We start from the raw sequence: 288,358 nt of genomic DNA, 5'->3' as shown, positions 1-288,358 counted from the left end.
ATTGGTTAATAAAACATATAATTTTTAGCAGCAATACATATATATAAAATTTTCTTAAACATTTAAAATATTTAAAAACAGTTGCGCAATAAAATTTTAAGTAACATAATCAATAAAAAAACAATTTTAGCAGCACATTTATTTTTCACGGTTTATTTTCTAACTATCTTATCTCCCTATCTTACTAGTCCTAACCATTCCTCTGCTAACCAGAAATTACTGATAGAGCGCGCGGGTCACCCGGCTCACTTAGATTACCAAATCTTCCACGCACTGGGCCCTGGCGTGCATACGATGACAGAGTTTTGCAAGGAACCGGGTGAAACCTCGAGTACGCTCTATGAGTAATCGAGTTGGGTGACTCTTACACCCAACTTTACTATTCTTATACCTGACTTACCACAGGCACATTACTCCTGACAGATCAGGAGCTAGCAGTGGATAGGTGATAAGGGTTTTCCTAAAAGGGAGAAAATGCTTTACACATTTAGTACCTTTACTTCCACTTTAATGTATAATGACCACAGACACCTTGATGGTTTTAAGGGTTTTATATAGTATAAGTTTAGGACGAAAATGCCATTACAAGTAGGCAAATGCAAAGTAATACATCAATGATAAGCATCAAAACCAAAATGTAGCTCTGAATTAATGTGAGAATCATAGAGTAAAAGGGAATACTATAGGGCATGAATCATAATAAACCTATTAACTAATATGGTTTAAACTAGGGCAAGGACGTGAGACAAACCTAATGTATGTTCTAATACCCTTATACTAATTCCTAATCCTTATGCTATCTTTGCTAACTTCACTGCAACCATACTAAGGGAAAGGGAATAAGTGGAACAATCTAGTTAAAACAGTCGGGTTTAACAATGTCCTAAAGGAAGGGTAAGAAGTGGAACATATACTAATGATCAATTGCATGAAATTACATTCAAAAGAGACATGGAGAATGTCGCAGGCAAGATTGCTTTAATCAGAGGAGGAAAGTTGAGGGTTGTAGTAGACAGACACCTATCTCAATATTTACCTAAGTGAGAATGAGGACTAACCCTGGCCACGGGTCAGTTGGGAAAACACGGGACAAGGACCCTCAAGGATTCAGGAAATACCAGAAGGTGAGCAGGTACAGCTCATGGACAGTCAGGACAGGATACCCCTCAGGTCTGGGTCAGGACTGGGTTCACCAAGGCACGACCAACCCCTCACAGGTTCGGATGCAACGCCAGCGTTACCCCCTCGTCTGCATGGAATCCGCCAATAACCCCGATTGGGTTCTCGAATCTCCCAGCAAAGTGCTTCGCTTAGCACTTAGGACTAATTTCCACCCCTTGGAGTTTGTGGAAAGTTTCAGGCAGAATGCTCCGCAGCACTCTGTATCAGGCACCTATAGAGTTCGTAGGGTCAGTGACAGGTCTGCTAGTCGGACAAGTCGGACAATTTCTCTAAGCTAAGCTAGGCTATTTATACAAGTTTAGATCCCCAAGACCACCCATAAATGTTGCAAAATGACAAAGTCCCATCTTCTGATTGGTCAAGGGAGGTGGTTAGATCATAGGTACCACCTATACTGCACGTGACATTTCCCTCCCCCCAACACCTGGGTTCCCAGGCCTACGTGTGGGAAAGTACAATAGTGAAGAAAAGGTTTGCAACATTGTTGCGCATTACAATACATAAATAGCACATCTTCAAGGGCAAAGGTGCGCCGGGAAAGGACAGTCCCCTTTTCAATGGCCAATCGGGTCAGGTTCCATTGCTGCACGTCCCAGATCTTTAGGTCACATGATGAGGGATACGTCAGCTTCAAAATGGAGTCCATCCCCTACTTCAAGGCCCTCATTTACGCGGTACATGAAAAGTAAGCGAAAACAAATTAATAACACAGAATAAAATGAATACACTGTACACCATGACCAACTACTCTTAATCCCTTATTTTATAATACTTATAGCATTAAGAGTTAGTGCAGAAAAGATGCATAGATAAAAGCGGCTTAAGATAGCATAAGCACGATTAGTGACAAGCGGCCATTTTAACACCACTGCGCATGAGCGAACTTTTCCCTCCAGATTGCGAGTGCGTCACATCACATGGGCGTTCTACCTCCTGTGCAGTTCCTTCACAACTTGTGCTGTCTCTGCTTCTCAGACCCTGGGAGCAGATATCGCATCATTTCCTCCCTGATGTAGGTGGAGGTGAATTGTGATAGAAGAAAGACTACCTTTAAACACTACACTTTCCCGTAAAGAAGGCTGCAATTAGCAAAATCCGACTTTTTGCCCCAAAATTCTGATGTTACTAGGGTTTCGTTTTAACAGATATTGAGAACTTTGTTTGGCTTTGTTATTTATAAAAGTCAAGGGCATTAAAAAATGTTGGAGAATAGCGATCCCGGTTCTGGCACGATTATGTGGGTTATCAATTTATCACTATGCTGGATTAGAAGCTGAATATTTCAGTTTACATCAGCTGATGTACATTCCTCATGATTCTCTGTAAGGGGGAACCTTGTCTGGTGGGTAAGGGGGACAGTGTTTGTTGTAATTAGGTAACCACTACATGGTTTCTCTTTTAGTTAGCTGTCTAAGCTTAGCCACGGAATATTGTCATTGAGTCCATTAACATTCGTCTGCAAACGATTGACCCATTTTTGCTCCTTTTCAAATAGGATTTTTTCAGCACTTTGGTTCCTTGTAGGTAAGCTTTCTAGAATTACCCATCTCAGATCTTTCACTGTATGCTTGTTCTCAATGAAGTGGTTGCTCATTTTGGTGGTGTTGCGCTGGCACTTCACGTTGCTTCTGTGTTCCACCATTCTTTGTTTCACTTCGCGGCAAGTCATGCCGATGTAGCGCAGATTGCAGGGACAGGTGATCAAGTAAATTGTGTGGGTGGTGTTGCAATTAGTATGGTACCTGATGGTCCATTTGAGATTTGGAAGGAGTTGTAGTGTCTTTGTTGCTGTTGTTAGTTCGCACACGGAACACGAGCTGCATGGGTAGTGGCTCTTTACGGGGGGATTGTTCCATAGCTGGGGGGTGAGTTCTTTTCTTTTTGTTGGGGCTGGTCTAGTGTGAACCAATATGTCTTTTAGATTACGCGTTCTCCTATTAGCGAATCTTGGTTTAGGCCAGCTAATAGTTCCTGAGGTGATGATTCTCCAGTTTTTGTTGACGATCTTCTTAATTTTGCTTAATGCTGCATTATAGGTGGTTACACAAGTTACCACGTCACTTTCCGTTGTTCTTGGGGTTGTGTCCAGGAGACATTCTCTTGGTTGATTCTTTGCTCTCTTTTTGCATTTCTTGATTATCCTCTCCGGGTACTCTCTGGCTCTCAATTTTGTGCATAAGTCCTCTGCTTGGCTTCTGTCGTCTTGTGTGCTACTGCAGTTGCGTCTCAGGTGCAAACATTGGCTCTAGGGCAGATTCTCCCTCAGCGGGCTGGGGTGGAAGCTTTGGTAAGAAAGCAGACTGTTCTTGGCTGTGGGTTTAAAGTAAGTTCTTGTTTGCAGAGTGCTGTTCTGTGCATAGACTGTTAAATCTAGAAAATCAAGACTTTTGTTATCGGCTGTATAGGTGAACTTGAGCCATTCATCTTTCGTGTTAAGCCATCGGTGAAAATCTTACAAGCTTTCCTTGTTGCCTTACCATATGACGATTATATCGTCTATATAGTGTTTCCAAAAGAGGATCCTGTGCAGGTAGGGATTGGTATCATTCTGTATGTGAGTCTCTTCAAAGTCACTCACATAGAGCCCCGCCATGCTTGGGGCAAATGTGCTGCCCATTGAAGTTCCGTGGCACTGCCTGTACAGGCTGTTGTCATACTCAAAATAGTTCTCTGTGAGCGCTAATCTGCTGCATTCTAGGACGAAATGCCTTGGTGTTTTATGGTCCCATTGTCTGTTGAAGAACAGTTTCTCCAGGGTTTCGAGAGTCTTTCCTTGAGGGAGACTAGTATAAAGACTCTCTACGTCGAGTCCTACTAGTAGCATTGACTCCTCTGAATATGTTTTTTCTGATAAGAGGTTCAATAAATCCCTTGTGTCCTTAAGGTATGTAGGGGTCTTCTGGACCAATGGTTTGAGGTATTAGTCTGCAAACGGGGATAGTGGTTCCAAAACCGACCCGATCCCCGAGACAATTGGTCTCCCTGTTGGTGGGTTGTGTTTTTTATGAGTCTTAGGAAGAGAGTAAAAGTATGGTTTCCTGGGTGTCGGGGTTTGGAGAAAATCTGCCTCATTCTTTGTGATCCAGTTGTTTGCTTCAGCCTCATTTACCATGAGCATGATGGTCCTTTGGAGACGTTCTGTTGGGTCAGTTATTATTTTTTTGTAGAATTTGTGATCCGAAAGTAATTATCTGCACTGTAGATCATATCCCTCTTTGGTGCGTAGGACGATCCCTCCGCCTTTGTCCGCGAGTAAGATGATGAGATTGGCATCCTGTCGTAGTTCATCCAAAGCCTTCCGTTCAGCACTAGTGATGTTCTGGAATGGTTGTGTAGTCTGTGTTTTTAGGTCATCTATTTCCTTCATCACTGCCTGTTCGAAGGTCAGTATCTCAATCGGAATCTGACTATTCAGTGGGCAGAATTCGGATTTGCGCCGGAGGTTGGTGTCTCCGTCCGTAGTGTATCCTTCCTGGTTATTAAAGATGGCTTTTAATTTCAGTTTCCGGCAGAATTTGTCAATTTCACATTGTAGTCTGAAAGTATCAAGGGGTGGTGTAGGCACAAAGCCTAGTCCTTTATTAAGGACCCTTATCTGTTCTTCCGTCAATTCTTGGTCTGTTAAGTTGACGACGAGGCTGTCGCGCTGGTGCTGGGGTTGTTCCCTGTTGTGCTCCTCATGTGGACCTGTTGTTCCTGGTCTGTCCAGGTCACTCCTTTCCGTCTGGTCCTCTGGTTCGGCCAGCCTCTCCCTAAAAAGGAGGTCCTTGGTGCGTACTCTTGTCCCATTTGTGGTGTCATAGGTGGTCCCATTGGTGGTGGGCCATGGAAGTTCGGGTTCATCCATCCTGGGAAATTTGGGTTGAACGGTTGGAATGCTACCCCTTGATTATGGGTCCCTTGGTACGGGGTATGCCACGTACATGGTCTGCGGCGATTCATGCAATGGTTCTGGCCTCTGTTCCTTCTTGGTGTGAATGAATTATCTCCACTCCAGTCTGAGCCGTCTGTGGAGGATCCAGTGCTAGAATTGTTGTCAGAGCTGTTCTCTGGGGCTCGGTAATCTTCTTTCCTTACCACAGTACAAGATTCCCAATCTTCCATTGAATTTAAGAAAAAAGTGTCAACCTAAAAAATCGCTAGAATTAACACTCAACTCTGACATCGATCTAAAGAAAATTTGGTAATTTACTCTATGAATAGTAAGGCCCTAGTCAGATTTCAAATTCAAATTCCACAATAGATCCAAAAGATGCTTCAATTTTTTTTACTTTCTGCGAACAATTTGCTATTCCTTCTAGACACTGAGTTGTGGAGGTTGCATTTTCTGTAACCTCTGCTCTTAAACATGAATAATTGCGATTATCTGATGATACAATGGGTGACTAAGTTCCATTCTCATAGCTCAGTTCAACAGAGAGAATGGCATGCACCGAAATATAAATCAGCAAACAAATGCTTCAACAATTTTGTGTCATATAAAAAAGGTGGGGAGAAAGTGTAGCTCATGCAGTCTATATTTCACACAATGTAGTGTAATGGGTAATTTCAGGAATATAACATAACAAGCATGGTGTAAAATGGCAAAATAAAAACAAATCCAAAGCCTACTTTTATTGCATTATACAGCTGATCATATCTAACATATATGTGAATTAAGTCTAATACGCTAATAAAATTATAGGAAAACTTGAGAGCTAAACTATGTAGAAATTATTGCAGTTGACTCTAAATACTTTTGTTTCAAAAGGCTTTCTGAAACAGCCCCAGTTGATGTGTAATGATTGTAAACTGAAAATGTATGATGAGGCTTTTATGATGGGGCTACTTATTTATTCTAAAATACAGAAATATTGTTAATAAGAGTAATGTTTTATAGCCCCTAATACTAGACATCTGCTATTCCCCATTCCAATTAATCCTGTACAGAATCTTTTCGTGACTAAAGATTTATACTAGGGCCCAGGATTTTATATATCGCTGATATTGGTAACACCAGGTGCCATATTCACACAATATATAACTCTGGTCACCTTTAATGGTGGCTCCAGCGGTCACTGAAGAATGGAAGGTTGAATTAACCATGCCTGAAATTGAGATCTGTGACCTGCCGATCACTCAGTGGCAATCTTGTATCCCAGAGAGTCATCCTGTGTAATACTTTTGCATAATTTGAGAGCTGTGATGAGTCATTCCTTTTAATGTGGGTTCTAAACTCCTTGAGGCAAATTTAGCAGCAGGAACCATGCTACAGTCTGGCAGAAAATGGACTCTCTGAATCTCATTGTCCATAGATACAAAAAGAAAAAGGCAAACTAGCTAGAGAGGGCACACAATGAAATGAGTGACTTATGCAGCAGGTAGCATTGTTGGCTTGTTAACCTTCATCAAGTTCTACATCCCATGGCAGAGGCAAGGGTCACTAATGAGGGATTCGTTAATTAACCCTATTTTAATGCCCAAGAAATGTGTCAATAAAGCTTGTATTGACTAATATCATTGTGTATAAATCCTGTGCAAAGAATACATCTGCTGCTTTAATTTACAGACAGCACAGCCAGACGCTGCTAAGGTCACATTGACTTACTAAATTCATTGCTTCTTTTAACCCCTTCGATGCTGATGACGAGCTAAGCTCATCATCAGCCACGGGGGGCATGTGCGGATGACGAGCTGAGCTCGTCATCTAACGCAGCTTTTGAAAAAAAGCCGCGTAGGGGAAAAATCACTGCAGCAGCGATGCGGTTAAAGGCAGCAGCGACATTTAGAACCAATCTCTCATGCAAAGAAGAGGAGGCAGCACATTGTGTGTCGTAGTTGCCCCCCCCCCCCTACACGAGCTCGAGAAAGGAAATGTCTGCTCTTCTGAGTAGCAGTTAATGTGAATTAATGCCTGCATTCACTGAAAACTGATTAGCTGCCTGACCTTGAATACAGCAGGGAGCTATGATGAATATACAAAGCTCTCAATGGGGTTTCTGGAGTCCACAGGACATGTCACCCTTTAAGGCTGAATTATTGTTCTTAGGTAAAAGCATGAAACTTGGTAGAAACATTGTTTATACCCAAATTGAAATTTCAAGCATTGTATGCATTGGTCCAAAGCCCACAAGCAGCCATATTGGAAAAGGTTTGCCAAAATATATTTTTCACTCATAGCTCCAGAACAGATTTCACTTCTTTTTTAAATTTGTTCAGCAGTCAAAAAGCAAAAAAAGAATTTGCAGGACTGGTATTTGTCTCTTGCTTTCTTAATAATGTTGAAAAATATGGATATTTCAAGCAAAAACCACACTATTTTACTGTGTTACATAACGAAATAACAGTGGAAGGGTTTTAATGAAAACTTAAGTTCAAATATCAAAGAACCTACTTATTGTTTGTTAAGTATTTAGGTTTGTATTCATTTTACAAAATGAAAACCTGTTAACTCGGTAAAAATGAGAGTTTATTAACTTCTTTTATGTTTTACTTTCTATCTCAGGTAATACTTTTCTTTAAGTATTGAAACTGACTAAGTTTAAAAGCTCCGTTCGAACTGAAAGGTTTTTACTCTAAAACGGTTAAAAATGATCGGGGCATATTACAAAGCAATAGCGATAATTATCGCTATTGCTTGGTTAGCGGGAAAAAATATCGCCGAGCACCGAGGATTTTTACCGCTGAGATACCTTGATATTATCAAGGTTTATCTCAAAAGCGGTAAAAATCCTGCGAAATGCATGAATATCGCTGAAAAATCAGCGATATTCGTGCATTATCGTGACAATGCTCTTAGCCATGTTATCCACCTTCCATTGGATAACATGGCTAAGAACTGCTTTTAGCAGGCGTTAGCTTTTGGAGATATTCGCACTTAGCGCGAATATTTCCAAAAGTTGTTAATAGGAGTTAGAGATGTTGTCGCTAACATCTTGGCACGCCCACTTTGCATGTCATTAGCGATAATTATCGCTGACATGCAAAGTGGGCCCCTAAATGCCCGCTATCGCCTACAAGCTGTCGCTAACTGGTGTTAGCGACAGCTTGGTCATAGGGTGATAAAATTATCGCTGCATTAGCGGGAAAAAGTCCCGCTAATGCGGTGATAATGCCCTTGGTAATATGCCCCGATGTTCTTGAAATTTAGAATTATTGTGCTCATAAGCACCACATAAACAAAGAGCAGCAATGGCCGGTAAATCAACTTTTGCACAGTGAAGCACATGTAGGTTTTTTATATGCTACTGATCAATTCCCATGACTCAACACCTGCAGGCAGTTTCACCATGTTTGCCTTGGCAAAAGTTGTCTATCTCAGGTCCAATCAAATGTATTTTTTTGTCCTGAAGCTTAAGGTAATTTCTGAAGGGCCTATATTTAACTCCCTAAATGTAGACTAAATATATGAATCTTCAAGGTGCTCATATATAGAGTTAAGACAAGTAAATCTATGCTCACCGATGTATAATAACCATGATGATACTATAGTATTCAGTGCATTGGCAAGTTTCTCTGGTAAGACAGTTTTACAGATATTCTGACCTACCCATCAAAAAACTATGGACATAATACAGAATTTGGCGGACAGGAGACTACTGCACAAGAGTGAAGGAGTAGCCTGTCCACCACATTGACAGTCCACCCACTCTATTTAATCAGAAAGACCATCATCCTCCAGCAGGGCCCCTGCTTGCTCTGCTGACAGAGCCCTTACACAAAGCGCCTAACAAACTTGGGGCTCTTGGAATAAGTACATCCGGTTGTCCGCCCTATTTACAGCTGAGGTTCTGATGCACTTTTTTTGTCTTTGGGATAAAAAATGAGACTTCTTCGGGGGTGTCAGTGTCAATAGTTTTTGGATTCAAGGAAAAAGACTCCCACCCAGGGAAACAACAAATTTGCTGAGCAGCCACATGAAACATGGCAGCCACTCAGTACATATTCAATGACTTCAGAAACGTAGTAATGGGCAGCTCCTTTGAAGGCATAGAGACCTCGGACTGCCGAAGATCTCTAAATAAAGGAGGCGAACGTCCACAAGGGAAGTGGAGAGTATTACCTAATGAGGGCCTATGTCTTGAACTAGAGAGGTCAAAATGTTTTCAATGGTTAGTGCCAATTTGTTTTGCTCTAGACATCATGGCCAGTGTCTTTTGTTCCTCAATGCATGATTTCAAAGAACGCATCTCTCCCAGAAGATTTTTGCATAACGTAGGTAGCACTTAGGGCCATACTAATGGAAATTGGCGCAGCCCAGTTCAGCAAGTCACGTTGTTGCACTGCATCACTGGAAAAGGGCAGGAAAGTGCCATATTGAAAGCAATTCAGTGCGTTGTCCTTTCCCCTCCTCTGGTGCAACAGTGGGCTGCCTAGCGTCAATGCAGTCACCCTTGCATCATGGTCCAAGGATGCCTGTGTTTCATGAAGGATTTTTCTGGTATAGGAAAGGGCACCTTCCTGCACAATAATATTCCTGAGAGTTGCTTTCCTTTTTCTATGTGTGATGCAGCAAGCAAGGGACGTGGGTACCTTGCTCAATGAGCAACGGGATTCAAGCTAGCCTAGCTGATGAAGGGTGAAACCCTGAAACTAGTCCCAGGATGGTTGTTTCTGGTCTGGGGAGGACCTGGCCTGGCAGTTCAGGCTGAACCTTCTCCATGGAGAGCAGGATCAAGTCTGATTTGCATATGGCTGGGTCTAAACTAGGGTGACATGACAAGCAAAATAATGATGGATTAAACCCAGATCTGTGACTGGGGTGAGTGTTTGAAACGTTTCAACACTCCGTCCATCATTTTATTTTATGATGTTGCCACTTCCTGTGATCTCATGGTAAATGTCACACACTGTGATGTCATGCACTGTGAACTCATGTGCCATGATTTTACTTGTATACTACCTAACTTGGGGGGTCATTAGGATGGCGGACGGACCTGCGTCTGTCCGCCACCCCCGAGGTGGAGGGACCGTCCGCAGTGGCAGCGGCGGTCCCTCTGGTGCAATTAGGATGTGATTGCCACCCTGGCGGTCACATCCTGTATCTTTAACCTTGCGGCGGGTGCTGCTTGAAGCAGCACCCGCCGCAAGGTTAAAAATGCATGTTTTACATTTACATGCACAAAACGGCAGGCACCACGCATTGCCTGCCGCTTTGTGCATGTAAATGCTGGGGGGTACCATAGGTACCCCCCCATGTGCACCCCCCACCCCCGACACCCTGGGGGCCCGCAATGGGCCCCCAAACACTAAAGGCCACATGCTTTTCCACGGCGACTTTTCCGTCGTGAAAAATCATGTGGTCTTTGGCGTTTGGGGGCCCGTTGCGGCCCCCAGGGAAAAGCTGCCGTGGAAAAGCATGTTTAAATGCACATCGTAATTTGGCTGACGGTGTCTTGCAGACTCCGCCACCAAATAGCCCTCCATACCCCGCGGATCAGCAGCGGACAAACCTGCCGTCCGCCACTGGTCACACCGCAATCCCACCGCCATCCTAATCTGGTGGTGGGAGTTTTCTGTGGCCGCGGCAGTGAATCTGCATCCTCCAGGCCAGCGGTGCCTTCCGCCGGCCCGGAGGATGCAGATTCACCGCCATCCTAATCGGCCCCTTGGTTTGTACCACCACTTCTTTCTTTAAGACTTGTGCCTTGACCAGTACTATGCACTCTCTCATGTGTATTCTCCTTTCTTTTGGTATAAAGGCTCTTTCACAAATTGCCTGCATAATCCAGATTTTCTGCTTGGGGTGGTTCCTGTGCAGTGGTTATTACAAATACTACCTGATGTAGCCATATTAATATCTTCTCTGCATTGTCCCCGCCCCAGTTACTTCTTTACCTTGGTATACTCAGAGTCTGAGAGGCAGCATCATATGCTCATATTTGTATGTTAGTATATCACAACATGAGGTGCTTTCCATGTTGAATCCAGCCTCTATTATGAAAGACCATGCTCTATACTGATATGCCATACAGTTGTATTTTCTTCAGCAGGCACACTTAATAAAAAATATTTGAACCTAAGTTTCAAATGTGGCCAAACGTCTCTTGCAAGGATGAGCATCCTAAACTTTTGCATGTCAAGCATCTTGCTGACATGCACCTCTCTCTTGATCCACCTCTTCATAGGTCACTGCTTGTGTCACTGGTGCTTTTTGTTTTGATGGCTTAGTGTGTTGCTGTCAGCAGTTAAATTAAAATAAATGTATGGGGAGACAATTTTCTCTTTGTAGGCTGCATGCAGCCTACATAGAGAAAATTGACTGGTTTCGTCAGCCCCAAGGCCAACCAAACAGTCAGCGCCCACAACAGTGGGCAGATCACTCCTCCTCTGCCTGGAGCAGGACCGCCCACCCGCCCGCCCCCAACCAAGCCCTTCTGCTTTCTCGAAGTGCGAGAAGCAGAAACATAAAATGGTATTCATAATACCATTTTACGTTTCTGCTTCTCGCACTGCGAGAAAGCAGTAGGGTGACGCTCCTCCGCCCACGTGGAGGAGCCGTCCCTGTGCTCATGTACATCTTCTGACTGTATTTTGATTTTAGGTCTTCTTTGTTCACAGCTCCAAGGCACTGGTGCATGTGGAAGGACATGAAACATGATGTCAGAAAGTAGCACAGCTGTCCAGTATTGCTTCATGCTGCTTGGTTTAATATTCGAGGCGAAATGTTTAAAATGCTGGTCACAAAATACTGGCCACAAATGGCAAGTAGTAATTTTGCAATGAGTGTAGAATTTTGCTATCCAAGCTACATGATAATAGGCCGATTCACAACATTTTCAATCAAAGTGGATTGCAATGCAACCTACTTCATCAATATTCATAAGGTAGGTGGGAAATTGGAACTCACTAGGATGCATAGCACTCTCAGGGCTAGTGGCCTACTTGGGTTGACAGGCTACCATGTCTCTGACTACTTTTTAGACAATGTTTTTAATGCATCCTGTTTCTTTAAAAAAGTTTGAAACATTTTATGTGATAGTAAACAATGATCTCCAAATCACTGCCCTCTCCACAACAAAACTTTTTTACAATCAGAAAAAGGAAGAGGTCCACAGATTATAGTTGCAAAACATTGAGACATACAGAACACATCTGTATGTGGAAAGGGCATCCTACATTTTAAAATAGTATTTAATTATGCCCTTGTAAATATATTTTGTGATTTGTTAACCTGTTATTGTACCACAAAATGGGGTTTAGTGCATTCCATGAAGCTGTTTAGCAGCTGCAGACCCTGTGATTTAATGAACTGCATAGTTTTCTCCCACTTAATGTCTTTGTATATCTGACCTATGGTTTCTAGGCTTTGCATGTCCTCAGTGTAGATTGATGCCCTCTGTAATGAGAGAGAGGTGCTGTTGAAAGTGTGTAGGTGTCAATATCAACTAGATGGATTTCCCTAAATTTACAATACATGCATGCATAGTGAAGCATATAGTGTATTGAACTTACCAAAATATTGGAGTCACATTTGGCTGCTGTTAGAAATGGGGTCTCTAGTTGGCAGTGGTTTGCACCCTGTCCAAGTAGGGACCCTCTCTCCAGTCAGGAAGACACACAGTAAAGATAACCCTTGCTCACTCTCTTGGTAGCTTGGCATGAGGAGTCAGGCTTATCTCTGAGGCAGTGTGTAAAGCATTTGTACATACATACACAGTAATGCAGTCAAAACACTACCAAAGGAGTCCACACCAGTTTAGAAAAATAGCCAATATTTATCAGAATAAAACTAGACCAAAACAACAAAAATCCAACAAACACAAGTCAAGATATGACTTTTCAAAGGTTACATAAGTTTAGTCCATGGAAATCAACATTCATTTTAGCACAATGTACCTTAGTTGTGTCAAACATCAAAGATGAGAACAGGTGCAGGGGAGGCGAGGCACCAGAAAACAAAGTCATGTGTTGGTTCCTTACTCCACAGGGAGGTCATGTGTCAGTTCCTTACTGTGATAGATAGGGGTAGTGATAAAACAGTTCCTTTCTGGAAGGGGAAGTGATGTGTCAAATTCCAGACACGTGGCCTTTGTTCCCTACTGTGGGCTCACGTCGATGAAGAGTAGGCATCAAGGGACGATGCGTTGAAAATCCAGATGTGCTGCGGCAATTGCAAAGCAGGTGCAGCGTCGATTTCACAGCTGTGAAATAGACACTGTGTTGAACCTTTGGCCACGATGTGGTTGCCCCATTGGAGTCAGATGCCACAGATATCGCTGACACAGTGCTCAGGACTTGCACTGAAGTGTTTTTTTTCAGCCACAAAGCAGGTACAGCATCGATTCTTCAGCCACAAAGCTGGTGCTGTGTTAAGAAAATGGGTGCTGAGATTCGATGCATGGATTTTATCACCAGGTTACGCTTCCAAGGGCCCAGGTTATGCTTCCAAGGGCCCAATAACTAGATTTGTCACCACTTGGCAAGTCAGGGCTCGCAGCAGAAGAACACAGGCACTGGTAGGTAAAGTCTTTGATGGCCCTGAAACTTCTTAACAGGAGGCACGCATGCACAAGCCCTTGGAGAACCTTGGAAGCAGGATGTAGAAAGCAAAGTCTAGTCCTTTCACTCCCAGGACAGAAGCAGGAAACAGCAGGCCAGCACAGCTTAGCAAAGCAACAGGCAGAGTGTCAATCCCTCCTACATCATCCAGATGTTTTTTCTGGTAGAAGTTCTTAATCGGCAGTGTTCTTATTTTGGGGTGTCAAAGGTCCACTATTTATACCCCTTTCTGCCTTTGAAGTAGGCAAACTTCAAAGAAAAGTCTTTGTAGTGCACAAAACTCTGCTTCTCCCCGGCCTGGCTCTAGACACACTACAGGGTGGGTGGAGACAGTTTGTGTGAGGACAGGCTCAGCCCTATTCAGGTGTCAATGACAACTCCCACCACTCTAGCTCAGGAAGACCCATCAGCTTGGTGATGGGCCATCAGGATATGCAAGGCACACATCTTCTTCCTTTGTGTGACTGTTTAGAGTGAATGTGCAAGAGCTCAACTGTCAGTCAACCCAGACATGTATTCTACAGACAGGCAGAGGCACAAAATAGTTGAGCAAGAAAATGCTCTTGTTCTAGAAGTAATAGGAGCAAATGATGGATGGAATGCTAAACAATGCAAACATTCACCACCACACCACCCCGGTTTGGACCCAGCCATATGCAAATCAGTCTTGACCCTGTTTCTCATGGAACAGTCCAGCTCAAACTGCCAAGCCAGGTTCGCTTTGCCCCATTCTAACAAGTAGCATTTTCAAGCATGCAATTTAAAAACCAACTTCACTAAACAATGCATTATTAGATTGTGAATTCAGGGACCCCCAAACCCCAAATCCTTTTGTTTTTGTCACCCTAAGTGGGAATGGTATGCCCAGATGTGGGTCCCCTGCTCAATGCACCACCGGATTCAAGTTAGCCTGGCTGTCAAGTAAGAATACTGAGACAGTTCTTCCCTGCACCACACCATTATTCAGAGTGTTTCCATCACCTTCCCACTCTGGAAAGGATATTACTCCTTGCATTGATAGGAGTAAATGCCAGAGCATTTCCAATGTGGAAATACCCAGAAAACGGCCAGTGAGTCCCAAAAACTCATGAGATTAGTCGCTGTGCACTAAAGACCACACATCACAAATAGAAGTAAATGCACTCATATGGAAACAGCTATAATAGTAAGCCCATTCAAAGAGCAAAAGTCAATTTTCTGAATTCTTAAAAAGGTTTTGCACTTGTAAATGACCCAATTTGGCTTGTACATCTGAAATACGTGTGAAAATAGCTTGAAGAATATGGAACATTTGGATAAGGGCACAGGAGATTTTTTATAATTACTTTAATAAAATATAAAAGACAACTTTTAGACCAATTGGGAACAAAGAATGGCTGCTAGGCACACATTACTGCACCTCCCAGTATAGTTACATACAAGTCACAAGAATTTATATTGCCCACCTCAAGTGACCAGCTGTCATCCGGCCATAAATCAGATACAACTACAACAACAGAATGAGAGTCAATATAATCACAAAAATTAAAGAGTTTGAGTTCTAACAATTTCAATCCACTGCTCCCAGTGTACGCAGGAAAATTCTTTATTCAAATTCTTCTTTATTAGGCATACAGATGCAGGCAACACATTTCGCCCAACAACAAGGGCTTCTTTAGGGCACTCTAAATAGTATTTTATGAGATTTATTCATAATGAAACACACCATACTCCTGGTACAGATTCAAAGGTCCTCTTTATGCTTTCAATTCAGTCATCCTTCAAAGACTGTAGATGTTTTCATGAAGTAGTCAAATCCTAATCCTTTTGATATTATCAAGTGTTCAGAAGTCACTGATCAGCGTAGATGAGGGAAAAGACGTAATTCAGGTGTCCATTAACAAGTTTCTTTAAACAAATTTGTGAGTTCCTCAAACCGCCAGAGACATCCTGCACTTCCTGCATCTCTACCTTACTGTAAATGCTGATTGGTGACTTCTGAACACTTGATAAACAGAATTAGGATTTGACTACTTTATGAAAGCACTAGCAGCCCGTCCCGATGTTGTCCGGGTATGAATTGCTGCCGGCCAGTAGTATATTGTTTTGTAGATTTCGTTTTTATAGCATTTCTTATCTGTGACAGGCCTGTGAAACGCTCCGATTCACAGTGCACTGCTGATGCACTTAAGAGTGTGCGTTCAGTAGTGTGTGAACTCGAGTTTCCCTACTTTATTTTTCCTCGCAATATTATATGTGCGAACTCGACAATACGGCATGAGCATAATTTACATTACAGAAGAACACATTAATTTGTGGTAGGCACGTGGAGACAAAGCGATTTCCCTGGAATCACAGGATGTTGAGCTGATGCCGAGATTCGAACGTAGCTCCCCAGCTCTAAAGTTTGCAATTCTAGAACTTGTGGCGGGAGGTGTGTCTAAAAGTGTATGTCGGTGCTGGCCATCAATGAGACAGACCTGTGCATTTTTCAAATCGGTGGTGAAAAAATATGAGCATGTTGCTGGAGATGAGGGCCGCCGTGCCACCAATGTACTTACCAGAGGAGGGTAAACACCCATTATTCCTCAACTTTCTTTCCGCATACCATCACTCCGCATACTTTCATTACGAAAGTACCATGACTCCGCAATGCCATTATAACGGAAGGCATTACATTTTATATGATTTTACCATGCATACATTCACAACGAGATTCGTTGTAAATGCATGAATGGTAAAAGCATGTTTTTAAAAAAATGTTTGGATAAGGTAAGTATGGAAATTGGGGTATATGTTTTGGGGTACTGAGGTATATGTTTTGGGGTGTTTGGGTATTTTAAGGGTTCAGATATAGTTTTGGGTTATGGGGTACAGAGGTAGTTTTATGGTTTAGGGATAGGTATGGGTTTTGGGGTACAGGGGTATTTTTAGGGTTCAGGGCTAGGTTTGGGTTTTCGGGTACAGGGATATTTTAAGGGTTCAGGGCTAGGTTTGGGTTTTGGGGTACAGGGGTATTTTAGGGTTCAGGGGTAGGTTTAGGTTTTGGGGTACAGGGGTATTTTTAGGGTTCAGGGCTAGGTTTGGGTTTTGGGGTACAGGGGTATTTTTAGGGTTTAGTGATAGGTTTGGATAGGTTTGGGTTTTGGGGTACAGGGTATATTTATAGGGTTAAGATGGGTTAGTGTTTAAGGGTGTTGGGGTATTTTAAGGAGTACGGGTTGGTTATGATTATGGGGTGCAGGGGTATTTAAAGGGAGCAGGGTGGGCACCCGGAGCTGGAATGTACAGAACCTGGGAAGAAAAACCATGAAATAATGGGCACACGCCCACGCCCCAGCACACGCCCACAGCACACGATATGAGACATGGCATGAAGGGCGGAACGTACCACACGCCCCCAGCGTTTGTCACGCCCCCAGCATAACGCAGACACGCCCACAAGGGACTACTTTGCTGGCACTGTTCTTTTACCTTTTAAATGTATATGGTGTGCGTCTGCATAGCCTATGTCCTTCTGCTGCAACTGCCCTTTCCAACGCTGTATTGGGTGTTGTGATTGGTGCTGTGGTTCCTGCGATTACCCACCTCAAAGGTTTGGGCTCTCTCTTTATTATATTAGTATAGATCTACAGTCTTTGAAGGATGAATTCAACAGAGTTTGCAAACAAATAAAAATCTGGGGCAATCAAGAAATTAGCATATTTGCAAAAGTTAGCATATGAATATTACTATGGCCTCACAGCTGCTGCAGAGGGCTATATGAGTTGTTAAAGACCTTGAACCAGAGTTATAGACCAGAGCCTTTGCTTCAGGCCCATACTGAGGGAGAGGGTCTTTAATAACTGGTATTGACCACAGCAGAAGGGCTATTAGGCCCGAGGGTAGAAGGTTCTAAATTAAAAAAGGAGAAATAGAAAGACAATCATTGCAATATTGTAACAAAAGGTTTTTAACAGCCATTATAATTGTGTTCCCACTTCATTGTCTTTAACACAGCTACCAACATTCAATGTTCTAATACTTCTAATTATGTTATGACCATATAACTTTATCAAGACTGGCTGTTTGGAAATAGATGATTATACACCTACAGTCTCATACATGTGTACGTCGTGGATGTATGGTTGCCCTATCTCTCTCTAAACTAGCAAAATGTGTTGTACACAAGGGAAAGGCATCCCTTAAGGATAAGACCCCTCACTCACCCGAGGGTGACATGCTTCATCATATGGGGCCTCCTTACCAGTGTGGAAAACCTAGTCACCACTGGGAGCTACTACTTCGGGATTAAGGAAGGAGCTCAGAGATGTTTTGGTAGGGAGTAGGATAGTAATCCCATATGTGTGATGATGGGATATAGTGAGGTTTGCAGCGCTGTATGGGATGAAAATGTGAATTAAAACGTCCTAGATAGGATCACTAAATAGTTTTATTGATGTGTTCTACCTGACAGGATTAAAATGTAACAGCACAGTGGTATGGATTTAAAACCACTGTATCTTTGAGGTCAACATGTTTCAGCCTGTTGATCAACCTGTGTATCAGCGGCTTTCTTCAGGACCAGATGTTAACATTGCAGCAGCCATAAAATATATAAACAATGGAAATTAAAACATACAGTAATCACTGTAGACTATAAATAAAATATGAAATATAACATTTGAAATCCTAAAAACACATTCACAAAAAAATAATATAAACATTAAAATACATTTGAAATAAAACACATAATAAAAAATATAAGAAATAAATCAATGAATGCCATAAAATCGATTTAACCAATATAATGAAAACTATAGGAGTATAAACATATTAAATATACTATTGTCACTCTAGTTTATGCAACAGTAGGGAAAGTGTTGGACTTTGGAGGGGTTAGATTCACTGTTCCACTATAGTAGTGAAATTATATTATCAACATCGATATTATTTACAACGATATTACTTAACAAGAAAAACAATATTCTTGTCCGCAAAATTTCTGAATCATGATATTTGTGTGTCACAATATTTAATTTCCAATATTTCCAGCTCCTGATACTTTTAAATAGATATTTTGTACAATCCCATTTCCATCACTTGCACTGCTTAGGAGAAACCTTCCCATAGAGATCCTCCTATAGGAGTTTAACCTGTTGTCTGTGATAGCCGCTTTCAGACTGGTTAACTGCAACAACACATCATTATAATGCTAGAATACAACTTCACTGTTTCTACCACATCACAATAGAATTTTTTTAACCCCTTCAGCGCGGCGCGAATTTTCGCGCTGTGCTGAAGGTTCTAATGAGCCTATCGGCTCATGACGGAACGGTTCCGTCATGAGCACAGCTCAACCGACGCTCATGACGGAACTGTCCCGTCATGAGCATGGAAGAGGTTAAGTGATGTTGTCAGTAATGCACAGTTATAACACACTCTCTGATCACCCTTTGCTGGATGTATATTGAGCTCATTTAATAAAAATTATTAACGAGGTAAAAGAAGAAACACTGAGACCAGATGCACCTACAGGATATATGGGGTGACCAATCTATGAAATGATACCAAAAACTATTTGCAATCATGGGCCTCATTGTAGCAAAATGAGGCATAACACAGCTTAGGAGGTGCCCAACACCATCAACCCTTGCAGAATTGACTCTTAACAGATATTGGTGCATGGCTGCCAAAAGAGAGAATGGGATGTTCAACAAACGTTTAGGACAATATGGGCGGATTAATGAAATCACAGACTCGAATAGAGAACAATATGAAATGGAAGAGACACGCAGGCCATGCAGGACGTGGCTACAGGGGAAAATGGAACACTTCTACACAAATGAGTTACTAGCTATTGATACTTTTTAAGGACACCTGAGGATGAACAATTATAGCACTCTATTGGTTCACGGAAATTGGTCTTTGAGTGAATAATCCATGCTTTGGTGGTGATCTCACTTGATAATCTACACCACAGCTACTATATGTGTATCTCTTACTATGTACCATTAAAAAGATAACATTTCATAAAAATGTGTTCAGAAAAAGACATTCAACAATAGTCTGGCAGCAAAAAAGCTCTGCTAAATTACAAAGACCAATAACTATGCTCCAACACTGATCCTCACCCTGCTTGGAACTCGGGAAACATCCTTTACAGCGCAACTTTTACCACGCAGTGCCTTTACGACGCAACTTTTACAACGCAAACCATTACAACGCATTGCTCTGGGGGGCGCTCTAGGATAGGGAATAGGTTTAATTTACTATCCAACACCTTCCCTACTATCCACGGGGACTGGAGTTGGAATAGTAAATTAAACTATTCACTATTTAGCGCCCCAAAGCACTATGCGTTGTAAAGGCATGCATTGTAAAAACCGTGTTGTAAAGGCATGCGTGGTAAAAGCATGCGTTGTAACGTCATACATCCTTGGAACTCACCCCTTTACCACAGTGTTAAAGCACTTATGACGATTATGGGTAAGAAAACAAACTCTATTGAAAACATTGTCTATTGCCCACAATGTACTGCATGGGAAAGCTGCTACTTAACAAGTTCCCCTGCACCCCCTGCAGTGAGGGGGGGCCCGAGCTCCATAGGGTCCCCTCAGCAAAGAACACTGGCCTGAGAGCTCATGAGTGAGTCCAGAGAAGGGCCCCACCATGTACTTTGCAGGGGGGCCCCCTCAAGTTTCAATACGCCACTGACTTAACTCAACCGCCACGCTTAAAAGTAGTAACTGTCCAACTGCCTATCTTTACCCTTCCTAACTTTAGTGCTTTGAAATGGCCATCAAAGAGAAAAAATGTAATTACAGAAAAAAAAGCCCTAAAACACATTCCCATGTCTCACTAACATGTCCCCCTTTTGTGTTCTGGTCTGTGAACTTCTTCCGGTACACTGTACTTGATACGGTGTGAAGCATTTGTAAATTGCTCAGCTTTAAGTTGTGTAATGCTAGTAAGATGCAATATAATTTATAAATTGTAAACTGATCAAGTGCAGCTGTTCACTGTCAAAAGAGGGCATTTTGGTGCTCAATTACCCCCCCACCCCCGCCCCCACCACCACCCAAACAGATAATTTTCACATAAGATCATCTGTGTATAATGGATTGTTCGGCATTAATTAACAAATAATAACAAGCATTTAAAAGAAGCCTACAAGCCTATTTAGGACCTGATTGCGAGAATTGGTGATATTTATTGCACCTGATAAATGCCGATATCACGGGGCATGTTATTTATCGATCAATAGCATCTATTGCCAATTATTGGGGAACAATGTATGGAATTTGCAGGTTAGTGCACCAAAATATGCCAAGACTTTAAATACTGCATGCTTTGCCCCTGTTAAATTTTGGCAGGTTTGACTGGCTGAAATGTAAAGGTTGACTTATCAAACGCATCCGATCATTATCAGATGTGTTACATATCTTCAAACTCATAATTCCGACCCATGCGCAAATAGGGGTTTATACATGGATTGGAATATGCTGAGTAACTTGTAATCAGGGTCATAGTAGGGAGTATAGATGTGTGGGATTCATTGAGTAACTGAGCGTGAGTTTGCCCAAGTTGCATGCATAAGTGAGGTAAAAGGGGGGCATATAAAGAAAGAGAATCAGAGAAAGGTAAGTACAGTAACTGTGGCCAGTGGGCTATCACATTGCTAAAGAGCTTTCAGTACCATGCTCTCTGCTGGACACTGATGATCATCAGGCAAGGAGCAAAGAGCAGATGTTACTCAAGTTTATTTCTTGGACCAGGCAGAGCCTTGAATGTAACTCTCTTGACCTCTGGCAGTCAGTGAGGTTGCTTCAGGACAAAGAAGATGAAACTAGACCCAATGACCTGGAAGATTGAGTGAGCAGTCAGCATGATGAGAGACTGTAATTGGTTTCTTTCAATGAATACTGACTTTGATCCTTCCTGCCTGGAGAGGAAGAGGTCTTACAGAACAGGGAGGATGCTCTTTCCTATTGTCCATGGTGACATTTCAAAGAAATAGAGGAACAGTGGAAGTGAGATATATGGGACCACACAGTAATTGGCACTTACTATCATGCCAGTCTGAGAGTGCTAAATGCACAGCTGCCATGGTTACAAACTGTTGCAACCCACAAAGAGTCACAGATATACACTCTAGGCCTAATGATGGAAAAACAAGATCACTGATTTGAACCAAACATAAATATTAATGAGTTCAGAACATGCAGATCCCCCGTCCGAGGTTCCTGTTATCTCCCCTGGTAACTCTGCCTCCAGTTTTTCCAACACCAGGGGCTTCACTAACTCCATGGTGATGGATATACCGGAATTAGAAATGGCCCTGAGGATCTCCCTAGATATGAGGAATTTCCAAGAGTGGGTAATTCCCTGTCTCAATTCCCACTTTAATGTCTCATTTCCCTCTAATGGATTTCACCTAGAGATGCCACCTGCAGGGGGAGCTTCTGTGAGACAATCCAAAGATCCATGAAGTTGCAGCAGACCTTGTAATTAGGGGGGTGGGCGTAACTGGCCTAATTCCCTATAGCATAAATACTTATAATTATGTGTAATTGTGTGAGAAGTGTACTCTAATATTTAGCACTATTGTCTTAGTGCAAAAAGCACCCTTGTGTCCAAAATGGGCCAGAGGATGCATTTTGCTGGAAGAAAATAGCACTAAATGCTACAGGACAAGAACACCAGTATCCAGCAGCCACTCGCTCTGGTATGGTATGGTATGGTAAACATTATTTATACAGCGCACGTACACCAGCGGTTTCTTGTCTCTCTCTTAGTTCTCTTTTTTTTTTAACTTTATTTAGCATTTTGTAAGAACAATGCAAAGCACTGAGTACAGTTGAGTGATATATAGGGTACAGTCATAATACGGTACTGGCGCCCGTTTCTCCAACGTTCTCTTTGTTCCTGTTCTCCTACAGTCGGATTTGTGCCCCAAATTACCCTTAATTACTTAAGCTGGAGTAACAGTGTAATTTAATCACAAGAGTAAAGTGGAATTACTGAAATAGCTCCAATTACTCAAGCGTAATACCAATTTTGGCCAGGCCTATTTGTAATTCCTGATCCATCAGGTAACTCCTGTTACCGACTGAATCAGGATTACTGGGGACTTCGGAATGAGATCCTGGGTGAGTAAACACTTACTGCTGATATCTTCTTGCCTTTTTTACGCCAAATATCAGTAAATAGAGGGTCCGATTTACGAGCCACCTGCGCCACTTTTGCGTCACTTTTTCCATGTTAAAAATTATGCAAAAGTGGCGCAAGGGCCTTGTAAATAAGCCCCTAAATGTCTTCAAACATGTAAAAAAACTATTAATAATAGAACTGAACGCAATACACAAAATATACGGTATTTAAAATATCAGAAATTAATGCAACACTATTGTGAAAGCAACAAGGCATTGAGCCTAGCCGCAATGTTATATAAGCAAGTGATAGCAATAGCGCACTCTAAAATGAAAGCAGATGCTGCAGAGGGTGTCACAATCTATAGAGGTGCTAATGAGCTGCTGTGTTTTATTCACACTACCTCTTCCAAAGCTCACACCAAGTTGTTCCCTGTTGAGAGTCTGAAACTGAGGCAATTGGTGCAAAGCTACACAGTGTATATAGTAGTCTAACATTTGAGAATTAGGTCCTAATATACAAAATATTGTTCTAACAGTGGGGTGCGCCCGTAAAAAAGAAAAGAAGAAAAAGGATATCTCATGGAAACATGAGCTGCTGGAGAAGATGCAGCCATCTGATATTTTACTAGTGGTGGGGGGAAAAAAGCTTGTAAATTTCAAAAAAGGCCTCACAATGAAAAAATAAACTAAGTATAGTTTTTAAAACCTTTGACCAAGGACTAAAAGGCTGATTACAAGTCTGGCAGTACACAGACCGCTAGACTTGTGGGGGCACAGCGGCGGCGGTCTCCATGCTGCTCTATTGCGAGATGGGATGTGGGACTGCCACAACCCCACTGCAGCTGCTAGGGAACGTGTTCTGGAGGCATCCATACCCTTGGCATTCCCACAATGCATATTAAGAATTTCTTCTCTGCTAGGGTTTTCATGGTGGTTCCTCCTCCTCCATGTAATCCCTGACAGAGAGGAAACAAAGGGAGCCCTGCAGCACACCTTGGTGCCTCTGCGCCCTGTGAATGCACACAGGGGGGGCACAACATGTGCCCCCCCTGTGTGCATGCACACCAATCACTGATCGCATGGACTTTTCAGTCCATGCAGTGCAAGAACTGTTTTTGACATTCCCATTGCAGTGCCCGTTTTTAGAGTCACAGCTGTTGGAACTCCCCAAAAAGCCTGCCAGACTGCAGGAAACTCCTAATCTGGCGGGTGGCCTCACTACAGGTTCAGCGGTGCGGCGGCAGGGCGGACCCTGCGCTGCACTACCAAACTCATAATCTGGCCCTAACTTTGAGATGATAATCATTTCTTCTACTAATCCTAAAATCACATTACATCTTCAGAGGGAGGATTTCTGTTCACATCCCCTAATAAATATCTTGTGAGAGAGGTATATGGGGCACACAGACTCTGAGGTGGGTGTAGCAGTGTCCGTGTCAGATTTCCTCAAGGATGAAGGCACTCCAGGTCCAAGGCAATGTTCTCTTGCATCTTTAAAGTGTTTGTTTAGTTCACTCATTCACCCTACTCCCACCCATCCCAGGGCAGGGGAATAGAAAGGAACCGATTAACAACCAGTGTTCCCTGGTAGCTCGAAAGAGCTGATGGACAGAAACAATTCACACTTAAAGCTTTGCTTCTCACATTTTCACAACTGATGAAAGAAGTTTACACTTGTTTGTTTTTTTATGGGACACTAGGAGGCTCAGTTACCCAGTGGCTAAATATGGTAGCTGGTAATTTAAAGATGGGAGCGGGCCGGGGAATAGTACTGGTCCCTCTGTTCAGCAGCTCTTCTTTTTCTTGAGAAAGGCCCAGCGATGTACTGAGAGTACATGACAAAGATTCACGAAATATCTCTCGTTACAGGTTTACATTTTGATAGAAGTGGTGGGAAATGTGCTTAAAGCCATCTGTGTATCTCTTCTTACTTCCCACCTTTCACTCTTCAGCAACAGAAACATGTATTTGAGATCTGTATTTAGCAAATACGTATATTTTTACCTCTTACATTTTCTCCTTGGAAACTAATTGAACTAATGATGCAAGAAGTACTTTTGAACGATAGTTGCGCACAGGCCCTTGCACCCTGCATCACAATTTTAGAAGCATATTTTATTATAACATTTTCAAAAGCACACTTTTGACTTTTTTTTGTGTTCATATTTGTGTAGAGCAAACTCGACCCAAAAATATCAGAGCCCTTTACATGAGCACAAGTTGGACACATTAATTTTTGTTAGACATTGGGAGAGTAAGTGAGTTGCCCAGAATCACAGGATGTTGAGCGTCACTGCCGAGACTCGAACGCGGTTCCCCATCTTCGAGGTCCTATGCTCTAGCCGTTAGTCCACATCCTATCTCCTTGTCCAGGGAACTGAATTTGACTCTAGGTTAAAGAAAGGGTTTTTCATTGTGTCAATTAGTGCATCACCCTGTACCTCAATGTATCTACTGTAACAAAAATATGTGTACCTTAAAAGTCATATTAAACATTGATGGCCGGTAATCTATTGACACCATAGTGGTATCCTCCACCTACACATCACATTTGGGATTTTGTAATCTAGTTTCAGCTTGATCCCAAGAACACAACACTGTGATTGGTGGAGCATTAAACGTGAAATGCTCTTCCTCAGGTATGCGCTTTGTGCCACACAACTTTCTTTCTTTTTTTACGAGAGGGGCAGCTGTTGTGGCCTTTTGTCGTATAAGAGCTACTCCCTCCTTGTCTAGTCCCCTGTTTACCATATTCTCTCTGCACAGGATCCCCAAGACATCAACCCCACCCCAATCCCAGTCCCCTCCCATTCCTATATGCTGTATTACAGTCACAGGATGTCCCACCAATTAGGGGCGGGACATCCTGTGACTGGAAAACAGCGCAGCCCCAGAAATGTATAACTACCAACTAGTAAAAGTGCAAAGAGTTGACAGTCCTTTCAATTAGTTCGATTTATATGTGAATATTCCCATTTTATTACTGTTTGTTCACGTTTTTGTGATGTTTTGAGGATGGTCTACAAAGACGTGTAAGAGTACGTAAAAGAGTACTACGGGTGTACTCTTCTACGGGGAAACAGCCTTTACAACAAGGTTTTTACCTCGTGCCTTTACCACGCATGTTTTAGCACGTATATTTTTACCCCAAATATACATTTACCAACGCATGCCAATACCACGCATTTAAAGTAAGTTGGTGTGGTCTCCCCCCACAAATACATTGTTTTTAAATCTAAAAACAATGCATGGGACTGGCAGCATTGTAAATGCATATTTGCTGGTAAAACATGCATGCTAAAAAATGCGTCGCAAAGGCATACGATGTATTTATCTGCGTTGTACTGTCATACAACCTCTTCTATGTACTCATAGATGCCTTTATAAATTAGCTATATGGACTTACTAACAAGGGGGCTCATTAGGATTGCGGATAATCCGCATCCTCCGGGCCGGCGGCAGCCACCGCCGGCACGGAGGATGCGGATTATCCGCTGCGGACTGGAAAAAGACCCCCGCCAGATAAGATTGACTGGGGATTTATTTTCCGTCCGCCGCTTTTTCGCCGCGGTTGCCTTCCGACCACGGCGGAAAAGCTCTAACATGGCTGGCGGTGTCTATCAGACACCGCCAGCCATATTACGATAGCTGCGGTCATATGCCATGGAAAGGCATAGGGTGCTGTCTTCGGGGGCCCGTTGGGGGCCCCCAGGAGTGAAGGGGGTGGGGGGTGCACATGCGTGCACGAAGCGTCAGGCACCACGCGGTGCCTGCAGCTTCGTGCACGCAAAGGAAAACATGTTTTTTTTAACATTGCGGCATGTGCTGCTTCAAGCAGCACCCGCCGCAATGTTAAAAATACAGGATGTGACCGCCAGGGTGGCGGTCACATCCTAATTAGCACGGAGGGACCGCCGCTGCCCCTGCGGACAGTCCCTCCTCCTCTGGGGTGGCGGACGGACGCAGGTCTGTCCGCCATCCTAATAGACCCCATTATTCTGCTTTGCCTCTCTATCCTTTTACCCCATACTTGCATCCATGGTGATTTTGAACTTGCCTCAAGGGCTCTTGTGCGAGCTGCTGCAGACGCTAACATTAAATGGCAATTCAATAAGGTCTGCATATGCCCGAAAGCATCGTACACACCAATGCGCATATCTTTGTAGAATTGGTAATAAAACTATAAAGGGGATCACTGAGAGATTACTTATTCATTTGTCCTCAAAAAAGTGATCAGAGCTGTTGACAAAATATGCATAGGGATTGCACATTGAAACAGCCATTCATGACTGGCATATTAAGATGCATAATGAATTCAGTCCCTGTAATTAAAACATGCATTAGACACAGTCTTTCTCTAATCCCTGATGAGAAATTGCAATGCCTCAGATTACAATATAATTATGTACACTTAAAAGTCTTACATTATTATGTTTAGGGGAGACTTGGTTAGATTTTTTGTGATTAGAATAATTCCCTAAAACTTCATTTTATAATTAACGCAAGCCTTTGTCTTATTTACCTTCTCCAAACCTTGAAGTAGGTGCCACCCACACAGAGAGTTTACAGAACACCTCAAGGATTTCTCTGTCAGATAAATTTGTTGTATATTTTTTACCAGGTTTATAATTTTCAGAACTCAATTGAGACCGATAGGGTGTTTTACGATGGTATTACAATGTCATTATACATGGAGACTATTGAATAATAGATTTACTGTATGCCAGTATTTCAACATCAACATTGTATCATATCATGCCCCTTGCATGGCCCTGTTGCGGGTGGTCCGACTAAAAGGCGTCTTCCTTTGTCGTGTGTCTTTGTAGTGTGGCCTTTGGGGGATGTGCTGCTTGCAAGCATTTCTTCTGGAGAAAAGTTCCAATCAATTTTCAGCAAATTTGTTGCTGCACTTAAGTACGAAGAGAAAAAGAGAGAAGTTAAGAGTCATGAATGCAGACAATTCTATACCATGATCCCCTGAAGTGACTTGTCCATAGGGTGCTCTTATGTTTGGGAAGGTCTTTAGGTCAGCTGGATTTCTAAGTGTTCTTGGATAATCTTTTCTCTTGCCATTAGAGAGTTCCAAAGCTCAACCGTCTGGACCTAGAAGGAACTGTTTCAAGAAAGATATGGTTAGAGTTGTACCAACATCATCCTACTTTGGGCTATCCAGTGTGTTTGCATTTCCATACATGTTTTGATGCACAGTTTAAGAAACACTGAGAGCACTTTATCACAGAGTGGCCACAAGCCTTTGTAAAGCCTGGTTCAATTTCCACTCTTGTCTTGAATTTGGTCTTGTTTTGTGAGGTTTGTGTATTATTACCCTTTCCGGTGAACGGCAAGCCAACTTAGTGGAAAGAGGATTTACATCAACTTACACCAAAACTTGTAATACTCTCCATGCAAACCCCAGAATGAAATTGGTCCTGGTGTTGTCATTTTGTTTTGGGCCTGCATCAGGATAATTGTACAAGTAGGCTCATGAAATAGCCTAGCTAATTCTTCGACAGTACCCTGAGTTACGTCTTTCAGAACTGAGAGAGGATGGGACCGTAGATATGAAGTTGACTGTTAATGACTTTGGAAAGCAATCTGTGGGGCTGCATAGAGAGAGTGTAGGGTGACTGTGTGGATTAAGCTGAAGGTTCTCAAATGTAGTGCTGGTGAGAAACCTGGCACAATGAGCGAAAGAAGTATTGGAGCGGTATAATCTACAGGTTCACTAGTGCACAGGAGTGCATTTGTTTCTACAATAGCGAACTGTCTATAGCATATATATTTTTAACCGGGAAATTCTAGTGGATGAACTAGAGCAGGGGTCTCCAAACCGGTCCTGGAGGGCCGGATCCATGCCAGATTTTTAAAATAACTACATGTATCTAAATGGGGATATCCCAAAAATCTGGCATGGATCCGGCCCTCCAGGACCGGTTTGGAGACCCCTGAACTAGAGGCAAAACATCTTGGAAACAGCAAGAGGCAACTACTGCTCCCTGATTGCGAGCTGTGCTGTCTGCAGCTCATGCACTAACTTGTACAATTCTAAGGGAGGCGCGTATGCACTTTAGACCGTGCAATAACTTGAAAACATATGAACAGGTCGGCAGCAGCGCATCTGGTCATGATACGGCCCTCGTGAGGACAGTTTATCCCCTGATTTACCATAGTTCAACATATTAACTACTGCAGCGCATATATCGTGGGAGTAGGATCATGCAACAGATCCATCAGGGATTGTCAAAGAAAATATCTGAATGCCACCATAAACCTGAAAGGGATGTAATGTAAAATGTAATGTAAATGTAATGTAATGTAAAAAAGATTTATAAAGCGCAACATACACCGGACGGTTTCTTGGCGCTGTTCACTAAATCATAAAGAGACAGAGGAGGGAGGGAGAGGGAACTTATGTGTAAGCACAGCGGAAAAGGTGAGTTTTTAGGAGCGACCTGAAGTGAGGGTAAGAGGAGGAAACTGCCTAGACACATGGGCTGAGATTCTGAACATTGTCACGCAACTCAGTGCAGCCTCCTAAGAGGCTGCGCTGCATTGGGTAACAAGGAGACAACAGGAGAGTGCCATATTCACAGAGAAATGGCACTCCTCTCTCCTCTCCCATGCCCCCGTGCTGATTTCAGCAGCTGTGGACCAGGCACATACCATAGGACTGGGGTGCATGTCTAGCATAGGTTTTGTACAGGAAGGGTACCATTCCTGTACAGAATACAATGCATAGTGATGTTCAAAAGCATTTCCTACTTTTCATATGTGCTGCACAGTGCAGCACGCAAGCAAAGTCGCAAAAGCACAGCAAAATGTAAACATTCTTCTGCTTAGCGCCTGCTTTTCAGGTCTTTCATTTTGGGTGCTAAACCCTTTCCACTCATGAATATTTTTAGTGTCAAAAAGCATGAGTGGTTGCATGGGGATGCCCTGTACCACCAATGTAACGCAAAAAGCAGCATTTCTTGCTGATTTTCGTTACTTTACCACACAAACCAACGCAATTATTTATTTGCGTTGGTTTGTGAATCCCAAAACAGTTTTTAGCGTTGGGTTAGTGCTAAGAAAGTAACGCTAACCCAACACTAAACCTTCGGGAATCTGGGCACTATTACTGAAAAAAATCCCTGTGTAACGACTTTTGTAGCCTAATATGCATATCCCAGCCCTTCCCGCCTGGAATTTTGAAATAATGTGAAGTATCAATTTCAGGGCTTGTACAGGATTTCTAATTATATAAACTTGTCCTCACAAACTACTCAGCGAAATTTCATCGAAAAACTATGCTAATTTTTAGCTTGCAAAATAAATTATGGGGCATATTACCAAGCAATAGCGATAATTATCGCTATTGCTTGGTTTGAGACAAAAATTTACCGCTGAGCTGCGGCGATTTTTATCGCAGATAAACCTTGGTATTACCAAGGTTTATCACAAATGCGATAAAAATCGTCCGAAATGCATGAATAACGCTGAAAAGTCAGTGATATTCATGCATTACCGAGCTAATGCTCTTAGCCATGTTATCCACCTCCCATTGGATAACATGGCTAAGAACTGCTCAGGGCAAGTGTTAGCTTTTGGAGATATTCGCGCTTAGCTTGAATATCTCCATAAGTTGGCAATAGGAGATAGCGATGTTAGCGACTGTTTCCAGTCGCTAACATCTTGGCACGCCCACTTTGCATGTCATTAGTGATAAATATCACTGACATGCAAAGTGGGGCCCAAGATGGTCGCTTTCTCCTACTAGCTGTCGCTAACTGGTGTTAGCGACAGCTAGGTAATAGGGAGATAATTTTATCTCCGCTTTCTTGGCTTTTAAAGCCAGAAAAGCGGAGCTAAACCCCCTTGATAATATGCCCCTATATTTTTAAGAGTAATTAGGCGGATTGAATACGATCTGGAATGATTTGTGTTCAAATTGTGGGCCGACGGTTTGAATCATGTTGAGACAGATGAATTTTCGATGGACTTTTTTAATAAGGCGATTTAATGTTACACAAAAAAGGCCCTAAATCTATATTTCATGGGACTCGCCTTTCTGTATTATTGCACCAGATTTCCCAGAATCAAGGCTGCACAATGACGCAATCATGACGAGAAAACCCTACAGAATGGGGAATTACAGCTGAAATTGACGTGACAAAGTGGATTTTGAAATGTAATTTCCACATTCTAGAATATATTACACATTCCATCAAGTTCTACCAAAGAAAATGTTTCCTCCAGGTGTGGTAAAAACACATGATTTAATACTGACGATCTTTGAGTAATGGTTTTGACTAAAACTCCTATTTCTGTCCAAATTGGTAATGCCAAGATACTTAGGGGGTCATTAGGATGGTGGGCGGATTGCCCCCGCCACGCTGGCAGTATCCACCGCCGGCCTGGCGGGGGCAATCCGCCCGCCATCCGCAGCTAAATGCCCCCGCCATATTAGTATGGCGGGGGTGACCGCAGCGGACGGAAAGACCGTCCGCTGCTTTTCTGCCCCGGTCGCCTTGCGACTGGGCCGAAAAGGTCTAGCATGGTGGCGGTGTCTATTTGACACCGCCAGCCATATTAGGATGGCCCAGGATAGATGCCTTTCCATGGCGGCGATGCTGCCACGGAAAGGCATGCGGAGAGGGTGGGGGGTGCACAGGGGGGGTACCTGTAGTACCCCCTTGCATTTGCATTAACAAAGCGGCAGCAACCGCACGGTGCCTGCCGCTTTGTTAATGCAAATGCATTCGTGCATATTTAGCTTTGTGGCGGACAGTGCTGAGAGCCCCGCCCGCCACAATACTAAACATTCAGGATGTGCCCGCCACAGTGGCGGGTGCATCCTAATGCCCCCCACGGGACCACCACCCTTATGGCGGGTGGTCCCAAAGACCGATAGGATGGCGGGCGGACTAAGTCCGCCCGCCATCCTAATGACCCCATTAGAATGAGGGTCTAGAAGGAGGTCCGTTATCAACCTAATGAAGATGAAATACTGAGCCATGCACACCCAAATTTGAACTGGCAGTCAGCAGCTCACAAACCGGAATCAATAGAAAGGAATCAACATTTAACTATCTTGTCAAAAGAATTTCGTAAGCGGAAGTGGGAGTGATTGTATGAACCATTTATAATGAACATGCAATATGCGGAGTTGTTTATTGGTGCTTTTAATAAAAGTTACATTTTACTCACCTTATTGTTACTCTTTTGATTGTGCCATGCCTTCCAAAGGCAACCCAGTAAGTAAGTTGAGCACAGGTCACAATTTTCCACCAGCTCCATTCCCAGCAACTAGGGCATAAATGGAAGAAATCAGGTTTGTGTAATACTTTCTGATAGGTCAGTGCTTGTAAAAAAATACTGTGTGTATGGAGTATTATCCTTCCTACCTTTGGAGTTACAAACAACTGTAATTTCTTCCTTAGTCCTATCGAAAATGGACTATTGCAATGCACTCCTGGTTGGTGCCCAGCAGTGTATTCTAAGCAGGCTACAGAGGATACAAAAAGCTACTGTCAGGGTTTTGACAAATGTTAAATAGTCGGAGTCAGTGACCAATGCCAAAGATGAGCTTCATTGGTTGCCAATAAAAAGAGTGTTTTTTGAAGCTTTGTGAAACTCTCATGGTATACCCAGAACAGGACTTTGAGGTCAAGGAATTCCATGTCTTTGTCAGTTGCTTGCATTCGTAAGGTCTCACCTGAGGAGAGAGAAGTTTTTCTCATTTTCCATCTCGCGTCTGGAATCAAATGCCAATCTCTCTCAGGAGCTCTACCAACTTCCTGGCTTTTAGAAAGCTTCTTAAAACTTGGCTTTTTTACATTCCTGCTCTAGTTTCTTTTCTGATTCTTCTTTCTTTCACAAGCAGTGCTAAGATGCCTTTGGGCCTGCGCCGTGCTTTAATAATAAAACATAAAAAAATAAAAAATCGAATCCGCGGTTACACTACAGAGAATAAGGTAAGGATGTCAGCTGTCACACCAGCCAAACAGGAAGACAAAAATACACAAGTCAAGTCATACTTTATTCGATTAATTAAAATCATAAAAGCAATTCCATCACATATGTAAAAAAAAACAATTCATATGTTAAAAGCAGTTATTACATTTAAAAGGATCAGTTTCATATATTTACATAGGATGGAGCATTTCATCTTAAAAGGTAATTGATTACAGTTAAAATCACATATTAAAAAACATTTAGCGTCAATGTTTTTTCAATGACAAAAATACACAATTTTCACTAAGAGTACCCTTAACTCATCATTAATAGCCTGTTGTAAATGCTTGAGGAGTTGTATGCAACAAACCGACCAAAGAGCAATACAGTTAAATAAATAAATATCCTAGAATTCCAAACCCCAATTAAGTAAAAAGAAGAAAAAGTACACAAAATAAGACAAGTGAGAGAACTGTCAAAGGGAAACATTAAGCAATAAAATAATATGATGCTTTTTAATCAAATGTTGCACAGAAAAATCAACAGAAATGTGAGTGAAATAATATTGTGTCCCACAGAGTCTCAAATGCTACAGGTGCACATCAATTGGTCAATCAACAAGTGCACAGGACAGGGCTGTACCCAAGGAAGTGGTTAGCGCTGCCGAAGATTACTACCTTTGTACTCAGAGAAAATATTACAGCATGAAAAGTTGTGTAATGGTGGGACAAACATGAAGGACCAATCTGCACAGGGTTCCTTGTAGTCATGAGTGCACTGCAATAGTCTAAGAAATTGGAATATTAGTTGAGAGGGGTGAAACCCCACCACAAATAATAATCACAGTTTGTGTCAGGGTAAACCATAAAGTCACAAAATAAACCTGTGCTTAATCTTCTAGCAGCTGGGCACAAAGAAGTCAGTCGTAACTTAGAGTGAATGTGTAAAGTATTTATGCAGCTCTCAATCAGTAATAATGTGAAACCATAAAACAAGGAATTCCCAAACACATATAGAAAGATAGAGTAAATTTGAATAAATAAAATGACATACAAATAACAAAATTCCAATAAGTACAACTGGAGACAAGAATTTTTAAATTTGAATACAAAACCACAAAGCCGCCAACTGCGCTTATCTGGTCGTGCCTGACCAGGTCAAACTCTAAAGTTAAGACCAACCACGATTTAACGCCAGTGGGATATAGGAAACAAGTTTGTCCCAGTGAAAAGTTCACCTGCTGACTTAAAAAATTTTATGGGGAAAAAGTAGTCACCAAAGAGCCATAGTCAGGGCAAGCTGGATCTGAATCGGGGCTCGACGATGGCATGTTGATTTAAAAAAAATATTTTGTCTAAATTCAGATCAGAGTAAAATTAATTTTAGTTACATCGTAAAAATAATACTCGGATTTGTATTACTCGGATTTGTATTGCGTGGCTAATTACCCGTGAGTGTCTCTAGATGTTGTTCCTAGCAAAAGGGAAATTGAGGACTTAACTAATGTCATTTTAAATGAATGGGGCAGCACAGCAAGGCGGCACTTCACCAAAGTGAAAGGGCAGGAATGCACTGTATTCAAGCAATACGGTGCATTCCTGTTCTTTCTGCCTGCACTGGTGTCATTGTGGCAGCCTAGCACCAACACAGACTCTCTTGTACCATGGTGCAGGGGTGCCTCCGTTGCATGCAGTATTGTTTTTGTGCAGGTGGGGACACCTTCCTGCACAAAAACAATCCTGTGAGGCTGCAGAATGCAGCACACATGCAGAGAGGAATTCACTTGGAGAAAGAAACATATTTTTCTTCATTACGCCTCACCTCGGGAGGATTTACAGATCTGACTCCTTCCCAGGTTTTTACATCACTTTGTAAATCTGAGGCAGCTTTAAATTCCATAGGTGTTGCGTGGGAAAAACCCACTGCTGTTCCCATGGAATACCTACTGGTGCAGAGTGAGGTGATGCAGTATCACCGTACTCATGATCTATAAGGCCACTGAAAGCCATGAAGGGTGGATTTGCGAGGCTTCATAAATCTTTCTGAGAGTCCTGTGTCACACATGCAACATTTTACAAGATACAGGATTTTGAGCTGATGCCAAGACTCGAACCTGGATCCCCAGCTCAAAGGTCAGCCGTTGTGGCCATTACACCATGCCATGTCCCTCAGGATGAACTCATTTTACACGTACACTATTCGGTCATCATTCCCCTTCCACATGCACTTGCCCATCCTTATCAAAGATTAATAAATATTTAGTTTCTGCCTGTCCTAACTCACAAGCCATGGTGTGGTATTCTTGTGTCCATCTATTAAGTATTCCCTTCATTCTGTATTAGCTTGCCCTTCTATTACCTCTGTGTTGTTACTATGGAGCTGTGTTCCTAGATAGAATCTAGAAATTTTACTGTTTGGATAAATGAGCAGTTTACATTTGCCTGTTGATGGATGAGGTCTAGATGTATTAAACTTAAATAAAACCCTTTTTTACAGGCCTGCATCTTCCTGTTTCATCTTTCTGTGGTGGTCATCACCTCACATGGCTTATGCATTATCAAGTGAACCACATAAGTCAATGCATTATGTGACAGTTGGTAATCTAACCCGTAATGAGATAATAAGTCGAGACAAGACATACAGGGCAAAACAAAAATGTTCAGACCCTCACGTATTCATGTTACTGGTCAGAAGATCTTAGGGGGTCATTAGGATGGCGGGCGGACTTAGTCCGCCCTCCATCCTATCGGTGATTGGGACCGCCCGCCATAAGGGCAGGGGTCCAGTGGGGAGTATTAGGATGCGCCCGCCACTGTGGCGGCCGCATCCTGCATTTTTAGCATTGTGGCGGGCGGTGCTCTCAGCACCGCCCACCACAATGCTAAAAATGCACATATGCATTTGCATTAACAAAGCGGCAGGCACCGCATGGTGCCTGCCGCTTTGTTTATGCAAATGCAGGGGGTTCCACAGGTACCCCCCGTGTGCACCCCACCTCTCCTTCACTCTGAGGGCCCACAGGGGGCCCCAAAGTGAAGACGGCATGCCTTCCCATGGCGGCATCGCCGCCACGGAAATGCATCTCTGAAAGCCCATGCTAATATGGCTGCGGTGTCTATTAGACACCGCCACCATATTGGACCTTTTCCGCACCGGTCGCCTTGCGACCGAGGCGGAAAAACGGCGGTCGGTCTTCCCGTCCGACGTGGTCTCCCCCACCATCCTAACATGGCGGGGGTCATTTAGGTGAGGATGGAGGGCGGATTGCCCCCGCCAGGCCGGCGGTGGCTACCGCCAGCCTGGCGGGGGCAATCCGCCCGCCATCCTAATGGGCTCCTTAGTGAGGAATATATCATTTTCAGTGAATAAGCTGTAGTTAATTATACAATGTAATACTATGATCTAACGTATGGCTTAATTTATTTAGTGCATGTTTCAGATGAAAATTTGAACTGTATGTATCAAAATGAGCAACTTCATTATAATGAAGTCCAATGCTGATGAGGGCTGAACATTTTGCTCTGTGAAAAAAGATCTCTGGTGGTATCCACTGTCCTTTTAAACAAATTGAATATTATGGTTTCTCTTTTCCTTTCTCTGTACAGGTTCTTCATTGCTATGCATTTGAATCTGTGTTTTCATTAACCTCAATAAATCCCAATATGTCAACAGAAAGCGATTTACAGGAAATACATGAATTATTTAAAACACTGTATGCAAATTGACGGCGACTAGATTTCTGCTTTCTATGAATGCGGGACTAAGAAACCGCAATATAATTTGTCATATAAATGAAAGGGCAGGAACATTATTCAACCAAGTCCAGCATCCAATATCCAAAGCATTGCCTCACATTTATCTAGTTTCTGGTTACCATGTGACAGTAAAGAATGCACCGAAATGAACCTTGCATGCAGGTATGAATGTTGTACCTTGAGACAAAATTTCGTGCAGGGTGTGATAACCGCATGACCTCTGTCCTTACTCTTGTTTGACTTTTTGTGTTGAGCATTGCACACAGCAGCAGCACCCCTGCTAAGGCGGAGCAGCGCCGCCCTACTGCTTTTCAGCAGTACATAAAAGGAATAATAAACTGTTAATAACACAATGCCACTATCAAAAAAAAATTCTGTACGGAAGACAGTTTTGGGGCAGGGCAGGGCTTGGCTCTCTTCGGAGCCAGTAGGGGGAGGAATGGTTGGTGCACTTAAGTGCGCATGACAGTTTGACCAGCTGTCTTGGGCCAGCCAAATAGTCTTGCACACTTAGCCTGTTCTGCGGCAGGCTGCATTGCAATGCCTGGGTGGAGAACATGCACAGGCTCCCACTTCCTGTCTGAGCGCCAAACCTGGTCACCCAGACGCATCATGATGCTGCTGTCATGCTGGTGACAGCAGAGTCGTGGTTGGCTTAGGGGAGCATGTGTGCTTCCTGCTTCCGGGAAGAGAAGCGGAGGAGAGACAATAGAGGAGAGACGGTAGGCGTGCAATGGTAAGTGACATTTTCTTCCCCTCCCCCGTTCCGTCACCCCGTTGCATACCAGTCACTACTGATTGCACAGCCTGTGACCACTGAAAGGTTGGAGTGTTATGAGAAAGCAAACAGTGACAGCAAATGCCCCTTGGATTAAAATTAACCTTAAGAGACATTATATTCCTGTGAAGGCGATGAGCATTTCCACTTCCGGGTGGAGCATCGAAAATAATCCTAAAATTGCTTGGTGCACCTTTCTGAAAATTGTTGTATTCATCACTAAAATACACAGAAGCAACTTGGTGGTTGGGTTCATTGCTTGGTTTTTAACCCCTTCGCTGCAGGGGTTTTTCACCTCCTGTGCGGGGGGAGGGGGGCCGCGCGCAGAGCTCCCATGCTGGTGACGAGCTCAGCTCGTCACGGCCGCACCCGTTTTTGGAACGTTCATCACCGCGGGGAAATTAGCCCCGCATGCGAACGTTCCAACGCTCGTGACGAGCTCAGCTCGTCATGAGTGCAGCTCCACTGTACTCCATGATGAGCTGAGGTATCAAGTGGATATACTAAACAAACTATAAGAGTAATTTTGGTTTGTTTTCCTCAATTGTGAGGAGATAAGAAATGTGAAGTTGGCAATCTCCTTTTTGTATAAGTACCGATGGTCCAGCCAACTCCACGCCCCAGGACCTAACTCCTTATTGTAAGAAAGAGCTGAGCTCATCAGCAGCATGGATGTGGATAAACTAGGATCCGGAAAACAACAGTCCACAGCCATCATTCTGCGGCAATGTTCCCCCGAGGCCATATTTCATTTCAGTAATTTCTGGCAGGTAAAACATTCTTTTGTGAGAGAAGCTGGGTTGAAAAATGTAAGGCCCAAGTAATACAATTTCGTGTAACATCCTGTGGCCGTTATTACTTCAATGGCTTGAAAGAGTGTCAACATTTAATAAACTTTGCCTGGTATCGAGGGAGGTTACTTTTATGACCAATCACAAGGTGCAGGCAGGGGGACTCTTTTCACTGAATATGGGGTGCACAAAGGATGTCGCAATGAAAGAAAATGTGGTGCTCACACTATGGTGCAGTATATCGTGCATGTAGAGTGCACTCAAAACGGTACAGGACCAGTAGTGGTCGGTGGTAGGAGTGCTGCCAGGTTGTGACGTGGGGTAGGGGAGGGGAAGGGTGGAGGGAGTAAACTACGGAATATGGCCAAATGCAGGTAAGTAAGCATATAAATAAATAAAACAAATTTTGTTGTGCACCCTGCATCGAATTTGGCGATGCAGTGCACGCAACAAAATTCGTTTTATTTATCTATATCAGGGGTCTCCAAACCGGTCCTGGAGGGTTCGGATCCATGCCAGATTTTTGAAATTACTACATGTATCTCAATGGGGATATCCCAACAATCTGGGATGGATCCGGCCCTCCAGGACCGGTTTGGAGACCCCTGATCTATATGTTTACTTACCTATATTTGGCCATATTCCGTAGTTTGCTCCCCCATCCTGCCCCTCCCCCAACCCACGTCACCGCCCTGGCAGCACTCCCACCACCGACCTCTACTGTACAGGACCAAGCAATTATAGAACACGCTGTGTGACAGTGTGCGTAGCAAATGCTGAAAACAAAATATAGCGCTGTGGAAAAACAAAAGTGGCAACCACAATGTGAAGCAAAGCATCACACATATGGTGCACAATGGATGGCAAACTGGGCTGCAAATGTGATGCACTCAGGATGGTGCTGAGTACAACAGTTGTGGTGCATTCAGTATAATGCAGTGCATGGCAAATGGGGCGCACACCTTATGGCTTCAGGCATTGCGAATGTGGTGCCTGTATAACTGTACAACGCATAGCAAAAATTGATGTCAACTGCAGGACACAGTGCATTGCAAATCTGGTGCACAAAATACGTCAAAATGCCTAAAAGACATAGGGCCATATTTATGGTAAAGTAACGCAGCGCAGCACAGCAAGTCACCTTGCTGCACTGCGCTGCCGTAAAGTGAAAAGGCAGGAATGCACTGTATTTAAAAGAATATGACACATTCAGGTGCCTGTGTCCCGGCCCTGGCGCCATTTTGGCTGCCTGGCGCCAATGCAGGTACCCATGCACCATGGTGTTAATAGAATGGTACATATCTCCCATCAAAATAAAGGAGAGTGCCATTGTAAGGTATCAGGGGAAGTTAGAGTATTCTGGTGCACTACACTCAAGCAATTTTTTTCAGGATTGATGATTTTGTCCTTTATTAAACACGCCTGCTGAAAGATTTTCCACATGAACTACAGGGGCTCCCAGGCAATTCAAACGTTGTTCAATAAACCAATTACTCCATTACTTCCAAGCAGAGCGGTATCTTTTGCTAGTTCCTGGTACCCAAGCTTCCCTGACCAACTCTGAAGTTTGACTAGAAATCCCCCTGACTCCATAGGGACCCTGAAAAGCATTCACACTACCAACTGTGACTGACCTGCATAAAACATCTTGCGAAACTCTCCTTGTGCCTACCTCAGCAGTGATGGGAGCATCAAAAGAAATATTGGAAACTTTCACTCTCCATGTCAACATCATTGGACACTATCCCCTAGCTTACCACCAAGGAATAACCAACACCAGATGTTCTTGGTCTCTATATTAACTAAAACCCTGGAAATGATCAAAAAAGGAATTAAAGTGTTCCTTCCTCTTACCTGCCACCAGGGCCGGCTTTAGCACTGGTGGCGCCCTGTGCAATAATGTCTGTTGGCGACCCCCCAACGACCACCTCTGCCACGGATTCCCTCACTAGCACCCTTTAACAGTGCCACTCAAGTCTCCAGAACCACTGTCTCTTGGATTCATTTAGTTTTACAGCACCACTTTTACCAGTGTAAGGTGTCAGAGCGCTTTAATCACACACATATTGCACATAGACAATCATAGGTGTGTAAATCAGTGTATAGGAAATGTTACATCAGACAAGACTACAAGGTGTAGTGTAGGAGTGACATGTCATCGATACTGGTAGGTAATATAGTTTAAGAGACCTTATTCTGTAAAAGCACAAATTCATAATTTAAAATGGAACACTATTGTTAGGGGTTCTCTTTAATAACAAGAATTATTTTCCACCCAAATGAACCCTTTAGGCAAGATTAGTATAGTAAAAGACTGGGCAAAAAAACATATAGCTCTAACATATACCTTAAAGTTTACACACAACTCTTTGAGGACAGTTAATAGCTCAATGTTCTATATTAGGATTTTGACTTACAAAAGATAAGGAACAAAAGGAGCTCTCTTACAGAAACAGTAACCCACTGACCTATTTACATTACATGCACTTTGTTATCTTCATGGTACACATTCTTAGCAGCAGGCATTTTAACCCTCTGCCCTACCTTAAGATAAGTTAAAACGTCCACTAGACAAATCTTCGGTCTCTTTCAAAGAAGACGATAAATCACTGGAGTTATCTTGACATTTTAATTGATGCCTACAAAAATTGGTGAAGGCCATGAACGCTCCTGCGGTTTGGTACTTTTAAAATGATAATATTACTTGTGAAAATGGCGCCCCCACGCCAATTCAGCGCCCAGTGTGGTGGCACCACTCGCACCGACCTAGAGTCGGCCCTGCCTGCCACTCTTGCAACAAAGCATCAAAAGCCTCTGTCTCTGGATCAGATCTCCATCTGTAAAATCTCTGAAGCTATCTTGTGACTCTCAATGCAAATAGATCTATTATCAAGAGCCCCTATCTGACCGCCAGTCTCAGAAATACTTGCCTGACCAACATTCCCTCAAATCCATCAGGTGCAGTGTTTCCTGTGACTACTGTATTCAATTTGTCTGGTACATGCTCGGCCTTTGCAAATATCTGATGATCTAGACAATAGTGTCGAATATTCTTCACTAGGCCTGACAATTTCATTGACTTCAATTGACATATGGATCTGCTGATACATTATTAATTCTCAAGAAAATAGACTGGGCGGTCCTATTCACCAATCTCCTCAATGAGGACCTTGTTAGGAGCTCCAATAATTGATGTGTGAACTCTTTTTCTACACTGTCCATTTTCAAGCAGCTGTTGTACGACCATTTCTAGCACCCCAGCCTAACAGACTTGTATTTGACTCTGTTGTCCAAAAATCGTCTTGCTTTGCCATGTTTCTATATTCTTTATAGCCCAAAATATCTCTTCTCTTGCATCTTTTATATATATATCCAAATCAAGAACAGGTAGCCCAAGTGAAGCAAAACCACACGAAGTTTCAAATAAGCACATTTATTGCATCCATTTCACTGCTCGCTCCAGGCAGCTAACAGAACTGTCTTCAAACATGAAAGCCTGACGCGTTTCAGGAAATAATCCTTTCTTCAGAGCCCCTTCTTCCTGGGCTTTAAACAGCAACAATGATATCCGCATTTTCACTTAAGGGCATTTATTGACCAAGCCTCCCACATGGGCGTGTCGGTTTCACACATACCTGCGTGCATTGTGGGGCATGGAGTCCTATATGCAGATTACAGTCATCATCTTTGAGTAAGTTCATGTTTGCGTTTAAAAGTTATTTCCTTATTCTTCTATTTCTCTCTAAGTGAGTCACGTTCTTGCAAAGCAGGCTTGATTTAGCATATTGAGAGTCGTGCCGTTTTCGTGCTGAACAGTTCAGAACGCCGGCCTCAGTCCGCTTGAAAGATGCATTTGCAATCCAGCTGGTGATGGTGCTGCCTCCCACGGCCAGACACCGTGTGTTAATGTTTATGCAAACGCCCTGGAGCTTGGAGGCGCACTCGACGAGTCTCTCCTTTCCAGGCTGAAAATGCTTCCTGCCTTTGTAAGTGCGTGTTCTGTTTTCCATGTGCCTACGCGTTTCAGGGCCATAAGCCCCTTCTTCCTGGGCTTTAAACAGCAACAATGATATCCGCATTTTCACTTAAGGGCATTTATTGACCAAGCCTCCCACATGGGCGTGTCGGTTTCACACATACCTGCGTGCATTGTGGGGCATGGAGTCCTATATGCAGATTACAGTCATCATCTTTGAGTAAGTTCATGTTTGCGTTTAAAAGTTATTTCCTTATTCTTCTATTTCTCTCTAAGTGAGTCACGTTCTTGCAAAGCAGGCTTGATTTAGCATATTGAGAGTCGTGCCGTTTTCGTGCTGAACAGTTCAGAACGCCGGCCTCAGTCCGCTTGAAAGATGCATTTGCAATCCAGCTGGTGATGGTGCTGCCTCCCACGGCCAGACACCGCGTGTTAATGTTTATGCAAACGCCCTGGAGCTTGGAGGCGCACTCGACGAGTCTCTCCTTTCCAGGCTGAAAATGCTTCCTGCCTTTGTAAGTGCGTGTTCTGTTTTCCATGTGCCTACGCGTTTCAGGGCCATAAGCCCCTTCTTCCTGGGCTTTAAACAGCAACAATGATATCCGCATTTTCACTTAAGGGCATTTATTGACCAAGCCTCCCACATGGGCGTGTCGGTTTCACACATACCTGCGTGCATTGTGGGGCATGGAGTCCTATATGCAGATTACAGTCATCATCTTTGAGTAAGTTCATGTTTGCGTTTAAAAGTTATTTCCTTATTCTTCTATTTCTCTCTAAGTGAGTCACGTTCTTGCAAAGCAGGCTTGATTTAGCATATTGAGAGTCGTGCCGTTTTCGTGCTGAACAGTTCAGAACGCCGGCCTCAGTCCGCTTGAAAGATGCATTTGCAATCCAGCTGGTGATGGTGCTGCCTCCCACGGCCAGACACCGTGTGTTAATGTTTATGCAAACGCCCTGGAGCTTGGAGGCGCACTCGACGAGTCTCTCCTTTCCAGGCTGAAAATGCTTCCTGCCTTTGTAAGTGCGTGTTCTGTTTTCCATGTGCCTACGCGTTTCAGGGCCATAAGCCCCTTCTTCCTGGGCTTTAAACAGCAACAATGATATCCGCATTTTCACTTAAGGGCATTTATTGACCAAGCCTCCCACATGGGCGTGTCGGTTTCACACATACCTGCGTGCATTGTGGGGCATGGAGTCCTATATGCAGATTACAGTCATCATCTTTGAGTAAGTTCATGTTTGCGTTTAAAAGTTATTTCCTGTTCAGTACGAAAACGGCACGACTCTCAATATGCTAAATCAAGCCTGCTTTGCAAGAACGTGACTCACTTAGAGAGAAATAGAAGAATAAGGAAATAACTTTTAAACGCAAACATGAACTTACTCAAAGATGATGACTGTAATCTGCATATAGGACTCCATGCCCCACAATGCACGCAGGTATGTGTGAAACCGACACGGTTGAAATAAACACTACCACTGGTGTTTGAAGTTGCCTCTGAGTGATCGCATTATTTGCTTGTGAAAAATTGGACGTTTTTGTTGGCAGGCTCCGCCAACTTCATGCGATCCCCTGCGAAGGGCGGGGGAAGGCAGAAGGAGCAAGAGACCAAAAGGACGTATATATATATATATATAAATATATATTCACCAAATTGGCTCCGTGATCAAGCAACAGCTGTTGCGAAACGCGTTGGTTTTGTGTTTTGGTGGAGACGAAATGTAAAAGAGAAATAAAGCACTTTTGGGAAAAGTCAAATTCGTGAGTGCTTACTCATTCCCTTGAGGAGAGGGAGTTGTTTGGAATATATATATATATATATATATATATATATATATATATATATATATATATATATATATATATATATATATATATATATATATATGGGGTGGGCGGACATCTCCGTTCCGCCCACGGAATGTGCGGAGATTTGCCCTTCCCCCTTGTGCAAAGAAGGCAGATGTTTGAGGCAAATCTCCGCACATTCGGGGGCGGAACGGAAGTTGCCAGCCCACCCATCTCCTGCCCGCCTCCCGCCCGCTGTATTAAATTATACTTAAAAGCCTAAAATTAAATTTAAATAAAACTGACCTTATTGCGGGCGCATTCTTGCCCATCACGGCTTCATCTGGAAACTGATCAATCTAACCAAAATGGATTTAACACAGAAAGAGGAAAAAATCCTACAGCTTGGACTGTCGTTCGCCCCCAGATCCAATCTTGATTATGCCAAAACACGGACAGACATATATAAAGCGGTAAGGAAATTAAAACTCAAAAAATACCATAAGCAAAAGCAAAAGAAGGGAGATAACACCCAGGACGATGAACAAGGCACTCTAACACAGGAGATGGAGGACTTATGGAATAATGAGGGCGAAGAAACGCAACCGCCTATGCCAGATATTTTTGGTGGAACAAGAAGGAAGCAGAAAGAGGGCGAAACGGGGTTAACTAAGCTGAAACCCCCATCAACGTTTTGCCCGATACTACCACGAGATGGAATAGATCTCTTCCATGAAAATGTGACTAATGATCTCAAGGAATTGCAAAAGCGCATAAACAAGGAACGCTACAAAAATAATGAACAGACCAAGGATTATGAAAAGCTAATAACAAAACTAAGCAAGGACAAAAACATAGTAGTTCGGCCAAGTGATAAGGGAGGCAACGTAGTCCTGCTCACCAAGGAAATGTATGAAAAAGAAGCACTTAAGCAACTCAATAATCGAGAACATTATGAGAGAGTGCACATGACAACAGTCAAAGGATGGCAGATTGAATATCATGGCTGGTTGTCAAAGTGGAGAAGGAGGAATCTCATATCGGAAGCAGAATACAGGTACTTAAAGGTGGACCATCCAGTGATGCCATGTATTTACTTCATTCCAAAAGTGCATAAAGACCGTGAAGAACCCCCGGGGAGACCCATTATCAACGCAATGGGGGGACTGCTTGAAAATACATCGGTATATATAGATCAATTTCTACAAACCTTTGTGAAAAACTTGGATTCATATATCCGGGACTCAAGTGATTTCCTTGGTAAAATGTGCAATATTGATTGGCAACCGGGAGATTGGCTGTTGGCACTAGACGTAAGTTCCTTGTATACAAGTATAAAACATCTAGATTGTATAAATGCGGTCAAATACTATCTATCTAGAAGATCTGCTGACTGTAAAGAACACACTGATATGTTGCTAATTATGTTGACTTACTGCCTTGAACACAATGTCTTCATATTTAACAATCTCCTTTACCGACAATGTCAGGGGGTGGCAATGGGGGCCAGTTTTTCACCGAGCGTGGCATGTTTACACATGGGGGCTTGGGAAGAACTGGTCCTCAAAATCAACTTTGAAAAAGAAATGAAAGAAAACATTGTATCATGGTATCGTTTTATAGACGATCTGTTTGTTGTGTGGAGAGGGCCGCAGGGAGAGGCGGAAAGATTCATTGAAAATCTTAATGACAATGAGTTAAACATTAACTTTACCTATACAATGAGCCAGATTAAGATCCCTTTCTTGGATATAGAAATTTACACCTGTGAGAACAAACTAGCAAGCAGGTTATTCCGCAAAACAACAGCAGGGAATACGATCCTACACGCCAGCAGCACTCACCCAGCCCATCTAATACGGAGCATTCCGTATGGTGAGATGCTAAGGATACGCAGGCTGTGTAGTGAACCCAATGAACTGCTAAAAGCACAAGATGAATGTGCTAAGCGGTTCATGGAGCGAGGTTACAGCAAAGGGATCATCCAACAGGCTATCAGAAAATCCATGGTCAAGGACCGTAAGGATTTATTAGGTATCAGAGAGACCTCGGCTGAGGAATCAAACAATGAACCTGTACTCAACCCTGACTACAACAAACAGACAGAACCTTTCCGCATAATAGTGGGGTACTGTAATCAACACCAGGCAGTACGTAAAATTATCAACAGAAACTGGCCAATAGTCAGCAGTGACCCCTTAATAGGGCAAGATCTCCCTAAGAAAGCCTCCATAACCTTCAGTAAAGCTCCCAACATGAGACAAAGATTGGTGGTAACTTGCCCAGAAATTATCGACAGTAGTTCTTGGTACCAGAACAATCAAGGCTTTTTCAGGTGCAAAACCTGCAAAGCATGTGTTCATGGAGTGAACAAAAAAGTGTACAAGGACGGATTTAGTGACCAAGAGCATCGCATCACTAAAGTCCTGACTTGTAAAACGGACTATGCCGTTTACGTCCTTGAATGCCCCTGCAAACGGCAATATGTGGGAAGCACGAAGCTTCCCGTGCATAAAAGAATATTGCAGCATTTGAGGGCGATAACCACGCAGGATAACACCTATCCCGTGGCGAGGCATTTCAAAAGTCAACACCAGAGCAATAACAAGGACCTTAAATACTGGGTGGTGGATGCTGTAAGTGTGAGCAGGAGGGGAGGCAATAGGGAAAACAAACTACGTAAAATGGAAACCAACTACATACTCAAGCTTAACAGCAAACAGCCTGTAGGTTTGAACCTGACAGAGGATCTGTATACATGTTTGCATAATTAGGGACAATACATGATAAAAATGCCCAAGGGAGAGAAATAAAAGAGTGTCAACATAATGAATGTGTAAATAGGATGTACATATATGAATTAGAAATGAGCAATATATAGAGGTATATTTTTGAAATTGGTTATATGTATTTGTAATTAGATGTAGTTGTATATAGATGATCAAAATATCAATTGTAAATAATGAATTTTATACAGAGTTTGGTGGGCAACTATCATAGTCACCTATGCAATTGAATACATGTGATAATTGAGTAAGAAGTGGGAGGACCATATTTACTGATAGATAGTATTGAAGTTAATCACCTGAGGAAAATGATCATGAGGAGTCATGTAACTGGGAACATTAATGATAAAATGAAAAATAAAAAATTTAAATATACTTGTTGTATGATGTAGAATGTAGGAGTAAACACGGTTGGCTCAACAACTTATAACATGGAAATTAATTGCCAAAATTTACAAGGTATAGCCCTAGTTTACATAGTTTTTAAACACTGTTATGCACAGGAGCACTTTATAAGGGGTACGGGTAAGAACACATATAATGCAAAAAAGCAAATAAGGTAATTAAATTGGAGTGTTTATAATTATTCCTAATCACAGTAATGGAAAAAAGACTGATATTGGGATTTAACCCAGAATTGCATTGAGTATGGCAACATCGTGGAAATGTGAAAAAATATATATATTTTTGTATACACACAATGGGATTTAACCCGGAATTATTCAAAAATATTTAGGGATTTATCCCATTATTAAAGAAAAATGGACCGCAAATAACAGTAAACAATCATTGTAAATACGTGTATATATCGGTTCAAAGTGATGTGTAAGTCCATCATCGGTGTTTACCCAATGTATGTAAAATTTGAAAAGAACCAATCACTAATGAGCACTGTGCACTTTAAATATGTCAAAAAAACAAGGTTACGCTGTCATGTGATCAAGGCTTTTCAGCCGAAACGTTATGGCGACAGCTGAATAAACGCAACTAACCAGCATCCAAGTGTGGTCCGTGTCTGTTTCCAGCGCGATCAGGTCAGAGGTGATTGTGGCAGGAGAACGGAGGTTTTCCATATATATATATATATATATATATATATATATATATATATATATATATATATATATATATATATATATATATATATATATATATATATATATAAATATATAAGGGGTGGGCGGACATCTCCGTTCCGCCCACGGAATGTGCGGAGATTTGCCCTTCCCCCTTGTGCAAAGAAGGCAGATGTTTGAGGCAAATCTCCGCACATTCGGGGGCGGAACGGAAGTTGCCAGCCCACCCATCTCCTGCCCGCCTCCCGCCCGCTGTATTAAATTATACTTAAAAGCCTAAAATTAAATTTAAATAAAACTGACCTTATTGCGGGCGCATTCTTGCCCATCACGGCTTCATCTGGAAACTGCGCATGCGCGGGAGCCTGCGCTTTCGCATTCCTGACGAGGACCAAACACCGCTCCCACACCCACTCACACAGGTTCTCACATACCCACTCACACACTCCCTTGCACACCCATACAACCACTCCCACATGCACTCACACACCCATACAGCCACTCACACACCCAGTCAGTGACCAAGAAACCACTTAAACAGACATTCGCACTCATACAGCCACTCACATGCCCACTTACATACCCAGATAACCATTCATACATCCACTCACAGATCCACTTAGGAACTCACACACCCACTCAGGCACACACACCCACATGCAGCTATTGACACACTCATTCACAGACTCACACAGCCACTTATACACACAGGGGCCCATGGGTTGGCTGCCTTTGGGGTGTTGGCCTCAGATGAATTTACTAAGTACTTACCCACACTGGATAATGTCATCAGTGATGTCATTTGAGATGTCATGAGTGATGTCACTGATGTCATGAGTGATGTAATATGTTATGTCATAGGCAGTGCTTTGCAGGGGAGTAAATTATAGTTATCTCAGGTAACTATAACTGCTGAATTTCTATAGTATTGTGCATGTACAATCTGAGCCTAACTGTAAAGTCCCTGTAACCTTGTATTTTTTGAGAATTTCTAGTGTTTTTAATGCTATTTCCTAACTATAACCTCCCTGTAACCTTTGGCTTTTTTTTAGTGAATTTCAATGTTTTTTCAAATTTTATTTCGTACTGTAACCTGTAACCATTGAGAGTGGGTGTGTGAGTGGCTATATAGGTCAGTGAGTGGGTGTGTGAGTGACTCTGTGGGTCTGTGAGTGGGTGTGAGAGTGGTTTTGTTGGTGTGCGTGAGTGTGTGAGTAGCTGTATGGGTGTGTGAGTGACTGTGTGGGCCTGTGAGTAGGTGTGTATAGTTGTTTGTTGGGTGTGTGAGTAGTTTTGAGGGTGTGTTAGTGATTGTGGGAGTGGCTGTATGGGTGCATGAGTGGGTGTGCTCATGCCATCCCCAATAAACCATGAAATATAAAATAACATCATAAGCAATACAGATATTATGGTCAAGTAAAACCATCTTCATATTATTGTGATATTGGCATTTTGGTTTGTTATGTCACAAAAAAAAACAATGCTATTATTGGACGATAAGGAATGAGGGAGTTACCCAGTATCACTTCCCACTAGGGGGAGAGAGGGGACAAAAAGAGAGGGAGAAGGGAGAGACAGAAAGTGAGCGGCAAGACGGTGCCACAGACAACTGGATGGAATGAGTCAGAAGAGACAGTGAGAGGGGACAGAAAGGAAAATAAAGAGATGAAGAGAGAATGAATTAGAAAGACGGAAATGAGAAAAGCAAAATGAGAGTGAGTGACAAACAACTTGAGACTATATTTAACATCTGCACACAAAATAAAGTGCCTCTTGGCACTCTATCAGCAGGCATTACAAAGTGAATGCCTCTTGGGTCATCAATGTTGAATAAAAGGAACACTCAATCTGTTACCCTGGAATATAAACATGTAACCTGCAGGTGATCCTCAGACCTCTGCAGTAGGCACAAAACCCTTGAACTGTCCTGCTTTCTTGAGTCAGCAGCTCTGGAAATGTTTGTGAGATCTCTGGTTGGTGCCCTAACCTCTGCTGGCACTGTCCAGTCTACCCACTATGCCTCATCCATCCTCCCCACCTTGCCTGGTCCTTCAACACACGGATTCCCTTCAGGCCCTTGCAACCTCAATCTGGTAAAGCCTTGAGGCCCAATATGTGCCGTGCATTAGCAGCATCTTTCATCTTCAGTTCTGTTTTTTGTGGTTAATCCCTCGTTGTAAGAAATCCTGTGCCTTCATGTAAATCTGGCAGAAAGATGAGATAACGGCGTGAGCCAGGGGTGGCGTGCCTGGGAAAGTTCTGTGCATGGCAGGCATTGCACAGCTCTGATTGTGTTCAGTGATCGCTAAAATTCCTACTAGGAAAACATCACAGGAGGTTCATGTGCCCGCTGCAGAGGTGCATGCTACTGGTTGGTCACTGGTTCAGAGTGAGGGGGCAGCTCTATGGGCTAATGTGTTTGTTGCAGCCATCAGTATGCATATTCCAGGGCCAAGAGCCCTGCTAGTTCCATGTGCAATGCGCTGTTTCGGAACCACTCTGTGTTGCAGGGGAGTGCGCTGATGCTTAGTGCCACGGTCAGTGTGCATACGCCTCGGTGTTCGTACAAGGGTGCATGTGCATAAGCCCACATGGGGTTTGAAATACAAACAAGCTTGGGAGATACCTTTTGCTTTTGTTTTTTTTAAATTTTGCATGAATTCCCTAATCCATTGTGATTTTCAGCACAAAAATTTTAAAAAATGCTTTTTGGCCTAGGCAGCATCCCTGAAAGACCACAACACCAAGCCTAGGGGTTCAGGGTATTCCTACTCTGCCCCCTTTTCTTTATTTGTTACTTTTTTCTTGGGACTCAGTTGAGTCCACATTCCATAATGGCTGCCAACACATCCTGGTTGTAGTGTTGGCAGCCAATTAGATCTCAGCACACGATAAATTAGTTTCGTGGAGGGTCTGCATCCCTAGATATACAAATGTGTTTTTTTTTTAATATCTCAAAAACTACTGAATGGATTTACACCAAATCATGAATTGCGCATTTCTGGACCAATAACTAGCTTTCTGCTAAATTCGGTGTAACTCCGTTCAGAGGTTTGGGGTGTAGTCGAGTCTAAAATCTCTATGGGAATTAACATGGGAAATGCACTTTTTTTGACCCCCCGTTTTCTTGGCCCCTGCTTGATGGATCACCCTGAATCTTCCTATAAACTACTAGACGAAGTGGGGAACTTTTTTGGGAAAATATTGTGAAGATTCAGCAAATTTGCTGAAGTTATTAGCAAGTCAAGAAACACTTTTCCAATGGGAATTAGGTCCTAGATATAACTACCTACTGCCAACCCTTCTTTGATTATTGCTCTGAAAGCAGAGCTGTTATTGTGAAATTATTTTTTCTGAGCCAGCACTGAAAGAGCGAAGAAACACTGTGTTAAACATCAATTTAACTTGTTTACTTGCTTAGGAACGCTGAAATTCCTGCAAAGGAAGGCAGTGTGTGCACATACATACTTTTTTAATTGATTAGTAGCAAAGAAATGCTGTGTTAACCATACATTTTTCTTTTTTAATTGATTAGGAATACTGAAATTTCTGCAAAGAAAGTCAGTGTGTGTATATATGTGTATATATATTCATGAATATATATACACATATATTCACACACTGACTTTCTTTGCAGGAATTTCAGCATTCCTATTCAATTAAAAAAGAAAAATGTATGGTTAACACAACATTTCTTTGCTCTTTCAGTGCTGGTTCAGAAAAAATAATTTCACAATAACAGCTCTGCTTTCAGTGCAATAATCAAAGAAGGGAGAACAATGGTCCTTAATAACAACAAAATTTCAAGGAAATCATATAGTAATTATTTTTTAGCATTAAATAATATTAAAACATTGGAATGTGGAGTTCTACATTGAAGACAATGAAGTGCTCTGTGTTTCTACGGGCCAGTAAAGGCCCACAGAGCAACACTCCAATGTTGTTTTCACAAAGGTCTCTCGGAGCCCGAGGTGATTTATACCCCCTCGGGCTCCGAGAGGCTTTTGTTTTATTTGTTAGAACCATCTGCCCTCTAGTGGCAGAATGTTCTATTTACCTTATAACCCTTTGTAGCTGGGCTATACGGGCTATTAAAGTACCGCTCCCTTGTTAAAGGCCCTTGCCTTCGGCTTGGGTCTTTAACACTGGATTGGGCCTTCAATAGCCGGTATAGTATATATTTGCAAACTGTCATCCAACAATAAATCACAGTCCACAGTGAGGTGCAAAAGTGTCTGTGCTCGGTGCTCAGAACAGTGGCACAGTCAAATGATTTAGAGAAATAGCTGTGTGTGAAAAAGCTTTCTTAATAGAGATCTAGAGACCTTATAAATTATCAGCACATATGACAAGCTCTCCTTTGCAGGACGATCCTCAATGCCAGTGTGTATCAATGAACCCTTTCCCAGTGTGTGAAAATAACATTTGAAATGCAGAAGAACCCTGTCAACAAAAAGTTAAAACACTGCACTTTATTTTCCCATTTTCAGTTTTATTAAACTAGCTCTATAATGTTGTGATACTACATAAAAGGCATATTTTAGAATGTTCATTTTGTTTCCTTCCAATGTAAACTTTCACTTATGATAAATAATATACATTGTTGCATGAATTCACACTTTGTCTGATAATACTATAAATGAATCTGAGGCTGAAACTCATATACTCCAAATATTTCTAAAAAGTCTGAAAATAATTAATAAATCATTTAGTTAAAAAAAAACGTAATGAGTATTCAAACTCGTAGTTTATAAATGCCACCATAACCCCTTAAATGCATGTCAGGCATGCCCATGCCCATCTATAACATCCTTCTTTGAAATAAATTATTGCAAGGCAGCACATTGGGCTGCACTGCATTATATTGGGTTACAAACCAAACCAAATTTTGGTTTGCGTGGGCTTTTGAACCCCACCAGAAGATTTTGCTTCGGTCAGTATCTCATTTGAAAATGTCATGTGAAATACCAGTAGGAAAATGGTTCAAGCAGAAAGTGTCTCTCAGAGACTGGTGGGCGCATATCCCTACTCACATCAGTCTCCTGCAGCAAACATTTATGGAAATTCACATCACACAAACTGGAAAACTATTTGCACATTGTTTCCAAATTATAGGCCTAGTGAAGATATGTTCAAACAAAAATGTGCCTCGCCTCGGTTTACCATAATGCTCCATTAGACCAGGGCTCAAGCTCTCCACTACTAATAGAAAGAGACACCAAATCTTACATTACCTGGAAAAAAGTCATTTCATGTATTTTTAAAAGAGTCATTTTACTGTACTTACAGAAAATATTATATTCTGGTGATTGCATCATATTGATAATTTAAAATTGTATTTAATGTCACAATGCCTTTTACCTTGAACTAATGTCAAAATACATTGTACTTGGCAAGTGCAACCTTGAAACCATGCTTTAACGTCCATATATTTGTGTTTCTTTTTTGGGGAATGTCTCCATCAAAATATTATGTAAACGGTACTTGAGTATGAAATACCTTTCCACTGCATTATTTTGCTAAATTTAATTACATGTATTCTGCTAAAAAAGGAAATCGATTGTAATAGTTTTATGTTTATATTTTTTCACAGCTAACATCTTAACAGTAATTATACTGTCACAGCTGGTGGCTCGTAGACAGAAGTCTTCATACAACTATCTACTCGCCCTGGCGGCTGCAGACATCATGGTCCTTTTCTTCATTGTGTTTGTTGACTTTCTATTGGAGGATTTCATTATCAACAAGCAGATGCCTCAGATATTGGACAAAATAATTGAAGTCTTAGAATTTTCTTCCATTCACACATCTATCTGGATTACTGTGCCACTGACTATCGACAGGTACATTGCAGTATGCCATCCATTGAAGTATCATACTGTGTCCTACCCGGCCCGCACTCGGAAAGTCATAGTGAGCGTTTACGTGACCTGTTTATTGACAAGTATTCCTTATTATTGGTGGCCAAACATTTGGACAGAAGACTACACAAGTACATCAGTGCACCATGTGCTCATCTGGATTCATTGCTTCACTGTTTACCTAGTGCCCTGTTCAATTTTCTTTATTTTGAATTCAATCATAGTGTACAAGCTTAGGCGAAAAAGCAATTTCCGACTTAGAGGCTACTCAACTGGGAAAACAACCGCCATTTTGTTCACTATCACAACTATTTTTGCCATTCTTTGGGCACCAAGAATAATTATGATACTCTATCATCTCTATGTGTCTCCAATAAACAACAGCTGGATGGTGCACATTGTTGCGGATGTTGCCAATATGCTAGCACTTTTGAACACTGCAATTAATTTCTTCCTATACTGTTTCATCAGCAAGAGATTCCGCACCATGGCAGCTGGGACGCTAAAGGCTTTTTTTAAGTGCCAAAAACAACCTGTTCAGTTCTACACCAACCATAACTTTTCAATAACTAGTAGCCCTTGGATTTCACCTGCCAATTCTCACTGCATCAAAATGTTTGTCTACCAGTATGATAAAAATGGAAAGCCTTTAAAGATATCCCCCTGAATGGCTGGTTTTCGCCTTGGTTTGCAGTGTGAAACGTATGGGTAAGGTTGAACAGCCCACCTTAAAGTAGCTAAGCACTTTGATTAAAGTTGGTAGTTTGGCTAGAAGTCTCAGTAAACTGGAGCATCTCTGAGTTGGTAAGAATGATTGTGAGGCTTGATGAGCAGTTTATATGATGTCATGGTGTCCACAGAATGTTCAGCCATTACTGGTTCGAGGAATTTGTGCATACGTCATGGATACATGAGCCATATCAAGCCTTTGCTATTGCATTTCTGTTGAGTATCAACTTTATATGTATCAGTTGAGGACAGAATTTAGGTGGAAAAGCTGTTAATAAGGAGCTACAGAGGTGTTCATTTGAGGTACTGCTTGATAGTTTTACCTTTTGTTAAAAAATGTTGGCGCTACATTTTTATTGTGACAGGATGAAGTCATGTACCTTTAAAGGATTCAGCAGCATAGTGTGCACTTGTCTAACAAGATGACCCTTGCTGTATTGAGAAAGTGTGCTGTCTCAGTCAGCAGTCTTTAGGAAAGGTTTTTTAAGCTGTCCATTAAATTAGGCAGAGGTATTGAATATTTTGCATTTTGCAGAATGGCTGTATTGAGGCCAGATGAACAGCATAGTTGTCCTATTACTGCAAAATACATGCAGGTACTACTCTGCTCTTCGGGTATTTGGAAATGTGCTTTAAATTTGCACAGCTGCACAAAACTTACTGTATAGTATTTAAGAGTTAAATTATTTAGAGTTAAGCAAAATGTATATAAGTAGTGTAAGGCTATTCACACATTATGCTTTATTTCTTTTTTACGTAATGAGGTGAATCATTTCCAACATGATGTAGTATCCGTCCAAGGAAAATACTGTTTTTCCTTTTTTCCCATTACTTCTTGTATTATGTTCCTCATAGCATATATAAGCAGACTACAGAGCACTGAATTTATGCCTTATTAACTAGGTGTGGACCCATTTCCCTTCCTGGTGAGAATAACAAGCACAACCTAATGACCACACAATGGGACTTCCATATTTGCAGTGGTATTAAAATGCTTTACACGGTTCTGTTACCACATCATGTGTTGTGTGTTCCAGGTGACACACTCACAATACTACTGGAGCATTTTGAATAATGTTCTACGCAGTGGCTGTCATTCAGTGTCTTGTCTCCAACTTGTTTTGCCACACAAAAGCATTGAACTTTCCAAACAACACAAGCAAATGCACTTGCCTGACAATGTTTTGAAATTATTATTAGTCTTTTTGGCTTCTCAAGAGCAGCAGAGATGCTTGAAACACTCATTGTCCTCGAGTGATCAGACTTTCATGGTAAGCCTGATGAGATATTCCATTAAGTATTCTGCTGATGCTTCGAATACCATGTACAGAGTATTTTTATTAATGTATAGTAAGACATGCGCAAAACACCCATTGGCACTTTTGCTATTATTGACAGTTCATTTAGGGATAAGAAATTCATTTATGTTGATTAATACAATGGTGTACTTGAAAACTGCTGTATTTCTAAGACTATTTCTTAATTTAAATGGAGACTAACCAAAAAGGAATACTTTAGGAATTCTTACATTTTGAAGTACTGTATTTCTATATTTTACTTGCTATAACAGTAAGTATAATATGATTTGGGTAACCTGTATGACTTCAGTGTAAAGCTGTTAAAGTGCAATATACCTCTATATGGTAAATGGTGTGTTTTATATTTTGAGAATGTGTCTGGTATATGATAAATGACTGTGAATAATGAAAGAATCTGCTTTGTTGGCATGCATACAAACAATTGAACTTGTATGGTTTAACAAAATTGCTCATTTATTGTCTAAGGTATCCTTCATATAGAAACCTCTTTTGGTCATTTTGGAACAAGAACACATTGTGTTAAAATATGACTGGTGTTTCTTTCTGCGATTATATTTTTTTGTTGTAAAAAACAATCCTAATTAGGAACTTCTACCATTGGCAGCAATGTTAATATTTAAGGTGATATGCATTGTCACATTCAACCAGATTCTTGATCCAGGTAATTTCTTTAAGTGTTTGAAATAACATGTCAATGTTGTCACTTAGACAAGTTCAGACATCTAATTCACACTAACTTGCCATGGTCTACTTTAGGATACAAAAGATGGAGGTTTTGTGGAAATGTTTTGAACTAATGGTGTTTATTTTGCAGATATCTGCCACAGTTTATCATTTGAAAAAAAGAGTGATAAATGTAACATGCTGTCATTTGATCGATTTGAGGAAAAAACAGAAACAGTTATGATGCATGCTTTTCCTAATGAAATGCAATTATGAGAATATGAAAAGTATATGAAAATATGAAAAGAATGTAGAAACAAACTTTTACAGCTATGTGTCTTACAAATTACATTACAGTATGAACAAAGTTCTTTATAAAATGTAGTGGGATGTACAGGACTATTAAAAACAACCTGCTGTGTGTTAAATATGTTAATGTCAATATTTTCATACTAAACAATATAATGTGTTTGGCAATGTTTACTTTGTGTTATATTAAGTCTCTTTCTTAATAAATTGTGCTGCTTTAGAGAAACATTTGAATATGTATTTGTGATAATCTTGCTCAATGAATGTATTCCCTGACATTTAAAGTAAAATCTAATGTCTTCCATATTAGAAATGTCTGCATGGTGTCGAATAAATAGACACTATAGTCACACAACGTAAGTGCTGTCACAGGTGAGCCAATTTGTTTTGTATCAATAAGTAAAAATGTTTTAGCAACTTCGCAAAAAAGGATTATGGGCCCTTCAGGTATGTTTCAATATTGGCCCTTCAATTTAAGTAACATTACACTGAGATTATTAATTTCTATTGGTGCTTAGTAGAAATAGTGTGCAACAATTAAGGGTTCTTTTTAACAGGACACACAATGGTAAGCACATTCTACACACACTGATTGCAAAGCCTCATAGCAGGGAAATGACAAAGCAAGAGTTATCCCTCTGATCTAGTGCAAAAATAGGGTAGGTCTTTTAATGCAATTTTTAATATTTGTGCAAGAAGAAGAATCAAATGGTATTTGTGCATAATAAGGGGGGAAAATATTTTTTTTCTGTCTGAGGTAGGTTAGATGCAATCAAAATGAAAACCCTTCCCATTAACAATTTCTACAACATAATGTTACATATTAAGATTAAAAATTATTTTTTTCTAAAATTGACAGTTTGTTGCCAATTTTTTATGGAAAAAATAGAAGACAATAATTTCCCTTATTAAACCTAATGAAAATACAAATATAATGGAGGATTTAATTTCACCAACATTATTTTTTTATCATGCAGCCTTTAGTCTACAAAACAAGTCCCACACCTTAGCACTGATCCCAGGAAGAAAAACATATTAAGTTGTGTTCTTATCCACCAGCACCCTTCCTTTTCTTTTGAGCATACTGTTTTAATGTCACAACCCACCCAATTGTTAGTTACTTCCTATAGCCAAACATGTCTGCACTTTACTCGAACCCCATTTTCTTGATAATAATCCTCCTTTTTACTGGCAGCCCTATTGCAATATTGAGTGCAATAAAATGGACATCTAAAGCACTTTTCTTTAGTCATGCAACTCCTGCAGGGGAAAGAAGTAATTCATTTAATAGATTTTGCTCATAAACAGAACCTTCCTAAGAACTTAACTGTGCTTTAAAACAACTTTGACTTTAATTGACACTCCTAATGAGGATACCAAAGCCTCTCCAGACAAATCTATAAAACCTGTTTCTACTAATGCCTCAGTCATATCATATTTTTATTATATGTGGAACAAATAGAACTAAATTTGGAACTCGAGTTTTGTGGGAGTACATTTGCACTTTTAACTTCTCAGGATCAACATGAGATCGAATATGGTCCAGGAGTCATTCTATTTGACGTGTGCGTAGTATGACATAAGACCTTTAACTTTTTTCTATAACAGAATATATTACAATCCAGCTCAATTGCATAAACTGAAAGCACTGAAACAAGACCTGTTAGTGTTGTGATACTCAAAGGGGTACTTATCTTCCTATTTTGTTTACTTGCCCAAAAGTATACTTATTTTGGAAGTACGTTTGGAAAAGAAATATTTTCATATGTGTTACCAAATTCCTTTTTTCAGTTCTTGATATCCTTCTTTGGGTGTTCATAATTACTTAAACACCAAATTGTATTAGGCAAACTAATTGTTAGTCTAATTACTGTATCTTTGCAAGTTATAAATTGAAGGCTGGTGATTAAATTACACTAAAATCTTGGTGGAATAAAGTATGGTAAAATCATAGATTGGATAATTATAATCTCACTTATTTACAAATGTTCATTAAATGTTACACATTGTAGAATACTCTAACGAACTACATAACCAGAAATGCTACTGTTTCCTCCAGTTATGCAGGTATTCATAATTGTTCTTGGTTCAGAACTTTTCTTTTGTTTGTTCATCTGACTGATTATAGTGCTTTTTCATATTTTTGTCTCAACAAAATTATCTTTCTTTTCTCCTGTTCTATTATTCTTACTTCTATTTTCTCTTTCTCTTTCTCTTTTTCTCTTTTCTCTCTTTTTTCCCTTTCTTTCCCTTTTATCATATTGCATTAGTTCTTAGAATTAGTGCCTGTTACTTTGCTACCTGCATTTTATAGTTTATTTCTAATTGTGCAATTTCCACCAAGAATATTGCACATTATATTAATGTCATTTTTATCATGCATTGTATATTCTTTTGCTTCATGCCATAAAAGTGTTACAGGTGCTGTAAATCTGTTCTTTAGTGTAATAATGTATCAGATAAACTGCAGAAATTGTGTTTCACATGTAAACTTTAGGTCTATGTTTGACCTCTCATATTTCATCACTAATGACATGTTCAATTACATAATTTATGACATCACTGATGAAATCTTAATAGACATCTCAAATGACATAATTGATCTCGACATGACCGCCCAAATCAACACTGTCACCGCCTCTTGCTTCTATATTCAAAATATGAGGAGGAAGATATTCCAATGGCTCCCAATAATCACCTGGAAAACTGGCACACACTCACTCCCATCAGAACCAAGCTGGACTACGGGAACACCCTCTATGTCTGGATCAACAAAAAACTCACCATTCAGAACTCTGCAGCAAGAATCACTCTCAACCTCCCACATACATATTCACATCACTCCACACCTGAAGCAGCTCCTGTGGCTCCTCATACACAAACAAACAAAATTCAAATTTCTCACCCATGCTTTCAAGACAGTACACAACACTGATCCAGCATAGCTCAACAATCCCACCTGCTATGACAAACCTTCCAGACACGTCCACGGTTCCGCACTCCTACGTGCACCATACATATGAAAACCTTGATCTGATGGTTGAGCGTTTTCCTACATTGCTCCTAAAGAGTGGAATGACATAAGAGCCTTCTCCTCACTTCTTGAACTGTGCAAGAAGTTGAAAACCTGGCTTTGCTGTGATAGGGTGCTTGACAAATCCGCATAACATAATATTAGGTCACTGGGGTGCATTTTGCTTCCTAAAACACTCTGCAGACTCATGATAGAAGAGCACTGACGGTGACTTTTCTATTGCACCTTTTGTTAACTAGCTCCATCCTCCCTCAGCCTAAGGTGCTGATCTGTTTTTGTCTTGCCTTTATTGAATATGCATATCATTTCTTTCCTCACTGCAATGTGAGCCTGATTGAGATCTGGCCAGTCAAGCAATACTGCAGGTTATTAGGTTAAGCCTCTCCTGTCTGTATTAGTGCATGGTCTATGTTTGCAAGCCAGGATTGGTTGAGCCATTCGGGTCTCTGCATCAGCCACGGCCTGTGTACGGCGTGCCACCGGGCGGTGACTTGGAGCAGTGGAGGGGCAGGGTGGGGCATTGTAATATGCGGGAAACGGACAATTTCAGGTAAATAACCAAAAAAACGAATTTCGTTGCGCGCGCTGGATTGCCAAATGCGGTGCAAATTATTTTGCCTAAAATCATCCATTTCCCGCATATTACAACCTCTTAGATCTGGGGGTCTCTAGTTGGCAGAGGTAAGTACCTTAGACCAAGTAGGGACCCTTGCTTCTAGTCAGGGTGAAGGAATACACACAGTAGATAACCTCCGCTCTCCCTCTAGGTAGCTTGGCGCGAGCAGGCAGGCTTAGCCCCAAGGCAATGTGTATAATAATTGCACTCAACACAACAATAATCCCCAATCCACCACAAACTGCGACCACACAGGTAAGTATATTTTATAAAAATATATACCTTTATCTAGTTTCAGCAATGTAAATAAGGCAGTTGCATGATATTCACTTTGTCAATAATATGTTGCTTTTAATCTTATGGTTACAGTTATCATCAGGAAGCTTCTTTATCAAAAAAAATAATAGTCTCAAGTCTCTGGCTTTCTCAATACCCAAAAACGAGGGATATTGACGGCTTTGATCTAGGCTCTAAAACGAGCAAGGAAAAAACAATGCTAGTGCAAAAATATGTAAGCAGAGACAATTCCCAACAGGTATCATGTAAATACAGTTTCAACAATGTATGCAATGTGCATTACTAAAAAGGAAGAAACAAGGAGTCACTTGAATTTTTAGAAAAGGCAGTATTATTCACCAAGAAGCAAAAGGGAATGGTCTTTCACATGACAATACAGTTAAAACAGCACAGTACAGAGCGGATCATGTGACAACCCAGTGGCACTCGGTGCAAGGTGCTATATACAATTGGTGATAGTGAAAGTGCAAGTGCTAAGGGGAACAGCGTGATCGACGCATGAACTAAAGTATTTGCATCAAATAATGGCTCCACAGAAACAAGTTGTAATCACTTTAAACAAAATTATTTGAACAGGAGCACAGAACGTGATATGCGTCATATGATTCAAGCTGTAAAGTCGATGGCTTTTCGATCCCCTTTAGTCGGGATCGTCATCAGGACAGGGTTGTCGATGGATTCAGTGAGTGATACCCAGGCAGGGGAGCGTGGGTAGCTGAAGTCCATGCGGTCGCTCAAAAGTCGAAAAAACAATGCTAGTGCAAAAATATGGTCACAGGAATCAGCCCCTACCGCCAGGAATCCTAAGAGCTGCAAGCGCGTCTCACCCGAAGGCTGGGGGGACTCCTTTTCCCTCCCACGGCACTTCTTCCTGCCTCAGGCGGACCTCGCTTGACAGCGCTCACTCGCGCTCGGGCCCGGCCGGTCTCAGCAGGCTCTCCGCCCGCTCACAGTCCTTTGGGGACCGGCGGGGGGCAGAGATGGCAGGCCGGGGGCTCGAGCATTCTTCTGAATCCCTCGGCGAGGTCGGGTCAGTCTTCCCCGGTCCCGGCGGTGATTACTCAGCCAGTCGAGGATCTTGATGACGGGAACCAATCCTGTCGCGGCACTTCTGCCGAGCCTCCCGTGACGTCACCGCTGCTTTGGGGGAATCGGCCAATCCGGTCGCGGCACTTCTGCCAAGCCTCCCGTGACGTCACCGCTGCTTTGGGGGAATCGGCCAATCCGGTCGCGGCACTTCTCGCCCAGCCTCCGGCAGCAGCCAACCACAGCGTGGCCCCTTCATGGCTGCGAGCAGACCCTCGAGGTCGATTTTATGTGGGTCAAGCTATCCGGGCCAAATCAGCAGGGCTTAGTCGAGCAGTCCCCGATGTTCACTGCACACAGCAGTTTCACGGTCTCCTTGACCCACAGCAGCTTTAGGGGACACAGCAGTCTTGTAGTCTGGGGCAACCTTTATGTTCCTGGGTTGCAGACAGGGAGCCAGCTCTTCTCAGGACCTTGGAGATTCAAGTTTGCAGACACAGCATACAGCAAAGTCTTGGCAGTTTCAATCAGGCAGGGTCACAGCACACAGCAAAGTCCCTTTCTTCTCCTCTCCTTCAGTTGGATAGCAGGATAGGTCAGCCCTTAAAGCACACAGCAAGGCAATCTTCCATCAGCTCCTTCAGCAGTCCTTGTTCTGGCAGAGGTTCCTCTTGATTGTAGAATCTAAAAATCTGTTGTCAGGGGTCCTTCTCTTATACCCCAAAAAGTCTTTGAAGTCCTTTGAAGTCTTTTGAAGTCTTTGTGTAAAGGGGGCCCTGAGCCCGGTCCAAACCAGTTCTGGGTGTTGCTGGGGCTCTGGGGGTTTCCTGGTTTCCTTCTTCCTCTCAGTATCAGGGACAAAGGTGACAGTCGCCCAGCAGGAGGTGGAGCCAGCTTTGTGGTTAGGCAGGCACAGCCCTTCACTATCAGATGCTATCTCCTCCCACTTCCCTGGCAGCAGATGCTGCCTTTCATCCACGGGCTGGCTCAGATAACCCCCTGGGGGCTCTGCAGACCTTGTCATCCTCAACCCAGACAGTCAATCCACGAACAGTCCCAGGCACACAGAAAGGTTAGACAAGAGAACAGCCACTTTCTAAAAAGTACTATTCTCAAACACAGAATTTAAAAACCACCTTTCCTAAAAGATGTGTTATTAAATTCTGAGTTCAGGGATATCATACACTTATGTCCCATCTTGCTCCTATGGGAAGATAGGCTGGGATCCAATGGGACCAGCCTCTCCCATGTTACTCTATGGAGCAAGATAGCCTTACAGCAGTGAGCACACAAAATGGCTGCTGCTCACTACCAGAGCATGTTACCTGCACTAGTACATGCTCTACCTTACCCATGCACTGCACCCTTCCCAGGGGGGTACCCTGAGCCTTCCATAGGGGTGACTGATGTGCACAGACAGGGAAGGGTTAGGCCCAGCCAGTGGGGACACTGGCCAGGCGGACATGGCAGTCCACTGACTGCACACAGGCACTGCGGTGGCAGGCCTGAGTCACCATTTTAGGGCTACCTATGTGGGTGGCGCAATCTGCGCTGCAGGCCCACTAGTAGCATCTGTCATCACCAGCCTTGGCACACACAGTGCACTTTACTAGGGACTTCATGGTGATACAAATGTGCCAATCAGGTATACCCAATCAATATGACAATTTACAGAGGGAGCACTTACACTCTGACACTGATCAGCAGGGGCAGAGTGTCCAAAGCATCTAAATCAGCAAAAACGAAATCCAGTACAGCATAAAAAATACATGAGTCAGAGGCAAAAAGATGGGGGGAAAACCACGCCAAGGATGTCAGGTCTAACACAACCCCTGCCCCTCCCCCACCCCAGGTCACCGCCCGGTGGCATGCCCTACACGGGCTGTGGCTGCTCTGCATGCTTCAGTGATGTGAGATGTGTGAGCCCATACTCTGCTTCCAGATCCTGCAAATAGGGTGTTCACCTTGTCCTGCAGTTGGTGGAGTATAATGTCTGATTCTGTAGCCAAGCTGCTCTGGGAGGGTGTCTATGGCTGGCCTGTGTGATTATGGGAGTGGGTTAACCAGAGCAGTCATGACTCTGACTTTAAAATTTCCAGTCATAGCCAGAGACCTTGCCAGATGTAGACCTTGGTGCTTTGAAGAAGGACTGCTGAAGGGAAATACACATTCCAGTGATGCTTGCAGAAGGGTTACTGCTCAGGGGAAACCCACATTTATCCTTATGGTGGCATTTTGTTAAGCGAATTTCATACACAAGCTATGAGCTGAAAAAATGTCTCATCTTGACACCTTTCCAAACTCACATCTATTATCTGGACGCTAAAGCCTTCTTTACTTAACAACACGCTTCGCCACTTTCCTTGTAAATATGCCCTACTATGTTTTGACTAGTGTCTGATTACAGGATTCTATAGGCCCACTCATGCTGTGTAATTCCCAGATTTATACAAATAGGAATTATCCATTTTGCCCTACGCATGCTGTACTCTGGGCAAAAAAACAATGCATGGACCACAGTTTCTACAGCCATACAACAAGACGGGTAAAACGGCTCTGCTGATCTATCAGGGCAGGTCCATTTATTGGTGAATGTACGCAGTGGTAGGGACATATATCTAAATTGTACATAAAGCTTTCTGTCCAATTTCGGTTCAATTTTATCATGCAAAACAGTTTGTCTGTGTGCCCTGTGTTGAGCTTGTTAAGAGGATACTTAATTAAGGGTTCTTAAAACTCATTTTAGGGTCCATTTTGGCAATATGTGGACTTAACCCCCTCCCAGGGCCTTCCCAGAGTCTTTCTACCCCATACTTCTCAGAGTGTCCCTAACGTATTTGATCCTTGGGAGATCACCTGCCCCCTGCATGCCAAGGATCTCTTCTAGCCCTTGTCAATTGAAGAGCAACTCAGGGGTTTACCAGACTATCCTCCAGTACAATAAATGCCTAATGGCCATCCCTTCAGAAATTGGCCCTAGCCCCATGTCCAGCGTTAGTGGGATCAACAGGGTGCTGACTGGGAGGCTCAGCAGTTGCCTTAAAAATCGATTCCCTGCAAATTCCAGGGTAATGGCAGACGTGTGTCCTTAGAGCTCCACGCCATAAAGTGTGGAGCCCAAGGCTTGGTGTGTGTAAATCTCTGTTACCAGGGAGACTGGCTTAAAAAAAGACCCCCGGTGAACCCTTTGTAACCCACCAATGTGTTGCTCCAGCTTAATTGTTTTTTGGAAATATAGGCTGCCCAATCCAACCGCTAACTAAGAGTGGTCCCAAGGTACTCAAAAGCATGCACCTGCTCTAACAAGATCCCATTTAAAGTGGGGTTAGATTGTGTTGAGTGGCAAATTTTGAGTACCATACATTTTGATGTATCTACATTTATTTCCAGGCGCCTCTATGCACATAACTGCTAAAGTCATCCAAGATCTTCTGTATGCCCTTGGGCCACTTAGAAAGAATAAGTGTGTCATCCGCAAACATTAGGGCAGGCACCTTCATATTAGCGTATGTAGGGGCACTATTATCACACACACTCAGGTGGGCAACAAAGATCATTGCGAAAAGAAGCTCTCCCGCCTAGGGAGAGGGCAACCCAGAGCACTACTTTAAGGCGACCGGTGTTCTAATTCAATGTTCCATTTAAATCATAGATTATAATCCAAAGAGGAAAGTGTTCAAACATCTATTTTTTATTCAAATCCATGATAAGATATTCATGTAGATAATACGCATCAACAGATTGTAATCCACGAATACGTTGAATCAGGTGTGTTATCACATCACACAACCCAATGCATTTCGGGCATGGCCCGTCGTCAGGGGAATTACTCTACAAACAGAAACAAAAAGAACTAATTGTAGTTTCCATGTAGCATTAAGACAAAATCCAGTATTGAAATTACGGTGTGTATAAACCGAAAAACGGAAGGTGCTCTAGATGATAAACAGGTCTAAGGTAAGAAAAACCAGTGTGTGGAAAGCTGTAGCGTAGGATGAAAGAAACGTGGCCAAAGGTAAGAGGCGTAGTCCAAACAAGGAAATTAGCCCATGAATAAACGTGATAACGAGTGGCTGACTCCAACTGAAAACGGGAGGGTGAAACAAGACAGGTAATACAGGAGTGAGCTAGTAACCACCACCGATACAAGCGGAATATAACAGGGTCCCCGTGCGTGGGTACTTACAGATGTGAAGAAAGTGGTCGGACTCCGTGGAGTTCCGTGGAGTGAGCATTCGATTACAGACCCGGAAGGTAGCATATGCCAAAAGTAAACATAGTGATAGGACTAGAAGAGCGGGTGGAAAATGTAGAGTAAGCGCCATCTTGGAAGGTGCAAAAAAGTAAATACATTGCATAAATAAATAGCAGGATATGTGAGAATTCAACACATGGTCATACAGTAAACAGTAAAATCATAAGTAACACAAAAATTCAATACGGTCATTGAGACCCGAGGGGGCCATCGTGGATAAATAACGGATCCAGAAATTCTCTCTCTTGAGCAGATGGTTCTTATTGTTCACAGTGATAGGAACTTGCTCCAATACTTGAAATTTAAGTTGTACAACTGAATGTCGGTTTTCCAAGAAGTGGATGGCCACACTTGATTTTTGGTTTTCTGTACGAATATTACTTTTGTGTTCCAAGATTCTCGTGCGAATCTTCCTCTCTGTGTGGCCCACATAGCATTTGCCACAGGGGCATTTCAAGGCATAGATCATGTTCTTGTTCTCCACCCGGTAGCACACGAAAACTCATTACAGTCCTTAGCTTGTTGGATTATCCTAGCTGTGCGAGATCCACTTCTCCGTATATTTCTCTATTCCACTTCTTGGAAAACCGACATTCAGTTGTACAACTTAAATTTCAAGTATTGGAGCAAGTTCCTATCACTGTGAACAATAAGAACCATCTGCTCAAGAGAGAGAATTTCTGGATCCGTTATTTATCCACGATGGCCCCCTCGGGTCTCAATGACCGTATTGAATTTTTGTGTTACTTATGATTTTACTGTTTACTGTATGACCATGTGTTGAATTCTCACATATCCTGCTATTTATTTATGCAATGTATTTACTTTTTTGCACCTTCCAAGATGGCGCTTACTCTACATTTTCCATCCGCTCTTCTAGTCCTATCACTATGTTTACTTTTGGCATATGCTACCTTCCGGGTCTGTAATCGAATGCTCACTCCACGGAACTCCACGGAGTCCGACCACTTTCTTCACATCTGTAAGTACCCACGCACGGGGACCCTGTTATATTCCGCTTGTATCGGTGGTGGTTACTAGCTCACTCCTGTATTACCTGTCTTGTTTCACCCTCCCGTTTTCAGTTGGAGTCAGCCACTCGTTATCACGTTTATTCATGGGCTAATTTCCTTGTTTGGACTACGCCTCTTACCTTTGGCCACGTTTCTTTCATCCTACGCTACAGCTTTCCACACGCTGGTTTTTCTTACCTTAGACCTGTTTATCATCTAGAGCACCTTCCGTTTTTCGGTTTATACACACCGTAATTTCAATACTGGATTTTGTCTTAATGCTACATGGAAACTACAATTAGTTCTTTTTGTTTCTGTTTGTAGAGTAATTCCCCTGACGACGGGCCATGCCCGAAATGCATTGGGTTGTGTGATGTGATAACACACCTGATTCAACGTATTCGTGGATTACAATCTGTTGATGCGTATTATCTACATGAATATCTTATCATGGATTTGAATAAAAAATAGATGTTTGAACACTTTCCTCTTTGGATTATAATCTATGATTTAAATGGAACATTGAATTAGACCACCGGTCGCCTTAAAGTAGTGCTCTGGGTTGCCCTCTCCCTAGGCGGGAGAGCTTCTTTTCGCTATTTCTACTCCATACACTGCCAGGCCAGACAGTGTTCTCCACCCGGTAGCACACGAAAACTCATTACAGTCCTTAGCTTGTTGGATTATCCTAGCTGTGCGAGATCCACTTCTCCGTATATTTCTCTATTGTTCTGCCAACGGAACTCGGCACGCTCAAATCATGAATTTCGAATCGGTCTCTAGCATGACCGATCAGAAAGCCAGTACTTTTGCGTACACTACGGATGGCGCAGATAAAATCTACGGGATGATATAGGAAGATATCACCGTCACTGGCAACACCCGAAGTGTAGAAAGTAATCTTCGCCAATTACTCTACTTACTGAAGAAACAATCAAACCAAAAACTTCACGCCAGTACCCTGATCCGGTACCATCGTGTTCAACGGATCCCCCGTGGCCTACGGGTCCCTCTCAAACCACTTCTTTGTAAAAACAACACCAAATTTGTGGAACGCTGGTACTCCATTTTAAATAAATGTTCCCTTGATCTTATTTTATTGATCGTGGAGGAGCTAGCCAAGACTTTGGATGAACTCACACATGAAATCTCTAACGTTAGGAAGGAACTAGACGACACCCTGACCGAAGAAGAACTGAAAAAAATGTTGGAGGATATCAATATTCAACTAGACAAACATGTACGTGAAACACAGGAGAGAAAATTAAGAAAATTTAAAAGGGACACCATAGACTATAAACTTGGCGAGGTTTATTCCTGGGCCGAAGCATACGCCCGCCGGCGTCCCAACAAACCGTATAACCCGTTTTCGGCTAATGAAACCTCATCATCTGAGGATGACCAAAGAACAAGACCCACACAGACCAGAACAGATACAGATGCTCAAACTCCAAGCACATCAACTAATACTGCGGTCCCTTTTTTAGAGCCAGGCTCCAACCAACAAAAAGATCCCGAGGGGGAAAAACCCGCCGAGGAACCGGAAAAAACACCTCCGGCGAAAAGCAAAAAACCCAAAGGAAGACGTTGATCCCAGAGGAGAATCTAGTCATTAACATTTCTTCCACAATCTTGTCAGACGAGGAAACACATATCCTCCATAAAGGAAAATCTTTTGTACCCACTACGGGCACTAACACACTGGAACTCGAAGTCAGTACATTTAAATTGATACGCAACATGCGTCTGAAACATTATTTTCAGAACATCTGTCCCATCAATACTCAGGAGGAAGATATGCTCAGAGGTCTACGACCACATAGTACATTTGTGGCACCACAAAGCCATAAAATTATTGATGCATTCGAAAACCTAGTCAGACAAGAAATCCTCAAACTTCCTTTCATACAACCAGCCAAACGGGGGAACCTCACTCGCAAAGAAAAAAACATACTCCAGAAAATCGCAGACAATCCCAACATCGTCTGTCAGAATGCTGATAAAGGAGGGGCACTGGTAGTCATGGACACCAACTTCTATCAAGATAAAGTTATCACTCACATTGGAGACACTGATACATACGACACTCTCACTGGAGACCCCACCAGGGAATACACTAAAGATCTCATCATCATAATTAACAAGGCTTTTGACAACGGTACAATCAATGAAAAAACAAAAAGATATCTTACACCTAACAACCCAAGACCTCCTGTCTTGTACATGTTGCCGAAATTACATAAACATCCAACCAATCCTCCCTTTAGACCCATTGTGTCGACAAGAAACAGCATCCACGAAAATGTGGGTAAATTTCTGGACAAGTACTTACAACCATTTGTCATCTCAGCAGATTCATTTGTCAAAGACACCACGGATTTCATATTGAAACTCGATCCTGTCATGAATTCACTCAAAGATTCCAATCTGATCATGTGCACCGTGGACGTCAGTTCCCTTTATACTTCAATCCCCCATGATGGGGGCATAGATGCAATTGAAAGAACTCTGGCAGAATCTAACATTGATCACGACTTGAAAGTATTTCTCATGGAACTCACCATGTTCACGCTATATCATAGCTATTTTACCGTCTTCGACAAATGGTTTTTACAGCTCAATGGCACGGCCATGGGAAATTCGGCTGCTCCTTGCTACGCTAACATCTTTATGCGAAACTTCGAAGAAAATCACATCCTCTCCCAAGACAACTGGAAAAAACATGGCCGATTATACCTACGGTACATTGACGATATTTTCTTACTCTGGGCAGGTACCAACGATACCCTTACATCCTTTCTCAACACCTGGAATAAGGTCACGCAACGAATCCAATTCACTTGGGATTATAGCACTTCTTGCGTCCATTTCTTGGACGTCAAGATACTAAGAGAATTGGGAGATTGGTCCACCACGGTTTTTCGAAAGCCTACCGACAGGAACTCTACCCTACACTATCAAAGCTTCCATCGTATGGGACTCAAAAACAATCTACCGTACGCACAGATACTGAGGGTGAAAAGAATTGTGTCCAAACCTGATGAGAGCAAATCACAGATCAAAATGGTTCTTGACCGTCTACGAGCAAGAGGATATCCTACTCCTATTCTGGATTTGGCTATCCAGAGAAGTGAGAAACGTAGCAGAGCTTCCCTGCTACAACCTAGACTGAAGACTCCCACCGACCGTCTAGTGGTAGTATCTAAGTTTTCGAGAGCTTCTGCACAGTACCAAAAGATTATACGAAAACATTGGTCCATCTTGACACAGGAACCTGATTTCAATGGTCTATTTACAGAACCCCCCATCTTCGCCTTCACTAGGGGCAAAAATTTGAAGGAGATCCTGAGTAATACAAGTGGCACAAAAACCAAAGTGACCTACAGTGGCTTCAAACCCTGCTATAATTGCAGCAATTGCAACAACAGCATACAAGGCAACGTGATGAACCATCCTATGAAAGGTTTTCCCATCAAATTAAATGTGAACGCTACATGCAATAGCAAGAACGTGATCTATGCCTTGAAATGCCCCTGTGGCAAATGCTATGTGGGCCACACAGAGAGGAAGATTCGCTCGAGAATCTTGGAACACAAAAGTAATATTCGTACAGAAAACCAAAAATCAAGTGTGGCCATCCACTTCTTGGAAAACCGACATTCAGTTGTACAACTTAAATTTCAAGTATTGGAGCAAGTTCCTATCACTGTGAACAATAAGAACCATCTGCTCAAGAGAGAGAATTTCTGGATCCGTTATTTATCCACGATGGCCCCCTCGGGTCTCAATGACCGTATTGAATTTTTGTGTTACTTATGATTTTACTGTTTACTGTATGACCATGTGTTGAATTCTCACATATCCTGCTATTTATTTATGCAATGTATTTACTTTTTTGCACCTTCCAAGATGGCGCTTACTCTACATTTTCCATCCGCTCTTCTAGTCCTATCACTATGTTTACTTTTGGCATATGCTACCTTCCGGGTCTGTAATCGAATGCTCACTCCACGGAACTCCACGGAGTCCGACCACTTTCTTCACATCTGTAAGTACCCACGCACGGGGACCCTGTTATATTCCGCTTGTATCGGTGGTGGTTACTAGCTCACTCCTGTATTACCTGTCTTGTTTCACCCTCCCATTTTCAGTTGGAGTCAGCCACTCGTTATCACGTTTATTCATGGGCTAATTTCCTTGTTTGGACTACGCCTCTTACCTTTGGCCACGTTTCTTTCATCCTACGCTACAGCTTTCCACACGCTGGTTTTTCTTACCTTAGACCTGTTTATCATCTAGAGCACCTTCCGTTTTTCGGTTTATACACACCGTAATTTCAATACTGGATTTTGTCTTAATGCTACATGGAAACTACAATTAGTTCTTTTTGTTTCTGTTTGTAGAGTAATTCCCCTGACGACGGGCCATGCCCGAAATGCATTGGGTTGTGTGATGTGATAACACACCTGATTCAACGTATTCGTGGATTACAATCTGTTGATGCGTATTATCTACATGAATATCTTATCATGGATTTGAATAAAAAATAGATGTTTGAACACTTTCCTCTTTGGATTATAATCTATGATTTAAATGGAACATTGAATTAGACCACCGGTCGCCTTAAAGTAGTGCTCTGGGTTGCCCTCTCCCTAGGCGGGAGAGCTTCTTTTCGCTATTTCTACTCCATACACTGCCAGGCCAGACAGTGTTCTCCACCCGGTAGCACACGAAAACTCATTACAGTCCTTAGCTTGTTGGATTATCCTAGCTGTGCGAGATCCACTTCTCCGTATATTTCAACAAAGATCATTAACAAACTGTGTAAATAGTGTTGGAGCATGGAAACAGCCCTGCCGTACACCTCTGTTAACTGGGAATGGTGTGGTTACTTCCCCAAACCAGCCCCAACGAATCTGGACATAATTCTGCTTGTGAAGTCTTTAAATACCTGCTCGAATATAAAGGCCTATTAGGATGGCGGACGGACCTGCGTCCGTCCGCCACCCCGAGGTGGAAGGACCGTCGGCAGGGGCAGCGGCGTTCCCTCCCTCGGAATTAGGATGTGACCACCACGCTGGCGGCACATCCCGTATAGTTAACATTGCGGCGGGTACTGTTTGAAGCAGAACCCTCCGCTATTTTAAATATGCATGTTTTCCCTTTGCATGCACAAAGCGGCAGGCACCGCGCGGTGTCTGCCGCTTTGTGCATGCAAAGGCAGGGGGGTACCATAGGTACCCCCCATGTGCACCCCCCACCCCCCAACACCCCTGCGGGCCCGCAACAGGCCCCCAAACACAAAAGACCACATGCTTTTCAACGGCCGAAAAGCCGGCGCGGAAAAGCATGTTTTCTGCCCCATCCTAATATGGCTGGCGGTGTCTGATAGACACCGCCACCATATCAGAGCTTTTCCGCCACGGTCAGGAGGCGACCGCGGCGGAAAAGTGGCGGACGGTCTTCCCGTCCGCCGATGACCCCCCAGCCATCCTAATTTGGCGGGGGGTCTTCGAAGGCACCGCAGCGGTGAATCCGTATTCTCCGGGCTGGCGGTGGCTTCCGCCGGCCCGGGGGATGCGGATTCACCGCAATCCTAATCGGCCCCTTAGAGTGGGAAATCTATCTCAGTCAATGCTCACCACAGAACTGTTCTAGGGCCAAAATCGAAAGCAGATTTCAAGGCTGCAAACACCATGTAAAGTCTACCACCTTCAAGCGTAACGATTTTTCAATAAAATAAGTAAAATCTAAACACTTGATCAACGGTGGAAGTTCATTTACGGAAGCCTACTTGCAAATCATGCCAAGCAAACAAATGGGGACGCAGTTATGATACATGCATCGCCGGCCCTCTGCCCGTAAACCAAAGCAAGGCCGTTGCCGGGACGCTCTCCCGCCCCAGAGGAAGTGGTAGACAAAGGCAGAAGCTACTCCTGGCACAGCCTGGTGCCCGTTAGGCACAGCAGGGGGACAAAAGAGGCCAAAAACCCAGCGCCCCCCCACCCTAGCCACCCCCCTGTTGCCATTTGGCTCACTGAGGCAGAGCCTAACCGGCCCTGAGAAAACCGGGGGAAGGAAGGGGGGAAGAGGTCCAAGATCCAAGAGTCCGCTAAAGCAGGACCACCAATAAGAGACCCACGAACCTGCTACAGCAGGAACCACTTACCTGACGCCGCATCTGGAGAGAAATCATGCGCAGAACCAAATAAAAAGGCTGAAGGGTTGGGCCTATCTACCTTCTATATAGGTCATAGGTGATATAGGTCAGACATATTGGGAAGGGATTGGAAGCATGGGAGGCTAACATTGTGCTTTGGAGCGTTCTGGTGCAGAGCTGAAACTCACTTTGTTGGTCATGTGGCGAGGACGACTTATGAGGAGGTAATGGGCATTAGGAATTGTAGTCTGCCAGTGGTGTAACTTTGGTTCGTAGTCCTCCAGCAGTGTTCCTTTGGTTCCACAGCCCTCCCCTCAGCAATATTACTCAGGCAGCCCACAAATAGTGTCACACTAGACTGCATTGCCCTTTTAAGCGCGATTACGGGCTCAAACCAGCAGCAAGGAGTATTAGGAACTGCAGTCCCCCAGCAGTTTTACTTTGGTTCCATGGCTCTCCCCTCGGCATAATCACTCTGGCAGCAAACAAACAGTGCTGCCAGATCATTTTTTCAGAAAAATCTAAAGTATTGATCTACTGTGTACTATAATTAATGAGTTAGACCCAATATTTCACTGAATGTATCTTATTTGACAGGCGGGGCAGGGAGTAATTTGTTTTGAATATCACAGCCTTAATGCAACCTTCAGCCTGACTGCCACTTTCAGCTTACCTGCACTGTTGTGCGAAGGGAAAACTCACTGACTGCATCACTAGGAGTTTGCTGGTGGGCTGCATTTAAGTCATGAAGCTGACTATGTTGGAGTTTAAGGACGTGCATCATGTCATTGCACGCACACTATATTTACCTTGATTGATTCGTATACCCTGGCTTTAGGCTGGAAGGTGGTTGTGTTAGACCTGGCTTTTCCAACATGTTTATCTCCAGACATTTTGCTTTTTGGCCTCCTGATTTGGGCCCTGTTGTTGTTCGTTTTATGACTCTGAGCACTTTACTACTACTGATCAGTGCTAACGTGCATATGCTCTCCCTGTAAATTGTGACTATGGATTGGTATTTCCATGATTGGCTTGTTTGACTTGCTACTAAGTCTCTATTACAGTGCACTGTGTGTACCCGGGCCTGTAAGTCAAATGCTGCTAGTGGACCTGCACCACTGTTTGTGCCACCCACATGAGCAGCCCGTAAATGTAACTCAGACCTGCCACTGCAGAGTCTGAGTGCAGTTTGGTACTGCCATGTCTACCTGGCAAGTCACACATTTGCCAGAACCTAACCTTCCCTTTTCTTACATGTAATTCACCCCTAAGGTAGGCCCAAGCCACAGTATATGTGAAAGGTAGGACATGTACTGAGGCGTGTGACATGTCCTGATAGGGAAATACAGTGTATTTTGTTTTTCATTATTGAAAGGCTCTATACCCCATAGGATAGAATGGGAGTTTATTTATAACATCTTATAAATATAACTATACCTGAACTCAGAATATAAAAATGCGTCTTTTAGGAAAGATGATTTTTATATTGTGTGTTTGAAAATGCCACTTTTAGAGAGAGGGTATTTTTTTGCTTTGCCACCCTGTGTGCCTCTGCTGGTTTGTGGATTGATGTCTGGCTTTGGAGTGACAGGGGCTGTGAATGGGGATGTGCATTCTCTGACAGCTACCGGAGGAAGGGAGGGGGGGTTGATGTGTGTCTGGCCTTTCCTGAATGAGTCGGGACTGGGCTGACTAGACCAGGGCTGCATTCAGAGTCACCTGAATGGCTATGGTCTGCTTTGGACAATGTGGTCTCCACCTCCTGCCAAGGAAGCTGGGCCAAAGAGGACAGAACTGGTTTTGGCTGGGCAAAGATCTTCTCTGCCACCAGAGAACAAAAGAAATGTGTGTTATAAAAGTGGGGCCAGAGCCCTGAACTTTAGATTACTTCTGGAATTCAAGAGGGACCTTTGCCAAGAAGAAGAGCTGGAGAAACTAAAGGGGAAGTACTGTCCCTTTGCTGTGTGCTGTCTGGGGTTGGCCTACAGTGGCTGTTTCTGCCAAGGAAAAGACAAGGATATTGCTGTGTGCTGTGTCACCTGCTTGAGGAAGATCTCCAAGGCCTAGAAGTGGAGCTTGTCTTCTGTTTTGAAGTCTCAGGGATACAAAGACTTCACCCCCAACTCCCCTGAACTTCGTTTCTGGGAGTTCTAACCTTCCAAGAGGTGCCTGTTATTTTTCTGGGTCACTGGAGATTGTTCCTGCAGTTGGGAGCTGGAAAAGTAACACAATGACGAGAAGTGCTAAGCAGCTGCACCTGTTTCCGATGCATCGTCAAAGAAACCCACACAGCGCCTGCCCGCGATGAGAGAAATCGCTGCACGCTGCATCGAGTGCACAATCTACGAAGTTCAAGATCACCACACCATTTCTGACGCAGGTAATGCTGTGCGACTGCAAGTACCAACACATCGCTGTACCGCTGCTGGACAAACCAACACAGCGCAGTTACAGCCCCCGCATAGAGAACCGATGCATCTCCGATCCTCACGCATCGCACCAGGGTGGCAAGTCTACATCAACGCTGGGACTGCAGTTAGAAACCGTCACATCACTCCTCACACAGTTGGAAACCAATGCATCACCTCCCGTTTAGTAAGGAACCGACACATCACCTCCCCTGCGTGGCAGTCAGGAACCAAACCATCACCACCCCTGGAGTATGAAACTGACGCATCACCTTTTCGCGTAAGGAACCAACAGTTCACCTTCCCTGCGGCTGTTTTGTTTTATGATTTTGACTCATCCAAGGTACTTTGTATCAAAAGTGTTGCATTCAGCCGCGGTCGGCAGAGGAGTTCCTGCAGGGCGGTGACGTGGGGAGGGGGAGGGGCAGGTTTAAGTTCAAGTTCGGATATTTGTATAGCGCACTGCTCACCCAGAGGGTCTCAAGGCGCTTGGGTAAGGGGTTCATTATTTGTCGAATAGCCAGGTTTTAAGTTCTTTTCTGAAGGAGATGTGGTTTTGAGTAAGGCGGAGGTGAGTGGGGAGTGAGTTCCAGGTCTTGGCAGCAAGGAAGGAGAAGGATCTGCCACCCATGGTGGATTTTCGGATGCGCGGGACAGCGGCGAGGGCTTGATTGGACGATCTTAGTTGGCGGGTGGGTTTGTAGAAGGACAGTCGAGTGTTGAGGCATTCGGGTCCTAGATTGTAGAGGGCCTGGTGTGCGTGGGTGAGAAGACGGAATGTAATTCTTTTGTTGAAGGGAAGCCAGTGGATGTCTTTTAGGTGTCCGGTGATGTGATCTTGGCGAGATATGTCTAATATTAGTCTTGCTGATGCGTTTTGGATGCGTTGGAGTTTTTTCTGTAATTTTGCTGTGATTCCGGCGTATAGTGTGTTACCATAATCCAGTCAACTCATAACCAGTGCGTGGGTGACAGTCTTTCTTGTCTCGAGGGGGATCCAACGGAAGATCTTTTTGAGAATGCGAAGTACTTTGAAGCAGGAGGATGAGACTGCGTTGACTTGTCTGGACATCGAGAGAGAGGAGTCTAGGATGAAGCCAAGGTTACTTGCATGGTCTGTGGGTGTGGGTGCTGTGCCCAGAGCAGAAGGCCACCAAGAGTCGTCCCAGGTAGAGGGGGAAGATCCTAGGGTGAGCACCTCCGTTTTGTCTGAGTTGAGTTTTAGGCGGCTATGTTTCATCCATTACGTTACTTCTTTCATGCCTTCGCGAAGGTTGGTTTTGGCGGTGTTAGGGTCTTTGGTGAGGGAAAGGATTAGCCGGGTGTCGTCGGCGAAAGAGATGATGTTAAGGTTGTGTTGACGCGCGATGGAGGCGAGTGGACTCATGTAAACGTTGAAGAGGGTGGGACTGAATGAAGATCCTTGTGGTACTCCGCAGATTACTTCGGTGGCCTCTGATTTGAAGGGGGGAAGGTGGACTCTCTGGGTTCTCCCAGCGAGGAATGAGGTGATCCAGTCCAAGGCTTTTCCTTGTATTCCGATGTTGCTGAGGCTTTGTATAAGGGTGCTGTGACAGACTGTGTCGAAAGCGGCGGAGAGGTCGAGTAGAATGAGGGCCACTGTTTCACCGTTGTCCAGAAGTGTTCGGATGTCGTCAGTCGCTGCAATGAGGGCGGTTTCGGTGCTGTGTTTGGCTCGAAACCCGGATTGAGATGGATTGAGGGAGTTGTTGGATTCAAGGAAGGCGGCGAGCTGGTTGTTGACGGCTTTCTCGATGACTTTGGCCGGGAATGGGAGGAGGGATATGGGTCGGTAGTTTTTAAGTTCAGAGGGGTCTGCTGTGGGTTTCTTCAGAAGGGCGCTGAGTTTGGTGTGTTTCCAGATTTCTGGAAAGGTGGCAGAGTTGAACGAGCAGTTGATGACATCACGGAGATGGGGTGCGATGATGGAGTCCGCTTTGTTGGAGATGTGGTGGGGGCAGGGGTCAGTTGGCGAGCAAGAGTGGATGGAGTTCATTAGGCGGATGGTGTCTTCAGTGGTGATTGGGTTCCAGGCGGTAAGGTTGTTAGTTGGCGGAGTAGGATCTGAGGGGGGTGGGGAGGGTTGAACGCTGGGAGTATTCTCGAAGCTGTTGTGGATGTCGGCAATTTTGTTGTAGAAGAAGGAGGATAATGCATCGCAGAGGTCTTGGGAGGGAGTGATGTCGTTAGATGCTGCAGTGGGGTTGGTGAATTCTTTGACGATGTTGAAAAGTTCATTGCTGTTGTGAGTGTTGTTGTCGAGACGATCCTTGAATGCTGATTTCTTGGCGGATCGAATCAGTTGGTGGTATTTGCGGGTGGCTGCCTTGAGGGTGGACATGTTGTCGGTGGTTGGGTTTTTTCTCCATGTTTTCTCCAGGGTGCGGCATAGCTTCTTGGATTTTTTAAGGTCATCATTGAACCAAGGAGCGTTTTTGCTGGCTGATTTGATCTGGTGTTTTTTCAGGGGTGCTAATTCGTCAGCACTGTGGGTGATCCATTGCTTGAGATTGGTGGCCGCTTGGTTTGGGTCCAATGAGAGGGTTGGAGGGTTTTGTTTGAGTGGTGTGAGGAGTTGGTCGGAGGTGATTTTGTTCCAGTTTCTCCGAGGAATAGGTTGTGGGCGGTTGTGGGTCAGGGTGGTTTTGTAGCTGAAGTGAACACAGCTGTGGTCCATCCAGTGGAGAGCTGTGGTGCGATCGAAGGAGATGTGCTTGCAGGAGGTGAAGATAGGGTCGAGCGTGTGTCCGGCTACATGGGTGGGGATGTCAACAAGTTGTTTAAGTCCGAGATTGGCCAGGTTGTCCAGAAGGGTGGTGGTGTTGCTGTCGTGTTTGTTTTCAAGGTGGTAGTTGAAGTCTCCTAAAAGAATGTAGTTCTCGGAGGCGAGGGCATGTGGGCTAACGAAGTCGGTGATGTCGTCGCTGAATTGACTGCGGGTACCTCGAGGCCTGTAGATGAGGGTGCCTCTAAGTGTGGTCCTAGGGTCGGTGTGGATCTGAAAGTGGAGATGTTCGGCGGTTGCAAGATTATCATCGGAGCTGGTCGTGATTTTGATGGTGTTCTTATGGATGATGGCGATGCCTCCTCCTGTTTGAATGGTTGAATTTTTAATATTCTAGTGTGTAATATAACTGTGTGACCGACTTTATGATTTTTATTAATCGAAATAAAGTGCTATTGACTTGACTTGAATGGTGCGGTCTTTACGGGTAATCTTGTAAGCGTCCGGTATGGCTATGGCGATGTCGGGTGCTGATGATGTGTTCATCCATGTTTCTGTAAGGAAGGCGATGTCCGGTGACGCAGTGTCGAGTAGGTCCCAGAGTTCCGTTGCGTGTCTTTGGACTGAGCGGGTGTTGAGCAGGATACACTTCAGGCGGTTAGAGTCGGAGCTGTGTGTGGAGGAAGTGGATTTGGTGAGGGTCCTGAAGCAGTTGAACTTGCAGGAGAGGCAGGCGAATGGACCGTGGGTACGTCCTGGGGTGGCTTCGCAGCATTGTGGTGCGCGTCCGGGGTTGAGGGCGAGGAGAGTTGCGGCATCATATGTGACTCTAGTGGGCTGGGTACGGCGGGGACCGGGGGGTCTGGCGCTGGGCGCGGTCCAGGCGCGAACGGGCGTAGACAGGCTTACCTTTGGCGCACCTTCGGCGCGGCCGCAGCGCGTGGACGCTGCACGTTGGGACATCTGTCTCAAATGGATAGTGGAGGGGGCGGAGCGTGGAGGGGCAGCTGGGAGGCGGGAGCGAGGTGGAGGGAGGGCTCGGGTCAACAAACAAAATGGCAGCAACAACAACAAACGCTGCAAGGCAGGGCGAGAATGGGGCACAGGCAGTGGGAGCAATGGGGCGCTAGGAGGGCCAGATATAGATAAAGATACTGCCGCAGTGGAAGCGGATTCAAGCGCTATGCTAAAAGTCAATACAGTACAAAGGTAATGCACAGCCAAATACACACAGTCAAAGCGCTATGAAAATTAATACACAATAATGCACAGCCAGAGATAATGCCCAGAGGTGCGCGCTATGAAAATTAATACACAATTATGCACAGCCAGAGATAATGCCCAGAGGTACGCGCTAGCGGTTCGAATTGCAAAAGCAGAGATAAGCGCTACGATACCAGAAGTATCAGGTGAGGAGGATGCGAGGGGAGCGACCACTCGTGTGGCAGGCAAGATGGGGGGTAGTAATGCATGGATTACGGAGTTTAACAGGTAAGTAAACATATAAATAAATAAAATGAATTTCGTTGCGCGCACTGCATTACCAAATGCGATGCAGTGCTTGCAACAAAATTCGTTTAGTTTATTTATTTGTTTACTTACCTGTTAAACTCCGTAATCCATACATTACTACCCCCCAACCTGCCCCTCTCCCTCCCCACGTCACCGCCCTGCAGGAACTCCTACTACCGACCGTGGCTGGTTGCATTTATAGTTTGCTATGGACAGAGCTGTTTCCACCTTTTAAAGTCATATTTTTTAGTACTGTATTGTGGGTTTTTTGTCGTTTTGGTCTTGTTTGGTTTAGATAAAGATTACTTATTTTTTTAAACTGTTGTGGTGCCTATTTGTAGTTATTTCACTGGTTTACTGTATGTGTGCACAAATGCTTTACACACTGCCTTTGAGATAAGCATCTCTGCTCATGCCAAGCTACCAGGGGGATGAGCAGGGGTTAGTTTAGAAGTGTATCCCCTTTACCCTGACTAGGAAAAAGGGTCCCTACTTGGACAACAGTGCAAATCATTGCCAACTAGAGACGCCCATTTTTTAAATCTCCCTCAGCAAAATCCCTCTGTCTGCAAAAAAACAGCTTTCACAAAGTGCACGGGCTGCGTCGTGCTTTTAAGCGCGGTTACGGGTTCCAACCAGCAGCAAGGGGTATTGGGAATTGTAGTCCCCCACTGATGCAAGTTGGGATTTACGTGAACCGTTCCCCTTTTGTAATTTCGGGATGTAGCCCTAAAGTTATTCTTGGGTGTTAAGCATGAATTCTCTGAGAACGCTTCCTATCTTTGAAAGTTATAAACAAGTGCAAGAAAAATTATATAAATGTTTAGCCATTAATCAAGCTAGAAATATATTTCTTTTAGAAGGATTGCTGCAAATGATCCCCTGTAATTCTGTAATCTTATTTTATGTAGGGTTGTGCTCTGTTTGGCTATGTAGTGTTGTGCTACACTTTGTTATTTTATGTTATGTTTTTTGTATTATGGTATGGTACTTTATTTTCTGAACCAAGAAGCAAAACCTATAATCTGCAATCTAGTTCACATGGGATACTACTAAACATGTTGGAGGCACATTAGTGAACATCTGCCTAATGCATAATGAGGTGAGATATAGTCAGATCTGAAACAACCCTTTGACTAATTGAAACCTTTAGAAATTGCTTTTACTAGCTGAATTCGATTGTTTTTCTCTTTTTTCTCATCATAATCCATGATGTACGATTTGTTATCATTCGCACTTTTATGGTTTACGAAACACTTCTAAAGCTACACGCCTTTCTCACGTGTTCATCCCTAATTATATTCCGTTTAATTTTATACTGTGTGCCCCAACGTGCATAACTTTAAATGTAAACTTTTAAACGTGATTTCACAATGTGAAACAAATATTTTATATCAAACCACGTTCTCATGAAACAACTACAAAATCAATATTTCCAGAAAAAAACATCAGCCAAAGCTGTAGCTTGCTTAATCTCCACAACGGCCCCTCGCGGCGGGATGCCTGGCTTTCACCTTGTGGATACCCTGCCGGGGTATCTCACAGGGGAATACCAGGACGGGTTCCCTAAGCAAGCGCATAGATGCCTGCGATGTGGGCGATTTGCGCTATATAAATACATGTACATTTACATTTACATTTACATGACATTTGACTGCACAATAACCACACCAATAGTCAAAGGCACAACTACTCTACGTGTTGTGCAGCTTTTTTCACCTGCAATTTATTTTCAAATTCCATGTATCTCCCGTTTCCTCAGTTGTAAAGTTTCACATCTTCCTTCAGATTCAGTCAGACTGAGTTTTTTCCTCTTAGTGAGTCAGTTTTCACAATAATGGAGGCCGACGCCGCCATGACCCGTGGAGTGCGATTCAGGATTCTTGCATAATTACATTATTAATCATTTTATGCTGAAAACCGAATGCAAAATGTAGCTTCTTGCATTTTGCAGGGGAGGTTGTATGCATAATGGCTTGAGAAGGAGAAACCATTAAGGGCCCTGTTTATGGATGGGTGGTAACGAAACGGTCAGGCAACTTGTCTGGTCCGCCTCATTTAGGGAGCGGGGGAGGCAGTGCTTCTAATGGTGAAGTCACCTATGCTTCGGCAACTGCGAACACGTCACCGGTAAACTAGACGCCAGAGAAAAGGCATTTTGAGAGACACCCCATTAAAGGCAGACCTTCCAATTCCATTCTGACCGCGGTCCAGCACAGACAGAAAAATGGGCCATATGTATGAAGCTCAAATGGGTTTGCAAATGCCGAAATTCGCAGAATTTCGGCGTTTGCGAACTCATTTTCGCTAACTGGTATGTATGTAGCAAAATTGAGTGGAAAATAAGGAATCGCAAAATTAGCGATTCCTTATTTTGCGATTGCATTTAAGGAATCGCAAACTCCGAGGTACTTCATAGAATTTGCAGAGGAACATGAAGTGTAGCAGGTCCTGTGGAGACAAGTTGTCACAGCCACAGGATGCTAACACCTGTCCTCTGCTACACCCTATCGGAACGGCAATTAAAAGATGGAAAAAATCGAGACGAAACCTGGACAATAAAAACCGCTCATAGGTGGTCAGTGTTCCCAGAAGGTATGGCTCGGTCAGTGGATGGGTTTTTAGGGTCAGAAATTTACGGACGCTTGGTTTGCATAATTCCTGTTCATCTCTTTCTAGCTTCCGGGTGCAAATAAATGCTTTTTTGACCAGTTCCACATCCTTTTTTATTATAGTTGTAGGTTTTAAAAAGAGTTCTGGGCGACCCAACTTTGTAAAGCGACCTCTTACATATTTCAACCATGGAATTCTGGACATATGTTCCAGAGTCTTACAGTCCATTAGGATCCGCTGGGTAAGCTTTAGCTCCTTGTTTGGTCAGCACTTAAGCCAAAACACTAGGGGACGCAAGGCAAGAGTATCACATAAAAATAGGCCCCCAGTTCTTCATGAGCTATCAGGTTCGAAAAACCGATTGGCATTCCCAGCAGGCGCTTTAGAAAGCTATTCTCTGCCACCTGGAGTGCATCTGCTGTGGTATACCCCCAGACTTCACTACCATAACATGCAGTTGACACACCCTTAGCCTGATACATTTTCAGCATGGCTGCAACTGGGCGCTTGCCCATCTTAGCAGAAAAGCTGCAAATAGCAGCAGTTATTCGGATGAGCTCCCCTTTTTCCTTAGGCCCCCACTTCAGGCGATCATCCAATAGGACCCCAGAGTATGAAAAAACTGACGTTGTGTGGACCTTCGCAGAGCCTACGGAAAAAGAATATTTTTTTGTGGGACGAGCCCCTACCTGCAAGACATATGATTTTGCATTATTGATCGCTAAGTCACAGGACCCCATAAAATTCAGGAATGCCTCTAATAGAGATTGGAGTCCTCTAGTGGTTCTCGCTATCAGGACAGCGTCATCCGCATATAGGAGGACGAGGAGACCACAGCGACCCACATGCAGAAAATTGCCCCCCATAGCTACCAGGGATACTTCAAGATCATTGATGTATAGGTTAAACAGGAAGGGGACCAAATACAGCCCTGCCTCACCCCTCTTTCATTATTAAATTTCCTGGAAACTCGAAGATCATGTGCATAGCTAATGTTCGCCTTAGTATCCCCATGCAGATCCATTAGAAAGTCCACAATAGGGGCCTTCACCCCCATGGCCCTCATGGACTGCCACAATTTGACCCGGTTTACACAGTCAAACGTGGAGGATAGGTCCATGAAGGACATATAGATTGTACCTGGGCGGGCCATCGTGTATTTGCCAGGATCAGGTAAAGGTTTAAACATTGGGCCACCGTAGACCACCCCGCACGAAACCCATATTGAGTGTTGGCGATGATATTGTGCTCCTCTGCCCATGAAGATAATCTTTGCAGTAGTACCCCTCCCACCACCTTAGCTACAGAGTCAATGAGAGAAATAGGTCGGTAGCAGTGCATACTGTTTCGGTCCCCCTTTTTGAACACTGGCACGATGGTAGAGATGGCCCAGGATTCAGGGCTACCGACACTGGCCGCTGCATTCAATACAGCCACCAGGATCGGGGCCTAGAAGGATGCATCCGATTTGTAAAGGTCTTGCGGAATTCTGTCCGGTCCGGGAGCCTTGTTTCTGGTTAGGCCTGCAATTCCCGCCTGTACCTCTGTTAACTCAAAGACCAGATAGTCAGTGTTTGTTGCCTGGGGTAAATGGTCGTGGTGACCCATAGAACCCTTCAACATGGATTAAAAGTGGGCCACCCATTCCTCTTTCGTGATGTGGAAGCCTAGGATGTTACCTGTATCTTCGGAGAACAGGGGTCTGTTGACATGCCCCAAAACTGTGTGCCGTTCCTTAATGTTCTAGGCTCTAGCAGCTCCTTTCATGCCTCCACCTTCAGAGCTCTCTTACGGGTAGCTAGGGCCTGCTTGCATCCTGTACGATAAGTAGGGGTGAGCGAACATCTCCTTTCCGCACACAGAATGAGTGGAGATTTGCCCCTTCCGCAAAGAAGGCGGAGAAACAAGGCAAATCTCTGCACATTATTAAATGATACTTAAAAGCCTAAAATTAAATTTAAATAAAACTTACCTTATTGCGGGTGCATCCTTGCCCATCGCGGCTTCTTCTGGGAACTGCGCATGCGCGGAAGCTTGCGCATGCGCATTCCTCCCCAGGAAAAGTGCATGTGCAGGCTCCAGCGCATGCGCAGTTCCAAGAAGAAGGCACGATGGGCAAGGATGCGCCCGCAATAAGTTTTATTTAAATTTAATTTTAGGCTTTTAAATATCATTTAATACTGCGGGCGGGAAGCGGGCGACGCGTAACGGACTTACGCGGAGAGGCACGGAGATTGGTTCAATCTCTGTGCCTCTCTGCGTAAGTCCCTTACGCAACTTCTGCCCACCCTCAACGACAAGCCTGCATGTATGGGGGTTTGTCTGAACAACGTAAAAGGCCTCCTTTTACTTATGTGCTGCCTGGGAGCAAGATGAATCAAACCATTTTGGGTTTGAGTTAAATACCTTACAGGCAGGAGCCCTCAAAAGATCCCCTGCTTTGCATGAGATGCAGCTGAAAGCACTAAAAACATCCCTTGGTAGACTCTCTGGTTGGACACAGAGGGCAAGTTCAGCTACACATGAGTCTCTCACCTCCCTGTAGAAAGCATCTGGGTCGATCTGGGACCATTTAAGGCAGGGCTCACCGTCTATTGGTCTTGTGAATCCCAGTACCCTTCTCCTAGATTTGCTGGATAGAAATACACCACAGAGGTATACACAAAGGGGATTGTGATCACTATAACCACTGTCCTTGATGGTAAACCTCTGATAAAGGGACTGAGAGGAGGAAGAAATTAAAATATGGTCTATAAAAGACCTGGTATCTCTCCCTTTGAAGGTAGGAGTCAGGGTTTTACAGTTTGGGGCAGAGAGGGATATTAGTGTCAGTAAGTCAACTTCATTGACTAGATTGTTTAATTCATCCCCCTGTCTTGAGTGCTCAAAGTGAAACCCCCTAAATCTGTGGCATCCCATGTCGTACATATTTGTGGTCTTTGGGTCACCACAGGGGTGGTTATTGAAATCTCCCAGCACCATCAAGGGGTGTGAGCTGAGATCACATGACTTCCTTAGATAGTGACTCAGCTGTATGATGTTACCTTCTCCCTTATTACTATTTGGTGGGTTACAAAAATTGATCAGGGTCATTGTGTTATTCCCATTCTTAAGTGTGATGGCCTGTAGGCCCTGGCCAAAAAGAGGGTGGGTTAGTACCTGGCAGTCAACGGCCAGGGATATATAAATAACCAAACCTCCTTTGGCTCTACCACTGGTTGACGGGGAGGCAGGAACAAAACAAGCTTTAAAACCCTCCAGAAACAAGTTTCAGTCCACTAGCCAGGTCCCTTGAAGGCAAATTACTAAGAATTGCCTAACACACTGCTGCCATAAGGGATCCTGGAACTTATCTGCCAGGCCAGCTATATTACAGGATAGAGTATTACTGTCCATATCGAGGGGTCTCACCTCTATTTGTGGTGATGGAAGTGGACCCATGTGCAATGTCTCTATCTCGGTTACCGGGGTTAAGTGGGCCCTCTGTTGGTGCATTGGCTCTACTACTATCTCGTCAGAAGTATCCAGTTAATCGCATTCCTCCAACCCCAATAGCATAGAGAATCTGTTGGCTAATGCTAGGGTAGGAGGTGCGACAGGAGCATAGTGAGGCCCCCATGGATAACTTGTACTGTACGATGGTTGTGGGAACCTATGGTTGTTACCTACATAGTTTTTATAAGGCCGACTGGCTTGTGAGAGTTCCTTGTCCTTATTCCCCGTAATGTACCCATGAGATTCAGCTCTATAGAAGAAGCCCAGTGGAAGTGCCTGTATTATGGACCGATGAAATGACTGACCAACACGAATATCACCTGACAGGATTCTTTCGGCTACAGAGGCCCTGTTGAAGTTAACTCTAACACAGTCACCCCCTCCCAACTTTTTAGAGCTACCTATCCATTCCACTCGACGTATATTGATGATACTGCATTCCACACTGGGACCCAGGGGTGTATTAGTTGTTAACCAGTGGAGTACCGTGTTCTTTAACTTATTATAATCCTCGTTTATACCTTGGCGAAGAGGCGGGACATTCCCCAAGACCACTACATAAGGTGTGGATTCTGGGGGAAGATGAATTGTAGTAGGGCACTGGCAAACCTCCCTGGCAGCGCCACGGGGCCGTCCGGTTGGCCTGCGATAGTTCAAGGGTCCCGCCTATACGGAGGAACTGCCAGTGGCCTGCTAAGAGTCTGGCCACCCCGCTGTGCAAGCTTCTGGTATTCATGTGATTTGGTAGGGTTTTTAGGTACGCCTGGGCCGAGTTTGTCTGCTGATTTTGGTTCAAAGATCTCACTTGTGACCGCGCGATTTATACGAATATCAGTTTGGGCCCCTCCTGCAAGACTTTTCTCAATTGCTGTGAGCCTCTCCAAAATAGGACTCAGTTTGGTATCCAACAAGGTAATTATTATGTCTTGAAAGGCCTTGGTAACCGTTGTGTCTAAGTTTGTGGCTACCGTTTTGGGGACCAAAGATTTGTTGGAAGGCTTAGTGGTCGGGGTCAGTTTTGATCTTTTTGCTTTACCCCCAGTGGTTTTAAGCTTCCGTTTTGTGCTTCCCTGGATATTAAACCTCCTCTGGGCAGTAGGTTAACTAGGATGTACGACGGTACGACGCATGGTTTTACCAGGCGTACCGTTACAACGCGTTTTTTACAACGCAAGTCGTTACCACGACTTGCGTTGTAGGGGTGCGGACTTAGGAATTTTTTAATTTACTATTCCAACACCAGCCTACGTACAATAGGAAAGGTGTTGGATAGTAAATTCAATTATTCCTTGTCCTGTAGCGCCCTCCAGCGCAAGTCGTGGTTACGACTTGCGTTGTAAAAGACGTGTTGAAAGGGTACTGAGCAAACGGATGGAGATTCAACCAGGGGCACACTGGATCTAAGTGTAGGTGGATGTAGACAGTTAGAGGGTGACCTGGAAAGACGCCTATTCAGACGTTCAATCTCCGTCAATAACAGCAGATGCTCTCTGCAGGAAGGAGTCCATTGTTGTAACAGTGGAAGATGAACTAACCGCTGATTTAACCCCAGCTGTACCCGTCTGAACCTTTCGCCTCCCAATATCTCTAAGTGGCTTTGATGATACCATGACTAAGTTAAAACAGATACAAGCATAAATGGATGGATAAAATCAACTTAAACTGCGTGTATACAGGTACAATGAAAGCAGAGAGATGCCTCTTACTCGTATTATGTCGTGGTATAAGTCCAGCGCTTAGTCCAGGGAAACGTCCTCAATATCAAGGGTTTTAAATACCAGTGCCTGTATTAGTGTCCGAGCAGTGTTTATATGGTAGGTGTTGGTGCAAGCATACCTCCTTTCGCAGGTACAGGGACGTGATGGCCAGCTGACCAGATATTTGTCCTGCACCGCGGGGGTAGGGCAGCACTATAAGCGCGATGCGTGATGCCTCCCCCTCACCCGCTAGCACCTGTGGAAGCGCTAAGAATGCTGGAACTGGTGGTCCCTGTGAGGCTCGCTACCAGGAGCCCTCAGAGTGGCAGAAATCAGGTGATAGATTAACCCTGGAATCCGTCTCACCAGGGTTCATGGAGGCAAGGTCCGTGGAAGCGTCGGTCTTCTGTTGGCAGGGCACAGCTAACCAGCAAGCCCAGAAAGAAACACACCGCCCCTGAGCTGAGTCACTCCTGACAAGTCCTCAAATGTGAACCTGTCTAATGTGTAGTAGGTATCGGCCCTTGCCAGTGAGTTGGGGCAGGTTGCATGTCCTGCGCCCATTGGCAACGAGGACGGAGACTCCCGCAGTTGCCTGAACCCACACACTATGCACCAGTGCCTCACTTGGGGGCAAGCTCTCTTAAAAAAAGGGTGAAGAACCCAATTGAAGGTTTACAGCAAAAACATACTTGACTGCATGTTTGTGCTGATCGACAGGGAGCATGTATATCAGGGGCGTAACAAACGCCCCTGCAGACCCCGCAGTGCGGGGGGCCTCACTCTCTACAGTTAATGAAGGGGGCCCCCAGGGGGCCCGGCCCCTCAGCTCTTCTTGAGGGCTGTGAGAGAAGCCTGCCCTGAAGCAAGCCTCTCTCCCTCTGTGTCTGAAGCAGGTGCAGCTTGCTCCGTTCCCCTCACCCCCTCCCTCTGACTAAAGAGAAACAAAGTATCAACATTGTTTCTCTTCAGTCAGAGCCGGAGGCAGGCCCGGGACAAGGACGGGCCCCAGAGACAGCAGTCCACTGCTCCTCTGAGGCAGCACAGAGCCCGGCCCCCCACTCTCTCCTCTCGATAAGCAAAGCCCACCCCACAAGAGAAGAGACAGGGACACGGAGGGGGTGGGGGTGGGGGCCCCACCCCACAAGAGAAGAGTGGGGGCCCCACCCCACAAGAGAAGAGAAGAGACAAGGACAAGATGGGGTGGGTGCCCCATCCCACAAGAGAAGAGACAGGGACAGGCCCCCACCGAGAAGAGACAGGGACAATGATTGGGTGGGGGCCCCACCCCACAAGAGAAGAGAAGAGACAGGGACAAGGATGGGGTGGGGGCCCCATCCCACAAGAGAAGAGACAGGGACAGGCCCCCACCGAGAAGAGACAGGGACAAGGATTGGGTGGGGGCCCCATCCCACAAGAGAAGAGAAGAGACAGGGACAAGGATGGGGTGGGTGCCCCATCCCACAAGAGAAGAGACAGGGACAGGCCCCACCCGAGAAGAGACAGGGACAAGGATTGGGTGGGGGCCCCATCCCACAAGAGAAGAGAAGAGACAGGGACAAGGATGGGGTGGGTGCCCCATCCCACAAGAGAAGAGACAGGGACAGGCCCCACCGAGAAGAGACAGGGACAAGGATGGGCTGGGGGCCCCATCCCACAAGAGAAGAGAAGAGACAGGGACAAGGATGGGGTGGGGTGGGGGCCCCAGAGACAGCACTCTCCACTTCCCCTCTGAGGCAGCTCAGAACCCGGCCCCAACGCTCTCCTCTCCATAAGCAAAGCCCACCCCACAAGAGAAGAGAAGAGACAGGGACAAGGATGGGGTGGGGTGGGGGCCTCAGAGAGCAAGAGCAGGAGACAGCACAGAGTAGTGCTCGGGACCCTGACAAGTGTGGGAGTGGGGGCCTCCAGAGAGAGCATTCTCCAGGGCAAAGCTCTAATGAGAAGGGACGAGGCAGCAAAATGGTGCCCTCAGGTAAGCCCTCTTGTTAGAACACACCATGGGCATCCGCAGGAGGGGAGGAGGGGGGCCGAGAAGGGTGCAAGGCAGAGGGGGAAAAGGGTGCAAGGCAGAGGGGTAGAGGGATGCAAGGTAGAGAAGGGTGCAAGGCGGAGGGGAGAAGAGTGTAAGGCAGAGGGGAGAAGGGTGCAAGGCAGAGAAGAGAAGGGTGCAAGGCGGAGGGGAGAAGGGTGCAAGGCGGAGGGGAGAAGGGTGCAAGGCAGAGGGGAGAAGAGTGCAAGGCAGAGAGGAGAAGGGTGCAAGGAAGAGAGGAGAAGGGTGCAAGATAGAGAAGGGTGCAAGGCGGAGGGGGAGAAGGGTGCAAGGTGGAGGGGGAGAAGGGTGCAAGGCAGAGGGGAGAAGGGTGCAAGGCAGAGAGGAGAAGGGTGCAAGGAAGAGAGGAGAAGGGCGCAAGGTAGAGAAGGGTGCAAGGCGGAGGGGGAGAAGAGTGCATGGCAGAGGGGAGAAGGGTGCAAGGCAAAGGGGAGAAGGGTGCAAGGAAGAGAGGAGAAGGGTGCAAGGTAGAGAAGGGTGCAAGGCGGAGGGGGAGACGGGTGCAAGGCAGAGGGGAGACGGGTGCAAGGCAGAGGGGAGAAGGGTGCAAGGCAAAGGGGAGAAGGGTGCAAGGCAAAGGGGAGAAGGGTGCAAGGCAAAGGGGAGAAGGGTGCAAGGCAAATGGGAGAAGGGTGCAAGACAGAGGGAAGAAGGGTGCAAGGCAGAGAGGAGAAGGGTGCAAGGCGGAGGGGGAGAAGGGTGCAAGGCAGAGAGGAAAAGGATGCAAGGTAGAGAAGGGTGCAAGGCGGAGGGGGAGAAGGGTGCAAGGTGGAGGGGGAGAAGGGTGCAAGGCAGAGGGGAGAAGGGTGCAAGGCAGAGGGAGAATGGTGCAAGGTAGAAAAGGGTTCAAGGTGGAGGTGGACTAGAGTACAAGGGGAGGGGGAGAAGGATACAAGGGGGAGGGGGAAAAGGTGCAAGAGGGAGGGCAAGAAGGGTGCAAGGCAGAGGAGAGAAGGGTGCAAGGGGGATGGTGATGAAGTTAAAAATGTGCCCCCCCTGGAAACATTTCTGCGGACACCCATGGAACGCACACTACTTTGTGAGGGAGAGTGGGAGAGAGTGGAGAGAGAGAGAGTGGAGAGAAACAGTGGAGAGAGAGTGGAGATAGACAGTGGAGAGAAAGAGAGTGGAGAGAGAATGGAGAGAGCATGGAGAGACACTAGAGAGAGTGGAGAAAGAGAGAGTGGAGAGAGAGAGTGGAGAGAGAGAGAGAGTGGAGAGAGAGAGAGAGTGGAGAGAGAGAGAGAGAGTGGAGAGAGAGAGAGTGGAGAGAAAGATAGAGTGGAGAGAAAGATAGAGTGGAGAGAGAGAGAGTGGGGAGAGAGTGGAGAGAGAGAGACAGTGGAGAGAGACAGTGGAGAGAGCGAGTGGAGAGAGCGAGTGGAGGGAGCGAGTGGAGAGAGAGACAGAGAGTGGAGAGAGAGTGGAGAGAGAGTGGAGAGTAGAGAGAGACAGTGGAGAGAGAGAGACAGTGGAGAGAGAGACAGTGGAGAGAGAGACAGTGGAGGGAGACAGCAGAGAGAGAGTGGGTGGAGAGAGAGTGAGTGGAGAGAGAGTGAGTGGAGAGAGAGTGAGTGGAGAGAGTGAGTGGAGAGAGTGAGTGGAGAGAGAGTGGAGAGAGAGTGGAGAGAAAGTAGAGAGAGAAGGGGGAGAGGGTGGAGAGAGAGGGAGTAGAGGGAGACAGTGGAAGGAGACAATGGAGGGAGACAGTGGAGGGAGACAGTGGAGAGAGAGATTGTGAGAGAGTGGAGAGAGAAAGTGGAGAGAGAGACAGAGGAGAGACCGTGGAGAGAGAGACAGTAGAGATAGAGTGGACAGAGTTGAGAGAGAGAATGGAGAGAGAGTAGAGACTGACTGACTGAGAAACTGACTGAGAGAGAGAGTGACTGACTGACAGAGAGAGAGAGACTGATTGAGAGTGAGACTGACTGACTGACAGAGACTGACTAAGGTAGAGAGAAACTGACTGAGAAAGAGAGACTGAGAGAGAGAGGCAGAAACTGACTGACAGAGAGATAGACTGATTGACTGTCAGAGAGACTGACAGAGAGAGACTGACTTGGAGAGAGACTGACTGAGAAAGAGACTGACTGAGTGAGAGAGTCTGACTGACAGAGACTGACTGACAGAGCGAGAGAGAGACTGACTGACTGGGGTAAAGAGAGAATGACTGACTGAGAGAGACTGACTGACTGGGAGAGAGAGAGACTGACTGAGAGAGAGAGACTGGCTGACTGAGAGAGAGATTGACTGACAGAGAGGGAGACTGACTGACAAAGACTGACAGAGAGAGAAAGAGACTGAGAGACTGACAGAGAAAGAGAGACTGACTAACAGAGAGAGAGAGAGACTGACTAAGAGAGAGAAACTGACAGACTGAGAGAGACTGATTGAGAGAGACTGACTGAGAGAGAGAGACTGACTGACAGAGAGAGAGACTGAGACTGACAGAGAGAGAGAGACTGACTGACAGAGAGAGAGACTGACTAAGAGAGACTGACTGAGAGAGACTGACTGAGAGAGACTGACAGAGAGAGACTGACAGAGAGAGACTGACTGACAGACAGATAGAGAGCGAGAGACTGGCTGACTGACTGAGAGAGACTGACTGAGAGAGACTGAATGACAGAGAGTGATAGACTGACTGACAGAGAGAGAGACTGACTGACAGAGAGGGACTGACTGACAGACTGACAGAGAGAGAGAGAGAGAGAGAGACTGACTGACTGAGAGTGACTGACTAAGAGAGACTGAATGACAGAGAGAGATAGACTGACTGACTGAAAGAGAGATACTGACTGACAGAGAGAGAGAGACTGTGATGGAAGTGTGTATGAAGCTATGCAATGCCTCTTAAGATTGCTATTGTCTAATAAAAATAAAAATGTATTATCAAAATGTGCTCTTTGTAGTTATATCTGCTTTTGAAATACTGCATTGTCGCTTTGTCCAATGTTTTAAAACGGAAACGGGAAGGAGCAGTGAATGCACTTTTTTCAAAACTAAACAATGAGTGGGCCCGATGTTGTATATCATGACAGGAGTCTGCATCAGGAAACCCACCTAAAATTGGGCAAACTTCCCCGGCCTACTGATGGCAGGGACCCTGTAATGAATGGACCACCACCTATGACAGCCTGCTGGCAGACTAAGCCCAACCTTTAACTCCACCATCCAGTGTTACTATTAACGGCTGCATTGGTGACAGTGGCGTAACAATCGCTCGCATCCCCTGCAGTATGGCGGGTCGCTGGCCTGAGAGCTCTAGACAGGCATGGAGGATGGGAGGGGGGCCCCCTCCATGTAGTTTGCAGGGGGGGCCCCTCATGTTTCGTTATGCCACTGATGTATATCGTCTAGAAGGTGGAGTATCGTATTTCAGTAGAGCGTGCCCCACTTACTGCTTCAAATGACTTGCCATCACACACAGTGGTCACAGTGGCCCACATAGTGACGGGAGCGGAGGCGGCATGACAGCGGGTCACTCTCTTCCCCTTTCGGCAAGGCCCAACAGTGGCCACAATGAGAGAGTGGTGAAATCGATCATCATTGTGTGGCACGCTCCCACATTACACCTAGGCCCGTTTTATGTATGGGACGCATTTTCATTGTTTGCACCCTAGCACCTTTTAACCCCTTCCACGCTCATGACGAGCTGGGCTCGTCATGGTGTAGCCTCCTCGTACACTGATGACGAGCCCAGCTCGTCATAAAACAAGGAAAATAGCAATTCCCAGCACAGGAGGGAAATTGCCTTAGCAGCCATGGAGTTAAAAGGTGTGTAAAGTGAAAACAATGAAAATGCGCTGCATTATGGTAAATGCGCTGCCCCTAGGGCAGCCGCAACCTCATGCTGCTCCCAGGGCAGCGCATTTCTGTGAAAATGGAGTGGCTGCTTTGAAGCCCTCCGTGTTTTTTCAGCACTGGCAGCAACCGGCTTAAACTTTAAAGGGGGAGTAGGGATCCCCTTGCAGGCAGGTGCAGTGAGTGACTGAACCCACCCCCAAGGGGATGTCTGGGGGTCCCTGGGACATCCCCCAGACATCCTGGCAGAGGGCTGCCATAGGGTACATACTGACAGTGTGCCACTATTTAGGTGGTGCACTGTCAGTGCACCTACTTGTAGCTTCATTGCCTCTGCATCTGTCATACGGCGCATAGGCAAAGGGATTACTTGATGTGCATGGGGCCATGCCCCGATGCAAGTGAGCATTACAAACTAATGGGGTAGCACACAACATGCAAAGGACCTGGGTATAATGTGATAAAGACAAAGGATGGTCCTGATGACCATCTTTGGCTAGGCCAAATAGTCTGCCACCCCCAAATTTGTGAAGGCGCAACACCAGAACAGCAGGCTGGTGCACTGGGAAAGCTGCATCCATGCACAGCAGTAGAACAACTAGTGGGCTAGTGTCACAAGAGACAAACAGATGCATGCACTGATGGTGCACACATGTCCCCAGGCAAAAGGTGTATCTACTAATGTCATGACAGACAGACAGAAACATGCATGGATGGCCCAAAGGACAAAAGAGGAATGCAATAATATCACAAGAGTCAGACAGTTGTGCAAATTTGTGATCACTGAGGGACCAAAGTACTATGTACCAGTGACACAAGAGACATAATGATGAGTGCACTGATGTCCTGAAGGGGAAACGGCCACTACAACAAGGCCGTTTCCACGAAAACCTTAACCACACATGCACTACACCGCATGCGTGGTTACAACGAAAGCCTTTACCACGCATACGTTTACTACGAGGTACGTAGTAAAGGTATGTGTGGTAAAGGGTACAATTAAAAAAGGGGGGGTTAGGGGGGGAATCCCCCCCCAAAAAAAATAAAACTAACCTCAAGTCGAGATGGCCTGGCAATCGGCGTCGTATAAGAGGAAACGGAAAAAGAAACCGCTTCCTCTTTACGACTTATGACGTCACCAAGGGAAAATACGTGAAGAAGGATTAGCGTGGAACTACCATTCCGTTGTAACGCATGCGTGGTAAAGGCATGCGTTACAACGGAGATCGTTGTAAGAACATACAACCGTCCTGAAGGACACAGGGTGTCTGTAAAAGTGTCACAAGAAACAGACAGGTGGATGCACCTTTGCATAGGACAGAAGGTACATGCATTAGTGTCACAGACAAATGCATGTATGGATGCCTTGGGGGACAAAAAGTGCACCCACTAGTGTCACAAGAGACAGGCAGGCTTGTGCAAGGATGTTTCATAAAGGAACCTGCTGGGATGAGGGAGAGACGCAGAGTGAACGGTAGGCAGGATTTCCAGGGATGTGCAGGTGTTTCTTCGGAATGAATGACCATGAGAAACAGATGGTTAAAGAAAACATTGTTTCACTATCAGAAATATATATGAAAAAATAAAATGTGAGTCTTGATCAAGAAACGTTTAGCGTGCACTAATCTCGGTCACTATGCAACAGTTGCCTAGAGAACATCTTTGAGCTTAACCTTTGACAGACAACTAGATGGTAAAAAAATTAATGTGAAAGCTGGCTGGGCAGGAGATTAAAAATAGAATTTAAAAGCATCACAAATATCTTTGCCAGTGGAGAGCAGACTCGGCCCCCTCATCCCCTGTTACACGCCATACACAACTCCAAAAAGCGAGAGCGTTTCGCGAAAGAAATAGTATATTACAGTCCTTCAAAGACATATCCAAAAAAAGCCATCAATGCGGCACTTGAAATGGAATGAACTATTTTCCTTCAATCAGATATTTTTAATTAGATATGCACGTCCTTCCATATATTCTGTAATGCTAAGAGATTCACCCTGATCGTTATATAACCAACCGGGTCTTGAGCGAATGGTTTAAAAGTGGAAGTTTGCAGAATTAATATGTTTTAACTATTTTTGTCTGAAACAGGAACTATAAGGCTTAATACTGTAAACAGAAAAGTAATTTTTTGTTTGATATACAGTAGGAAGGATCAAACAGACTGAGTAAACTGTTTTTCAGAAGATTAATAATTTCAGGGAAGCTGATAACTGTTATCCACATAATGATCGAATGTCTCAGGGATACTGGGAAATGGACAAGGTAACAGCAGCGGCGGCTCATCCACTAAGGCGGAGGAGCATCGCCCCACAGGAAAACAAAATGATATATAACACCATGTTATTATCAATTAATTTTTCCGTACTGGCTCTAAGTAGGTGCGGGCCTACCCACAAAGCAGCGGGAGGAGTGGTTGGCACTTTCTAAGTGTGCATGGTGGTTTTTCCGGCCGTCTTGGGCTGGCCAAACAGTCCTGTGCACTTATCATGTTCTCCCATTGGCTGTATTGCACAGCCAGGTAGAGAAAGTGCACTGCCTCCCACTCCCTGTCTGAGCCCCAAACCTGGCCGCTCAGACCAATCACCACGCTACTGTCATGCTGGTGACAGCAGCGTCGTGATTGGCTTAAGGGAGACTGGGAGCCTGTGTGCTTCTTGTTTCCTGCCTTGACCGTAGAGGACAGAGGAGAGTCGGCAACTGGCAGGTAAGTGAATTTTACTTTTCTTTTTTTTTTTAACCCCCTCCTCCCCATCCCACCACTACTGCTCCGTAGCAGCCTTTACTGGGTTCCACATAAGGGAATGCAGATTTATTTTCACTATTAAAGTTTTGCAAACTTCTTTCGCGAACGTTGCAAAGTTTCAGGAATTATCTTTGCCTCAGAGTTTTTTTTGCTTTATTTCGTGACCATTCCACTGCACAGTAAGATAATCTTAACCATAACCAGGGCCACTGTAATTATGTGACAGCGGAGGACCAAAGTATGTTGTCTAAATTATGTAGCGAGGAAAGGCAAATTATGCAGTGTAATGTAACACATGTTGTGATAGTAATACTTCAATATTGTAGCATTTTGACATAGATTAACACTGTCTGAGAAATGGTTTCACCTCATTAATACAGGTTTAACACCCAAATAGAGAAATAAGCAACTGGTGTTAGGCATTTGGGGCCAGATGTACGACTGTTATTGCATGCACAAACGGGTTTGCAAACCCGATTGAGCTTGCAAAAACAGCGAGGGCCATGTACAAAGACTATTTTGCAACTCGCAAAAATTGTGACTCGCAAAATAGTGTTTTGCGACACGCTATTAGGAAGGGGGGTTCCCTTCCTAATAGCGAATGAAAGCTCATGTATGAATGTTTTAGCGTCCTCAATTGCAGGAGCAAAATACTCGCAAATTACCGCCCTCTTCAAGAGGGTGATAATGCACTCGCAAAAGTAAAGAGGTCCCCAGGGGACCCCTTCCTCATTACAAATTCAGGGTGAAATATTTTTTTATGGCAGGCAGTGGTACCAGGGACCACTACCTGGCCTTAAAAAATGAAACGAAAACGGTTCATTTAAAAAAAAAAAACATGCATCCCATTAAAAAAACTGATTTATTTAAAAGCAGTCCCAGACATGGTGGTCTGCTGAGCCCAGCAGGCCACCATACCTGGGAGGGCCTGCCATTCCCAATGGGGTTGCAAATTGCGAGAGGCTCAATAATATTCATGAGCCTCTCAATTTGCGAACCCATTGGGAATAGCAAACAGTGTGAAATGCCCTATTGTAAATAAGAAATAGAGCCTCACAAATTGCGAGACGCAAAAAACTCGCAATTTGGGATGCGCTATTTTCTTGGTCATACATCTGCCTCTAGGCATTTTGGGCATGATTTAGATCTTAGCGGACGAGTTCCTCCGTCAAAACAGTGACGGATATCCCTTCCGCCAAAATATAAATCCCATAGGATATAATGTGATTTATATTTTGGCAGATAGTATATCCTGTCTGCCGAGATATAAATCGTACAAGAGTGGTGCTAGACGTTAATACTAAATATTGAATATTACAATTAATGACACAAGTATTTCTCTTCATGCGATTAAATCCTGCAATGGAAAACAAAAATAACAATAGCCCAATACATTTAGAAAAAACAAACAAAAAAACACACAGACAGATATGGTTAGAGCTGAACAAACAGTTTAATATTTGTTTCGGCAAATATTCTCATTGATTTCTGAACACAAATGGACATATATTGAGGGGGTTACTACCAAGTAGCGTGAAAGAAAAGTGATGAAATAAGTGCTAGGTTGAAAAGGACCAAGAGGGTCTGAGAAAGTACTGGAAACATAACAATTCCTTTTATATAGTAACAATCTAAGGATAGAAATCCCTAGCATATAAAATGGGCCTGCTCCATGTCTGTCTTCCTTGTTCTGCCGTGTCACAGCGAGAGTTCCTCTGTGACCCTGGTTGGGGGAGGGGGTACAAAGGGTCCAAGCCCGAAGGGGGATTATTGTCGACGTTTCAACCCAAATTAGTGTTGGTAGGTAAATTCCTCAGATAAGGGTCTTCATCAGGACAATCAGGGGACCTGAGAAGTAACCAAACTATCAGTATCTGATACATAAGTATTTATCCACATAATTTAACCATACGGGTAGAGTGTACTGACCTACTTCATTCAGAAATAAACACCCCCAGCAATAAGGTGGGCAACCTGTAAATGAAGGATATATAGGGCTAAGCATCTCGATCAATCAGGAAATGGGTTTTTTATTAGAAAAACCCTTCAAAAAATGGCACTCACCCGTTAATAGTGTGCCACTGTTTCAATTCAAAAAAGCTCCAACAGGCCGTACTGAATACGTCCGTGTATATGCATGAATACTTTTCAAATCTAAAAGAAAAGCACACTTCGATCAAAGATCCGGTCACAATAACTACATAAAACCAAAAACACAGACCATAATGACCGTGAACCAAGGAGTACCACTCACCCACTACATATGTGGCGGCGAGAGACTCCGACAGACTTCAATTACTCCATACGGTGTCCATGTAGCTATTCTGTGAAAACATAGCGAGATGTTCGCAACATCAGAATCGAAGAGCGCAACTCATGTGAAAAAGACACACATACTGCCATACGCGACCCTGTGCCAACATACCTTTGTCTCTAATCAGCGTGAGCCGCCATCGGGGCTCCGTCGGCACAGACCGCAAGGCAATGCCGTGCTTCAGCTGATATATACAGTACGCGGCACGAACGTGCACGCTGCCGCCGGTCACGCTACATTGAACTAACGTGGCAAACCAACGTATAATAACATCCACTATCAACAGACTCAGAAGAAGGGGATAACTATCCCCCTAATGCGGAAAAAATGGGAATAGATTTTAAGGTTGAAATAGTGCTGGAATAGTAAAAATAGTCAAAGCTAGAGACAGCACTAGAATAGTGATGGTACAATTTAAAATTCTTCAAATCTTTTAAGTGGAGTCACAGTGCATAACCACATTGATTATAAAACAAATGGTGCATACATTGTGGGTTTAAAAACACTTAACACAAGGTGTATATTTACATATGTACAATGTGACACATCAGTTTAAACACCAAAGCGGTGAAGCAACTATTGGATAATTCAATGTAGTGTTACATGTAAAGAATGCCTGATGTAACTCCCAACATACGTGAGTTTATGAACATGCACAATTTAGCAAGTGCGCATTACATTGAGAAATCAGCTTGTGATGACACATTTAACCATTGTAAAGTGTGGCCATTTGCTTGGTTATTTCTTCATATTTGTTCAGCCTCCTATTCACAGTGTCAAAAATATGCATCCATTTGCATTCCCTGGTGTTAAGGATGCTAGAGAAGTTGCCTCCATGTGCATTCATGGATACCTTTTCTATAATTCACCATCTCAAGCTCTCTGGGGGGTGACCAAACCTCTCAAAATGCTCCACCAATGGTGCCCCCTGTACTACAACGGATCCTACGACAATGTTGCAGGATCCGTGCTTTTACCTTCTGTACAGTTTTACCCACGTACATAAATCTGCGGGGGCATGAAATGGCATAGATGACATCGACCGAGTTGCAGTTGGGTGCTGCTGCATAGTGTGTGTATAGTTATTGTATGTACACTGTTTCTGCTCTATGGTCATGGGGCACACTTTACAAGTGCCGCACTCGTAGTGACCAAGTACTGGTGGAGTGTTCCAGAGAGTGCTTTGGTTGTCTTTCGATTTTTTAGGGAGTAGGGTTTGCACCACATAGTCCCGCACACTCCTGCCTTTCCTGAACGCATGCATAGGCGGTTCAGGAATGCCAATCTCATCCGCCACTAAGTGACAATGGTGATTGATCACCTTCTTGATGTCACTACTTCTGGTGTTAAAGGTAGTGACACAAGTCATTCTTTTTTTTCAGTAATTCTTTCCATTTTAGTTTCCAAAAGGAGCTCCCTGTGACAGAACCAAGATTTCTTTCGAGCTTTTTTCAGCAGGCTGCGCGGGTACCCCCTGTCAATGAGGCGTTCCATCAACACAGCCGATTCCTCAAAGAAATACACCTTGAGGCTGCAGTTCCTCCGCAGCCTCAGGAACTGCCCTTATGGTAGGTTATCCCTGAGGTTGCGTAGATGATGGCTGAAATAACTTAGCAAGTGGTTCCTTTCGCTGGGTTTTCTGTAAAGTGTGGTGTGTAAACTGCCTTCTTCTTCTTTTATTGTGATATCCAGGAAATTAATTTTATTGTTACTAATTTCTAGGGAGAACTGAATGTCCTCTAACCTGTTGTTCAGCCATCTGTGGAAGTTTTTTAGATGGTCTTTGTCTCCGTCCCATATCATTAAAACATCGTCAATATATTGACGCCATACTTTAATGCAATCTCTGTATGCGTTGTTCTGGGTCAAGACAAAATCATGTTTGAATGCGTTCATAAAGATTATGGCCTGGTCCGGGGCAAACCTCGCCCCCATGGCCAAGCCCTTTGTCTGCACATAATAGTCCCCCTCAAAATGGAAAAAGTTATTTTTCATAGCAATTTCCAGGAGGTCCACTATGAAACTGGTTGGGACCTGACAAGGCCTGGGTCGTTCCTCTAATACTTTTCTGATGGTTTCCAGGGCAGCAGCCTGGGGAATATTGGTATAGAGGGATGTTTTATCCATTGTAACCAGAAGATTTGCTGCATGGTTCAAAAGGTACCCATCCACCAACTGTATTTTCCTGCAAAGTGTCCCTCAAGTAAGCCGTGGTACCTTCTGCAATAGGTTTGCTGAATATATCAATGTATTTGCATAAGGGCTCAAGGACAAATCCACGTCCTGAAATTATGGGCCTTCCAGGGGAATTATTGAGTCGCTTGTGCACCTTAGGGAGCGTGTAAATCATTGGCAATCTAGGTTGACTGTGGTTTAAATAATCATGCTCATGTTTTGATAGATAGCCATCCACTAGTGCATCATTGGTAATGGATCTGATGTCAGCTGCTATCTCCTTTGTGGGGTCTGCCTGTATTTCTTGTAATTCCCTTCCACCCCTAATTGTGAAACAATCTTTGATTCGTAATCATCCCTGTTCTGAATCATAATGTCTCCGCCCTTGTCCGCTGGTTTTATCACTATCTCAGTGTTTTGTTTAAGGGATTCAAGGGCCTGTCGCTCCTGCCTAGAGACATTATATTTAGTGTAGTGTCTTTCTGATAGTAGTTTGTTAACATCTCTCATGACTACTTGCTTGAATGCCAGGACCCTGTGAGACATCATTTGAGCTGGCGGTGTAAATGTAGATGGAGGCCGTAATCCCGTGTTACTAAACACCGGTTTAAATGGGATTGGGTTAAAGTGTTGTTTCAGTCGAACCTTCCGAAAAAACTTATGTAATTCAATTTTCAGGTTGAACGTATTGGGTAAATTGGTAGGCACAAATTAAAGACCTTTTTCAAGTATCCCAATTTCCTCAGGTTTAAGGACGTAAGTAGACAAATTGATCAAAGGGCTGTCCTGTCTTATGGCTAGTTGTGGTGCCACCATCTGTATTGTTGACGCCGGGTTTGAATGTCCCAGTGCGTTTCCTGGCGGAACTGGACCTGTTTCTTGGATCCGCCCTTGCCCTGATTCAAACTGGGTTGTGCAAGTCCCCTGTGTCGTTCCCAAGGGCGGCCTCTGCCTCGGTACCCCCATTGTCTTCTTCTCAAAAACTGGTCAGGTACTTGGGATAGGTGCTGCTGCTAGTACTGGGTCTATCCTGTTCGTTATCAGAATTACAAGTGGCAGAAGAGTCAGAGAAAGTAGTGTACTTTTTATAGCCTCTTTGTCCCCTGGTAGAGAACCTCCCTTGGGTTTCTTGCTTGTAGTACCCTTCTGTCAGGTATGGATAGACAGCCTTTTTGTCGTTGAATTTTAAATCCTTGGCGAGTTTGTCTAACTTAGTTGATTGGGTATCAGCGTCAAACTCTCTAATTGTCCTCTCTAAATGCTCCAAAGCTTCTTTTGAGTTATTCAGTGCTTTGTCATCCACAATATATTTTCTAGGGTCAGGGATTTCCTTCACAAGGTGTTCCACCTCCTCGAGAGCCGTTTCAACCCCAAGCACCATCCAGTGCTTGAAGCAGTTGATACTAATAAAGCTAAAGTTTCCCTTGAATTTGAGGTTATCTACAAATATGGCCGGCTCATTCCATACTTGTAGACCTACTGGGATCAAATTTGCCTGAAGATATTGGATGAGCACATGGCCATGTAGCCTGGTTCGGATCAATTTCAATTAAACTCTCCCTAATCTATTGATTTTGTCGTTCAAGGTGAGGTCAATGGGTGTCGTAGTGCGGCCCAGGAAATTGCCACCCCCTTGGGCTTGAATAAGTTTGTTAATGTACTCCTCACTGTAAACTAAAGTTTCTTTTTCTGACATATCCCACGTTTTTGTGTAACCAAAAAATTGTGAGGAAAAGATAACACTTTGAAAACAAACATAAATAACATACAATACAATCAACAAATAAAACAACCCTCACAGGAATCCCTGCTCATGGAAACCATTATTATGAATGGGGTGACCCAGAAAAATGTCCAAGGACCTGGGTATCAATTGTTACAGACAAAAGTCGTCCCAGACGTTAATACTAACGTAGTAACCCCCTCAATATATGTCCATTTGTGTTCAGAAATCAATGAGAATATTTGCAGAAACAAATATTAAACTGTTTGTTCAGCTCTAACCATATCTATGGGTACTGTGGTATTTGTTTTGTTTTTTCTAAATGTATTGGGCTATTGTTCTTTTTGTTTTCCATTGCAGGATTTAATCGCATGAAGAGAAATACTGTGTCATTAATTGTAATATTCAATATTTAGCATTAACGTCTAGCACCACTTTTGTCTGTACCAATTGATACCCAGTATGCTGGCACTGACAATTGCATCACTGCATAGAGGGATGGCAAAATGAGAACTAAAAACTTGTGAGGGTCAAGATTGTGCAAACTAAGACAACAGGTGCAGAGAAAATGGAGGCCATCTGGTTTTGGCTTACAGTGGCTCACCACAATACCAATGGTAGATGGCCAGCCGAACAACCAATGTATATTTATCCCTAACAACAGTGTTTTTAAAGGCATTGTAACTCACAAATGCAAAAAAGCAAATCATATAAAAATCTTCTCGGACAATGTGGCTGGGTGGAAAGCACTACAGAGGGACATAGATATCACAACTAGCATCTTATTTCCACCTTTGACATCATATGTTTATAGATGGCCTGTAGTTTAGATTCTCTTGGCTTACACCAGGACAGGTTACAAACATGTTTTTGATTCCAGCAACAGAGACTTTGAATATGGGGAAGTCGGCTGTGAGTCTGTGCACCTTTGTACCGACTAACCTTTAAATAAAAACACCAAAAGAGGGCATCAGCAAGTCTTAGATTTAGCATTATAAACTTAAATGAAAGTCAAGTTGTTCCACTTCTCACAGCTGCTAATCCTGATGATATATCAGCACCTGGTAGTGTAGGAAATGTGTTTTATCATTAACAAGATGACCAATTTCCTTACATTATTGCATACTCTGTCATTAATTGTAATATTCAATATTTAGCATTAAGGTCTAGGACCACTTTTGTCTGTACCAATTGATACCCAGGTCCTTGGACTTTTTCTGGGTCACCCCATTTATAATAATGGTGAGATATAAATCAGGTCCTTTGTCCTAATGGGATAGTAGCAGCTGTGTGTCATTGGCATAGGATAGGATGTTAAAACTGTGGGCACAGATGATAATACCTAGGGGGATCCTGTTGGTGTAAAAACATTTGCTTGGATCCTTGCGCTCCATTCTCAGACCCACTCATTCACAACATCACAACTGAGCAAGTGTTAGAAATGGGTAGTAAATCAACAAAACATGATGGAAGAAAGAGCTCCTCTAATGAAATTCCATCTTGCAAGGAACTCCTGGATTGCCAGGGACCCAAAACTGACACATTAAAAAAAACATTGTAACGCAAATATGTGCGCTGGTATGAATAATACATCAAGCCTTAGCAATTAATAACCACCTTTCAGTTCAATGGGCCACTGATAAGATCAGTGGAGAAACAAGTAGCACTATACATTACCTCACAATACAAGTCCAAAGGCCCATAGAAAATCATAAATCAAGAAAACATTTTAAGTGTTAAAGGCCCTCCTGCAACTAAATTCAATAGAAAGTGCTACAATTATTAGTGTTGACTTTCCTTCCCTCTATCAGTACTAATAGAGTATATAGAGGCATCCCTTTTAAGCAAGGAAACAGCCAACCTTGTTTTTGCCTATAAAAGCTTGTTTATTTAATACAATCAGAACACAACACCACACTATTGGCACCCAAAGGTAATCCCTACCTATGCAATGATGCTAAAAAAGTGCCCTTTCTGAGAATGGCTGCTGGCACTGACAATTGCATCATTGCATAGAAGGATGGCAAAATGATAACTAAACACTTGTGAGGGTCAAGATTTTGCAAACTAAGACAACAGGTGCAGAGAAAATGGAGGCCGTCTGGTTTTGGCTTACAGTGGCTCGCCACAATACCAATGTCAGATGGCCAGACGAACAACCAATGTATCTTTATCCCTAACAACAGTATTTTTAAAGGCATTGAAACTCACAAATACAAAAAAGCAAATCATATAAAAATCTTCTCGGGCAATGTGGCTGGGTCGCAAGCACTACAGAGGGACACAGATACTACAACTAGCATCCTATTTCCACCTTTGACATCATATGTTTATGGATGGCCTGTAGTTACTAATTCACTTGGCTTACACCAGGACAGGTTACAAACATGTTTTTGATTCCAGCAACAGAGACTTTGAATATGGGAAGTCGGCTGTGAGTCTGTGCACCTTTGTACCGACTAACCTTTAAATAAAAACACCAAAAGAGGGCATCAGCAAGTCTTAGATTTAGCATTACAAACTTAAATGAAAGTCAAGTTCTTCCACTTCTCACAGCTGCTAATTTTGATGATATATCAGCATCTGGTACTGTAGGAAATGTGTTTTATCATTAACAAGATGGCCAATTTCCTTACATTATTGCATACTAAGCGCTGATTTAAATGTTGTCATGGTAACAGGGTACCCTTTCCACCAACCTGAAGGCCTGCTCACCTAACTTAGAGTTGAATTGACCTTCAGTGTGTAGACGGCAGAGCCTACTCCGTCTCCGCCGCCTACACACACCTCTAACACCTTACTGAGTCAGAGACATGGTCATGTGTCTACCCACCCTATTTAGAGTGGATGGACACATGGCCAGTTTTCACTGCCCGTCACCGCCATGAAAAACATGGTAGTAGGCTGTCAAATCTCTTAAATGACCCCATGCCATGGGATAGCTCCCATGGCAAGGGGATCATTGTTCTTTTTTTTCAAAATCCCGCTTCAGGGTTTTCTTGAAAAAAAATAAGAAGTAGTCAATGATTTTGCTAATAGGAGATGGCGTTGACTTTCTTGGTCATTGAGAGCATTCAGTCGAGGATGATTCCCAGGTTGCTTGCATGGTCGGTGGGGGTCGGGGCTGCCCCCAGTGCCGCTGGCCACCAGGAGTCGTTCCAGGCTGACGGGTTGGAGCCGAGGATGAGGACCTCCGTCTTGCCAGAGTTCAGCTTCAGACGGCTGATCTTCATCCAGTCGGCGACGGCCTTCATTCCTTCATGGAGGTTGGCTTTGGTGGTGATGGGGTCCTTGGTGAGGGAGAGGATCAGTTGAGTGTCGTCAGCGTAGGAGATTATGTTGAGGTCGTGCTGTTGGGCCATGTGTGCAAGCGGGGCCATGTAAATGTTGAACAGTGTCGGGCTGAGGGAGGATCCTTGGGGTACGCTGCAGATGATCTCGGAGGCTTCGGAACGGGGGAGGCGGACACTCTGGGTTCTGCCGGAGAGGAAGGAGGTGGTCCTGTTGCAAGGATCCTGCTCCTACACAGAACTGTGCATAGAGACTTGGAACCTCAGTGAATTAGGGTATGCCAAAACTCACCTTAGTATCCAAAATCCCCTACCAGACTAGCAATCAGTTTCTCATTGGTTCTTACACACCCCCAATGATTAGACAATCCAGAACATGGACTTAGAACACCTCAGGTATTGTTAGAACACATGAACACTCTTTCATTATACTAACATATCAGTCCAGAAAGAGGAGTAAATGATGACACGTGCATGTTTGAAATATTTATTTCTAATGCAGTGTTCTCAAGCGCAGTATCTTAGCTAATACAAGCAAATATATTATAAGGAACAAGGTTAGCAGCATAGTTATTATTCCATAAAATACAAAGGGTGAAAGCATGTTAAAATGCTAAAGGGAAAAGGTCTAAATAGAACCTCAGTTTACCCTCCCTTGGTAGTATATTATATTATATCTACAGAAGGTCTCTTTGGGTTTAGAAGGGTAGGCTCATACCTCTGGTCTTAGCAGAAAGGGATCACATCATCTCCTGCACCAACTCTCCGCATGTGAATATTCATCAAGGGTGTGTGTTCATGTTCTGTGCAGTGCATTATTAATCGCGCCTAAAAACCAGAGTTGGTCACAGCTGCATATGTATTATGTCTAGACCGTGCGCTGATCAAACCGAACAACAAGCGCTTTGTTGAAATAACTTTGAAGGCCTCGGCACTCACTGTTCAGACATAGCTTACCAAGCAAGGCTGATATTATAAGCAAAGATATTATTCTCGTGTGAAGAAAAATATTCTACTTGGTGAAAAGATTTAATACCAAAATGTGTTGTGTGCAGAGGCTACAGAAAAGAAAAATGGCGTTTAAACTTCTAATAAGCTCATGCTAACATAACACAGTGTGAAGGCAAAACCGATATACATGACCATTCCAGAGCCTTGTCTCGGATCCCTGCGGCGTGGAGGTGTGCACGTAGTGTGCGGTGGCAGACGGTGTCGAAGGCGGCGGAGAGGTCTAGGAGGATGAGTGCTGCAGTCTCCCCGTTGTCTAGCAGGGTCCTGATGTCGTCGGTGCCTGCAATGAGGACAGTCTCGGTGCTGTGGTTGCTGCGGAACCCTGACTGGGAAGGGTCCAGGATTGTGTTCTCATCGAGGTATCGGGTTAGCTGTCTGTTAACGATTTTCTCGATGACCTTGGCCGAGAAGGGGAGCAGAAAGATGGGTCGGAAGTTCTTGCGGTCTCTTAGGTCACAGAAAAATGGGGAGAAACGAGTGGCACAGAAGGCAAAAGGTCACAAGAAAGGGCAGAAAGGTCACAAAAAACGGGGGGAAATAAGTGGCACAGAAGGCAGAAAGGTCACAGAAATGCAGGGGCAGCTAAGCAACAGAAGGCAAAAAAGGGCAGAGAGCCACGGGGTCCGCGAGGGGAACAGAAGGAAAAACTGGGCAAAGAGACAATGGGGCAGCGAGGGGAGCAGAAGGGAAACCGGGCAAGGAGACACAGGGGCAGCGAGGGGAACAGAGGGAGAGAACGGGCACAGACCACGTACAGGCAGCGGGGGAGACAGACAAAACAATGAAAATGCAGTCACTACAACGGAGGCAATGAAAGAAAATACAGGCTATACAATGGAGGAAGAGAAAACCTACGGCTAACCACTGGCCACCAGAGATGAGGCGCAGGTGGTAGCCTGCGGGTGGAGGAGGGCCTCGGACCTCCTCAGCAGCGGCAGCTGGGCAGGGAGGCACAGGAGGTGCTGTGCGGGGGGGAGCGACCTACTTGGAAGGGTCAAGGGTCGCTCTCCTCCCTGCGCAGCGGCCGGCCTATATGGGGAGCTGGGAGGGAGGAGTAGCTGGGAGGCGGGAGGTGGGGGCAGCGAATGGGCAGTCAGGGGGGCGCACCGCAGGGGACGCAGAGGCGGGGGGCGATGAAGAAAACAGAAGGCAAAAGGGCACAACAATTGAGGGGAAAACGAGTGGCACAGAAGGCAGGGAAAACGAGTGGCACAGAAGGCAGAAAGGTCACAAAAAGGGCAAAAAGGTCACAAATATACAGGGGGAAACGAGTTGCACAGAGGGACAAAGATCCCAAGAAGGGGCAGAAAGGTCACAAAAAACGGGGAAAACGAGTGGCACAGAGGCACAAAGGTCCCAAGAAAGGGCAGAAAGGTCACAAAAAACGGGGGGAAACGAGTGTCATAGAGGCACAAAGGTCACAAGAAAGGGCAGAAAAGTCACAAAAAATGGGGGGAATCGAGTGGCACAGAGGCACAAAGGTTCCAAGAAAGGGCACAAAGGTCACAAAAAACGGGGGAAATGAGTGGCACAGAGGGCAGAAAGGTCCCAAGAAAGGGCAGAAAGGTCACATAAAATGGGGGGGAGGCAACGAGTGGCACAGAAGCACAAAAGTCACAAGAAAGGGCAGAAAGGTCACAGAAATACAGGGGCAGCTAAGCAACAGAAGACAAAAACGGGCAGAGAGACACAGGGGCCGCGAGGGGAGCAGAAGGAAAAAATGGGCAGAGAGACACGGGGCAGCGAGGTGAACAGAGGGAGAGAGCGGGCACAGACCATGTACAGGCAGTGGGGGAGACAGACAACAGCAGTCACAGACACAACAATGAAAATTCAGTCACTACCACGGGAGCAATGAAAGAAAATACAGGCAATACAATGGAGGATGGGCAAACCTACGGCCTACCACTGGCCACCAGAGATGAGGCGCAGGTGGTAGCCTGCGGGTGGAGGAGGGCCTCAAACTTCCTCAGCAGCGGCAGCTGGACAGGGAGGCACAGTTTGTGCTGTGCAGAGGGGGACGACCTACCTGGAAGGGTCAAGGGTCGCTCTTTCAATTACAATGTACCCTGCCTTATAGGCTACCTTGGGCCTACTTTAGGGATGACATATGCAATAAAAGGGGAGTTTGATGTTTGGCAAGGGAGTTATATTGACAAGTCTAATTGTCAGTTTAAAACTGCTGTCAGGCTGCAATGGAAGGTCTGGGATATGTTTTAAGGAGCTACTTAAGTGAGTGGCAATAATAAGTGCTACAGGCCCACTAGTAGCATTTAATTTACAGGCCATGGGTACATGGTATACCACTTTACGATGGACTTATAATTAAATTAAATTATAAATAGGTGTAAGTCAATTTTACAATGTTTTAGGGAGCGAGTGCGAGCACTTTAACAGTGGTCAACAGTGGTAAAGTGCCTAGAGTCCTAAAGCCAACAAAAAAGCAAATTCAGCAAAATAGGAGGGTGAAGGCAAAAGGTTTTGGGGAAAACCACCCTAGAGCGGACAGGTCTAGCACTTTCCAAGAAAGGCAGGCTTGATCTATTATTCTCAGTCACAGAATGGTCTTGATTGACCTCAACTCTGCGTCTGGTGAATTCTATGTCATATGTTCTTTAAACTCCTAGTCATATATATAAAAACACTTCTCATCTAGTTGCATTCATATAGCCTATTTACCTCCTTCTCATACCTCTTTTTTGCCAGAAACCATATGGCATATTATGGTCCATAATGTGTCACTATAGCTAGGGCCAGCCTTTCCATCGACAGTGCCATGGGCGAAATTGAATTTGGTGCCTGTCCTAATCGTCCTTCTCCACTCCTTTCCCATCCACGCCCTCCCATTGGTGATCCTAGTAGGGGCCCTTTTGTGCTCACAGGTCACATCTTGGCTGACTGACTCAGAGCAGTGACCAGCCTGTGAACACAATTTTGCACCATGTCCACTCACCTCAATAACCAATGCAGTTGCTAAACTGAAGATGAGAGTCCCTGGAAGGAGGCTATGGAAGAAGGATGGGAGAGAGTGAGAAAGGTAATTAAAGGAGGAGAACATTAAAGAAAACATGATTTACACACAGCTTGATGGCAATGAACTGAACTAGCAGCTGAGATTATAAGATTTATTCAAGGCAGCTAAGGAGTTCAGCTACCTATGTGCCCCTCCAACTGCAGGCTTCCCAGGCCTGAGAACAGGTCACCCATGCTAAAATCTGGCCCTGACTATAGCTAAACCTGACCTCCTGTCCACGAATGTTCTTCTATTTCTTTTAGAGGGTAATGGGGGCAGTAGGTCCAATAGGTGCCACTGATTGTACTAATGAATATCAACTCTAACAATATTGAGATAGAGAAAATATTGAGGACAAAATATCAAAGGACAAAATATGTAAAAGTAAGTGTTTATAGTGAAGTATAGATTTATTATTTTAACTCCACATATACACACCTTGAACATATAAGTTCCACATACTTATATATTTGTGGAGTTAGGTATAAAAAATCTAGACCTACTTACCTGTTGATATTTTATTTTTGATATTCTGTCCTTGATAGTATGTCCCATCGGTATTGTGGTTTTGGTTTTCAGGGTGCATACTAATGCCTTTAAATGTTAATGACCATTTAACGATGAGAACATGGGAAAAAATTACATTATGGGCACCTTCTCACTTATGTGACACATCCTCTTCAAAGCATGACTATTTTCATCTTTTCCCAGTCGTATTGCTTGCTTGGAGGGCTACTTAGAATCCCACAATGAATTGTTTGTCCCAAGGTCACTAAGAATCACTTAGGCCACCATCCTCAAGCATCTTGTGCGGAGTTACTAACCTGCCAGGATGAGTTCATGGATGTCTTAGAGCAAAGGAAGTGATCCCATTGAATTGTCTTGTAAATCTAGTACCAGAAACTGTACTACCATACTACCACCGGGAAATGTCTACGATGCATTAAAAACAGGCAAGAAAATGCTACTGGGTAGGTATCACAGAGCATTTTCTTTATTTCGCTACAATTTTAAGAATAAGCATCTTGGTTTAAAAATGAAATATATAAATGTATTATGTTTTGTGTTTTCAGCTTTACTTCTGTAGACCCTATGTAGTGGCAGGCATTTTATTTTTATATATCTGCTTTTCAAGGGTAGATGAAATGTAAGTTTTCCTTCTGTACACCTGCCAGAAATTCACAAAGGGAGTCCTGGCAGGGGTGAGCCCATTTACGCGCGAGAGATGACCACCACAATTGTTTAGTTCTCCCCACATGTAAATCACAGTCAAAGGGTGGGAAATTTGGTGCTCCAATGCTAGAAGGGGAAGTGATCCAAGTTTTGGTGGGGTGTAAGGGAAATTGTTTCTTAAAGGTGAAAAATATTTTCTCCATGGAGGAAAACAGGGTACTTCCACAGGGGATCCCATGCAGAGTTCTACGCTATGGAGTACTTGCACCCCACAACTGGGACAGGGTCCCGCTGGACATGTTACATGACCTTCGCATAGAAGCCTTCAGAAGGCTCAGCTTTCAAAGCATACTTCAGGAAATGTTTGTGAATTCCAGAAAGTATACATGCACGTATATGTAATTCTGTGAACGCAAATGTACTACTTTCTTTTTGACTCAGGCCCACAGTTAGGCATGGTACATTGGGAGAACGCTTATGGCCATAGCACATTGAAGAAAATGTTATTTCAAATAAAAACCATGTAACGCTACAGACCTTGACTTTATTGCAGAGCAGGAGATGCTGCCTGGTTATTTAATGACTGCATGTATCATTAATCTAAGATTCCATGAGGGAGATTGCACTTCTGCTCAGAATCACTATTTAAAAATAAGCACCTCAAGCGGAGGAAAGCCCCATTTACTTAAGCATTTTACCATGTATAAACACGAGGAAAACATTCTTCTTAATATGGTCCTCTAAAGTGACTAATGGTGCTTTACATTGGATTAGAACGAGGGCAGGACTGGGAACTCAAAGCAGCCCTGTCAAATCTTGTCAGACCAGCCCTCATATGGTGCATAACGATCGAGCGCATCAAGCAAGCCTTGCCACTACAAGAGGGAGGCGGGGGGTTTCTTCCAAGAAATCTGGGAAAAATGGCAAAGCTAGTGCATTCTACAACAAATTTTTCATAATTTAATAATTTATATTCATTTTTTACCCCTTGCGTGCATGGGACTGCCGGGAGCCAAGCCATGTCACGGTGGGCATGTGCGTCGGACGGCTCCCGGCCGTCCTAGCACCCACTCACAGGGGAAGCGGCCTTCAGGTTCTCCCCACCAGGGGCGCGCCGACGTCATTAGATGCAACGGGACACACAGGAAGCCATTTGCTTCCAGCACGTCCAGGAGAGAAGAGGCAAGTTTCGCCTCGGGGGAGTGGGGAATTTAAACAAAGAGGCATCGGAGGAAAGGAAAGGATTTTCCTTACTACCGATGTCTCTGTGGAGCATTCCTGCTTCAAGATCACTCATGGGGTGGGATCGAGCAGCAAGAATGCCCAAAAGACACCAGGGTGTAAAAAAAATTATTTTTATGTTTGCGGGGAGCGGCTCCTTGGGCAAGGGTCGCTCCTCTTTGGGGAGCAATTATTTTGGCCATTTCCGCCCCCTTGGGGAGCAGATAGGCTCATTATTTTGAATATTGTGCGCCCCACTAGGCCACCAGGGATTTTTTTTTCAACATTCAGTTTCATGTTTGCAGGGAACGGCCCCCTGGGCAAGGGTTGCTCCCCTTTGAGGCACAATTATTTTGGCCATTTCTGCCCCCCGAGGGGGGGGGGGCAGATCAGCTCATTGTTTTAGTTTTGTGCGTCCCACTAGGCCCCCAGGGATTTCTTTTTTTTAATATTCAGTTATATGTTTGCAGGGAGCGGACCCTTGGGGGCAGATCAGCCTTTATGTTATTGGGAAGCGGCCCCTTGGGCAAGGGTCATTGTAGCCATTTTTACCCACTTTGGGGGCAGATCGGCAATAAGTTTTTAGGCCCATCTGTCCCCAAAGGGGGCAGAAGCCACTAGACACCCGTTTTTTTTTTAAATGTTGGTGTTGGGGAGTGGCCTATTGGGCAAGGGTCACTCCCCTTTTACTGGGGTGAATATTTTGGCTGCTTTTGCCTCCCTTAGGGGCCAGTCAGTCTTGTGTGTTTAGGCCCATCTGCCCCCCAGTGTGGCTGGGGGAATTGTGAGTGGACTGGTGCATTATTTGCATATGTGATTGTAATGTTTTGTTTCTGCTTTTATTCTAGTGCAAAGCTTTTGATTCTTGTTTGCGGTTTAGTCAGTGGTTGACCAGCAGTTTGCATAGTTGCATGTATTTGGTAAGAACATTTTTTGTTGTTGTGTTTACTCCAAATGAATATTATTGTCATGCATGAATACATATTAGCAGCATATTTAGTTTGTGTTTGAGCGTGAAATTCTTTATGGATTCGTGCATGATGTGTATTGTGTTGTCTTATGTGTAATTTTCTTTTCTTTTTCTTTTTTAGTGGGATATTGTTGGTCTTTGCTGTGTCTGTGCTGAGTAGGTGGTGGTTAGTCTAGCTGTTTCTGGCAAGTGAGTGGTATCGTTTTGGAGTATATAGGTCTTTGTGATGATGCCACATTTTGTTTATTACTTATTTTAAAAAAGAGTTTGTTGTTGTTGACTTGTTTGACAAATGACCTCTATTAGTAGCGGTTATGTCTAGCTGCCGAATTACTGCTCAGCAGGTGGTTCTTATGCTTTTTGAATCTTCCTCTACCATGATAATGAAACTAACAGTGCATCTGCGGCAGAGGAGGAAGTAGAGGATTCTGGCAGTGAGTTTCCTGTCTACGAGGAATCATCTGATGATGAAGCTACTCTCAGTGCGGATGAAGCTACTCTCAGTGGGGATGAAGTGCCTTTTTTTGAGGAGGACACTGATGTGGCGATGGTGCAGCAAGAGGCATCTAGATTGCAGCCTAGGGGTGCAAGGCTTCCCATTGGGAGCGCTGGACTCTGGATTGATCCAAACATGGTGCAGCCAGTGTTGCCTGCCTTTAGTGGTGATGTAGTGTGAGGAGTAAATTGTGAAAATGTTTTGCCTATACAATTTTTTCATTTGTTTATGGACGATGTATTTTTGGCTGAGATTGTTGAGCAGACTAATTTGTATGCTGAACAGTATTTGAGGGACAACAGTGCCAGACTTAGGCCCCCTTCTAAAGCTACTCGGTGGACTCTCTCAAATCTGGACGAGATGAAGTAGTTTTGGGGTTTAACATTTTTGATGGGCTTGATAAGGAAGTTGTCCCTGGCTTCATACTGGTCTACCAGTCCCTTGATGTTATGACCGTATTTCCTCCAATTATGAGTTGTGATCGGTATTTACTTTTGCTTCCGATGCTGCATTTTGTTGATAATGCTTCGGTGTTGCCACAAGATCACCCTGAATGTGACCATCTTATTAAGATTTGGCCTGTCCTTGATCACTTTGTAGTTCGATTAAGAGAGATCTATAGTCCAGGGAAAGAAATGGCTGTTGATGAGTCTTTGGTCCTGTTCAAGGGCCTTTTGGTTTTTAGGCAGTACATTCCTAGCAAGAGGACACGTTATGGAATTAAGATGTATATGTTGTCTGAGAGTAGGACAGGATATGTCTCTAATTTCCATGTGTATACTGGTAGGGATTCTACTATTGACAACCCCCGGTTGTCCATCTACTTTAAGAGTTTCCGAGAAAATTGTGTAGGAACTTGGTAGAGTAATTATTAACAAAGGTCACCATGTGTACCTAGATAACTTCTACACTGCTGTGCAATTGTTTAAGGAATTGTTCAAAGTCGACACTCTTGCTCGTGGCACAATCTGCTCTAACCTTAAAGGTTACCCAAAAGAGCTTGTTTGCAACATTTTTCAGAGGGGCCAGGGCAGTGCCTTGCGTAGTGATGAACTGCTAGCTATGAAATTTGTGGACCGGAGGGATGTCTACATTCTGACTACTATCCATGATGAAAGTTTTTTAACCTGTAACTGTTTGTGGTCCGAAATCAACAGCTAGGCACAGTGCAAAAAAAGGGTCGGTTTTCACTAGAAAAATTTGATGTGTCTACGTTGCGTGTTGGTCCGGTTCCTTGTCAAGGGAACTAGGCCTACTCACACAAGTGAGGTAGTATTTTCATTGGGAGACTTAGGGGAATACAGAATAGTAGAACAGGTGCTATTAGCAGTTGACTTTCTTTGCATTTTTGATTTCCAAAAGTAAGACAATTTGCAACAAAAAAAGTCAGTTTGAAAATTGACCTCTAATTCACATGCTTGTATGGGTACCCACAATTTTGGAGATGTGCAAATAACCACTGCTTATAAACTCTATATTTTGTTCCCATTTCAGAAATATATAGGTGTCTTTAGTACCTATTTTTCACTCTTTTATAGTTTACCAAATGAATTGCTAAATACCCGGTAAACAATGAAAAACAAGATGCAGCTCAGTTATTGGCGCTGGGTTCCTCAGGTTCTTAGTGAACCTACAATTCCTAAATTTCCCCACAATCAGAAGGGTCCAGCGGATCCAATGGTATATTGCTGTCAAAAATCTGTCATATTTAGAAGACGTTACAGGTGAAAACATTGGCACAAATGGCTGTTTCTTCCAACTCAATTTCAATATGTTATTATTTTAAATTTTTAGTTTCTAAGAAAAACCGTGGAGGATTCACACAAATTACCCCTTGCCGAATTCAGAATTTTGTCTGCTTTTTGGAAATGTATAGCTTTCTGGGATCCCTCAACTGGTATAACATCCGTTTCTACCACTAAATGGAAAGAGGTTGAAAGCACGAAAAATGCCAAAACTGTGTGGCAAATTTAGATTTTCTGACAAATTTCTTGTCGGAAGATGGTAATTTCAGCACTTCAAACTCATTGTTGATACCATTTGCAGGGAAAAAACAAGACGCTTTCTTCTGCAGCACTTTTTCCCAAGTTTTCTCCAAAAAAACAAAATTTAGCTGTATTTTGGCTAATTTCTGGGTCCCCTCCAGGAGAATCCACAAATCCTGGGTACCTTTAAAATCCTCATGATGTTGGAAGAAAAGGATGAATATTTGGGATGGATACCTTGTGTGGACAAAATGTTACAGGGGCCTAAGCGCAAACTACCTCAAATAGCCAAAAAAAAGGCTCAGCACAGGGGGGAAAAGGCCTAGCAGCAAAAGGGTCAAAGCACAGTAAATGATGACCATACAGTGCACCAGAAAAAATCTACTTGGTGTGGGGAAGCACAAACTCAGGATTCATAATGTAACATGGTGGTTAATGTGCACTTTACTGTTAACCTTTTCCATGCATCGAACGGCCCTTGGCTGTCCGACATCATAGAGGGCGTGTGCGGAGGACGGCTGGGGGCCGTCCTTTAAGCGCACGCGTGGAATTCGACCGCACGGCGGGGTAATTCCAGCCGCGTCAAAGCAGTTAAGAATTTCTTTTCACCAAAACAAACCCTTTTTTAGCAAAATTAAGATAATGAAAGACTGAGTGAAAAAAACATAACTTTCTAACCTAAATTAAAATATTTACTTATGAACTGCACTGTAACAAAAGAATCTCTGTAACAAAAGCAGTAACCCAATGAGTTATATGCATAAAATTCTGTTCTGTTATCTGCATAGTACATGTTCTTTGCAGCAGGCTTGATAACCCTCTGTGCTAAAGTGGATGAGTCAAAACTGCTCTAGACAAAACTCCAATCTCTCTCCAGCAGGTACATTAATCATCATAGTTATCTTGCCACTTTTATTATTGCCTGAAAACTGTTGGATATGCAAGGATCTCTGCAGTGCTTTTAAAACTGCTGCACCACTACAAAAGAGACCCCCACCCTTTCAGCCTCCAGGAAAAATGCCTAATGCTCTGCATGGTCAGTCTGGCCTTGATTAGAAATGGACTGTGCTTGGAAAGGGAGTAAAGATGGCCTCTGGGGGAGTTTATCCTGTGCTCAAAGCAGCCTTTTGCCAAAGAAAGTTCCCTTAATCATCAGCGCCTAATGTGCTACGGGACATTATTTTAAAACAGATAAGAGACTGAAAAAAACAATATATTTTTTATTGTTGAGAATGACCGGCTGGGACCTTAAAACAGCCTTGGTTATAAAGGGTGTGTAGCAAGTGAGCAGAATTGGCAGTGGCTAGCATAATTTGGGGAGTAAAATTACATACATGTAAACAAAAAAATGTATGTGTTACCGCAGGGATTGTTTACATGGTAGATAGCCGAGGGTTTCCAAGTCCACCTAGCTCTAATCAGCCCCCTGGTCCTCAACCAACTGGGGGTTTCCCTGTGTCCCATGTGACCAGTCTAGCTCTATTTAGTAATGAATAGTTCATCATCAGCAATTTGTTTAAGAAATTATTTTATAAAGTAACCCAACATCCAAACCATTGACACATGGAAGGTAGCACTTCCACAGTTTCTGACAGCTTTCTGAAGAAATCTCAGGGTTTGAAAGGGTAATATCTCTTGTCCATGATATTACCATCTTATCAGAGATAAACATAACAGATGTCTTTGTAAAACACACATTCACTTCCAAGGCAATTTCCTGGCACTACCTACAGATAGTCATTGTTTAGTGTTACCCAATCATTTTGAAAAATCTTTACTTATGTGTTCATTAAAATTCGAAAATGTGTATTTTTTGTTTATGAGGGAAATACAATATTTCAGATTTTTGGTATTTGTTTGAGGTATACTTATTTCTTATTTTTGTATTGATGTTCAAATCATAGTAATGCTTAGGTTGGGGAGCCCATGCTTTCAATGGTGAGTCAATGAGGATCCACAGAACCACTGCCCTTCTCCATCGAGCTCTCAGACTCATCTGCATAATACACAGTTGTTAGACCTGTCATCCTTAGGGTGGTGTACCACCAACTATTTACCTGCTTACCTCCACTTTTTGCTGTATCTTTTTGCTGGCCTTAGGACTTGGAGCACTTTACCTCTGCTGACCAAGGCTAAAGTGCATGCGTTTTGCTCCTAAACATGGTGACATTGGTATATACCTGATTGGCTTATTTTGTTTGCTTATAAGTACCTTGTAAAGTTGTATACCATAAACCCAGGGCCTGTAATCTGAATACTACTCGTGGGCCTTCAGCACTGATTGCGTCACTCACATAGGTAGCCTTTCAAACCTGTCTCAGGCCTGCCAGTATGTGCAGCTTACTGACACTTTGAATTCACATTTAATCCTACTTGCCAAGCCTTAAACCCCTCTTTTTTTATATATAAGTCCCCCCTAAGGTAGCCCTAAGTGACCCTAAGGGCAGAGTGCCATGTAAGTAAATGGTAGGGAATGTGTGTTTATGCTCTACATCTCCTGGTAGTGACAAACACTCAAATTAATTTTTCACTGTGAGGCCTACCTCTCTCATAGGCTAGCATTGAAAATTACTTAATACACTTTTAAGATGTAATTCCTGATCGGAGAGGAGTAGCGTTTTCATGTTTCATATCTTTGGAATGGTAATGATAAATCCTCCTTGCCGGTGATGTTTGATTTAACATTACTGTTTTAGAAATGCCACTTTTAGAAAGTGGACATTTCTCTGCACTTACTGCTCTGTGTGCCTGACAGCCTGTCTCCAATACATGTCTGGGTTGTGTGACAGCTACCCTTTGTGCATTCCCTCTAGACAGAATAACACAGGCGTGTCTGAGTACCCATCTACATACATCAGAATTTTGATAGCCAGGATGGAACGGAGAGGCTAACACTTCACTTGAATAGGTATTGTCCTGTCCCCACATAAGGGGCTGATTGCCACCCACAGATAGCCTGGCAGACACGACTGGGTTGAAAGGGATACTTGTGCACTTCAGAAAGATGCTTTGAGGTCACCGCCACATCAAAGGCACTTTTGGGTATAAGTAGTGCATCTCTGACCCCCTAAAATCAGGCATCACTGGACTTGTAACTGAATCTGTGCCAGAAGAACTGCTGTGCTGCTTAAAGGGCTCAAATGGACTTCTGATCTGGAAGGCCTGGTTTTCTGTTTGTTGCCCTGCTGCCTGCTGCTCTCTGACTGCTGAAGGAGAGCTGGACTCTGCTTTCTTTCCAAGTAATCTCCAAGGGATTGTTAGCTTTCCGCCTGTTGCTTGAGACTCAGAGATATCAAAGTCTCTACCCCTACTCCTTTGTCTGGCTCACTGGAAGTGGCCCAGGTACTTGCAACAGGTATTTCGACACATCTCCTGTCTGCGTTTAGCAGAACTGGCGCATGTCCCTGTTTGCGGTAGAAAAATCAGTGCATCTCATCGGAACAGGTGTTTTGTCTACAGAGATCGAAGTACCGGATGGCTTATCGCCACTGCTTCAGCTTGATGAGATCGACGCATCCCCTCAACTGCATGGCAGGATACGAAGCATCACTCAACGCCTCTTGATTCCGACACCTGTTGTCAGAACTGGCACATCGCCTTCAGTGCTTGGAGAAGATCACTGCATCCTGCACCTGCAGGCCTCGATATCGACACATCTCGCTGTTTGCTGCCGGTACTTTATTCACCGGGGAATGTGGGGCTCCACTAGCCGGCCAACACTTCATCACGGTTGGACCAAACGTTGACTTTAGTCCAAAATGTTACTTTAGGCCACGCTGAACCAGGTCAGCGTGCCCTAAAGTAACATTTTTAGAGCTACTTGCTTCTAAGTGCTTTACTGCATTTATTCCTTTAAAATTCAAAATCTCAATTTCCATACATTGGATTTTTGTAATTATGGTCTTATTTCAGAATATAATAATCAATATTTTTAAACCTGTGTGGAATCTTTTTGTGGTGTATTCATTGTGTTACTGTGTGTGCTTCCCAAATACTTTACACATTACCTCTTTAGATAAGCCTGACTGCTCCTTGCCAAGCTACCAGAGGGTGAGCACAGGTTATCTTTTAGTGTGTAGCTGGAGATTAGAGTAGTTGTTTCCTCCTGGCCTGGGGGCATACCTCAGCCAACAAGGAATCCCATTTCTAACAATAATAAAAGAGTGATGCACATTATTCTGACCCAAGGGCTCCAGGCAATTTGGATTTGTGGTTCATTTAGTAGTGATGACATTTTGGAGGAGATTGGTAGACAGAAGGAGCAAAGGAGAGACAATCCAAAACTGTGAAAGTAGTGATAAAATGTCCACAATTTCCAATGATGCTTTAGTGCTAGTTGTAATTTAAAACGCCTGATGACAGCTTGGGCCAAATGAGGTACTGCTAATTGGAATTGCAAATCATGATTCTTAGCTTTAATCACTTTTTATGTGTTTCAAAGCCCAATTTAATTGTGGTGTTATATCATGTGAGTGTTGGTTTCTACTATGTATGTTTTGCTCTTTTTGTTTGCAGCTTCTCCAGTGCTGTTTGTTATTTCTCTCATTCTCCAGGCTCTTCCTAGCCCCCTCCTGCTAGCATCTAGTAGTGACTGATCATCATGGAGATTTATTTTGAAGCTTACCTCTAACCAGTGCCAGTAAAAGGGGATAAAGGATGGGTACAGATTCATTGGCCTTGTCATCTGGTTGTAGATGACTGAATGTCAATATCCTTGTGTTCTTTAAACCTTTGTGAATTTAAATAAAAAAGTAATCATAAATCTGCACCTATAGGGAGTGGTACATTTGCTAGTAAAGATTCACACATTGTTTCGATAAAAGGCACTTTGTGTCCCCAGTTATCCATCGGCCAATTTAAATTGAATACTTGTATTCAAAGGTTGATGTCTGTTTGTTACACGTATGCCATGTTATTTTTGGAGAAAAGCTTTATTGGACATTCTATTGCTATTTTTTCACTCTCTATACCATAAATATGCCAATGTATGTTGGCAGAAACGGCAGAGCATGTCAAGTTTGCTGAATGGATTTTCCATCAACTTCCAGAACTTTAAATCGACCTAAATAAGTTCCTTGTGAAAAAAAAAAATTTCCACAAAGGTCATGAGAGATTTTATGTTAACCAATACAGCTGTACCTGCAGTAATACACCTGCAGTATCTAAAGATACCTGCAATACAGGAGGAGATTGTTCATAAAAAAAATGCTAAATCAACATGGCAGAGCATTTTTGTTGGCATTTCTCACTTCTGAATTCTCAATGCTAAACTGCCCACAATGATATAATGTTTTTTTTTAGCCGGCCAGCAATTCCTTTGTGTTTCAAAATCAAATCCCCACTGCAGACATTTGTGGGCATATTTACAAGTCACTTTCACCACCGGAGCATCACTTTTTCCGATGCTTCGGTGGCGTAGCACCATTTTATATATTTACAAGGTGAAGCTAGGCCACTTATAAATATGTCTGATGCAGCACAGGGGCAGGCAATGGGTATTGCAGTGGGTGTTCCACTGCAACACCGATTGCTTTTTGATACTCCCCCAGATTTACAATGCTTGGGTGGAGCCAAAAATTAAGGGAGGGTAGTACTTAGTCTTAGAATGGGGATATGAGGAGAAATAATTAATTTCTCCTCGTATTTTGCTCTTTACATAAGAAGAACAAATTGCAATTATTGATTGTTCATGTGCAGGAAGGTGTCCCTACCTGCACATAAACAATTGTCCTGCAGCATACATCCTTGCAATATGGTGCAAGGGTGCCTGCTGATGCAAGGGTGCCAGTTGGCACTAGGCAGCTTTTTTAGCTCCGTCACCAGGGAAAATGCTGGTTGGATGTGGAGGTCCAGGATGTAGGAGCTTCCTTTGGCAAATAAAAAAATGATCATCCGCAATTTTGTGAAAGGAGGTTTTGGTGCTGTGCACAAAACAGACCACTACGTGGAGGTCTCTTAGGAGATTACTGTAACTAGTGTAGTTACTTGTCTAGGTGGTTAGCAGCATTAATCCCAAAACCATTCAGAGGAAGAACTCTGAAGGACATTTAGGGACCCATAAGGATGGCGGGCGGATCGCCCCGCCAGGCCAGCAATAGCTACCGCTGGCCCGGCTGGGGCAATCTGCCCGCCATCCATACCTGAAATACCCCCGCCATATTAGTATTGCTGGGGGGTCCGCGGCGGACGGAAAGAACAACAGCCACTTTTCTTCCAGTCAACTAGTCAACCGCGTGGAAAAGGGGCATGATATGGGGGCGGTGTCTGCAAGACACCGCCATCCATATTACAATGCAGGCGTACAGCAGCCTTTCCATGGTGGCGTTGCCTCCATGGAAAGGCATGCGGTTGCTGCTGTTGGGGGCCCGTTGCACTCACTGGAGTGGGAATAGTAAATTTACTCCTCCTCTATCCAGCACTTTCCCTAATGTTGTACTCACTGAAGTGGGAATAGAAATTGTTACTCTTCCGCTATCTAGCACTTTCCCTACTGTTGCACTCACTGGAGTGCTAATAGTAATTTTTACTCCTCCACTTACCAGCTCTTTCCCTACAGTTGCACTCAATGGAGTGGGGATAGTTATTTTTACCCCTTCGCAATCCAGCATTTCCCTACTGTTGTACTTACTGAAGTGGGAATAGTAATTTTTACTCCCCCCTGCCTTCCAACAATTTCCCTACTGTTGTATTTATTGTAATGCATTTTTTTTAAATACTTAAATATTGATATATGTATATATTTAATTTTTATGTTTGTGTGTTTACATTTTTTTATCATGTTTATTTCTTATGTTTAGTTAAAATATATATTAAATGTAATTAATTTTGTTAAAAATATTACTAATATTTAATGTATTTTATTTAATTTATATATATAAATCAATATTTTTTACATCTCTATTTTTTTAGTTCGATATTTTTGATTTGCTATTCTTGTACTTACCTGTTTAAGTATGGGGAGTCGATATTTTTGTATTCTCTATTTTCGAGTCGATATTTGCGTATGTCTATATTTATTACATCGATATTTCGTCAGGGAACCATGTTGCGTGCATGCTTTTCTTGAAACTTTGAGTTTAATGACGTGGGTATGTGTGGAGAACTTTTTAGAGAATGGAAAATGAGTCTGTTCAATACAATATAGAGAGATGTATGTTGGTGGTTTCATGTAGATCAGCTCCAATGTAAAGCCAACTTTGTGATTATGGAAGGTATGTGTTGTGGGTGACTTTTTTCCAACAGGAAGAAGTTTGTCTTCATCTTTTACTAAGTGGAGGTTGCAAAATCTCTGAAAACCTAGCTCACAAGAGGGAGTGAGTTTACCAGGGAGTGAGTGAGTTTACCTCGCCCCTCCCCCTTTCCACTATCTATATATGACCGATGAGCCTCCACGCAGCGTCCACGCGCAGCGTCCGCGCCCCATCCCCGCCGAAGGTGCGCCAAAGGTAAGCCCGTCTATGCCCATCCGCGCCTGGACCGCGCCCAGCGCCAGACCCCCTGACCCTCGTAATGCCCACCCCTCCCGCATTACTTACGATGCCACCACCCTCCTAGCCCTTAACCCTGGCCGTTCCCCCAACTGCGCCCAAGTCGCTCCTGGACACACCCATGGACCCTTCTCCTGCAACTCCTGCAAGCTCGACGGCACCAAGAACAACTCCTCATCTACGAACACACAACAGATATCCGACCTCAACCACCTACAATGCTTCCTGCTCAACACCCGCTCAGTCCACAGGCACGCCATCGACCTCTGGAATCTACTAGACACCATCTCTCCGGACGTCGCCTTCCTAACAGAAACATGGATGAACGTCACATCAGCCCCAGACATCACCATTGCCATCCCGGAAGGCTATAAGATCATTCGTAAGGACCGTACCGGCCACACAGGAGGAGGCATCGCTATCGTCCATAAGAAATCCATCCGCATCTCAACCAGCTCAGACGTCAATCTCGCCAATACTGAACACCTTCACTTCCAGATCCACATCGACCCCAAGACCACACTCAGAGGCACCCTCCTTTACAGGCCACCAGGACCCCGCGCACAATTTAGTGAAGACATCACGGACTTCATCACTCCACACGCGCTCCCCTCCGAGGATTACATCCTTTTGGGAGACCTCAACTTTCACCTTGAAAAGAACAACGACCGCAACACCACCACCCTTCTGGACAACCTCGCCAACCTCGGACTCAAACAACTTGTCACTACCCCCACCCACATCGCAGGTCACACACTCGACCCTATCTTCACCTCCAGCAAACATGTCTCCTTCAGCCACGCCACAGCTCTCCTTTGGACTGACCACAGCTGCGTTCACTTTACCTACAACAAGCCCACATCCAACATCCACCCCCAACCCACTCTGCAAAGAAACTGGAACAAAATCACCATCGACCAGATCTCCTCATCGCTTCTGCAAAACCCCCCAGCCCACTCCTCAAACCCAGACCAAGCAGCCACCAACCTCACCCAATGGTTATCCAACAGCGCCGACATCCTAGCACCACTGAAAAAACGACAAATCAAACTAGGCAGCAAGAAGGCCTCCTGGTTCAATGATGATCTCAAGAAATCCAAGAAACTTTGTCGCTCCCTTGAGAAAGCCTGGAAAAAAGACCCAACCACCAGCACCAAGGACGCCTTCAAAAACGCCACCCGCATACACCACCAACTGATCCGGAATGCCAAGAAAGCCGCTTTCAAGGACCGACTAGATAACAACGCCCACAACAGCAAGGAATTATTCAACATTGTCAAGGAATTTACCAACCCCTCAGCCAACTCCAACGACATCACCCCCTCTCAAGCCCTCTGCGACTCCCTAGCATCATTCTTTCACAACAAAATTGCAGACATCCACAACAGCTTCGAGAACCGACCCGAAGACCAACCCACCCAACCCCCTGCAGGACCCCCACCCCCCTTGAACATCCTCAATGACTGGAAGCCAATCTCCACCGAGGACACCATCCGTCTGATGAACTCTATCCACTCAGGATCCCCCACAGACCCATGCCCTCACCACATCTTTAACAAAGCAGACTCCACTATAGCACCGCACCTCCGAGACGTCATCAACTGCTCCCTCAACTCCGCAACCTTTCCGGAAAGCTGGAAACATGCTGAACTCAGCGCCCTCCTGAAGAAACCCACAGCTGACCCCACCGAACTCAAAAACTACCGCCCTATCTCACTCCTTCCATTCCCGGCCAAAGTCATCGAGAAAGCGGTCAACAACCAGCTCGCCGCATTCCTCGAAACCAACAAATCCCTCGACTCCTCACAATCCGGCTTCCGAGCCAAGCACAGCACTGAAACCGCCCTCATTGCAGCAACAGACGACATTCGAACTCTACTGGACAATGGAGACACAGTCGCCCTCATCCTCCTCGACCTCTCCGCAGCCTTCCACACGGTCTGTCATAGCACCCTTCTACAACGCCTCAGAAACGTCGGAATCCAAGGAAAAGCACTGGAATGGATCACCTCGTTCCTCACCGGAAGAACCCAGAGAGTCCGCCTTCCACCATTCAAGTCAGAGGCCACTGAAGTCATCTGCGGCGTACCACAAGGATCTTCACTCGGCCCCACCCTCTTCAACGTATACATGAGCCCCCTCGCGGTCATCGCACGCCAACACAACCTCAACATCATCTCTTACGCCGATGACACTCAACTGATCCTATCTCTCACCAGAGACCCTAACACTGCCAAAACCAACCTGCATGAAGGAATGAAAGAAGTAGCCGACTGGATGAAGCACAGCCGTCTGAAACTAAACTCAGACAAAACAGAAGTCCTCATCCTAGGCACCTCCCCCTCCGCCTGGGATGACTCTTGGTGGCCAGAGGCCCTTGGAAAAGCACCCATCCCGACGGACCACGCACGGAACCTGGGCGTCATCCTGGACTCCTCCCTCTCGATGAACAGACAAGTCAACGCCGTTTCTTCATCTTGCTTCAACATTCTTCGCATGCTCAAAAAAACATTTCGTTGGATCCCCACCGAAACTAGAAAAACGGTCACCCACGCTCTGGTCACGAGCCGACTGGACTACGGAAACACCCTCTACGCCGGTACCACCGCAAAACTCCAGAAAAAACTCCAACGAATCCAGAACGCCTCAGCCAGGCTCATATTAGACATCCCGCGTAAAGTACACATCTCTGGTCACCTGAAAAACCTCCACTGGCTCCCCATCAATAAGAGGATTACTTTCCGGCTCCTGACCCACGCACACAAAGCACTCTACGAAATCGGACCCGAATGCCTCAACACACGACTGTCCTTCTACACCCCCTCCCGCCAGCTACGATCCTCCAACCAAGCCCTTGCCACTGTACCCCGCATCAACAAAACCACCATGGGAGGTAGATCCTTCTCCTACCTGGCAGCTAAAACCTGGAACTCACTTCCCACTCACCTTTGCCTTACTCAGAACCACCTAGCATTCAGAAAGCAACTTAAAACGTGGATATTTGACCAGTAATTCCCCACTCTTCTTCAAGCGCCTTGAGACCCTCTGGGTATGTAGCGCGCTATATAAATTTATTGACTTGACTTGACTTGACCAGTGCTCTAATCAAGGAAACCATCAAGATAATTATTTGGGGTAAATGAGCAGTATAAAAAGTTCAGCTTCAGTTGTTTTGTTGTTATAGATATAGTGCGGCAATGGAACTAAGAGGAGTTTAATGACATAGTTTAATGCATTTAAAGAACTTTTTACGGATAAAGGTACCCACCTCAACAGATTTTTACCTGGCTTTGTCTTGGTGGAGAATATACTCTAGCTGTGAGATAATATCAAATAGGGTTTTGAAAGATGAGCAAAGCCATGTTTGTTTGAGTGTAATAACGTAAAATAAAAACTTTAGATGGGAGCAGATACAGAAGTTGCATGAGATGAGGAGGAGATTGATCAGTGGATTAAAAGGAGGCAATTTGCCTGAGATTGCCTAAACAGATTGAGCTTTGATTGTGTTTAGGAAGTCTAGCTGAGAAGATTATGGAACCAGGATGTAATTGTCAGTTACTGAGGAGGAGCTGCATTGGGGAGCTCCTGGTTTTGGGATTACCTTCGGGTGTAAATCCTTGTTAAACCAGCCAGCCTTCCCTACCTTCCGTCCACCTTCCTCAACAGGAACATTGACACTCACGACACATGACTCCAAATCGGAACAACAGGAACGTTTTCTTACCGCGATCTACTGTCCGGTCACTGGGCAGCTCAGCATGCGGCGAGTCTGCAGGAGAATGGAGTGCTGAGGAGTGGAGCGGAGACTAGACGTCGGACCACGGACACATTTTCGAAGCCGGTTGTGGTGTGCCGGAGAAGCAGGTCCGGAGGAAATTGATCTGTTATCCAGTGGGGATGAAGTACGGCTTGAGAGTGCTGCGACGGGGGTCCAGAAGCAGTGCCCGTTACGGGAGCTGCTTTGCGGGAACAGGATTAGGAGCAGGGGAGCGGAGCGAGGAATAGCGATTGCGACACCGGAGCGGCGTGAGGAATATTGGCTGCGTTACCGGAGAAGCTTGCACCGGTGAGGAGCATGGTCACAAAGGACGGACTAGCGACGATAGGTGAGAGAAGAGAGAGCCACTAAAAAGGATCTCGATCTCCCAGTCGGTGTTCCAGCATAATAGGGGCAGGACAGGGAAGGTCCACCGCTGATTTCAAACGGCAGCCAAGGAATACACTTTTTAAAACCAAAGCGGTGAGAGTGCTTCAGCCTGCCTGACCCTAAGATGGCGGCCAGATCAGACAAAAAGTGACGAACTGGCAACTGGAGACTATGAGAGATAACACAGAGAGAAAGGAATGTCTAAATCCCTTACAGGAGGAGGAAAAGAAAGCTGATAACTGGGGGAAATAGAGAAAGGACTATCGAAGCTTATAAGTATAATTAAGGGAAATAGAGAAAGGACAATTGAAACGGTGGTTCATTTTGGATAACAAAAGTTATACCAAAATATCTAAAGACACAGCTTATCAAGAGAGAAATAAATGGAAATAATTTATCGACCGTTAGTAGGAAACCCCATTATCATTGTAAGATCTACTGAAGGAAATAATTACTACAAGGAGGATAAATAGGAAGAAGGGACCTTCTGGGAATTCACCTGAGGAGAGCCACTTTAAGACCACTTAACGTGAAATTAAGATGGATGATAGGCACCTAGCTGATGCTGGCTCCAATGCCTTGAATACCCCTCTAAACTATCCAAAGCTGCTGCAAAAAAATTCAAACACAACACCCTAAGAAAAAATCCGGACAAACTGTTTTACGACCCTTATTTTAATATAGCTAAAGGCATAATATTGAACGACCTGATATTCTACACAAAGAAATCGCTCAATGGCGTATCGCCATAACAAAAACCCTCTTCATAAAATCTACGAAAAACATCCCATACGGCACAAAAATAATGACCGCCCCTTCATTAAGATGCAGAGCAGACTTATGCATAACCATTTACAAAACAGGAATAGTGCTAATACAAGCTGGGAACAACAAACTAAAGAAGTTTGAAAAGATATTTCAAATATTAAAAGACTCTCTGGAGGGGACAGGATACCCACAACACCAGTCACCAGCAGGAGACACCCCTGACAATAACGCCTCAAATACGACCAAGGACGCCAATAGTTATGAAGGCCTCCTCGAACAAACAAACAGCCCGAGAGATATTATCGAACAGGCCTCTAGCACAATACTAGAGAATTGTAGATCCTCTCCAACAAAAACTTCACCGCTGGCTTCACCACCAAATGATGAGACGTCAAGTCCAGATTGTCCACGGACCCAGAGGGAGGCATTATATGTGAACCGGAAACTGAAGATAACAGAAGAAACCAACACTCTGCCACATACCTCAAGCACAATACTGGAAGGTGGTAGACTCCCCCCTACAAAAACACCACCACTGGCTGCACTGAAACCTGATACCACTCTTGTCAACACAAATAATCTAGAAACCAACAATATATCAAGGGAGAGAATGAAAAGGACTATGGCTCGGAATACTGATATAAAACAGATAAGAACTGAGTGCAAACCCCGGATAGTCAGGCCAAACATACTTAAGAAATCGACCCGAAATCAAAAAGATACTAAAGAACTCCAGAATCTGGTTAGCAACCTCGCACTAGAAGCTAATAACACTTCCCAAGCAATTAGAAGAATCCTGGAGATAACGGCAAGCACCCACTCTAAGATCGCGAATATCCAGAATGTCTCACACGCCTCAAATATAATGTTTAATGGGAGGGCCTTGGCACTAGCTAACAGATTGAATCAACCACAGAGGATGAAATCCTTGACACAAGAGGAAATACTAGGTTTACTCCAAACATACGAATCGTCTGACCCCGGGAGTGAGGAGAAAATCAAAACAGTAGCTATCGATTCCAACAGAACATCCAGAAAGAACAACAGAAAACCCAACCACCTCAATCTACAACAGGTCCAGTTAACAACAACGGAATCCACTGATAGGGACGTCAGTAACTCAGAGAAATCCCTGCCGTGCCTTTTACTCAATTGTCGATCAGCAACAAATCATGCATCAGATATAGCAGCCCTCATTATCAATAAGGGAATTGATCTGGCAATCCTGACTGAAACTTGGTTAACGGAATCATCTGGTCCAATCATGGATCTTTTAGTACCACCTCAATATAACATTGTGAGACAAGACAGACCAATAAAAACCGGAGGAGGTATAGCCTGCATTCACAGATCGGAGATTGAGGTCAAAGAGATTCAAGCTGACCCTTTAGAATCATGCGAATACTTAGGGCTTAATATAAAATCGGCAAGCAATCAAACATGCAACTTGCATGCGTTTTAACATCCACCAGGTGACAACGCAAAGTTCACAGAGCAATTAATGGAGATCATAACTGCTTACCCCAGTACGGATGTGAATAACATATTCCTAGGCTATTTCAATCTACATTGGGACGACAACAATGATAAGCTGGTCAATAAGCTTAAAGATTTCCTCGACGAGCTAAATCTAACTCAAGCATGCTCGTTACCTACACACCTGACGACTCTTGGTGGCCGGAAGCCCTTGGAAAAGCACCCATCCCGACAGACCACGCACGGAACCTAGGCGTTATCCTGAATTCTTCACTTTCAATGAACAGACAAGTCAGCGCCGTATCCTCATCCTGCTTCAACATTCTTCGCATGCTCAAAAAAACATTTCACTGGATCCCCACCGAAACCAGAAAAACAGTCACCCATGCTCTGGTCACTAGCCGACTGGACTACGGAAACACCCTCTACGCCGGTACTACCGCTAAACTCCAGAAGAAACTCCAACAAATCCAAAACGCCTCAGCCAGGATCATATTAGACATCCCGCGTAACGAACACATCTCTGGTCACCTGAAAGACCTCCACTGGCTACCCGTCAATAAGAGGATCACTTTCCGACTGCTAACCCACGCACACAAATCACTCTACGACATCGGACCAGAATGCCTCAACTCACGACTGTCCTTCTACACCCCCTCCCGCCAACTACGTTCTTCCAGCCAAGCCCTCGCCACTGTACCTCGCATCAACAAGACAACCATGGGAGGCAGATCCTTCTCATACCTGGCTGCTAAAACATGGAACTCACTCCCCACTTACCTTCGCCTTACCCAGAACCACCTAGCATTCAGAAAGCAACTTAAAACGTGGATATTTGACGAGTAATCCTCTTCCCCTCCCTAAGCGCCTTGAGACCCTCTGGGTATGTAGTGCGCTATATAAATTCTTTGACTTGACTTGACTTGAAAGGATCGACATTAGACTGGATTATTGCAAGAGACAAAAATGCTTCGATCCGTTCTATAGACCCGTGTGATTGGTCCGATCATCATGCAATATCATTTGCGATACCCACAGTGAGAAAGGGCACGACGGTGCAACCACTCAAGATCAAAAAATGGACCAGTGACACGAAAGAGGCTAATATGGAGCTACTGGTTGAAAGATGTGAGAGAGACTTAAAGCCACCTAACCATTTACAGAATATAAATGAGCTTACAGATCACTACATGACGTCAATCTAAAATATTGTCAATACCATGCCATTAAAACTGAAAAGTGTCACAGAGAAGACAAAAAATCCTTGGTTTAGTGGAGCACTCAATGAAGACAGAAGGAAACTGAGAATGGCTGAAAGGAAATGGAGACAACACCCCTCATCCCCGGAGCTGAAAGCTCTAAGAAAAATCAGAAACCAGTATAATAAAAAGATCATCAATTCCAAAAAGGAATTCATCCGATCAGAACTGGACAATGCCAAAAACAGACCCCGAAAACTCTTTGAAATCCTTAAACAACAATCAAACAAGCTAATTAAATCCTCTCATGAGAATACAATTACTCCGTTAGGCTGTGAAGAATTCTCCACATTTTTTACAGAGAAGGCAAAAGCGCTGGAAGAAGAACTCACAAATGCGGCAACCACTATACATCCTCTGCCCCCGAACGATGACATCCAGTCATTAGAAGGTACAAAGACCAAAAACGAGGCAAACTGGGACACATTCAAACTATACGACCAGTATAAGATCGCCAAAACGCTGTCAGAAATTAAACCTAATAACCACTACCAAGACCCTCTTCCCGGAAAATGTGTAAGAGATATCAGCCACATTTTGGTTCCAATATGGACCAAAATAATAAATGCATCTCTATCTCAAGGGATTCTCCCTGACTGCTTAAAAACAGGACAAGTGGTTCCTATAATCAAAAAGCCTACAGCGGACGCAACAGATGCGAATAACTTCCGCCCAGTGACTAACATCCCTCTTCTGGCCAAACTAATCGAGAAATGTGTGCAAGGGCAACTAAGCCAACACATCACCAAATTCTCCCTACTAGACGACTGCCAATCAGGATTCAGAGCAGGACATAGCACGGAAACGGCTATACTACATATTGTGGACGACGCGCTACAAGCCCTAGACCAAAATCGAGCATGCCTACTGATTCTCCTGGACCTGTCATCTGCATTTGACACGGTAAACCACGAAGCCTTACTGACCAGACTTCGAGATAGGATGGAACTAACTGGAAATGTGCTGAATTGGTTCGACTCCTTCTTACGGAACAGGACACAAAGATTCCTGGTCAATCATTCTACCTCAACTCCATGTCCTAACACAATAGGAGTCCCACAAGGTTGGACACTTTCTCCAGACCTGTTTAACCTATATGTTGAACCACTGACAGAAATTCTCTGCGAATCACAGATATTCTACCACATGTACGCGGATGATACGCAAATTTACATAAAGGTAGCCTCCATTGAAGACATTGATCGGATGAACAAGTCCTTAGGAAGAGCGCTGCAATGGTTATCCACCAACCACCTGAAGCTAAATGCTCACAAAACAGAGTTCCTACTAATTTCGCCACCAAGGTGCCAGTCGGAAATAAGGGAATGGACCAAACTAGTGACTGCACTAAACTGCACCCCAACATTAGTAGAATCAGCTAAATCGCTTGGTATCACCCTAGACGAGAACCTTGACATGAAAGTTCACATTAATGCAATGGCTAAAAGTGCCCGCTTCCACCTTAACTACTTAAGGAAAATGAAACCCTACATCTCTGAAATTGATCTAAAGTTAGCTATCCAATCTCTTGTTATCTCTAGGATTGAATACGGCTGCTCCACCTTAGCAGGTCTACCAAAAATATCAACAGCTCCGCTAAAAGCCTGCCTCAATGCAGCGGCAAGACTGATCACAGGATCAAGGAAATTTGATCATATATCCCCTCACTTGAAAGCATTAAACTGGCTACCTTATGAAGCCAGAATCTAAATGAAGTTAGCATGTATAACCCACAAAGCGCTTCACTTCAACACTCCTAGATATCTAGCCAAGAAAATTAAGATATCTGGAGGTGACAGACCTGCTCGGAGTGCCGTTGGTCTACTATTGGGCCAGCCAGATTCCGAAAGAAAAAGACGTACGACAGAGCATTCTCTGGAGCTGCCCCTAGAATCTGGAACTCTCTTCCTCCATGCATCAGGAAAATTCGCAATATTGCATCATTTAAGCGGGAAGTGAAGAGCTTCGTGATGAGCAAATACCTTGCTTAGATAAGCTGCCCCGACTTTGAGCTGCTCTCAGAAGGAGAAGCTCAAACTGGAATATTATCAAAGCTATTTGGTGACTCAAGACTTGAGATTTATATAAGATGCAGAGATACTCGTACCTTATGACCTGAAGGGCAATGGGATAACATATCTTGACTGGGTATATGGCATATGATATAAGCTTAGCCTTACCCCACATCTTAATACGAATTGCATGGTACCTGTGCTTCGCATATATACTATCTCTCATATTCATATCCACACTATCTACCTCATAACGGCTCTGTTTTTAGAAAAGGTTAACACTTGTTAAGCCAAAACTTTACCATCGCCTACCTCACCTCGGCTAGGAATATGGGCATATGATATAAGCTTAGCCTTATCACACCTATTAATGCGATTTGCGCATGTGTTTGTTTGCATATATACTGTTCACATAATTGTATTTATTCTATTATATACCTCATATCTGTTTGTTTCCTATAATGTCAACACTTGTGTTGGTTATCTATTCTGATGTTAAGCGCTCTGATACCCACGGGTCTTGTTCGCGCTATATAAAACTCTACAATAAATAAATAAATAAGTGTACAGAGGAATATTTGAAAATTATCGTATTTGTGTTCATCTTGATCTCATCAGGCACAGGTGTGGTGAATGACTTATTACAGGGGCAGGGGGGAACTTTCTAGGAGGAGAGTGATTTTTGGACCATAAAATGAAGAATAGGATTATTAAATTGTGTTGTATCTCAAGCATGTAATCCAGCTAAAGTCTGATGTCAATTAATTCATTCTGGAGTATGAATGCACAATTGTTGCGCTGGTCATCAGTGAGTGATAATAATGAACTACATTTATTTAATACAATTATCGTCATATCGGCCCAGAGCAATATTAGGAGTGGGCTTCAAAATACTGGTGAAAATCCTGGTGAACTAGCATCTTAGTGTTCGCACGGAGCTCACCACATAGACCAAAATGAATTTTCCCCGGGTTGAGCAGCTCCCAAAATATTAATCGTCTCTCCCAGATATAGGATCACGCTCAGAGAACACTCCCACTGGCAGTCTATCTAATACTGGACCTAGAGAAGGCATTCAACATGCTGATGTGGTACTATCTTTTTTGGTCCTAAATCTTATGGAAGTAGGAGCATGACTCCTAGCCCATACCTGATTACTTTTTTTTAAGTTCAGAAAAATGTTATTGAAAGAATATGACATAAGCTTACAAAGTAAGACAAAGAAAATAACAAGCAAAAATATACATCAAGATAAATAAAGGTATTAATATAAGCTACAAAAAGAAACATCAAAAATTGAGAATAAATATAAGCAAAATTGGCAACTGGTATGATATAACGTAATAAAAGATATACTAAATATACATTGTAATTTCAAGAAAAGCGAAAATAATATTAATATGTTTAACAAAATACAGGAATTCATGGAGGTTTAGGAACTTCTTGTTGTAACGGGGACAAAGGCAGAGAACTCTGAGCACTTAAATCAAAAAATAGTGTAACTGGACTCCACAATTCTTTTCGCTTGGCAGCTAAGGCCAAGGGGTAGACAAAAGGCATATCTAACCTGTGATTATAGCAAACAGCATACCACCAAGCCTGATAAGATATTTTGGTAAAATCCTTCCAATTTTTAGTTATTTGCTGGAAAGCTACTGCCAACAATAAGTCAATTATTCTAACCCTGAAAGTGCAATGATCCCAGATGGGGGAAACACTCCCTAAGAAAATGTGAGATAAAGAGAAGGAGTGATTAGAGGAAAAAATCTTCTTAATTTGAGACCAAACTTGCCGCCAAAAATTATAAACATGGGGACAACTGAAAAGCATGTGGAAAAGATCTGCACATGGTAAGGAGCAGGGCCAACACTTATCAGAAGCATCTGGGTATTGTTTGCTAAGAACTAGTGGTGAAAATAATAAACGATTATAAATAAAAAATAGTGTTTGAGTAGTATTAGCAGCTCTGGAAGATCTACGAATCTTAAGCCATAATTTGTCCCATAGCTCAATAGGCCAAGAGACTTCTAGGTCTTTTTCCCAGGTTTCTTCAGTTGTGGTTTTCGTGCGAGATGAAGACTGATTTTGAAGAAAAGCGTAGATTTTTGAAGCTTTAGGTTGTTTAAGAAGTAAAGAACTCAGTGAAGACATATTGGAGGATACGTGATTTGATGGAGGAGGTGCAGCAAGGGAAGCATCGTAGGCAAGTTGTAATGCGTGTGACAATAACGAATATTTACCTCGAAAAGCGGGAGGTAGATTAAAAGAAGTAGCAGCTAATGCAAATGGGATGATCTGATTTTGGTGAAACAATTGATGCACCCAGATAAGGCCACGTGATCTCCAGGATTTCCAAAAAATCGGCTTATTGTTAAATAATATAGATGTATTGTGCCAAATAGGTTGATCAAAAAGGATGAAACGGGAAAGGAAGGAAGGATTTTGGAGGTATACTTAAGAATAGGAGTAGATAAAGATTGAGGTTTACGAGAAAACATAAGATATTCTTTGAAAGAAAAGGGAGATATAAAATACTTTTCTAAGGACAACCAGAGAGGAGAGGATGATGCGGAATCCGTAATCCAGTTCGACACTTGATTCAATAAAAAGGATTTATGATATAAGGTAAAATTCAGAAAGTTTACCCCACCCTCTCTTTTAGAACGCATTATTTTGGACAAAGACATACGAGACCACAAAAAGGAAGATAAAATAGAGTTAATGTTCTTGAAACATTTCATAGGGATAGAAAACGGTATGTTAGATATTGTAAATAGGACAATGGGAGAGAGCATCATCTTGATTGTATCTAATCTCCCTCACCACAATAGATATAGAGGATGCCATTTGCTAGTGAGAGTAGTCAATTTTTGTAAACAGTCATTCATACACTTAGTAACTGTGCCCGAAAGAGAAGAAGTAAAATGGAGACCCAAAAATTTAATAGAGTTAGGGCTCCAAGTAAAGCCCGAAGCAGAGAAATCGTCCTTGAGAGTGAGTTTGGTAAGTGGCAAAATTTCACATTTATCCTTATTTAGGGGCCGATTAGGATGGCGGATGGACTTGGGTAAGAGGGACCGTCCGCATGGGCAGCGGCGGTCCCTCCATGGCAATTAGGATGTGACCGCCACCCTGACGGTCACATCCTGTATGTTTTACATTGCGGCGGGTGCTGCTTGAAGCAGCACCCGCCGCAATGTAAAAAATGAAATCAGTGCATTTGCATGCACAAAGCAGCAGGCACTGCGCGGTGCCTGCCGCTTCGTGCATGCAAAGGCAGGGGGGTACCATAGGTACCCCCCATGTGCACCCCCCACGCAACCTTCACCCAGGGGGCCCGCAACGGGCCCCCAAAGTGAATGTCCGTATGCTTTTCCACGGGGGAAAAGTCACCGCGGAAAAGCATTACTTTCCCTACATCCTAATATGGCTGGCGGTCTCTGATAGACACCGCCAGCCATGTTAGTGCTTTTCCGCCGTGGTCGCCTTCTGACCGCGGCGGAAAAGCGGAGGACAGATTGTGAGACCCACCAGCCATCCTAATTTGGCGGTGGGTCTTTCAAGCCTCCTCGGCGGATTTCCCGCATCCTCCGGGCCGGTGGTGGCTTCCGCCGGCCCAGAGTATACGGGAAATCCGCCATCATAATGACCCCCTTAATTTGAAGCCAGATACTTGTGCAAATGAGTTAACTTCATCTAAAAAAGAAGGGAGGGATGCGTCTGGTTGGGAGAGAAATAATAATACATCGTCAGCGTATGCTGCCATCTTAATATCAGAGTCGTGGAAATTAAAACCATGTATATTAGCATTCTGACGAATTCTCAAAAGGAAAGGTTCTAAAGCAAGATTAAATAAAAAAGGTGAAAGTGGGCATCCCTGTCTAACCCCTCTATTAAGAGAAAAGTAAGAAGATAAGGTACCGTTTGCCGAAATTGCTGCTCTAGGGCGGGAATAAAGAAACGAAATCAGGGTGGAAATCTTTGGACCAAAACCAAACCACTTCATAGTACTAAACAGATATGGCCATTCAACTCGATCAAAAGCCTTCTCTGCATCTAGGGCTATAGATGCAAGGGGATGAGAGCTATGCGAGGTCTTAGAGAGAATGTCAAAAAACAATCTAGTATTATCCATCAGCAGTCTACCTTTAACGAAACCGGATTGCTCTTTCCCTAAAAGCTCAGGTAAAAAAGATTCTAAACGCAATGCTAAAGCCTTTGAAAAATTTTTATAGTTGATATTTACTAAAGAAATAGGGCGATAGTTTTTACAATGTTGTGGATCTTTACCTGGTTTCGGAATAATGCAAATAAGGGCATCAGAGAAAGATACAGAAGCGGAACCAGTTTGAAGGAAAGTGGAAAGAAGAGTATGTAATTTGGGAATAAGTAGTTTTGAGAAACAGGAGAAGAATTCAACAGTGAAACCGTCGGGACCTTGAGCTTTACTATGTTTGAGAGAGTTAGGAGCTTGAAGGAGATCTTTTTGCGTAAGGTCTGATTCTAAAGAGGAAAGGTCCGGAAGAGTGTCGAAAGGAGAGGAAATTTGGGAAAAAAATGGGGAAATGTCTTGTTCAGAAGAAGATGATTCAGATGAATACAATGTTTCATAAAAATGCAAAAACTCCTGTAGGATATCTTCACTTTTGTGTTTTAGTGACCCATCACAACTATAGATAGATTCAATATTGACCTTGTTATGCTTTACCTTTCGATAGTTGGCCAGCAATTTCCCAGCCTTATTCTGTTCACCATAAAACTTGGCGCTAGATTTTAAGAGGAAATTGGAGGCATTGTACGTGGAATCTTTATTAAATTGAATTTTGGTGGCGATAAGATCATTAAAACAATCCTTTGATTTGGAAGTGTAATATAAGTGCCCGAAAGAGAAGAAGTAAAATGGAGACCCAAAAATGTAATAGAGTTAGGGCTCCAAGTAAAGCCCGAAGCAGAGAAATCGTCCTTGAGAGTGAGTTTGGTAAGTGGCAAAATTTCACATTTATCCTTATTTAGGGGCCGATTAGGATGGCGGATGGACTTGCGTCCGTCCGCCACCCCTGAGTAAGAGGGACCGTCCGCATGGGCAGCGGCGGTCCCTCCATGGCAATTGGGATGTGACCGCCACCCTGACGGTCACATCCTGTATGTTTTACATTGCGGCGGGTGCTGCTTGAAGCAGCACCCGCCGCAATGTAAAAAATGAAATCAGTGCATTTGCATGCACAAAGCGGCAGGCACTGCGCGGTGCCAGCCGCTTCGTGCATGCAAAGGCAGGGGGTACCATAGGTACCCCCCATGTGCACCCCCCACGCAACCTTCATCCAGGGGGCCCGCAACGGGCCCCCAAAGTGAATGTCCGTATGCTTTTCCACGGGGGAAAAGCCGCCGCGGAAAAGCATTACTTTCCCTACATCCTAATATGGCTGGCGGTCTCTGATAGACACCGCCAGCCATGTTAGTGCTTTTCCGCCGTGGTCGCCTTCCGACCGCGGCGGAAAAGCGGAGGACAGATTGTGAGACCCACCAGCCATCCTAATTTGGCGGTGGGTCTTTCAAGCCTCCTAGGCGGATTTCCCGCATCCTCCGGGCCGGTGGTGGCTTCCGCCGGCCCGGAGTATGCGGGAAATCCGCCATCATAATCACCCCCTTAATTTGAAGCCAGATACTTGTGCAAATGAGTTAACTTCATCTAAAAAAGAAGGGAGGGATGCGTCTGGTTGGGAGAGAAATAATAATACATCGTCAGCGTATGCTGCCATCTTAATATCAGAGTCGTGGAAATTAAAACCATGTATATTAGCATTCTGACGAATTCTCAAATGGAAAGGTTCTAAAGCAAGATTAAATAAAAAAGGTGAAAGTGGGCATCCCTGTCTAACCCCTCTATTAAGAGAAAAGTAAGAAGATAAGGTACCGTTTGCCGAAATTGCTGCTCTAGGGCGGGAATAAAGAAACGAAATCAGGGTGGAAATCTTTGGACCAAAACCAAACCACTTCATAGTACTAAACAGATATGGCCATTCAACTCGATCAAAAGCCTTCTCTGCATCTAGGGCTATAGATGCAAGGGGATGAGAGCTATGCGAGGTCTTAGAGAGAATGTCAAAAAACAATCTAGTATTATCCATCAGCAGTCTACCTTTAACGAAACCGGATTGCTCTTTCCCTAAAAGCTCAGGTAAAAAAGATTCTAAACGCAATGCTAAAGCCTTTGAAAAATTTTTATAGTCGATATTTACTAAAGAAATAGGGCGATAGTTTTTACAATGTTGTGGATCTTTACCTGGTTTCGGAATAATGCAAATAAGGGCATCAGAGAAAGATACAGAGGCGGAACCAGTTTGAAGGAAAGTGGAAAGAAGAGTATGTAATTTGGGAATAAGTAGTTTTGAGAAACAGGAGAAGAATTCAACAGTGAAACCGTCGGGACCTTGAGCTTTACTATGTTTGAGAGAGTTAGGAGCTTGAAGGAGATCTTTTTGCGTAAGGTCTGATTCTAAAGAGGAAAGGTCCGGAAGAGTGTCGAAAGGAGAGGAAATTTGGGAAAAAAATGGGGAAATGTCTTGTTCAGAAGAAGATGATTCAGATGAATACAATGTTTCATAAAAATGCAAAAACTCCTGTAGGATATCTTCACTTTTGTGTTTTAGTGACCCATCACAACTATAGATAGATTCAATATTGACCTTGTTATGCTTTACCTTTCGATAGTTGGCCAGCAATTTCCCAGCCTTATTCTGTTCACCATAAAACTTGGTGCTAGATTTTAAGAGGAAATTGGAGGCATTGTACGTGGAATCTTTATTAAATTGAATTTTGGTGGCGATAAGATCATTAAAACAATCCTTTGATTTGGAAGTGTAATATAAGTGCCCGAAAGAGAAGAAGTAAAATGGAGACCCAAAAATGTAATAGAGTTAGGGCTCCAAGTAAAGCCCGAAGCAGAGAAATCGTCCTTGAGAGTGAGTTTGGTAAGTGGCAAAATTTCACATTTATCCTTATTTAGGGGCCGATTAGGATGGCGGATGGACTTGCGTCCGTCCGCCACCCCTGAGTAAGAGGGACCGTCCGCATGGGCAGCGGCGGTCCCTCCATGGCAATTGGGATGTGACCGCCACCCTGACGGTCACATCCTGTATGTTTTACATTGCGGCGGGTGCTGCTTGAAGCAGCACCCGCCGCAATGTAAAAAATGAAATCAGTGCATTTGCATGCACAAAGCGGCAGGCACTGCGCGGTGCCAGCCGCTTCGTGCATGCAAAGGCAGGGGGGTACCATAGGTACCCCCCATGTGCACCCCCCACGCAACCTTCATCCAGGGGGCCCGCAACGGGCCCCCAAAGTGAATGTCCGTATGCTTTTCCACGGGGGAAAAGCCGCCGCGGAAAAGCATTACTTTCCCTACATCCTAATATGGCTGGCGGTCTCTGATAGACACCGCCAGCCATGTTAGTGCTTTTCCGCCGTGGTCGCCTTCCGACCGCGGCAGAAAAGCGGAGGACAGATTGTGAGACCCACCAGCCATCCTAATTTGGCGGTGGGTCTTTCAAGCCTCCTCGGCGGATTTCCCGCATCCTCCGGGCCGGTGGTGGCTTCCGCCGGCCCGGAGTATGCGGGAAATCCGCCATCATAATCACCCCCTTAATTTGAAGCCAGATACTTGTGCAAATGAGTTAACTTCATCTAAAAAAGAAGGGAGGGATGCGTCTGGTTGGGAGAGAAATAATAATACATCGTCAGCGTATGCTGCCATCTTAATATCAGAGTCGTGGAAATTAAAACCATGTATATTAGCATTCTGACGAATTCTCAAAAGGAAAGGTTCTAAAGCAAGATTAAATAAAAAAGGTGAAAGTGGGCATCCCTGTCTAACCCCTCTATTAAGAGAAAAGTAAGAAGATAAGGTACCGTTTGCCGAAATTGCTGCTCTAGGGCGGGAATAAAGGAACGAAATCAGGGTGGAAATCTTTGGACCAAAACCAAACCACTTCATAGTACTAAACAGATATGGCCATTCAACTCGATCAAAAGCCTTCTCTGCATCTAGGGCTATAGATGCAAGGGGATGAGAGCTATGCGAGGTCTTAGAGAGAATGTCAAAAAACAATCTAGTATTATCCGTCAGCAGTCTACATTTAACAAAACCGGATTGCTCTTTCCCTAAAAGCTCAGGTAAAAAAGATTCTAAACGCAATGCTAAAGCCTTTGAAAAATTTTTATAGTCGATATTTACTAAAGAAATAGGGCGATAGTTTTTACAATGTTGTGGATCTTTACCTGGTTTCGGAATAATGCAAATAAGGGCATCAGAGAAAGAGACAGAAGCGGAACCAGTTTGAAGGAAAGTGGAAAGAAGAGTATGTAATTTGGGAATAAGTAGTTTTGAGAAACAGGAGAAGAATTCAACAGTGAAACCGTCGGGACCTTGAGCTTTACCATGTTTGAGAGAGTTAGGAGCTTGAAGGAGATCTTTTTGCGTAAGGTCTGATTCTAAAGAGGAAAGGTCCGGAAGAGTGTCGAAAGGAGAGGAAATTTGGGAAAAAAATTGGGAAATGTCTTGTTCAGAAGAAGATGATTCAGATGAATACAATTTTTCATAAAAATGCAAAAACTCCTGTAGGATATCTTCACTTTTGTGTTTTAGTGACCCATCACAACTATAGATAGATTCAATATTGACCTTGTTATGCTTTACCTTTCGATAGTTGGCCAGCAATTTCCCAGCCTTATTCTGTTCACCATAAAACTTGGCGCTAGATTTTAAGAGGAAATTGGAGGCATTGTACGTGGAATCTTTATTAAATTGAATTTTGGTGACGATAAGATCATTAAAACAATCCTTTGATTTGGAAGTGTAATATAAGTGCCCGAAAGAGAAGAAGTAAAATGGAGACCCAAAAATTTAATAGAGTTAGGGCTCCAAGTAAAGCCCGAAGCAGAGAAATCGTCCTTGAGAGTGAGTTTGGTAAGTGGCAAAATTTCACATTTATCCTTATTTAGGGGCCGATTAGGATGGCGGATGGACTTGCGTCCGTCCGCCACCCCTGAGTAAGAGGGACCGTCCGCATGGGCAGCGGCGGTCCCTCCATGGCAATTAGGATGTGACCGCCACCCTGACAGTCACATCCTGTATGTTTTACATTGCGGCGGGTGCTGCTTGAAGCAGCACCCGCCGCAATGTAAAAAATGAAATCAGTGCATTTGCATGCACAAAGCGGCAGGCACTGCGCGGTGCCTGCCGCTTCGTGCATGCAAAGGCAGGGGGGTACCATAGGTACCCCCCATGTGCACCCCCCACGCAACCTTCACTCAGGGGGCCCGCAACGGGCCCCCAAAGTGAATGTCCGTATGCTTTTCCACGGGGGAAAAGCCGCCGCGGAAAAGCATTACTTTCCCTACATCCTAATATGGCTGGCGGTCTCTGATAGACACCGCCAGCCATGTTAGTGCTTTTCCGCCGTGGTCGCCTTCCGACCGCGGCGGAAAAGCGGAGGACAGATTGTGAGACCCACCAGCCATCCTAATTTGGCGGTGGGTCTTTCAAGCCTCCTCGGCGGATTTCCCGCATCCTCCGGGCCGGTGGTGGCTTCCGCCGGCCCGGAGTATGCGGGAAATCCGCCATCATAATCACCCCCTTAATTTGAAGCCAGATACTTGTGCAAATGAGTTAACTTCATCTAAAAAAGAAGGGAGGGATGCGTCTGGTTGGGAGAGAAATAATAATACATCGTCAGCGTATGCTGCCATCTTAATATCAGAGTCGTGTAAATTAAAACCATGTATATTAGCATTCTGACGAATTCTCAAAAGGAAAGGTTCTAAAGCAAGATTAAATAAAAAAGGTGAAAGTGGGCATCCCTGTCTAACCCCTCTATTAAGAGAAAAGTAAGAAGATAAGGTACCGTTTGCCGAAATTGCTGCTCTAGGGCGGGAATAAAGGATCGAAATCAGGGTGGAAATCTTTGGAACAAAACCAAACCACTTCATAGTACTAAACAGATATGGCCATTCAACTCGATCAAAAGCCTTCTCTGCATCTAGGGCTATAGATGCAAGGGGATGACAGCTATGCGAGGTCTTAGAGAGAATGTCAAAAAACAATCTAGTATTATCCGTCAGCAGTCTACCTTTAACGAAACCGGATTGCTCTTTCCCTAAAAGCTCAGGTAAAAAAGATTCTAAACGCAATGCTAAAGCCTTTGAAAAAATTTTATAGTCGATATTTACTAAAGAAATAGGGCGATAGTTTTTACAATGTTGTGGATCTTTACCTGGTTTCGGAATAATGCAAATAAGGGCATCAGAGAAAGAGACAGAAGCGGAACCAGTTTGAAGGAAAGTGGAAAGAAGAGTATGTAATTTGGGAATAAGTAGTTTTGAGAAACAGGAGAAGAATTCAACAGTGAAACCGTCGGGACCTTGAGCTTTACCATGTTTGAGAGAGTTAGGAGCTTGAAGGAGATCTTTTTGCGTAAGGTCTGATTCTAAAGAGGAAAGGTCCGGAAGAGTGTCGAAAGGAGAGGAAATTTGGGAAAAAAATTAGGAAATGTCTTGTTCAGAAGAAGATGATTCAGATGAATACAATGTTTCATAAAAATGCAAAAACTCCTGTAGGATATCTTCACTTTTGTGTTTTAGTGACCCATCACAACTATAGATAGATTCAATATTGACCTTGTTATGCTTTACCTTTCGATAGTTGGCCAGCAATTTCCCAACCTTATTCTGTTCACCATAAAACTTGGCGCTAGATTTTAAGAGGAAATTGGAGGCATTGTACGTGGAATCTTTATTAAATTGAATTTTGGTGGCGATAAGATCATTAAAACAATCCTTTGATTTGGAAGTGTAATATAAGTGCTCTAATTTTTTAATTTTAGAAAGGAGGTCATTGGTGGCTTGTTGGGCTTTCTTACGTTTGCGAGAAACATAGTGAATGATGAAATCTCTAGCTGATGCTTTGAAAGCGTCCCAAACTACAGGGAATGGAACTTTATCCGTGTGATTGAACAAAAAATATTCATGAAAAAAGGATGTGAAAGAAGAAACAAACTGTGCATCGAGAAGGAGAGCATTATTGAAACACCATTTTTTATTAGAAGTTGGTTTTTGTAATACATCTAAAACAATGGAGACTGGGGTATGATCAGAAATTAAGATGGAGCCAATGTCAGAAGAAATAATGGATTGGGTAAGTTGATGAGAGATAAAAAAATAATCCAAGCGTGATTGAATTTGATGAGGGGGTGAAAAGAAGGAGTATTCTCGCAAAGTGGGATTGCAGAGTCTCCATGCGTCAGTAAGTTTGTATTGTGTAATGAGTTGTTTAAAAGATTTTTGTGACTTATGAGGAATGTATGCACTAACTGAGTGTCTATCCAAAAATGGGTCAAAAACTTCATTGCAGTCACCCACAAGTATGAAATTATCAACGTAGTATTGAGTGATGAGCGGTGCGAGGGAGGGCCAAAAAGTGGCGTCGCCACTCGTAGGAGCATAAACATTTAAAATAGAAGTAGGGACGTTATCTAGAGTGAGATTCACTAGCACCCATCTACCTGAAGTGTCTGCAGAATGCGTTACTACTTTAATTGGAAGAGATTTTCGAAACAAAATCAAGACTCCATTACGCTTACCATCACCTGGGGAAAAATAAACTTCTCCTACCCAACCCCTCTTCAATTTAGCAGATTCATCAGACGACAAATGTGATTCCTGTATACAAGCTATATCTGCGTTGAGCTTGGCCAGGTGGGATAATACTCTCTGTCTTTTAATTGGTGAATGTAAACCTCTAACATTCCAAGATAATATTTTCAAAGGCATAACATAATTTTAGAAAAGCATATCAAAAAACTAGTTGAGGGACAATATTGAAGCAGAAAGGTAAGTAAGGCATATAAGTATAATAAGAAGAAACACCAGAAGTGAAAGAGAAGAAATGCATTAGAAATAGCATAGTAAAAGTCAGTTAAATAATGGATGTAAAAATTAAGAAGAGAAAAGAAAAAGTATAGGAAAGAAGTAAGCGAAACAGAAGGAAAATGAGAAAACTGGATCAATAAAGCGATAAATAGAAGAAGATGAAAAGGAAAATAAAAATAGCAAAAGAAGAGTTGAGGTTCTAAATTCCAAAAAGAATGACATGTGAAATCAATAAAAATACAGGCAATATCAAACCAACTGCCCAAAAAGTAAGAGAACTGAACTAGGAAGGAGAAGCAAGAAATAAAGGAAGCAAAGCGAAAATACAACCTCTGTAAGAGAAAAGAAGATTGCAGGGTATGAAAAGGAAATGAGGAACACCAAAGAGAGAAGAAAATATGCAAAAAGAGAAAGAAAAGAGAAAGAAGAAAGAGAGCATGAATAGAGTAATGAATAATGAAAAAACAAAACTTATATACAATCCAAGACATACGAAGGGTGGAGGGATAGAAGGCCACATGAAACAATAACGTGTCCAGGACCCACAGGGGAGGCGGAGGGAAGGGCATAACGAACATATTTGAACATAGGTAGGAGAAGACACACAACCGAGACCTGTGGGGGAAGAAAACATTATTAGATATATTGCAAACAATAACAACGAAAGTTAACTGCTGCATACATTTCAAGAAACAACAAATGGATCAAAAACCAGAAGATAAAACATGAGAATACTGTAACCAGAAACATAGTCTGAACGCAATCTAGCTGGAACTAAATTATGAAGTAGTCTCCATTGTATCAGTGTGGTGAGAGTACAGAAAGCTCTTCAACTTAATTCGATCCTTATAAGTGGTAGTTTTATTATTAAATGTCACTTTAAACAAGCAAGGGTGAAAAAGACCATATCTTGCACCTAATGAGCATAACTGCGGCCGCAATGCTAAAAATTCTTTGCGTCGATCAGCCGTCAATTTGGAGTAATCCTGGGAAAAGAACAGAGAATTTCCTGACCAAGTTTTACGATTCATTGCCCTAGCTGCTGATAGAATCTTTAAGAGGTCAGTATATTCCAAAAAGTACAAGATCACTCCTCTCGGTTTGTGTGGCGTTGAAGAAGATATTTGACGCATCGGTGGACCTAATCTATGATCTCTCTGTATATTCAACATGGTGCCCTCAGGCAGCTTAAGGAGCGTTGGAAGAAAGGATTTAAAGAAGGTGCCTTCAGGAAGACCATGAATTCGAAGGTCATTCCGTCTATTTCTGTTTTCCAACTGCTCAACTTGTTTGTGAAGTATGGAGACCTGTCAACACAGAGATTCTACTTTAGAAGTAGATGAAGATAAAGAGCTAAAGTTCTGCTCTAGCGTATTTTGCTCTGATCTCCTCTAGTATTCGATCCATTGTGACAGAAGCAGTCTGTTTAGGTGGAGAGGGAGGATATTTTTTCAATCTTTTTGTAGAGGCTTTGGAAACAGTAGAGACTGAGGCAATCTGTGAAGGCAATCCACCTTTGGGCGATGAAGCAACTGAATCCTCCATGGATAAACAATTATAACGTGAGCTGAGATGAATCAAAAATTTCCGAGGAGAAGGTGTAGATATCTGTAAATTATTGGATGTCCTGCCCATAGAATTGAGAAAAACAGTCCAAAGACATAGAATAGCACTGCGTAGAAGAAGAAATTCCGTATTAAGGGCAAAAATAGCGTAAACCCAACATTGGGGTAAACTGCCTTATCACTTTAAGCGTAACAATATAAATACAATAATAGCAAAAAAGACCCTGTAGAAATATTGCATAACATTATGAAAATGTAGTAGAGAGTAATAAATGCGACCAATACATTTAGTGTAAGTCACTTTTCAAAACACATATTTACCAATAAGCATGAAAAAAGATATAAAAGTGGTGATTCTCTGCTGAAAGGGAAGAAAGTGTATGGAATGGAAGTCACCACAATTCATTACAGAAGAGTATCCATATCAGAGCAAGCCATACAACATGCTAAATTAATACCAAAGCCAAAAGAGCCATTTTAAATAAATAACTTCGTGGTGCACTAATATGGCATTGCAGGCACTGAGAAAATCCACTGAAAAATACAGAAGGTTCCAAATACACAAACTGGCAATATAGAAATTAGGTTACTGAAATGCCTACTTAAAGTGCATTAATAAAGGAGACACATGTATGGAAATAGAGTCAAAATTCACTTTCCTGGATAACTTCTAGTGTCAAACATCAATAATCAGTAATTGAAAGTCAGTAAATGAAAGATTCACTTCCCCTTTTGAAGAGAAACAGCACGTGGTGAAAATAATCTCCTCAGCCTTCAGTCTGATTTTAAGTAACAGTTCACATTATAGTTAGCCAGAAAATGAAAGGGTTCAGATTGGGGGCATTGCACGTCGAAGTGAGGCAAAATACAGCTTAAAAGTCATCACGGGCTGATATAATTCATTGTTGCCTGTGAATTTGTGTGAACCGGCTCCCTCAGCATTCAGGCAGCAATTAGGCAGCTGTTTCAAATACCTCAGCTTTGAGAAGAATGCTTGTCAAAAGGTCAAAATCTTGCTGGCAAAGAGACGGAAATGCTCCTATCTGGAGGTGTTTACATTCCGACTTTCATTTATGCAGTTTGCTGACCTTCAGGACTCGGGTGGTGCTGGAAAATCCCTTTGAAAGCCCCGTCACCTCAGGCGAGTCACGGCAGTGCCGCCATCTTCCTCGGGTGCTAGCCACGCCCCCTATACCTGATTACTTAACACCAAGCCAACCTCTTGAGTTTGCATGGGCAGCCTCGTTTCCACCTCTTTCCCGGTGAACTATGGGACAAGGCAAGGGTGCCCTCTTTCGCCACTGCTTTTCACATTCGCGATGAAGCCCTTGGCCATATGCCTGAGGGAAGAGGGTTGTGAGTGGGGAATACCCCTGGAAGACATGACACACATGGTGTTCTTATATGCCAATGACCGTCTACGATATTTACGAGACATCAAATCATGTCTCTCCCCACTACAAGTCACACTGATTGAGTTCACTGCAGCTGCCGGGCTCCTTGCGAATTGGGAAAAATCAGCTGTATACTTGCTCAGCCCTGATCAGCTACTACGACCCATATACCTGGGCCAGACCACCCTCAACTTGCAGAGAGAATCAGTTACTTGGGAATTTGGCTCAACCACACCCCATCAGACATATATGAAGGGAACCTTGATGAGACTCTGATGGGTATCAGAGCTCAAATACATTTCTGGCTGTCATTGCCTCTCACCCGATTGGCACGATAGCCTTAGCAAGATGGCCATTCTACCCTGCCTTTCCTATTATTTTCCCAACCCCCCAGTTTTTCCACCACATTCTTTTTTCAAGGTATTAGACACTTTATTAGTCAGCCTCATCTGGGGCATTAAGCAACATTGTGTAGCTCTCTGGAAACTGTAGTTACTGATAGACCGGGGAGGGCTGCCCCCTTTTTCGAGGCATACTATCTAGCAACTCAACTACAGTGGCTATCAGACTGTTGGATAATATATGGGTGATCTGTGGTGACAGGGATACCCTACCAATACCAACGGTTCACAGTCTACTACTTCCAAGTGTCTTGTCCCCTACGCCATGGCCTTTTCAAGTGGCAGTAGCTGGACATGTATGTTCTGCATGCATCACTTCTCACTGGGAACACCCGTGTACGCCCCTCCACTCCACTTGGCAGGTTTCCCCTGATTCCTTGGTTTATACACCAGACAGGACGTGGCACCCTGGACAGTGCACTTTATACACACACTAGGAGACCTCTTCGTAGACAGCCAGTTCCTCCCTTTCGACCATTTAACAAAAGATTATGGTCTGCCCCCTGGAACAGTTTATCCTTCACAGGCAGCTCAACAACACATGTCGCACCCTGGAACACCACGGAGGTAGAACGCATTACGCACCCAGTACTGCAAACTATACTCATAATGGGTGACGACCAACACCTTATCACCTGGCTGTATAAAGCTATCCGGTACCTGGTAATATTTCCTCTTGATGCTCTCCAGCAGAAGTGGAAAGATGAGTATGAACGACTATTGCATGACAAGGAATGGGAGCAAGCGCTGGAGTTCCCCCAAACAGGTATCCCGTAACTCTCGCTGTAGGAACATACAATTCTTTATACTACACAGAGCATACCTCATCCTGGCCCAAATAAACTACTACTTTCCTAATGTATGTGCAGTCAGCCTGCGTTGCCAGGCCCCGAAAGTTCACTTCGACCCATTTCTTCTCACTGGTCTACCATCCTCTCATAGTTCCTACAGCAGGCTGGGAATGATGACCTCCCCCATGACACACACATGTCGACCCGGTATACTATCACTGTTGTAGACAAAACTTCAGCATCTTGCCTCACTCGCAACATGCATCACCTTACTCCCCCTCGCCATGAGTCCCTAATCATACTGCCCATGTCTCCACACCTCATCTTCACACAGATATGACCTGCCGCTTCTCTCCTTCATTCACCTAAATCTATTCATGCCCCAGTTCATGAACACCTTCATCTCCTCAGCAAATGGGAAGCAGCGTTTACATTGCATGTGGCACACCGCATGCAATTACATTGCGGTCTTTACAACAACCCCATTGTTACAACACTAACCATTACAATGCAAGTCGTTTCGACGACTTGCTGTAGGGCGCGTACTAAACTAAGGAATAGTATAATTTACTTTCACACCTTCCCTACTGTTGCGCACGCTGGAGTTGGAATAGTAAATTATACTATTCCTAAATCCAGCACGCCTCCTACAGCAAGTCGTAGAAACAACTTGCGATGTAATGGTATGCGTTGTAACAACATGGTGGTTGTATTGACTGCGTTGTATTCACATGCGTTCTATCGCATATTCCAGCAAATTCACCAATCACGACTATAGAGTCTATTACGATGGCGGGCGGACAAAGTCTGCTGCAACGGCAAAAGGGACCACCCGCCATAGGTGCGGCAGTCCCACCATTCAATTTAGGATGTGCCTCCCACACTGGCGAGCGCATCCCGGATTTTTTACATTGCGGCAGGCGGTACTGCAAGCAGCACCCACCACAAAGTAAAAAATGGATGTTGTGAATTTGCATGCACAACGTGACAGGCACTGCACAGTGCCTGCCACCTTGTCCATGCAAATGCAGGGGGGTACCATAGATACCCCCATGTGCACCCTCCCAACACCCTGGGGGCCCACAGAGGGCCTCCAAAAGCAAAAAGTGCATGCCTTTCCATGGTGGCAGGCACCGCCACCATATTATGCCCCTTTTCCCGCCCGGTCAACGAGTCGACCAGCGGAAAAGCGGCAGACGATCTTTCCATAAGCCGCAGAGGATTGTCCTGTACAATTCAATACAAACTTTAAAAAAATAAAATAAACAACATTTATTCATCTGGCATTACACTATCTGGTTTTGTTCCTGAGTGGTGTGACGGAGAAATGAATGATGGATCTAGTGATGTCAGTGTCAGTAGCAATGGTAAACATCAAGGTTAATCTTCTTAGTCATGTTAGAATGTTTTAGGGTCTTTACTGCAGCAGACATTGTGGGGAAGATATAAAAGTTAATTTGTGTGGATTAAAATATGACCTTCCAATTTTCATACATGATGTTGTGTAGTTCACATTTTTGGTGCGGAGAAGCTATGATATATTTTTCCTCTAAATAATTATTATGTGTTTTGAGACTAAGGCGGTCATTGGGTTAGCGGGCGGATCGCCACCACCAGTATGGTGGTGGCGATCCGCCCGCTAAAAAACACCGCCCGCTCTGAATTTCCCCTGCCACATTACCATGGCGGGCGGACCCCGGCAGACAGAAAGACCGTCTACCAGTTTTGCGCCTGGTCGAAGAGTCGACCGGTGGAAAAGCTGCCTGCTAACATGGTGGCCGTGTCTGAGAGACACCGCCATCCGTAATAGCATAATAGCGGGGACATGCCTTTCCATGAAAGGCAGGCGGTTTCTGCCATTGGGGGCCCGCCCAGGGATTCTGGGGTGCACAGTTCCATGCACAACATGGCAGGCACCGCACGGTGCCTGCCACGTTGTGCATGGAAGTGCATGACATCGTTTTCTGGCATTGCAGCGGCCGGTGCTGGGAGCACCGGCCACCGCAATGTCAAGTATGCAGGATGTGCCCGCCAGTGTGGCGGGCGCATTCTAATGTCACTAACGGGACCCTCCGCCCCAATGGTGGGCAGTCCCATTCCACGGTAGGATGGCGGGCGGACGAAGCCCGCCCACCCTCCTAATACCCTCCTCAGAAGGAAGAGGACACTGCATAAGCTCAAATGTAATGCTCTTCATTAAAATTAAGAAAGTCCGTTTTCTAGAGCCCAGTTTGAGATTGTGGTATTTTCTACTGATTAGGTGTTTCCATCTAATTTCTGATGGAATTGTAAGACAGTTTTGGATAAAACAGGATGAATCGGATCTCTGAGGTGTTGTTATCTAAGTCTAATTTGATATGAATATTTGTACTGGGTTTAGTGAACACAATAAGGTCTCTTGAAAAACATGTAGGATTTACAAGCCCTGTGTGCCACTTTTGTGCTGCTGTTGCGTCCTTTCTGTGACTCAGCGGCGGCGTAAAGCTAGCTTCATGATGCAGGGGATTTACAACGTGACGCATCTAGGGAGATGCGTCACGTTGTGAAGCCCTGTGTCACATGAAACCTGCATCAGGCAAAATTTCACTCAGTCACCTTTCTGACCCCGCTGCGTCAAAACCTTGCGCTTGCTTGAAGCAGGCGTAAGGTGTGAGGCACCATGTGGAAGATAAGCCAGGTTGGCACAGTGCCGGAGTTGCGTCGCACCCGACAGGCAACTCCAGCACTGCGCCAACCTTACGCCAGCAGATGTGACATGCATCTGCCTATCCTTGCGCCATGGCACGCCGCATCCGTGGTGGTGCAACAATGGCATTGCATGTCGCACGTTTCTTGGCCCATCCTTGCTGATTTGCAGGGATGCGCCTGGATACGTAAATCTGCCCCGTAGTCTATTGATTCAAGGGGAATAGTCAGTGTGGGACAGCTACAATATTCAGGCACTGAGTATTACGCAGTACAGAGATAAATGTGGAGGTAACATATACATTAGATGTGAAAGCTGTGCATCAGTATGGCATCACATTTGATTGACAGCAAATTGGGGAGCACATCACATTCAAGTGCACAAATAAAACTGTGGTCAAAATCACATTTAGATGCACAATCACTTTCTGGTGCAAAATCACCCTTGCTGCAAAGAAGGTAGAACAGTTGCATGACATTTAGAAGCAAAATCAAATTTAGTTGCAAAATCACACTTAGTGCAACATCAACAAGAGTCTGAAAACAATTTTGCACCACACATCACATACACAAGGAAAATATATTTAGAAGCAAAATATGTTTGGGGACAATTCATGGTCAGTGCAACAGCAACGGAATCTGGAAAGACCTTTATGTGCAAAACCACATAGAGATGAAAAAACAAAGTTCAGTCCCAAATTATATTTTGCTGAAAAATTACCCTTGGTACAAAATCAACAGGCAACTAGAGACACCATTTAGATGTGAACAAAAATCGCATTATTTTCACTTTCGGAGCTACAACAATGACACTAGTATACAATTTATTGTTCTCAACAGACTGGTTACTTCTTCCCCCTCTACAATGTTTACTGGTGATAGTTTATAATCAGTGTCTCTTTTTGATAGTTTCGGTTCTTTTCCAAGTCTAAGATTATTTCTCAAAACTTTACAATGTAACACAATTGAATTTGTATACAGAACCTCGGCTAGGATTTCCTGGTGTTTAATTACCATTCTACCTATTATGTTACGTTTAAATTGCTCACCACCACGCTTATGCAGTCCATATATTTTTGCCAGATTTTAAGGACCATTTTACTCTATGCATTCCCGTTATGGGTTTAGGTAAACTTTTTGACAGACATTCCTTGGACCAGGCACTAATTAGCCCTGGCACAGTGGCATAACTATAGCTTTGAATGTGTTTCATGGCACTACCTGAATGACACTAAGCCTCCTTTTTTCCTTGTGAAGACCCATGAATTGGGTACAGTTGTTGGTCAAAATGTCCACCAATTGTACAGATTAGACTGATTATCCCAATCGTGTTCTTGGATTTTGTACAGATTACTATGATCTGAATTATGCTGTACTCAAAATCAATATTCAGCAAAACTCTGATTCTAAGTATGTTTGTCATCTCCTTTATATTAGAATATTGGATTGTTCAGCTCTCCATTGTAGACAATGGAGTGCTCCTGGCTTCTACTGGCTGGTAGAAGCCCGGAGAGCAACATTCCAATGTTGTTTTCCTTTCACAACTGCTGCTGTGAACAAAGGCCTCTCAGAGCCCGAGGGAATTTAAACCCTCTCGGGCTCCAAGAGGCCTTTGTTTTTACTTGTTAGGACATTGTGACCTCTATGGGAAGAGGTTCTAATATCCTTAGAGCCCCCCTAGCGGGCTCTTCTGTATATTCAAGGCCCGCTCTTCTCTCACCTTCGGCTCAGCCTTTAACCCCTTCCCTGCGGGGGTAATTCCCCCATGGTGCGGGGGCAGGGGCTGAGCGCGGTTCAGCGGTGCACGTGACGAGACTAGCTTGTTATGAGTCACATTGGAGCTGTGCTCATGACGAGCTGGTCTCGTAACGACCCCGCCCACTGATTAATTCGCCCGCACAGGCGGGGAATCAATCACGCTTGGGTGGCGCGGAGCCGTTATGACAAGCCCAGCTCATCATGAGCACAGCTCCATTGTGACTCTTGACGAGCTTGGCTCGTCATGAGCAACAAAAAGGCAAAGGCTGAGCATGTTGTGGGCCTTTTAATGGCCGGCAAAGCTCACTAGGTCGAGTTCTAAGGCTATATTCCATTCACACGTTTGTCACCTGTTTACAGTAATAGCATGTTTTTTTAATGGCATAGTAAGTTCTGTTTGAAATAGCAACTAAAATTATTCTGAGGTAACCGGATGTCATAGGCAATATATATCTATCTTTCATTTTTCTAGGAATAGTGAGGGAAGGGAAAAAACGTATTCACTCATTCCCCTAGCACTGACCGAAAAGACTATTCAAAAACAAAGGAAGAGTGTCCGTCAGTGTGGCGTTAATAAAGTAGAGATAGCACGTAAAAATATGAGGCCAGCTGTGGTTGGTCAAAAGACTGGACCAACTTTCAAGAAAAAATGCATGATTTTTTCAGGAAACCCTCACTCACCCTAGTGGTGACATGCTTCATCATCGGGTCCACTAGGGAGATCGAGTACCTCCCCAGTGTGCTACGACGCCAGTCGTAGCACACTGGGGAGGTACTCGATCTCCCTAGTGGACCCGATGATGAAGCATGTCACCACTAGGGTGAGTGAGGGTTTCCTGAAAAAATCATGCATTTTTTCTTGAAAGTTGGTCCTGTCTTTTGACCAACCACAGCTGGCCTCATATTTTTACGTGCTATCTCTACTTTATTAACGCCACACTGACGGACACTCTTCCTTTGTTTATGTATCTACTGATTGGGGACTAAGAGTGCCCTCAAACCCTGTCTCTCCCTTTGTTGACGCCGAAAAGACTATTCGCCTACTCTATATCAAGAAAATCCATGGAGTCATCGATCTCTTGATATGAAGTGCTAGATCAAGCCAAGAGGTGGCATGGATACCCTCCATCTCAAAGCTTTCTCCTTCAATAATCTCTCTAGGAAAAACTCCAAATAATAATTGTTTATTTCTATTCTCAACCCAGATGATCAGTGGAGAAACAACTTATTTTGCAGAGGCAAAATAAAGAAGTACCTAGCTAATTTAATAAATTATACAGGTATGGATCCGTGAATGGATCATTAGTGTATCAAATCACCGTTCATGGTATGTGACTACAACCTCATGAGCCAAAATGTTATATTCTGTGTGATCAAGCATGAGCCCAGTACTGCTCACTCGTGTTTTGTTTGAACTCATACTCAGTATCACTTGTGCGATAATAATACACTGCTGATATAGCAAGATTTTTAAACAAAGTTAATAGCCAATTATTGAAGATTATTTTATTAATCAGAATGTTGTACATGTCGAGGCTGTGTTTTATTTATCTAAAAGGTCCAGATTTACTACAGTTTTTGTGCTGAAGTGACACAAAGCATTGCAAACAGCAGTGACAGATCAGTTTTCATGTGCAAAAAATATTTTACCCAAAAGTTGAGCCTTATTATTATTTTGAATTTGTATTGCACAACAGTTCTTCCCTACGGGGATCTCTTGGCACTTTTGGCAGCACAGTGATGGTGGCTAGGACAGAGTTGCGGGTTTAGAACAACCAGGTTTCTAACTGCTTCTTGAACTGGCCCAAACTGGTGCAGGCGCGTAACTCATCCGGCAGACGGTTCCAGTAAAGAGGGGCTAGATGAAAAAATGTGTGCCCTCACATTTTGGCTTTCCTGATTTTACAAGGGCGATGCAGATTCCGATTGCTGGATCTTAGAGAGTGAGCAGGTATCTAGGGTATTATCTTCCTCCTTAAGTAGACCGGACCAGTCACCTGTAGTGAAGTAGTGTGGCTCACTGGTTAGAGGCGGCAGACCCGAGAGCAGAGGACGGCCCGGGACCAGGGTTCGATTCCCGGCGCGGCAGGTTTCTGGACCAGGGTCAGCGGACTCGATAATTCTCTCGCCTCGGTGCCCACTCTGATCAGCGATCACACTCGGCAACTCTGGGCATTAGCTTGCCTCGTCTTCACTAACGGCCCCACCAGACCGCCGGGGATGCCTGGTCTCACCCTGGAGATACCCATTAAGGGACCATCTCTCAGGGAAGCCAGGAAGGGTTTTGCAGCGGTCGAAGCGCCTTGGGACCCTACGGGTAAGTAGTGCGCTATATAAATGCCTATACATACATATACATACATACATAAACACTGTTACCAGGAGCTTAAACAATGCTCTCTTCCTCATAGGCAGCCAGTGCAGCTGTTGCAAAAGAGGACGAGAGGGGGTTACGCACTGGTTTATTAAAGAACAATCGTGCTGCTGAATTCTGCACTACTTGTAGCGTAGCTGCTAGATCCTCCCTGATTCCAACTAGTAGGGAGTTACCATAATCTAGTCTACTAACTAGTAGTGCCTGTACTAAGGTCTTTTTGGCCTCCAAAGGGATCCAAGGGAAAATCTTTTTCAGCATCCTCATAATGCCAAAGCAAGTGCCTGATACTGATTTCACATGTTCCTCCAGCGAAAGCTTGTTGTCAATCAGTATACCCTGGTTCTTTGCCTGTGTGGTTGGGTTGGGTGCCTCACCCAGTTCCACCGGCCACCATTCCAAGGACCATAGCTCCGTAGCCTTCCCAAAGAGGAGAATCTCCGTTTTGTTTGAGTTTAGCTGCAAGAAATTCTCGCTCATCCAGGTGGCAATTTTCAGCATGCAGGCCTTAAACTTTGCTCTAGTTTCCGCTGGATCCGTCTCGATGGGGATTATCACCTGAGTGTCATCCGCATACGAGATTGTCTCAAAGGCACAAGATCTAATAATGGTAGCAAGCGGAGGCACATAGATGTTGAATAAGGTGAGACTTTTATAGTGCCAAATCCTGTTTGCACCAACCACCTCTTAATGTGTTGCAGTCAGCAAAAAAACCTTAGCCTTCGGAGTAAAGCATGGCCTGCTAAAGTAGTATGATTTGGATTTGCCTCAGATCCTAGGACCTAGTTTAACAAAGAAAGGGGTCAAAGCATATATCGCCTCCCACGTCAACATGCAATGTGCAATCATACTAATACATACATCTTTTACATCTGACTCATATGTGATGGTACACATATCAGAGGAGAGTGTACCTTGCATATAAATGCTAAGCTAGACATTGCAGACTCACCTTTGCATCATTTGTGATGCCAAGCATCAAGTAGAACAGTCAGATTTAGCTCGAGCATCACCAATGTTGTCATCAGCTGGCAACTCCTCTGAAATCTGACGCTGCACATTTTCTGTCCATCACAAAATACAATGCTGTAAATTTGAAAGAAAGGCTTCTTTACATGAAGGACACTAAAGGCCAGATTTATCAAAGGCTTGTGTTGTCAAACATGGTGACACAAGGGCAACGCAGGTCCTAAAGTGAGATTTACAAATCCACCTTGCATCACCCTGCATAGCTTGGTAATTCTGGAGTAATGCAAGGCAGCACAAGATGCTGACTTTTAGTATTCTGTGCTAGGAAGGCTTTACATGAGTGGAGAGTGGGTGTCCCCAGGCATTCACCCAGGTATGCTGGTGCAATCCCAGATTTAATAACACTGTTAAACCTGGGAATGTGTCACAATGCTGCACCTTCCCAGGTGATGAGTAACACGGAGAAATATCTGTACATTCTGTAACACACTGAGAAAGAGGAAAAGCCTCAGAGGAAGGTGTACCTTCCTGCACAAAAACGATCCTGAGTGTAACACAGGCACCCTTGCACAAAGGGTGGCGCTTGGCAGCCACAAGTGCCCCAACGCAGAGAGAGAGCAGGAATGCACCATATGTTAGAAAATATGGCACATTCCTCCCTCTCCATTTGATGCAGAACAGCTCAGCGTGGCAAGATGTCTTACTGCGTTGTGCTGCGACAAACGTTGATACATCTGGCCATCTATCTTGGCCAAAATAGGATGGAAGTTGGACCCCAAATGAATTACCAAGGTTTTTGTTTGTCTTTATCAGTCAACTTAAATATCCAGGGCTTAACCAAAAGAGGATCCCGCTGCTCTTTGCGATAGAGGGATTCAATTTATAATTCTCCAACACACCTGAGCAAAGCCAAACAATTTCAGGGTTTGGTAACATTCGACCCAGCATTGTGTGTTGGATTATCCAATTTGGGCAGTTCCAAGACTGATTTGCATATGGGGGGCCTCTGCTGTAACAGTCCTGGGAGGAAAACGATGGAGTGGAATGGTTCTCGGTGTAATTGCAAGTGGTCCAGATTAATTAAAACACTACATTTCCTACATCACCTTTTGCATTTACCTAGAGTAAGCACGCACTGTTTACGGCAAATTCCCCTCTTAAAATGCAGCAATCCAAAGTGTGCAAAATTTTAAAAATGCAATAAAACTTTCTGACAGTCACCTACAGTGAAATCATGCTAAGATCCTGCAGGCATGTCGCCACAGCTGGCTACCTAAACAGATGGCAACAGACTCTGCTTCGCTGGCTGATCCTAAATTAAGGAAACATCAGGAGTGCACTTCATGCATCCTAATAGCAAAGAAAATTAATAACTTTTAGGAGGTGCATGCTGTGGAAAATGTAAAAATACAGGCTGCACTAAGGCACCTAACAGAGAACTATCAGTTAAGTTGAAGGGAGGGTTTACAGCATGAATGGACATGTGCACATGTTTCCTGTTAACCAAAAGTAATTGTGAGAGAGAAAATCAGATAGTTTATTAAAAAAAATCAGTTGAAGCATCCAGGACCATCCACTGCATGACATTAGACATCTATTAGAAAAGCAAATAAAGTACCCACAAACGTTTTATTTAATTTAATCAAAATAGAAGCTTGGTTTGGATTGAGTTTTAATATATTTAATGCAGTAGCAAATTGAATTTCATACGTTAACATCTCATTAGCTAACATGCCATATGCTATTAAAGAAAGTGTGGCCGCACAATGGGCCCTCGAGTCTGGTTTTGCATTTCAGGGACAATTTAGTATTGCAGAAGAGTTGGTAACTTTTGTGCAGCTCCTTTTCTAATACATATTACATATGCAAAGTTTGCAACTGTGTAATATGAATTGTGCCTACTGTATGCCTCCATGCAAATGTATTGAGATCTTTGTATGGCAAAGTATAGGGAAAACAAAAAAGTTATTGAAACTTGGAAAAAGTTAGCAATTTAAAAAATGTATTACTGTATAATAATGTAATATATTTATTTTGAATGGAGAACAAAAGAAAAAAATGCTATAGAATGTTTAACTTGATGTTGAATTAAATCTTTAACTAACTTAAATGTACTACATTAAATTAAATGATTTTGATGCATTTTAAATCGAAAAATAAATTCTCACCTAAAGTTAAAATATTATTTTGTTTTCTATGTAATAATAGTAATTAAAATTGATGTATGGAATTAATGAAACATAATGTAATTACATGTTATCTCAACTGAATATTACCTTAATTTGTCAACTCAACCTGGTTGTTAAAACATTTTATAATGAAATTCATAAAGCAGGGATATCCCTCCTTTTCTGTAGTAAGAGCTACTTACATTCAATGAAAATCTTCCTGAATGCCTAATATTATTCTAGTGCTGTAATAGTGACCACATCAGACAAGATAACATTGGTGGCCATGCCATTCAAGACCATCCGCAGTGATCACCTGAATGCATCAGGTTGGGTTACTAGCTGTTATGTTAAAAAGCTTTATCAATTTGCAATGCCCGTACATGGGTAATACATAACAGCCATAGCGTATTTACCTAGCACCAAGGTAATCATAGGTTTCCCCAGCTTCATGATTTGTCACTCACATATTAACTTTAAATATAACAAAACATGTGGAATTATAAAGGGCATGTGAAACCTAAATAGTATACTGGCGCTGGATTAACATATGTTTATTGTTATCCAACTCAATGGTTAGAATGGACAAAATAGAAATTCAATTAGAAATGTAACCATTTACATCAGCTTCCGAGTTCTAAAAATGCATACATTTTCATGTCAAATACGCATTTTTAAATTTTAGTATGTATCTATTATTTCAGCCAAGCAAAATCTTCTGATTTTGTTCACTAGGCTGAAAACAGGAGAGTTACTTATGAGTAGCTGGAGCACTACCAATTGCTCATGAGCTATTCATTGAAGAATTTGAATTTGAATTTGAATTTAAAATTATTTATAAAGCGCATGTACACCAGCGGTTTCATGGCGCTACAACTAACATAGGTCTGGGCGAAGGAGCTGGAGCTGAATAAAGGAAAACAAACTGCTAATGGACTAATTGAAGGATTTGGTGAACAGATGAGCTTTGAGCTGCTTCCGGAATTGCGGATACAAGGTTAAGGCTCTGAGCTCGAGTGGCAGGGAGTTCCAGAGGAGTGGGGCAAGGGTCGCAAATTTCGAGCCTCCCCATTTCTTTCTCCGGAACCGTGGGACTGTGAGAAGGGACTGAGTAGATGAACGCAGTTCCCTGGAGGGAACATAGGGGGTGATCTCAGATGAGATGAAAGCCGGTGCCGTGCCCAGTCGTGCTTGAAAGGTGATGGAAGCGAGCTTAAACTGGACACGGGCACGAACAGGGAGCCAATGTAAAGACTAGGAGGGGAGTGATGTGGTGAGACTTTGGGAGCTTGAACACCAGGCGCGCCGCCTGGTTTTGGATCTGCTGCAGACGCCGTAGACTATATGCAGGTATACCTGCATATAAGGCGTTGTCATAATCCAGGTGGGAGACGACCATAGCCAGGGTGATCAATTTCAGGGCATCAAAGGAAAAAAAACGGGACACCTTGCGTATAGTGCTCAGTGAAAGGAAGGAAGAAGAAACCACAGAACTAACCTGTGAGTGAAGGGTGAGTTGAGAGTTGAGTTTAATGCCTAATGTTTTGACTGAGGTAGAGGGAACAGGTGGAGAGCCTAGGAAGGGGGGCCAAAATAAAGAAGACCAGGGGCTGGATGAACCACCCGTCAACACCAGCTCGGTCTTGTCTGGGTTGAGCTTCAGATGGTTGTGGTTCATCCAGTCCCGGATATGGATCATGATAGATTGGAAATTAAGGACAGAAGGGGGGGAAGAAGACAGATTGAAGACAAGCTGGAGGTCGTCCGCATAATTAAACACGGCGACTTCCATTTGCTGCAGTGAAAAGATAAGAGGGGCGATATAAAGATTAAACAAAAGAGGGGAAAGGGAGGAGCCTTGGGGAACCCCGCACTGAACTTTCCGAAAGTCCGCAGTAAAGTCACCCAGGCGAACTGCCTGGGTGCGGTCCCTCAGGAAGGAAGATAACCAAACCAGCGCGGTGCCCCCGATCCCCGCCGCCTTGACACGGGAAAGAAAGATGGTATGATCCACCGTGTCAAAAGCGGCTGAGAGATCAAGGAGGACCAAGGCCTGGGGCTGGTTGGTGTCCATTCCCTCCCTGAGGTTGTCAAGGACCGAGAGGACTACGGACTCCGTAGAGTGTGCGGGGCGAAACCCGGCCTGCGGGGGGCAAGAGCCCCGTACTTCTCTACAAAAGAGCTCAGAGCGCAGGTGACATGGCACTCGAGCACTTTCGCCAGGAATGGCAGGAGGGAGATGGGGCGAAATTTGGCGGGGATTGAGGGGTCCGCGCCCGGCTTTTTCAAGATTGGAGCAATGACTGCTGATTTGAGTGGATTAGGTACCACGCCCTGGGAAAGAGAGCTATTGAGGAGGTGAAGGGGGGGGGTCTGAACAAGTGGTAAAGATGTGACAGAGAATATGAGCAGGGCAGGGATCTAACGGGGAGCCGGATTTGACAAGGGGTATTATGGAAGTCAGAGATTCCTTAGTCAGAGGGGGGAGGGTGGTGAGTTGTCCCTTGTGGGGGGGACACTGGGGATCCACAAAAGTAGGGGAGGGGGGAGGGATGTTGGCTTTAATGGTGGCTATTTTCTGAATGAAATAGTTATTGAGGGAGTGACAGAGTTCCTGGGAAGGGGCGGGCTTTAGAGAGGTTCTGTCCGAAAACACCAGGTTATGCACAATCGAGAAAATTTCCTTCGATTGGTTCTCGGCTGCGAGGATCTTGGAGGAGAAATAGGTAGTTTTAGCCTCCAGGATGTCCTTTTTGTATTGAGTCAAGATGTTAATGAACTCCAATCGCAATGGGGGGCAATAGTTTCTCCTCCAGGCCCGCTCCGCACGGCGTACCGCTAGTTTGGTGGCCTTGAGATCTTCGTTAAACCACTGATTGGCATCCTTCTCTCGCTTAGAGGTGACCCGTTTCAGAGGGGCAATAGAGTCGCAGCCTGAGGAGAGCCACTGTTCAATGGCCATGACCTGGGAAAGGGTGGATAGACCTTGTAAGGAGGGGAGGGAGGTGGTAAGTAGAGAGGATAGATTTTCCGGCTCTACTCGTCCCCAAGCGCGAACCCAGATGTTTTTGGGGAGTGGGGGCTTGACCGGAGGGTGTATGGGAAGGGCAAATGAGATCAGGTGGTGGTCAGACCATGTACAAGGCGAGATGGAAAGGGACTCTACGGGACAGTTCAAAGACCAGATCTGGTCTAGGATGTGATCTTTGATATGGGTAGGAAAATGGATATGAGATGTAAAGTTGAGAGATTGAAGGGTATCTGAAAATTCTTTTGAGGATGGGCATTCAGCTGGGTCAGAGGGCCAAAAATTGAAATCACCCAAGCTAGAACTTCCAAAAAATCAGGGAGAAACAATAAAGGGGATTGAGGGGGGGGCGATAGGTGAGTATGCAGGTAAGAGGGGGCGTAATGGAAGTGGTGCGGATAGCCAGATACTCAGTGGTGGCGATATCTGGCAGAGACAGAGTTTGAAAGGGAAGGTCGGTTCGGGCGATGACCGCCACGCCGCCCCCAGCTCTGCCATTTTGGCGATCTGCGCGTAGGGCGTAATATGGGGCTGGTAAAGTGGCCAGTAGAGCAGGGAGGGAGTCATCACAGAACCAGGTTTCCGTTAAAAAAAGATCTGGGGCATGAAGGTCTAGCAGTACCGAAAGTTCGTGCGCATGGGCTACTGCAGACCGGGTGTTTAAATAGTATGCAGAGAGGGGTTTAGAGGTAGCAGGGAGAACATTGCCTCTAGAAGGATGGGGGGGAGTGTATTGGGGAGGAGGGATGGCGAGTTGAGCAGCCGGAGACAGGCCAAGAGACGAAATGCGAGAGCAGGTAGAGGCTGGTAAGGGCCATGGGCCCCGAAGGCAGAGTAGTTGAGCGGGGGAGTAGGTGGTGAGTTGGGCAGAGTGACGCGCCCCTAGCCCCGGACAGTCGCGGATGGGCGCAGACGGGCTTGCCTTAGGCGCGCCTCCGGCGTGCAATCGTCGCGCCCGCTGCGCCCGACCGCTGCGCCTCCGGCCCATGCACATAGTTTTATAGGGTCGTCAAGAGGAGGAGGAGAAAAGGAAGGGGGCGTGGCCGGCGAAGTGGGCGGAGCTAACTCGCTCGCTGTTGATGGCGGCAGCGAGGGAGGATTCCCCGTGACAGCGTCCAAATCGGCTGTCTGGGGGTCTCAAGTCAGGCAGGGATCCTTGCAAGATGCAGGCAAGTAAAAACACAATATAACACAAGTAAATTTAAAAAATATGCAGAATTAACAGCGCTCCCAGCTTTCCGCCTCAGGAGATTGTTAGTGGGACGCGCTAGTGTTCAGCGCGCCCTTTTAACCAGATGGAAGGGGGCGTGGCCGGTGAAGTGGGCGGAGCTAACTCGTTCGCTGTTGATGGCGGCAGCGAGGGAGGATTCCCCGTGACAGCGTCCAAATCGGCTGTCTGGGGGTCTCAAGTCAGGCAGGGATCCTTGCAAGATGCAGGCAAGTAAAAACACAATATAACACAAGTACATTTTAAAAATATGCAGAATTAGCAGCGCTCCCGGCTTTCCGCCTCAGGAGATTGTTAGTAGGATGCGCTAGTGTTCAGCGCGCCCTTTTAACCAGATGGAAGGGGGCGTGGCCGGCGAAGTGGGCGGAGCTAACTCGCTCGCTGTTGATGGCGGCAGCAAGCCTGGTATAATGTATAATTCTTAAATATTTTCATACCATTAAATGATATTTCTTTATTTGTAACTATTTTAAATAATGTCATTTATTTTAACAAATATTTCCTGTGGACAATATTATAAGTCTCCGTCTCCATTATTTTCTGAGGAAGGGATTTACAGTACTAGTGGTTGTCCATGTGTGGTGTTGCAATTACTCTGGCTCTAAGCTACAGTAAGTTACTGTAGTAGCTTTAGAATAACTGTTTATGAATAGCGATGGGCTTACACTTTTGTGGGTCGGCATCTGTCCTAAACCCTTCCTTATTCCTTTCTAAACCTAGTTAATATCCCCCTTTTTCCAACAATTACCAAAGTCCCTTGCACGTTTACTTATAAGTATTAAACAACATGTGTGAGGATCTTCCCATAGAAAATATAGGAGAGGTGGAGGTGGCGATTTAAGTGCACAGGTTTGTGAATAGCATTTTGTAGTACTATTCTAGTACTTCTAAATGACCTGCGAAATGCCTCTTCTGAATAGGGCCAACTCTCATCTACTTATTCTTTAAACGTCAGTCCTACAACAAGAACCACAAATTGCCACCGTTACAGATAACGGTCTCAATATGTTAAGATATTTCATCAATTAGTTTAGATTCTAAATGACTTAAGGAAACTATGGCAAACAAATTGCCTTCCTTTGTATTCAACAATTGAATCTAAAATAGCTCTTTATATACCTACATGCCTCGCAGTGTTTAACTCCCTGACAAGGAGGCTAGTCAAGTGGATGATCCAAATGCACACACTCCTAAAGTATGTCTTGCAGTCAGTGAGCCATGGTGAGCCACCATAAGTCATTCCATCCCTCTGATGTAGATGCTGAAGGGCCAGAGGCAAGGGCTGTTAAAAAAACCGAAAATAAATAATGATGTTGAAAATCACAGTTTGGTCACCAGTCCATCCCTACAACTATAGTCGATTAGTAAGCATCATACAGAGCGTTTTGGCTCATGAAGCATATCTGTGAAGCTGTTATGGATGCACAATAGGAATTTGTTCTGTCCAATTTAAATACTGTTACAAGGGCACTACCCCTGGGTCCAAGAGGTGGTTTGTGATAAAGGTTTCACATACATAAGAGAAAACGTGTTCTTTTATTGCCTAATGAGGAGTAGCATCTTCATCAATAGTAACAACAAGTTAGTGTAGCAACCATGTTTGTAGATAGTGCAATGGCTTTTGAAGCAGACAACCAGAATATCCTCTTCTGGTAACCTCACAACAAAAAGACAGATGTCCTTGAGAAACTCATCATGATGAAAATTAGCAAGAATTTGCTCCCAAATGACGTTGGTGTTCCAGGAGAAATATCAGATGGCAACAAACTCTTAATTTTTTGGATGTCATTTGTGTATCAGCGGGAGAGGAGACATCATTCATTAAACATTATTTTTTACCTTGAGTCTTCTATACTACAAATCAACAAATGTGACTATACAAAAGGAATAGACAATAGTTTTGAAAATATCTACAAAGTGTATGTTGTGTGAACAATTTGTCAAAATAACAAGTACATGTGCCTCTTGCAAGACTTGCACCACTGGAGTGGTGACAAGATATCATAAATAAGACCTCAACTACCAGGCAGTGCAAACCAAAAAGAGGAAATGAAAGGCAGAGAACTGTTTATTATGAGTATTTCTGGTATTTCCTTCTGTTCTTTCCAACTTTGGGACACAACAAATAATGGACTTTACTAATGAAGATCCAATAATAAGCTGGCCCCCTTTAGCATAAAGTTCTCAAATGGTTTGTTCCATTGTATGCTGTTTTTTTTCTTCCACTCTGACCAGAGTTGAATATTAACTGTTTTTCCAATTATCCTCCTAATGAGTGCGCATCCTGTCTAAAAAAGCATGAGTGGTATTGAACTTACTGATATTTTACTATTTATACACAAAAGACAATGCAAGAAAAGCTTGCAAAAAGTATCACCACTAGCAAACTTTCAGGTTAACAATCTAACCCATTTGTTTCCTCCCATCATCATTGTATGTTTTATAGTATATCACCACATATCCTGATTTACAGATTGGTGGACAGAATATCCTCACTGCCAACCTCTCAGTCTGCCCACCTCATTTAGAGATGGGCAAACTGTAAGGTTTCTGTCGACGAAGACCTCATTGGTTTTTTCGACAGAAAGCTTCCTCGGACAGACAGACAGATTAGGAACTGCCAGAGGTAGGGCATTACACATTCACCCTAATTAGGGCATAAATTTGATGAACAGTTGTTCATCTAGGTGGTGGATGTAAGGGTCACTGGAATCTTGTAGGACAGAGCACCATTAGTCAAATCTGGCCAATAGTCCAATGAGGTTCTAGTATTTATCTTTTTGTTTGAATTATTTTTTTTATTGAGAAAGAAGACACGTCAGTTACTAAAGAATATATACATCATTGTATATTTCTTAACACATGTACAGTTAAATAGATATATAAAAGATGGGTCAAACGTTTGTTATCTACTTTGTCGATAATCAATAATTCCACATGAAAAACTACCCTTTCCAGCTTATAAATGGTGCATGAAAACCTGGTAGAATCCTTAGCCCCTGAGTACCTTTAGAACGATAAATAGTAGTTTGTAGTATATAGATGTGCATGTCTTTGAACACCAAATCTCTATCTATGGGAGCATCTTGGCTAGTCCAGTCTCTTGGGATGTATGACGGTACCACTCGTACTTTTACAACGCGTACCGTTACAACGCTACTTTTACCACGCAAGTCGTTACAACGACTTGCGTGGAGGGGCGCTGGATAGTAAATTTTTTAATTTACTATTCCAACTCCAGTCTTAGTGGACTCTAGGGAAGGAGTTGGATAGTAAATTAAACTATTTACTATCCTGGAGCGCCCTCCAGCGCAAGTCGTTGTAACGACTTGCGTGGTAAAAGTAGCGTGGTAACAGCACCGCGTTGTAAAAAATGCATGCTAACCGTTGTATACCGTCTCTTCTAATACATAGACATGCTATAGTCATTGTTATTAAAAGAAGAATTAGCACAAGCCTGTGTTAAGTCATCAGCAGTATTAAGCATAATACATTGTGTAGTCAATACTTTATCTATATTTGTTATTTTGTCAGTATGCATAGTAATTGCCACCCAAATGTCCTGCAGTGCATTACAGGTCAAAACATATGTAAATATTTGGCATCCTGAAAATCACATCTTGGACAGTTAGAATCCTCTCTAATCTTCAAGTTAAACAATTTACAACGCACATTATTGAACACTTCAAATTGGTGTACTATTAGGCTGACAGTTGTGAACGCATCATGGGCCATCTTAAATAATTTCATGATCCAGTCAAGTGACATTTCTGAGAATAGTGTAGTAGACTATTTCTTGGTAAGGAGGAGTATTGTATTCTAAACGTCATAAAGATCTGTTTAGAACCCTTATACGAATTCCTTACTAGTATTTATCCATTAATTCTAACAAGCTTTAGTGTAATAATCTTAATTATACTGAATTGACCTACTAAACTAATGAGTAATCAATGACAGATGTGCACCTTGATTATACATTGTTTAATAAGGGTCTCATCGTTGATAGCTAATACCTGTCCTTTGGCATTGCTGATTGTAATACCTAAAAGACTGCTTCTTTGACTAAATGGTCCTCATGCATTTCAAATTTATGATTCAGAATAACCTGAGTTTTAGACAAAATGAAAGTATAGGCAAAACATTTACCAAAATGATCAGCCTCCTCCTCAATTGCCAGTATAGCCTCATTGATTGTAGTACAATAGATTTGAAAATCATTGGTGTAGACAGATACTGTCTTCTCTGGACCATTCATCCTCACTGGTCCTATAATCACCTTCCATAAAGTACAGTGAATAATTTTCTTAACAGATTGCACACACTACCAGTGAGGTAGAACATCTCTGTGATATGCCCCCAGTAATCGGTACTGGGTTAGAAACCATTATCATTGTCTCAACCCTGGCAGTTGGACTACTGCAAGGAACCTGGATTCATTTAATGAACCTTGTTCCAAATCTGATGTTTTGCATAACCTTTCAAAGATATTGCCAGGAAACCTTCAGAGAATCATACTCACCTCTCTTTTCAACACATTGCAGTATTGAATAGTGTTATGACTTTATTAGTATGTGTTGTTGTATTGTTTCCAGGGATAATCCTAAGTTGTTGTGAATAAACAAGACATCCAATTGCCCTGCCTACACATATGGCTAGAATTGTGGAGTATATTTCCGCCTTCACATTTATCAAAGAAATGGGTTAGTATGATTGTCACTCATCCTTAAATATACCTTGCTATATGAACACCATCATATTAATATGATTCCTGTTTATCCCTCTCATAATTTCTAACAATATTCATATAAACATATAAGAAAAATGCTATACAGTTCTAAAGAGAAAGTATTATCCACAGTTCAGAGATCTGGACCTAAATCCATCGCTTTTTTTGCTCACCATGCCATTCCAGTTTGGACCCAGCCATATGCAAATCAGTCTTGACCCTGAGCCCAATGAGACCAGTCTAGCCCGAACTGCCAGGCCAGGCCCTCCCTGAACTGGAAACAAGCATCCTAGGACCAGTTTCAGGGTTTCCCCCCTCATCAGGCAGGATAGGTTGATCCCATTGGCATGGCAAGCAAGTGACCCACGTTTGGGCTTACCCGTCCCACGCAGGGTCACAAATGCAAAAAGAACAACTGATGAACAGAATGCAGAACAATGTCATACATTCAACCCAGTACAGAGATCTGGGCCTAAATCCATCAATTTCTTGCTCACCATGCCATTCCAGTTTGGACCCAGCCATATGCAAATCAGTCTTGACACTGCGCCTAATGGGAAGAGTCCAGCCTGAACTTCCAGGCCAGGCCCTCCCTGCACTGGAAACAGGCAATTTAGGACCGGTTTCGGGGTTTCACACCTCACCAGCCAGGATAGCTTGACTCCAGTGGCATGGAGAACACGGGACCCATATATGGGCATACTCGTCCCACTTGGGGTGACAAATGCAAAAAGAACAATTGATGGACAGAATGCAGAAAAATGTCATACATTCACCCCAGTACAGAGTTCTGGGCCTAATTCCATCATTTTTTTGCTCACCATGCCATTCCAGTTTGGACCCAGCTATATGCAAATCAGTCTTGACCCTGCACCCAATGGATACAGTCCAGCCCGAACTGCCAGCCCAGGCCCTGCCTGGACTGGAAACAAGCATCCTAGGAACGGTGACTTAGGGTGAGTGTCTGAAAAGTTTCAGAACTCCCTCCATCATCTTATTGTGTTTGCTAAGATCTGATTCTACCCAATTTTAATGGGCAATGTTCATCCAATTGTTTCACCATACTCATAAGCTTTCCATTTTTTTAAAATATGCTGCTGTGACTTTCTCTCTTTGATATCTAAATGAGTGTGCATGTCAAAATAAGAAGTGAGATATCACATTCATTTTGCATTTTTAAGAAGCTTGAACTAGCATGCTCATTCTTCGGTGATCTTGGTAGCTCCTTATATTCATTTTCTTCCATCATACTGTTCTTATTCCTAAGTATCACATTTTATTTCGTAGCTCTATGAAGACATGATTTTAAAGAGTCTCTAGATGATGTACTCAGAATAAATGACTGAAATTATTTAATTGGTTGCCCAACATATTCCCTATATCCTTCATCTCCACAATCGGCTGCCTTTCTATATTCCTATTAGCAAGACATTGACATGATTTGATAGAAATTAAGAATGGATTATGGCCAAATGTAATTTGAGGGAACTTGAGGGACTATTTAAATTTGTGAAAGCTGTAAAGGTTCTAAAGATATGAAGAGACATTAACCCCATATCTATATGACAATGCTATATGTGTGTACAGGAATAGTATTGAATCCCGACTCATTGCCTTTCAATGAACTCCATGTGCTTATTAACTCACATATTTGTGTTAATCATGTGATGATAATTATTACATGTACTAGCCAAGAAGATAGTCTGAGATTAGAGGTATCCATTTTTCGATTTTATATACAATTGAAATCATCACCTCACTTTTATCTGCTTCCCTCAATTGGTAAGTTCAAAAACAAGGGTATAATTAATATTATCAGATCATCTGAGTTAAGGCCAACAATGGAACATATTGCATACCGCTTGTTGTAATAGATGATATATGTGATCACAGAATGTCCATGGACATTATGAGCTGTTTTAGATTTAGCATCTCTCTTCTAGCAATGGGAAGAGGTGTGGCGAAGCAGCCAGGGCGACGGAAGCCAGATGCTGGGGATCATGGTTCGATCCCCGGCACCGGCGGCAGGTCAGCCCAGCACCATGTGACTCTGGGCAATAGCTTGCATAATCTTCCCGACAGCCCCCAGTGCCGGAATGCCTACGGGTAGCTGTGCGCTTTACACGCACTGGATTTAAATTTTTTTTTTTTATAATTGTCACACTGCTTATTGATAACTGTAGTGTTGAACACACTAGCAGCTCATATCTCATTTACCTAATTAGGGCACATGTTATGATTTTCAAGTAGGTAGCTGACTTCTGCCTTGAATTGATAAAGCTCCTCACTGACCAGCCTCCATTTGATAGGGCTATTAAGAGTCACTAACTTAAGTATTGGTTTTCCTTAGATTCTGATCCAAACCTGATTTCATCTCAATATGTAAATCTAAATTCATGTTTTCCCAATCCATCTTTCCTATCCTTTCGTCCTTGTAAAGCAAAGAGCCAGATATATCAAGGCTTTTTGCATTCGTAAACGGGCCGATTCTGCGAATCGGCCCGTTTGCAAACCCAAAAATGCCTTTTGCAATGTATGAAACTTTTGGCATTCGCAATGTGGGTAATCACAATTTTTGCGATTAATTAAATTGTGAATGCAGTTAGGGAATCGCAATTTGCGATTCCCTAAATACAAAGCATGAATCAATCGCTAATTACGAATTTGCATTTAGGAATCGCAAATTACCATCAACTTCAAGTTGATGGCAATTTGTGATTTCTTTGAAAACTGCACAAAAGTGCATTTTTCAAAGTGCCATGTGCAGCACACAAATGCCCTTAGGGCATGTGTGTGTATGCCATATGTGCTCATTTACCTTATTTGGGGGTGCATCAGCGGTGCCCAAAGGCTTCCTAGCACTCTTGGATTTGCATTTGCAAATTGCGTTTACCAATTTGGTAATGAATGGGAATGCATTCCCTAACAGTGAATCGCAATTTGTGATTCACTATTGGGGAATGTTAAGGAATCAGAAAAGAATTGCGATTCCTACATACATTGCATTTTTCCCTAAGGCCCACATGCATCAAGCTATTTAGGAATCGCAAACGGTGCGATTCGGTAAAATCGACCGTTTGCGATTCCTAAATACCTTTTTACTACGCATCAAGCATTTTTGGAAAATTCGCTATTTTTAGCGATTTCCAAAAATGCAATTGCTTTTAAGGAATCGCAAATTTGCGATTCCTTAAAAGCAATGCATGATTGTTTTTAAAAATGCGAATTCGCAATTATGGGGGGCAAATTACCACGAAGGTGAACCTCGTGGTAATTTGCGAAAAATGTTTAAAATGCTCAAATTAGCATTTTAAACACTGTCATGTTACAGACACACATGTCCTTAGGACATGTGTGTGTGAAACATCCATTTTAAAATACATTTCAGGGGCGCAGGGGGGGGTCCTTTGGACCTCCCCTGCACCCATGGAATGCGTTAACATTTTGCGAATTCCAATTTGCGAATTCGCAAGTCCCATTGATTCCTATGGGCCTATTGGCCCATAGGAATCAATGGGAATTGCGAAATCGCAAATTGGAATTCGCATAATATTTGCGATTCGGTAAAAATTGCGATTTTTACCGAATCGCTAATTTTATGCAATTTAATTCATGCATCCCGTTTTGCGATTCCTTATTTGCGATTCTGTAAAAATCGCAAATTAGGAATCGCAAATTCGGACTTTGATGCATGTGCCCCTAAGTCCCTAAATCCTGCCACTTGATCCCGTCTCCCTCCCCACTAAGCACCCATTCTTGGGTAAAATCAGCCTTGTTCCAACTGTCAGCGTAGATGTAAGAAAGGACAGCAAGGAGAAAGACCCACCCATTCCAACACCTCCACAACTAAGTTCATCTCATACCTCATGATGAACAGCTAATAACTCATTCAATTTATATGAGCCAGTAATAGCACAATCTACATTCCAATGCACAAGATATGGTGTACTAGAGGCACTGACTGAGCAATTATATATCTTGATCTTCAGTCTACTTTGCCTTCTGGTATCTTTAAATAACCCATATATTTACTTCAAAAAATTATATAATATATCATGTGATTATATTTCACATGGAGTAACTATGTTTCATAGGCAATCCATTGGAAGTATACAAAAGGGGAGGACCAAATGATGAGGCTGGGTTTGCTAAATTATGCGACAAGAAAAGGCTTATTATGAAACTTAATGTGGAACATTATAGGAAAGTATTACATCATTATGTTATAATTTTTAGATATGTTAACACTCTCTCAGCAAATGTCTCCCCTCATTAGTACCAGCCTGACACTCAAATACAGCAATAAGCAACAGAAGACCAGTTAATCTGTACGAAGAGCCTTCCCCTGCGCAAAACATGTGTTGCTGCGTTTTAGGAACCTTTGATCCGTTTGAGGTAGAAACCGTTTTTAAGCAAAAATTTGCATATTACACAGCAGATTATGGATCTTTTGGCAAATGTGGCACATCCATACTTCTACAGAAACTGCCTTGGGCAAAAAATAGCATAATTCCGCTGGCCCTGTCCAGAGGTCTGCCTATGACTGCACGCATATGCACATTACATCATCCATTTTTTAATCACCATTGCTGGTCTCCTTAACAATGCTTTCTTCCCTCCATCTTTCCGCAGCGCCTTCACTTTGGCTTCTGGTTAGACCTGACATCCTTGCATGGTTTTCCCCCAGACGTTTTGCCTTCCCGCCTACTTTTTACTGAATGTGTTTTATTTGTTGGCCTTAGGACTCTGCATACGTTATCACTGCTAACCAGTGATAACGTGCTTCTGCTCATTCCCCTAACATGGAAACTTTGTTACACCCAATTGGCATATTTAATTTAAATGTAAGTCCCTAGTGAAGTGGTACTAACTACATATACCCATGGAGTGTAAGGTAAGTGACAGTAATGCCTACAGCACTCATTATGCTGCCCACTTAAGTAGCCCTACAAACATGTCTCAGGCCTGTCGTTGCAGTCTGTGTGCCATTTCAAACTGCCATTTTGATCTGGCAAAATAAAACATTTAAGGGATGGCCCCTACCAGTTGCACAGCTGAGTGCGTCATCATGGCGATCATATAGGTAGTCCATTTTAATGAGTTATAATCACTATACTCATTTTAAATCATTTTGTTGACATCCTTTCAAGTTACACTTTTTTTTCAAGCCACACACGGAATAGTTTGCCATTTCCCAAGTTTCTTATGTTCCAACTGTGCCTGTCTGGACCTCTTGAAAGAACATGACCAATGCAAAAATGAATTCAAGACAGTGTTTTATTAAATAAAACCCAATGCATTTTGGGCAATCAAGTGCCCTTCGTCAGAGGTCACTGTGAATAACAAAAACAACAATAATGACCATTACCATTTATGTAAAACACAATAATATATCATGCTTTAAACTGACATTCACAAATTCGTTTTTCAAAATGCGTTTTACAAAATGCCATATTTACAATCCAGCTTTTTCTTATTACCCCGCTTTACCTACTGATAAACACCCACCATTCAGCTTAATCGGTCCCTTTCTTAACTATACATTCTCCACTCTATACCCCGTGATTATTCAAAACCTGCTCAACAATCAGCTTTCCCATGTTTTCCCCAGCTTCCCTTCGACTACCATCCTCGACACTTCCCCCATCAACTAGCACCCTCCTCCTTATCCTACCTTTCCTCCCCATATAAATCTGATCAAGTACTCTCCCCCTCAAACTTAACCCTAGCAATGTGTCTCTCATTAGCATGTCAGTTTTTGGGCAAGGCACTATTTACCAGTTTGCACGCATTCCTTGATTAACGGAATGAAGTTTGGACAAGCAAATGGAAGAAAGGTTTGCATCCCACCCTCACAATTTTTCAAAATAAAATATTTGCCAGGCCTAAATCTTCCTTTTAAGGCATATAAATCACCCCTAGGGTAGGCCCAAAACAGTCCTTAGGACAGGTTGCAGTATGTTTAAAATAAGGGCATGTACTTTTAGGGTTTACACGTCTTGGTGGTGAAAGGCTCTTAAATTTTTTTTTCACTGCTGCAAGGACTACCTCTCTCATAGGATAACATTGGTTACTTTATTACATTTAATAAGTGATAATTTGTGTTTGGGAGCAGGTAGAAATATCATGTTTGGTTTCTAATGAGTTGTAATTTTAAACCCTCCTTAATGGTAAAGCCAGATTTTAAGTCACAATTCTGAAAATGCCACTTTTAGAAAGTTGGCATTTTCTTCTCACAACTATTTGGAGCCAGCACTGTATCCGGGGACACATGACTAGGTGTAGTTGGCAATTGGCCTTTGTGTATTCGTCCCAGACAGTATCAAAAAGTGACTGAGTGTTGGCAGGATGGGCAATCCTCGCCACAAAGGTGGGGTGGAACTATCATCTACAACACTTAAACCTGGAAGGAGCTGCCGCAGAACACCCACAAAGAACTTAACACTAGCCTTTTGTGGCTCCAGACATCCTTGGACTAGGATAGGGAAAGGAAGGAATTTCCAGAACAGATGTGTGGGGGACGTTTAGAGGTTTCCCCCACTTCAAAGCTGGCACCATTATTACTATAGGACACCTTGAACAACACTTCAGTACACTCCTGGATCTGTAGATACTACAGAATAAGTACTGCCCTGCTGCCAGAGGACTGCCCAGCTTCTAGAAGCCTGCCAAGCAGTCAGAGAATGAAGACCAGACCTACTCAGTTCATCCTTGTCTACCTGAAGTGACTCCAAGGTTTAGCTGGCTGACCTCCTGCTCTGAACTATAGGGACCCAACAAGCTCCAGAAGAGCCCCTGCCCAGATGACTTGCTGCACTGGACATGCATGGACCTGCAATTGGACTTACTCAAGCCTTGCTGGCCTCTGCTGGAGTGAGTTCCTGATTCCCAAGGGGTTCCTCCCCAGGTCCTGAGCACTTGGTCGGCATCAATTGAGCTCATGCTTTTCGGAAAAGAAGTACTCCTGAGTTTTGAGCTCTTCACAAACAAATAACGGTAAGTGGTACTTTCTGCTTTTTGGAGCTATACCTACCTTAAATCTTTGAAAGAGCATATCTTCAGTTCTAATGAGTGGATTGTTGTCATTTTGGTGTCAAATAGTGTATTCTTTTAATTCTAATTTTCTAAATTGGTGTGGCATTTTTCCTATGTTGTATTTTCACTGTATTACTGTTTGTGTACTGCATGATTACTTAACACATTGTTTCCAAGTTAAACCTGACTGCTTTTGTGTCAAGATACCAGAGGGTTAGGCACAGGTTAATTTAGTGGCTTTTGTGGTTCACCCTGAAAAGGATTGCAGTTGTTGCTGGAACTGGATTTCAGCCCTCTCAACCAATAACACAATTTCTCACACTTCTGATGTGCCTTTCCTTGAAACCTTAAGTTTATCAGGCTCTTGAAGGAACACCCAGTCGCGCATTTCCTGAAGAGTGTTGAACATTTAGTACAGCTGCTATCTTCTTTTAGCATTGAATGAGAACAATCAGACCAAAGAAATAGATGCCTCCAGCCATTAAAAGTGTCTTGGGCAGGGCTCTAACATACATTTTCCCCATCAAAAGGAAACTTCTGATGTGTATCATTTTAGCTTGAGGTTGTGAGCCTGGTTATGTGCCTTTACAAAATTATAACCTGTGTGCCCTCTGAACCCTTGAATCAAAACCCCGTACTGCAAAATATGTGAAAGCCTGAAAGAAAGGAGCCACTATGAACTGATGATGATTCCTAATGTCTGCACTTTTCCTAAGCCCCAGAACCCAATAGTTGTTACTAGGATGTCATTTTTCCACATCCTTCAACTTCTCTAACCATGTTATCTTGTTCATCTAGCGAAGATTTAAGTCTACCTCCAACCTGCCTGGTTGCCTGCAATCAAGTAACCAGGCAAGCAGAAATTGTGGTCCTAGGCAGGCGCTTTGAAGGGCAAATTTCAGGTCTGAAGAAGGATGAAGTCCTTCGGCAGGGCACACTCACCTTTTGCAGAACAAAGATGAAAACGTTTTGTTTAATTACATTTGGGAGAAACTCTAAGGATTTTCTTATTGCCCACAGACACTAAAGTTGAGACAGTTTCAAGGCACAGGATTAGCCATCTTTGATGGGCAGTCAGCGATTTGTTGTGGAACATTGGCTCATATTTATTTGAGTAAGTGAGGAAAATTGTAAAGAGAGATTTTATCTTCAGTGTTGTTTTGAGACCAAGAAATAGTTGGAAAAGACCAGAAATTCAGTCAAGGAGCAACCTATGGATAAACAGTACTTATGTGTATCTCGATTCCAATTGTAGCAAAGATTCTGGTGTTCATCTGTAGTTACTCGACTCCACTTCCCTTAAAGAGGCTCTATTCCCCGGCGACACTTCCCTAACCTCTTCAACTGCAATCCTGTAACATACTGTTGGGTTGGTTAATCCTTCAGCAGTGGTTTCAGGGTACAGATGTCATAGGTTGTATTCTGCTCCCGCCAAAGTACATTGAATCATGAAAACTCTATTTACAATTTTGACAAAAAAACTCAAATGCCTCGTTTTCCCAGCATCTGTTGCTCTTATACAGTGTGAAAACCTCTCTTCAGATCTCACATTACCACTTTCTCCTCAGTTTCAGATCCTTGTTGAAAAGATATGCAATCTGCATCCTTCTCTATAAAATAATCCAGAATTGCAGAAGCAGAACATAAATTGCCAGGCGAAATAAGCAAGTAATGACTAACAAGCTCCCCCTGTTGCATTACCTTGTATAGATACTCCCAACCTTCATACTAAGGGCCTGATTCACAAAGGAAATGTTACACTTTTGTGTAAGTTTACAATTGTTTGCTATCAACAAATGCATTTTGTGAGTAGTATGATTAGGATTGAGGAGTCTCTGCACATACAAAGATAGGACTGTCCTATCTTTTTATGAGCTGAGACTCTGCAGTCGTAAAGATACTACTCGTAAAATAACCTTGTGAATAGCATACAATTGTAAACTTACACAAAAATGTAAGTTTACCTCTGTGAATCTGTCCGTCAGTGTCTAAAACAGATTTATCTTTTAGGCAAAAATGTCCACGCCGTGATTGCTCAGCTATCTCGGGCTGCCCCTGAGGCTAGTTGGACACTTGCAAGCTTATGAGGACTTTTTTTTGGCTACCCATTCTTTCCTGGAGGGAATAGCTGCAGTCTTCTCCCAGTGTCTAGCACCATGTAGAAATCCTTTTGGGAGCAGCCATCTCCTCGCCCCTCAACCCAGGTGCTTCCTAACATAATATCTGTCTAGTCACAATCAAACCAAGCATTGGCAAAGTCTGTGACACCGGGCACAGACCTGTTGGTTCTGCCAATGCTTCCCCCCCAGACGGTCACTGTTTGTGAGCACAAATGCATGACCATGCATGATGCCCATCTTGGAATACTACTTTATAAAGATAAAGTAAAAATACTTCAAGATGTCTGCCATGAGTACATACATGCAAACACACGAGCAACCATGTTAAACATCTTGTAAGAGTACAAAAAAAATTACGCTCATCCATAGCTGTTTTAGGAGTAGGTGGCAAAAGACCATGGTGAGGCCAAGCAGGCGCTGGTAGGGAGATAAGAAGAAGATGAACAGGAAAGAAAAGGACAGCGGAGCATGAAGAACAAGGTGTGAAACAGCGGGCAAGTAAATTGCCCCTCATGCTCTGCAATGAAAAAACCTGATGTCACCAGTAAAGGAGAGTATCCCTCCAATCAAAACACAGTGAGACCGAAATGTGGGACCAACACAAGAATAGGCAGGAAAGCCTTTGAATTAGGGGCAGAGAAGTGAGATAGACATGAAAACAATCAACGGATGAGAAAGGGAAAGAACTAAAGTCCGCTCTAAGTTGATATTGGTTCAAATAGGTCTCTAACAACCGACTACTGAAGTTTTCATTAGGCTAGACCTAAAAAGAAAAACAAATTAGGCAAAAAAATGCAGGCGGACAGCGGGCACAGAAAAAAGGAACAAAACTGTTAGGGTGGGACAATAGGGTATGAAAGGGGTAATGATGAGTAATGATCTGGTAATAAGGCAGGAGGTCAGTTAACAGAGCAAACTATTCCTCCACTGGCTTATATTTTGTGTGGCAAATGACGCATGGTTTGTCTTTTACCACTAATAGACCATATACCGCGAAAAATTATTTTATTTCCTCAAGTAGGTTCAACATGCAAAACGAAATTACCTTCAGGGAGAGAAAATGGAAAATACTGATTTGTATTGTGTATTTACGAAGCTCATTTTCGGTTTGTTTCCGTTACTGCAACAAACAAGCACATACCCTAAATGGCAGCATTCGTGTGTTCTTGCGTTGAAACTATATACCGCTGAAATCTCGTGTAAATGTCAGCAGAGAATTGCCGACTACGCTCTTTGCCGTAGTGTTTTGACGGTGCTCAGCTTCCATAGTAAGAAACACAAATGTCCTGCCAGTCACCGCGAAACCCGGTAAGCAAAGGGGTTTTAGAGCGTTCGCCTCTCGATCGGAGTCTGGTCAGGTCTGCGACGCCATTTTATGCGATTACAATCCAACAGCATCGTCTGTCATTCGAAAATTGGCAGCCTTCGAGTGATGACGCTGCAGAGGAGTTGGGCCATTTCATTTGTTTGCACAGCCGCGTCCTTCCGGTGCCCGTGCTGCAGGGATTTCAAGGTCACAGCTGCTCTTGTCTCTACCGAGGAACACAGCGAAACGTGCTTAATAATATCCAATCTAGGAGGCGATCAATACATGCAAAATCTAATGAATATTTACTGAGGCAGGTGGCTAAGTTGCAAAAGTGAATGATGTTAGGAATCAAAAGGTGTAATTACAATGAATAAAAGTGCTTGGGGTTCTGCGAGTGCACGGTTTATAGATTCAGGGCTGTGCTTTTCTACTGTTACAGAACCAGTCAGGTTGAGAGTTACACGCATCCCTTCGCTGTACTGCTTGATAGTAAGATTCATACAGCACATTTCGACTTCATTTTGTTCACTAAAAGAAGCTTTTGCAACTAAGACAGGAGAAAATTGTCCCCTCAGAAAAGTCATCATATACTCAGTCAACCCAACTGACTTCTTTCCAAAAATTGGTTTTTATTTGTTCTCCCCCACTCTTGCTCCCTTATCCCAATTTGGTTTTTCCAGTCTCATGTCACCTATTACCTTCTTTGTGAATTTCCCTCTGATGTTTAATTTCTCAGGCATGTGTGGCATACCAGGACAAGCCCGCGATACACAAGGAGGTGCCTAGTGTTTGTGCTTGAGTCTCTCAGGTTGTTGGTTGCTTTTGTTGGCTGAGCAATACTTGTTGGGTATTGGTTTTGTAGCATCCTACCCCAGCCCAGGCATTGTAAATGATCACAGCACACACGGAGCTTGGTATTACACGTCTTTATTCATCTCTGTGTAACCGTGAACTGAGCATTCTATATCATGAAATCTATGGTCCACACACTTACGTCACTGTTCTACGTAGTTCATCAGGGACCAAAAAGGCCTTGTCATCTCTAACTCACAAGACACTATAGGTTTCTCTACAGAGGGAAGCATCTGTAAGAGTGTGGGCACCCATAAAGCAGTATCATGATGGGCTGTGTTGGCTCAGGGCAGAGTGGAACGCCTGTGTTTTTTTGGGGAAACATCACTTACAACGCAACTTTTACAACGACACACCATTACAACGGAACTTTTACAGCGCAAAAACTTTTACAACGCATGTATTTACAACGCATTTTTTTACATCGCAGGTACTTTTACAACGCATACCATTACAACGTAAGTATTGGTAAGTATATAATTATATTTTAAATGTTATATGTTTGGGGTAAAGGGGTATTTTTAGGGTTCAGGGTAAGTCATTAGTTTTTGGGTAAAGGGGTATTTTTGGGGTTCAGGGTCAGTTTTTAGTTTTTGGGTAAAGGGGTATTTTTAGGGTTCAGGGTCAGTTTTTAGTTTTTGGGTAAAGGGGTATTTTTGGGGTTCAGGGTCAGTTTTTAGTTTTTGGGTAAAGGGGTATTTTTGGGTTTCAGGGTCAGTTTTTAGTTTTTGGGTAAAGGGGTATTTTTGGGGTTCAGGGTCAGTTTTTAGTTTTTGGGTAAAGGGGTATTTTTGGGGTTCAGAGTCAGTTTTTAGTTTTTGGGTAAAGGGGTATTTTGGGGTTCAGGGTCAGTTTTTAGTTTTTGGGTAAAGGGGTATTTTTGGGGTTCAGGGTCAATTTTTAGTTTTTGGGTAAAGGGGTATTTTTGGGGTTCAGGGTCAGTTTTTAGTTTTTGGGTGAAGGGGTATTTTTGGGGTTCAGGGTCAGTTTTTGTTTTTTGGGTAAAGGGGTATTTTTGGGGTTCAGGGTCAGTTTTTGGTTTTTGGGTAAAGGGGTATTTTTGGGGTGCAGGGTCAGTTTTTAGTTTTTGGGTAAAGGGGTATTTATGGGGTTCAGGGTCAGTTTTGGGATTTTGGGTATAGGGGTATTTTTGGGGTTGAGGGTCAGTTTTGGGTTTTTGGGGTACAGGGGTACAGGGTAAAAATAAATTAAAATTAATTTTAAATTAAATTAATTAAATTATATATTTTTTCAATTAATTTACGATTATAAAATTAATATATATTTACCAATACTTACGTTGTAATGGTATGCGTTGTAAAGGTACCTGCGTTGTAAAAAAATGTGTGGTAAATACATGCGTTGTAAAAGTTTTTGCGTCGTAAAAGTTCCGTTGTAATGGTATGTCGTTGTAAATGTATGCGTTGTAACGACACCAATCCGTTTTTTTTTTACCAGCGTGCTGTCTAAAGTTCAAACACATAACTCACAATTTCTCCAAGTTAATCCATGAAATGTATGCAGTCAGATACAGAGGGAGACGATCTCTGCTCACGACTTGTGCTTTGTAAAGTTCATGCATTAACTCAGAGAAATCCTGACTTTATTTGTAAACTTTTCACGCTTCAAACGCAAAAAACAGACTTTCGGCTCTGTGCTGAGCAAGCACACCGGACCATGATACAGCCTGAGTAGTCAATGCATGTATTTAGTTTAGGATGATTCTGAGGAGGTGATGAATGGAAACACACAATGGCTTAACAAATAATGAATGTATCTATATCTTATAATTTGCTTAATTTATATCTTCGGGACTGAGAGGGTTTAAAGAGAGGGTGCTGTGGGTGGGTGGGTGAAAGGATGCGTGTTTTAACAAATTCAAGTGGGGATCAAAGAGTAAGAGCAGCTGTCAGTACATCAGGTGTTGCTTTGATATTTGGGAGGGGAAGATAATGCTGAGATTGACAGGGGAATGTGGCAGAGCATCAGGTACCTATTTTTGGTTGTTGGAGCGGCAAGAATGTCATAGAGCGGTGAGGCGGGTGGCAGGACATTATGTCTAAGTAGCACTGGCTAGGGAGCTGAGGCAGTCCAGTCCTCGTTGTGTATCGCTACCCTATGACTTCTCTACCCTGCATAGCTTTTGAAAGCAAAAGCAGATTATTTAGAGGGTAATAGATAAGATAACATTGAGGGTGTGTAACAGTGAATAACATGTTAGCTTTTCACCTCAAGGCCCAGAGTGACATTATAGATAACTGGATCTTCTATCTTGTCATCAATTTGATCTCATTCAGAACCTCTCAGGAAAACACAACCTCATCACAGTTACTCATCCAGAATTCTGAATATCATGGCAGAGACTTCTATGAAGTGCTTAACAGCAGACTCAGTGAGAGGAGTAGAACTTCAGTCCTGCTGAACACCAGCAAGCCTGAAATTATATTCTTCTCACCTAAAAACAATACCTTACCAATTCAAGAATGGCTCAAGAACTTAAACGCACTAGACTGCTCTCTTTCTCTTTCCAACTCCGTAAAATCCCTAGGCATCAGCCTAGACAGTCAGTGAAGGAGCACATCAGCAACTCAGCGAAAGGAGCCCTTATCACACTAAAGCACCTAAAAAAAATCAAACCTTTTATCCCCACCAATGACCTTAAGACTGTTGTACAATCGCTCGTCCTCTCTAAACTGGACTATGGCAATGCCATCATCACCGGAACTCCTAAAAGTCAACTTGCTCCCCTAAGAGACACTCTCAACAAGGCAGCGAGATTCCTCACAGGAATAAAACGGTTTGGCCACATCTCTCTGGCCCTTAAGGGTCTCACTGGCTTCCTGTTGAAGGAAGATGCATCCTCAAAACCGCCTGCATCACCCACATTGCCCTTCATACGGAAAATCCCTTGTACCTAGCAACTAAACTTTCTAGAGATGGTACACTCTGAGAAGTTCCAGCGCACTTCTTCTCATGCCCCTAAGCTGAAAACGAAATCCACACTGAAACATGCCTTTTCAGGAAATGAACTAAGGATATGGAACGCACTCCCAAAAGAGCTCAGCTGCAAGCCTTCCTTCTTCAGCTTTGAACAAAATCTCAAATCTTTGCTACTAAACAATTGCGTCAATTCGCACACAATCCATCAACATTTCACAAATACATTACCCCACTCCACTGACTCGCTCGTTATGGCCACCTGATCCAGTCTGTCCCACTTTGGCACTAATTGTCATTATCTGGATTGTGTAACGTCATGACCTGTTGATGTATCAATCTACTTTGACTATGTTCTCTCATTATTTTGATATGTTCTGCTTTCAGCTCTTGCTGCCTTCGTGTGACCTACATGTATCCTCTCTAGTCTTGCTAGTGATATATAAAACACTGAATAAATAAATAAATCAGTATAGGATGTCTCATAGGGAACCCCACAGCAAGAGTCATGAATTTGTGTAATGATTGGTTTTATGCCTGCCTAGGGTCAGTTTGAGGAATAAAAGTCCATCTTAGAAAATTTAAGAAAATACAACTACTACTATTAATACATTAGTCCAATGTGAGAATATGTCCGGGATGAGCATACAAGTAGGCTGTTACAACAGATTCATTTACTCATGATTAAAATATTGAATATAATCCTAGATATGTGAAATGGTATAATTGATTTTGGTCAAAAGGAAGCACAATCTGCAAAATAAAAGCCAAAAACATACTTGCTTTTCTACTTTTTTAAGTTGATTGGGCTACACACTCTGCAGAATCAGAGGGTTAAGCCCAAATGGACCTTCTTATGCAGGCGGCTAGAGAAGAGACTAAAGGAGCGCTGGAGGGAATAGTTCCCCAGTCTCTTCGGATGATTAATAATTTTTGGTCCCACAGTGCTCCCAATTGATTTGAGAGTGGTTCAAATAGCCAGGGCAAAAAGGGCTGTTTATTGCTCACATGTTATGCATCCTCTACTGCCGCTTGGGTACATACCTATATGGAGGGTAATTAACAGTTGGTATTGGCTGCATAGGAGCAATAATGCTTATTTAGCACACAACAGGGCATGGATAGCCATTGATGTGGATGTGAACCTACCAGGCTTATATTGCATTCTCACTAATTCGGTAGCATGCCTTGATAAATTATGGAGAATTATCTGTGATTACAACTGTGTAGTGATTCTGCTACTGTTGCCCATCTTACAACATACAGAGAATTCAGTAAGATTGCAATACTGTTCCATTTTAGCATATATAAATGAACAAGAATACCTTAATTGTGGCCTGTAGATAACAAGTAACTAATAACAACAAAAGAGAGCCTACAATTGTGAATTATTAAACAACAGTATGTCTCAAACGAGGAACAACAACACAGTGGATAAATTAAATTAGATTAAATTACATTAAATGGTCAAAAATACAAGGGCCAAAGTAAAGGAGAAAAGATTATTCTCTAAAAGAACCCTCACTCACCCTAGTGGTGACATGCTTCATCATGGGGTTCAGTAAAACAACGGAGTTTGGTCCTGGGACGGGGGGCAGCTGGACCCAATATAACAGTAAACAGAACAGATTGCTGGCCCTCCTACTTATTTCGTCTCGCTTTCAGCTTATGAGACCACAAACAAAAATCCACGTCACTTTGTTTGTATGGGTAATTTTATTTAACCCTTTTACTCATAATTTTTGTTGAAATTTATCTATTTCATGGGTAAGAAGAACACTTTATGTACACTTATACACAATACAAAAACATTTATACATATTTACAACTACTATACAAATATCACATATACAATGAATCAAACAGTAATCAACAAACTTCTCGTGTGAAGAGTATATAGCGAATCCGTATTCACAAATAGTTACTCTTTGCGAGATAATCAAACCGCTATTAGATCCATAAGGTTTCAGAAAAAAAATCAACGACAGCAATCAGAAATTAATTCACAGTTAATTTCAACAAAAATGACTGAACCCCTAAAGGGCAAAAATTATGGGGTATCTGTCTGCCGTTTGCCGACGCGTTTCGAATCTGTAAAGGATTACAGATTCTCCTCAGGGCTCTCTCAGTGTTTTCAATCTACACAAAAAGAAATAAAAAACGAAGCTTGTTTAGAAGTTTGCGACTTGTTTTAAAGACCCCCTACTATTTCTGAACTATGCTGAACTAGTTACCTTTATGCAGAATGCGGTGGGCTCTCGTGGTTCGGTTGTACACGAGGGGCTGTGCGCCGCAGAAAGTCAGTGGAATAGAAGTTTAATTCTGCAAAAAAATAATTCACAAACTTACAAAGCCATCTGGAGCGGTACCAAGTGACTACTACAGACCCAAAGCTGCACGCTCATACCTTCGTCGAGTGTGGCGTTGGATGCTACATTAAGTCCTCAGTTTGCTCATTCTACCTGTTCCATGCGACCTGTAAAGCATAAGGGTCGCGCTCAGTATTGACATTAGTTATGGCACAAGGACGCTTGGGAAGTGTTGTGGAATTTTGTAAAGCCACATACCTAGATTTCTGGTGGTTAGCACAGGACGGCGGTCGCCATGCCGTATGCTCGTTGCTTAGTTAAAATCCAGATTCAATCGGTGGTGGCGACACGTGTTCCTCCCCGTTCTTTACAAACGCGCGGCTCACTCGCGCTGTAAGACATAAAGGGGTCCCTTAGTTCCTGAATCGATACAGTTTTGGTGTAATTAAGACTCACTTCGTTGGAGCCTCGCAGACACTCACCTTTCTATCGCATGGGCGAACCAGGAAATGCGAACGCTGGAACAGCCTGGTGGCTGTGCAGGGCTCCTACATCATAGTGAGCCAGGCGCTAGGCATTATGGATATTGTAGTTTGTCAATGGGGATACATTACAATCTTGAAATTTCTGAAAGTGTGTTCAACCCCGTTTGGGTGCTATTGAACTTTAGTATTAAATAAGCCTCTTTTTTCAATAGGATCTGATCTATATTGATCCCTGTTTTCAGTTGATTAATGCTGAAAAGCACGGTCCAATTGAAATCATTTTCTCCGTGTTGTTTGTCGGAGAAATGTTGGACAAGGGGCGCAGTTAACACTTTATTTTTAACCCGCGACCTGTGTTGTGTCATACGCGTGTTGACCTGCTGATTGGTCTTACCAATATAGATTTTGTGGCAGGGACAAATTATGGCATAGACGACATTTTTTGTTTTACAATTGGTGAAGCTGGTGTGAGACCAAGTTGTATTGGAATGTTGAAAGGTGGTACCCTCAATGGTTGTATCGCACGCGATACAATTTCCACACCTATGATGACCCTCGATAGGTTTGAGACCCCATTTTGACAACAGATCACTTTTGGGTTTTGCTAGTCTGATGTCCGCACGGACTAGTTGTTGACCAATATTCTGATTTCTTCTGAAAGCGAATATTGGGTGAGGAATGGGTGTCTCCAATTGTTCCAACAAGTGCCAGTGTTTTAATACCATTTGGCGTATGTTGTGAGATTCGGCACAAAATGTCGTCACACAAACTAGATTTTCAAGATCACGTTTGACCTTTGTTTCAAGGAGGCACTCCCTTGGGGTGCAACGTGCTCTTTTGAAAGAATGTGTAAGAAGCTTTTTAGGATATCCCCGTTGTGTCAGTTCTTCACAGAATTTTGATCCATGTTGCTCCAATTTTACCAGCTCTGAACAATTCCTCCTGATTCGCAGGAGTTGTCCATATGGCAAGTTTGCCCTCAGGTTCCTGGGATGTGAGCTTCCATAATGGAATTGAACCCTGGTCCCGGGCCGTTCTCTGCTTCTGAGTCTGCCGATTGATTGATTGATTGATTGAGTATGGTATTCCGGTCCGTCGCTTTCTTGAAAAGTGAGGACTTCAAAGACCCGTCCACATCTCCTACTGCCACATCCAAGAATGTCATTTTGACATTGCTTGAGTCAATTGAAAATTTTATATCCTTATGTCTATTATTGAGCCACTGGTGAAAGTCACTCAACTCGGAGTGGCTCCCCTGCCACAGGAGCCACACGTCGTCGATGTAACGATACCAGTGCACAATGTGGTGTGCAAAAGGGTTATCCACCTCCACATACTTTTTCTCGTATTCGGCCATGTATAGTACGGCCATTTCTGGGGCATAAGGGCACCCCATCGCGGTGCCCTTGATTTGCATAAAGAAGTCGTTGTTGAAGCGGAAATAATTTCTTTTGAGGGTTATTTCAGCCAATCGCAAAATGAAAGATGTTGGGACTCTATGTGGTCTTTCCCTTAAGTCTAGATAGAGTTCCAAAACCTCCAGTGCTTCGTCTTGCGGTATCTGGGTGTAGAGGGACGTCACGTCCATGGTTACCATGAGTTGTGCTGTACGGTCGAACGGAGTCCCTTCTACCTTGACCAGAAAATCAGTGGTGTCTCTCAGATAGGACCTCACATTTGTTACAAAGGGCTTCAGGAAGAAGTCTATGTACTTCGACAGAGGCTCAAGACATGAATCGCAGCCAGACACTATTGGTCGCCCCGGTGGATGTGACAGGTTTTTATGAATCTTTGGTAAGAAATATGCCACAGGAGTTCTTGGGCATTTCTTTACCAAAACATCACTCTCTTTGGGGCCTAGGAAACCACTTTCTCTGCCTGTTTGGACAATCTCTGTGATTGAGGCCTGGATCTGTTGTAGCGGGTCCTCCTGCAGTTTTCTATACCAATCTTGGTTGTTTACCTGCGATGCCCCTTCCGCTAGATATTGTTCTCTGGGCCATATCACTACCGCTCCGCCCTTGTCGGCCTGTTTGATGATCAAAGAATGATCTTCTTTCAAGTTTTTAAGGGCCAATCGTTGTCCCTTCGAGATGTTTTGCTTGACAAATTTATGCTTGCTCTCTAGTTTGGTGATTGAGGACAACAAGATTTGTTCAAACGCGTGTACCTGTTTTGGAATATTCTGATTTGGAACAAAAGTGGACTTATTCCTGAGGCCTGTCGTTTCCATACTGGTACTGGGGGGTTGGTTGGCAAAAAAGACTTTTAGTCTAATTTTGCGGCAAAATTCTATTGCCTCTAGTTTGATCTTAGTGAAGTCTGTCTGTTTAGATGGTACAAATTTGAGTCCTAAATTAAGGACGGATTCTTCCTCCTTTGTAAGGATCCTAGTTGATAAGTTCACTATGGTGGAAGAGCCCGCTACGTTTTGTAATAGTTCCTCCTGGTTCGCATTTCCCATGCCGGTTTGAATCTTACTTTTTGTTGTTGGCCTTTCTCTAAAAAAGGAGTTTGTTTCTTATTGCTATTCCCTCTTGCTTCAGAGCCAGACGACTCTGAAGATGAAGTCTCAGAGAATGTTTTGAATCTGTTCCTGGACCTTCCTTGAAAGTTTGTCAAAGCCCCTCGAGATTCAGTTTGAGAGTAATAATCCTCTTTGAGGAATGGATAAGCTCTTTCAAGTGTGAAGGATTTAGAATCCCTTTCAAACTGAGCTGTTTTATTATTGATGGTATTATCCTTGAAAATTTGTAGTTCTTTATCTAGTTTTTCTAACAGTGCCTTAGAGTCTGGAATCACCTGGCTCTCTGCAATGGCCTTAGTCAGTTCATCAATCTCTTCTAGTTCTTTTACACACAATCTCTGCGCTGTTTCTATGGTGTGGACCATCAGGTCCCTGCTGCACTTCGTGTTTATGCAGCTGAAGCCCTTCTTGTAGTCCGCATCCTCAGTGAAGATCACCGGCACATTTTTCACCTGAAGTCCCCAAGGGATGGTCCCACCCCTTAGGTGCTTCAGAAGAAAATAACCGTGTAGTTCTCTGCGAATGTGTTTTTTACGAAGCCTAGTCAATTTTTCTGTTTCATTCTGCTGTTGGGCAGAAGAACTTACCCCTAGATGCATCAACGTTGTCATTTGCGATTCCTTAATTGCGAAAAATAAGGAATCGCAATTAAGGATTCGCAAATGGCAATGCATCATTAAATTCGCAATTTTATTGGAATTCGGTAAAAATCGCAATTTTTACCGAATTCCAATAAAATTGCGAGTTCCAAATAGCGAATCCGATATTCCCATTCATTCCTATGGGCTGAAATGCCCATAGGAATGAATGGGAATTGCGAATTCGCAATTTCAATTCGGAATGCATCAAAGCCTTTCAAGGGTGGAGAGGGGGGTCCAAAGGACCCCCCCCTGCACTCATGAAATGGACATTTACATGTGAGTTACATACACACATGTCCTAAGGACATGTGTGCCTGTAACGTACACGTTTAAAAAATGCATTTTCATGCGTTTTTAAACATTTTTGCAAATTACCACGAAGTTCAACTTCATGGTAATTTGCATTTGCAATTTTGGAAATCGCAAATGTTTTGGGGATGATGCATTGCTGTTAAGGAATCGCAAATGTGCGATTCCTTAACAGCAATCGCATTTTTTGGAACTCGCAAAAAAAGCGATTTCCAAAAAATGCTTGATGCATCCCAGTAACCAATTTAGGAAGTGCAAAAGGCCGATTTATGCGAATCGCACCGTTTGCACTTCCTAAAAAGGTTGATGCATCTGGGCACTAAAGAAACTTCAGCAAAGGGGGAATTAGCCAACAAGTTTTGGATATGGCTTTCCGAAAATGATAAAGTGTCCTTCTCGCCCATTACTTTGGAGGGACAAAATGTCTCTCCCGGTTGTAAGTTCACAGAACTTCTCCCGTGACAGAATCTTGTTGCCCTTTTGACTCTCGCGGGTATGCACCGCTCTATAGTTAGTAAAACAAAGGAGTTTGGTCCTGGGACGGGGGGCAGCTGGACCCAATATAACAGTAAACAGAACAGATTGCTGGCCCTCCTACTTATTTCGTCTCGCTTTCAGCTTATGAGACCACAAACAAAAATCCACGTCACTTTGTTTGTATGGGTAATTTTATTTAACCCTTTTACTCATAATTTTTGTTGAAATTTATCTATTTCATGGGTAAGAACAACACTTTATGTACACTTATACACAATACAAAAACATTTATACATATTTACAACTACTATACAAATATCACATATACAATGAATCAAACAGTAATCAACAAACTTCTCGTGTGAAGAGTATATAGCGAATCCGTATTCACAAATAGTTACTCTTTGCGAGATAATCAAACCGCTATTAGACCCATAAGGTTTCAGAAAAAATATCAACGACAGCAATCAGAAATTAATTCACAGTTAATTTCAACAAAAATGACTGAACCCCTAAAGGGCAAAAATTATGGGGTATCTGTCTGCCGTTTGCCGACGCGTTTCGAATCTGTAAAGGATTACAGATTCTCCTCAGGGCTCTCTCAGTGTTTTCAATCTACACAAAAATAAATAAAAAACGAAGCTTGTTTAGAAGTTTGCGACTTGTTTTAAAGACCCCCTACTATTTCTGAACTATGCTGAACTAGTTACCTTTATGCAGAATGCGGTGGGCTCTCGTGGTTCGGTTGTACACGAGGGGCTGTGCGCCGCAGAAAGTCAGTGGAATAGAAGTTTAATTCTGCAAAAAAATAATTCACAAACTTACAAAGCCATCTGGAGCGGTACCAAGTGACTACTACAGACCCAAAGCTGCACGCTCATACCTTCGTCGAGTGTGGCGTTGGATGCTACATTAAGTCCTCAGTTTGCTCATTCTACCTGTTCCGTGCGACCTGTAAAGCATAAGCTCAGTATTGACATTAGTTATGGCACAAGGACGCTTGGGAAGTGTTGTGGAATTTTGTAAAGCCACATACCTAGATTTCTGGTGGTTAGCACAGGACGGCGGTCGCCATGCCGTATGCTCGTTGTCTTAGTTAAAATCCAGATTCAATCGGTGGTGGGGACACGTGTTCCTCCCCGTTCTTTACAAATGCGCGGCTCACTCGCGCTGTAAGACATAAAGGGGTCCCTTAGTTCCTGAATCGATACAGTTTTGGTGTAATTAAGACTCACTTCGTTGGAGCCTCGCAGACACTCACCTTTCTATCGCATGAGCGAACCAGGAAATGCGAACGCTGGAACAGCCTGGTGGCTGTGCAGGGCTCCTACATCATAGTGAGCCAGGCGCTAGGCATTATGGATATTGTAGTTTGTCAATGGGGATACATTACAATCTTGAAATTTCTGAAAGTGTGTTCAACCCCGTTTGGGTGCTATTGAACTTTACTATTAAATAAGCCTCTTTTTTCAATAGGATCTGATCTATATTGATCCCTGTTTTCAGTTGATTAATGCTGAAAAGCACGGTCCAATTGAAATCATTTTCTCTGTGTTGTTTGTCGGAGAAATGTTGGACAAGGGGCGCAGTTAACACTTTATTTTTAACCCGCGACCTGTGTTGTGTCATACGCGTGTTGACCTGCTGATTGGTCTTACCAATATAGATTTTGTGGCAGGGACAAATTATGGCATAGACGACAATTTTTGTTTTACAATTGGTGAAGCTGGTGTGAGACCAAGTTGTATTGGAATGTTGAAAGGTGGTACCCTCAATGGTTGTATCGCACGCGATACAATTTCCACACCTATGATGACCCTCGATAGGTTTGAGACCCCATTTTGACAACAGATCACTTTTGGGTTTTGCTAGTCTGAACACACTTTCAGAAATTTCAAGATTGTAATGTATCCCCATTGACAAACTACAATATCCATAATGCCTAGCGCCTGGCTCACTATGATGTAGGAGCCCTGCACAGCCACCAGGCTGTTCCAGCGTTCGCATTTCCTGGTTCGCCCATGCGATAGAAAGGTGAGTGTCTGCGAGGCTCCAACGAAGTGAGTCTTAATTACACCAAAACTGTATCGATTCAGGAACTAAGGGACCCCTTTATGTCTTACAGCGCGAGTGAGCCGCGCGTTTGTAAAGAACGGGGAGGAAGGAACACGTGTCCCCACCACCGATTGAATCTGGATTTTAACTAAGACAACGAGCATACGGCATGGCGACCGCCGTCCTGTGCTAACCACCAGAAATCTAGGTATGTGGCTTTACAAAATTCCACAACACTTCCCAAGCGTCCTTGTGCCATAACTAATGTCAATACTGAGCGCGACCCTTATGCTTTACAGGTCGCACGGAACAGGTAGAATGAGCAAACTGAGGACTTAATGTAGCATCCAAAGCCACACTCAACGAAGGTATGAGCGTGCAGCTTTGGGTCTGTAGTAGTCACTTGGTACCGCTCCAGATGGCTTTGTAAGTTTGTAAATTATTTTTTTGCAGAATTAAACTTCTATTCCACTGACTTTCTGCGGCGCACAGCCCCTCGTGTACAACCGAACCACGAGAGCCCACCGCATTCTGCATAAAGGTAACTAGTTCAGCATAGTTCAGAAATAGTAGGGGGTCTTTAAAACAAGTCGCAAACTTCTAAACAAGCTTCGTTTTTTATTTATTTTTGTGTAGATTGAAAACACTGAGAGAGCCCTGAGGAGAATCTGTAATCCTTTACAGATTCGAAACGCGTCGGCAAACGGCAGACAGATACCCCATAATTTTTGCCCTTTAGGGGTTCAGTCATTTTTGTTGAAATTAACTGTGAATTAATTTCTGATTGCTGTCGTTGATATTTTTTCTGAAACCTTATGGGTCTAATAGCGGTTTGATTATCTCGCAAAGAGTAACTATTTGTGAATACGGATTCGCTATATACTCTTCACACGAGAAGTTTGTTGATTACTGCTTGATTCATTGTATATGTGATATTTGTATAGTAGTTGTAAATATGTATAAATGTTTTTGTATTGTGTATAAGTGTACATAAAGTGTTCTTCTTACCCATGAAATAGATCAATTTCAACAAAAATTATGAGTAAAAGGGTTAAATAAAATTACCCATACAAACAAAGTGACGTGGATTTTTGTTTGTGGTCTCATAAGCTGAAAGCGAGACGAAATAAGTAGGAGGGCCAGCAATCTGTTCTGTTTACTGTTATATTGGGTCCAGCTGCCCCCCGTCCCAGGACCAAACTCCGTTGTTTTACTAACTATAGAGCGGGTGCATACCCGCGAGAGTCAAAAGGGCAACAAGATTCTGTCACGGGAGAAGTTCTGTGAACTTACAAACGGGAGAGACATTTTGTCCCTCCAAAGTAATGGGCGAGAAGGACACTTTATCATTTTCGGAAAGCCATATCCAAAACTTGTTGGCTAATTCCCCCTTTGCTGAAGTTTCTTTAAGTTCTTCTGCCCAACAGCAGAATGAAACTGAAAAATTGACTAGGCTTCGTAAAAAACACATTCGCACAGAACTACACGGTTATTTTCTTCTGAAGCACCTAAGGGGTGGGACCATCCCTTGGGGACTTCAGGTGAAAAATGTGCCGGTGATCTTCACTGAGGATGCGGACTACAAGAAGGGCTTCAGCTGCATAAACACGAAGTGCAGCAGGGACCTGATGGCCCACACCATAGAAACAGCGCAGAGATTGTGTGTAAAAGAACTAGAAGAGATTGATGAACTGACTAAGGCCATTGCAGAGAGCCAGGTGATTCCAGACTCTAAGGCACTGTTAGAAAAACTAGATAAAGAACTACAAATTTTCAAGGATAATACCATCAATAATAAAACAGCTCAGTTTGAAAGGGATTCTAAATCCTTCACACTTGAAAGAGCTTATCCATTCCTCAAAGAGGATTATTACTCTCAAACTGAATCTCGAGGGGCTTTGACAAACTTTCAAGGAAGGTCCAGGAACAGATTCAAAACATTCTCTGAGACTTCATCTTCAGAGTCGTCTGGCTCTGAAGCAAGAGGGAATAGCAATAAGAAACAAACTCCTTTTTTAGAGAAAGGCCAACAACAAAAAGTAAGATTCAAACCGGCATGGGAAATGCGAACCAGGAGGAACTATTACAAAACGTAGCGGGCTCTTCCACCATAGTGAACTTATCAACTAGGATCCTTACAAAGGAGGAAGAATCCGTCCTTAATTTAGGACTCAAATTTGTACCATCTAAACAGACAGACTTCACTAAGATCAAACTAGAGGCAATAGAATTTTGCCGCAAAATTAGACTAAAAGTCTTTTTTGCCAACCAACCCCCCAGTACCAGTATGGAAACGACAGGCCTCAGGAATAAGTCCACTTTTGTTCCAAATCAGAATATTCCAAAACAGGTACACGCGTTTGAACAAATCTTGTTGTCCTCAATCACCAAACTAGAGAGCAAGCATAAATTTGTCAAGCAAAACATCTCGAAGGGACAACGATTGGCCCTTAAAAACTTGAAAGAAGATCATTCTTTGATCATCAAACAGGCCGACAAGGGCGGAGCGGTAGTGATATGGCCCAGAGAACAATATCTAGCGGAAGGGGCATCGCAGGTAAACAACCAAGAATGGTATAGAAAACTGCAGGAGGACCCGCTACAACAGATCCAGGCCTCAATCACAGAGATTGTCCTAACAGGCAGAGAAAGTGGTTTCCTAGGCCCCAAAGAGAGTGATTTTTTGGTAAAGAAATGCCCAAGAACTCCTGTGGCATATTTCTTACCAAAGATTCATAAAAACCTGTCAAATCCACCGGGGCGACCAATAGTGTCTGGCTGCGATTCATGTCTTGAGCCTCTGTCGAAGTACATAGACTTCTTCCTGAAGCCCTTTGTAACAAATGTGAGGTCCTATCTGAGAGACACCACTGATTTCCTGGTCAAGGTAGAAGGGACTCCGTTCGACCGTACATCACAACTCATGGTAACCATGGACGTGACGTCCCTCTACACCCAGATACCGCAAGACGAAGCACTGGAGGTTTTGGAACTCTATCTAGACTTAAGGGAAAGACCACATAGAGTCCCAACATCTTTCATTTTGCGATTGGCTGAAATAACCCTCAAAAGAAATTATTTCCGCTTCAACAACGACTTCTTTATGCAAATCAAGGGCACCGCGATGGGGTGCCCTTATGCCCCAGAAATGGCCGTACTATACATGGCGGAATACGAGAAAAAGTATGTGGAGGTGGATAACCCTTTTGCACACCACATTGTGCACTGGTATCGTTACATCGACGACGTGTGGCTCCTGTGGCAGGGGAGCCACTCCGAGTTGAGTGACTTTCACCAGTGGCTCAATAATAGACATAAGGATATAACATTTTCAATTGACTCAAGCAATGTCAAAATGACCTTCTTGGATGTGGAAGTAGGAGATGTGGACGGGTCTTTGAAGTCCTCACTTTTCAAGAAAGCGACGGACCGGAATACCATACTCCATTATGGGAGCTCACATCCCAGGAACCTGAGGGCAAACTTGCCATATGGACAACTCCTGCGAATCAGGAGGAATTGTTCAGAGCTGGCAAAATTCGAGCAACATGGATCAAAATTCTGTGAAGAACTGACACAACGGGGATATCCTAAAAAGCTTCTTAAACATTCTTTCAAAAGAGCACGTTGCACCCCAAGGGAGTGCCTCCTTGAAACAAAGGTCAAACGTGATCTTGAAAATCTAGTTTGTGTGACGACATTTTGTGCCGAAACTCACAACATACGCCAAATGGTATTAAAACACTGACACTTGTTGGAACAATTGGAGACACCCATTCCTCGCCCAATATTCGCTTTCAGAAGAAATCAGAATATTGGTCAACAACTAGTCCGTGCGGACATCAGACTAGCAAAACCCAAAAGTGATCTGTTGTCAAAATGGGGTCTCAAACCTATCGAGGGTCATCATAGGTGTGGAAATTGTATCGCGTGCGATACAACCATTGAGGGTACCACCTTTCAACATTCCAATACAACTTGGTCTCACACCAGCTTCACCAATTGTAAAACAAAAATGTCGTCTATGCCATAATTTGTCCCTGCCACAAAATCTATATTGGTAAGACCAATCAGCAGGTCAACACGCGTATGACACAACACAGGTCGCGGGTTAAAAATAAAGTGTTAACTGCGCCCCTTGTCCAACATTTCTCCGACAAACAACACGGAGAAAATGATTTCAATTGGACCGTGCTTTTCAGCATTAATCAACTGAAAACAGGGATCAATATAGATCAGATCCTATTGAAAAAAGAGGCTTATTTAATACTAAAGTTCAATAGCACCCAAACGGGGTTGAACACACTTTCAGAAATTTCAAGATTGTAATGTATCCCCATTGACAAACTACAATATCCATAATGCCTAGCGCCTGGCTCACTATGATGTAGGAGCCCTGCACAGCCACCAGGCTGTTCCAGCGTTCGCATTTCCTGGTTCGCCCATGCGATAGAAAGGTGAGTGTCTGCGAGGCTCCAACGAAGTGAGTCTTAATTACACCAAAACTGTATCGATTCAGGAACTAAGGGACCCCTTTATGTCTTACAGCGCGAGTGAGCCGCGCGTGTGTAAAGAACGGGGAGGAACACGTGTCCCCACCACCGATTGAATCTGGATTTTAACTAAGACAACGAGCATATGGCATGGCGACCGCCGTCCTGTGCTAACCACCAGAAATCTAGGTATGTGGCTTTACAAAATTCCACAACACTTCCCAAGCGTCCTTGTGCCATAACTAATGTCAATACTGAGCGCGACCCTTATGCTTTACAGGTCGCACGGAACAGGTAGAATGAGCAAACTGAGGACTTAATGTAGCATCCAACGCCACACTCGACGAAGGTATGAGCGTGCAGCTTTGGGTCTGTAGTAGTCACTTGGTACCGCTCCAGATGGCTTTGTAAGTTTGTGAATTATTTTTTTGCAGAATTAAACTTCTATTCCACTGACTTTCTGCGGCGCACAGCCCCTCGTGTACAACCGAACCACGAGAGCCCACCGCATTCTGCATAAAGGTAACTAGTTCAGCATAGTTCAGAAATAGTAGGGGGTCTTTAAAACAAGTCGCAAACTTCTAAACAAGCTTCGTTTTTTATTTATTTTTGTGTAGATTGAAAACACTGAGAGAGCCCTGAGGAGAATCTATAATCCTTTACAGATTCGAAACGCGTCGGCAAACGGCAGACAGATACCCCATAATTTTTGCCCTTTAGGGGTTCAGTCATTTTTGTTGAAATTAACTGTGAATTAATTTCTGATTGCTGTCGTTGATATTTTTTCTGAAACCTTATGGGTCTAATAGCGGTTTGATTATCTCGCAAAGAGTAACTATTTGTGAATACGGATTCGCTATATACTCTTCACACGAGAAGTTTGTTGATTACTGTTTGATTCATTGTATATGTGATATTTGTATAGTAGTTGTAAATATGTATAAATATTTTTGTATTGTGTATAAGTGTACATAAAGTGTTCTTCTTACCCATGAAATAGATAAATTTCAACAAAAATTATGAGTAAAAGGGTTAAATAAAATTATTACCCATACAAACAAAGTGACGTGGATTTTTGTTTGTGGTCTCATAAGCTGAAAGCGAGACGAAATAAGTAGGAGGGCCAGCAATCTGTTCTGTTTACTGTCATCATGGGGTTCAGTCACAGGTGGGGCCGACTATCCCCACCTGTGTGCTTCGACGCCTGCGAGTGCAGCAGAGCAGGTATGTGTGAAAGAAAGTGGTGAATGTGATCAGTGATAGAAAAAGTGTGTTTTAAAAGATCACAGCTGTGCCTCAACAAACTTTATTAAAGGCCAGTTGTTCATAATAAAAACAGTGCAGTTACTGGGATTTGTATTAGAATTCCAGTGACTTAATGTGAATGGTCAACATGTTTCTGCTGGTTGACGCTATTTCAGCTCAGCTTTCATCAGGACCAAAAGGGAAAAAGGAGACGTCCTACGGGGGTCCACGCACACTAAGGCGTGCCCACACCGTTAGGACACCAGAGAAAAGATAGATACATTTTATACTCTCCTCTTTGAACTCACAGTTTTACCCGTCATCAATGTTCCTGCTAATCGTCAGGATGAATTCTGTAAATTAACTAAAAGACAGACATATGTATTAGGTGTGTCCCATATAGTTAAACGACCAGCTGAGTAATTCTTATTCCAATTACTATAGTTAATGCCCATTGTCATATCCTTAGCATATATTGACACTATTTTAGCAGATATACATGCTATTCTAAATGTACAAGGCATCTCAACTCCAAAGGAGACATGTATCTATTTGATTTTGAAATTGATGATTAGAATACCAGCAATGCTTATAAAAAAACCTAGTCCTCAAAGCCGACTTCTGAAGGCCAGAGAGGCTAGATGCCAGACAGAGCAAAAAACGGACTTAGTTAGTCAAAATGCACTTACAGTGCTTGTGAATTCAGCTTGCTTCATGAGCTCGCAGTGTTAGGCATATTTTCACTCCCAGCTCCGTCTGATGACATGAAACGGAACATGTTAGAAAAAAGCCAGTGATTATCGAAAAGCGAGTGATTATCGCTACAAATTTAACATGTAATTTATGAGGGCTGCCCCACCGTCAAGCGAGGCACATCCCTACAGAGACATCGTGCATACACTTACTGTGTGCCGGAAGACTCGCCGCCCAAGACCTGGTATTCTCAACACTGTGGCCCAGATCTTACCAAACGGGTTTGTTCGCTGGTTTTTAAAGTACCGTGTTCCGGCGCATTAGCGCGTCATTGGTCATGTGGTTGCGACGCTGTCACGTGATCGCGGCACTCGTATATGTAATGTTTCTTTGTTTTTGTATATTTTGTGGAATTAAATGTGCACTTTGATATAGATCAGCCAATCTAATCATGCTATCATTTTTCTATTCGGACACTAGAAATGGGTGTTTTATTTCTAGACCTTGTTAGGGAAAATACACTTCCGGTATTTGTCGATCGAAAGACTAGACCGCTAATTTGTTGCCAGTGGTGAAACTGAATGATAATAATTTCCACGAGGCGTTTAATGCGAACTGTGATGTTACAAAAATAATCATAATCACTTCGCAAATTGGCAGTGGTGTGTGGAATTTGGATTCAGAAGTTTTAACCACATGATCATAAGAAATATTTAGTTTCTTAAAGAATTATTAAGATCCTGGGAATTAAAGGGGTTATTTAAGTATGCTTCCCCAGGGGATGTCATCATTTAGTCCCACCTGGTGAGAAGCTAAACGATTAACCCATCTCTGTTCCTGTTCAAACAATCTGTGTTCATTGCCACTCTGTAGGTGCTCAATCACTGTCCAGTGGAAATTATCGGGGGAATGTTTTTGATCTAAAACGTGAGTGGTCATCTTGGTGTTGCTCTTACCACATCGTATATTGCTGCTATGTTCGCAAATACGTAGTTTGACCATTCTCTGCCTCCTAATATCCGTTCCCTAGAAAGCCTCCCCACTTTCCGAAAGGCTATTAAGACCCTCCTATTCCCCTCTGTTTAGTTCACCTTTCTCCCTCCTTCCCAGCTTAGGTGGGACTCTGTGATTCTTCTTAGCGCCGAGACGCCTCTTCGCTGGGGCAGCTGTTTGCGCTTTACCAAAACCTTAGAATAGAATAGAATAGAATTCCCAAGTATTTCAAACCACATGGGCAAGTTATTAAGTAAACAACATTCGTTGTATTACAGTTTGTGTGGCTTCTTTGTTCCCAGATTTTATTTGGTTCTAAGGACAGTGTTTTTGAGCTGCTTGTGAAGGTACAAACACTACAACTGCCACACGGATAGTGGCCTACTACAGGTGGTAGGCCCCACAAATTCAGGACGTTTCTAGTTGGTTCTGCAGTTTTCCTGGGCCGTGTATGCACCAAAGCGTCTTTGATGATTTTTGCTCTTTTGTAAGAGAACATAGGTTTATCCCAATTACAGGAGTTAGATGTAAGAATCCTCCAGTGTTTGTTAATGCTACGAGGACATGGCAGAACACATCATCATTAGCAGTGTGAAACAGCCCGAACTGCCAAGCCATGCCTTCCTTGGACCGGAAACAAGCTTCCTAGCACCGGTTTCTGGCATTACAGCCGTCTTTACCACCCCCTTTTGTACCGCTTTGTTCGCCATAAGTTGGCAGGGTATGCTCAGACGTGAGTCCCTTGCTCACTTTGCCACTGGATTCAAGCAGGCCTGGCTGAAGACGGCTGTAATGCCAGAAACCGGTCCTAGGAAGCTTGTTTCCGGTTCAGGGAAGGCATGGCTTGGCAGTTCGGCTGGACTGTTCCCATGAGGCACAGGGCCAGACTGATTTGCATATGGCCATGTCAGAACTGGGGTGGCAGAGTGGGCTAAAGAAGGGTGAAGGATTAAACCCAGATCTATTAACTGGGTGTGAGTGTTTGATTGGTTCAGATGCTCCGCCCATCACCACCCCCTTTTTTACCGCTTTGTTCGCCATAAGTTGGCAGGGTATGCTCAGACGTGAGTCCCTTGCTCACTTTGCCATTGGATTCAAGCAAGCCTGGCTGAAGACGGCTGTAATGACAGAAACCGGTCCTAGGAAGCTTGTTTCCGGTCCAAGGAAGGCATGGCTTGGCAGTTCCGGCTGGACTGTTCCCATGAGGCACAGGGTCAGACTGATTTGCATATGGCCATGTCAGAACTGGGGTGGCAGAGTGGGCTAAAGAATGGTGATGGATTAAGCTTAGATCTGTTGACTGGGTGTGAGAGTTTGATTGGTTCAGATGCTCCGTCCATCACCACCCCCTTTTGTACTGCTTTGTTTGCCATAAGTTTGCAGGGTATGCTCAGACAAGAGTCCCTTGCTCACTGTGCCACTGGATTCAAGCAAGCCTGGCTGAAGACGGCTGTAATGCCAGAAACCGTTCCTAGGAAGCTTGTTTCCGGTCGAGGGAAGGCATGGCTTGGCAGTTCGGGCTGGACTGTTCCCATAAGGCACAGGGTCAGACTGATTTGCATATGGCCATGTCTAAACTGGGGTGGCAGAGTGGGCTAAAGAACGGTGATGGATTAAACCCAGATCTGTTGCATGGGTGTGAGTGTTTGATTGGTTCAGATGCTTCATCCATCACCACCCCCTTTTGTACTGCTTTGTTTGCCATAAGTTGGCAGGGTATGCTCAGACGTGAGTCCCTTGCTCACTTTGCCACTGGATTCAAGCAAGCCTGGTTGAAGATGGCTGTAATGCCAGAAACCGGTCCTATGAAGCTTGTTTCTGGTCCAGGGAAGGCATGGCTTGGCAGTTCGGACTGGACTGTTCCCATGAGGCTCAGGGTCGGACTGATTTGCATATGGCCATGTCTGAACTGGGGTGGCAGAGTGGGCTAAAGAAGGGTGATGGATTAAACCCAGATCTGTTGACTGGGTGTGAGTGTTTGATTGGTTCAGAGGCTCCGCCCATCACCACCCCCTTTTGTACCGCTTTGTTTGCCGTAAGTTGGCAGGGTATGCTCAGACGTGAGTCCCTAGCTCACTTTGCCACTAGATTCAAGCCAGCCTGGCTGAAGACGGCTGTAAATGCCAGAAACCGGTCCTAGGAAGCTTGTTTCCGGTCGAGGGAAGGCATGGCTTGGCAGTTCGGGCTGGACTGTTCCCATGAGGCACAGGGTCAGACTGATTTGCATATGGCCATGTCTGAACTAGGGTGGCAGAGTGGGCTAAAGAACGGTGATGGATTAAACTCAGATCTGTTGACTGGGTGTGAGTGTTTGATTGGTTCAGATGCTCCGTCCATCACCACCCCCTTTTGTACCGCGAGGTATTTTTAACAACAGGCGAAAAAAAGTCCCCACCCACCCAGTAGGTGGCATGCTTCACCATTAGGACCCACCTGGCACTGGTCAAAATATTCCTGCTTCAAGCTTCTTTAAGTATAAGGAAGCTTGTGAAATGTTCTTTTAACAGGGATGATTTCACATTGGGTACAACGCGAAGAGAGAGAGGGTCTTCGATGGAGGGCACTGGCAGAGAAAAGAAAGGGTGTGAATTAAATCTATCTATTGACGGATGGCACAAACTTTTTATTGTGCCACCAATTGTAGAAATGAAATTGTGTGGTGGGGGGTTTAATTCGATTCACAAGGAGAAGTGAAAATATCAGGTAAATTATATGAAAAAGTAGAAAGGAAAGTATTACAACTAATGATCTAGTGTTATATTCATTTTTTGCTGTGGAAAATCTGGAGTCGTCCAATCCATTGGTGTTAGTATAAATTCAACTAAAATAAAATCCCAGCACAGTAAACAAGTGCTGGAGGTTCCCTCAAGTATACCTGAACAGGACCAAGCCATCAGGCTTCAATTATGATGAGACACCTTTCAGTAACACACTGTGAAGATCAGCCAAGCAGATAATAAGTGAAACTGGGCCAACAGCAAACCTTATTAGCCCCATGTAACCCCCTTCTTGTCTTTATCCTTATTATACTACTGTTGAAATCCCTTAGCTTGGACAAAGCAAAATATTCAGAGTATCTGAATATAAAAGATAAATGTCTTTACGAAGAAAAGGAGGGATCACCAATTATGCTACCTTTGACCATAAACAATGTCTACTAACAGTATAAAAGGCTGTTTCTAGGACCACAAACTAATAGGGATCTGGAGGAAATATTCCGTAGAGCCTGTCTTCCCATATTGGCAGGTATTTTTAAAAATTCAAGGGCCTCAATAGAAGTAGACAGTTGCTAAATAGGAGGATATGAGAAGCAACAGCAGGCTTTTTTACGTAAAATTACTGCATTACTCTATATCATCTTGTTATTTCTTTGAATGATTTATATTATAAGTTTTTCACCAACATGAAAAGAAATGTTGAGGCTACCATTATAGGACTCAGAAACTTACTTAGGTTACGGAGTCCTGAAAAATAAATTGAAAAACGATATATGGGGCAGAGTGGGGGTACCCTGACCCTTGGCCCAGAGAAACTCCCCCTGGAGCCAAAATTACAAAATATCGCTTGGCTGGATGGCCCAGCAAGATTTTTGGAGCTGCTGCAAGAGTCCCATCGAACTAAGCGCAACACTTTTGTGGTCCCATGAGATTTCTGCTGGACCATATAAAATATATATAAGAAAAGGAGGAAAAATATGGCGTGGGGGTCTGTGGTCAGATGGCTGCTCGGAGGGGGTTGGCTATCCTTGTGGGGAGGTTGGCCACGCATGGGTGAGTGGGGGCAAAGCCTGGCCAAAGGCCAGGTAACCTGCCTGGGGATGGGTGCAGGGCCTGGCTGCAGGACAGGCCCCAGGACAGGCCCTGTAGCCAAATCCACAGCAAACGAGGCGGGGGTAGCTACCCACAGAGGTTAGATATGGTAATTACATCTAAAACAAAAACAGAAATTCACTGACAAAAACAAGCATTAAAGTGGCGTTATAGTTAGGTATGGTAATAAGATGTAGCTTTATGCAAAAGAAAACCCTGAAAAATCACAGGAAACAAAGACAAAGGTTAAATTGGCTTTATAGAGAGGTGAAAATGTCATTCATATTGTCATGTTTTAAATGCATGAAATCACTGAAACTCTCTTTTTATAGTTTACTTAGCTAACTATAACTTCCATCCCACCATACCCTGCATATGACCTCAGATATCACATCACTCATGACATGTTCAGTGACATCACTCCTGACATCACTGATGAGATCTCAAATGACATCAGTGATGCCATAACTGCTGATGTTATCAAACATGTTGTTGTTCAAATTACTCTATAAAGCAGACCAGGATTTCAGATATGAAAATATGTACTAAATGGTATGCCACAAATTACTATTCACACACACAAGCTCCCTCTGGTAAACCACGTTCCTACTACGCATAGCCTTCGCCCTGTAACAAACATTTTGTGGCTCGCCAAACTCATGAGGGCTATCAGACATGAGTGGGGGAAGCTGTGCTACAGATGATCTTTGCCACATAACAACTTTTCATGGAGAACCCACTCCATTCAGACACTCAAGCCCCTGTAGGTGGGCATGTTCCTACTATGTGTAGCCTTGGTCCTGTACATAATCAATCATGACAACCAACCTCTGGTCGGCAATGAACCATACATGAATGGAAAAGTACTCAATGCAAACAGTTTACGACTAATGCAGAGCCGCTCCACAGAGAGCCAAACTTTATCTATACACCCAATGACCCTTTGGTGGTGATTCCCTACTACACACAACCTTCGCCATGTACCAAACATTATGCAGATAGCCAACCTATTGGGGGCAATCAAGCACATATGGGTGTGCAACTACCTGGTGGGTACAGTTTTCAATCCTAAAAACAACTTTTCATGCAGGGACCACTCCCCAAAGAGACTCAAGGCCCTGTAGGAGACTAGCAGCTACTACGACCTTCGCTTTGTCGCAAAGATTTTAATGATAGCCAACCTCTTGTGGGTAATCAATGAGACATAAGTTAGCAGGTCGGCATATCATCAGTGAAGTCAACAATGATGTCATTGAACATGTCTAGTGTAGTCATAGTTAGGATCGATTTTTCAAAGGAAATTAATGTTTTTGTTTTGCTAATAACTCTGGCGCCATTTGACAAATCTTCACAAAGTTGTCCCTAGAAATGTTAATCCGCATAAGATCCTTCCTGAATAGTTTTGGGGTGATCCGTCATGCCGGACCCAAGAAAAAGGGAGCTCCAACAACACGTTTTCTCAATGTAATTTCCCATAGGCACTGTGGACAATGCTACAGCCAAAACGTCTAAACAGAATTAAACCAAATTTGGCAGAAAGCTACATTTTTACCCGGAGTGCTGGCTTTTTGTGATGTGGTGTAAATCTATTCAGTTGTTTTGAGAAATTAAGATTCAAAATTAGTATACATGCATTACCATAAGACTCCTACGGGACCAGCAGATCAAAGGATAGGTCTGATAGGCTGCCAACAACATCAACAAAGATGTTTGGCAGCCATTTAGAGGCTCAGAGTGTCAATCCACGTGTTATTCAATACAAAAGAAAAAAGCATATATAGAGGCATGGTAGGCATACGCTTATCTCCTAGACGGGGCCTAAATCCATTCTATTTTTTCAGTACCACAGTAATACCATGGAACATCTGTAAACATTCAAACAAAAAAGGGACAGGCCTGCTTATTTGAATTATAATCAATTTGGGGTTGGCCAAGGCCAAGGGGTAGGCGCATTTTTTTTATATATTTGGGGAGGGGTGTGTGTGGGGCCTCTTCCCTGAGGTAGAAGAAACCCCTGAGGCTCCCATCTCCAGTGGGCATAACAGGTTTTATGGGGCCCCACCCCATCCTCTGGACATCAAAGGAACGATATAGGGTTATGTAATTGCACCATACTCGAATTGAACAGATAGGGAGCAGGAAGGTGCAGGTTCCCGCACCAGCGGTGAATGTGCTGGCAGACGGGGAGCTGACTCCGCAGCACAGGCCCTTGTTGTACCTTGGGAGCCAAGAAATTCAAAAACATTTTTCAAAAAGTCGCAGCAGCGCTGAAATGGGCTCCCAGTGCTACCAGGGGAAAAAAACCTTGGCTTTGCATGCGCCGGGTGGGTTTGGTTTCTCAAAGTCTCCGAGTGTGCCTTTAGGTGGGTACACTTGCTCACTGATTTCAGCTTGGTTCTTGCTGCCCTGTTTTTCCACCCCTGCACTGTGTGAGGCATTTTACATTGCCAATGAGGTAGTCTCTCCCTGCTGCATTATTCTATTGCATTCTTAATGCTGTGATCCTTTTCTTTGTTATTTGCTTTCTCACATTTGCAGTGTTTCCGTTCGATTCTTTCCATGTGGTTTGATTTGTGAATGGGCAGTTTGATAGCTTGGTAAACCCTGACACATTAGGATTGTGACAATAGATAGCATGATAATGTGTAGATTGGTGGACGAGGTGGCAGCTCAAGTCAAGACAAGTCAAAAATACTTTTATTGATTCTTTAAAAATCGTAAAAAGATGGCAAACCATCATAAAACACAGAAAATTAAATGAACATTTTTTTTTTTTTAAACATAGGAGTGGAGAAAAACCTTGGAGTCATTACCACAGTTAAAAGGCTAACAAGTAGTGCAGTATATTTATAAAAAGTCAGCAGGCAGGTTGTTTATTGGCTGCTTAGCTTAGTTCAATTTTTCCAGTTCCTTTGCTGCTATTTTCCAGAATTTTATGGCATTACAGGAGAGGGGAATCCCTCTGAGACACCTGATGACTGCAGTTCTACATGTTCTTATCTCTTCATGGTGGCAATTGACTATCAGGATTGTGATAACCAGGGTCGAATTCTGTTTAGTGAAAATTACCAACAAGTGGGAAACATCCTTTACAACGCAACTTTTACCACGCAGTGCCTTTACGACGCAACTTTTACAACGCAAACCATTACAACGCATTGCGCTGGGGGGCGCTCTAGGATAGGGAATAAGTTTAATTTACTATGCAACACCTTCCCTAGTGTCCACGAGGACTGGAGTTGGAATAGTAAATTAAACGTTTCACTATCCAGCACCCCAAAGCGCTATGCGTTGTAAAGGTTTTCGTTGTAAAAACCGCGTTGTAAAGGCATGCGTGGTAAAAGCATGCGTTGTAACGTCATACATCCCCAACAAGTATTTGGGGCAATTTATGGCTAATGTATGTACAGATAAGATAGTTAGACAGCCTTTGTGGGGCACTGCAAGCTCACTTACGCTATTTTCTCAAATCCATATGTAGAGCTGCATTGAACAGAACTGTGTAGCCCGGATAGGCAGTAAACACAAAAGGCCAATTTTTTTTCCCGCATGCATTTAACTGAGGCATGCGCTCTTTTTTCCAGATGCCAATATTTAAGAAGTACCTTGGAAATAGGGCGCCTAACGTTAAGGGATGATTCACCTTAGCCTCTCCATCCCTTCTGCCGCTGCTGCTGGAGCAGAGCGATCATTATCTTCCTGCTACTCAAAGGCACTGCAAAGCTACAAAGTAATTGGACTTGCTGAGGAAAACGTTTGCTGCATCAGGCCACATTTATCGCACTCTAATGAATTTGAATAAAAAAAGAAAAGTTAATTTATGGCGTCTCCATTTGACCATTTCATGGAATTGGTTTAGAATTATCCAGGAACAATCTGCCCACTGCAAACCCCATGGGGCTCGGATGAGACAGTTAGACTTGTGGAAATGGTAGCCATCCTCAGTGCAGCGTTAGATCATGCTTTAACGGGAGGATTCTCTTTAGAGGTCAGGCAGGTTTTTCATTTCATGTAGGAGAAAATTATACAAAAATTGCTTCATCTTATTGCAAGAAACATCCTATTTTAACTCTCAATACAAAAAGGGAGGAGTTGCACGCTTTCTCTCGTAAAGAGAAGATAATCTGTGCATAAACAGAAGCGTAGTGAGCAAATCATCATCTTTTTTCACGTAAACCGACATTTTCATTTTTTATGTCACAGACATACTGTTTCGAATCCTTTTCATATACAGGAGGCCTGATTCACAAAGAGACTTACGTGTAGGAAAGTTACGAGTCTGCACACCTGGGACAAAATTTAAAGGCCACATGTATCAAGCAATTTTGCATTCGTAAAGAGGACGATTTGCAGAATCGGATGGTTTGTGAACGCAAAAAAGCTTTTCCCTTGTATCAAACCCTATTTTGAGATTCAGTAACCTGTTACCAAATTGCAAAATGGGTTTGCAATTCGGTATTTGGAAGGGGCGTGTTATGGGCCTCCCTTCCAACAGTATGTATAACTGTGAATGCAGTCGCAAAACATTCACATTTTAACCCGTAGGGGAAGGGGTCTCTGAATGTATTTTAAAACTTTTTTTAAGAGCAGTTAGTGGTCCCACAGACCACTGCCTGCTCATAACAAATGGAAGGAAAACTCATAGTGAGGAGATTGCAGAGACTCTACACTACACTGGTAACTTTCTTACAGGCATGTCCCTTTGTGAATCAGGCCCTTAGTGTGAACTGTGGGTCAGCACCTTGATCATGTCTGGATTGCTTTGTTGCATATCTAAGGTCTGCTCCATTGATTGGATGGCTTGCCTCCATTTCCTTGGATATGTTCCACCCAGAAGTATTTTGGTCTTCGGATTTTTTTTGTGTTTTTTTTTTGGTGTGGCGTACTTTCTTTTACATTTGTTATATATCGCTCTAAAATAGACATCAGACATTTTTGAATAGTAAATAAAAATGCCAAAATGTCCGCAGGAATATAATGAAGCAAGCGCATACATGCGTATGCACTGGTAGCCACCTTGAAATAACTTCATTTGGTTTGCCAATGCTTGCTTTTCCAAGTAGTATCATAAACGTATGTGCAAAACTGCAAAATACAAACTTTTTGAACTGTGACGCCATGGTAGCTAAAACAACTGTACTTAGTGTGCAACTGACTGTGGCCCAAAGCATATGGTAGTTGTAGAACCTCCTTAAAAGTGGCCTGTCACAGAAGGCACAGGCCCCATTGGTATTGTGAGATTTTTACTTTCAAACAGAGGTTTTAGCTGCTGAAAGAAGCTAAAAACTCCAGGTGAAAGTCTGGAAGTACTGGGGGAATGTGGAATTGCCAGGGGTATGGGACCAGGAATTGCTGATTTCTCTGTAATTCCTCATTTCTTAGTGGACCCTCAGGGCCCTTCTTGTATTGAACTGGATTTTCCCCACCCAGAGATTTTACTGATACCCTTAGAATCAGTACCTCTGGGAGTTGGAGCATAACAGCCCAGTTACTTGGCCACACATAATTAAAGCCTTAGCAATAGGATAACATTGTTAGTGCAATGAATACCAACCTGTGTATGCAATTATAAACCCAAAAGAATAGAAAATATTCCCTATTACTAACTTAGAAAGTTATTGTTTATGCTTGTATGTTTTGAAAAATGAGGCCTTAGTTGTGTAGCCTGCACAGGTAATGGGTCTACACTGGGACACCCCATTGTAGCACTTGACTCTCATAGGGTAGCGAAATAGAGCAGTCCATGGTCTACTCAAGGGAGGTGGTGTGGGATAGTAATCACCATTCATAGATACACAATCATACCACTCAATAAATGACTGTCCAGTCTGTGTTTTTTTAGGAAAGGAAAAATATATATATTACACACTACTCAATACTGTAAAAGAATTTATGAATATACATAACCTGATGGAAATACTACTTGATGACATAGTTTAATCTTTCTTACCCCTTCCAAACAGGGGGTCCAGTGCCACGACTCCCATGTTTAAACAAAATACATGTCTTTAAATGCCAAGGGTTGAACATAAAATAAAATTAAGAGCACTTAAGTCTGGCACCAAAACGGGTGGCTTGCCACCTCATTATGTCAAAAAGCGATTCACCAAAGGACTAAATGCAATAATTAGCTATAACCATGACTGAGAGCACATAATACTGGCAATAAAGCAGGCCCTTTAATCACAAGTTGCATTCAGTCTCATTATTCAAATAAAGCATTAGCAAGAACTAATGTCTAAGCATGAATGGGAGTGCAGTGTCCTCATCATTACTGTCAACTTGACTTGGCGGGAAGGATCGCACCGACCAGATAGACTTCATTTTTAATTGAACAGAGGAACTGAATAGATCACACATACAATTGAAAGGACAGACGGATGCTGCCAAGAGGGGTATCCGGTTAGAAACTAACTGCGAATAATAATGTTTTTCAGCCCTGATGATGTCCCTAATGGACGAAACGCGTCGACTCACATTGATTATTATGGTGTGATCTGGAGTTATGAAGAGAACATTGTGAAATAAAATGCATTAATTGGATACATATAAAACTGCCTATGGACTTTTTGTGAATTGAGCTACATAAGAGTAATTAACTTGGGAATTTTTATGAATTAAAGTGCTCCTTTCGGATTAAGGTTATATTGTGTCAACGTGAATAACACTAGTTAATCACAACTATAATTACAATACTGTGCAATTATAGACCTCAGCATATATTTTGAATAATATTCAGTATACATTACTGTAGTCTCCAAAAAACATCACTGGGATAAAAACATTGACTGTGCAATTACCACCTTTCAACCTTAGAGGATGTCTCTTAACATGACAAACTCATATTGCTCCCCTTCAGGCCAAAACTGGTTGCAGCCATAATTTTCGCTCCTTGAGGACCCATCATTCTGATGTGGATGAACAAAAGTTCCAGTAGAGGAAGGTCTCGAAACAAAGGGAAAGGCCTTGAGGGATTATCTTTTTACTGTTCCAGCCAACTAAGGATAGGGGCTTTTTTTATATAACAGTGGCTCTCCCGCTGTGCTGGAGAGAGCTGCGATGAGGTTCTCCTGGTTTTTCCTTTCTTTGTGGTGGCTTTGCACAGAGGTTTCATTTTCTTTGGGGTGCCCACTCCAACCGGGGCAGCAGGCGGTCTTTCTCCACAAAGGAGAGCAGCTTGGTGAGCCCACCCAGCTGTCCTCACTGGCTCCCAGCACTGCCAGCCCTCTCGCGGGCTGCCACAGGATCTGGCTCTTCACGTTAGTCTGCCCGCTGCTGCGGGCAGATGCTTGTGGTGCTGCAGCCCTCCTGATTGCGTTACCCCCCACCTCCTTGCTCCAGGAATCAGGGCTCAGGAATAGGGTCCTATGCTCCAGCACATTTGTGCTGGGGGCGTGCCAGCACTCCCCGTCTTGCTTTATTTGTCGGGCCCAAGGATGGGGTACTGGGCCCCCACGAATCTTTGCATGGGGTGCAACGGCACTCCCTGTCTTGGCTTCTCTTTTCAGGCCAAGGGATGGGATCCTGGACCCCTGTGCTGCTTGTCAGGCAGCACGATGGCGCCCCCGATGTTGTCTTCTTCTGAGGGTGACCCCAGGAACCTTACCTACCCCAGGGGTATATCAGTGACCTGCGGCAGAGCCCCACACGCTTTGTTACTGGTCTGAGCAAATGTCAGAGGTTGCGTCCCATCAGGAGGGCATATCTCAGAGCCCGTTGGGCCGATTTCAACACCTTTGCTCTCCTTTTGCTCCTGGCGGCGAGCTCTAGCCACCTGTAGCACTGTCTTCAGGCCTCCTGGCATAGAAAATAAGTTGGTAGGGATCAGGCGTCCTGGGCACCCTGCACCAGGACTCTCTCCTCCCTGCGAAGAAGCCCAACCTTTCCCCCACCGGTCCTAACGTCACTCAGAAAGAGAGACCTTGGTACTGGAGGCAGTCAGGGGGCTCCTCCTTACGGATGTCCAGGGCATCAGTCTTCAGTCCCAGTATTCCTCAACAAAAACGCATCCCAGAGAGAGCTCCCCCAAGCAAGACCCTTTAAGGGAGGCCGTGAGGTGCCAGCAGGAATGCACCTCTGGCCTATCCCGGGGCATCACCTCTCTGCCTTGTTTCAACCTCCCTACACAGGCTTCTGGGCTGCTTCAATATTGCATCACCCAGGAATCACTTGTCACATGGGCTCTGAGGCATGCCCCCCTCACTGACATCATTGTCAGGGACTCCACGCAGCAATTCTTCAAAGGAGCCCCCATCCTGATTGAGGGGCCTGGAGTAGGCCTGGTGCCTGGCACCGGATGACAGCTGGCTGATTGATGCAGAGCAACTTCACCCATTCTCTCCCTCCTGGAGAGTTGACCTAAGCACTGTTCAATGCTTGCTTTTAAGGGTGAAGCCTCTGTCTTGCAGCTGGGGAGAAAAGTATTTAATCCAGCCCAGCAGGGTCACGCAAGGCCGCACTCTGGATATGATCTGAGTCAGAGGAATATGATATTTCTGGATTCATCATATGTGGTAGAGATATGCCTTAAATGTGCCTTAAGGCAGCCTTTCCAATAGGAATATAATGAAGTGTTACTGCATTTCAGACAGTAAAGCACACTAACTTACCTACATGTGTACCCGCCCCATTATAAAGGCAATTCCAGGTCACCACGCATAGTCCCTTCTGTTCCAGGCTACTTGTGCACTGCTCCTGGGCTGCACATGACAGGAGTCTCCCACAGGCATCCCTCACACGGGCACATGTGTCCACATGTAACCAGCCCAGTGTGCCAATTCCCAGGCTGTGTTGGAGCAGCCTGATCTCAGATGGCAGTCACAGGCAGTAAATACGCGCAGTCCATTTTACTATGAGTTTACCGTGGGTGAGTCCCATGTTATGAGGCTTTCCCACGGTAAAAGATCAAAAATCGAGTGATCAGTAAGCAAAAAATCTGGGTAGCTCAGATGGTCAGAACCACCTTCTCACACTAGGCCTAGAAGATGTTGTTGCATGAATCTACAAGCCAGTGGTGCACTGCACAATGAAGAGTAATAAAGGAGGGGGTAGTGAGGTAGAGGGTAATGTTCAAGTGATCGCAGCAAAAAAAGTATAAGACAGGAGGTGGCATGAGGACTGGAATTGTTTGAAGTGGGTGGGGGACTGAATGGGGTTAGCAGAGATAGGGTATGAGTTATAAAGGCAACTGGGCGAATGCTAGTGGGTTAGGGTCAGAGGGTGGAAAACTTTTTATGGTAAAGTATGGCAATTTTATCTAGGGTCCATTCATCTGAAAAGCAGGGCACTAACACTAAGGTTATGTTATCAACATTTCAGAAAATTTACCAATCTTCTACTGAGTATCTTCAAAATTTCACATGGACACACTGCTTGCTTTCTAGACACAACATTTACTCTCAGCTGCATTACCTACTCATCTGTTTTCCTCATCTTCTTCAACTCAATGCTTACAAAATGAGGTGTAGCGTCATTCAAGGAAATGGATTTATAAATCTGGAAAAAATATAATTTCTTCTCATTTCTATTTACCACCAGGTAGGGAACCTTGCTCTTCACCATATACTGTTTTGTCCACTTCCCAAGTATGTTTGCTCGTTCCCTAATTTGCTGGTAGCAGTGCGATATTGGCATACCAGATCTGGATATTTCCTGACATAATTATCAATAAGTTAAATATTCTACATCTTATGGGGCAATAATTTGGTAAGAGGCATTTATCCCATATTTATTTCAATCAACCTTTCTGTTAACAATGTTCTGACAAACAACTGCTAGTAGGAGAAGGTAAGTGCACTCTTAAGAAAGCAATGCTATTGCCTTTTGCTACATAAACTTTCTAAAGAAGTCTACTATCATGTCCAGTAGTGTTGCCAAGCGTGCTCCAAGCACTGCTCTCTATCTGCCTAATTTCCTTTGTGGAGGGTGCTACCTCAATGCCCTCCCTTGGTCCTCTCCACTTTGTCATGTAACAGCTGGGTGTTAGATACCAGTATTGCTTTTCAGAAAGCCCCAAAGCTGTGCGGTGTCTCAAGTATAATTTTGCCGTATAGGTTATATCAGGTTTCTTAAAGCATCTTGGACCTCATTTATTGGGGGGCAATAACAGTATATCAGCCAAAAATGGTAAGTGCCTCATGTACTTACCACCGGTTCCTGCCTCATTTAAAGTCTGAAGAAAGACAATGCATCCAATGGTGTAATCTCTACAGCAGCCATTTCATTGCACGTACAGTCTGTAAGGATTAAGCATGAGTACCAGCCAGATGGCCTCAGCTTGAGCCTGCATCCTTTCAAGCTACTTGCCCATTTCTCCACCTCCAATCATCCAATGGGAGGTGCAGCTTGCCCTACCAGAAGCATGACTTGGGCAAGGGCATTAGCAGCTCCTCGTTAATGGGCGTTGGAGCACTGCCTCCCTCACTGAAAGCCACATGAATACCACATTTTATTTTACCTTAACACATGTCATTAGTCTTTGCTCCTTATCAGCCATTATATTCTGCATCTTGTAGAGCGTGATTTTGTATTTGAGACAAGATGAGGCCATATTAATCAAAGTGAGAATGTTGGGTTGGCAGGGTATCTTGCTGCATACAGCCTGGTCTGCACAGTTCTGGGCCTTTACCATCTGGACTGTTAGAGAGCAAGGGATTGTACAGACACAACTACCCAGGTCTCCTATGGAGTGGTATTTTATCCAGCTCTGCCAAATCCTGGCGCTGCCCTCATGCTGTTTACCATCATAAATGGAATTATAGCAGTGTCTGGGTTGGCTGGTGCAAATTCCTTTTTGGCCCAGCATGCACAGGGGCAGTGTGGGGTGGGTGGATGACTGAACAGGGCCAATCACAGTGATTGGCCATGTTTAAATCTGTTGCTCTGCAGGCGTGTTCATCCTTGCGCATGCAGTGCTAGTGAGGGCACCCTGCACAAGGGAATAGAACTGTTGACAGTCAGCTATGCAATGCCTTCTCTCATTCCCTCCATGACAGTCAAGGCAGTTGTGTTACCAGGGCATGCCCAATGTGAGGCAATCCTGTTCTGGACCTGACTAGTTACATAGAATCAAGTAAGTAAAATGGTAAAGATATAAGCATTTTAAGTTCAAGTATTTAAAGTCTCACGTCATAAGTGGGCCAGACAGCATATTCACAGAGCGTGCCAGAAAGGCACTGATGCATGGGTTTAATATGTCCGATTGGGTCGTAATTGCCACATTAGTTTAATGTTGAATGTGTTATTTGATTATGTTTGATGTGTTCAATGAACACATCAAACAACACTGAATTATATAGTTTGCATTAAAATAATTGTCATGACAGCCGGTATTCCAGACTGTTGTATTAATTGATTTACAATTAAATTCAACTTTCAACCATCAGATATAAACATTGGTATGGGGCCCTCCCTGAGCACGTGCAGATGCCTTTGCTCTTTCTTACTCCTATTTACTTACTGCTTCCTTATTGATTTTCAACCAAAGTCTTCATCAAAATGTGCATTATACTGTGCCATTTATACCTCTAGTTTTTTAAACATATTGTGGAAGTCAGGCTTTCTTGCTTCACTTATTCAGGTCAAACCTGTCAAGACTTTTACACCCCACCACGGTCACAGGTCACCAGCCGCCACTGGCAAGGATAGAGCACGACAGATGAGAGGGAGTAGCATCATGTTTCTCCACCTCGCAACCACCTCAGTTCCAAAATACCAACATTGTTGAGCTATCAAATGTTGCAACCTGCAACCCAACCAAATGAGTACAGACCTCTCCTGATCAGCCTCCAAGCCTCTGTAAAAGCTCATCCAGTTGGTTTAAAATCTATATCTGAGCAAAGCAGTCCCACACATGAATGCCAGTGTTGCCCACCAGCAAACACTGTATAAATTAGTATTTGTGCAGGAGAAAACAATATCAATTGAAAGAGTTCATATTTTTAATTTCAATAAATTTCTGAATTCTAAAATGTTATCTGTATTATGTTTATATAGTCCCATGTAATATAGGGTTAGCAATCATGTAGATAACTCAGAATGTACTTTTAGCTACATTTTAATGCTATTTTTCCTTAGATCAAGGCTTCCTATAACACTGAACATGCTTGCAAAATTTCATTGCTTTTGTAGGCCCAGAAGCCATATGGCTTAGGGTTGGATTGTGCATATTTTCCAACAGTGTAACCTTGTTTTGAAATCAACAACTGGATGAGTCGCTCCCAATTTTGTGTTTGCTCATCGCCACAGCACCTGATCCGATATAGTCGAACCTGGATTAAGATAAAAAGGAACCTCCGACAACACAACTCTCATTGGCAGTTGGCAACATAGATGACTCTGCCACTTGACCATTCTGCAGGTGCAAGAACCGTAAATGGTACCGACTTCAACACTAGTAGCTGTAGCAACACAAACGACATTGGAAAACGTATAAGTGGGGAACAAATACATGGAAGATGCAAGACACAAAGAAAGAAGGGGCTGACAAAAGGGTAGATATCTTATCAATACTGAGCTGGAATGAAGCAGGGATTCAATCTAAATGATATAATAGTAGGTGGGGAAATGTTATTGATGGGCACTGCATTTGTATGTTTCAGGACACATCGGCCAAAGAAAATGTTTTCAGACGCGAGTTCAAGAGCTTTTTTACCCCAGAAGCTACATCACCAACAGGTAGCACATCTGGAGGTCTAGTAGTCTGACTTAAAGTTACTCTGCTGTGTCCAGTTACCCAGCTGGATATTAGATCCAGGGATATTTTGGATTTAATATTCACCCTGGCAATTGGCAGGCTTGTGCTCATAATTAACATCTATATTAGAAATCTATCTTCCAGAAAGACTCTCTTACTTACACCTATCATATGAAATATTGTTGTGTTATACTAATGCTCACCACGTGATTATTGCAGGCGATTTAAATCTAACCTATGAGCCCCTTGGCAGTACGCAAGACCTAGCAACCTCAGAATACATTGTGTTGGGCATTCCTGAGCTAGTTGCCTCACCCAAAAAGCAATTGTCAAATTTGACTCTTCAAATATCTGACATATCTCTTACACACGGCCAGAATACCCTTGTAAATGGCGTTCTATGTCTGACAGCAATGCTGCTCCAACATTTTGAAGGAGGGCTTACACTAGCCACTTACACTACATTCTCTTTCTTGTCTGGATCTGGAGATCCATGATGGAGCTGATGGTCACCCCATGAACCAAGAGTGACCATGATCCACTAACTTCTACCGTTCATGTTTTTTTTTTCCAGTCCGTCCATGACTCCTCCCATAATGCAATGGTACTAAGCAACAACTGAAGAAAGGTTCAAAAGAAAGTCATTTACTCCTCGTCAGATATCAGCATAAGAAATCAGGATTTTGTGAGAATAATGAAACAGGTATTGTTCAAATTAATTATATCTTGCCATTTGGGTCGTTCCATGGTCCTTTGATGGTGGAGAGGGGGGAGATCTTGAACCTTAGAAATATTTTCCCTCAGAGTAGAGTAGAAGTTTCCATCACATGGTTAGAGGGAACATCCTTTACAACGCAACTTTTACCACGCAGTACCTTTACGACGCAACTTTTACAACGCAAACCATTACAACGCATTGCGCTGGGGGGCGCTCTAGGATAGGGAATAAGTTTAATTTACTATCCAACACCTTCCCTAGTGTCCACGGGGACTGGAGTTGGAATAGTAAATTAAACTATTCACTATCCAGCACCCTTTTACATTATGCGTTGTAAAGGTATGCGTTGTAAAACTTGCGTTGTAAAGGCATGCGTGGTAAAAGCATGCGTTGTAATGTCATACATCCCATGGTTAGCCTTCATTGACTTGTATTGAGACAAAACATACATTTACTAGGTTGTGTTTCTATGAATGTTAGCTCTAGCCTCCTAATTATCTTTTTCTGGCGAGAGCCTCGGTCGGTTGAAATGACAGTTGCCTCCTTTCATTATTTGCTGTGCTGCTCGCTATTTCGCATTAGTTAAACGTTAGTTGGACTTTATGCTTTCCAATGTGTTTTTTTTAATTTTTAACAAGTCAATGAGTGTACAGATTAAATTGCAAAATTAACCTAAGTGGGTTTATAGTAAATTATATGTATTTGCTTTGTATAAACTATTGATTAAGGCAAGTGTATTTAGAAGATCTTTTCCGGAATACTGTTTTTACTGTTTTTAGGTGCAAGAGTCTTCTTCTGAACAACATTTCGAGAAAAATTGAGTAAGATTCTTTGCGTGGCATACATTATTTTGGATTTGACACTGCACTAACCTAGCAGCACCAAAATCTGAAGTACATTACAGACAATGTAATTGTAGCAGATGCAGCTCTAACATGGGCCAAAGAAAAATATTAGGTGTATGGTCCTGTTAAGACAGAATTATACAAACCAGAATGGGACTGGGAGTCAGTATGACAGTACACTTGACTGTTACAAAACCGCATCGCATGTGCATATAATCTGTTACACAGGAAGATGTTTGATCATGTGTCAAAATTGTGACTAGAATCATGGTGCTGGCCACCTAGCACAGAAAAGAACAATCTATAAATTGCCTACAAGTATGTGCTTTCCAGCACATGCTCTAATTTTATGATAGTCAGTGTCCTTCTTGTCATGCTCCTTCATCTGTAATATTGCACATACATGTGTGAAACGGTGTTCATTCACTTGCACACCCTCTTGGGAATAAGCAACGGCCTCTCCACGGTATGCAGGTACAAAATCTGTGCCTGAATAACAGTGTTGGACTGGACAGATATTAGGTCCGGGTACCAAAATAAAAATCCACCCACCCCCCCTAGTGAATCAGATTTCTAAAAAAGTGACCCACATTTGCAAATTTGGGCTGTTTTAAACTTGTAAGGACACATTTGTTTTATAGGTGTTTTCCAAGATATGGGAGAATGCAATCATTTGTGCTTGCAGCAGGCAATATTTGTGGTTCTATCAAGGTACTCAGCAATAACAAGCACTGACAATGCCAACAGGTCTGGCTTTAAAGGAATGTTGTATGTCAGTGTGAAGCATTACAAGCAGTGCTTTCAATGGGCTGGTACTGTCCGATACGGAGTACCGGCAATTTTTTATTTTGAGATGGAGAGTACCTGCACTTATCAAGAGAGACGTAATACTTTTAATTGGAGGGTACCAGTACTTCTCAGAATCAAGCAGGTACTCTGATACAGAGTACCTGCACTTCTACTTGTTCATTTCAAGCACCAATTACAAGTAAATAGCAGAAGAATGGATATGTATTTGTGTGAAAGCAAAGAACTGTTGAATTATATTGCTTACGGTTAAAGGGTCAGGTGTCAGTTTAACTTTCAATCCAGACCTAAACAACAATGTAGGTTAATGACTGACCAGCTCCCATCTGGGCTGCTGCCTGAGAAAAACATATTTTTTTCTAATTATCTAAGACACTTTAATATCTTTAAAGTGTCATGTGTGTGCCCCTAAATGTTCAAGCTCAGGCAGCTGAAAAAATAAACAAAATGATCACAGATTCATGGAGGTCAAGCACTTTTTTTGTGGAAGCACCCAATTTCTGCCCAATCAAAACATGTACTCCTGACTTCCAATACGAGGGCAAAGCCAAAACCCCTCTATTTTTACTCACATAATTGTCTGGCAACAGCTGCACTGGCAAGAAAAACTAACAAGCATTTGCAATGCAATCGGTCTTGCCTTTGGACCTTATATGTATTTAGCTATGCAGCACATTAGACAAGGTGCCGAAACATCTACTGTTCTTTAACATGGAGGGAAAGTAAGCACCAAACTGCGTGACACGCCTGGTATGGGTTTACATGAAGAGGAATATTTCCTTTCAGCTGGAAATGGTATAGTCCAAAGCTCTGTTTTTCATATAAAATCAGGGCCTTCAGTGGTCATATCACTGAGAATACAATATTTCAAAAAAATATTATTGCCTACGGGTGCTCGTGGAAGAATTTCAATGGACTGGAATCTAGAGAACACTAAAGTGATTCTGGTATTTTACTGACCTCTGCTGGTCGTTTTTTATCAAGAAAGTTAAATAGAGGCAGTTGCCAGAATTTTCTTTTAAATAAAGTCCCTCAGCAGAAAGCAATTCTGGCGTTTTACTGACCTCTACTGGTTGTTTTCTATCAAGACAGTTAAATTGAGGCAGTTGAACAAGCAGAAAGCAATTTTGGTATTTTACTGAGCTCTTCTGGTCGTTTTCTATCAAGACAGTTAAATACAGGCAGTTGAACAGATAAAAAAGTCCCTAAGCAGAAGCAGGCAAGTCCTAGGGTTAATCTCCAGAGCCCACAAAGTACATACACATATAAGTATATACTAAAGTATATACAAGAGGTCTTGCATGCTCGACCTAATAAGTAGTAACCCTGGGCGGGTAACTCTGCTCCGCCAGCGGAGTTTGGGAGATTTGCCTACTCCGCGCTCCGTGGCGAACGCGGAGTAGGCAAAAACTATGCCTCTTTTCTGGAGCAGTGTTAGCCGCTCCCTGCCCCCTCCCACATCATTTAAAAAGATTTAAAGAAGGGACTTACCTGTCTTTCTGCCCCCTCCCCTGCCTGGCCGCTCTCCTTCCTGCTCCTCCTCTTTCGAGTCGTCCATCTTCTTTAAAAAAAAACACTACCTTGTACATCTTGCGTGTGCGCATGTGTGTGAGCAAAACTTACAACGTAGTGGTTTTTTTTTAAAGAAGATGGGCGAAGCGAGAGAGTAACAGGAAGGAGAGCAGGCAGGCAGGGGAGGTGGCAGAAAGACAGGTAAGTCACTTCTTTATATCTTTTTAAATGATTTGGGAGTGGGTAGGGAGCGGGAGGGAGCGGAGCTACTCGTAGCTCCACTGAGTTTTTTTTCAACTCTGGAGAGCTACGCATAGAGGCACTCCGCCCAGCTCTGCCCAGGGTTAATAGGTATACAATAAAGTATATACAAGAGGTCTTGAATGCTCAACCTAAAAACCAGACCAAAAAACAAGCGCCCAAACTGCCAAAAAACAGTCCACACATGACTTGTTAGACCAGCCCTTCTGGCACTGCCAGATTGCCCAATAGGCCAGTCCGGCCCTGCTACAAACAGCAGCTGGCAGAAGAGACTTTTAGCATCTGCGGCCCAGTCTGTCAAGTAAAAGACCCCAGGAGAATGAAATTAAAGCAAAGGCAAGCGCTCGGATCCCCTAAGAAACATATACGCAATCTGGCCCACAGACGTCAAAGATTTGAAATTTAACCATGTTTCTCTTTTATACCGGCAACACGTCATATTAGGAACAGGGTGGCTTTCAAAACAAAGGGAGTTCTTTCTTTTTCAATGCACTCTTCATATTATGACAGGAGCCAGACCCTACTCAGAGACTGGAAGCAGATGGCGTTCCTGGAACCAGCTGATAAAAACAAACAGGCACTTACTTGGAATTAAATATTTCTCAGTTGTTGCACTGGAAAACCCCTGCCATATCTTCAAGAGTTCGTCACCAACATGGCGGCGTCGGTTTTCTTCAGATAATTTCCTCTTGCCGGGTTCCGAGGGAAAAAAAAAATACAGCTAAGCCCTGTACAATAAGTGACGCTAATTGCTTTGGCTTAGAGTTACACTTTCTTTGCAGATGCGCCCTCTCCACAACCTACGAGAGGGCAAGCAGTCCCTGTGACAATGCCACCAGGAGTGCTGAGTTTATCTCAGGAGTTCAAAACGCACGCGCCTATGTTATGCAAACTGCCACTTATGAATTATATTACCAGGCTCAACAGAAGCGTTTAATTTAGTTAAATGAGAAGGGAAAATGTTTTGTTCGTTTTTTATCTCCACCTGCAGTCGGCTGTGATGATGAGTGCTCTAGCAAATTGCCAGGCATGCATCAGTGTTTTCAAAAAAGCCCAATTTCCAGGAAAAAGCCTAGGTCAAACACCTTTCTTCTCACTTTTGAAACGCATACGTGGAGAGGTCTCTTTGTGCTCGTCAAAAAAAAAAAAAAAACGCAAGGCCGACTATTTAATAAAACAGTGTGAACTGCATTTGCAAGTGAAAGTCGAGCAGCTAATATAGAACCTGCCCTCGTGGTCGCACGGTCATCCGGTTGTCAGTAGCTGCTGCTAACACTATAGTTTATGAATTATGTGAGAGCGGTCCGGACACTCAAGGATTTTTACCGTTTGAGATTATGTAAGAAACATAATTAACGCATGGGCGCTGTATCGAAGTGTGAAAAATTGTAAGTTGCTCTATTATAAAAATAAAAGTGTTTTCTTCAACTTTTCATGCTTTAGTGGGGTTCTGGCGGCACCTGATTTCCGTGAAAGGTTCTCTCTAAGCTAGGCAGCCTTGGTACAACTTTATTTTTATTTTTGCAATTGAATATGCGCGAACGTGGCTCTCAAACTGCCATGTTGCAGCTCGCTGATGCATGAGCTGGTTAAAACAACACAGCCAAGTTTCTAAAATTAATGAAAGTCATAGGAGTGTGTAGGCTCACTGGTTAGAGGCGGCAGACCCGAGAGCAGAGGACGGCCGGGACCAGGGTTCGATTCCCGGCGCGGCAGGTTTCTGGACCAGGGTCAGCGGACTCGATAATTCTCTCGCCTCGGTGCCCACTCTGATCAGCGATCACACTCGGCAACTCTGGGCATTAGCTTGCCTCATCTTCACTAACGGCCCCACCAGACCGCCGGGGATGCCTGGTCTCACCCTGGAGATACCCATTAAGGGACCATCTCTCAGGGAAGCCAGGAAGGGTTTTGCAGCGGTCGAAGCGCCTTGGGACCCTACGGGTAAGTAGTGCGCTATATAAATGCCAATACATTTACATTTAGGCCGCAATTGTATACTAAGGGGCAGATTTATGTCGGACTTGCGCTGCCGTTGCGTCATGCAACAGCGGCGTAAACGTGGCGCATCCCTGCGACCCATTTACAACGTGACGCATCTAGGCAGATGCGTCACGTTGGAAAGCCCTGCGCCACATGAGGGCGTTCCTGGGCAGGGTGGGCGTTCCGGGGCAGGTGCGCCTTGCAAAAGTGCCTGCGTGAAATCTACAAGATTTAACGCAGGCACTTTTAGGCCAATGCTGCGTCAAAACCCTGCGCCTGCTTGAAGCAGACGTAAGGCTTGACGCGGCATTGGATAGATATGGCCCCCCAGAGCATTGCTGGAGCTGCGTCGCGCTTGCAGTGCGCGGCCTTTACGGCACAGATGGGTCACGCATCTGTGCCGTTTTTGCCCCATGGTGCACCGCATTGTAAATGCGGCGCACCATGGGTGGTGGAGCTGTGGCGCACAATAACTGGCGCATCCCTGGGGATGCGCCAGTTATTGTAAATCTGCCGTCTTATTGTTACACAAATCAGTAGTAAGCAAAATATCTGTTTAGCAAATAAGCTTCATTGTCAGCACCAATATAATCACCGTATCGTTGCTAAGGCACTCGTTCGATTAATGGAAGATGTTATATTTAATGTGACCAATAAGTGTCTCTTTGCAGTCTGCATGAGATTGTCCACTTTACTCACTTGGCCATTGCATTCCTTGTCAATATCACACTCACTTTGTCTACATTAATGACCTCAGTAGCTGCAGTATCCCCAGGGCTGGGCCACTTGAGTTAGGTGGCATAGAAGCACCAAATTATGTGGCAGGGTTGACTAAATTATGCAGCAAGAAAAGGCAAATTATGCGGTATAATGCGGCGCTTTTTTTGATAGTATTACTTCATTATTTTGTTATTTTTACACATGGCAATACTGTCTGTGCAAAGGTTTCACCCCATTAGTAGCAGTTTTACAACCAAATACAGAAATAAGCAGCTGAAAATTGACCAGTTAATTTTTGCGACCAGCTTTCCACTGCATACCAACATGTCACAACGTTTTCAGTAACTTTTGAACCGTTTGAGCTAGAAACAGATGTTTTTTTTAATTAAATTGTGCCGATTTTGCAGCAGATGACGAATGATGTGCTAAATGCAGCACATCCATAATTGTGGGAAAAAGCAACAGTTGAAGAATTTCAGAATTTCAGTGAGCCTCTCCTTTAGAATACCGCCCCCAAATTGATTCTGAGTAGCCTGTTTTCTTACAAATAGATTGAAAAGGGGGGGCTCTTGGCCCCCCCGCCCGCATGGCGGCGCAGCGACCGCCTCCCCCTTCGTGCCTCTCGGTGGTGGGGCGTGCCCTCCTGGGCACGCCCCACCACCGATTGGTTGGTGCCCTCCCTGACCCGGATACCATGGTAGGATGTCCGGGTCAGGGGGGCGTGCCAGGAGGGGCTGGGTGGGGGGCGTAGCCACCCCCACCTAGTCCCTTGTGAATAAAGAAGCGTGGAGCACCCGGGAGACCCTCTTGTTCCCTGGACGCTCCCCCACAGCGTGTTGTGCCCCGGGCTCGGGGCTTCTTGTTTCTAGTTTTTTTGTCCTTTTTATTTTTCAGGTTCAGCGGCGGTGTGCAGCGGCGGTCGCCCGACATCGGTGGAGGCATCGTTGGTGGAGTTCAGCGGCGGTTGCCCGGTGATCGTTTGATCCTATCGGGGCGTCGGAGCCACGTGGAGCGCCGCCTACTTTGATTACCAGGTGGTGGAATTTCGGGGAAGAACGAGGTTTTTCTCGGCGCGGGTGAGGGTTGGCGGGACGCAGCGCAGCCGGTGTATGCTGCACTTCGTGCCCGTATCAGCTGTTGGGAGCTCTGCGTGAGTGGGTGTTAGCTACAGCGAATCGGCACCCTGAACCGCCGCCGTCTCCGCTCCTCATATTCCATTTTTTCCCGCATACAGCTCACTCAGGCAGTTTAACCGATTGTTCCTTTTTCCTGCAGTACAGCGCGCTATGAAATTAGCCGGCTGTTCAAAGGAACTGAAGTAGGTTGCGAAGCAGGGTCGACCAGGGCAGGTCCTGGATGGGAGACCAGGGGAAAAGGTGCCTTTAACTGCTGCATTGGAGAAGTTTTTTATGACATTTTGGGGCTGATTCATGTGGATGCTTCTTTTTTTTAAATTATTTCAATTTGGGGTCGTTTTTTAAATTTAAAGCAGGGGTTCTTTTAATCAGACTGATTGTTCAATTTGGCGCCTTTGTAAATTGTTAGGACATACAGGCAACAACAGTGTTGAGGGTGGTGGATAAAAGGGGGTCAAGCTTCCAGGTACTGCAACCCTCTCTAGACGATTGTTTCAACAACTGCTTTTGCCTCATACTCCCAGGTATTGATACATTTTCTATTACAGGCGATTAAAGAGTACATCGCTTCATTTCGATTGATCAGCTCAAGGAGGTGGACGTAGGACGCGGTTGCGGACACAATACCGGCGGGGAGTACGCAGGATTGGTCGGTAAGAGGAGAGCGGGGGCCAGCATTTCATCGCTCCTGGTAGCCGCTGGGTGGGTCTACACTAGGTTTACTCAGCCCTGACATAGCCGGATAAGCCGGTGGTGTTGCGGTTGCCGTTGCATGGTGCTTACAGCCCCCTGGACATCCTCCATCTGGTGAAGGTACAAAGCGCACGTACGCTCAAATTGTATCACTAGGAGTGTAGGCAGTGGTTGTTGGTTTTAGAACATGCCAGGGCCAAGGGGTGGTAAAGGAGGGTCCAGGATGGAGGTTATGATGCAGACCGTGATGCGTGAAATGAGCAACATTAACAAGCGATCGGGGAAAATTGATGAATTAGAGGCCCGCATTAATGAGAGGTTTGATGATGCTCCTGGCCCATCTGGTAGGCCTATTCGCCAGAGGGTGGCCCCCTTGCCAAGGGGGGATTTTGTTACCCCGCCTAAGAGGTCTAAGGCCAAGAAGCCCAGGTAAGCTGCCCCCTCCCCTTGAGCCGTTAGTTCCGGTACCTATTATACCTGTACCTGCGGTTCCGGCTCCTCTGGCACCTATGCCTATAGTTCCAGTTCCTGCAGCACCGGCCCCTGCCATTCCGCCGGCGCTCCCTTCTGCCGGGCCTGCCCCTTCACCCGTGGTACCAATCCCAGTCACGGGTTTGCCGCCACCGGCTGCTCCCTTGCCTCCTACACCTCTGCCACTGGGTATGCCCCCAGTGGCGCCTGCAGTCCCAGCAGGTAACCTAGACTCAGTCCCTCCTGAACTGGTATCTCAGATAACGGCCTTGATGCCGTGGGTGCAGAAGGGGGGGTGTTACCGGCTTCTTCAGATCATGCGGCAGAAGCAGCAAAGTTGGTGGAAAAGATTAAATCGGCAGCGGTGGCCGACAGTGCTGCAGTGCCCTCATCTTCTTCCCTCGCAGGTTCCAGTCCCGCCCAACCGAACGGAGATAGTGGGCAGCCGGCCCAGGTGCCGGGAAATGGTAAGGAGGTGGCGCTGCCTCTCTTGGGAGATGGTTCTATACCCTCCAGGAGTGAGAATTTAGCACAACATGTGTCGCAGTCTGTGAAGGAGATGATTTGGGCTGATAAATATGTGTACATTTTTTCATTGTTGCTAGATAATAGGGAAATGGAGCATGCAAAGACACTAAAGGAGTGGATGCATCCAAGTGAACGGAGGGCACATTGTTCTAGATTTAGGGTGGAGGAAACTCTGCTTAACTGGATCAGGGCTTTTGCAGTATTCACGGCTATCAAGGCCGAACGACCCCCTAATGTGCAGGCGCCATTGGCGTGCTACCAGATCAGGATTGTGGGGTGGAGTGAACAGTACTCTGGGGATGCGTGGAAAGGGTATGATGTCAATTTCAGGAAAGCCTTGGAATTTAACCCATCACTGTCATGGGACAGGGTTGACTCTATGTCATGGCATCAGCAGTTCTCAGAGAGCTCGCCCCCCGTCAGTCCACCAGTGCAGTCAGGGGGTTCTCCGCCAGACCTCAACAGCCCTTTCGGTCACCCCAAGCGAGTGAGGTCCCGGGTAAGAATAGGAGCGGCGGGTCAGAGAAAAAAGGGGTGTGCTGGGACTTTAATAAGCACACCTGCACAAGGGCCCCGGGCACCTGTAGATTTAGACATGCATGCGGGGTCTGTGGTCACCCCTCACACCCAGAATCATCTTGCAGGTCCAAGCACGGCAACCATGGTCAGAGGGGAAGAGGGAAGCCAGTGTAGTACAAACAAGTTGGGTACCCCCACGCCTGTAGATGTTTTAGCAATGATCCCATGGTTAAATAGATATCCGGACCACGCAGCAGCCACTCTACTTCAGGAAGGTTTCTCCCAAGGCTTTAGGATCCCGGCGGGGGGGTACACAGGTAGCGCCCATTGCAAGAATCAACTGTCAGTAAAACACAACCCTACAGTGGTGGCGGCTAAAATTAGCAAAGAACCGTCTCTGGGCAGGATATCTGGCCCTTTCGTGAGGGTGCCTGTCCCCAATTTTGTGTGTTCACCACTAGGAGTAGTTCCCAAAAAAGAGAAGGGCCAGTTTAGACTGATCCACAACCTGTCGGCGCCCAGAGGAGCGTCTTTGAATGATGCGATTGATGAGGGGATTTGTAGTGTAAAGTATGCCTCACTTTGACTCCGGTGGACTTGTTGCGTGCCCTGGGGCCAGGGGCACTGATGGCAAAGTCAGACATAGAATCTGCTTTCCGTCTCCTCCCAGTCCATCCGGCTGATCATCATCTCCTAGGTTTCACTTTTGAGGACAAGTTTTACATGGATAAATGCATGCCCATGGGATGTTCCATATCATGTGCATACTTCGAGACGTTTAGCTCATTTCTAGAATGGGTCATGAGACAGGCGACGGGCCACCAGCAGGTCATGCATTACCTGGACGATTTTCTCTTCTTAGGTGCGGCGGGCTCTCAGGAGTGTCCCTGGGCATTGCAGGAATTTTGCGTGCTCATGCGGGCTTTTGGGGTCCCGCTAGCGCCAGGGAAGACGTTTGGCCCATCCACCTGCTTGGAATTTCTTGGTATCGAAATTGACTCAGTGGAGGGATGCTTCAGGTTGCCCAGGGACAAAGTGTCTAGGTTTAGAGCAGCGCTACGTCAATGCCTACGCAAAGACAAGGTTTCCTTGCAACAACTACAGGAGGTGGTGGGGCAACTGAACTTCGCACTGCGGGTCATCCCTATGGCACGCCTGTTCTCACGCTCCATTGCCCAAGCGATGAAAGGACTACGGGAGAAACATCACCACACGAGGTTGTCGTCTGAGGTTCACCAGGATATGCTTATATGGATGGCGTTCCTAGAGGATTTCAATGGCAGGGTTGTGTGGCCCGGTCCTCCCGCCACATCAACAGAGTTGGGTTTATGGACAGACGCTGCTGGTAGTGTGGGCTTTGGCGCCATCCTGGGGAACAAGTGGGTCACCCAGCGATGGCCGGAAGAATGGAGAACATGGGGTCTGACCACCAATATTGGCTTCCTGGAACTCTTCCCAATCTGGGTGGCATTGAAGGTCTGGCCCGAACACTTATGTAATCAATCAGTGGTCTTCTGGTCGGACAACATGACAGTTGTGGAATGTATAAACCAACAGGGGGCACGCTGTCCTTTCATACTGCGCCTGATAAAGGAGATTGTGTTGCAGTGCTTAAAATGGAATGTGGTTTTCAAAGCCAAGCAAGTCCCTGGCATTCTCAATAATGCAGCTGACTCCCTCTCTCGCTTTAAAATGCAGGTTTTCAGGGAACATCTTCCTGCAGCAGACCCCTCTCCAGCGCACTTCCCGGCAGTACTTTGGCAGATTGGTGCCCCAGATTACAGGACGTTGTGGTTGCTAGCTTAGCCCCCAGGACCAAGACAGCTTACGAAGGGGCGTTTTTGTCTTACCGTACTTTCTTGGGGCAGGAATGGGAGGTTAGGTGGGCACAGGAGGACAGCTTTGCGGCCTACTTAGAATGGATGCACAGGGAAGGGCGCTCCGTAGCGGCTGCGAGCAGGCATAGGGCGGCGGTCTCCTTCTTTGCGCAGGCTAAGGGCATGCGAGACCCCACTAACACCTTTATGGTGCGCAAGGCCTTGAGGGGTTGGTGCCGTTTACAGGGTCACCCTGCAGATAAAAGAAGGCCCATCGGGCTAGCACGGCTGACAGCTTTATTGGTGGCACTTCACAGTGTCTGTAGCTCGGAGTGGGAGGTACTTCTGTTCAAAGCTGCATTTTCCCTGGCTTTCTATGGGGCTCTGAGAATTGGCGAGTTGGAGGCAGTGTCCAAAAATGATCAGCAGGGCGGCCTACAAGAGGCCTGTGTAAAGATCAGGGAGGATACCATGTGGGTGACGATTCAGAAATCCAAAACTGACCAGGAGTCACAGGGTCACACCATAGTGCTCCACCGGGCCCGTGCCAATCCTTGCTGCCCGGTTGCGCATGTGGAAGTCTTCCATAAGCAGCAAGGGGGCACGGCGGGGGGTGCACTGTTGTGTCACGCCGACGGTACGCCCTTGACCAGGTACCAGTTTAGAAGAGTCTTGGAGCTGACGGCCAGACAGGCAGGTCTTGACCCCAAGGAATTTGGCACTCACTCATTTAGGATTGGGGCAGCAACTGAGGCAGTGGCAAGGGGCCTCCCGGTTGAGAATGTGAAGGAAATTGGGAGATGGTCCTCTGAATGTTACAAACGATATGTGCGAATTGACATGTTGTGACAGGATGGTGCTCATGCCTGGTTTGTTTCTGTTTTTTTGCAGTTTCTCAAACCTGTGACGCAGGGGAGGAACTCTCCACCGGGCATCAACGATCTACACCATCACGGAACAAGCGTCGGGATCAACACTAGAAAATGGTTTGGATTGTGGGTCACTCTTATGTGAGGCGTGCTGAATGTGTTTTTCTTTCAGGAAACCGTAGAAAAAGGGCCGCGCAAAAGGGGTTTGACATCTCGTTCTTCGGGAGAGGGGGTTTATGTCTCAACCAGTTTAGGGACTTCTTCCAGGGACTCTTAGCTCAGCAGCCCGCCCCCCGTCAGTGGTGATACTTCACTTGGGGGAGAATGATTTGGTCAAGTTGGGGAGACGCATCCTTATTGAGGAGATCATCTCCACTGCGGGGTGGGTGGCCAGGACTTGCCCGGGTTGCACGGTAGTATGGTCGCAACTTATCCCTCGGTGGCAGTGGCGAGGGGGGGACTCGGTTAGGGCGTTGAATCACTCAGTAAAGAGGATCAACACACAGTTGGACAAACTATTTCGAGCCCCCCGGTTGCAGACGATTCCACATGGGTGTATCTAGGGTGAACAGTACTACCTGGGGGATGGAGTACACTTGACTGAGGCGGGGAATGTTTTGTGGTCTAACAATCTCTGGGCCTGGTTAGAGGGATTTGCTAAGCAAGCTCGCTCCTGATTTGGGTCTAGGTAGGGGGAGGCCAGATCGTCGGTTAACAATGCTGGCCTGTGGCGGTAAGGTCATGACCGGTGAGCAGCTATTTTAAGGTCTGAGGGGGCGGGCATCATCCTATGGAGGTTCCCGCCCAGGGGGAGGGGCCATTGGCCACTCCTAGAACTTCAGGGGCAAGGTAACTGGTGCTTCAAAGGAGCGGGTTGGAGTAGTCATGCTTTCCTTAGGCTGGTAGCCACCCCGCGCGCGCATACTTATGACGTCACCGGATGGCGCAGAGTAAGGGCCCTCCTTTAGTGGGTAAATGGAGTTCACGGCGTGGACCGGGTAATTACCAGGCCCGGCTGCGCATGCGCACATCTCTAGGTGAGGCGCAGCTAGTAGGACCTGACACCGGTTAGCGACCTTGCCATATGGCCAGAAATATAGTATACAAAAATCAAGATGAGGATGTTAGATTCGGTTAGGAAACCATCTGTATTAGAGTTTCTGTTAAGGTTAGTCTCTCAAACTTGTTGACATTAATATTGTATCTAATGTCCTGCTGATTTTTGTATAAATTGTTGACCATGCAATTAAAACCTTTTTTAATATTATATCTTTATAAATACGGCCGGGGGGTCTTGCGACCTCCCGCCTTCCAAAGATAACCAGGTCTCATGTTCATATGTCAGGGGGTTGGTGTGGTCAGATGGGGGGGGGGGGGCGGCAGCCAGTCGCTGACCATGTTAGAGGAAGGTAAACTATCTGGGCCTATTTTACTGGGACCATTGGCACACTCAGAAAAAACCATAAGTGCGCCCACCAATATTTTCTGCTTGTTCAGAGCAGGTGAACGATACTGTCAGTGCAAATGCACCAGAATCAGGAATGTGCATATGGTAGTGAACCTTGTCTGCATGCTTTTGTCCATTCTGTGGCCACTTACTTGAAATGCCTTTATTCAGGGGTGGAGATATCAACTGAAATAATTAATTGAAGCTCTGGTATCCCCCCTGATTTCTGAGTAGCAATGAGGTTCTAACAATTTACAAAAAAAGACTTTTAGAATACATATAATTTTACTTACAGCTAGAGAGGGTATGTACTCTGGGTATTTATTGTATTCCCCGGTCTCCCATTTTCTCTAATCCCTAAATTTGCACCTTAAAATCATCTCTTTCTTGAGCAAGTCTGACCATATTCGAAAGATGGTTCCTCACAGCCTCCTAGGATAGATTGGTAGACCTGGAACCCTTTCACAGTTGTTCAACCTAGTAGAGACTTCCACTTTTAATCTGTCCCGTTTAAACATTAAAGCCCTGATACTTTGGCTTTAGCATGCCGTGTGTCTTTTAGGAAAGTCCTACAATGTTATCTTTGCGGAGAGTAAAACGAGTATTATCATCAAAATGAAGCTTAGCTAGCAAGCCTACCTCAACCATGAAGGGCTCAGATTATGATGCTATGCTATTAGGATATGTTTTCAAAAGGGAGACCCATAGATGCATGCAAATTTTTACCTATATCCAACATGCCAAACCAGTTAGGAGAGCAATTGAGGGTAGTGGCCCAAAAGATTAGTTAAGGGAAACATTATAGAGGAAAGCGAGTTCTCCGAGTGGAGGCCTCCGTTGTACAGGCGGCCATAGCTAGTGGGGACCTGAGCTGTGTGTGAACTTGAGAAATATCAGTGCTGACAGGTGGATGTACTGGTAACTTTTACCCTGGATAGCTGAAGTTTTTAAAGTGCTTTGGGTGAGTTAAATATGTTCACCATCATATGTCTAATATCTGCATACCATCAGCTGGTCTACACCCAGATTCACAACATCAAACATGGTTTGGTGTGTCCAAGGCAGCTCATCGACACTCCCACATGCCTTTGTAATCGGCCTTGCTATTCTGGTTTTCAGTAATAAATTCAGCAAAACAAAAAAATAATTACCCCCCCCCCCACAACACACCCTGTGTTGCAACCAGCACTTTCTGATTGGCTGAACTGTTGCCCCCAGCCAGTCAGAAACTATTGCTCCTGTCAAGAGCATCAGGTGATTACACTCACCATGTAATATGTGCTCATCTTTGGGCAGCTTAAGACACACAAATGTTGGATGGAATGCAGAACACCTCAAACATTCACTCCCAGTCAAGAGATCTGGGTTAAATCCATCATTCTTTTGTTCATCATGCCACCCCAGTTTAGACCCAGCCATAAGCAAATCTTTCTTGACCCTGCTCCTCATGGGAACCGTCCAGCCCAAACTGACAAGCTAGGTCCTCCATGGACGAGAAACAAGCATCCTGGGACTGGTTTTGGGGTATTACCCCTCATCAGACAGGCTAGCTTGAATTCAGTGGCACAGTGAGCCCAGAATCCATGTCAGTGAATACTCGGCGCACTTAGGGTGAGAAAGCAAAAGACACACAAATGATGGATGGAATGCGGAACAAATCAAACACTCACCCCAATCAAGATATCTGGGTTAAATCCATCATTCTTTTGCTCACCATGCAACCCTTGGGTAGTTTGACACTGATCAGTCATGCATCCTTCAGAGGCAAGGTGTAAACCAAAGGCACAGCCGTCCCATATGATAAATACACTGAGCGTCACAAAAGATACTTCGCACAGGAATTATATAAATAAATGTTATAGTCAACACACATAGTCAATCATTATAACATGAACATCATATACTTTTGGACATAAAACACATTTGGGAATATTACTAGCAGTACTAGGCCTACTCATATCGTTATGATAGCAATAGTATGCACACTGTGGATAATTCCTAATCTAACCCTTCCTCCAATAGACAGAGAGCACTCTTATGCAGCGCAACACACTGTCCACCCAAGGCCCACCCTAGCTATCCTGATAATACAGTTCCACACAGTTATAGGGGACACCCCAGGTCACAACAATATCAAAGATATGTACATACATGAAACAACAACACTTTTTAGCAGCACCATGGGATGAAGTCACGTGGGTAACCCACTGTCAAATGTATTGTACTCTTGGTATGAAATCAACGTATAAAGCAGCACCGCAAGCCAGTGTCATGAATCACAGGCAGTCTGCTGACTACCTCTCCAACTCACACACTCACTCCACATGGTTACACAATGCGACAGGTACCAGCCCAGTCCGTACGGAACATCCTCGCACACTTGCACACTCTGCACCTTAATACGGTGCTCCTGGTACCCAGCAGGTCACTGGATAACGGTCTGCAGACTTCATGGTCCCAAGCTCCCAGCACCCTCTGGTTCACTCTGATTGTCCAATACTTCCGGATGGAAGATAACGAGCCCCGCCTTCCGGATACTAGGCCACACGTGCCAAAGTCACACAGTCTGGGACCTCTTGAAGCAGGTGGGGATATGTAGCAAGTTTTAATTAGGAGGTAGACATAAGCAAGGGAAGGTTAGCAGCCAGTCTGGAAGTTCACCCACAGGTCTCAAACTCAATAGAGTCACGCAGTCTCTTCACCCACCACCGAAATGTCTCTGAAGCGTTCCTTTAACCCAGTTAATCGCTCTCTCACTACTACATTGCACAAGGTGTCTTCGGGAGGGGCCACATGTGGGAAGGGCAGTTGGTCCACCTCAATGAGGGTCAAAAAGGGAACAAACGATGAATGGGGAGTAACACAAGGGAGCCTCTCAATAGGAGGAGGCAGCTCGAACAGGACATGATAACCAGGGTCGGGCCCAGGCAATGCGGGTATAGCAGTTAAACAAATGAAGGAGTAACCACTAAGGGTACAGAATACCTGCACATTTACTGCGGTATTTAGGTGCATGCCCTGCGACTCAATCTGGGACAATCCTTTGTCCTTAGAAGACCCCTCACTCACCAACCTGGTTGGTGACATGCTTCATCATCGGGGTCCCACCCGGATAGCCGAATGCCATCCAGGTGTGCTACGACACCTGATTACAGTGGAGCTGGTTATTTTGTTTATATGTGATAATAAAAAATGGGAGGTGTTTTAAAAGTTGTCTCAACACTACCCACTAGCTAGCTGTTTGGCACATCGAGACCGTGGAAGGAAAAACTGAGATCGCGGCAGGACCCGGCGCTCGCTCATATGAAGAACAATTCAAGCAGAGCGAGTGATTTTAAAGACAAACGACATTGGCTGCACGAACAACAGGGAGGATTAAATCTACCCCCGTTAAGTAACGATTCGAGCAGAGCAAGATATTATAAAGAGAAACCACCCTGGCCGCATGATCATTAGAGAAGATTCCACCTACCCCTTCTTTTTAATTGCAGAAAATACAGAATACTAAACAAAATAAACTACCAGAGGAGTAGAGCAACGGGGAATCGTGAGGATCCGTCTGGGAAGTAGAAATCTAAAACCCAAAAGAATCGGAAAGGGAACACCGTATCTCCCCCTGGTTATCAGGACATTGACTAAAGCCTGAATATAAGAGTCTCAATATAAGACAGACCATCGATAACAAAAGCCCCTGGTTAAACATAATAAAATCAGAAGAAACTAGGATAAATGGAAGAAAAGAGTCAAAGATGATATAAGGTTCTCTTGAAAACGGCAACCACCCAGTGCCTGGTAACAGGAGAGGCCTATCAATTTTGGTCTTGAAAAAGATTAAAAATAAACCATCGAAACGCGTCGACGCGGAGTGTAAACACAATCAAGGGATTGAGCTTACTCCATAGATAACAAAATAATTATGTATCCTGGAGTGGTTTCTAAAAATCAGGTTCCCTGATGTGTATCGATATGACAAAGAATACTGTCTGTTTTGCTCTCTCCTAATATTCTCTCTTGATCCATTTGCCCTTTTTCTAATTTTTAATTAATTAGGAAATCCTTCTTCAAAAAGAATTGATTTTAACACGAAGTAATGTCATTATAATTGTGTTTTTTTCTTGATGTATTTTGTGATGCTTTGTTTTTAACTTTGTATACAGACTGTATAAAAAAATGTCCCCAAAATTGTTTTTTAAAAATAAAAAGATAACCGAAAGACAAATGTATGTTGTGAAAATATCTATTTCTTATACTTGGGCTACAATGATGTAAATTTATACATCTTAGGATAGTGACAGGTGTTCTCCAAAGGATCTTTTCTCTGTCTACTCAACATTACCCACTCAAAGACCTTATTCTGGAGTGGTTGGACAACAAGTAAAAGAATATATACAATTATATTTATATGTGGCACCTTTGCCTGATTAGGTAGGCTGTGGTGTCAAAAAAAGATGTGGGTGTAGTTAAAAAGATATGTCTACATGTTTCAACCTTCGTGTGATTGTAGAAGTTTTCGTCAGGACCAGTGTATATCAGGCTGGGTGGTCTACACACGCTAAGGTGTAACCGTCCCAAGCCTGTTGATGACAATGAAATCACAAACCAATGATTTCTAAAAAAATTGTTGTACTCCGTGTAGTCTTGAATAAAAACCTGTGGAGAAAATGGGGAGAGAGGGTGTGGTGAGGGCAAGCTAGTCCAGTGCAAACATCCAAATACATTGTGATTTGTGTACTGTGTTACGAACAGGAACAATCATAAAAGGAGCAGACTTACGTGCTGTTAGTGAAAGAAACACACGTCTACTGCCATCCAGTTGTGTTGTCTCGTGACTGATTGAAAAACGATTGCCGCTGTACCCGTGAGTGTCCGGAACATGAGTGGGTAAGGCTCATGGAGAAATAACTTTATCCGTGTAAAAGCTCCCTTAGCTAAGAGGCTTGGGACGGATACACCTTAGCTTGTGTAGACCACCACAACTTTTAAAACACCCCCCCTTTTTTAATATCACATATAAACAAAATAATCAGCTCCACTGTAAGCAGGTGTCGTAGCACACCTGGATTACATTCGGCTATCCGGGTGGGACCCCAATGATGAAGCATGTCACCAACCAGGTTGGTGAGTGAGGGGTCTTCTAAGGACAAAGGATTGTCCCAGATTGGGTCGCAGGGCATGCACCTAAATACCGCAGTAAATGTGCAGGTATTCTGTACCCTTAGTGGTTACTCCTTCATTTGTTTAACTAGTAAATCCAAGGGGACCAGGAGTTCCCACTAGACCTCTAAAGGTCTAACCACCCTTTCTCTCCCAATTGTTTACAGTAATGCGGGTATAGCATCTGCTGAGCGTTGGTATGAGTCACAACAGACATTTCAGGTCTCAAACACGAAGAGTTGCATAATCCATTCCTCCCAGCAAATTAAGCACAATGACTGGTACACGCTGAAATGGGTTGCACCTGGCAATTCTGGTCACACAATGAAGAGTTGCAAATTCCGTACCTCCCTGGAAAGGAGGCACCACATCCAATACACAATGAAACAGGTTGCACCTGATCAGTCTGGTCACACACACACACAGGTGCAAGTTCAGCAGAGCCACATGAGGTAGAATGAGGCACTTCCATGGGTGCAACCCCATCTCTGACGGTCACAACCTGTGAATCGGACACAGTATGCAATGAGCATGTAGCCAGTGTGTAGCACGAGAGGGATTCAGCACGATTGAATAAACCGACCCCATGGGGTCTCACAATGGGTGAATCTGCTGAACTAGACTCTTATGAGTGTCAGGGTCCCTGCGGTACAGGAACCTCATGCCTTAAATGCAGGCAAGATGTCTGGGGCTCCTCTCTAGACAACTCGGTCTCCAGACGCAAGTCTTGGTTTCACGCTCACACTGCACTACCATTTGGGATTCAGTAGCTGATGTGGGTACTTCAGAGTGCACCGCTCTCCTGATGTCACAGATAGATGGTGTAGATTCCTTGTGGGAGATCTTAGGTATTACTGAGATCTCTGGGAGAACAGGAGGCCCGCAGACGGATCCTTGTAGAGCACACTTCAGAGGTCAAACTTCAGCAGGTCTTTGGCCCAGGTCAGCAACTATTCTGAAAGGGCAGTTAGCCTCCATGTGCACAAGCATATTTCATCCTTTGCTGAAGGATGGCACCCGTAGTTATACTGTTGTGTGTCTTTGAAGTTAGGATGTTCAAGGGGTTACCCATTGAACTACAGATGTCTCCCCTAAATTGTTGGCCTGTTGCCATGGGGCCATGGAATTTAGATCATAATCTTTAGTGGGGTCATGATCCAGTCCCAGAGGCTAAGAGGCCGGTTACAATGGTGGTAAAACCGCACACCCACAGGCCATTGGTGGTGGGTCGACCACCGACAGCCCTTCGGTCTGACTGACGGATTACAATTCCGGTGGTCAGACCTATTGTGGAGGGAGGGAAAACATCCACCTCTGACAGGATCTTTGATCCCAATGGAGCAGCAGTTGAAATAGTGTTCCCGAATGACAGTAGTGTCGAGGCAGGCACTGCCATCGAAATTATGATATCCCTTTCCAACAGCCTTTTCACGTTGGGAAGACTGCCATAAAAAGGCATTGAAAAAGCTATTTAGGGCCCCAAACAAGGCCCCCATCCGTCATGTGCCAGTGTAAAATGCCCCTGGGGCACATGTAGTGCCCCCACCCGCCTCCATGCATTGTAATATGCCCCTAAGTGTTATATCCTCTTTTTCCAATCCAATCTATCCCATTCGGCCCTCAAATGGCAGAGGTCTGCTATTCTCATGGGATACTCCCCTCAACCCCTGGTGTCCACCAGAGCAAGGCACCAAGACATACAAGATGCTTAGAGCATAGAAATGTTCATATTCTATAAGTGTCATTTCTAAGCGAGTTATGCCACAATCCCCTTTACCATTGGAAAGGGTTAGGCATGGTGAATCAATTGATAGAAAACATCATAAGGCTGCTGCTCTGCAATCCACTATTGCAGCCCAAAGTGATGTCAGCCACTTTCCTATGTTAACCCATGGGAAGAACAAGTCTCATAGGTAGTGAAAACACACACAGGTATTCCTCCCTACCTGGGCACATGTAAGTTAGTCCCCACAGTGACCTGCCATGGCAGGTTGGACACATAGCCCCCAGCACCAGGGGGGCAAGTCCGCCCACCCGAGTCTGCAGCAGCAGACTGGACACAGGTTTAACTAATATTTCTGTCAGTGCTTCCGCACAAGTGTTAAATGACGTTCTTCAGGCAAGGTATTTGTAAGAATGTAATTTAATGAGGAATATGCAGGAGTACAAGGAACCCACACTGCTTTGCTGTCATCCTCGGTGTAACTGCCAAACAAAGCAGTTAAAGCAGAACACAAGGCACAGTAGAACATGGAACCACAGTTAATGGATACATGAAAGATGCGCAGTAGTGCGAGAGAACATAGCAAGTTGTCCTTAAAGTGATAAAGGACAACTTACCCACATACCATCATCCTCCTTTTTATACAAAACTGAAAGAAAGTGAAAGACTTATCAAAGTTGAACACAATTGAAGTTTACAAGCAAAAACTATACTATTTACAGTGCAAAAAAAGAAAAGAATAAAAATGAAAACAGAAGAGCAAACATATGTAATAGAGCAATCTACATTAAATAATATTCGTTAAACTTGAAAGGAAATGAAACATTATGAGAGAACCTGCAAGGAGATCAGAGACAAGACGAATCTCTGAAAAGATTCTCCCTGCCAGCGTCAGTTGAAATGACATGCCCATTACACAGTACCATTATATGAGAATCATCATGTTGAAGATCATTTTCGTTGGATCGAAGAGAATCTGTCTGTGCAATGGGAACCGTAGAACTTGCCTGCATCTGAGATTTCTTCATGTGACAGGTCAAACCAGGAAGTTCCCTCATCAAACTCAGGGTAACATAAACCTTTACTTTTAGCATTTACATTTTCTATAGCTTGTTCATTGGTGACCTTTACCAAACTCCTCCTATTCCACTGACCTTTCCCTTCCAATAGAATGGCACCCTTTGAAACCCTAACAATCTTGAAAGTAAACTTAGACTCTCCCTTCTTGACCCTGTTGGGAATTTTTAATGAGTACCCAATCACCTACTGAGTAGTGCAGGCATGTAGTATTGTTCTTACTATCATAATGACTAGATATGGTTTCATGTTTTCTGGCCACTTCATTCCTCATGGCAACCAAATTATCAACTGTACCAAAACCAGTACCGTTGGAAAACTCCGAAACCCAAGTGGGACAAACTTTACATTTGGAAATTCTGTTGCGTAGCAACTTAATGGGGGATAAACCAGTAGTGCTATGTGGTGTAATAAGATAGTTCCAAATTTGGGGTCTTATAAAATTCTCCACATGAAAGCCAGCTGACAAAGTAGTTTGTAAGCCTTCTTTTAAAAATGTGTTGACCCATTCAACCAGACCATTAGGGGTTGGAGAGTACAACCCCACTTTGGGATGTTTTATGCATAAACCTTCAATAAACTGCAATATCTGAAGAGACTTGAACTGTGTGCTATTGTCAGTTACAAGTTCTTTCGGAGGACCCTCAATGTGAAAAATGTTGTTACGGCACTTAAGGACAGATGTGGTGTCAAGTGTAGATACAAAATCAAAATAGACCTATTTGGATAGATAATCCAAAAGAACTAACATGCGCCTCTTGTTGCAGCAAAGCAGTTCAAAAGGACCAGTCGAATCAAGTGCAATTTTGTCCCAAGGCGCATTTGGTAAGGGAACCATGTGTAAGTCTGGTTCAGAGAGCTTCCAATGTTTATCTGAAATTAAACATGTACTGCAGCCTGACACCGACTTGTTAATCTGGGCATCAAGGCCCGGCCACCAATAGTTTTGTTTCAAATTGCGGATGGTATCTGTGATTCCCAAATGTCACTCATGAGCTTTTTGAAACTAGAATATCTCTCAAATTAGTGGGAGGTACAAGTAAGTCATGGCGAAGTAAAAATCCATCAACCACAGACAACTCATCTGAGACATGAGCAAACACCTTAAGTCCCGATGATAGATTTCTGTCCTGGAGCCAACCTTTTTTAACATGTTCAATGACTTGTTGAGGAAGTAAATCGTCTTTAATAGCATTTAACCAAGACTCTCTTGAAATAGGATTTTGTTTCTCATCCAAATCCCCAATGAAATCTACCACACATTCTACTTCTTCTTCAGACACATATGATGGATCATTGATAAGAGGCATTCTGGAAAAATAATCGGCCCAGGTATTTTTAACACCTGGAAGATAATGAATAGTAAAGTTGTACACTTGCAGTTTAGACAGAAGACAAACTAGTCTAGCAGCTACCTTACCCATGATGTTACCACTGAGTAAATAAATAAGAGGCTTGTGGTCTGTAAAAACTTGAATTTGCGTACCCCATAAGTATGTTTTACATTATTCAACTGCCCATGCACACGCTAACCCCTCTTTCTCAATGGTACTGTAGTTAAATTCGGCCTGGCTCAAGGAGCCTGAAGCAAAAGCAATTGTCTCTTCCTTCTTGCCAACCCACTGATAAAGAATGGTACCAAGCCCTAACTGACTGGCATCCACAGTTACAAAACATGGTTGTCCAACTGTGAAAGCTGATAAGATGGGTGCAGAAGTAATATGTTTTTAAATTTTAGGCATTTGTAGGCGTGGGTGAGGAGCTTGAAAATGACTCTCTTCTCAACGGGAGCCAGTGGAGCTTCCGTACGTGTTCGCTGATGTGCTTGTGTCGATGGATGCAGATGACAAGTCTGGCGGGAGTGTTCTGTATTGTCTGGAGTTTGCGGAGTAGGGACTTGTTTATGCCGGCTTAGAGGGCGTTTCCATAATCCAGACTGCTGGTGATGAGAGCATGGGTGACTGTCCTCCATGACACAGGGGGGGTCCATTTGAACATCTTACGGAGGATGTGGAGGATGTTGAAGCAGCCAGAGGCGACGGTGTTGACCTGTCGGTTCATGGAGAGAGATGAGGCAAGCTAAACAATACGTTTTCGTAGATCCGGATGATTCAAGACAGTTGTTGGCATTCCTGTGAACCACTGCCGCTCTCGTTGCTAAGCAACGAAGAAACGAGTTGCTTGCGAGAGCAGCAGCAAGCTGAAACAGTATCCTCAAAATTGGGGCTGACTCCTCCAAGGGTGATGACCTCTCAAGGGGGGCATGTCACTGTGACAGGTACTGTCATCAAAGAGAGGCTTCAGGAGAAAGAAGGAAGAAGCGATGTAGTTTAATGAGGAATGAGGAGGAGTACAAGGAACACACAACGACTCTTCTGTCATCCTTGGTGTAACTGCCAAACAAAGCTGTTAAAGCGGAACACCGGGGACAGCAGAACATGGAACCACAGTTATAGATACAGGAAACATGCGCAGGAGCGCGAGGGAGCATAGCAAGTTGTCCTTAAAGTGATAAAGGACAATTTGCCAACATAACAACAAGCCTGTGATGGCAGGCGGCACACGCAATCACGGGCACCATAGGCTGCTGCACACATACGACAGCCTGCAATGACATGCTGCTAATGAGTTTAATCACTAATTATGACAGTGCACGAACACCTGTCTGCAATGGCAAACCGGCCCGTGTTTCAGAACATCGAGTCATCGCCTTTTCTATACATGGGTAGGTAGGGCGCACGCACTTTCTTGCTGTATTTACAGTGCGAAAGTGCTCAGAACACAGAGGGCACACAAGAGTATCAGAAAATCACAAGAGAAAAAGCAAAACATTTAGGGAATCGCTACATGATGAGTAGCAGGTCCAACACCAGGCACATTTCTCCCAGGGTGTGAGGATCAGTATTTCTATCTGTCTGTGACCACTAGCCATTTATCAGTGGTAATGGAGAGAAAAAAAGAAATCAGCTCTAAATACGGCAGACAGTATGATATCTTTACTCCAATGGCCCAATCTCCATCAGGTGGTCGGAGTTTTCTGATGGGAAAGCCAGCGAGAGGCGCCATCATTTGAAAACTACTAGTCCATTCGACTCTGAATAGAGCAAGGGAGCTGATGGTTTAGCACATCGTAATGATGAATTACCCTGTCTACAGACAATTAAATCAGACAATACTTTTTGACACATCAGGCCCTATGTCTTGACTTGGGAACTATTACACTTTCAATGCTAAATTACCTTTATAATGACTGAAATGCATCAGGAATATGTTTTAAAATCCAAGGTATAAGCTATCAAGTCAGACCTGTACACACAAATGAGCTGTTGCATTTAAATGGATGAGCTATGCTTCCATCAGCAAAAACATTGCTGAACGCTATGGGAAATATTGTCATGGTTTATAGAAGAGATATTATTATTTCAGCAAATTTGATTCCACTACCCGAAATCTCATAAGTGGGGAAATATTTATTACAAAAATTATGTATTTAATATTAAAATGCAAAACAACAGTTGATGGACAGAATGCAGAACAATGTCAAACATGCACCCCAGTACAGAGATCTGGGCCTAAATCCATCGTTTTTTTGCACTCCACACCACCCCAGTTCAGACATGGCCATATGCAAATCAGCCTTGACCCTGTGCTTCATGGGAACAGTCCAGCCCGAACTGCCAAGCCATGTCTTTCCTGGACCGGAATCAAGCATCCTAGGACCGGTTTCTGGCTATCAGCCGTCTTCAGCCAGGATAGCTTGACTCCAGTGGTGTGGAGAGCACGGGACTCACGTCTGAGCATACCCATCCCACTCGGGGTGACAAAATGCAAAACAACAGTTGATGGACAGAATGCAGAACAATGTCGTACAATCACCCCAGTACAAAGATCTGGGCCTAAATCCATAGTTTTTTTGCACTCAACACCACCCCAGTTCAGACATGGCCATATGCAAATCAGCCTTGACTCTGTGCCTCATGGGAACAGTCCAGCCCGAACTGCCAAGCCATGTCTTTCCTGGACCGGAATCAAGCATCCTAGGACCGGTTTCTGGTTATCAGCCGTCTTCAGCCAGGATAGCTTGACTCCAGTGGTGTGGAGAGCATGGGACTCACGTCTGAGCATACCCATCCCACTCGGGGTGACAAAATGCAAAACAACAGTTGATGGACAGAATGCAGAACAATGTCATACATTGTTCGCCCTAAGTTGGCAGGGTATGCTCAGACGTGAGTCCCTTGCTCACTTGGCCACTGGATTAAGATAGCCTGGCTGATGAGGATTATGAATCCGAAACCGGTCCCAAGATGCTTGTTTCCGGTCCAGGGAAGACATGGGTTGGCAGTTCGGGCTGGATTGTTCCCATGAGGCACAGGGTCAGACTGATTTGCATATGGCCATGTCTGAACTGGGGTGGCTGAGTGAGCTAAAGAATGGAGATGGATTAAACCCAGATCAGTTGACTGGGGGTGAGTGTTTGATTTGCTCAAACGCTCCGTCCATCATCCCCTTTTGTATCGCTTTGTTCGCCCTAAGTTGGCAGGGTTTGCTCAGCGTGAGTCTCTTGCTCACTTGACCACTGGATTCAAGATAGCCTGGCTGATGAGGATTATGAATCCGAAACCGGTCCCAGGATGCTTGTTTCCGATCCAGGAAAGACATGGCTTGGCAGTTCGGGCTGGACTGTTCCTATGAGGCACAGGGTCAGACTGATTTGCATATGGCCATGTCTGAACTGGGGTGGCTGAGTGAGCTAAAGAATGGTGATGGATTAAACCCAGATCAGTTGACTGGGGGTGAGTGTTTGATTTGCTCAAATGCTCCGTCAATCATCCCCTTTTGTATCGCCGTATTTAATATTAAGTCATGTTTGAAAACCTCCAAAGAGGACTTTCAAGGTTAAAAAACCTAACATGAAAAGTGCTGTGCGCAATAGCATTGATAAAGGAGTTACAAGAACAAAACGTGAAGTTTTTTGAGGAAATATACCCTACAAGAGAAAACCTGCCTAGCAAGCTACAGAACGCACATATGCAAACCCAAACACAAAGGGCTCAACAAAATGCTGCAAAGGATGTAAAGAAACAAGAAGAAAACACAGGTTATCATGACTGATCTTGTAATCTCTTGCACTAATATAATAGTAAAAATATAATTTTCACTGTCAGGATCGCCGGAAACTATTAGTGGAAATACGGAATAAGCCTGTGCTTTCCAAACCTTTTTGGAACAAAAACGTTTTGCAACCCACCTACCTTTAATGAACATGAGGCAGGCGAGTTATGAATATAATTAAAGCATTGTGCAGTAGTACATTGTCATTTACAGATCACACATTTTTCATTGGAATTGTTATTAACTTTGCACAGACATTCAGTTTTACTGCTAAAACTATATAACACCCAAATGATAATGTGTGGGAATCGAGTTTCTGTGAATAATTATCATTGTGCATCACCAAGTAAAGTGTCTTGATTTGTTTCGAGCCTATTACAATTTTTGTTTCCAGCACACTTCAGAATTACACAAAAATGTGTTCATTTTTGCTTTTGTAGCTCCAGCATGCATACAGTTCATTACTGGTATTTATATGTTTTTATGTGTTGCAAAACCACAACATCCCACAACCTTTCCTTTTACACTCCCTGTACCACAGAAAGATTGTCACATATTCACTTTAAAACTCCCCTCCCTTTGCAGTCAAAGAAACAAAAAAACGCCAGACCCCGTCTTTAAAGAATAAGCACCAATTTGTCAGAAGACATAGCCTGGCATTTGACCCGCAAATTTGACAAGATAAACACAGAATTTAAAGGCATCTACATGTATTGCTAGGACTTTCCAGACCCACCAAAAATCATCTCCTGACTCACCAGTGGGTGGCGAACCACAGCTTGGGAAACACTTGAATAAATTATATGTGCAGCACTGTTCTCACAACACTCAATTCTGCAGCATCTACACTCATTCCACGTTCACTTTCAGTAATTACGGATATTGAATTATACACAGGTCATGACCAGATTTATCTTAAAACTCAAGGTGAAGGTATCACCTGATGTGTAGTTGGTTAATTAAAGCATTGCACATCACATACAAATGCTATAATAAAATATGCAGCTTTCGGGAAGGAACAGCGGATTTCCACAAGGTAACTGTCACCTTTTGTATTAAGGTTACACCAGACTCCAACCACAATATTTTTTTTTTTAAACCTCCTCATCTACAAAGCTGAATAGCAGTGGGGTCTAATCAGCTCTTCTCTCATCTCAAAATTCGAATCCTAATTTATCATATCTAGTTATCATCCTATCAACAAATGTCATCTTCATGTGCATTATGAGTGTGCCTAGAAAGTACCAAACATAAAAAAGCAACAATTTACAAAAAGTCAGCCCTCCGCTTATTTTGAAGTAACACTTGTCTCCCACTGAGCAAACAAAATCTAATTTAATATATAAAATGCGCATAAACTAAAATAATTGTTAGTTCCTTTGATTAATCAGGCAACTACTCTCTAATTTATTAAGTCTAATTAGATTGTCCGTGCGCTCACTTATAGATTGCATCGCCATCTCCCTAACCACAGGGCATGGTGACATTTTGCTATAATTCCTAGGTAATTATGTATCAGCTGTGATCCCAACTCCAACCAGTATCAGCTGTTAGATCAACAATTACATTTAAACGGACTATTTATTCCAATTAAAGCCTAAGTCCACAATTGGCAATGAAGAAAAAATATATATCTGATTTTCATTTAAGTGGATAATTGGAAATTTCTGATGCTCCTGTTCCCCACAGGAGCATCAGGAATTCCCAATGATCCACTTAAATGAAAACCAGATATATTTTTCTTCTTCATTGCCATTTGTGGACTTCATGCTTTTAATGATGTTCTGGGTCTCACAGTTAAGAGCTCATGAATGCACTAGCTGCCACAATGCTGCCTTGACATAGGTCTCAAATAAACGATTTAAGTACTTAGCAATTCCAAATAGTATGATTTTAGCAGGGTATCTAAAAAACATCTTTTGTAAATGGCAGGTAGATGGTAGGTCAGTTGTCTTTTACACATTACTGTTAGCGGATGTATGTCGTTACAACGCATACTTTTACTCCGCGTACCATTACAACGCGGTATTTACAACGCATACCGCTACAACGCATAGCGCTTTGGGGTGCTGGATAGTGGTAAGTATAATTTACTATTCTAACTCCAGTCCCCGTGGACCCTAGGGAAGGTGTTGGATAGTAAATTAAACTTACCTCTTATCCTAGAGCGCCCCCCAGCGCAATGCGTTGTAACGGTATGCGTTGTAATGCCCGCGTTGTAGTGGTAGTGCGGAGTAAAAAATGCGTTGTAACAGGTGAATACCACTGTTAGCTCATACTAAGCAATCACATTTTCTTGCTAAAAAGCTTGATGAACTCTACAAATAACAGTGCTAAAGTTATCAATTGCAAATACAGTCATGAATTTGTCAATCAAACATACACTGCAGTTGGCATTGTTTCCAAGAATGGGATAGAAGTAAAATGTTATCTGGCCGTCTGGAGCAACAACTCGGGGGACGCAGTGTACAACAAAAAAAGGATGTTTATACGTCAGTTAAAATGCATCTCTGAATTTATGAAGATTTAAAGTAGTTACAGATAACTAAACAAATGTGTTGGAAGAAACCTGCACATGGTGTTCTTTTTATGTTTGTACAGCATGGTTGATCTTTTTTCATACTAGAGCTATTTTTCACATTGGTCCAAAGATAAAGAGCTGTATCAACCTAAAATCAGTTGTAAAAAAAATATTGCTGGCCAAGTCCGAAATGCAAGTAAACTCGTAATGAGGGCCTTGATGAGTCCAAGAAAAGAAGGAAAGCAATAAAAACGTTCGTTCCGGTTGATATGTACTTTATCTAATAACATACCTAATTTATTGCAAAATTGACATGAAAAAATATTTAAAAATACTTTTACCTCTTTTAATTTGCAGACAAAAAAAGTCTCAATTAAGTATTTACTACTACCAGTTAGTAGATCTCAAACATTTCAGTGTGTTTCACAGAATAAGATTATTGGTTCACTTACAGGTTGGCTGAATGGTGCACCCCCTATAAATAGACCAATATCCAATTCTGACCTACTAGCAATCCCCTCACCTTGTTAAAAGCTGAGGGATCACTAGGCCAGCTTTACACGGCTGCCAGTTTTTCAGCAACTCAATCTCTGCCCTGTTTTAGGTGGACTCCCCGATGCTGATTTTTATGTCCAAGAACGCTGCAACATGCCTAACAGTCATAGACAAAAAAGAACAGAATATATCCCACAGGCATTGTTGGAAAATGACTCACTCTGAGGGTCACCCCTAACTTGTTGCCATCCTCCTCCTTTTTTTCTGACCTTCTTTTTGTTGGCTTTAGGACTCTGAGAACATTACCACTGCTGACCAGTGCTAAAGTGCATGTGATTCTCCAGTAAACATTGGTGTATACTCATATTTAGTTTAATTGGAAGCCTCTTGTAATGTGGTATATCATATACCCAGGGCCTGTAACCTGGTTGTGCCACCCACACAGGAAGTATTTCAAACCTGTCTCAGGCCTGCCATTGCAGGGCCAGTGTGTGCAGTTTACTGCCACTTCGACTTGGCATTTATAGCTACTTGCCAATCCTTAATCTCCCCTTTTATTATGATGTAGCGCCAAATTCACTTTTTCATTTGTAGGGGTGCATCCTAATCACAAGTAGCTCGCACCCACAAAAAATCCTTTGTGGTAGTAAATTGGCACAGTGGAATGTAAACTTTCTTTGTTATCTTATTTCGACAATAATGTCATAAAAGAGTCATATTACATTCACAATATGCTTATACAGACTTCAATTCAATTCATTGCGTTAAAAACATCAATCAGTGCATCTACGTTGGAAAATAACATCGCTATACAATATAAAAAATCCATAAGAACAATTAAAAACAAGATCGTCAAAGAAGCCCAGGCATTACTCTAAACCTCTCTAAAAACTGGATACATAAATGTGCCTTCTCCCACTGTACTAGACATTCAGATAGTTACGTCTCTTAATCCACATTGCTGCTGAGAATTTTGTTACTGCAAAGACGATAAACGGAGAAAGATCAGTTTTTAATATCCAAAAAGAATCGGCGCATTGTCTAATCTCCAAATTCTTGCAAATTGGAACTATCCACTTTTTCCTTGGGATCTGGTATCCAGTGCAGAAAAAAATAACATGCAATTCATTTTCTATTTCTTCCGAGCAGCCTGGGCAGTTTTTAGGGGTAATTGGGGACCATTTACTTGTAAGGGCTCTGATTGGTAAAGAGCCATATCTCCATTGGAGATAGAGCTTCCTATAACCAGGAGGGCTAATATCATTCAGGACAGTTTCGAATTTATTACAGTCTTTTGTAATTATGAATGTGTTAGACAAGGTTCCTAATTGAATGTTGGATAGGCGGGCAGATAGATTTTTTTCATAATACAGATTAGCCAACTGCTTGCATGATATACTCATGCATGCTTGCTCCGGGTTACTCCCCATAAAAGGGAGGCTCAATCTTTCAAATTCCTGTCTTATATATTTTAACATGGAAGATTCCACGCATTAGGCAATTTTAGAACCTCCATAAGCTCTTCCCTATAATTTTTGAGCTCTGGAGTTACCCACAGTCTCCTCCAGAAAGTCAGGGGTTTAAGGTCCAATTCCTCATTGAGAGGTCTAAGGCCCAGATCGAGCCTTAGAGGCAGCAATGGCGTGCTTGGGGGCAGTGATACCAAGTGCCTTAAAAACTTGTTTTCTGCATTGACCAACGCGGGGGCACAATTGTAGCCCCACAGTTCGCCACCATAGGTTACTGCCCCTCGTGCCTGTAATTTATAAATTTCTAGTGGTGGTCCGATTGGATTAACTGTAGCTTTACTTAAAAGTTTAATAATGCCCCCTGCCTTTTGAGTGAGTTTTAACTGGGATTTTGTTTGATGTTGGGTCCAGGTCATATTTTCGTTGAGGGTGAGACCCAGGTACTCAAACGCCTGCACTCTTTCAAGACTAACACCTCCAATCAAGGGACTTGCTCTTGTAATTTTTGGTTGTATTAAAAATCATAAATTTCGTTTTGGAGGTGTTGATTTCCAGCCCCCGTTCACAGCAGAAAGCAAAAAATGCGTCCAAGACCCTCTGGATACCCACAGGGGTCTTGGAGAGCAATAGAGTGTCGTCCGCGAACATAATCGCCGATACCCCAACCCCAGCGAGCCTTGAAGCGTCTCTGTTAGAGACCGCGTTTAGGTGGGCGATTACCCCGTTGACATAGAGGCAGAACAGGGTAGGTGCCAAGACGCAACCCTGCCTCATCCCCCTGCCAACGGGGAAGCTGGATGACAACTTGCCTTCTCTCCCACACCTGACCTGCGCAAAGTTACTTGCCAATCCTTAAACTCCCCTTTTATTATGATGTAGCGCCAAATTCACTTTTTCATTTGTAGGGGTGCATCCTAATCACAAGTAGCCCGCACCGGCAAAAAATCCTTTGTGGTAGTAAATTGGGACAGTAGAACGTAAACTGTAATAAGTGTGGTGTATTAGAGATATTTTCATGTAAACGTGACAAGATTAATTTTGAAATCATACTTGTTTAGCTGAAAACATTAACATGTAGAAATTGTGTATGATGCTGACAATTATTTAAGTATTTGATGTGCTTATATATTAATTTAGAGTGTTCATTTTATATGTAATTTCATAATGCTGGTGTGCTATTCCTTATGTTGGCTGATTTCTGTAGGCCTGAAATGCAGGTGGAACAATCATCTTTGTAAGTTAGAATAATGTCTTTGTTTTAGAAGTTAGGTCTAGGGAGAAGAGAATACATTGAGCGTTGATACAGATAGTGGAGAATAGTAGTACTTTCTCATGGGAACAAGCCTGGGAATCAAGGTCATCATGGAGGTCGCTCGGCTAACAACTCATCCAACAAGCTGTCTTCATTATCACTACTATAACTGCCATTTGCCCTTCTGCTCATATCTTGTGGTCCTCCATCTCCTACCAGCACTGGATACAATCTCTCTCAGTCAATGGTATCCACTCGACACCTCTTAAGCCTAGCATCCCATTGTGCATCCTGATACGCCTTCACAGTTTTCTTCCTCCTTCCCTGATATTTCTCTCTTTGCTTAGCATGAGCTGCATGCATCCATGCGTCTAACTCTTCGAACTGTGTGGGTCTAGGCAAAGGTCGCATTGCAAACATCGTTCCTCTAAGCTGATTCAGAACATATAACCTGAATGAACCAAAGCGTAGAAATTACAATGTGTACTCCTTTTCAGTGGTCTTGTGCCAATTTTAGAGCCAAATTCTAGTGTGGAGCCCACATTTTATCGCCATATAGTATACGGAAGTATCCTCGGGTGGCGCCTCTTTGCCCACTTGACTAACAACCCGCTTCATCACCCCTGAAAAGATCCCACAACACCTTAAAGCATTGCATGATTTCAAAAATGCAATTTATTGTTCAATGGATCACAATGGAACAATATTTTTTAACCACAGACTTCCCAATGGCTACCAACCAATCCCAATGCGGCATAACACCAACCAACCTCTCACAGTGTGCCACAATTTAACATCACTCTAACTCCTCGCAGCAGCCCATCTCCTTCACTATTTCTCCAGATGCATTCACTCACACAATCATCTTATATCCATAATTTTCTGACACTCTAAAAGATCAATAGAATTCAGCCACTCAAGAACATTCGCACATGATAACCCTCAGCCAGCGTGGATCAGCTGGATCGGTATAGTTAACCCCTGAACACAAGGTCCACTAGACCATTCCCATACATCCCATATGTCCCATTCGCAAAAAGGTCCCTGTCTTAGGTGCAACTTCCGATGATGTCTCACGACAACTCCTCAATTCTTCGGTCAGACAATCACAGTCTCAGTGTCTTCTACACCTTTAATATGCCGGGATCTTAGGCCACTTCAGGACCTGTTACTCAAATCACAATACTTGGGCGACGTCAGACCCGAAACCACATTCGCTCGACTCTAACTTCCATCTACGCAAGACATTACACAATCAAACCATTCCCGCAATCTAACATACTACAGTCACCCTGTTAATACTCACTCCTCCTTTTGCCACTGATCACGCCAATTCTGTCGGTCTCCGCCAGATTCTGTTGCTTTCCGTTCTCAATTATTGGGCTCTAGTTCGGATCTTTGGGGTTCTAAGTTCCACCTATGCTAGATCACGTCTAGGTTCTCCCCTTACTTCATGTGTGAACCATCCTTCTCTGCTACCAACTGAAAGGGTCGGGCCCATTAGTTCTAGACCTTTTCTAGAGACACACTCAAGAGTTCCTTTTCACAGCATGAAACTGTAAAGGGAAGATAAGTTGTTAATAAAACAGTTAATTAGCCAACAATAATCTTTGATACTTGATAAACCAAAGACAACTACATAAGGTTAGTTAGTTTATTACAAAACCAAAAATAACTGGACATGGAGACACATCAACACGAGGGTATGGAAATACAAAGGAATTAGCATGAAGCCAAATCTATGCATCCATTTTAGGCAGGGCAGCATGAACAAAACTATTAATTCAACAAGGAAAGGCATTAGTACATGGGGTCTTCCTTAGAAGCCTCTCCAATATCAATGGGTCAAGGAGCATAAAGCCCCTATGGCAAAGAAAGAGCTTATTCTAGGGTGCTCCCATTTGAAGGCAACAAAGAAGTGGGAACTTTCCCTAGTTCCAACAATCATTTATCTACATGTAGATTTCCCATAGTGCACCTTGCACATGCCATCCACTCTGGTTACGGTCCTGAGTGTATTTTTCCGCTGTGTTGTTCATGTGCAACCTTTGCAACATTTCATCCTTTGCTCCTAAGCCGCCACCCGTGTGAAACCAAATGTCTTTCCTTTATTGACCCAAGTCACCCGATTGTAACTTTTTCTCTCCTTGCCTAGCTGCTAAAACAAAGACATTATTCTGCCTAAAAGAACGCTTCTTCACCTGCAATACAAAATGTGAGAAAGACCAGATTCTACAGTGCACATGAAATTCAAACTATTAATTCTAAAGCGAGAGTTGTCAGGGACTTCCACTTCAGGCCTACGATTTTAGCTAACATAAGAATACATTTTAGTACATATTAATGTTTTCCGCTTGTTACATCCATTTCCTACGTTAATTCTCCATGCTACTTTTCAATAACCTACAATTCATCACGTATTTATGTTACTACATTTCACAATTATAAAACTTCATGTTAATATATTTGCAAGATTATATGGGGATGCGCTCTACACGGTAGACCGACAAAGTATCGATTTTTTAATATTGACCTACAGTAATATCGATGTTTTATTATCGAAAGGACAGAATATAGTAGGTAAGTAATATCGAATTTTTAATATCGAAGGTAAGTAATATTTATTTTGTTAATATCGATGTAAGTAATATGGATGTTACTAATATCGATGTTAGTAATATCGATGTTACTAATATCGATTTTTGTATGATTTTTATTTATATAAAATTATTTTATTATTTTTGTATGTAATTTAAGTACATTTAGTATTTTAGCACTGTAGCGGGTTTTGGATTTATAGGGGAATAGGGTGGGAAGTAATTTAATTATACTAAATTATTTTTTATTTTTTAGGAATTATAAATTAATTTAAATTAATTGGTAATTAATTTTTATTAATTAGTAATACATTTTAATTAATTGGTTAATTGATAATTATGTTATTTAGCGGGTTATGGGTTTATAGGGGAATAGGGTGGGAAGTAATTTAAATATAATTGAGTAATAATTTATTTTCATTAATTGTTTTTGCTAATTATATTAGTGTTAATTAATTATTAAATAGTAATTAATTTGTATTAATTGGTAATTCATTTTTAAATAATTGATTAATTGATAATTATGTTAAGTGTTTTATTTTATTATTTGGAGTTTGTTGTGCGCTTATAGGGGAATAGTGTGTAAATTAATTGATATGTAATTAAGTAGTTATTACATTTATAGTTGTTTTTTAATGATTAATTTATTGGATATTAATTATTCATTGGTAATTATGTTTTTAATCATTATTTATTGGTGTTTGCAAATAGTTTAGATGTATTTAATAATTAATTTATTAAATATTTTTAAATAATAATTTCTTTATAAGTATGTTATTTTTAACTTCTACGCTATCCAACACATTCCCTACTGTTGCACTCTCTGGAGTTGGAATAATAATTTTTACCCCTACGCTATCCAACACTTTCCCTACTGTTGCACACTTTCCCTACTGTTGCACTCTCTGGAGTTTGAATAGTAATTTCTACCCCTACGCTATCCAACACTTTCCCTACTGTTGCACTCTCTGGAGTGGGAATAGTAATTTTTACCCCTACGCTATCCAACACTTTCCCTACTGTTGCTCTCTCTGGAGTGGGAATAGTAATTTTTACCCCATACGCTATCCAACACTTTGCCCACTGTTGCACTCTCTGGAGTGGAAATAGTCATTTTTACCCCTACGCTATCCAGCAATTTCCCTACTGTTGCACTCTCTGGAGTTGGAATAGTAATTTTTACCCCTACGCTATCCAACACTTTCCCTACATGTTGCACTCTCTGGAGTGGAATAGTTATTTTTACCCCTATGCTATCCAACACTTTCCCTACTGTTGCACTCTCTGGAGTTAGAATAGTAATTTTTAGCCTTACGCTATCCAACACTTTCCCTACTGTTGCACTCTCTGGAGTTGGAATAGTAATTTTTACCCCTACGCTATCCAACACTTTCCCTACTGTTGCACTCTCTGGAGTTGGAATAGTAATTTTTACCCCTACGCTATCCAACATTTTCATACTGTTGTTTTATTGGGAGTTGTAGTAGTATTTTATTCCCTCTGTTATTTAATATTTTTTGTATTGTTTAAGTTACTGTAGTATTTAGCTAATTTTAAAAATATCAAAAGTAATTTTTAAAAACATTTGTTTTGCATAAATATTTAACTTTTATTTATGTTATTATTTTATGTGTATAGATGAATTTGTAATTTATAATATTTTAAATTATTTATAACTTATTAAAATAATTATTAAAATTGATTATTAAGTAAGTAGCTATATTACATATTATGGGGTCGATTCCGATTCGGGAAACAAATCCGTACGATGATTCGAATTCGTAGCCGTTTCCGTACGAATCGTACAAATCCGTCCAAATCGCGTAGTACGATCTGTAGTAAAAAAATACGTCTGAATCGTTGCGAACCGTACGAAAAGCTCGGGAAAATCTGTACGATACGGACCGTGAAAGTGAACCGTATGAATCGTAAACATGCCGTACGACCCGACAAGTACGATCCGGACCGGGGAATGAGTACGCGATTCGTAGGGTAAACGTTGCGTATGAGCAATTCGTACGGAGAGCCACACAATCACATAGGGTACGGTTAGTACACCCCATGATCGCAGGGGTAGGGTTCGTACACCCCATGATCGTAGGGGTACGGTTTGTACACCCTATGATCGTAGGGGTACGGTTCGTACACCCCATGATCGTAGGGGTGTACGAACCGTACCCCTATGATCATGGGGTGTACGAACCATACCCTTACGATCATGGGGTGTACGAATCGTACCGAGGGGGGCTGTTTTGCACGCATTTTGAGTTGAATTCAGCTTTTCGGGACGTTTTGAGCTCCCGTAAAAAAAGAGTTGTACGGAGTGTTGACTGGAGGAATCGTACTTGCTGGGTCAGAAAATGATGCTTCAATCCATAGAGACATCGCGTACTGCGCGTTCCGAATGCGATTTGTAAGGATTATTGAGTCGTTCGGGCTTTGGTACGATTCGGATAGAGAACTGCTTTGGGTACGCATCGTACTACATCGTACGTACGGGGACGTTCGAGGATACGATTCATACAGGAAAAATGCTCCGTACAGCTATTCGTACGGGATTTTACCGAATTGGAATCAGCCCCTATATGTATATGTTTAATGAATTTTTTATTACGTTTTGTATATTACTTATTCATTTTAAATATTATAACATATTTTTAACTGTTTATTATATTTTTAAGTATTATTTACTTTATTTTACATTCTTTTTATTTTAAAAAAAACAATATTTTGTTAAAAACAATATTTTTGACATCGATATTTTCCCCCCGATATTTTTGGACTTACCATGTTGTAGGTAGGATGTCGATATTGTTGATATCGATATTTTTGCTCCAATATTTTTGTAGGTTGATATTTTGTCTTTCTATATTTTGTCAGACATTCGCTCTACACATGATTATGATGCACCCCCACGCATGAAATTAGATTCCCGCTATATCAGTTGCATGCCTTATTTCTGGCTGTGTTCAATGTGCAGTGACCATAGGGTATGTGTTTAGCCACACTATGTACCTAGTCCGTTTGAACCATAGGCCCAAGGGTCATGGCATTTTGACATATCCAATGTGCTCTGGTCACAGACTATTGCTTTATCCAAGCCCTTTGCCAAGTCTCATGACCCCAAAGGACATCCTCTTTTGTCATGTCCAGTTGGTGTTTTTGCAGTGTATGACCTTCAGCAACATCCTGCATCTCTCTCTGCCCCTCAAGCCAATAGGGAAATATATCTTGTCATTGTCATATTCGTCCTGCTCCACCTCATTCTCCTTTTTCCCTCATTATACCTCCCTTTTTCATCCTACTACCCTCATTTAAGTTTTCATCCTTCACGTACCGCCATTTGTCAACCTACTGCCTCATTGTTTTCAGTCTCCCTCTTCTGATGTGTTTCCTCCTCCTCTAGCATGCAGCTGCTCCACATCACACTAAAGCAATCCGGGAGAGTGAGGGCTTCATGTTCCTCCCAGTGAACTTGCAGAGCCATGGGTAGAGCTTTTTAGTAACTAAAATGAGTGCATCAACATGTTCTGGCTCGTGAAGAACTTATCAAATCCTGTCACATTACATTTAGGGATGGGCGGGATTGGCGGTATTTTGTTTCTGTGGGATTCCAGAGAATTACATCAAGATTCCGCCAAATTCAGCTGAATTCCATGACAGGGCATAGTGGCCAGTTTCAAGGGTGCATTTTGTGGTAAGAAATTGCTTGGCCAAATTCCAAATGCACTGCAGTGCATACCCCTTGGCTCCGTTACATACTGTGCAATGATTACTGTAGAGTATGTTGGGGCGTTGAGGGGTATGCACTGTAAGAGCATTTGGTATGTGGCACTGATGCGCATACCCCTTGGCTCCCTTACATTCTCTGCACTAATCGCTTCAGAGTATGTAAGGGCACCAAGGGGTATGCAAAGCAGTGCAGTCAGTGGTCTTTAAACAACACCAAAAGGGGGAGCTGTCTCTCAAGATTTAAAATCCACTGCAGATGAAAGTTTAATCTGCAGTGGTTTCTAAACATAGAGGGACTCATGGACGTCGATTAATCAAAATATCTGGGGTAGCGAACGAAACATCATATGACATGTGACCCCCCACCCGATGTCACAGGAAGTGACATCACCTGCCCTTTGGCCCATCCAGATGATTTCACAGGAAGTGATATCGAAAAGCATTTGACCTGATGACGTCACAGGTAGTAATTAGTCAAAATGGGGCGAAGCTTCACCCCAATGCAGGTGCACAGCGTTTGCTCTGAGCATAATTGTAATCCCACACATTAATCCAATTTCATTGATTTTTATTCCATTTCATCCAAAGTTTTCTTTTCCTCCATTATTCTCTTGTCACATGAGAGACAACGTATATATTTTATTGTATCCTTATAAACTGCAGACATGCCAATCCTAGGCCTTATACTGTAGTAGGGAGTTGTACATTTTCAGTCTTGTCTAAAGCACCTCACTCTGCGGATCCAACCTTCTTCAGGGACAGACTGGACAAAACATAAGTTTGGGAACCGAACTAACAGTGGCCCCTATTATAGAACAAGATAGCTGAAAATGTGCCCCAGGTTCGAAAATAGGGGCAATTCTGAACTTGTAAAGAAACACTGTATGGATATTTTGCAAGGTATGAAAGACTGCATTCATTTGAACTTGCTGGAGGTAATATTAGTGGTAATATCAGGGAAATCAGCAGTAGAAACAGGCCCACAAAGAGCCCAAAAGTACCCACAAAGCGACCTGTCAAACTAACTCTTCTGGCACTGCTGGAAAGCATTATCTACACATCCACAAGGGACAAGGGTCTAAGGGACAGTTTACCGACCTCACCAGATTCAATCCCCAAATCCACTCTACCCAATACATAAAAATCTGGAGGTCATACTACAAACTGTTGAGAAAAGGATAAAGAAAAAGAGAAGAAACTACCATAAACCATATTCTAAGACCATTGTGAATCAGTCAGATTTCTATCAACTGCCACACAGGGCCAGTGTCATCATTTGGATATCCTTCTTTGCTCACCATTCATAAAAAAAGAAAGCAGCCTCCTCTTAAATAGCGCTCTCTTCTTATGGATCACTTCTAGTATAGAAGCAGTGTTCCTGTAAACAATGCCTCTTGTGTACAGCAGGCCTCACCTCTAAAACACCTATCTCTCTTTGGCAAAGCACCTCTGTCTTATAACAAACTCATCACCTGTAATGCCACTCTTTTGAAATGTATTCCACTCCTAAAAAGTACATCTACTGTAAAACACACACTGTGTGAACCATCTTCTATGTAAATATTCTCTTGATTAAAGTATCCCTCTCCAGTAAAACACCACTGGTTGGAAAAGAACCTTTGTTTTAAAAAGTAATCTGCATCTAAAATGTACCCCTCTCATATAATGAGGTCATACAGAAAGAAACGCAGAGGTTCCACGCCACACATGGTTGACAGATACTGTTATGAAGTTAGCAGGCTAGTGGTTGTGGGTGGAGCCCCGGGGGAACAGGAAGAGGAGGAGATGGACAGAGGAAGGAGCAGGTAGAGTAGGGACAGGGTCGAGACTAGTTGTGAGAAATAAAGCTCTTTGATATAAGAACCTGTGTCTGTGGTTCTTTGTAGCAGGATGCTACAGATACCAGTGTTTTTTAGACTTGAGTTTGACCCTTCCTGACATGCCCCTTTATTTACCTGGGTTCCAGTCCAAGATAGTGATAATTCTCTTAATGAGCAATATCTGTGACTACATTTGGAAGGAACAAGGTAAAATGGAAGATAGATTCTTCCATGTTATCTGTAACTCACTTGTGTGCCTGTCTCTGACTGGACTGCACAAAGGCTGTATAGAAATGAGTCTTCCATAATTAAGCTGGTTTATATGACCCCTGAAAGACAGCAGCACACACTGCACTGAGTCTGCCTAGATTGTTACACTTTGTAGCAAATGCACCTGCGCCTCGTGAAGAACCAGCAGCAGCTGATTTGTACATGCAATGGTAACAATGCCCTTATGCTTTCCGGGTGCATGGCTTTGCAAGTTAGGTGGGCCAAAAACGGCTGATTTCTTTCTTGTTTTGATTTCAGCTCAAATCTTAAATACAAGAAAAATTATAAAAGTTTATTTATTGTATTTCCTTACCTGGGGTTTTCCTGCTGGAGCTTCTGTTGCCTTTTATCGTCCATCAGGCTCAGAACAGTTCCCAGAGAAATCTTTTGAGCACAAGACAATCTGTTTCCATAAAATCCATTTCAAAGCAGTCTTTCCCACCTTATGTCCCCATCAGCTTCCCAACCCCCTTTGTGGGGAAAGAAACAATGTGTGCACGGCCATGTGACTTGCGCAGAAAAATGGTGCTGTTTCAGGCTATCAGCAGCAGTCCTTTCATTTCCCAGGAGCTAAATCTAAACAGAGCTGCATATCCCATTTTTCTTCCCTATATGATGCACTTCCCCTACTTCCTCTGGGGCTAGGGGTAGCAAGGGCAGTGCCAGGGGTCGCAAGGGGCAAGCCAGTAGTCTCAGTAGCTACCCCTATCGACCTCTAAATGACATCCATGGAATGACTGTTCCCTCTTCCAGCCCTTTTCAAAAACCAAACACTGCAAATTAATTACACCGGCCGGCAGGGGAATTTATTAGTAATTCTGCTTTACAAGAGTAATGTGGAATTACTAAATTTCTCCAATATGGCCAGCAGAAAAAAATATTCTGTCCACACCAAATTACAGTGCATTTTTATGTGTGAATCAGCTGTTCCACTATGTAAATCCAATATTATACTTTTGTTTTGGAGAAAGGTGAGTTTCTACCTACAATGAAAGTCCCCTAATTACCCTATGTTTAGATTGTGCTCCTCTTAGTATCATATACCCCTCTACCTTTTATTCCAGCATATTTGTTTTTTTGAAGCATTAAACCATTTGCATTGTCTAATTTGAGATGGATCAAAAAGTTTCAAGCTTCACCAACCAATCCACTTTTTGTGGATCATGAACAGAGCCACTGAGCCACCACAGCGAAGGTAGTGCCCAGCAGGCTCTTGAGGTTCATGTCGTAAGAGCAGATGACACAGAGTTCTAACTTAGTGCTCTGGATCCAACGGGAGCAATGCACTCCTCCATCTCTCTTCGCCTCTACTAATGACCATAGGCACAATTATATGAGGGCCCATTTTAGAACCAAGGAAGTAGAACAGGATAGAGAAAGAAAACAAAGACAATGCACTTCTCCACTCTGGCTTGTCACTTCCGCTGAGCAGTTGTGCTTGTAGAAGTCAGTGGGTGTTTAACCTCATAGATGCTAGTAAACATCCCTCCCCAGGGCTGCGCTGTCCATTGGAACCAGTGCTGAATGGACGTCCAATGGTCGTGCGCAGCACTGGGGAGGTAGTGCTGCCGTCGGCCAACGCACCGACACAGCACTTAAGGGGCTAGAGGCAAAGAGATCTTAAATATGTGTTCAACAAAGCTTCTTTCTGTTGGTACGATAACTATCTCAAAGTTTGTCACTATGCACTCTCGAGAAGAGCGGGTATAGTTTCTACTTGACTCTTGTGCACCTGCAAAAAATTGCAAGCATTGATATTCTGTAACTCCTATATTAGCAATTCATGTTATTCTAACTATAAGGGCAAGATTTATAATTTATTTTTTGACGCAGTGCAACGCAGCAAGCCACCTTGCTACACTGTGTGAAAGGTAAAGGGCAGCAATGAGCCCTATTTACCATTATGTGGCGTACGCACACACACATACATAGATATATATATGTCTTCATAGCAACCATCACTCTCAGATGATCCAGCCGCACTTTCCCTGTGACTCCAAAAAAAGGTGCTACGCAGTATTCAGATGCTCATATGATGTTTATTTCTTATTTATTTTATTTTATTTTTTAGAGTTTTCTATAGCGCGGACCAGACCCAGGGTAGGGTATCAGAGCGCTTTACAGAGAGTACACAGAATTAATAAAAACAAGTAGCAAGATAAGGCAGTACATAATATCAACATGTTATGTCAGAAGATCGGAGCGGTACAGGCGACAAAGATAATCTGAGCAACAGGTAATAGGTGCGTGGGAGTCCTTGGAAGAGGAAAGGGGGCAAGTATAAGTATGCAGAGCTGGACTGTGTGAGTTTACGGGAGGAATTTGCACATCAGGAATGATTTTGCTTCTCTTTTGAGCACAATAGTAGAGGAGATTTTTCTGATGTAAGGAGGCAGTGAGTTCTATATTCTTGGTGCTGCTCCGGAGAATGCTCGGTCCGATGTTTTTTTCTTGCTGAAATGTGAGGGTTTCAGGAGTAGGTTATCAGCGTTCCTAGAATGTCTAAGTCCTCCAGATAGGGTACGTTTTTGGGATAGGTACTGGGGCGTATTGTGGTGAAAGGCTTTGTGAGTGATGCATGCCATTTGTAGGTGGATTCGAGCTTCATAAGGTAGCCAGTTGAGTGATTTCAGGTGTGGTGATATGTGGTCAAATTTTCTAGATCCTGTTAGGAGTCTTGCTGCAGCACTGAGGCAGGCTTTTAGAGGGGCGGTTGAGATTTTGGGCAGCCCCGCTAGGGTGGTGCATCCGTATTCCAGCCTTAAGATGACTAAGGACTGAACTGCTGTTTTGAGGTCCGGGTTTTCGATTAATGGTTTCATTTTTTTAAGGTAACTAAGGCGTAAGCGTGCGTTTCTAGCTATCAGGTTGGTGGTTGATGTGTGTTTGCATGTTAAGGTTTTTATCTAGTGTTATTCTGAGTGATGTAGTGGAGTCCACCAAAGTCGGCTTTCAATTCAGAGCAGTGATCAACTTGGTCCATTTCTTTGTTTCCAGGAAGTTATAGTGGGGGGGGGGGGGGGGGGGAGGGCGGGATTAGAAGAAATTCTGTCTTTTGCGAGTTTAGTTTGAGGAAGTTGGTCGTTAGCCAGTGGACGGTCGTTTCGAGTGCCAGGCTCATTGTTTTTATGTCTTCAATGGAGGAGATCTTGATGTAAAGTTGAGTGTTGTCCGCGTACATATGGTAGGCAATGTTCGCCTGCTGAAGTAGTTCAGTTAGTGGTTCGACATATAGGTTGAATAGGGTGGGTGATAGGGTTGAGTCTTGTGGTACTCCTAAAAGGTTCAGTGATGAGGGCGAGAGATTTTTGTTCACCATGAACGATTGTGTTCTGTTTTCCAGGAAGGATTTGACCCATTGAAGGACTGTGCCAGATAAACCCATCCTGTTTTCCAGTCTTCTTAGAATTTTGTTGTGATTGACGGTGTCAAAGGCTGAGGAGAGTTCGAGCAGGACTTGTAGACAAGTTTAATTGCAGTCAAGAGTTAGGAGGGCATTGTGAACTATGTGCAGAATGGGTGTTTCTGTGCTGTGGCCGGGCCTGAAACCTGATTGGTGGATGTTCAGAAGGTTGAAGTCCACGATGTGTTGGTTCAGTTGTTGCTGAACACTTTTTTCCAGGACTTTGGCTAGCATGGGAATGTTGGTTATAGGTCGAAAATTATTGGGGTCGGTGGAGTTTGCTGTCGGGTACTTCAATATAGGGGTGACTTGGCCCATTTTTAGGCAGTCCGGTATGTGTCCTTATGCAAGCGATGAGTTGATAATTTTGATCCAGGTAGGTAAGATGACTTGGTAGATGTGGGGAAGGCAGTTTGAGGGGACTGGGTTGTTGAAGTGGTTGTTGAGTTTAGTCGTTACTATGGTTTTGATGATGTCGTTAATATCGTAGAGTTTGAAAGTGGACCAGTGAGAGTTGTTTTTTGGCAGAGGTAGCTCAGGCTGTTCAGCGTTTTTGGTTTGAATGCTTTTTGGGATGGCTGAGTTGGTTGCTGCCACGTTAAGCTCAAGTTGGAGGGAGTTCGTTTTTGCTGTGAATAAAGAAGTGAATTCTTCACAGCTAAGCTGTGATTTTGGGGTCGATAGTGAGGTTTTAGCTAATTTGTCAGATTGTTGTTTAAGAATTTCAAAGAGTTTCTTATGTCAATCAATCAATCAATCAAGCTTTATTTGACAATTTGTCATAAAAGCATAATCCATTACATAAACGCCCAAGAAAAACTGATAAAATCAGATAAAATAAGTCGCATCTCTCAGTTAAAAACATCTATATGAAAGTTACAAAACAGTAAAACTAAATTCAGTAATCACACATGGAATCCCAGCTCATAGTAGCAATAGAAATGGAGCAGTACAATGTTGTTAATTTAGGGGCTATGATCATGTATAAGTTCATATATATACAAGTCTTTATAAGAATTGAAGACATATACACTATATACATTGATCATGATGCCACAATAGCCTTGGCTCTTATAATCCATGCTCAGCCTAAATATTTGGCTGCAGAGATATTAAGTGGCAGCCATGTTTCAGTGCGAATTAATCTTAACGCCTCACCGCATTTCCTTGTCCCCAGGACGTGACAAATAGGGGCCAGCCATATTCGTCTTGGGACAATATAGGCAGGGCAGGCAAATAGCAAGTAGGCCAAAGACTCAGGGGTTTCCTTGCAACTGGGGCAAAGAGAGTCCATTGAAGCCTCCCACCCTGCGGTAAACATTTTGACTGGAAGCGTACTTACTCTCAATTGAAACAGGAGCTTTCTATCTTGTTGCTTTGTAATATCATCCCAGTAGGGTTCTAAGTTTTGGACTGGTTTAACCATAAGGAATTGACCCGTCAGAGTCAAAGGGTCACTATTCCTATATGTATTGGCATCCACCCATCCTCAATATATTTCCTTCATTTGATCTCTGGACGGGAACCGGGCGTTCTTAGGGTTCTCCCAAAGGCCACCAAACCATTGTTTAACAGAAGCGATCTAACCTGCTGTAACCATGAGATCTTTTTAAAATGATCACAGCGTATCAGATCTTTAAAGCCCTCAGCATAGTGTACCAGTTCCGGGGTTGTCCAGATTCTCTACCAGTACAGCAGGGGCGTAATCTAGCACTATCCATTAGTGCACTTCTTCCTAAATCATGAAGCATGAGCTTTTCACTATTTTTCGAAAAAAGCTACAGCCAATTTAGACAAGTAATTGAAGCCCCAAAGTTCTGCCCCATATAGGACTGCACTGACAACTTTCATGTTATAGATGGTCAGAGGAGGGCTCACTGGCTTGGTAAAGGATGCAATAAATTCAGAGAATATGGTACTCGCTAACTGGCAATGTTTTAATGTGGCCATGTCCAGATGCTTACCCTAATTCATGTTATCCTGAATACTCAACTGACTGGTGTGTGGCAGCTGCATAGCGACAAGAGCAGCGTAGCGGCAAAAGCAGCGTTGCAGTCCCCTTGGACTGATTCAGGTAAGGTGAGGCTAGGTGGGTTCCAAAGGAAGCAGCAGGAATGAAGAGGGACCCGCGCTGCGGGAGCCCTTGAATTGTTTTAAAGTGCCTCCTGGTGCTTCTCTGACGCGACTGGTGTGTGCCACAGGGGGGACGCTGGGAATTGTAGTCTCGGCAAGCCGTGTCTCAACTGACTGGTGTGTGGCGGCTGCGTAGCGACAAGAGCAGCATGGCGGCAAAAGCAGCGTTGCAGTCCCCTTGGACTGATCCAGGTAAGGTGAGGCTAGGTGGGTTCCAAAGGAAGCAGCAGGAATGAAGAGGTCTATTTTTGGCATTGTCTAGTTCTGATCTAAAGAATTTTTTTTTAGATTGTAGAATATGTTTGTTATAGGAGTTTCACTTTCTAGCTTTCCGAAGTAGTTTAAGATGAAGGGAGAGGGATGTTGTCTCAATTTCCGTTCTGATGATCTAAGTTTATGACTTACTTCATTCAGGTCTCCGTTAAACCATGGGTTTTTGTCTTTGTTTGGAATACGTTTGAGTTTTGGTGGTGTCTCTTGGTCTAAGACCTTTGTCATCGTGGAATTGTAATGATCGGTGAGGTCATTGACGTCTGACATGTTGTTTGGGGGATGAGAACTTTCTCACAGTGGGATGCTAGGTTGTTCCAGTTGAGGTTTTTTGTGTTTCTTATCCATTGTTTAGGCTTGTTTTGCTGCGGGAAAGTTTTCTTGGAAGTGGAAGAAATATGGAAGGTGATGATGTGATGGTCTGACCAGTCACATGGGGTGATCAGGATAGAGTCAATCGTATTTTGTTTAAAGATGTGCCAGTCAAGGGTTGCAACCTTAGAGTGAGTGGGCTTTGTGATAGCTTGGATCAAAGAGTGATTCTCTAGGAAGGTTTTGAGGGCGTTGACCTGCTTTTCTAGGGGGTTTTTCCCAGTGGAGATTGAAGTCGCCGAGGAAAGTGTCATTGGAAAAAGGTGAAGAGTTTGTAGTAATGATTTCCATAACTTGGTCTGTAAAGAGTTCTTACCTGGGGGATGGTAGAGGATATGAAGTTTGTGGAAGTGGTTATCTGATGATTTGACAGAGATCCCAAGGTATTCACAGGATACATTTTGTTCAACAGCATCACCGGCCTAAGCCTTCAATATATATATATATATATATATTTATCCAACCACACGAGTCGCTGTAGACCCCTGCCGCTTGTCACAAGGCGGGCCTCGGATGGGATAGCGAATCCCAAAATATCCAACAGAAACTTAATCCAGTTAAGAAAAAGAAATCCGGGCCACTTGGAATTGCAAAGAGTATTTTATTCGATGGCTTTCTCAACGCGTTTCGCAGTAAAACTGCTTTTTCACGAGACAGAAACCAAACAGGAAGTGCTCAATATATACAGTCACATGGTATTCAATTCATACCCATGGAAAACAGACTATAGGTGTATCTGCGGGCTGAGTCCGATATTTACATAAATTTAAGCTTACTGGTGCAACAGAAATTACACATTAAATCTGTGATAAACATGGATTGCTTTAAGGTCAAAACGCAATGTATGAAATTAATAAAAAATCACAAAAGTTGTGCTTGCACGGTTACGATCTTAACTCGATAAGTTAATATCAACAATTTGTAATAAGGCCCCTGTGGGCACTGTAGCAGTTCTTGGTCAAATTAGCGTATCAAGATTGTCTAATTATACACAAAACAATATAGACACTGCATGAAATAGGTGCAAGAAACATAAGGACAGCGGTAATAATCCGTAGCCAAATTAAATCACGGCAATCATGCAATATAGCCCAGGTGGGCATCATGACCGTTTAGTATTCAATCATTCATACTCTCAAGACGTACTGAAAGTGTCCGTGCAATTTCATTCAAGCCCCAGTGGGCAAACGTGGTCAAATCATACACTTGAAGCTTGTTTGTGGCTCCTAAAAATCGGACAGATTCCCAAATTGTGATAGCTTGGATCAAAGAGTGGTTCTCTAGGAAGGTTTTGAGGGCGTTGACCTGCTTTTCTAGGGGGTTTTTCCCAGTGGAGATTGAAGTCGCCGAGGAAAGTGTCATTGGAATGAGGTGAAGAGTTTGTAGTAATGATTTCCATAACTTGGTCTGTAAAGAGTTCTTACCTGGGGGATGGTAGAGGATATGAAGTTTGTGGAAGTGGTTATCTGATGATTTGTCAGAGATCCCAAGGTATTCACAGGATACATTTTGTTCAACAGCATCACCGGCCTAAGCCTTCAATATATATATATATATATTTATATATATATATATATATATATTACCTACTGACGGTCGTCAGTAGGTATATATAGTTAGGACCTAGTTTCCATAGGAAATCCCCAACATTCTATTGGGAATAACTTTGGCGCTGGTTGATGAATCTTTGCAAATTTCTCAAAGAAGATGGCTCGCTCCGCTCCTCTCCTTCCCTGAAAGTTTGGGGGGGATTAGTCAAGTGGGGGCTGAGAAAAAAGGGGGGTCCCAAAACGTGTTTTCCCCATGTTAATTTCCATAGGACCTTTAGACACGGCTACAGCTTGAACCACTGAAGGGAATTACACCAAACTTGTCAAAATGGTAGTGTCTGGTACGCAGATCACGCTTTTTGTTAAATAGTGTAAATCCCTCCAGTAGTTCCTGAGAAAATTAGAAGAGAAATCAATTATATATCTACAAGCGCGCACAGTGCGCGCACCCCGTGATTTTTCGCGATTTTTTTTTGGGGGGGGGCTTGGGGGGCTTCTCTCTTTCATTTTAATGTTTTTAATTTAATTTCGAGGGTGCCCACCCCTCGTTTTGCCCCCTGAGATCACCGCCGCCGCCCGAGCTGCCTTAAGATGGCCGCCGCCTGGTTGTGGGCGGGGCCGGGAGGACGTGGTTTCCGCTTCCCCCTGCCTGGGGGAAGCCTTTGCTGTGCGACCACCTTCTTCCAGGTTATTATGGGCAGTCTTTCCAGTCCTAGATTTGGGTGTTAGCCTAACATTTCGAAGTTGTGCCCTTAATTAGGAAGCGTCCATCGAAATCCAGAGCAGGGGGGGAGGGGGATTCCTGCTCTTGCTTGTAGCATTTACGGGAACCAAAGGAGGGAGGAACACAGCAAGGTCGGTAACACGTCGCAATTGCACTTGAAACATATTATGATGTGTTTTGACCAAGAGCTGCTGGCGATGTAGCCGCTGACTCATTCTTTTCAGTGGTACTTGGAGCGCCTCTGAACTGCTGCAGTGGCCGCGTTACCGGGGCAGTGCTTTGTTGACAGCTGGTAGACTGATGCCGCTTGGCTTGGCTCAATGAAGATTAACGTGGGGGGTTGGGCGGTAGGAGGGGGGGGAGTCGTGCTCGTAGAGATACATGATGATTAACATCTGTTTCGGTTTGTAGATGATACCATTGAATGGTAAGTGGCTGAAAGTCGACTCTCAGCGCTTTCTTGCCAAAGTCTGTGTTGGTAAAAGGGCTCAGCAAGTTTTACCTATGTATTTTCATTTGGTAAAGCGCTGCTAGCTTTACCTAAATCGCGTTAGTGCGCTTTACATATAGAAATGAAAGGTTAAAAAAGTAATATACTGTTGAGTTTAATTCCTTTGTCGATTAATTAATATTTGTGTCTTCTCTTGCTCATCCGGTGCTATTGATTGCTTTCCTTTGCTGGTAGACCTTCTATTTTTCTGTGTTATGGAGATTTGTGAACTGGCTATGAAGGGGCTCATTTCTTTGATGATGGGCTAATTTGAATTTAACACTGCCGTTGTTATATGGGTGTAAATTCTGTGTTTCAATGAATTTTGATACGATTACGCTGGAATTTAATTTGTTTAATATTTTATCCTATTTATGATGGCATTGAATTCAGCTTGTATTATAAATTGTATTTATATAATAATTGTGTGTGTTTTTTATGTGGACCTCATTATAGATCCAAATTCTTAATAAAATTGAATTGAGTGTAAGTGAAGAGTTACAGTAGCAAATGTAACGAATGTGAAACTAGTGGGTATGGCCGGCCTTGGGCATGGGTGATGAGGGCCAGGATGCCTAGATTTAGAGTGGTGTATATTGAGCTGACCTAGGTAATTTTTTTTCTATCCACCAGTGCCTCCATTTTCTCTAAACATTTTGTTTCTCTTCGTTAGTCTTCCTACATCCCCTCATCCCATCTCTTCCCCCACGCCCCTTGGGTGGCCTCTCGCCTGTAATTGATTTATTTATTTAATGCGATTTTATATAGCGCGAACGTTACCCGAAGGTGTCAGAGCCCTTTGCAAAAGAACCAGTTGCGTTACATAAGGACTTTGGATTACGCAAGTTACATAAGAGATACAAACAGGAAACATTTGCAAATGTACAAGTTGTAAAGTCACACAACGAAGAGATACACACAGAAAAAAAAATGCAAATGTACAAGTTGCAAAGTCACTCAAGGAAGACATACAAACGGATGAACTCTAAACTCAGAGGAATGGTAGTAAGTACAAAGGTCTACTACATATACTAGTGGTTAGAGTTATACATAAATAGTTAGCATCCTAATAGGTGATTCAGGTGAAGGGGGGATTTGCCTTCACTGAGGTAACCAGCCTCCTGAGGTGAAAACACAAAAGGCCCCTTTAACCCCTTGGCCGCAGCGGTAATTCTACCGCGGGCCGGGGGGGGGGGGGGCGCGCGGCGGGACCATGCTCGTGACGGAACCACTCCGTCACGAGCCACGGGCGCACTGTGCTCATGACGGAGTGGTTCCGTCACGGCCCTGCCCGCTCATTAATTCCATCGCGCAGGCGCGGAATTGCTGCAGCGTGGGCGGCCCCGCAATTACGGAACAACTCCGTCATTTGCACAGCACGCACGTGGCTCGTGACGGAGTGGTTCCGTCATGAGCACGGAACGGGTTAAGATCCACAAGAGCAGCAAGGAGGGGAGAGATTGCCAGTAGTGGTGACCATCAGTAACTCTCATTACCAGAGAGCAGCATGGCTCCTTTCCTCCCCCAGGGTTGCTCCACAGCAGCCTCTGCTAGGGATCTTCTGTTAAGGTTGCTGGCTACAGCTAGAATAGCATCAAATAATATTTCACTTATGAATGAATAATTGACATTTGTTAATCACAGTAGAGTGTCCTGGTTCTCAGGGTTGGCCTTTAGCTTGGAAAGCTGGGTCCATTCTCAGAGCCCAGACCTTAATGGGCGCAGTAGTAGCCTGCAGCCGTCTCTCACAAACCTGCCTTTAAAGAAATATGTAGTAAACAGGGTTCTGAAGTCTGTTTTTCTCCTTTTCCTTGTCCCCTCTCACCTCCCATACCCCTCCTATTTTCCCAAGACACTGACAAAGATGCAAGTAGGAAGGGCAGGCCAAATGGAATTTCTCCTAGGGCGCAACAAATAGTGCATACTGTGAAATAAGTTTTACATATATATATATATATATATATATATATATATATATATATATATATATATATATATATATATATATATATATATATATATATATATATATATATATATATATATATATTCACTGAAAAAAACCATAGGTTTTAGGCCTTATATAGTTAGGGATTAGCATTTAAAAAACCTTTGAAATTCACTGAAAAAACCATAGGTTTTAGGCCTTATATAGTTAGGAATTAGCATTTAAAAAACCTTTGAAATTCACTGAAAAACCACCATAGGTTTTATGCCTTATATAGTTAGGAATTAGCATTTAAAAAACCTTGAAAATTCACTGAAAAAACATAGGTTTCAGGCTTTATATAGTTAGGAATTAACATATAAAAAACCATTGAAATTCCTCCTATATAGTTAGCTGGACATTTTATTGATATAAAACCAATGAAATTCCACATATAGTTAGTTGCACTAGCTATATATTTCGCACATCCGCAATCCAATGCTGATGATGTCACATATTACATCATTCATGACATGGTCAGTGACATCACTGATGACATCACTGATGACATCTCAAATGACATCACTGATGACAGCTCATTTAACATCAATGATCACACCACTGATGATATACTTCATGTGATAATACAATGCACCTCCTTACACTCTAATATAACCTCTGTTACACCTAGTGTAAAATACAGAGTATCATTTTTGAAACTACTGACACATGAATACCATTTACTACATACGCACTCACTGATTCCTACGTCTACACACACATTCATTCATTTACTCATACAATTATTCGTACATACAGTCACTCATCATTACAACACTATCATATGCACTCATACATCTATGCAGACACTCACACACTGCCACTCATCCATGGAGTTACTCACACACCTAGTAAGTCCTGTAAAGAATCAATCACACTTTGATTTCTTCATCTATACAGTTAAACACAGAACAGCTTACATTTTCACAGATATACTAACACATACTTACTCACTTATACAATCAAATCCTTCATCCATACTCTTATACATCCACTCATTCTTCAATATGTAAAACATATTTAAACTTTACAAAAACACACAGACACTGGATGATGTCATCAGTGATGTCACTGACCATGTCATGAATGATGTAATATGTGACATCATCAGCATTGGATTGCGGATGCGCGAAATATATAGCTAGTGCAACTAACTATATGTCGAATTTCATTGGTTTTATATCAATAAAATGTCCAGCTATCTATATAGGAGGAATTTCAATGGTTTTTTATATGTTTTTTTTCAGTGAATTTTCAAGGTTTTTTAAATGCTAATTCCTAACTATATAAAGCCTAAAACCTATGTTTTTTTCAGTGAATATATATATATATATCAATTCAAAATAAGTTTGTCCCCTTGAACAGAGCCACACTACAGGTAGGTATGGTTTCAGCGCTTTATTGGGAAAAGCTGCAGCATTCATGTGGGGGAATCCATCAAAATTAAAGTCACTGTGCCCAACGCGTTTCGTGCGTTGTGCGCACTTCTTCATGGGCTGACTGAGGTGAAAGCATCAAGCGATCCGAAGCACCTGCAAATATTCATGACATACGCCCCAGTGGGCGGGAACAGTTGCACTGCTTCCTGGTCTTTGCAGTGCCTGGATGTATTATTCAAGTGAATTCGCTTGCCTGCTGTCACTGATTGTCCATGTAAATCCCAAGTGGGGCGATGAGAACTCACATCATGGACATCATTCTTCTGATAATACAATGCACCTCCTCACACTCTAATATAACCTTTGATACACCCAGTGTTAAATACAGACTACCATTCTTGAAACCATTGACACACCAATACCAGTTACTACATACGCATTCACTGATTCCTAGGTCTTCACACACATTCACTAATTCACCCATAGAATCACTCATACATACAGTCACTCATCAATACAACACTATCATATGCACTCATACAACTATACAGACACTCACACACTGCCACTCATCCATGGAGTTACTCACACACCTAGTCAGTCATGCAAAGAATCAATCACACTTCCATTTCCTCAACTATACAGTTATACACACAACACCTTACTTATTCAAACATATACCAACACATACTTACTCTCTTATACAATCACTGATACAAGTACACAATGATCCATACATCCACTCGCACATTCACTGGCTCTCATGTATAGTCATTTATATATGCCAACTCTCACATGCACTGTGTTTTACATATGTACTTACTTGGAAATGTAGCAGTGAGATATCCATTCACTCACCAACACACCCATGCACACAGTCAACCGCCCATATAGCTGTTTCCACATGCACTCTTGAACTCATACACCCAGTGAATCAACTGCTCACACATCTATGCACAGAGTCACACACCTCCCAGCCACCCACACACACACTCAGTCTCCCATTCAAATACTTGGGCAACCAATCAAAACCCATGTAGCCACTCATATAGCTACTGATCAACACATGCAGCAGCTTACACAACAACCGACATACTGATGCACACATTTAGACAGTTTAGTCACTAACCCATGCATTTAGTAAGATACATTTAATCACTCACTCATACAGTCAGTCACACACCTACTAAATTCTTCATCCAGACACTTATACATCCACTCATTCTTCAATATGTAAAACATATTTAAACTTTACAGAAACACACAGTCACTGAATGATGTCATCAGTGATGTCATCAGTGATGTCAGATGAGATGTCATCAGTGATGTCATTTGAGATGTCATCAGTGATGTCATCAGTGAAGTCATCAGTGATGTCACTGACCATGTCATGAATGATGTAATATGTGACATCATCAGCAGTGGATTGCGGGTGCGCAAAATATAGTTAGTACAACTAACTATATAGGAGCAATTTCAATGTTTTTTTTAAATGCTAATTCCTAACTATATAAGGCCTGAAACCTATGGTTTTTTAAGTGAATATATATATATATATATATATATATATATATATATATATATATATATATATATATATATATATATATCACCAGAACGATTCCTCCGTCAAAGAAACCCAGGGGACACAGCAGGGAACCATTAGGAGCTTCTTTAATTCCTTTGCTGCAAGGCACAATGCACTTCGTCAGATGCCGCCAGCCAAAATGAAGTTCCTTCTCCACCCTCCTTTGTACTCCTTAGGCCCTCCCAGTAGTAGGAGGTCAGCAATATATATATTCTCGCTCCAAGGTTGTCCACCATTGAGTAGCACGCGAGCAGCAGCTTTATTTATGTGTAGGTGAGGACGGAGATCCGCTTGTAGACGCCGCTCCGTAATGGATATGCCCGACGCGTTTCGAAGCTCCATCTGCTTCTCTTCAGGGGCTTTAAAGGAAGCGGTGTGCGCACCCGCTACACTTCTCCAAATACGTATAACTCACCCGCCGATAGGAGGCTCCAATGAGACTTCTGGGAAGTGTAGTGCGGAAAGCACACAATCAAGTCCTGGATGGACTCCACAAGTGGGCCCGTCCTCGATCCCATGTACGGCTGCTACTTCACTGCCGTGACCCCCACGTTAACGGGGTGGTGCATACTCTGCGGCTGGACTGCCGCATATAGATTCTCGCTCCAAGGTTGTCCACCATTGAGTAGCACGCGAGCAGCAGCTTTATTTATGTGTAGGTGAGGACGGAGATCCGCTTGTAGATGCCGCTCCGTAATGGATATGCCCGACGTGTTTCGAAGCTCCATCTGCTTCTCTTCAGGGGCTTTAACGGAAGCGGTGTGCGCACCCGCTACACTTCTCCAAATACGTATAACTCACCCGCCGATGGGAGGCTCCAATGAGACTTCTGGGAAGTGTAGTGCGGAAAGCACACAATCAAGTCCTGGATGGACTCCACAAGTGGGCCCGTCCTCGATCCCATGTACGGCTGCTACTTCACTGCCGTGACCCCCACGTTAACGGGGTGGTGCATACTCTGCGGCTGGACTGCCGCATATAGATTCTCGCTCCAAGGTTGTCCACCATTGAGTAGCACGCGAGCAGCAGCTTTATTTATGTGTAGGTGAGGACGGAGATCCGCTTGTAGACGCCGCTCCGTAATGGATATGCCCGACGCGTTTCGAAGCTCCATCTGCTTCTCTTCAGGGGCTTTAACGGAAGCGGTGTGCGCACCCGCTACACTTCTCCAAATACGTATAACTCACCCGCCGATGGGAGGCTCCAATGAGACTTCTGGGAAGTGTAGTGCGGAAAGCACACAATCAAGTCCTGGATGGACTCCACAAGTGGGCCCGTCCTCGATCCCATGTACGGCTGCTACTTCACTGCCGTGACCCCCACGTTAACGGGGTGGTGCATACCCTGCGGCTGGACTGCCGCATATAGATTCTCGCTCCAAGGTTGTCCACCATCGAGTAGCACGCGAGCAGCAGCTTTATTTATGTGTAGGTGAGGACGGAGATCCGCTTGTAGACGCCGCTCCGTAATGGATATGCCCGATGCGTTTCGAAGCTCCATCTGCTTCTCTTCAGGGGCTTTAACGGAAGCGGTGTGCGCACCCGCTACACTTCTCCAAATACGTATAACTCACCCGCCGATGGGAGGCTCCAATGAGACTTCTGGGAAGTGTAGTGCGGAAAGCACACAATCAAGTCCTGGATGGACTCCACAAGTGGGCCCGTCCTCGATCCCATGTACGGCTGCTACTTCACTGCCGTGACCCCCACGTATATATATATATATCCTCGCTCCTTAACACCAGACAAACCAGCGCACTCGCAGACAGGTGTGATTCGAATGCGGGGGTGCACCCGCATCAACACAACAGCTCCATTTCCTTTTCGCCACGGCTTCCGCCAGAAAGGAACCGCACTCACAGGGACTTGTTACCAAAGATTTATTTTAAGTAACAGAGCAAAATAAACAGACGCGTTTCGGATAAACCTTTCTCTATGTTTACCGGAACGCCGAGCCATCACAGTATTTAAACATCACCACTTCCGATGTGAACATAGTAAAAGGACCAACCCCCATATCGGTTGCCTCTTAACCAGCTCCATGTTTAAATAGCAAAATTATTTAACATTCGAACATAAATATATGCGAGAGTCATATTATATGCAAATACTCAATCTTGCCCTGTATGGGCTTAACTGTCATTATGTTCACCATGTGCAATCCAGCCCTTGATGGGCATAATTGAGGACGTAATAAACAGTGATGTTAGCCTCCATAATTTACAATTCTATAATCGTCCACTAATATGCTGGCATGGAACTCGTATTCACTCTGCTGCCATCTGGACGACATAATTATAGAGGATCAAAAAGGATGATATAGAGAGTTTAGGAAGAATAGAGAATTTAGAGAATCATGTAAACGTTTGATATATAGCATAAACATATTAGACCATTAATTTCAACCATTCCTCAGTTCATTTCGGCTGAAAATACATTTCAATTTTGGCTGAAAATACATTTAAAATTAAAACCACATTGAGAGTTGGAGTTAAACAGAATCATAATGATATAAGCAATTCATTTCAATCACCCAAATGTATAGCAAGTTCTTCATGACTATTGAGCCCACGTGGTGTCTGAGTGGATAAATCAATTATATAACGGGACTCTAATCGTCTCAATCTTAAAATTCTGTCACCCTCTCGGGGGTTGTCCATCACATGATCTAGACAAAAGTAAGATAAGACGTCCTGTCCCGTTGATGTTCCTTATCAAAATGTCTACTGACAGGATAAGACTCATCACCCTTAGCTATCGCTCTCATGTGCTCAAGTACTCTGACTTTAGCAGGGTGAACCGTGCTGCCCACATAGAGCAAGCCACATGGGCATACTAGACAATAAACCACATATGGTGTGCTACACGTCATGAATTTTGTTATCTGCTTGCGTATATCTGCACTAGCAATTTCATACGACAAAGTACGTTTGCTGGCTCTACACGCTTTGCATTTTCCACAAGGGAAAAAGTCCTGTAGTCAGTTTGGGTGTAGGGTAAGTGTGTATCAATTCATTCTTCAATGGTCTAGCTTTCTTAAACGTGATGAGGGGATTAGGGGGAAGATCTCCTCCAATCACATCATCCGTCTTCAATATATGCCAACTCTTTTTCATGATCCTTTTAAGACTACCTGCATCACTCGAAAAGGTGGTAATGAGTCGAAATTTGCCCTCGCTGTTGTTAGAGTCACTCAAAACCACCTTTTTATCTTTAAGCAAATCCTGTCTTTTTAACACATTGACCTTTTCAAATGCTGCATTAAGGGTTTCTTGGCTATATCCTCTGACCAGAAAACGGTGTATACTTTCTCTGGCAGCCCTATGAAATTCCCTTTCATCAGAGCAATTCTTCTTGATTCTGAGGAGTTCCCCATAGGGGATACTTCTCACCAGATTCGTTGGATGACTGCTGGTGGCTTGTAAAACAGAGTTCCCAGCCGTTTCCTTACGAAAGAGCTTGGTTTTGAGATGGCCACTCTCCACATAAATGTTAAGGTCTAGATAGTTTACTGATGTTGAACTCACTTCTCCAGAGAATTCAAGATTCAACATATTGGTATTCAAAACCTCAATATATTCTTTGGCCAACTCCAATGGTCCGTTCCATACGATAAATAAATCATCAATGAAACTGTACCATCTTACGATGTTCTTGGTCCACTCCTGGTTGGTCGAGCTCCAGGCCACCTGTTCCTCCCACCAGCCAACGAACAAGTTCGCATAGCTGGGGGCGAAGCAGGTGCCCATCGCTGTCCCATGGATTTGCTTATAAAGTTGTTTTTTGAAAAGAAAAATGTTGTTACATAAACAAAATTCAACAAATTCCAACAACATGCAACTATGCTGAGTGTATTTTAATGGTCTTTTTTCAAGAAAGTACTTCATGGCTTCCAAACCGTCCTGATGTCTTATTGAAGAATAGAGGCTGGTGATGTCCAATACCATCTTGACATAACCTTCCTCCCACTGCAAAAGGTCCAATTTGCTTAACAGGTCTTTCGTGTCTCTGATATATGACTGTAATACTTTCACATGGGACACCAGAAAAAAGTCAACAAAAATTGACATATGTTCATTGAGACTACCCTGTGATGCTACGATAGGTCTTCCTGGTGGTGCAGATCTATTCTTGTGCACCTTTGGTAGGTGGTAGAACGCCGGTATCATTGGGTTTAACCGTCTCAAGAAAAGGTATTCTTCCATTTCTAGTAATCCCTTTTTATGCCATTTAGATATCAAGTTGAAGTACTCCTCCGTACTGGTTCGATATTCGTCATGTTTGATGGATATATAGGTGTCTTTGTTATTCAATTGTCTTAAGGCTTCGCCCTCATAATTGGCCTTGGTCTGCAGAACAATATTCCCCCCTTTACCGGATGGCTTATATACTGTCTCTTCATCCATCCTCAAGTTTCTTAGAGCTAATTGCTGTTCTAATGAGAAGTTGTTTTTTCTCTTTTTGTTCTCTCCATCCTTCATATATTTCTGTTTCCGTCTTTGTTTTTCCAGATCCTTTATGACGGCCTCAGAAAAAATGTCAATGGCATCAACTGCCGTTTGCGGAAGGAACTGGGATACTGGCTTAAAGGGAGTCAGGCCACCACTTTGTTCAATGCCTGTCATAGACAATTGTTGGGATCTGCTCATCGATGTTAAAGCATCTTTAGGAGTCTCAGTTCTTAATTCCTCAAGGGTCATAATTGCTTCCAGATCTTTACTCGCCAAAATGTCAGTGGCTGGAGTCAAACCCACTATTTTGGTGCTTTTGCTGTTCTTAGGTTTGACTTTAAAGTATTTATGTAGTTTGAGCTTCTGTGTAAATTTAAATACATCAATCCGGGTTTGGGTGAATTCCATTCTCCTTTTTGGACAGAATGTGAGTCCCAATTTTAATACAGATTCCTCTGTTTCTGTTAGTGTCTTATTCGTCAGATTGATGATAGTGAGGTTCTCTGTAGGCGTTAGCGTTTCTTGTTGTACACCTTCTTGCTCCTCGTCATTGGGGGTGAATGATCGTTTCTTGCGGTACCCCTGCCCCCTCCTTGTCTTCCTCTCCCTGCCCGTTCTGGGGGTCTGCCTCTGTTGCCCTTCTGGTATGATTGCCTCATCAGTTTGAACTCCTCGCGAAAAGGAGTACGTATCAGGCCTGATCTCAGGGTGCTGCGGGCATCATCTTCGGAGGATTCATTCCCAGTGACTTCTGACTCCGAGGTGGCTGGTGTTTCCGAAGAAGGTTGTACTGCCGTTTTTCCACTTAGCAGTTCTTTTCTTGGATTGTCGTATTTCTTCGAGAATGTCAATACCCTACCCTGGGCATAGTCATTCTCGTTGCGGTCAAACTTGCTTTGTTTTCGCAATTTTATCTTTTCCTCATATGCCTTGAGGCGTTTTTTCATCTGCTCTTTGAATTTGGTAATCTTTGTTTGATCTTCCTCTTTCTTCAATAATTCTTCCAATTCCTCTATATCATGTATAGCTTTGTCGCGGTCGCTCCACGCAAACTTAACCGAGATGCGTAAATTACCTTTACTTGACTCGGCCGTGTGTTCTGCCCATTCGTCAAGTAATAAAGGGTCAGGTGATTCGTATGCCGGCATGGTATAGATCCGTAAGCCTCTTGGTATCCGATTTACCTCAATGTAGTTTTGCAGTGATGTCCCTTCCCACCACTTTCTTATTTCGAGCTTGTACAGCCGTTCGAGTGCTACACATTTGGTATTTAGATTTGTTTGGGCGGGTCCGCCTTGCTCCTTATGTGCCTCCCCTCTTTCTTCCCTATTTTTAAACATATTGGAGGCTGCCTCCAGGCGCTCCGTTAAGGCAGAAATGCCGTTTATATCATGCTCATAAGTCCCTTTAACTTAGTCAAGTCTTTGGAGATAGTAAGAATCGCCGGCCGGCGTCCTACCCAGATTTGCGCGCTCCTCCTCACACTGGAAACCAGTCGCCTTCAGCGTTGCATATCCGTCGATAAATCCTCCATAAGTCACTCGACTAGTGTGCTGTTATCAATCCTCGCTCCTTAACACCAGACAAACCAGCGCACTCGCAGACAGGTGCGACTCGAATGCGGGGGTGCACCTGCCTCAACACAACAGCTCCATTTCCTTTTCGCCACAGCTTCCGCCAGAAAGGAACCACACTCACAGGGACTTGTACCAAAGATTTATTTTAAGTAACAGAGTAAAATAAACAGACGCGTTTTGGATAAACCTTTCTCTATGTTTACTGGAACGCTGAGCCATCACAGTATTTAACCATCACCACTTTATATATATTTATGTTCGATTGTTAAACAGTTTTTCTATTTAAAGATGGCGCTGCATATAATATGACTTTCGCATATATTTATGTTCGAATGTTAAACAGTTTTGCTATTTAAAGATGGCGCTGGTTAAGAGACAACCGATATGGGGGTTGGTCCTTTTACTATGTTCACATCGGAAGTGGTGATGTTTAAATACTGTGATGGCTCGGCGTTCCGGTAAACATAGAGAAAGGTTTATCCAAAACGCGTCTGTTTATTTTGCTCTGTTACTTAAAATAAATCTTTGGTAACAAGTCCCTGTGAGTGCGGTTCCTTTCTGGCGGAAGCCGTGGCGAAAAGGAAATGGAGCTGTTATATATCTATATATATATATATACTAGCAGCCCGTCCCGACGTTGTCCGGGGATGAAATGTAAAGTGCGTAATGTTGTTACAGATGAAGTATAATTTGTTTTTTTCTGGTCACAATTATCACTTTCCCCTCATGTATCGTAAGGTGTGCTTTTGTAATCTGTTCACGTGTAATGTGCTCCTTATGTTTATTGTAATGTGCACACTTGTCATGGTTTACTCCTGGCACTTTTTGCTACCTCGTGTATTTTTTTTGGTCACAATTGTCAGTTTTCCCTCATGCATGTTAACATCTGCTTTTGTAATCTGTTCACGTGTAATGTGGTCCTTATGTTTCCTGTAACCTGCACACTTGTCACGGTTTACTCCTGGCAGTTTTTGCTACCTAATGTATTTTTTGTGGTCACAATTGTCACTTTTTTCTCATGTATGTTAACGTCTGCTTTTGTAATGTGTTCACGTGTAATGTGCTCCTTATGTTTATTGTAACCTGCACACTTGTCACGGTTTACTCCTGGCAGTTTTTGCTACCTAATGTTTTTTTTCTGGTCACAATTGTCACTTTTCCCTAATGTATCGTAAGGTGTGCTTTTGTAATCTGTTCACGTGTAATGTGCTCCTTATGTTTATTGTAACCTGCACACTTGTCACGGTTTACTCCAGGCAGTTTTTGCTACCTCAGGTTTTTTTTTTTTTTACAATAGTCACTTTTGCCTTATGTATTTTAACGTCTGCTTTTGTAATTTGTTCACGTGTAATGTGCTCCTTATGTTTATTGTAACCTGCACATTTGTCACGGTTTACTCCTGGCAGTTTTCCTAATGTATGTTTTGTGGTCACAATTGTCACTTTTCCCTCATGTTTCGTAAGGTATGCTTTTGTAATGTGTTCACATGTAATGTGCCTCTTATGTTAGAATTATCCTTGTACTTGTGTTTAGTACCTGTTTGTAAGTTGCACACACCTTTTTCCCCTTGTAACACACAGTATGGTACCTCTCACATTTTGTTTATTGTTAATACTTGCACCAGTGCCACCATTGTCTGTGTATTGTTTATTATTGTGCCTGAGTGTGCCTTTTGAATTATCCTTGTGCTTGTGTTTAGTATTTGTTAGTAAGTTGGAGACACCACTTTTCTCTTTTAATACACAGTATGCTACCTCTCACATTTCGTTTTTTTTTATACTTGCACAAGTGACACCATTGCCTGAATATCGTTTTTTATTGTGCCTGAGTGTGCCTTTTGTGAAGCAGTCACAATATCACGTCTGTGCTTCTGTCTGTTTAGAAACTCCTGCACCTACGTGTTTGACGAAATAAAAGCTTAAAACCCAACTCAGTTGTGATTTCAGCTGTTTGAAACCGCCTGCCTCTTTAATTTGGGCACTTCAATGCACAGAGGGAGCGTAGGCAGGCTGCCACCGCATCTCACCAAACCCTGCCTCGCAAACCCTGCGTGCATAAATGTGACATAGTTGTGTTTTCTGCAGGTTGAATGTGAATTGCAGCCGCCTGCCTCTTTAATTTGGGCACTTTAATGGACCGAGGGAGCGCAGGCAGACTGCCACCACGTCTCACCAAGGGTCTGTTAGTCCGCCGGCGGCGGAGGTTAAGAAATCCCGCTTTGAGGCACTATGAGGCTGCTTCCTCGACCAGCACCACAGAAGTAGTTGCAGGCATGGCTGTTGCGCTATATAAAGACGCCTTTGTGTAGAATTATGCTGGTTTTAAAGTATGTGAAATGAAGTGCTCTTTCACTATGGGCCCGCGCTATCTCAAAAATGCTTTTGGAATGTCCACACTGTCTAAAGACGCATAAATCAATCCTCCTCGCGTTGAATAAACAGAGCCTTGTTTACTTCCTGCCCCCTTTATGACGTGGATGCCCAATGGTTCCAGAGTTCGTATTTGTTTTATTGTAAGTTGTGTGTGTGTTTTATTAGCAGAGTTGTGATTGGTGACTAATGTTATTAACCCAGCCCCCCGTGTGACGTCATTATGGAAGGCACTACCGCTTTAGCCTTCGAGTGTAATGCATTGTAATTTAAATATGGTGTTGCAGTACATGAAGCCGGCAATTTGAAATATGGTTACATGAAGACGTCTTTCGCTAATTTCGGCGCTATTTTTAAACGCATAATTAAATCCTTAATTGCGTTGTGGTGATAGCAGCTGTTGTTTTAAAATCATGTCAAATTTGCAGAATGTACATTTCCGATCTCGTTCGAGTGTATGCTTTTAAATTCTGTGAAAGCGCATTTGCGCTGTAAGGGTGCAATGTAAGGGGCGCTCTATGTGTGCAATATATGGAGCGCTCTATGTGTGCAATTTAAACTTGCCCTCTTTGCCTGTGACCACATATTTTGTTTTTTGACGCCCACAGCCACGTTCTTACACGCGACCACGCCCCCAAGGGACTACTTTTACACTTTTGGGTTTTATTCTTTTTGAATATATATGGTGTACACATTTATAGCCTATGTCCTTCTGCTATATCTCCCCTTTCAAATGGTGTATTGGGTGTAGTGATTGGTGCATTACTTTTGTAGTTTACCTGGCTCAAAGGTTTGTGTTCTCTCTTTATAATAGTAGAATAGATAGGCCCCTGTCACTCCTAAATACGGATTACAAAATCCTCAGTAAAATATTAGCAGCCCCGCTCGCTCCCTGTTTCCCGGACATCATACATCCGGATCAATGCGGATTTGTACCGGACAGGTGTACCGCTCTAAATCTTCGAAGATTGAATCAGCTGATGCTAGAGGACACTATAGGGCCAGACACAGAGGGATGCACAGCCCTGGATTTGCGACAGGCCTTCGACTCGCTGCGATGGGACTACATGTTCGCGGTCATGAAAAGCTTCGGGATACCACAGGCATACATAACTTGGGTAGAATTGCTATATCATAATCCTACTGCTCGGGTAAGGAGCAATAGGTATATTTCTGCACAATTTGAAATATCGAGGGGCACCCGGCAGGGCTGTCCGCTCTCTCCATTACTCTTTATAATTGCACTGGAGCCTCTGTTGATTAAGGTGAGAACTAAGGCTGCCTCACTTGGGATCGCCTGCCCTAATGCCCATCATATTGTCTCGGCATACGCGGATGACATACTGTTATTCCTCAATGATGTGCGTGCCCCCTTGCAAACGCTGTCGGACATTTTTTGAGACTTCCACGGCCTGTCGGGATTAGAGATCAATGAATCCAAATCCTATGGATATAGCTTCCGTGGGATTTTGACGGACCCGCACATCCAGTTCTAGCAGTACCACTTTGTCATGGCTCCTACAATGTTCAAGTACTTGGATATACAGATCTTTAGAGAAGAGGCAGACATGCTGGATGGTAATTTGGGAAAAGCCCTAGCCTCCCTGAGGTCACAGGTGAAGTTCTGGATCACTTTACCCTTGTCAGTGGCGGGTAGAGTGGCGATCACTAAAATGGTGGTGCTCCCACGGTTGTTGTATTATTTCACGAACCTTTCGTTGATGATACCCATGTCCTTCTATAAAGCCTTGAATATGTTACTAACGGAATTAGTCTGGGGGTCGGGCAGGAGACGCATTAGCCTAGCTAAGCTACAACTCCCAATGGACAAAGGTGGTATGGGGGTACCCGATCTGATCACATATGGATATGCATGCCAACTGCAATGGTTGGCTTTCTGGCTGGCAGGCCGTAATCTGTAAGAACTAAACATGACAGAATAGATAGAGGTAAGGGAGCGATACATAGTCTTATGCTCCCAAGGGCACGTGTACCGGCCTCGGCCCACCCAACTACTCAAGCTGGCGATCCAATGTTGGAAGAAGGCGGTGGAATACGTGAACAAACTCACGAAATATGCACCTACGATACCATTGCTAGGCATACCACTAGGGACAGGGATATTGAGGGAGCGCAGACTACAGCCGTGGCATGACGCGGGGGTGACGAACATAGGAGACTTCTTCTCGGAGGGCAGGTAACTGGGGAATGAGGACTTTACTCGTTTGCACCAAACGCCAATGACACTGCTCATTTTGCACGCACAGGTCTCGAACTACATTACCACCCATTGGGCTGCGGCCGGCATGGAGCCAGACACAAACGCACTTATTACAATGCAACATCTCATGGGGTCGGGAAGTCACCTCACTAAATGGCTGTCGGAGGGTATCAGAGCTGGTAGAACTGACCAACTACAACACACAAGGGACAGGTGGATAGGCGACCTGGGCAAAAATATCAGCGATAAGGAATAGGACAAGATCCTGAAACAGCCAAAGAAAGTATCACAAAATCCCAAGTTTAAGTTCATGCAGCTTATGATGGTACACAGAGCCTACCTGACCCCGCACAGGATACATGCAATGTTCCCGGAGGCAGGGGACAACTGCCCTCGATGTCAGCAGGATGATGCAGGGCTCCTTCACTTGTCCTGGGATTGCCCTAAACTGGGGTATTACTGGGCTTCGATCCGGCAGATCCTAAACACAGTAGCACCGAACAGGCCCTACGAGACACCGCTGTATAGCATACTGGGCTTGGGACATAAGGAGAAGAAACGCAGTGTGTCCACTAGATTCGTAGACTTAGCTCTGCTACTGGCGAAACGATCAATAGCCATGAGATGGAAGGCAGCAAGGCCGCCAGACATAGAGTCCTGGAGTAGTGAAGTGCTGAGGTGGGGGAAGGCTGAAGGGCAGGAGTTGCACAGAGAAGAGCGTAGGGGGAAAGAATAATATGGTGGCAGTGTCTGTCAGACACCGCCAGCCATATTATGATGGGCTTTTGGCAATGCCTTTCCGTGGCGGCAATGTCGCCACGGTAAGGCAGGCAGTCTTCACTCAGGGGGCCCCGTGCGGGCCCCCAGAGTTAAGGAGAGTAGGGGGGTGCACACTGGGGGGGTACCTGTGGTACCCCCCTTCATTTGCATTTACAAAGCGGCAGGCACTGCGCGGTGACTGCCGCTTTGTAAATGCAAATGTGAAAGTGCTTTTACAGCATTGTGGCGGCACTGTGGTCACTGTGGCGGGCACATCCTAATACCACCCCCGGGACCTCCGCCCTTATGGCGGGCGGTCCCGAGTCCAGCTAGGATGACGGGCGGGCTAAGTCCGCCTGTCATCATAATGACCCCCTTAGTGTTAAACTGCAGTAGATATCTGGACTCCAACTGACGCAATCTGGCATCACGGTTTCCTCCCTCCTTAATTTAGGCACCTGCTCTACTGCATAGTATGAAAGGTCGCTCACATTTCCCTTGTGTACTTCATTAATGTGTCGTGCAACCGGATAATTCTTGTTATTGTTCTTAACTGCCCTTAAATGCTGTAATATGATGTGTACCGTATGAATGGTACTGCCCACGTACAATTTCGGGCAAGTGCACTGTAAAATATCAACAACATATTCACTTCTGCTGTTCAAAGAGCTTCTGATTTTCCAGGGATTTTTCATAAGGGGTGATGTGACTTGCCTCTCATTACATGCACATTTACAAGCGATACACTTGAAGCACTTGTGGAAACCGGGGCTTGCTTTTGACCACCCCCTCCATTTTACCAACTTCTGGGCTACTGTTCACCAAGTCTTGCCTCATCGATTTAGCTTTTTTCAAAGTAATCAATGGTCTATGCGGCAGCATCTCACTCAAAATCGGGTCCCTTTAAACCAGATACCAGTGCTTACTCAAACTGTCTTTTACCCTAGAATGGTAAGCACTGTGTCCAGCAATCATCCTTATCTGTTCCCCTGTAGCCTTTTTCTTGATGAAATTGGCTTCATTCGGTCGAAGTGGATCTCCCAATCGATCTTGTTGACCTTGTGTGGTGCTTGATCTAAAACTTTTGAGCTGTAGCCCCTTTGGATGAATCTATTCATCAAACACTCCTGGGCTTCTGTCAGAGCTTGTGCCTCGCTGCAATTGCGTTTCATCCTCAGATGCTCAGCATAGGGTATGCTCATCTTGAGCCTCTGAGGATGAAAGCTCCTGGTGTGCAAGATGGAATTACCGGCTGCCGGTTTCCCAAATGTACGAGTGTGCACTGTGTTGTCTTTAACATGCACCCTATGTGAGAATATTTTACGACCACAACCGCTCTCTTCTAGAGGGTGGTAAACCATGCGCAAACGGGAAGGTTCCCCAGGGGTGAATTGGCGCACAAACATGTTTTCAGACCAGGCAGGGGTCCTAGGGACCTCTGCCTGCCTTTAAAAAAATGAAAAAAATGGTTTCCTTTTTTTTTTTTAAATGCATCCAGCTGCATGACACCTGCTGACACCAGCAGGCCACCATCCCTGGGAGTGCCAGCCATTCCAAATGGGGTCACAAATTGCGACAGCCTCATTAATATTCATGAGGTATGTAATTTAAAACCCTATTGGGAATCGCAAACAGTGTCTCAGACACTGTTGTACATTGGATTTTGCGACTCGCAATTTACGAGTCGCAAATTCCAATGGTCGTACATCTAGGCCCAAGTTCTTAAAATGTATCGAGCCTACCTAACAGAAACGTAAATTCATAGTGTGGCGATGACTCGAAGCACACAGGGCGCTGACAGAGAGACTGCGGCTGCGGAAGATGATCACTCAGAGAAGTAATGTGCCTGTTTCCAAGGGAGCCGCAGCACTTTGGACAATATTGGATGATGAGTCATTTCTTATGTGACAGTCTCATTTCTGCGTTCCTGGCATCTACGTTTAGAAGGTCATTTAGCGAGTTCAGACAGCCTGCTCTAGCTACCAGCCCAGGAGCTTGAAAATAAAGCACCAAGCAAATGAGGGACAGGTACTTGCCAGGAGGAAAAGAGATAAAAAAGGAACGAACAAACTGCCATACTGTTTGTCAGAAACAAGACATGAATCGGAAATAAGTGCTAAACGCAAGGGGAAATAATCTCTTTGCAACTGGTAGTGCTTCAAGAAAGCACTTGTTGACGTAGCCAAAGGAAAATTGACATACATGCAATTGGCCCATAGTCGTCACTTATTAGTCTCCTAAGCAACCAGTGATGGCATGCACAACAAAGGGGGTTAAATCATGTAAAGCAAATTTTGTATAGTGAAGGTAGATGAAGCATTTTCTTCAAGGTGTAGCATTTCTGGGCTCATCTGCGGGTGGTCCTTTTACGCATCCTTCTTTTATCCGGTGTTGGGGATAGTGGATAATTTAATTAAATACACAAAGGGATGGACGGAAGGCCTGAATTGAGCGCAACCACGTGTTTGCATCTAGCCGCATCCCAGTTCATTGGAAAAAAAAAAAAGAAGAAAAAAAAAAAAAAGCGAACATGCTAGAGAGTTTTCACCTGCTGCCTAACCAACGTGTCCATGTCACACGACCGTGAAAGGTTTAGGCTTGGTGTTGCAAACGTTGGACTCATGTGATTATGGGCTATATGCCTTGGCGGAAAAAAAAAAACAAAAAAAAAAGTGCAAAAGGTCGCTGACATCATGGTTTCATGACTCAAATACCAATAGATTAGCTCCACGTTACCTTAGTCTTAAGAGCGGAGAACCTCTTCCGGGAAGAAATGCTTAATTTGTGTCCCACTCTTTTTGAAGTGGTATTGGAAGTGCCACGTTAATAAGTACTTGTAACTTTTAAATGACGGTATGTCATTACTATGAATATTTGGTGTTAATCAGACAATGTACTAAAGCAGCTCTTAGGTTAATGGTTAAGGCATTAATATTGTAAGGAGGGAAGGAGGCGTTCACTTAGATATGGTGTCCTTTATGATGACCACCCGCAGCTATTAAGTGGCAGATGTTGCAGTTACTGCAATACGCCATTAGCTAACATTAGGCGCCGTCAGCGGCGGGGTATGCTCCATTTCATTCATTCCCAGCATCACCGTTCCGTTGTAAAGTAACCTCTTAGAACATAGAATTCCCAGATGCTCCCCAAGTGGGAAACGCCTATATTGGTATCAGAAGATCGGTACTGCCAGGTAGCTTGGCAAGGAAGGCATGTCACTGCACAAAGTTGCAGCCAGCCTGAAGTGATTTATCTACTGTTTACCTTAGACGTTGCTGATGGGAGGCCCTGCGTGCCATCAGCGGTGAATTCATACATGAGCAGGGAGTAGTGTGGAGTGGCTCCCAGAAATTAAGGCGGGTAGGTCGGGGGGAGGGCGAGCGCGCCAGTAAGCTACTCGCCCTGTGGCGGGGTCCCAGGCAAGAAAAGGGTGTGGACTTCCCCTTTTGGTATGGACTGGCTGCCCATGGTAAAGGGCAAGCAGTCGTTGTGGGACTCTGGGCTGGCAGGAGAGGTGGGACTGACCTGCTGGTGGTCCTGACCACTCCGGCCCTACCCGTGATGACGGGGTGTCGGTTTATAAACATTGGAGGGGTAGTATACCCCGGTATGTTGGTCACAAGTTGTGGCAGATTACTTACCTGCGGCTCTGTTGACCGGAGGGCGGTCAACTTAAGGAGAGCAGGCTATCTTGGTTGTGGCCTGCTGGCACAGCCCGAAGGACAAGCAAAAAGCCCCCCCTGCGGCTCTGTTGACCGGAGGGCGGTCAACTTAAGGAGAGCAGGCTATTTTGGTTGTGGCCTGCTGGCACAGCCCGAAGGACAAGCAAAAAGGCCCCTTGGAGAGCGGGGTCTAAATATATGGACAATCTATAACTTTGAGATTATCTAATAAGGTTGTGTTGATAAGCAAGTAACTTTAAAGATTTACCTTAAACCTTAAGCAAGATGAATAAAAGATTAATGACACTGCTTGAAGTTTAATAAATAAAGACTACGCGGTGAATGACACAACCTGTTTTATGTCTTTTATGGGAAGGGGGCGGCTTGCACCCGGTAGGCACACTATGAGCGGCGCCACCCGCGCCTAGAGGCGTGGCGCCCTTAGTGGCATCCGGGGGCAGAGCCAGCAGGGATGTTTTCAAGGCTGACACCAATCAGGACAGGGAAGAGCTAGCACACGTTGTCAGGGAGGCAGGGCTGACCGTCCCTCCCCCGAGGGTACAAAACCCCGGGGGAGGCTGAACTCACCCTCTTTGTCCTCTTCCACCAGATCCGGCGGCAGCAGACCAGCGAAAAGAATGACCCACCCACCCATCCCTGTAACAAGGAAGAGAACGGCGGGGTCCCAGGCAAGAAAAGGGTGTGGACTTCCCCTTTTGGTATGGATTGGCTGCCCATGGTAAAGGGCAAGCAGTCGTTGTGGGACTCTGGGCTGGCAGGAGAGGTGGGACTGACCTGCTGGTGGTCCTGACCACTCCGGCCCTACCCGTGATGACGGGGTGTCGGTTTATAAACATTGGAGGGGGTAGTATACCCCGGTATGTTGGTCACAAGTTGTGGCAGATTACTTACCTGCGGCTCTGTTGACCGGAGGGCGGTCAACTTAAGGAGAGCAGGCTATCTTGGTTGTGGCCTGCTGGCACAGCCCGAAGGACAAGCAAAAAGCCCCCCCTGCGGCTCTGTTGACCGGAGGGCGGTCAACTTAAGGAGAGCAGGCTATTTTGGTTGTGGCCTGCTGGCACAGCCCGAAGGACAAGCAAAAAGGCCCCTTGGAGAGCGGGGTCTAAATATATGGACAATCTATAACTTTGAGATTATCTAATAAGGTTGTGTTGATAAGCAAGTAACTTTAAAGATTTACCTTAAACCTTAAGCAAGATGAATAAAAGATTAATGACACTGCTTGAAGTTTAATAAATAAAGACTACGCGGTGAATGACACAACCTGTTTTATGTCTTTTATGGGAAGGGGGCGGCTTGCACCCGGTAGGCACACTAGAGGGACAGGTACTTGCCAGGAGGAAAAGAGATAAAAAAGGAACGAACAAACTGCCATACTGTTTGTCAGAAACAAGACATGAATCGGAAATAAGTGCTAAACGCAAGGGGAAATAATCTCTTTGCAACTGGTAGTGCTTCAAGAAAGCACTTGTTGACGTAGCCAAAGTGATGCAGTCATTTTGGACAAAGAGACAGCTGAGCATTTCTGTGACTTCTTCTCTGTAAGCCACTCTGAAAAAGGATCTTGTAGGACCGTAGTGAGGCACTCCCCAAGCGGAGCTGGTTTCCACGGAGGGTATTTCTTGGAAGGGCTGTCAATCAATCCCATGTCACTTCACAGATTTTTACATCGTGCCGTTGACTTAGATTACACCTTTGGCGACAGGGCATAAAGTGTTAATCTAGTGTTACTGCCACTGCACAGCATTTGAGCTCCCAGTGGCCCAGCTGCTTATTGTCCTACATCACTACACTTGACCTAATTGTCGCCTAAGACTGCTTTCCCCGAGCAAGCTGTGTGTTGCAAAGTTATATAACAACAACATAAATGACATATCGAATCCATACTAATATAATAAAGAGAGAGCCCAAACCTTTGAGGCGGGTAATCTCAGGAACCACAGCACCAATCAGAGCACCCAATACAGCATTGGAAAGGGCAGTCGCAGCAGAAGGACATAGGCTATACAGACGCCCACCATATACATTTAAAAGGTAAAAGAACCGTGCCAGCAAAGTAGTCCCTTGGGGGCGTGTCTGCGTTGTACTGTGGGCGTGTGCTGGGGGCGTGACAAACGCTGGGGCAGTGTGGTACGTTCCGCCCTTCATGCCATGTCTCATATCGTGTGCTAATCCCACCCTGCTCCCTTTAAATACCCTTGCACCCCATAATCATAACCCACCCTTACTCCTTAAAATACCCCAACACCCTTAAACACCAACCCATCTTAACCCTATAAATATACTCTGTACCCCAAAACCCAAACCTATCCCTAAACCCTAAAAATACCCCTGTACCCCAAAACCCAAACCTAGCCATGAACCCTATAAATACCCCTGTACCTCAAAAACCAAACCTACCCCTGAACCCTAAAAATACCCCTGTACCCCAAAACCCAAACCTAGCCCTGAACTCTAAAAATACCACTGTACCCCAAAACCCAAACCTACCCCTGAACCCTAAAATACTCCTGTACCCCAAAACCCAAACCTAGCCCTGAACCCTTAAAATACCCCTGTACCCCAAAACCCAAACCTGCCCCTGAACCCTAAACAACCCCATATACCCCAAAACCCAAACCTAGCCCTGAACCCTAAAAATAACCCTGTACCCCAAAACCCAAACCTACCCCTGAACCCTAAAATACCCCTGTACCCCAAAACCCACACTTAGCCCTGAACCCTAAAAATACCCCTGTACCCCAAACCCAAACCTAGCCTTGAACCCTTAAAATACCCCTGTACCCCAAAACCCAAACTTACTCCTGAAGCCTAAAAATTCCCCTATACCCCAAAACCCAAACCTAGCACTGAACCTAAAAAATACCCCTGTACCCCCAAACCCATACCTATCCCTAATCCCTAAAACTACCCCTGTACCCCATAACCCAAAACTTTATCTGAACCCTAAAAATACCCAAACACCCCAAAACATATACCTCAGTACCCAAAAGCATATACCCCTATACCCATACTTAACTAATCCAAACATTAAAAAAGAAACATGCTTTTACCATTCATGCATTTACAACGAATTTTGTTGTAAATGTATGCGTGGTAAAAGCATATAAAATGTAATGCCATGCGTTATAATGGCATTGCGGAGTCATGGTATTTTCATAATGAGAGTATGCGGAGTGATGGTATGCGGAAAGAAAGTTGCGGAATAATGGGTGTTTACCCTCCCCCGGTAAGTACATTGGTGGCACGGTGGCCCACATCTCCAGCAACATACTCATATTTTTTCACCACCCATTTGAAAAATGCACAGGTCTCT

The 288,358-nt window shown here is 43.6% G+C and overlaps 1 protein-coding gene across 1 annotated transcript; it reads left to right on the top strand.

Annotated features, from left to right (window-relative positions):
* The first annotated feature begins 53,277 nt into the window (after positions 1 to 53,277).
* Positions 53,278 to 55,076, top strand: GPR139 (G protein-coupled receptor 139). Its single transcript, XM_086942401.1, has one exon. It carries the CDS (start codon positions 53,354 to 53,356, stop codon positions 54,191 to 54,193), a length of 840 nt encoding a protein of 279 aa, XP_086798527.1. The 5' UTR covers positions 53,278 to 53,353; the 3' UTR covers positions 54,194 to 55,076.
* Positions 55,077 to 288,358: the final 233,282 nt, after the last annotated feature.

This window comes from Lissotriton vulgaris, chromosome 10, assembly GCF_964263255.1.
Source record: "Lissotriton vulgaris chromosome 10, aLisVul1.2, whole genome shotgun sequence".
Lineage (NCBI taxonomy): Eukaryota > Metazoa > Chordata > Amphibia > Caudata > Salamandridae > Lissotriton > Lissotriton vulgaris.
Note: the sequence above shows the minus strand (reverse complement) of the source record. Positions and strands in the feature narration are given on the sequence as shown.

What these genes read in the sequence shown, in the direction of transcription:
- GPR139 (XM_086942401.1), top strand. Translation starts at nt 53,354, where the DNA reads ATGGTCCTTTTCTTCATTGTGTTTGTTGACTTTCTATTGGAGGATTTC.